We start from the raw sequence: 271,773 nt of genomic DNA on the forward strand, positions 1-271,773 counted from the left end.
CACTGATCTTACTGCCTAAATATCCTGGATGTGACCATGGGGACATCCCCTAGGCCACTGAAAAACACCATTTACATTCACTTCCTGTGCCTCATGTTCCTCTCTTCTCCCCACCACCTCCAGGTCTTGCCTCCCCATGCCTCTATTTTGTTAAACTGCTACTCTTTTCTCAAAAGGTAAGCAAATCTCAAAACTTCTCCTGGGTCATGTGCATTTTCACAGTCTCCTGTTCTGTGTGTGATTCTATTCCAGCCATCCTCCTCTGCTCAATTTGCCACTAAGCAAAGGTTATGGGAAGCTTTTGAACCTAAGAGGGAGCAGAGAGGAAGATTGTTTGGGCAGTCCTACTCCCATTATTGTCTGCTGCTGTTTTTCTCTAGTTATCCCCTAGATTCTGGAAAAGAAAGCCCCAGACATCTCTCACAGGCATGAATCTCTTCCCACGTGTCACAGGGTTCCAGGAAGAAATTGCCACCTCCACAAGTAGCATCAATTTGACCTTACTAAAATTTATGGGAATTGGGATGAGAGTCCAAATGGAGTCCCTCATATATCTAAAGGATTAAAAGCTATAATTCAAATAAATACAAAGCTGGAATACAATATGTTCTACTCGCCTACCTTGACAAATACACCATCATAAGGTCAGAATTGAAAAACGGAGTAACTTGTATGTGCCTGGAAGTCGTTATGGTCTTAGGTGGAGCTGTGTGTTTTCTCACACCTTAGGTTATACTGGAAAGCCAGCTTTCTTCCATCAGCCTGACACTGGCATATGTCATGAGGGTTGCTGCTTCCTAATTCTGTGACTTGCCTGGGTTGCTGGTGAAGGAAGGAGATCTTCCCAACTCAGACCCACAGCTGAGATAGGGAATTAAGAAAGAAAGTGGGTGGGCAGAACATGAGTTCTGTTTTGGGCAGCAAAATTTGTGGTGCCCCAAAGTTTGGGCATCAGAATATGTATGGAGATGCCCAAGAATTAGATAGGAGTCTGAGATGTGACTTTTTAGCATCATCACATTAAGTCATACCACCTGCTGAGGCTATAATTCTAGTGGCAAACAAGAATGGATTAAAGAATGAGATTGACCCTTCTTTTACTCTAGCCAGTTATTCTGCAGAATAAAAAAGTTTTCATGTCTTTGCATGAGATAGACATGGTAGATGTCTTTTGAATGAGCACAAAATGATAAATAAATCAATCAATAGTGTATGAAGAGCCTACTGTTTCCACAATCCCAAATCAGGCTCTATACCATGTTTAAAACTAAAGAACTATAGTGTCTGACAACTGGGAATCTAAAATTCACAGGTAGAACAACAGAAACAAGACTCCTGTATATGGCAGGTCATATACTCACACAACCTTTATTCTCTACTGAGTAGAGTATGGGAAGAAAAACTTCTTTCTACCCTTCCAGGTTCTGTGGCTGGCCTAGGAGTTAAACTGATAGAAGACCTATAAATGGAGAAAAACATACTGGTTTTACTCTACATGCACAAGGAAGTCTCTACTGGAAAATGAAGACCCAAAGAGCAGAAAAGCCCAAGTGCTCATAATCTAGCTTGAACAAAGAGTAGTAATTGTTTAAAAAAAAAAAAAAAAAAGGAACAAAGATGTAATGGGGAGACTAAAAGAAGATAAGAGTTATTTTAGCAAAATCTGTTTGTATAGATTTCTCTTGACCTCACTTCTCTATCTCTGGTGATAAGAATGTTTCTTTCCACCTGGCATAAAGAGGGCAGCTTTCACATGGGAGTTTTATGCCCTGCTTTCAGAAACAGGGAAGGTCAGTGTGTTTTGAACCTGCTGTTTTTCAAGTGCATATAGATCGAAATAATCCTTACATTAAAACGGCATATTTTGGGGTGGATATTCTTATACCCTTCATTCCCTCCCTTTGACACTTCCCCAAGGAGTATCCCATTCCAGAAGCCGAGTTGGTAGATGTTTCATACCTCATTGAACTGCTCTCTTAGTCCTGAGAATAAGTCTGTTCAGTCAAACAGCTGTGTCTTATTTCAGAGGGCCCATCTAAATTAGGCCTGTATATGGTGTGAGTAATCAGGCATTTTATGAGTGGCATTTCTATGGAAACAAGAAAAGCAAAGGTTAGTGATTAGAAGAAACTACAAACTCAGTTTTTATTTCAGAGGGCAGTCAGTTGGGAAGATTTTTAAGTCTTGGGCTCAAAACCTCTTTAGATGATAGAATTGAGGACAGGCAGTGGCAATCTGGTGAATTTTTTTTGGTTTGCAGTTTGAATGTTTCTTGTGGCAGCATCAGGTGTTCTGATGAACTTTCTGAGTGTCCTAGGAAGCAGCAGGTACAAAGGTTGTTCATATACGATCTGTTGTGATGATTTCATATCCCATTATTCAGCTTCAATTTGCCCAACTTTAACATAAAGAGAGTGATATTTCTCAGTGATGTCAAGTCAGAAGGACAGAAGGAAAACTGGAAATGTTACCTACTGACGAAATGCACAAAATGGCAGGAGACAGTCTACAAAGAGGAAGAAAAGCTCAAAGTCAGTGACCTTGACACTATTCAACAACCCACAATGGTATGCTATAGTTTACTGAAACATAGCATTTTGGGGCACCAGGGTGGCTCAGTCAGTTGTGTCTGCCTTCAGCTAAGGTCCATGATCCCAGGATCCTGGAATTGAGTCCTGCATAAGGCTCTCTCTGCCCCTTGGCACTTCCCTACCCCCAGCTCATGCTCACTCTCTCTCGGTCTCTCTCTCAAATAAATAAATTCTTAAAAAAAAAAAAAGAATTTTTGCCCTATGATCACTCTCATTTTTATCAAAGATAATCTAAATAAGACTAATTTGTTAGCAAAATAAATCTAGTCTCCTTAAAGTTAGTCTGATGATTTACAAAAGTGATTTATGTAACAGCAACAATAGTGATTTAACTATCATATAGCTTCTTTTTAAGCCTGCTTTACTGGGACTTTTAATGAAGAATCTCAGATGGAATTTTGAGGCTAAGAAGCTCCACCAGGAACATGCCACCAGACTTTACTTTGATTACTTATACATTAGGGTGAATTCTTCTCGAGATTTGCAAGGTATCTTGAGGTTCCTGAGCCTGCCAGAAAGTAACCTTCTTTACAAACCCATAAGGCTGAGAACCATGTAAGCCAAGTACCAGACCAGTAGTCCAAGAGTTTTTATAAGCATTGGCTTCACAACATCAAAATTAGTCTCTTAAATCTGTCTGGCCATATTGGATTCTGTGTACATCATTTTCAAATATGACATTCCTGTCAAAGCCTTGGTAATATAAATAATGTTTCCAATTGTGTCTTTTCATAAGAAACAGATTCTTCTTGAACTTATGCAAATCACTATATTTCCATGAAAATAAGAGTATTCAATAAGAGTTTCTGAATTCAAGAGGAATCAGCTAGGGATAAAAATAAATGTTTTGTTTTGTTTATTAAGGTATAATCTACTAAATTATTGCAAGTTAGATATAGTTTAAGTGAAAAGTTTCCACAAAACACTAAAAGAACCCGTAGTGTTTCAAAACAAAATGTCCTAGAAGTGGGCACCTGGGTGGCTCAATGGTTGAACATCTGCCTTCAGCTCAGGTCATGATCCCAGGGTCCTGGGATCGAGTCCTACAACAGGCTCCCCATAGGAAAACTGCTTCTCCCTCTGCCTATGTCTCTGTCTCTCTGCGTTTCTCATGAATAAATAAATAAAATCTTTAAAAAAAGAAAAAAAAAGAGGGATGCCTGGATAGCTCAGCAGTTATACATCTGCCTTTGGTCCAGGGTGTGATCCTGGAGTCCCGGGATCAAGTCCCACATTGGGCTCCCTGCATGAAGCCTGCTTCTCTCTCTCTACCTGTGTCTCTGCTTCTCTGTGTCTTTTATGAATAAATAAATTTAAATAAATAAACAATTATAAATAAATAAATAAGTAGAAAAGTCCTAGAAGTTATGATCATCTTCATCAGTTCACTCAGTCCCATGTATTCAACTCTTGCTCTGCTTGATCTTGGGTTAGCAGTTTTCTGAATTCAGCAGTTTCTTTATTAGAATTCTGGAAATTCTTATCCAGTTCATTAGTATGATTTTGAAGTTATCAGAAACCTGGATATTACAGTACTTGTCAGAGTCCTTTCCATGAATTTCTTTGAAGGTGAAGCACCTTTTGCCTGTAGTTGATTGCAAATGCTTTCAGAAAAGCATTGGAGTAAAACAAAAACTTAGAATGACAAGACTAAAAAATAGTCATGGTTAAAGATCTAGTGAGAGTTCATTATAATGCAATTGACAAAGAAATTTAGTTATTTCTTTGGCATATAACATTCTTGGATAATAATCATAATTATGACTGATTACACAGTATAAAGACTTTGACATATTTTTATGAATTTGGATATAATTCAATTTGCGTACAATATAATTTCTGAAACCTTTATATTGGTAACATATACCCATGTAAATATAATCTAAAGATTTAACATTACTTCTTTTTTTTAATATTTTATTTATTTATTCATGAGAGACACACAAAGAGACAGAGAGAGAGAGAGAGGCAGAGACACAGGCAGAGGGAGAAGCAGGCTCCATGCAGGGAGCCCCACGTGGGACTCGATGCCGGGTCTCCAGGACCATGCCCTGGGCTGAAGGCGGCGCTAAACTGCTGAGCCACCCAGGGCTGCCCAACATTACTTCTTATTTGACAATGTTTCTCATGTATTTTAACATGTTACACTAATTAGGTTTATTTAATATCTTTTTTACAAGGTCAGAGAACACATTCTTTTTAGATTTTCCAGGGCCCTCTCAGCAATCTCAAAGTCAGTTTGAATTAAAAAAAGAAAAAAAAATTTACTTACAATTTGACTTACAGAGATTGTCAAAAAAGTCAAAAGGTTTGAACACTTGATCGGGTAAGATCACAGATTATTATGAAAGAATTCTTAGCTATCTATTTAGCCAAAGTTTTAATAAAAGATTTCAAAGATAAATATAGAAGATTACATGATTGTAAAGAAAATCTTAACTCTTTTAATATTGAGAAAACTGTTTTCTTAAATTATCAAGGACCTGATAAAGACAACATGAAGCACAGGAAATTATTTTAATAAAACACAGACTTTGTGTTTTCTAGGAAGATTATTCAACAGATAAAGTCTTTTATAACAATCCAGGAAAATTTTGTTCTTTTAACAGAGAAAGGAAATTAAGTTCTAGTGTTGCATAGGCACAGTATTGATATTGAAGCTCGTTTTTTAAAAACTCTTATGAAAAATTCACTAAATTTTAGCCAACTTGACCACACAAGACTCTCTTCTCTCTCTTTTTATATCCAGTTAGATTTTTGTCCTTTATTTTCCTCTTTTAAAATTTTTAAACAACCTTTAAATATCCTTACCTAAGAAAAAAATTACTCTTCCCTAACAAAACCCATTCTTTACACCTCATACCTTCCCTTACCACAAAGACATCTTCTTTTTCTTGAAACTTTGCATACAGTTTTTATCTTCATCATTCCTAGTAGTTTTATTTACATATATTTATTTGAATTCTTAACCCTTAGTATCCCCAATCTCCAGTGAAAACCAGGAATTAAGTAGTCATGAACTGTTACAAACATTCTATAGTAGATTATCAAATTTATGAATAAGCCATTCATAATTTCTAGAGGTATATGCTTCCCCATAGCATAATTTTTCAATGTGATGAAAAACATGTCTACTGACAGACCCAAATATCTTTCCTCTCTCAAATAAGAAGCCAAAGGTAGATAAACTTATATTTAGCAATGAATATTTCAATATTTTATCTTAATCAGAAATGATCTAGACATTCAGTACATATCCATCTTTTAACAGTATAATTGTAAGGTTTAAAGTTATTAAAAGTATTGGAAAATATTTTTAATGAGACACATTATGAAAGATTATCATTGAAAAGTTCATTTATAAACCTTATCCTATTTACAGTTATTTAATTTACTTGTTTTTAATCAAGCAAAAGCTTGAATTACTCATGAAAATTTCATGAGACATTAAAGAAAGCTAGTCATGATCTTATTTTTCTTGTTGACAAATGAAGCAAGTATGAGACAAAATTTAGAGAAGCAAAGCGCCTAGAAGTTAAAATACATAGCTGTCCCCAACCTTTCTTTCCATTTTTTTTTTTTTTTTTTTACTGCTGTGCTTGACATACTTCAGTTTATTTTTATTGTACATTTTGTTCCTAGGTTGAAAGTTTAAACTTCCGTAACTTAATCATCTAGTAGAGATAACGTAAGTTTATTTGACTGGTAAACCCCAATAGAAAAAGTTGTAAATCTGCATTACATTTCACATTGACAACTCTAAAAACATCTGTTTTTATTAAACCAACAAACTTAAACTAGCTTTTATTTCCTGAAGATTATCCTAGACCACGAGTTTGAAAACCATTTGAGTTAGTCTCTGTATTTCTGACAGTTTTGAAAAATTTGTATAAGCCCTTATTTTTAAAGCCAATTAAAGCAGAGCTCCTTTATGAATTAATTTTGGCAATAATTACCAGAGGTAGTAAATACATATACACACATACGTATATAGAGATAAACATAAAGACAGATACAAATAGAGAACTTACAGTTTTCATTTTAAATATCATACATCGGTTAGTAAATTCTGCTTCTGTATTTATACCTGACTTCTATGAGTTGATGTCATCTTTGCATTAATATTGTTATGATGATGATGATGATGACGATGATGACGACGACGACTCTTACTTAATCTGAATTCTATCATTTAGGCAAATGGAACAAGTAAAGTAATGGCTAAAGCTTCTTACCAGGCTTTATGGGAAAGACTTTTAAGATTTTTATTTGCCTTTGATAGGTAACTTTATGGAAGCTGTAGACTAAATATGGGGTGGGGGACCCTGTGGAAATACCAAATAGAAATTTGGGGTTTTTTTTAAGACTCTTTTTCCTTTTTTTTTTTTCTTTTTTCCCCCTATATTGTCTCAGAGGTTATATTAGCCAAGAATTACTTCTGGAATGTTTTCTGCAAAATTTATATCTGCAAGGGTTTGAGAAATGATATAGGGTTTCTCTAAGAAGGAATTCAAGGGTACATTTGCCTATTATCAGATATCTAGGGTTATCACCATTTTTTTTCTTCAAGTGTAGGATAGTCCAAGGAATGTGTGTGCCATGGGGGATGGACAAAATATGGAAAGGCCTCAAGTTGCTGGGATTTGGTTAGAATAAAGAACATAAAAAATTGAGTCCTTCTGCATGTTTTCTGTGACCTTGTAGAAACTTTTTGGAGGGATGGGGAGCTATCCGTGTTTATGTAGGTTTCAAGCTTGCTTGAGTGTCTTTTGCATTTCTTAATTTTTGTTCTAAATCTGATCTCTGTCACCTAATCTTGTCAAGGGAGTCTTAAATCAGCCAAGGCATTCTCTTGTATCTTTTTCTTCTCTCGTGTCCTTTTCTTTTTTCCTTCTTTTCACTCTGATTTTCCCGTAGGTATTAATAGGATATTTGTTTAGGATGAGAGCTCTCTAAAATTCCTTTTAGATGTAAACACCAAAGTCTTCAAAGGTATATCTATTTCTCTTTTTTAAAAAAGATTTATTTATTTTAGAGAGACAATAGGAGATAGAGCAAGAGAGAGAGCAAGAACGAGCAGGGTAGAGGGAAACAGGGGGGACAGAGGGGCAGAGGTAGAGAAAGTCTTAAGCAGACCCCATGCTGAACACGGAGGCAGACATGGGGCTCAATTTCAGGACACTGAAATCACAATCCTGAGATCACGACCTGAGCTAAAGCCAAAGACAGAGACTCAACCAACTGTGTCACCCAGGCACCCCAAAGTCCTGTCTATTTCAATGTGACTCCAAAGCAATAAGCCTTTCTATGACTTAACTGTAGACATAAGAGGCTTCCCTAAAGAAGAGGCAAGAGATGCAGCCCCATTCAAGATCCAGAGTTACTCCTAAAAATAGCTTAAGAAAGTAAAGACCTTCATTGTCATAGACAATAACAATAGTTTGTGTTTGTGAAAACGTACCTCTGGTTCTCCCATGAATTGTGATGGTCCAGTCACAGACCTGCTCATCTGTTATACTGGGTAGGCAATACTAGGATGAGATTTTGTAAAAGCTACAGAGACAACTAAGGTAAAGATGACAAAGGCCCCTTATGGACTGAGACTCCTTTATTAAGACAAACTTCCCTGAGAACTGGCATGGTCAGGCAAAGAGAATTCTGTGTTTCATTTTGTGTTCCGGTTTCTAACCAGTTGACTAACCACCTGATACAAGTCCAATAATCTGTGCCCCCCAGCTGTGGAAACCAGAGAGAACATTTTCATTAGTCACAAAACCAAGCTCCAAAGAAGGATATATCAATTCTGACATCAATTCCAGCATGAGAGCTTTCTCTCCATACAACCAAACAGTTCTCTAATTTTTTATAGACACTAATGAGGCATCCCACAAATTTAACTCAATTCTGACACTTTCTACCTGAAGTTGGCATCAGATCCCCCAGGTTAAGTGCTCAGTCCCACAAGACTGCCCCCCACTTTGGATGCCAGTCCCAAATTCAGTTTGTTACCTGTACTTTGACTGATCAGCTATCAATCAGGCCCCATGATCCCCTCCTTGCATTTGACTGACTTGCTAGAATGGCTCAGAGAACCAAGGAAACCAGTTTATTTTCTAGATTGCCAGTTTATTGCACAGGATACTAAAGGATATGAATCAACAGGTAGATGAAGAAATACATATGGCAATGTCCCAAACTCCAAAGCCTCTGTCCCCATGGAGTTTGGGGCATAATATATGAATGTATTCTGGTTCACCAACCCAGAAACTGTCTGAACCCTGTCTATTTGGATTTTTATAGAGGCAGCATTACACAAGCACAATTGATTGAATCATTGACCATTGGCAATTGATTCAATCTCCTGTGTTTCCCTCCCTTGGTGGGGGTGGAGTGGGAAAGTTTTAATCCTCTAATTACAGGGTCAGTTCCCCTGGTAACCAGCCCCCATCCTCAGATAATTTCTAAAAGTCACTTCAACATAAACTCAGGTGAAAAAAAAAAAAAAAAAACATAAACTCAGGTGTGCTTGAAAGGAGTTTATTATAAATATCAAGACATGTTTATTGTTCTTATTAGGAAATTTTAAGGGTTTTAGGAGACCTGTTCCAGAAACAGGGCCAAAGACCAAATATATATTTATTATAAATCACATTATCACAGACATAAGAACAAGGCAAAAGGAGAATTTCATCTTAATATTTTCTTCTTGGGACATTTGGGTGGCTCAGTGGTTTACAGCCTGCCTTCGGCCCAGGGTCTGATCCTGGAGTCCCGGGATCAAGTCCCACATTGGGCTTCCTGCATGGAGCCTTCTTCTGCCTCTGCCTACGTCTCTGCCTCTCTCTCTCTCTCTCTCTCTCTCATGAATAAATAAATAAAATCTTTAAAATATATATGTGTATATATATATATACATATATATATTCTTTATAAAAAATGACACAAAAGCCAGAAGCAAAGGAAAATAATGACTATTTCTGAAAGGTGGAAGATCAATAATCAATGGATAGGAACCCAAACCAAATTCCTAGGAATCATAATCCAAAGAACAAATTCTCTCTCTCTCTTTTTTTTTTTTTAAGATTTTATTTATTTATTCATGAGGACACAGAGAGAGAGAGGCAGAGAGGCAGAGGGAGAAGCAGACTCCATGCAGGGAGCCCGGTGTGGGACTTGATCCTGGGCGGAAGGCAGGCTGAGCCACCCAGGGATCCCCCAAAGAACGAATTCTCAAAAATGTTTTTCTCCTGCCAGTCTGAATTTAAAAATGAAGGAACAAGGAGAAATTTTAACTTCCTCTTTTGTAGATACAGGAGTCTGACATGGTAAGAATTCTTACCTTCTGCCAATTTATTTCGGTCCTAGGATCTCTACCTGCCATTGCCCCCAGAGTCCCAGCAGCCCAACCAGTGCCACCCTGTCCTTGTCCACAAAAACCATAGAGGAGGAAAAACTTCCTTCCACTCTTCTACCCTTTCTTCTACCCACAGATTCTGTGGCTGGCTTAGGAAACAAACCGACATAAAACAAATGATCAAGAGGAAGACATACAAATTTTGTGTTGCCTGTCCATAGCAGTTTCCACATGCTGCAAAAAGCAGAAAGGCAAAAAAGCTTCTGTACACTAGGTTGAGCAGAGAGTGGTAATGGTGAAAAAGGAACAAAGATGAAATGAGGAGACTAAAGGAAGATAAGAATCATTTTGACAAAGTCTGTTTGTACATATTTTTCTCAACCTCAACTCTGTTTCTCATGATAAGAATGTTTTCTTCCTGGGATCCCTGGGTGGCACAGCAGTTTGGCGCCTGCCTTTGGCCCAGGGCGCGATCCTGGAGACCCCGGATCGAATCCCACGTCGGGCTCCTGGTGCATGGAGCCTGCTTCTCCCTCTGCCTGTGTCTCTGCCTCTCTCTCTCTCTCTCTCTCTGTGTGTGTGACTATCATAAATAAATAAATAAAAATTTAAAAAAAATAAAAAATAAAAAAAAGAATGTTTTCTTCCTCCTGATATAAGGAGGGCAGCTTTTACCCTGGAGTATCATCTGCTTTCAGGAAGAAAAAGGAGAGGTCACTATGTTCCTCTGGCACTTGCTGTTTTTGAAGTACCTCTAGCTCAAAATAATCCTTATGCCAGAGTGACCTATTTTGAGGGGTTGCCGGTCCTGCCACCTTCATTATTACTGTGATGCTGAGGAACATTACTTCTTACTCAATTTGCTGAGTATTTTTATCATAAAATTATGTCATATTTTGTCACACACTTTTCTGCATTTATTGAGATGCTCATATGGCTTTTATCCTTTGGTTTCTAATGTGGTCTCAATCACATGGATTAACTTGAGGAGGCTGACTTCTTGCACCCCAAGTATAATACCCACTTAATCACGGTGAATGATCACCCTACTGTGTTTTTTTTTTTTAAGATTTTATTTATTTATTCATAGAGACACACACACAGAGAGAGGCAGAGACACAGGCAGAGGGAGAAGCAGGCTTCATGTAGGGAGCCCGACTCAAACTCGATTCTGGGTCTCCAGGATCACACCCTGGGCTGAAGGTGGCGCTAAACTGCTGAGCCACCCGGGCTGCCCCCTACTGTGGTGTTGAATGCAGTGTGCTAATGTTTTCTTGAAAACTTTTGCATGTGGGTTCATCAGTGATATCAGCCAGTCATCGTCTTTTCTTGTAGCATCCTTATCTGGCTGTGGTATCAGGCTAATACTGACCTTGTAAACTGAGTTTGGGAGGTTTCTTTTTCTTCAATTTTTTGAAAGAGTTTGAAATAGATTGGTGTTAATTATCTTTAAACGTTTGGTAGAATTTACCACTAAAACCATCCAAGCCTGGGCTTTTCTTTGTTGGGAAGTTCTGATTCAATCTCCTTACTAGTCATTTGTTTAGACTTTATATTTCTTTATAATACAGTCTTGATAGGGTGTGTTTCTAAGAAGTAATCCACTTTTTCTAGGATATCTGGTTTGGTAGTGTATAATTATTCACAGTAATCTCTCATAATTCTTTGTATTTTTGTAATATCAGTTGTAATGTCTCCTCTTTCATTTCTGATTTTATGTGAGTCCTCTTTTTGTCTTAGTTAATGTAGCTAAAGGCTTGGCAATTTTTTTTAAATCTTTCAAAAAAAGCAGCTCATGATCTCATTGCAATTTTCTGGTCTCCATGTCTTTATGCTCTGATTTTTGTTTTTCTTCATTTTGCTTACATTTAATTTATTCTTCTTTTTTCAATTCCTTGAGATGTAAGATTGTTTGAGATCTTTTTTGTTTCTTCATGTAGGCATTCATTGCTATAAAATTCCCTCTTAGAAGTACTTTTGTAGTACCCTGTAGGTTTTGACATATTGTACTTCCATATTCATTTTTAGATTTTTGTTGATTTCCCTTTTCATTTATTCTTTGATTCATTAGCTTTTCAGTAACATGTTGTTTAATCTCACACATTTGTGAACTTTCCAGCTTTCGTCCCATTGTTGACTTTTACTTTTATACCATTGTCATAGGAAAAGATACTTAGTATGGTTTCAATCCTCTTAATTTTATTAAGATTTGTTTTGTGAAATATCATGTAATCTATCCTAGAAATACACTTTAGAAGAATGTGTCTTCTGCTGCTGTTGGATAGATTGTTCTGGTATATATATATGATAGGTCCATATGGTCTAAAGTGTCATTCAAATCCATTAGTTCCTTATTTTCACTATGGATAATCTATCCATTGTTGAAAATAGGGTATTGAAATGCCCTATTATTATTGCATTGCTGTCTGTTTTATCCTTCAGATCTAGTAAGAGTCATTTTATGTAATTTGGTGCTCTAATATTGAGTGCCTATGTGTTTATAATTGTTATATCTTCCTGATGAATTGACTTCTTTATATTATGTAATGACCTTTTTTAATAAAAAGTTTTTATTTCTTTATTTGAGAGAGTGAGAATGAATGAATTGGGTAGCAGAGGGAGAGGGAAAAGCAGGCTCCACGCTGAGAAAGAAGCCCAAAGCTGGGCTTGATTCCAGGATCTGGGATCATGACCTGAGTTGAAGGAAGATGCATAACTACTGAGCCACCCAGCACCCTATAATGACCTTTTTTGACATCTGTTACAGTTTTTGACCTACCGTCTTTTTTAAGTGTGTTATCTTGCTCTCTTTTGGTTTCCATTTGCATGGAATATCTTTTTCATTCCTTTCATTTTCAGCCAGTGTATATTCATAAAGCTTAAGTGAGTCTCTTATAGACACCATATAATTCATTCAGTCACTGTGTCTTTTAACTGGAGAATTCAAGCCATTTATAGTTTGAATAATTTTTGATAGGTGAGGGGTTACTATTTCCATTTTGTTAATTGCTTTCTGATCATTTCGAAGTTACTTTGTTCCTTTCTTCCTATCTTGCTTTTTTTTCTTTGTGAGTCGATGATTATTTGTACTACTGTACTTTGGCTCTTTTTCTTTGTCATTTGTGCCTCATATATTTTTTTGCTTTATGGTTACCATGAGGCTTTTATAATACATCTTATAGTAACAACCTTCTATTTTAAGCTAATAACAACTTAACTTCAATTGCATTAAAAATTTCTACTCATGGGATGCCTGGGTGGCTCAGTGGTTGAACATCTTTGGCTCAGGTCATGATCCTGGGGTCCTGGGATCGAGTCCCATATTGGTCTCCCTGCAGGGAGCATGCTGCTCCCTCTGCCCATGTGTCTGCCTTTCTCTCTGTGTCTCTCATGAATAAATAAATAAAATCTTAAAAAAATAAAAATGTAATACCCATTTACATGCCCCCCACAATTTATGTTATGTAACAATTTATATCTTTTTATATTGTGTATTCATTAATGTAATATTGTAGTAATAATTATTTTAACACTTTTGTGTCTTACCTGTATGTTAGTTTGAGGTGATTTTACCCACCACCATTGCAGTATTAAAGTTAAACTTGACTGTATATGTACCTTTGCCAGTGACTTTTATAGTTTTATGTGTTTTCATGTTGCTATTTAGTGCCCTTTCATTTTAGCTTTAACTCTCATTAGCATTTTTTTGTAGAGCAGATCTATTGGTAAGAAATTCCCTCCACTTTTATTTGTTTGGAAATGTCTTTAAACCCCCCTCCTTATCTCTGAATGACAATTTTGCTGGATCTTTGATAAGTCTTTTCCTTTGAGCATTTTGGATATATCCTTCCACTCTTTCCTAGCCTGTAAGTTTTCTGCACATAAATCTGCTCGTTGCCTTATCGGGATTCCTTTGTATTTGATACTTCTTTTATCTCTTGCAGTTTGCAAAACTCTGTCCTTGATATTTTTCTATTTATTTTATTTTTTTTTAATTTTATTTAAACTCAATTAACTAACATATAATGTATTATTGGTTTCAGAGGTAGAGGTCAGTGATTCATCAGTTGCATATAACACCCAGTGCTCACTGCATCCCATGCCCTCCTTAATGTCTATCATCAGTTATCCAGTGCTCCCACCCCCACATCTGTCCTTGATATTTGAGAGCCTAATTATAACGTGTTTTGGTGAAGATCTCTTTGTGTTTAGTCTGTTTAGGGGATCTTTGACCTTCATGTACCTAGATGGCCATATTGCTTTCTATATTTGGGAAATTCAGCTATTTTTTTCTTTAAATCATATTACTGTCTCTTTGTCCCTCTCTCCTCCTAAAATTCTCATAATATGAATATTCTCTTATTTGTTGGTTTCTCTTAACACAGGTTTTCTTCACTATTTTCCTTCTAATTTTTTGAGTTTCCAACTGGGTAATATCAAGAGATCTGTCTTCAAACTCACAGATCCTTTTTTCTGCCTAATTGTGCCTACTGTTGAACTTCTTCATTGCATTTTTTTTTTCATTGTATTCTTCAGCTCCAGAATTTGTTGAGTTTTTTAAATGATTCTTCCCTGTTTCTATCTCATTTTGTTCGAGTATTATTTTCCCCAGCTCACTAGGAGACTTATCATGACTTATTATGTTTTCATGAATCTCACTGAGCTTTCTTAAAATAAGTATTTTGAATTCTTTTCCAGATTACTCACAGATCTCCATTTTGGGAAGATTAGGTCTGTAATTGGAAAAATTGTGTTCCTTTGGTAGTGTTCTGTTTTCTTTTAATCTTTCTGATCGTTTTGCGTTGATATCTGTGCATTTGACGATGTAGTCACCTCTTCAAGCCTTTTCACACTGCCTTTGGTGGGAAAAGACTTTCGCCTGGAAGTGGCTATGAGGGTGTTGTCTCAGTGGGATGCAGCATCTTTGATTCCTGAAAAGGTACAATGGCGTAGTTTTAATGCAGCTCCATCAGCTGAGAATAGCATTGGCCAGACTACAGGAATCTTCTGTGGCCAATACTGTAGAGGTCCTACAGGTGTCTGTGGCAAGGAGAGCTATGGGATCCTCAGAAACAAAAACTCCTGGGGTCTTTCTGTTCTCTTTTTCTTGCCTCTGGAAAGACATTCTAGTCAAGGGGATCCTTCTCAGCACCTGGCTAGCATGTTGGCACTCAGAGTAGTATCAGAGCCAGAGTCCTGGGATCAGGTAACATGGAACTACCACAGCACCTGGAGTACAGGTGCAATTGCAGTATTCGGGCAAGCGCAGATCTCCTGTGAAACCAGGACTTGGGACTCAGGGATTCACTGAAGTGACTCTGGCCAAAGGAGCATGGCATGCCACAGCAGCATGGGTCCTGGGATGACAAGGTAACACAGTGGCTGGGGTTTGAAGGATAGGATGCAGTAGCAGCACAGCCTGGAGATAGTGGGTCAAAGTCTCAACTCTGGCCCCAGGGGCAGCCGAAGACAGCAGCAGCAGAACCCTGGTGGTTATTTACTGAAGCCACATATTGGGACCTGGGAAGCTGAGCTCTGAGCAATGGCAGCACAACTCTGGCAATGAGAATTCAGAGCCAGAACCTGGGGGGTGGGGTTCAGGGCAACAGAAGGACCTCTGAAAATTATGGGTCATAGCCATGACCTGGGACCCAAGGGGGTAGCAGCCCAGTCCCAACAAGGAGGGTTTGGAGCTGTGAAGTGGGATGGGGCACAGGACACAAGCCACAGCAGCACCACCAGCTGGCACTGTCAGTTTGCAATTTGCAACCCAAATGGGCTTCATAGCAGTGGCAGCCCATTTCTAGGAATGAGGGTTCAGAGCCATGACCTGGGAGGGCTGGGCTCAGGGCAGACAGGATGACCCCAATAATGTAGGTCAAAGTATGACTTGGAATCCAGGGTGTGGGCCGTACAATAGCAGAGGCTGCCCTGATAATGATGGGACAGAACCACAGCCTGGGGTCAGGAGTGAGATACAAAGCAGTAGCGGTTCTGCTCTTCTATATGGGTGAAATGCCATGGCTTCCCAGTCCTGGGGGCTGGGGAACAGCAACAACTGGGGTGGGGGGCAGATCTCACAGCAGGGGCAGCTCCAGCCTTTGGGAGTAAACACGGTGGAATTGGAGGGGGGATTCTGAGGCAGCTCTGTCAGCTGGGATCAGCATAGGTAAAGACTCTCGAAGACCTTTGTAGCACAGTGATGAGGCTGCTGGGGTTCTCCTGATCTCCTCTTTCCAGTGGGGTAAAATTCTTCTGGAAGGATATCAAGCTGCTCTTGACTGTGACACAAGTAATATGCTTCTTGTACTTTTCTATACAGCCACTCTTTTTTTTTTTTTTAATCTCTGCAAAGATTTTGCTACTGCTTTGTAGTCCAGAGCTTTCCCTGAACTATTTTCTTTGGTTTACTTGTTTCTGTGTGTGTATGTGTATGGGTGTGTGTGTGTGTGTGTGTGTGTGTGTGTGTGATGGGTACATGCACACACACGTGTGTGTGAGGGAAGGCAATCACTGGAACCTCTTAGCCTTCCATCTTCCTGATGTCATCTCCTTGTCTTTAACCACTGACAGTTTAATTATAATATGTCTTGATGTGGGTCTTTTTCAGTTCATCTTATTTGAAACTCTCAGGGTTTCCTGGATCTGGATGTCTGTTTCTTTCCCCAGATTGGAAGAATTTTCAGACATTATTTCTTCAAATAATTTGTTGGCCCCTTTCTAACTCTTCTCCTTTTGTGATCCCTATAATGCAAATATTGGTCCACTTTATGGTGTCTCAAGCTATTTCCACTCTTTTTCAACTTTATTTCCTTTTTCCTCCTCTGTATAAACTCTACAACCCTGTCTTCCAGTTTGCTAATTCTTTCTTCCACTTCATCTAGTCTGTTATTGAACCCCTCTATTAAATTTTTCACTTCACTTATTGTACTCTTCAGCTCTGTAATTTCTGTTTGGTATTTATATTTTTCTCTCTTTGTTGAGATATAAAATTCTTAATGTATTGTTCTCACCTCAGTGACTATCTTTATGACAATTATTTTGAACTGTTCATTAGTTAAGGTCTGTTTCTGGAGTTTTATCTTGTTCTTTTGTTGAGATATTTCTCTGTTTCTTCATTTTTCTTGGCTCTCTGTGTTGATTTCTATGCATTAGATAGAACATCCCCTTCTCCCGGTCTTGACAAGCATTCTTATGTAGGAGATGAATCTTATCCACCAGCCCACATTGAGCTCTTGGTTGTCTCTCAAACCTTTGTGATTGTCCAAGCAACCACCTTTGTTCTTAGTGGTGCACAGCTGAGGGAGTGCTAAAAAGAGGAGGATCTTGGTCAGTGCTTAGATGTAGGCTAATTAGAAATTAGGTCCTCCAGCAGCAGTTTAAAAAATACATATATACCTCTTTCAGGGGAAGATGGGGAAATGAGTTTCTGTCTACAACCTCTATGTTGAGGGCAGGTAGATAGCTGGGTTAAGACATTTCTTTGTTACAGTTCCACTGAATCTGTGCATATAAGCCACACTGGCCACCAGAAACAGGCAATTGAAGGATGCATAATCTGGGTAACAGGTAAAAGCCTGGGCACCATACATGTGCACAAGCTCTTTCCAAGGAGAACTGGCCATCCTGAGCAGAGTAGAGGGAGAATGTGGAGATGGCCTTCCCCACTAGATCTGTGTTAAATTAGGAGCCTGACCCTCAGGCTGCAGCTTTTTTTAAAGATATGCAAATGTATCTCTTTTAGGAAAAGACTGAGATGAGTGTTTTGTATGCTATTTCTGTGCTTGACCCCCTGGGTGGATAGCCTTGATGAGTCTTAATGAGCCATTTAAAACTGCTTCTTCATTTGCTATAATCTTGTGGGTCTCATAGACACAAGCCTCATTGACTTTCAGAGCTTGATGTTTTGGGGGCCCATCCCTGAGGTGGAAGTCTTAAAAGTTGAGGAGTCCCTCAACTTTTGGTGTTGGTCTCAAAGCCTGTACTTCTCAGGAATAAACTGAGTTGTGAGTTCCCTCCCAATTGCATGTCACTGTGCTGGGGGAGGGGGCTTATGATGATCATGCCTGTCAGCCTTTCCTACTCATTTTGATGTGGGTTTTTTTTTTCTTTGTTTGACTGACATGTAGGAGTCACGCAGCTAGTTTCTGGATTTCTTTCAGAGGGAATTGTTCCTTGTGTAGCTGTAGACTCTGTGGGAGGTGAGTTCAGGGCCTTCTATGTCACCATCTAAGATTGAAACTGCCAAAATCAAGAGATTTAAAAACTAATATCTAAAAATCTAGATTTCTGGATTCTCTTACAGATAAAAACAGCAATATTGCCCAATGAGCAGCTCTGCCCTATACACAGTCCTGGTCTTTCTTTGCCATTGATACAGCAATCCAGTCCCAGCCCAGGCTAGTTTCACCATTAACACTGCCTGGCTCCTCTTAGCTATTTTTTTCACTTGTATTGAGATATAATTGGCATCCAATATTGTATAACTTTAGCTATGTATTGAATAACTTGACATACGTGTATTGAAAATGACTACCACAATAAGGTTAGTTAACAACCATCACCTTATATGGTTACAAAGAAAAAAATTATTTGTGATGAAAGCTTTGAGGTTCCATTTTCTTAGCAACTTTCCCTCTCAGCTACTGAGTGTGTAATTTTGGTGATGGTGTCTGACCTATCACAAGGTACACTATGCCAAAGATATTTACAAGGTTATTACCTGGGGATTTTTATCTTTTACCACAAAAAAAAAAAAAAAAATGCTATACCACAAATTTGTGCACACATGAACTTAGAACTCAGAGTTAAAATGGACCAAATATTCCCCCCAAAATCTTGTGGAACATTATTTGGCTGGATATTCTCTTGCTCCACCCTGTGGTCTTTTTTTTTTTTTTTTTTTTTTTTTAAGATTTTATTTATTTATTCCTGAGAGACACAGAAAGAGAGAGAAGCAGAGACACAGGCAGGGGGAGAAGCAGGCTCCATGCAGGGAGCCCAATGTGGGACCCAATCCCGGGACTCCAGGATCACGCCCTGGGCTGAAGGCAGACGCGCTAAACCACCGAGCCACCCAGGGATCCTCCACCTTGTGGTCTTTTGAGAGACACACCCTAGACCACCCGGTCTGCCAAATAAAGCAGAATGTGGCTTCATCTAGGGATAAAGTAATAGGACTGAGATAAAGCTGTGTTTGGCATGTTTTAGCAGAAATTCCAAACCAGTGGTTCATAAATATGATCTGATCAGTTGATGCATAGCCTCAGAAACCTTGCCACTTTACCCAGTCATGAATCATTCTTTTCTTTTTTCTTTTCTTCTTTTTTCTTTTTTTAAGAGCAAGAGAGCACATGAGAACATATGAGCAGGGTGAGGGACAAAGGGAAAGGGAGAAGAGAACCTCAAACAGACTCCATGCTGAGCAAGGAGCCTGAAAAGGGGCTCGATCTCACAACCCTGAGATCATGACCTGAGCCAAAATTAAGAGTCGCTCAACCAATTGAGCCACCCAAGCAGCACTGAATCATTCTTTTTAACTGTTTTCTTCTCACTCCCTGAAATAGACAAACACAAACCCAAGGTTCTTTCCTCACTTTCCGCTTTTAAAACCCCTGCTCCAGAATTTCCAATATCACGAAAACCTCTATTGGTGAGCTCAACCTGAAAGGATAAAGTTAAATAAGAAGTTACTACTTATGTTAGTAAGAACTAACGAAGGCACTTCTTGCATAGCATAGTGGTCATTGTATGAGGGTTCACCAATTTTCTACAAGTCATCTGTCCACAAATACAAATCACTTTGCTAATCTAGAACACTTTTCTGTGGTATTCATTATAATCAATAGATAATTCCATTGACCATGAGTTGACCTCTCAAGATCTAGGCTGCCTGCACAGTCCATTTTTTTGGTGCATTAAATGGGGATGACAACACAATGGGTACCTCTCAGGATTATTTTAGAGACCTGGTATGATCTTAGATTAACATTAGGTTGACAGTCATCAGTGCATAAAGTGTTCAGTACAAGGTTTTGTCTTTTGTCTAGCTAGAATAAACAGGGCTAGCTGCAGCAGGTAGTCTTGAAAATGATAGTTCATGTGTAGATTGATTATATTCAAAAGGCAAATAAAAACAGATTTGAGGTTATCCACATTCCTTCTTACCTTTCAAAACATAAAAGATCTTTTCTTGTCAGGACATACTTTTTACAAGTGTGTTTAGGATGGTGGATCAAAGGAAGAACAGGAAAGGCTCAGAAAACAGTCCTGGGTGGCTCAGTTGGTTAAACCTCTGCTTTCAGCTCAGGTCACTATCCTGCGATCCTGGGTTCAAGCCTTGTGTCAGGTTCTCTGCTCAGTGGCAGTGCAGGTGGGGGATTGCTCCTCCTCCCTCTCCTTCTACTTCTCCCTTTCTTGTTCTCTCTCTCAAATAAATAAAATCTTTTTTTAAAAGTTCAGAAAAAAATATACATATAAGTTCCTACTGGCCTGTACAACAGTCATATGCTGTTAGCAAGTTAAAACTGCTCACTAATTAACAAAATGTGGAGCTTCTGTGCTGGGATTTATTCTATGAAATCAACATGTTATCTCTCCAATTTGGCATAAAATAATTTGTCCCCACCACTATGTTGGAGAAATGCATTAAGTTGCCTGGAGAGAAAAATCAGTGTGTAGTGGCTGCCACCTTGTGGTTTTATGTATTACATTAATCCTCAGAAATCAAACACATATTTTACACCGAAACAACCAGTTTCTAATATATACCAACAATTTAAGTATAGTTTTTCCTAACATTATTAAAAATTCTCCAAGTTGCACAAAGAACTATGAACTGATTTCTTGACATCCTTTTATTGGCTAGGTAGAGTGGAAATCAGGTAAGAATTCACATAGTATCTCGGTCATATTAGCTCTCGATCACATAAGATCTCAGTTACACAAATGATATGTGCTTAGGTGTGTACAGTAAAGATTTTTAAAATTAAAAAAAAATCCTTCTTCTTAAATTAGATGTACTAGGGATGCCAACTCAGCAGTTGGGCGTCTGCCTTCGGCTCGGATCATGATTCTGGAGTCCCGGGATCGAGTCCCACGTTAGGCTCCCCGCATGGAGCCTGCTTCTCCCTCTGCCTCTCATGAATAAATAAATAAAATCTTAAAAATAATTTTTAAAAAAATTAGATGTGCTAAATAACTTATAAACTACTCATAAAATGGAATATATAATCCCATTAAAATACACAATTTGAGAAAAATTTGGAATTATATTTTTCCATGCAAATAATTCTATAACCTTTTGAAAGGGGTTAAGTACAACCCTGGGACCTGGATCAAATATCCCACTTTGATTACTTATTAGTTACATGAACTTAGGCATATGATAGAATGCCTGTGTATCACTTTACTCCTCCATAAAATATGGATAAGCTCAATAGTACATACCTCACGGTTGTGAAGATTGATTGTAGCTTTTAGTGCAGTAGTGGTCAGATCACGAAGGGTGATCAATATTCTGGGTAACCATAACTACAATGCCATGAGTCAAATAGTTTTATACTCATTAGCTTTCCCCCTCCAAAGGGCTCCCTGTTTCTCACCTTATGCACAAGCCCTGATTTTCCCAGCTCTTTCACTCCTGCCTGAACTTTAAGGGCCCATGTTTTGCTGGAGACCCAGGGTGAGGGCTCTGAAAACATCTGCCAAGCAGGTAGCAGAATTGCTACCACTCAGTTTGCTGTATGTCTCCCATTCTATCCTTTTTTGAAAAGTAGTACATTTTGTTGTTATTCTACTCCTGCCCTATTATATATTGAACAAAGATATATAAAAGTTTAGTTATAGAAGATAACTTTTATTCTTAGTTCACAAAAAGATGCTACCTGAAGCAGACTCCCATATTGGTACAACACCTAGAATCTTAAACTCTGGGCTTATTGCCGTGACAAAGTGGCATGTGGGGGTTGTCACTCTTGAAAAAGGGATGTGTGTATTGGATGTAGGAAAGAAAGTGAGCTGAATAGTTGACTGAAGGGTGGTTCTGAGTCATTAGTACCACTCTCTGGTAGTGTCTTCAAAATTAGGGATGGCCACATGACTTGCTTTGGCCCCAAAAATGTAAGAAAAAGTAATATGTCACTTCAGGGTGGAAGCTCTTGAGTTTCGGTACATGATTCATCATTTTCTTGGTCCTCTGCCTTGCTGGTTATGGAAGCTTGTGTCAGGTTTATTTTTCCTTCAGCCTGGGTCTCAGAATGATTATAGCCCCTTCAACGATGAGCAGAGCTTCATAGGCCCAGATGAACATACAGTTTGATCAAGAAGTAACTTCAGTTGTGGTAATGCACTATTTGCAATCTTCTCATCATCTAATCTATCCCATTTTAGAAAATGCTTAGCATCACTGTGATCTCCTGGCACGTAACCCTACTCTCAACTCCAGCTGAGAGGGGGTCCTTTCCAAATTCACAGCAGAGACCTGGGCTGTAATTGCATACTGTCATGGGAGGGGATAGTCAGGAAAGAACACCACAAAGGCTCTGGAGCCAATCTGTCAAGTAACTTGGAGCTCCAGTACATAGCAATTAGCTGATTGACTTTGAGCAATTGATTTAACCTGTATAAAATAGGGGTCCTAGGACTTACCTGTTCCAATTACTGTCCCTGTGTAAGAAACCACATAAAAGGTAATGGTGTCAAATATCCATTTATTACACTCAAGGAATTTTGAATCAGGAATTGGACACAGCATGCAGGGATGGTTTATCCCATGACTGGGGCCTCAGGTGAAGACTCAGAGCAGGAGTAGGAACCATTTGGAAGTTTACTGACATACTTGGTGATTGATGTTGGCTGTTGACTGAGACCTCAGTGGGGGTAGGGGTGGTGGTGGTGAGGTCAGCCCTAACTCTTACATGTGGCCTCCCCTTGTGCCTGGGCTTCCTTACAACATGCATCGAGAGAAAGCATAAGCCAAATCACCTTTTGTGACCTAGCATTGGAAGGCACAGCCTCACTTCTACTGGATTCAGCTAGTCAAGGCAATCTTGAAATCCTGCCCAAACTCAAGAAGGGAAATAAACTCCAGTCCTATTCGCTTTTCCCATCAAGCATTCTTTTTTTTTTTTTTTTTTAAGGATTTTATTTATTTATTCATGAGAGACAGAGAGAGAGGTAAAGACACAGGCAGAGGGAGAAGCAGGTTCCCTGCGGGGAGCTGATGTAGGACTCAATCAAGACCTGAGCCAAAGGCAGATGTTAACCACTGAGCCACCCAGGCATACCCCCCCATCAAGCATTCTTATGTTGACCTGTGCACTACCACTTTGCTCTTCAAAAGTGCCTACTAACTGAATTCATCTTTATAACATATTTCAAAATGTTGTCCCTAAACAACCAATGAGCAAATAAATACGAATCTAATTCTTTTACTTTTCCCACTTAGATTTAGCATGCTTTTTCCTTTTTTCAGAAATGCTTGGTTTGTTTCTCTACAGCAGGGCTCTATAAGTTAGGGCCTACAGGCTAAATCCAGCCCACTGCCTGTTTTTATAAACTTTGACGAGAACACAGCCATCTCCACTCATATGCATGTTGTCTATGTCTGCTTTTACAGTCCAGTCATAGAGTTGAACAGTTCTGATGGAGGGCTGCAAAGCCTACAAGACTGATTGTCTCTTAAGAGTCTGCTGACCTCTGATCTAGCATAGCAGTTCTAAAAAAGCTGTTGGCTCAACAGAAAAAGGAGATAGAAATGGCTATTTCACAAAATAGAGCTGTCATGGACATCTACAATGGACCCAGCTGCCTGGCCAGCTGCTGGGGATAGAGAAAGGAAGAGGGGCAAGCTGGGAGAAGGCCACTAAGAGGAGGTGAGGACTAGAAGAGGGCCACGGTGGCACAAGACCCAAGTCTTCTGCAACAGCCAGAATGCCTGTGAGTGCCTGCAAATGTCTGATGGCTTCCCCCAGTCCTAAGCTCACTCTCTCTTATTGGAAAATAATAAAAGCTGCTCAGTTTCTAGTTACCCCTAATAAAGGGGCTATATGAATATAAACAATTACAGCAATGTTTCTCATTTGGGACTTTTATTTTTTTCATGCCCAATAAGCATACGTGGTTGGCATTCACGGCTCCCCTCCTACTCCCAAGCCCCCTACTCTTTATTGCCTTGTACTTGCTAGTGCAGAAGGCATCTAGGCTTTGGCAGCTGCCTTGTAATGGGCCAGAGTGCGGGCAGAAGGGTCAGTGGCATTGATCCACCTCGGCATCCAGTAATGGGTCAGCCAGTCAGCCCGGCCTGGGTAGTGGCGTTCAAAGATTTGACGGTAGTAATAGCCCTCTTTAGTTTTAGGAGTATTGAAGGGAAATTTCTGGGCTGCAGCGGCCATCATTGCATCGTCAACCTGGAAGAGCATAAAAGCAAAATGGTTTTTTAAAGGGCATAGAAACACTTGTATTTAATGTGGCTTCACAACAACAACAAAAGATAACCAAAAGGCATGATGTAAATTGCACAAGAGACCCTTTGAATCACCTTTCACTTAGAAAATGCTAAAATATCCTAATATACGCAGCTGCAGTGACTTTTAAGGAACATTTTTTGTGACTATCTGTAATACATGGTGGCTCTGAATGTAATACATGGTGGCTCTGAATTAAATGAATAATTCCTTTATTCAGGAATAAAACATTCCTGCCTGCCAGCAGGCACCCAGCAGGTCCCCAATAATGTGCTAAATGGAGGTCAGTGATGGTTAGTAAGTTGCCTCTTTTGCTCTTTCAATTCTAGATACTATTATATAATCCTTCATGCTATTGAAATCTTATGAAATTCTTATAAAAATATTGTTTACAGAGAATTTCTCCAACAGACACAAAACATTTAAACAAAATGGACAGCGACTACAACTCTGTGTCCACCATGCCCTATTCCCAAAAATATTTCTAAAGACATTATACCTGATGTTCAATATATTCCTGCAAGATCCTAAACCAGGAATTCTTAACTGAGGTTATTCCATCACTGAAAGCTTCTTTTGGCCGCCAGAGAATGTCTTTAGGTATCAGATTGGAGTCCTCAAATGTCTCTCTCAGGAGATGTTTTTCTATTCCATTCTGACATGAAAACAAAGGAGCGTCAGTAAAAGTTCCAAATATATTCAGTGTCAATGGACAGTTTTTATCTTGAATTGATTCACCTACCTTGGGAATTCTCATATCTGGTGGCAGGGACAAGTAATAGGAAGAAAATCGATGATCCAGGAAGGGGACTCTCAATTCAAGGCTTAAAGGGGAAAAGAAAATCTAAATCAAAATGAGTATTTCGTGCCTGTCCATTTAGATTTTCCTTGAAAGTTTCTTAGCATTCAACCAGTCTCTAAATAATGTTAAGACAATAAAGTCATTTTTTGCAGTCCTCCTGATTGTGCTACACTACTGCAAGAATACCAAAAAATCTTCATTTAAAACCATATTACCTTATCAGAGTGAGACCAACTGTTTGACAATACTTTACTTTCCCCTGTATAAACAATTAAATGCACATCTCAAAAAGTAGAAAGAGTAAGAATCATGAGAGACCTGATCATTGAGAATGTACTTTTCCTATGAAAATGAAAATCAAAATCTTTTCTCGGTGACACCATTTCTCATCCTATTAGAAACTGTAATAATTCAAAACTGTTTACTACTAAATGACTAATTTACATAAAATTCAGTAGTGTTTCATCAAAGGCCACAACATGTTTCCGAAATCCTGGTGACTCTGGTTAAAATGAATGGATGAGATGATAACCATGGATTCAGTTCATTCCCCACATCATAGTTCATTATTTTCCAATCTAAGTGTGATTTAGTAGAAGCAACTAAAACATTGAAAATCGGTTGTCTATCATGTACAGTAGAGTCTCATTCTCCAACATGACTGGCCAAAAAGTGACTTTAGGCAACCAGAAATGGTATCAGAGAAACCTGTTTTATAATCTAATCAACCTTCTTGGATCCTCACTGCCCTGTACCCACAGAGGGTCACCACAGAATCCAAGGGACATGGCAGGCACTCAACACTTATTTCATAGGGATGTATCATCTTTACTTCTCTTAAAAAGTCTTAAAAAGAGCTACAATCTGCCTTCTTTCTCCATTATTCTGATGGCAGCAGAGTGGGACTGTAGTAGTAGGTAGTCTAACCCTAAAGACCATCCCTTCCCTCTCCATCAGTGCTGCAACAGCACTAGGAATAAGAGGAGCTTCAATTTCACCAAAAAAAAATCATACTTTGCAACATATAACCAAATTAAAACAAAAAAATCAGCTGTTGAGCTTTTTGATTTTTGAGGCTATCTTTATAATTGCTTCTCAGACTACTGAGTCACCCGTGGGCAGCTGTAGTGCGATCTGCCCGGAGAACATCGAACAAGTAGAGTTCCTTCAGAAGCCTCTCACTCTCCTCCTCGGCTTTCTCAGGAGAAGGAGCCTGTGTTACAAACAAACAGGTGAAGTTACAAATACACCAATAACTTTGCTTTGTGCACACAGAACAATCTTTATTTCTTACTCTTTCCCACACTCCCACTGTAATGGCAGGTAAGACAAAAAAGCTACACAAGGTTTGGGGAAGGGCGTCCCTGCTTGGTAAAACAGGCCTCCCTTCACACCAATCAGTTCGTGTCAGGCAATAAAATGGGACACTGTGGGCAAAAACCACTCTGCCAGAGGATATCAAGACATATTAGAACCACGATTCTCATGTTTACCCAGTTCTCAAAAATGCAGATAATCTGACACCATCAAGACTTCTTTCTCCCCCAGAAGAAATATAAAACAGAGTACCTCGGTGGCTCAGTTGGTTAAGTGTCTGCATGCCTTCAGCTGAGATCATGATCCCAGGGACCTGGGACTAAGCCTTGCATCAGACTCCCTCCTCAGTGGGGAGTCTGCGTCACCCTCTACCCCTCCCCACTGCTCGTGCTCTTTCTTTCTCTCATGCTAACTCTCTTTCAAATAAATAAAATCTTAAAAATAAAAAATACAAATCAGACAGTATCTGGTTTCCTCACCTACATCACAAGACACTCAAGTGGTAGGGCTATCATGAAAAGACAGACAATAGCAAACAAATTGTTCACTTTTCCTAGACTACTGCCAATATCTCTCCATTTCAGAATGCTTACCTTGTGAAAATATATGTAACCCTGAGTCAGTTCATCTGAGCCTTCTCCAGAGAAGATCACCACGCTATCTGTGTTCTTCCGAATGTACTTGGAAACTAAGTACATACCTTAGAAGAGGGACAGAAATTGTTAATGTCAACATAACTCTCTACCAAAAATGCCTTTTGTTTGGCTTTTGGAAACTACTAAGTTTTACTTAGATTGAACTCTGTATTAATGAAGTAGTCTCCAAAATAATGACCTTTTGTCTATAAGCCATTTTAATATACCTAATCCAGAAGTTGTACTGTTATAATGAAATAGCCCAAAATCATTCCAGAATTTCCTATACAGATTTTAATGCTTTTAGATCAAGAATGTCCATCTTAAAACTCTGTTAACCTGAACAATGACAAATACCTTAAAAAGAAAAATCTATAGCTTTCATACCAGTATCACTCTACAAAAATAATAGGAATGGGGAATTTAGATAGTTTAGTTTCAATTTTTTTCCTAACACTCCCCATGCACCAAATTTCACAACAGAGTGGTTGTGAGAGTTTTGTTGTTGAGCCTTGTGATCACTTGGCTGACTGAAAGCTGTGGCTCACTGCCACTGCCCAGCCTCAGGAGACAGTAGCCTCCACATGGTGCTGGCCTGGTGAAAGGATCCAAATTCAAAGTTGAAGTATGGTTTCTACTGAAAGGGTGTTGCTTTCACACCATCACAAAGTCAAACATTGTTTAAGTGGAACCATGGTTAAGTGAAGGATCATCTGTAGTGATACCATAAGTGTGGAAGTGTATGTATTTATTCCTGTCCAAAAGAGATTGGGGGAATTCTTTTTTTTTTTTTTTTTTTTAATTTTTATTTATTTATGATAGTCACACAGAGAGAGAGAGAGAGAGGCAGAGATACAGGCAGAGGGAGAAGCAGGCTCCATGCACCGGGAGCCTGACGTGGGATTCGATCCCGGGTCTCCAGGATCACGCCCTGGGCCAAAGGCAGGCGCCAAACCGCTGCGCCACCCAGGGATCCCGAGATTGGGGGAATTCTTAAATGGTCTTGTCTTAAAATACTGCTGACCTAGGAATTTCATTTGCATTCATTCTCAAGTATTGTTTTTCAAACTGTTGTCTGAAATAATCTTTTAACCCTTATTATTTTTTCAGTATTAAAAATCTTTCTGTTATCCGAAAATACCTTACCTACTGAAGCACGAACTGTTGTAATATCATAAGTTTCCAAGGAAAATATGACTTCATCCAGGACCTGAATGCCTTCCTCAGAATTAAAGAGGACTTCATGGTGTTCACTCCCAATATGATTTGCCACCTGATTATTTAAGAAACGTCCATACACTTGTTATTTAAAGAAAAGAACTGCTCTTGAGAAGGAAACATGACAGTAGTTCACAGAGCATTATAAGTTAAAAGGAGTGAAAAATAAACCAGGCAAAATAGGGGAAATGATTCTCCAGGCCACCATATACACAGCTCCCTGGTCAGATTTTCTGGCCTCCCTCAGTCTCTGCCCTGACTCAACTAAGAGGTAGACAGCCCATCAGCTCCTTCTACTCCAAGACTTCAACCTAACCATCTATAGTGTGCCCCCTACACCTAAGTTACCTACCTCCTCTCTCTCTAGTCCAATGGGACCCCACTCTAACCATGGCCCCCTATTGGCCCTCCAGCAATGTTTTACATTACATTCAGGATAATATTCCTAAAGGAAATGCCACCACCACCACCCTTTTTTCTTTGGCTATTTTGAATTCTATCAGTATTGATAATTTACTTTGAGACTGCACCCTAGCTCTTTCTCATCCATTCTACATAAGTTCTTCTAGAGTAGGAATAAGGTCTCCTGAACACTGAATATATATTATATGTATAAGGTCCCTCCCCACCCCATAATCCTAACACACAGTATTTTATTAAAAACAGAAAAAATAAATAGCTAATGTTTACAAAGTACTTACTACATGCTATGTTCTATCCTATGTTCTTTATATGAATTCTATCATTTTTACCACAAAACTATTCCATAGTAGATACTATTATTCCCATTACATATATGAGGAATTACATGGCAGAGGTAGGATTTGAAACCAACAGTCAGGCTTCAAAGTGTGCAGTCATAACCACTATACCACATCTTTATGTTCAAAAAGAATTATTATCATGGGATTTTTAGGATTGCACGAGCCTTCGTAGAAGTACCCAAAGGAGTGTGTACAACACAGTTGATACTCAACAGGTATTTCATTCCATTTTAATATCCTTAATTTAAACTAATTACCTGAGTCAGTATAGGAGCATAAATGAGCATAGAATTATTAATTATTGGCTTGATTTTTATTCTAACAGGTATGTCTTAACTAAATAATGGGGAGAGACAGTGTCTTACCTTTCTAGCTGCTAATAAATCAGTACTGTCTTCCATGCCAATTGCAAATGTCTGGAGAGGGTACTGAACATGGGCCTCTTTTAGTTGCTTTAAGAGGGTGGCAGCAACCAGACTGGAATCTAAGCCCCCTGTGAGTAAGACCGGAAGTACACGGGTTATGTGCCTTGCATAAGGGAGGAACAGGTGGGATTTATAATCCTGTTAGGCTCCAGGTTTAGAGTTTTACCACTTAAAAATCCCCAAGTTTTATAAACTAAAAATTAACTTTAATAAAAGAAAATTCTAACATATATTACCTGAGATAATGGTTATAGTATTTGAATTGGTTAAAAAAATCACTACACATGCTTCTAAAGAATGTATATTAGCTCGCTCATCGCAGTGATTATAACAGAACCTGACATTGCTATATAACTATGAATATTAAATGCAGCTTACAGAAATCATTTTCAATCTACAATGGAGGGAAGATTAAATCATAAATATTTTATAGTCAAAACCTCAGGGATAGCTATAAATCATTTAGTTAAATATGCATTAGATATAATTAGGCTTTTTAACAGCCTTTACCTGATAAAAGGCAGCCAATCCTTCTGTCTGTCATCAAGCGTTTCTTAATGGCATTGTCAAAAAGGATCCGGAGGTTGTTCTTCACAGTTTCTATCTCAAAACCTATAAACACATAAAATAAACAGTTCCAGAAAATCTTGGTCTGAATTATTTACTGAAACGTGGTACACAATCATCTGTATCTATCATGATGACATGTGCTCAACCGTGGAATTTGCCAAATCCCAATGCACCACCTCCAAATTAAATAGGAAATAGCTCTTCAGACTCAAACCATTCCAGTGACATGATAGTATCATTTTCTTTTTTCCTTTTGGCGGAGACAGGTAGGGACTAGGCGAGTGGAAGTATCTACTACCTGGAAACAGTTTCTCCACATTGTCGTATAGGGCGTGCAGAGGTTCATCTCTACAGTGATGATATTTGACCATTTCCACGGATGCAACTTTGCCATTTGGCTTTAAATCCAAAACTTCATAATGTCCTGGGAGAAAAGGCTCCACTTTTAGAAAAGGAGTTGTGGAATGCTTCAAGTTAACAAGACCTACGAATTCAAGAAGATAATTTTACTAAAGATACAATGCACAATAACTTTCAGTTACTTATTATCCCCTAAATTCCTGTTTATTTTCCCTTTTTAATATAAACATATGTCGATTAGATCAGCAAAATGTGGAAAAATTAACCCAAATACTACTATCTACTTACTAGAGAGGGCACAGTAGTAGAGATATACAGCAAGGCTGCACTGATTTCTAGTAATTCAAATAGGAAAATCTCCAATGTTCAATATCTTCTCCCTAGCTGAAATTTCAAATCAAGAGAATCTATTTTCTATAATAAGTTAAATATAAAAAGATACATTAAACAGAGAGATCGACTTGAAATTAGTGATTTTATGATATCCTGGGAGTCATTTCTTTGACTGAGGTATTTTACGAAATAGCCATGGTTTCTAGACCTTTGATAGGCAAAATGATCCACTAAGAGATCGACTTTACTTTAAAGTTGGATATTAAGAAGTCAGGCATCTACCTCTTAGTTATTACATACTCTGTAATGTTAACAGTATAATCTAAAGTTCCTCAATGAGTTTTCACAGGGAGTAACCAACCTGACACCACCATAATCTTTGATACAAAATCAATGTTATATTATAAATAGGAATAGCCTATCTAAATGCTCATTATGATTTACTATGTGAATTTGTCAGCCTAGTAATCTGTCTTATTGAATTCAAAAACCAGATTGGACTCAGATCCCATCACTAGCTAGCAGACCTCAACAAAGCCATATAACTTCTTTGGGGGATGAAGAGTAATTTAAAAGTTTTAACTAGGCAATACCATGAATGGATTAGTTTTTGATATATTATTCTAAAAGCACTGAGACTATGTTAGCAAACCAAACTTCAATTAAAAAATAATAAAAAATTAAATAAAATTAAAAAAATAAATTAAAAATAAAAGCACTAAGAAACAGTCATTTGAAAACTTTTGGAGTGTCCATTATGATATTCAGAAATATAATCTAGAGAAAAACACAAAACCAGAGCAATAATGAAAACCCACAGATAAATTCTATCATTACCTTTAGCTTCTGAACACACAGCCAAAAATCCATCTTCTGTCATGGCTTTAAACAAAGGCCTGACTCCATAAGTATCTCTGCCCAGGAACACTTTCTTATTGGCAGTATCCAGCAAAATAAATGCAAATACCCCATCCAACATACAAACTGTTTGTTCAATTCCTCCTTTGTTGTATAGATGAAGGATTATCTCACCATCCACTTTGGTCTGGTATTCAAATTCAAAATGGTGTTGCATCTTATAAAAGTAATAAGAAAATAAACATGTTAAAATCTGTGTGCATTCACTAATAATTTTTCATTCCAAGTTGGTTCAATACTTCCGTGTTCTATAAGCATGCACTTTAGTGGAATTACAGCATTATCAAGATATAATTTGTTTGAGGTCACAATTCTGCAAATTCTTTATAACATAGAGCTAAGTCCATGAAAATTTTTGTTGCATTTTCATAAATGCAGTGTATCAAAACAATGCTGTGTGGACAGATAGAAATGCATATTACATATGTGCTATGTCTGTAATACACATATATTTACAGCTGTACGTGAGGCAAATAGGATGTCCCCTTGCCATGACACTAAAAATGTGCTGCCACGACTGTAGTATTTTGGCTTGGGAATATAATATCAGCTAAGGTTTTTCCAGTTCAGTCTCAAAGACCTGCCTGCAAAAATAGAAAGCAAAAGGACAAATATAGTTGGTTCTGGTCCCTGACAAGTAGATGATTCCATCACAACAATAAAGACATGGTGCAAACAAAGCTGCTGGTCCCCAGGGAATGACCGTTAATATTCAGTTTTTGTACCACTGCAGTGGCATTAAAGCTACTACTTCTCACTGAGGGACAAAATGACAGGGAGGCTTTAGTAGCTCACACACCCCCAAGGCACAGCAAAGTGACGGTCCTGACCACTGAGTGCAGAGGGTTTGATTACATTACACCTGGACTCTGTGGCTCTCCAACACCACTGGCAAAAAGACGGTGAAAAGTCCTCAGAGTTCCTCTTTCTGCGAACTTACTCATATTTTAGCTGACAATGGAGAGAAAGTTCATATAAACAAAATGAGGTGGAAATCCTGGATAAGTTTAAACATTAAAATAAGTTTCTAAAATTCAAAAAGAAAATCTATGTTTGTATACATATGACCTATAATCATGCTTCACAATCATGTTCACTCTACGATTTGTGAAACTTCCGTCTATGAGCATTCAGAATGACCCAAAACACGGGTTTTGGCTGCCTCCAGTGACTACAAAGCCAGTTCCGGTTCACCTCCCCCTACTCTGAGAGACCATCTGGGAAGATCCTGTCACTAGCAGGTGGGTTTGGAAGCAGTCTTCTGCTGACCCTTCTGGGCTTAGGCATTGGAAAGATGAATATACCACAAAGCATTCAATGATTTCGGTAAGCCACGGCCTCCCCAATCTATCCTCCATTGCCACCATGTCAGCACTGCTCTTTAGCTAAAGCTAGCAGGTAATTTATTGGTTAATGATTCCCATGTACCACTATTCACCCTCCTGAAACCACATGGGTAAAAGCTACACTGGGATAAAAGCCCCTGTCTCTTGCCCTCATCCAGAAATCACACTGCCATTTGACCTGCTGGTTGTAAGCGCCTAATGCTCCCTGCAGAGACTCTTCTCTGCCCCAGACTCTACTCAAATTTCTCCTCTCTTTCATACCTCCAGCTATATTTTTTTTAGCAGGAATACATTTTCTTTTCTGTAAAAAAAAAAAAAAAAAAGAGGGGCTTTGAAGTTTATGTTGCAGCATACTTTATATACACCTAAAATGGCCATCCACCTGGACAAATTTCTGGGTGCTCACACTGCATAAGCTTAGATGATTGGTAGAAACAATGGAATGGGGATCCCTGGGTGGCGCAGCGGTTTGGCGCCTGCCTTTGGCCCAGGGCGCGATCCTGGAGACCTGGGATCGAATCCCACGTCAGGCTCCTGGTGCATGGAGCCTGCTTCTCCCTCTGCCTGTGTCTCTGCCTCTCTCTCTCTCTCTCTCTCTCTGACTATCATAAATAAAAAAAAAAAAAAAAAAAAAGAAACAATGGAATGTCTATGCTTTTGAAAATATATTTTTTTAAAAAATATATTTGACTGATTTAGAATAAAAACACTTTTGAAACATCATTTTCTAATTTTTCAATAAAAAACATAAAAGCAGCAAAGTTGTTCAAGTAAAACAAGGTATTTCCTATATCTTTTCAGGTGAAAATCAGGTTAAAATTGCCATAATGCAATCCAGCATTCTTGTGTATATGGTATTAACTTGGAAGGAAGTAGGAAAGTAGTCTTAACTATTTCCTTCCTGTACTCTCACTAGTGTGAAACTCCATTCTTAACTTTTCCTGTTCGCCATTTTATCTCTAAGCACCTAGAAAGAGGATGCCTGTGTATAATACACCCTTAATAAATGTATGAAAGGAATCTGAATAACTATAAAAACTTCTCAAATGAGAAGCCTATGATTCAGAGTATTCCTATAAGCATATAACAAACAACATCAAAAGCTATCACCCAGAGAAAAATGTCCAAAGGGTAACTAGAATGTAAATTCTTACCTGGGAATGATAGACCTAACATATCAAGACTCAAAAAGTTTCAAGAAACAACTAACTGTATGAAGTATGAATGCTATCTGGATTCAAACAAAACAGCTATAAAAATATCCTTGGTGGGGATGCCTGGGTGGTTCAGTGGGTTAAAGCATCCCAACTCTTGATTTTGGCTCAGGTCATGATCTCGGGGTCTTGAGATCAAGCCCCATGTGGGGTTCTGCACTGGGCATGGAGGCTGCTTAAGAGTCTGTCTTTCCAGGACACCTGGGTGGCTCAGTGGTTGAGCATCTGCCTTTGGCTCAGGCCGTGATCCTGGGTCTGGGATCGAGTCCCACATCGGGCTCCCTGTGGGGAGCCTGCTTCTCCCTCTGCCTATGTCTCTGCCTCTCTCTGTGTGTCTCTCAGGAATGTATAAATAAAATCTTTAAAAAAAAAAAAAAAGATTTTCTCTTTCCCTTTGCCTCTGCCCACATCTTCCTACTGCCCAAAAAATAAAAAGTTATTCTTGGCACACTTGCAGAAATTTAATATGAACTGAATATTAAATAGTACTATTGATTCTTAGCTTTAATAGTATTGGTGTTAGGTAGAGGAATGCCCTAATTTTTAAGAGGAAGTGCTTATATATTTAGGAATAAAGTGTCACATCTATAGTATACTCTAAAATGATTCAGCCAAAAAAATAAAATCAATGCCTAGATATATATACAGAAAGAGACAAACAGCAGATATGGTAAAACATTAACAGTTATACAATCTAGGTTCTCATTCTGTTCTTTTTTACATGTTTGAAATTTTCAAAATTAAAATCTGGGGAGGACGGTGGCAAACAAAAGATTACTTGGAAATTTTAGATTAAAAAAAAATTTTTTTAAGATTTTATTTATTCATGAGAGAGACACACAGAGAGAGAGAGAGAGAGAGAGAGAGAGGCAGAGACACAGGCAGAGGGAGCAGGCTCCATGCAGGGAGCCTGACGTGGGACTCGATCCCTGGTCTCCAGGATCATGCCCTGGGCTGAAGGTGCTAACAGCTGAGCCACCCGGGCTGCCCCTAGATTAAAAGATTTATGAAACACTAGCTAAACAATTCCATATTGGAAGGTTCTTACCCAATTTGGCTTCCTGAGGTCAGAATTTCCACTCCCTCACCACTCTCATCCTGAGTAAGCTTTCACCAGATTAGGAAGCTGTTCCAATTTTAATACTGCTAAAAAATCACTTCTTGCACTCTGTTGCATCTGGCTACCCTTCTGGCATGTGACTCTATGTAAGTGCAGTATGTAGAGCAATAAATATCATAAGGGCAGGATTATATAAAACCTACAAGTATGATTACCTCCAAACTATTAAACTCTATACCTACCCTAAAATTCTCCCATCTTACTACTCTTAGAATGATAGTCCAACTCCTTACCAAGTCCTTCTTGATTGAGTCCTGCTGATCCTCCCAACCCCACCTTCCCACCTACTCCCCTTGTCATAATCCCAGGGCTGCTTCCTGCCACAGGCTTCTACACATGCTATTCCCTTTGCATGAAAAGTTCTTTCCAGCGCTGATAGTTGATCACGGTCCATTAGGTATTGGTTCAAAAGTGTCCCTTCCTCTGATCAGGCCTTCTCTGATCATGCTTATTGACACTGAATCTCCCACATCATCCATGTTTTCAGAACATTTATCATATGTAAAAGGAATTTTTTTTTGTCTTTGATTTTAAATGGAATAAACAAGCTCCATCAGACCTACCTCTCATACTTACTATTATATCCCTAGCACCAAACATAGATTCTAATTAATAATCAAATTCATAAAAGGAAAAAAAATTCTGTTAAAGAATTACAATCCTCAATTTTGCTTTTTTTTTTTGTGACCAGCTCATTTGACCTCTTTGTGCATAAGTGCATAGTCTTTATAACTGCAGCAAATGAGGTAATGAACATGGAAACTGAAAAGTAGAAAGCTTTATACAAAATATTTAAAAATTATAACCAACTAGCTCTGAGGTTTAATCACATCCAGATACCTTCTGGTTTTATTTACCTTCTTGTGGTTGTAGATTTCACCGTTGTAACAGAGCCACAAATAAGGATATTTCTTTACTCGAATTGGCTGCATTCCAAACAGCTGGTCAACCACTGCCAACCGATGAAATCCAAAGCAGCAGTTGGTGTATCCATTGACATTCTCAAAACGAAATGCATCTGGACCCCTGTGTGCAATCTTCATAGCACTCAGGCACTGCACAGAAAGGCAGTCATCACTGCCAAAGAGGGCCCAAATCCCACACATGGTGCAATGGAGTTACGGGCTTTCTATGAAGAGAAGAACAGGCCAGCTAAATATTCAATATCCATTCCAAATCTGTATTAAATCTTAATTCCAAAAACTGGCATACACCACTTCAAAGGCTGAAACTTAAACTATCTCGTCTACAGCAATTTTCCATTAGGCTGCCAAGCACACAGGAGTTGAGAATGATTTAATTTATGTATAAGCAGGGCACCTGGGTGGATCAGTGGGTTAAGCATCTGCCTTGAACTCAGGCCATGATCCCAGGTCCTGGGATGGAGCCTTGAGTGGGGCTCCCTGCTCAATGGGAGTTTGCTTTCCCCTCTCACATTGCCCCTCCCCGCCATTCATGCATACACACTCTCTCTTTCAAATAAATAAACAAATAAAATATCTAAAAAATAATAATAATTTACATATAAGTATTCAGAAAAAATGCATGACCTTTACATCTGGCCAGCTGTAGCAGTATGGCACCCTGTCAAAGCCTGCATATCTCTCACCTTGAGACTTGGTAGGCTAGAGTGCAGAGCAGAGGGAATCATGCCACATTCTAGGTTTACTTTTAAGATAAAGATACATGTCCAGGCTGGCTCAAATCTAGTGAGATTCCCCATCCCACTCTCTACATCCCAGAATCTCAGAGGCCCTCAAAAATCCAAGAGACTCAAAGTACTACCACAGTTCCCTCTGAGGTCTCTTTGACAATTAAATGTCCTGTCTTTACCTGTATGGAGGGTAAAAAAGATCATACATACTTGCTCAAGTGTGATATTAAGATATACAGCTAGTACAAGCATTTCACAACTTCTGGCTTACCTCTAAGTGATCTATTCAAACGTGATGAAAGAAATTCTAAAGAGAAAAAAGAAAGGCATGTTATCTAGGATCAGATAACCTGGCTGTATAACAAAAAAAAAAAAAAAAATTAGGTTGATAGAGATTCATAATGTTCATCATCAAAATGTTCCAAAAGACAAAAATATTGGAGAATATTTTTGTCTCAAGGTTGCCTTGGTTCATAAGAAAGCAAAGTAAAGTGGCACATAAACAGCAACATCATCTCTGGAAAACAACTTGGCCATCCCTATAGGCTAAAAAGCAAACAATTCCTACAAATGTTACCTTGCAATTTCATATTCTCAACTGTGAAGTAAAGGGTTGATTTATCTGGATGCTGCCAGCCAGTTATTTTACCAAAATATCTCAAACTTAGAAACTATTTGGGAATTTTTAATTCAAAATTGCAGCCAATGCCTAATTTGAGACAAAATTATCAAGAAAATTTATACATTTAAGTTACACCAGTCAGTTTGGACAACCCTCTGAGGGTGTTTGTATCTAAGTGAACCAAAGCTTGTTTAGCCTTTTAACAAGACCATATCAAACTGATGAAAAGTAGGGACTCAAACAACTTGGACATGAAGTGGCACATGTCCTATGTAGTCCCTTCCATGCACTTGGCCAAATAGCTTCTTTTTTTTTTTTTTTTAAAGATTTATTTATTTACTTATTCATGATAGACATAGAGAGAGACGCAGAGACAGGCAGAGGGAGAAGCAGGCTCCATGCCAGGAGCCTGATGTGGGACTCAGGATCACGCCCTGGGCTAAAGGCAGGCGCCAAACCGCTGAGCCACCCAGGGATCCCCTGGCCAAATAGCTTCTAATGGGATTTTTGAGATTTAGGGGAAATTCACTTAGATTGAAATGATATGACTACTGATAAGCCAGGTTTCACTCTATACCAGTTAAAAATGGACTGAGACAGTGCTTTGAAAATCACAAGAGGGGGACGCCTGAGTGGCTCAGTGGTTGAGCGTCTGCCTTCAGCTCAGGGTGTGATCCTGGGATGAGGGATCAAGTCCCACATCAGGCCCCTTATAGGGAGCTTGCTTCTTCCTCTGCCTGTGTCTCTGCCTCTGTGTCTCTCATGAATAAATTTTAAAAAAAAAATCTAAGAAAAAAAAAAAAGAAAAAAATCACAAGAGGTCATTACTGAATCATTTACCCGTCTTCCTAATGCAGCTTAGTGAATCCCACTATTAAGTCTACTATAAGGAACACACATTAAGCACTAAATTAGAGGAGCAAGAAGGGGAACACACATTAATTAGGAAGCACACTTCCTTCTGCAGCAGGAAAAAGCAAATTAAAACTATTACCTATTTTTGTTGGAATCTTACTTGCAAAGGTCCTACTTGCATGCTTTTTCCTTCTGCTATTACCTGTTCCCAGGAATTTTCTGTATTTCCTCATAAACTTCTAGAACAGTGCTGTCCAGTAGAAACGTGAGCTACATATGGCATTTTAAAAACACCAGTAGCCCCATTAAAAAGGTAAATAGAAACAGGGAAGATAACTTGAAATATGTTAACACAATATACCAAAAATAGTATTTCAATAGGTAATCAGTATAAAAAATTATCAAGATACATTGCCTTTCTCTATTAAATCGTCAACATCTGGTGTGTCTTACACTTACACCACACTTCAATTTGAAGGAGTCAGCATTTCAAGCGCTCAGTAGTTAGTTACATGTGGGCTGAATCGGACACTGCTGCTTTGGTGCATTTGATTTCGATGCTGCTTATCAACTACCTCACCATATTGTTTTATTTTTGCAATAAGATATCAGCAACCAACTCCTGGACAGGCTCAAGACTTAATTTATTTTTTGTTTTTTTTTTAAATCTTACAGCAATCTGATTGATCAATGAGAAAAGGGTCATGAGTGCTTTTAAATGGTTAGTCAAGGCACCCAGGGCAATGGCCTATGAAGAAATGATATAGGCCAAGGGCCCAGAAGAAAACGGTCCTTTTATTCAAAAGAGTAACATTAATCTGAAACTACCCTACAGAATAGATAATGGATATCTATTGAGAAAGGCAAGTTAGTTCTTTTGCTTTTTTCCATGCCACTCCGCCTGTCGCCCTGACAGATCTCTTCTGGGTGAGGTTTGCTCAAGTCACTTGTTGAGTCCTGCAGTCTGGTGGGGTGGGGAGAGGGAGGGGAGGAAACGGGTGGGGCGAGCCGGAGGTGAGGGGCAAGTACAGACCCTTAGGCTTTGACAGACAGCCCGGGGATCAGGGGATCAGGACCCGACGGCTGCGCCGCCCGAAACTCCGACTGCACCGCAGCCACGTGCAGCCGCTGGCCGCTTCCCCGGACTGCGAACATCTCCGCAGGCTTCGATGCAACATAATTACAGACTGCAAGATGGACCGGGGCCCGAGCGGGCCGCAGCCCGGCCTCACCCTCTGCCTTTCCCTGGATCGCCTCCTCGCAGGGCCAGGAGCAAGGTCTTCGCTCCCCCGCCCGGCTCCCAGGTGCGCCACAATCGGCCCCGCCCCCTGGAGCGGCAGCAGCCGCAGCGCGGGCAGGCGGCGGCCGCCTCTGGCCGGGGGCGCGCAGGCCGGCAGCAGCGCCTCGGCCGCCTCCTCGGCCTCCCGCCCCCTCCCCGGGCCGGCCCGGGCCACGCCGGGAGGGCGCTGCGCTGGGCGGCCGGGCCTGGCTTACCTGGGCTCCGGCGGATGGGTCGGCGGGGAGGCGCCAGGTAGGGGCTGCAGACTGCGGGCGGGGCGGCGGGCCTCCTCGGCTTTATCCCGGCCTCGCTCCTGTAATGCTTGCGGGAAGTTTCATCATGTCTGTGAGCGCCAACCAGCGCGCAGGGGCGTGGCCCACAATGCCAGACCTTGGCAGGGCGGAGCAGGAGCGGGGAGCAAGGAGGGACGGCTCGGTTCCAGCTCCTTAAAGTGTTAGCGCACCTGCTGAAGGAGAGCCTCAGAGGTCCAGCCAGGTGCCCCACTGACACCTAGGGTGACCTTACCTGCTCTTCTGGCAATTAGGAGGTCTTCTGCCCTTGGCTTGTTCTTTGGGAAATCATCGCCAAATTGATCAGTGTCCCCTTCGCAGCAGATCTCCCTCATATCCTTAATTGCAAAGTTTGTAGGTGTACAGGTATCCACTGCTTTTCTAAAGTTCACGCTGTGCCCCTTTGCTCTAACAAAAAGGACCGCATTGGTACCTGTTTTTGCTACCTGAAAGAAATCAGAAGAGGATTTTTGCTTTTAGGGGGGAAAGGCGAGAAATGAAAATAGCGTTCAGTATTTATTTGGCAGCCAGCCAGAACAGAGGCAGCATGGATAGAGCAGCAAGAATGGCACTGCCAAGTTCCCTCCCCAGATCTGCACTCAGCATCAAGGTGCCCTAGCTTTGAACAATGTCTTAGAGCATCTGTGCTTTATCTCTATTTATATCGTGCATTCGTTAGCAGGATGTGTCCTAAGGTGTCAGAAAGGCCTAAGAGAGGTTATTTTGGGAATCTAAGAAAACCCATTTTCCATGTAAAGTAATGAATGGTAACTGCTTCTTCATTTTATGTCATTTCGGCCTACAAAATGTTTCATAGGAACACTCTACTTTGAGATAACAGGGAAACCTGTACTTTAGTTTCCCCTTGACTCCTAAGAGAGCATCTGATACATAGACCCGTATGTATACATACAGAAAGATCTGTCCTATTAATAAATAATGGGGCAGATGGGAAGAGCTGGAAGGATATCATCTTTTTATTAACTATGAGGTAGATTTCACTGTCTTCTACCTCAGACATAATTAAATTTCTCCCCCATCTGGGTATCAGATCAGTGAATTTTTATTTTGTGTTGGATCATCATCAAACTTGTGATGCCGTTATATTCGCCTTCAATTAGATTGTCACTTTCCTGGTTGTGTTGACTTGACCTTTTGAGCCTCATTAGCCTCAGTGGATACCACTAGGTAGATTCTCAAACCTGTATTCAATTGGATTCAATTCTTCATAGTATTTTGTCATTGACAAATGTCAGTTTCAGGAAAGGATGGAGTTCCAGTCTGAATTTTACCACTAACTACTTCTATAACCATAGGTATGTCCTATAACCTCTCTAGGCTTCCATCGTGAAAGGAAAGTAGAGATTGCCAGGGGCCATTCCAGCCCTAAAATTCTAAGCACTAAAGTGATGAGCATTCTGTAGAACCCTAGCACCCAAGAAGGAAACTTTTTCCATCCCCACAATATCATGTCTTTTTGAAACTCAAAATAACTTTACAATCTGGATAATTTTACATTAGGCCCAGTTAGAATTATCCAAATTCACTCACCTGCTATTTGTAGATCCAGGATGTGAAATCAGGTTCATCTGGATCCACAGGACATTCTCTTCTGATCGTATTCTGCCTATGGAATAGGTTCACAAGAAGAACTGGGTCATACCAGAGATACTGACAGAAGAGCAAGGATTCTCTCTTATGTTTGCTAAACATGAATGATTTACATTCAGAATCAAATATATGTTCTTTTCCAGATTTCATCCCCACTCTTATATTAGAACATTACCCTAAAATTAGATCTTTTTCCTTTTTATTATCTGCACTAGAGTTTAAAAGGGAAGACTCTCCATTTTAAAGGCATTGTTGAACTGGTACCAGTACTGCCCTCAAATTTGTTACACAGTACAGGGAAAGACTCGTCCTCAGAAATCAATTTTTTTCTTTTTTTTAATTTAAGTTTTTTTTTTTTTTTTTTTAAAGATTTTATTTATTCATGAGAGACACAGAGAGGGAGAGAGGCAGAGACACAGGCAGAGGGAGAAGCAGGCTCCATGCAGGGAGCCCGACGTGGGACTCGATCCCAGGTCTCCAGGATCACGCCCTGGGCCAAAGGCAGGCGCCAAACCACCGAGCCACCAGGGGATCCCCATAATTTAAGTTTTTATTTTAATTCCAGTTTGTTAACATACAGTGTTAGTTTCAATTGTACAATACAGTAATTCAACAAGCCCATACATCACCCTGTGCTCATCATGACAAGTGTACTCCTTAATCCCTAACACCTACTTACTCCATCCTCCCACCCACCTCCCTCTGGTAATCATCAAATTATTCTCTATAATTAAGAATCTCTTGCTTTGTCTCTCTCTCTCTATTTTTTCCCTTGTTTGTTTCTTAAATTCCACATTAGTGAAATCACATGGTATTTGTCTTTCTCTGACTGACTTATTTTGCTTAGCGTAATACTTCTAACCCCATCTATGTCATTGCAAATAGCAGGATGTCATTCTTTTTTATGGCTGAATAGTATTTCATTGTATATATACCACATATTCCTTATCTATTCATCAGTCTATGGACACTTGGGCTGCTTCTATATCTTGGCTATTATAAATAATGCTGCTATAAACATAAGAATGTATGTATCCCTTTGATTCTAGCATGATTGCTTGATCATAAGGTAGTTCTGTTTTTAACTTTTAAGGAACTTCTATACTATTCTCCACAGTGGCTGCACCAGTCTGCATTCCCACCAACAGTATGAGTGTTCCTTTTTCTCCATATATTCTTCAAAACCTGTTTGTGTTGTTGATTTTAGCCATTCTACAGGTGTGAGGTGGTATCTCATTGTAGTTTTGATTTGCATTTCCATGATGGTAAGTGATGGCAAACATCTTTTATATGTCTTTTGACCATCTGAATGTCCTCTTTGGACATTGGACAATCCTCATTGTCTGTTCATATCTTCTGACTATTTTTAATTAGATTATTTGGTTTTGGGGTGTTGAGTTGTATGTCCTTTATATATTTTGGATACTAACCCTTTATTGGATATGTCATTTGCAAATAAATCTCCCATTCAGTAGGTTGCCTTTGGTTGATTGTTTCCTTTACTGTGCAGAAGCTTTTCATTTTGATGTAGTCCCAATAGTTTATTTTTGGTTTTGTTTCCCTTGCCTCAGAAGACTTATCTTGAAAGATAAGCCTATGCCAAAGAATTACTGCTGGTGTTCTAGGATTTTTATGGTTTCGCATTTCCCATTTAGGTCTTTAATCCATTTTGATTTTTCTTTTGTGTATGGTGTAAGAAGTGGTCCCATTTCATTTTGTATGTTGCTGTCCAGTTTTCCAAACACCATTTGTTGAAAAGACTATCTTTTTCCCATTGAATATTCTTTCTTGCTTTGTTGAAGATTAATTGACCATATAGTTGTAAGTTTATTTCTGGATTTTCTATTCTGTTTTATTGATCTATGTGTCTATTTTTGTTCCAGTAATATATTGTTTTGATTACTATAGGCTTGAAATATAACTTGAAGTCCAGAATTGTGATGCTTTCAGCTTTGCTTTTCTTTTTCAAGATTGTTTTTGCTATTCAGGGCCTTTTGTGGTTCCATACAAATTTAAGACCATTTGATATTTTGATAGGAATTGCATTAAACCTGCAGATTGCTTTGGGTTTAAGCAATGTTTAACAATATTTGTTCTTCCAATCCATGAGCAGGAATTGCATTAAACCTGCAGATTGCTTTGGGTTTAAGAAATGTTTAACAATATTTGTTCTTCCAATCCATGAGCATGGAATGTCTTTCCTTTTCTTTGTGTTATCTTCAATTTCTTTCATCAGTGTTTTATAGTTTTCAGAGTACAGGTCTTTCACCTCTTTGGTTAGGCTTATTACTATGTATTTTATTATTTTCAGTGCAATTATAAATAGAATGGTCTCAAAAACCAATTTCTAAGGCCTAAAATGTCTTTAGAAAATATAAACCAGGCAGCCCCGGTGGCGCAGCGGTTTAGCGCTGCCTGCAGCCCAGGGTGTGATCCTGGAGACCGGGATCGAGTCCGGAGTCCGGTTCCCTGCATGGAGCCTGCTTCTCCCTCTGCCTGTGTCTCTGCCTCTCTCTCTCTCTCTGTGTCTCTCATGAATAAATAAATAAAATATTAAAAAAAGAATCCAGAAGGTCTATGTTAAAAAAAAGAAAGAAAATATAAACCAAGTTGGTACATAAAGTCAAAATATATTAGTGTTCCTAAACATCTTAAGTATGAGATTCTGTTTAGAATCACAGAAAAGTTTCTCTTGACCTCACCCCAAAAGATAGTGGGTTTTTAGTATTCTTTTGATAGAGTAAAAAGTACCATGATTAAAAACAAAACAAAACCAATAATATATCAAGACTTCATACCACTCTCAAATAAATTCATACTTTATTAGTCACATCAGCACCAAAATAAACTGATAAATAGTAAAATGTGTAAGACACACTAAGATCTTATACAGTCAATGCTTATAGAGTACACAGGTTTGAAATCCCCCTATAGTACACTGCCAACTAGTTTACAGATTGCCAAGAATATAAATTCCACACAGAGCGTGTAGTGAACACTTAGTAGTTGACAAGCAAGACCAAAGATGGTAGATGACTAAGTTCTAAGGTTCCTTATTGCCCTAAAGTCTTTAGCCAACTGTGATTTTGCCGTATCCTAATCTACATAATAGGTCCGAAAGCTGAGAACAATGTGGGAAAGAAGGTATTCTATCCACATATTACCAATGTAAAACTAAGGATCAGAGAAGTTGAAGGATTTAGCCAAATAGTCTGGATTAAATTATCAAGAATGGAATCATAACCTGTATAAAACCCAGAGCCTATTTCCTTTACCACCCTGTCTATGTAGTGGAAGACATATTTGATAGGTTATCTAGGGTCATTTGTTTTTCAGATTATCTTCTACTTGTATGTCCAGAGCCACAACATCCTTTCCCACTTCACTTTGTGGCCTGGCTCCCTTACCCTCCTCTTCTTATGGAAGTGTCCAAAGGGAAACATAGAGGATGAAAGGGAAAAGTCCCAGGGTAGTTCCTCCTGACTCCTTCACTACAAAATTCCTCTCCTCAAGGCCACAGCTTCTGGCATCTGGCCTTCTCCATACCATCTTCTCCTCAGAGTCCACTTCCTTCCTCTTCCCCTTCAGGCCTAGCCTTAGGGTACTGAACCATCTTGCTTTTCCGAAATTCTGCCCACGCTTCTATAATAACTGTCAATTGGAGTGTGACACCTGCTTCCTATCAGAACCCTACCCAATACATTGATCTAGGATATAATGGAGAATGCTGTGAACTTAACTAGAGTAGAAAATGATTCACATCCTCTCTTAATTATTGGACACAAATGAGAACTAAATTATGTTGGCCTATTTTCCCACATTTTACCCACCCTTGTATTGAAACCTCACTCTAAGATAAGACTGGGAACATTCAACATTTTTTTATCTGAGTCATGGAGGGATCAAATAAAACCCTCCTCTGTCACGTAAAACGGTTTGGCTAGTTCTCCGTCTCAAAAGTGTAATTGACGATACAAGATTGCACTTGTTCAGCCCTGAGAGCATTAATTAAAGTTTTTAAAATTCTTTTAAATAACTGTTAAATTGGTTTTTTTTCACTGGATTTGTTTTTGGATTATTTTATAGATTGGTCTATTTTCTAGAATTAAAAAATATATATAGTAATAAGACAACCCCATAATGGTAGCTCCCCCTTGGTATTCTTTGATTTAAAAATGTACATAATAATAAAAAAGCTTCATTGATATTAAGACACTTTAAAATAAGATTGCATTTTATTCAGCCCAATATACCTTTGTAAAAGTATTTGTTGATGAGTTTGACATGTTTATGGTCTATAGAAAATGGTATAAAACCATTCAGATTTGCCAACTCTTATCATAACTCCAAAGCTACCCAGAAGCCCAGAGTCACATGTTAGGTAACACTGAATTAGAGTTTCAACTAGTTTATAAGCCCATCCCATATCACCCTGCAAAACAGGAAATGCTTCTAGAGCAAGCCATGTGATTAGCACTTCCCTAGATACTAGATGAATTATCAGCAAGAGTGCTACCTTTAGATCCCAGTAACCAAACCCATTGAGCTTTCCACTGGACATGACCTGCCCACTCAGGGGGGAATTTAGGATGTCACCACGGGTGAGCTCTCAAGGTATAGGATGGAGTCAGAGGAAGACAAAAATGTAGCTGGAGCCTCCATCTCTTGCCCTGTCCTGTAAATGTTAGTCACTGGCCTTCTCAGCAGCTTATGAGTCTATTTCCCTGCCATCTGACCTATTTTTTATAATTCTTGAAATGCAATTTGAAATAGGACTTCTGATCTTTACTTCTATACCCTACTTTTCTTCTAATTTCACAGAAATTCCCCTGTACCTACATTTAAATCTGCAGGGTAAACAGTAATATGGAAAATTCTGAAAATTCCAAATTCCAGAAAAATTCATGGATCTATTTGATCTGTCATTCTAAGATATGTTACTTAGCCTCAGGACAACAAAAAAGGAAATATTAATGCCAATTGGGTTCATACGTGTTTTGTAGAACCACAGATTTCATAGAACTGGGAACTATCTACTCTTTCAACAAAACATTTATATGGTCCCAATACAAGAATACTGGTATATAAAAAGGAATAAGAAAACACTGTTAAATCTGAAAAAAAAAGAGTCTCTCCTGTGAAATATTAAAAACTCCGATGAAATATTAAAAACTTACTGGGAATTTCCACTAATTTAGAATCAGAATAATAACTGATATGAATAAGAATAGAGGGCATTGAACATATAAAACACCATTCAAATTTGACTTTGCACAGCAGATGACGTGAACAGAGACTGATATTTAAGATAATATGAAGTCATTTATTGAGTACCTCCAAGCTGCAATGTATTTTATATATTTTTTTTCACTCTATAGACTAGTCATGGAGAATAATTATTCTTCTTTTGACAGTTAAAAGAAGTGGCTGAAGAATATAAATTAACATATCCAACACTGAACAGTTAACAAGTGGCTGAGCCAAGGGTCTCAAACCCAGCATGATGACTTGAGAACTTCCATCCCTGCCTGAGAAGTTGCTTAACAAGCAGACCAGGTAGAGAGAGCCCTTTCAAGAAACAGCAGTAAGACATGAAAAGTCCCAGTGTGTCCCCCTAAGGTCAGCTAGAGAAAGTACATTTGGACCTTAACAACAACTGGTTTGAACTATGTGGATCCACTTATACACATATTTTTTTAATACAGTACTATAAATGTATTTTCTAATGATTTTCTTAACATTTTCTTTTCTCGAGCTTACTTTATTGTAAAAATACAGTATATGACACATATAACATATAAAATTTGTCTTAACTGGCTATTTTATGCTATGGGTAAGGTCAACAACAGACTATTAGTAGGTAAGTTTTTGAGGGTTAAAAGTTATACCAGAGTTTCAACCATGTGGGGGAGTCAATTGTGCCCCTAAAACCCATGTTGTTTAAGAATCAACAGTATACAGGACAAATGGAAAAAGCCAATGAAGATGAAAAGATTCCATTTTAAGAGAGCAAGAGTAAATGGAGTAGGGTAGCCACAAGAAATGGGCAGAATGCATGCATTTGGAGAAAAAAAGGCTATTCATACTTTTAGAACAGGAAAGGGGGAAAAAATGATGGTGTGGTATTGGTAAGCCTAAAGGAAAAGGAAAGAGAAGCAGAGAGAAAATAAACAAGTTAAGTATAACAATGATGATAAAGAAGTGCTATGGAGAAGAAAAGGAATTGAGGGAGGATTATAATTTTTAGGATAACTTTTACTTATAGCCCTCCATTTTCCCTAAGAAATAGAAATCACATTGTCTATGGTACTGAAAGGTTTGGGTCATGGTGATGGTGCAGTTTCAAATAATAGCCAAATGTCAACAAAAATTGCTGAGGGAATAAAAGGTGGTCGAGCAACATGGAGGTCCAGCATAGGAGGACAATATAAGCATGAATGTGACTGGGGCAATAAGGGAGGGCATATCCTCCAATCACTTGGGGCAATTCAAAACTTGGGGTCAAGGCATAGAGGGGAATGGATCCAGGCTCTGGGTTGGGTAGAGCATGTATAGCACGAAGAAAAGAGGGCATGAGATTGTGCACCTATGAGTATTGAGAGGGACAGCCCTTTTAGTAAACTCTGTTATTGTTCAGAAATATTCAGTGCCCCTCCCTGGGGGAGGCTTATACCATTTCTAGCCCATTAACATAAGGGTTAACCACGTGACTTGCTACTGCCAATGAAATGTGAGCAGAAGTGACAGGTGTCTCTTGTGAGCAGAAACTTTAGGAGCCATCGTTATGCTTCATGACATCCTCTTTTCCCTCTGCTAGGAATCTGGCAGTGTTCCAGAGGCAAGCAACTCTGCTAGCCCAGAATGAAATATGTGGAAAGAGACCACAGCTTACCCATGAGGAACATGTTTTCTGCTTACAGGTGTCTGAGATTTGGGGATCTTTTGTAACTGCAACATAACCCACTCTAACCTGACAAGCAAAGCTTGAATGTTTTAAGTTGGAAGGGAAAGTAGTAAAGTCAGAAGTTAGCTAATTTATTAGAAGACTAACAGGGGCTAAAGGATTAGAGACTGGGTTGTAGGCTAGGGAAGTATAGGAATAAAAGAAATAGATGAACTAGATGTTTTTATGGAAAAGGAATGTATAATTTTAATGTGTAAAATAAAATAGTGAATGCAAGATTACTTATCCCAGGCTCCTGAACACAATCAGCATTAAGTAAACAAACGTCCTCCCCAAATATAATTCCCCTGTTCCTTACCAGGCTATGTCCTGTCTGGTCAAGATGATTATTAGATTAGGAATTAGCAGTCTTGGAATAAAAGGCCCCCCGAAACAGAGTCAAACAGCAAATCTTGAAGCTTGACAAAAACATCCACTCTTCTCCCACCACCTCTCTTACTGCATTGCACCCCAGACCACTGGTATTCTTGTTCTTGAACATAACAGACAATGGTAAATAGGGTTTTTAGCTGCCAAAAGTTGGACTTGTGCTAGAAACCGGATTTACCCCTTTTTTTTCTTGTGGAAGTTATGCATATTGAGGTTGTCAGGGCAGAAAATCATGGTTTCATTTCTTCATTAAACCAACAATATACATGGAGCATCTACTATATTTGGGAACGTGGAGCTTACACTCACCATACAGAGGAACAGAGAAAATCAATGAGATACAGAAGCACAATACATAGGTAAGGGTAAGTATGTGCTATGGAGAAAAACAGCAGAGAAGAAAGATATCATACTGCCGCCCTGTTGTTGCATTATATCACTCTATAATTAGTCTTATATTTGGTTTTCACATGTAGCAAAATATTATGAGCATCTCTCCAAAATGAAGCTGAACCAGAGTTCACATTTCTCAGTGAAAATTCCTCAGAAGAGTCATCCAGTCGTCCTTCCCTGAGGCTTGTCAGATATGCTCAGTTATCCCACCACATTCACCCATTACTACTCTAAACAATGCCCACCAAATGGGAAAGAGTTTGTTAGATTCCAGCCATGAGCACAGCTTTGCAGCAGCTGAAGATTCATTACACCCTTAATCTAATTTTGGGCACTGTGAAAGGACCCAATCTAATACTTCAAAGCAAGCGCTTTAACACCATAGTGGAGACCAGTGCTTTCCAGAAGGATACAAGTTCAAATGGCATTCACTACTGCATCTACAGCCCAGAAAGGCTGAAAACAACAATCATTGGCTATTGAAGCTGCTTTAATGGCCTGGAAGCAGGATCATTAAGAAAGTAGCACCTAAAAAAAAAAAAAAAGAAAGAAAGAAAGAAAGAAACTAGCAACTAATAAAAGCTATACTGAGACCACCCAGACCGATTGTGGCAGATCTAGAAATCACAGTTGTAGTTTCTACTTATTGAGGACATTTTGGGTCTTTTCTAAGAGACTTATTTTTTACCTATTGTTAATGTCCAGGCAAACACTGTGGCTTGGAAGTTGGACTCTAAAGGCAGCGTCACCCTCAGGAAATGCTTCAGACTGAGCATATGTCAGCCATCAGGTCCCAGTACAGACAGAAAAATGCAGCTTCCCAGGGCATCTGGCCATAATCCACAATATCTGGTGGAAACACAGAGGTAAGGAAGGCTGAGAAGGGATAATCAGGGCAAACAAATAACAGCTTCAAATATAGGCTTACCTATGAGGTCATCTCTGTCCATTTGTGTTTCTGAATATAGTATGCAAAGGACTTGATGTAGTGGGTAGAATGGTGGCACCCAAAATATCTGCCTAAATCTCAGAATCTATGAATGTGACTTTACTGGGAAAAGGGTCTTTGCAGATGTAAGTTAAAGATCTCAACACAAGATCATCCTGGATTTTCCAGGAGGGCCTTAAATCCCATGACAAGTGTTCTTATAAAAGATGCATGGGGAGAAACAGAGAAGAAAGCCATGTGAAGATAGAGGCTGAGATGGCAGTTATACAGCTACAAACCAAGGAACACCTGATGCTACCAGAAGATGGAAGAGGCAAGGAAGGATTCTCCCCTAGAGACTTAGAGGGAGTTTGGTCCTGCCAACACCCTGATGTCAGATTTTTGGCTTCCAGAACTAAGAGAGAATTTCTGTTATTTTAAGGCACCTAGTTTGTGGTAATATATTATATGAGCCCTAGGAAATTAATACACTTGGTGATTCTCTTTAGCTTGGCCCTACTCTTGATGTCCATCTCCAAGAAGAGGCCCAAGCAGCAACATCTTTCTCAATCCTAAATTCCTCTATAATTCTCATGGCCTCTACTTCAGATGTGCTCTCCGCCACATTCAAGGTGTCTCCCTGCATCTCCACTCACCCCACAACTACCCAAATCTGGAGCAAAGTACCTAATCATGAAAGAGATTCTCCATCTTCATGGACTATTCAACCAATTGGCCTCCAACCTTCCATTCTAACACATGCTCCAATTTGGCAACACATTCAAAACTGTCAATGCAATTATCCTCCTGCCCAATGCCCAGACATGTGCAGACAAGGTGAATCAGCAGGTGCCCTTATGATACACCCCCTACAGACACCACGGTTCTTCCACCTGCTCAGCCTCCACAGAAGCGGCATACAGCAAACTGCTCTTTTCCTCCTACAGAATAGCCATTTCCCTAAATATTATTTCTCACTCTACCTTTTCTCAACTCTCCACTCTTTTTCACACAGTCCAGAGCTGAGCGCAATACTTGGCACATATAAGGCATGCAATAAGCACTTGCTGGTTGAATGGGAGCCAGATGGATTTGGAGCTTCCAGAAAGATATTCTAGAAACTAGTGCATGAAGAAATGCTTTAAAGACCTTCCCACTGGCACTGCTGCCACTGGCCTCCTAACACACTGGACAACTCTCTTTGGCTTGACCTTATCCTTGATGCCTGTCACCTAGTGATGACAAAAGCCTGTTTTGGCCTCTTCCTGTTGGTCACACAGGTACAGGTTAAATTTTGCTTCCAGTGAATGCTTTCTGTCAGAGTCATCTATGAAGTGAAAAAGCAAAAAAAAAAAAAAAAAAAAAAAAAATCAAGCACAGCCCCTATTGCCTCTACCTTCTGGCTACGCATCTATCCCATTTCTTTTTCCTCCATTTGGCCTCCCTGGTTACAAACCTTAGTTTCAAATTTTAGAACCCTTGGCTTTTAATTAATGTTTGAAACAGCTTGTCCACCTAATGTTGTTTTCACAAGCTCTCATGCTACCCTTTGGGAGAGAAAATCAGAGTAACATAATTATACAGATCAATACAGATCAATCCTGTATACAGGATTCTATAATCCTGGCAACATCACCTTCAAGCTATGTGACCTTGAGCAAGTTCCCTCTGACCCTTAATTCTTTCACCTGCCAGAAAATAAGGCATGAACTTTGCAGGGTTTTGTTTTAATTTAGAAATACTGAGAGGATTAAAGAACTGCAGAATAGCTGAAACAAAATAAAAGTTCAAAATATGATTATTATTGGACTTACCTTAATATTCACATTGTATATTGCAGAAAGGAAGTCTTGAAGAACCCTGGGCAGCCTTGCCCACTCTTCCAGACCTGGAGAGATGAACAGGTCACTTCAACTATACCCAGATGTTTCTACAATTCTACCTCACTAGACTAGGATGGAAATAACCAAGATCATAAGAGAAGTTTGAAAAAACTCGTTTGAAACATAGTTTAAAAAAGTAACTGGAGTGCCTTAGTAGCACAGTCAGTTAAATGCCCAATTCTTGATTTCGGCTCAGGTCATGATCTTAGGGTCATGAGATTGAGCCCATTTCAGGCTCTGTGCTTAGCAGGGAGCCTGCCTGGGATTCTCTCTCTCCCTCTCCCTCTGCCCCCTACCTCTTGCTCTCTCTCTTACTTTCTCTCACTATCTCTCTTTCAAATAAATAAATCATTTTTAAAAAGAGAAAAAGTATTTTCTTAGCCTTTCATTGTATCTATTAGAAATGTGACTTTCTAGTTTTATATATAGCAGACATCACTCAAAATGTTTTACAAAAATATATCAGTTGTACAACATTGTGAATGTACTAAATGGCACTGAATTGTACACTTTAAAATGGTGAATTTTATGTTATGTGAATTTTACTTTAACAAAAAACATAATTTTTTAAAAGATGCGGAAACTGATGTTGTCATCAACATCAGAATGTTGACTTGAGGATCATTTTTACAAACACAGATTCTGATTCTGTAGGTCAAGGTGGAACATGGTTATTAACACCTTTTAAAAAGCTCCCTTAATGATTCAGATGAGCCAGAGTTAAGAACCATTGATTAATAACTTAAAATATCTCAAACTAGATAAGGAAGAGAGATGAGAAATTGCACCTTCTACAAAAAGACAATTATCTGGCTAACATGGTATGATTCTGAGGACATTCTTTTTGTTTCATAATTTCTATTATTGGGGTTACAATAAAGTTTGAACTATGCATTTACCCACGCAAGTCACACTTTCCTGTGGATCTTCATTCATTTCACTTTTAGGAATAGATATCTGCTTGAGGTCTCAGAGCAAGCAAAAGGTAGGGGCAAGCTTGGGAGCCATGAGGGGAGGAAAAATAATCCCATGGCACCTCCTGGATTCGCTTCATCCCGTTCCATTCAAAAAAATCCCAAAGCCCAGTCCAGCATTACACTGTATCCTGATGGGAGGTAGGTAGTGGGGATGTGAACTTTCCGAGTCTCTTCAGTTCATCAGAGTGCTCTGAGATCTAGAGGAGAGAGAGGTACAGAGGTGCAACAAAGGTGCTGCATGCAGTACTCTACTGTCCTCAACCTTCCCTCTGCCTTCTTCCAAGTCATTCCCTGCAGCCCTCCATATCTGCATGTCTGGCATGTGAATGCAGACTTCATATTATTACCTTTCTGATAGCACTTGCCACTACCAGGAAGATTCCACCGTACACAAGAGGATGAGATGAGGAGGAGTGGATGACAGGAAGGGATGGAAAAGGGAGAAAAATATTAAACCTACATCTATGAGCCAGACCATAAGAAAAAAGGGAATCTAAATTAAACAAACAAACAAACAAACATAAACACTCAGAAACCAACCAACTGGCCTCTATTTCTTGTGTTGAAGAAAGGAACTTCATCCTTGCTATTAAGAGGTTGTCCAGTTTCCTGTTATGTAAGAGAAGGTGCTTCTGTATTTCTTTGCATTTCTTTTGGGTATAAAATCACTACTAGGTATGACTATTGTCTTCTACATTTTATTTCCCCTTCATCTTTTAATTGTAAACTCTGACTTTTCAAATCAACTCAATTACTACCTGGCAGACTTGCTATTGCATAAATACTTATTGAATTGTGAAATGGTGAGTTGGAGTGGAATAAATGAGAAGACTAGAATGTTCTCTTTTCACTGTAACAGATTTGATGAAATTTTCCTTGTAGTGCACAGGAAAATTACATTACATTCTTACGTTGTATATTCTTACACTGAATGTAAGAGAAGTATGTCCTACTTCTCTTAGAGCTGATGTCCCAGCCTTATGTTATTGAGTTGAGAAAGGAGTCTGGTACCAAGTGGTGAGCTCCTAGTAGCTCCATTAAATCATATTAACAATGCTACGTTAGGAGACTAGAATATTGTGGTCTACTCCCAGATACAGAAATAGTTTATGATGTGTTTCTTGGCAATTCACACAATCTTCTTGGGTTTCCACATTTGTAAAAAAAAAAAAAAAAAAAATAGGGCTGAACTACATAAACTTCCTGATTCCTTCCAGTCTTAGAGCTCTAATTGCTAAAACTAAATGGATGTGAGGTACTTAGGGAATTTGAGTGTAGGAGAAATTAACACTTATTGACCTTTACTCCCAAGAACCCTCATATTTACATTGCAAATAAGATTTTTCCTCCATTTAAAGATAATTGAGAATCAGAGATAAGATGGGACTTGCTCATGATCATACAGTTATCCAGGAATAGACCCCAAATGGATCTGAACCCTGATTCCATTCTCTGCCACCCCACGTAGCCCCTTATTCAGGAGACTGATCTCTATAAGAGGATAGTCCTTTTTACTGCAGGACCCAACAAGCGCAGGTTGTGCAACATTAAAATACAGTATATTATTTAACATATACTTTACATGTATATTACTATACATGTAACATATACTTTACAGTATATTACTTTACATATACTTTAGCCTTTTTCCAGGCTTCGCTTGCATTTTTTTATTGGAAACTAACAAATGACCAGATGTATCTTTTTATTATTTTAATTGAAAACAAGGAATTCACACCATAATAAAGATGTATTTTTTTTATTATTTTAATTAATAACACAGAATTCATCCCATTCCCATTTCCGAAAGCCCCCGGTGTCAGTAGCCTCATCTTCTCCCATCCCCATGTACGCATCTCCACTCTGTCACTCATGTATTACTCAAGTTTATCATGTAAAATTAATGTCCCCTAGGTATAGAATCTACATCCAGGGAACAGCTCTGGCTAGGAATATTAATTAAGAGCTTTCATGTGAAAATGACCTAGTTCGCATGTAGTTATGAATAAGAGTGTCTTTTCACATCAAAAACTGAACAGTTTCACATAACAATAGTTGTACATTTAGTTACTCATCGAGAGAAATAAGTTAAAAGCCACTTAAATGTAGTAAAGGTCCTGAAACTCATTTTGTTTTCTTCAGCATAACAGCATCTACGTACATCTTAAAATATAACTCTTCACATATGTTCATGATATTTCTCATAGGCAAGGCAGGGAAGGCCAATTATAGCATGAGAATATAAGGATAATGGAAATTACAGTGGAGGTGACAAGGGCCATGAGAAGTTTTTAAGTGGAAAATGGAATGATCAGATTGACTTTTTCAAAAGCTAACCTTGCTGGCTGTGAAGAAAACTAGCTGCAGTGGGAGCCCAGTGGCAGGAGGTCAATTAGAAAGCAGAAGAGAATGTCAGCAGCACTGGGGTGCAGAGGGACCTCTGCCATAACTTGGGGGATGAGGTACATGGACATGAGGGAGAGGGCAAATCCAGAACATTGAAGTCTTGGGTAATGGGCTGAAGGAGAAACCATGATAAGAAATAAAGACAATCAGAGGAAGAGATATTAAAATAGAGACATTTGGACAGTTAGGAAGAGTTTGGAATGAGGAGCACAGAATATTGAGTTTAGCATAGTATCTATTAAGATAGAAATGCCTGAGCTACATTTATTAGGCAGTTGGATGGATGCACCAAATTGTAAACTCAGGTAATCTGAGAGTTTTAAAAGACAATAAAACACAGTAGACATAACGTCAGCTTTAGAGTTAAACACACGATGGGTTCAATCAAAGTTCTGCCATTATTAATTCTGTGAGATTGGATAAAATTTGAAGACTTTCTGAGCATAAACTTCCTCATTTGAAAATGAAGACATGTTCAATATATATTGAAACATACATTGTAATAATCAACTGAATATTTGGTGTGGACTGAATGAGACAAAGCAGATATATCAGTGAGCAAAGTGCCTAGCAGATGTTAGTAATTGTTCTGTAATGTTATATGCTACTTTGACTACATAGGTTATTGAACCACAAATAAAGGTAGGAATTGAAGACAGAGGTTTGGACCTGGTAAACCTGGAAGTACACGAGAGAAGATATTTAAAGGCAGGGCCTTAGGGATGCCAACTCTGGAGGATCAGGCACACTAGGAGCAGGCAACAATAGACTGAAGGCATAGAAGGGGAAAGGAGACTCAGGAGAGTATTGTGGCCTGGAAGCCAATGGAAATAAGCAACAAGTAGGGGGATGGATCAGAATCATTGAATTAAGAAGTTATGGAGCAGAAAAATAAGTTACATTTGCTCATAAGGAGGTCTTTGTTGACCTGAACAAACAGTACTTTGATGAAAGTATGTAGTAGAAGCAATACTTAGAGACAGCACTTAGCTTTCCTATAAGCTTGAAGGCTTTATTATTAAAAAGAAATATATAATTCTAAGAGAGAGAATATAATCTAGTTTTAAAACAGTAAGGGGTTAATTAATAGTATTAACACAGCTGAAGTGAATCTTTCCCCTCATTTGGTGATCTTGCTGTTATGTTTCCCATCTTAGCAAAAACAAACACGAACACATTCTTGACTCTGTGACACTACCTCTTCCTCTGCTAATTGCTCCTTTTCTCTCTTTACCTTCAATGGTGAATCTCTTCCAATAGTTTATCTCAATTCCCCATTTCCAGTGTTCTTCTGTTCCCTCCTAAACTCACCCCTAAAGAATTTGTCTCCCACATTCTAAAAATTACCTGTAATCCCCACATTGCAAAAATCCAAAGATCATTCCTCAGTCATCACCTCAGTTGACCTGTCACCAATATCTGATACAGTTCATCAGGGAGAGGAAGAAGCAGTCTCCCCACTGAGCAGGCAGCTTGACATGGGGCTTTATCCCACACAGGGATCATGACCTGATCATGACTGACTAAGCCACCCAGGCACCCCGATCACTGTCTTCACTTTAAATACTTGGCTTTTAGGAGACAAATTCTCTTGATTTTCCCCTTTTCACTAGCAATTCTATCTCCTTTGCTGGTTCCTTATCATCATCTTAATATTGGAGAGCCCCAGAGCTCAGTCATTGGGCATTATTATGATTATTATTATTTTAAATTTATACTCACCACATAATCTATTCTAGTATCATGACTTTAAAAAATTTACATGACTCCCAACTTTATATCTTAAGTCTGACCTCTCCAGAAATTCCAGAATACTCTATCAATCTTTGTTTCAACATATCTATTTAAAATTATTTTAAAAACAATAAATTTTTGAAATGCATATCAACTAAATGAATGCTTATTAGCTTTTTCAAGTATGTGGAACCCTTTACTAACATCAAAAAACTAAACCATCCACATGAGAGTAGTGTAATTGAGTACCGCTGATAACAAAATGTATAATGAAACCATCTACTATTAACTTAGTCTCACCTTACATTCATATTTCATTCATCATTACATTAACTTGAAAATCATTTTTATAGATTTATCAGTTACACTATTTTCAATCTACAGACAATGAGACAGCAGCATCCAGATTCACCAATTCCTTGCTATATAATTCCCAAACTATCCAGGATCAATGCCCCACAGATTGAAAAACACAAGTGGATTACTAATTAATTTATATGCATACTCAAATGTTTATGTTCAAGACAGACCCACTATTTAAACTTTATGTAGGTTGGCACTGAGATTCCTTATTTCTGTTCAATACATTACTTATAGCAATTATTTTTTCAAGCATTAAAATTCAGAATGGGAAAAATGTAAAACCTCATGTTTAGCCCTCCAGCTACCAGTCTCCTCTCATGATTTAATAAGGGTACCACATGTGTCTGTTCATACCCTAAACACAGTTCAAAAGGTTCAATAGCAGAAGGTAAGATTTGAGGATATTTAATATACCATTAAATTGCCATGATGTTTTGCTTTGTGGCATTTTGACCAGCTAATAAGTCTCATTTCTCTTTGTGCAAAAAAAAATGAACTATTAGCATGGTCCTCAAAAGACAATTCTTGGCAAAAATAAGATGACAGCACGATGTAGGATGTAACTGAAGTATAAAAAACTAAAAGCAAGAATTAAAAGAAAATAAAAGAAAAGAGACTAGTTAGGAGGTGACAGAGGATAGAATTGATGGCAGGGATGTACAGACATTCCTGGATGTGAGAGAGCAAGACCTCAGCAGGTAAAAGAAACAATAAGAACAGGGACACGCATAAATGGCAACAGCTCTATGTGTGTGGCAAAAGCCAGTTATCCCTGCCATTGGTCCATATTGAAAACAGTACATGCTGAAAACAGCAATGATAGTAAGATAGGCCTGCTGAGGTCAATTCTCCCATGCCCTGCTGCCTCCTAGTTAATCCTCCTCTGAGACCTGTGCAGATAGTCACAAATGCATTTCCCTGTTGCCCCTCACATGATTGGTTTCTTGAGGTGTTTTTCCTTCCTTATTTCCATATACTTAACATTCTATGATAATAAAACCAAATGCCAACCTAGATTCAGGGCTTCACCTTGGTACCTGCAGTTCTTGGCGATGCCTGAAGGTGTAGTCCCTTTGGGCCTCTGTTCCAAGATACTGGACTCCTAAAATCATTTCATCTCTTATTGGAGCACTCCATGTGGCACCTGGGGTAAGTTCTGTAGGACTTGGAGACAAAAGGATAAGGAGAGTGAGTAAGAAGGATTCTAGAATGACTTCCAAATGTCCATCTGTGTGTCAATGGTGATACATTAATAATATGAGAAATAAACTAAGGAGATTTTTTTTTTTTTTAACTAAGGAGATATTTGAAAGGATGTAGGTTCAGTTCTGTCCAGGTCAAAGTCAAAGTTTCTGGGAGGTATCTTGGTAGCAAACGAGTAGTAAATTGAACATAAGGATCAAGATCCCATTACCTGGTATGCATCAATAGCATGAATCAAAACCATCTACCAAGATTTTCTTTCAGTAAGAAAAAGGAGGGTCAGAGCCATCTATATTTGAAATAATTTTTATAGATTCCACTCAGGTGCTCCAAAGCTATGAAACCCTTGCCTCAGGTTCAAGTAAGACATTGAAATTCACAATATATTGGGCAGTATATGTTAAGTTTAAAACAGTGGTCTTGCAGTCAGATCTGGGATCTAGTCCCAGATCTTTCAAGCTATGATTTGAACAAGGTACATGACTTTTTTTATCTTCATGCCAAACAAATATACTAATTTTAAGAATGTTGTAAGAATTAAATGAGGTAAAATACATTAAGAGATAAATACAGTTCCTAGTACATGATAATGTTACCAAAAAATAGTATTTTTTGAAAGTAATAGGAATATTTGGAGAATGGAGTCAATCATCCTATAAAACCAGAAGTAAATATTAAAGACCCAGCCTTGCAAATGCCAACATTTTAGGAGTAACAAGAGAATTATTTAAGCAAATACACTACAAAAGTATAAGCAAACAGCCATAGAGAATTCACGAAGGTTGGTGAACTAGAAGCAATGCAGGAAATTATTTCAAAATCATGGGATAGATCAATAGTATCAATATGGGGATTAAGAAAGACTAAAACTAAAATTTTATCATGGACTAGATAATGAGGAATTCACTGGGGATGGCATCCTGAGCTGATTTCTGAACAGCCTTATGATCAGCCATTGGTTTTAGTTTCAGGTTGATTGAGATCTTCTCCAAGAGCCACCATATCATACCTCTGAAATATTTTTGTTCTAGGTCAAGTGGACCATTTCACACATTGGTAGTCAAAAACCATAAAGGAACAGAGAACTTGTAACTTCATCAAGCTAATAAAAAAAGGTCTGATACGCTATTTTATGTCTCTTGTACACATGACAGAATGTAACTTAAGGTAGCTTTCATTATAACCCAGCTCAAATTGTTCCAGCAACTAAAATTTTCTATCAAAAATTAACTAAGGACTCTGGAGAAGATGGCAGAGTAGGAGAATCCTAAGCTCACCTCACCCCATGATAGAACTAGACAACACCTACATCTGTGTAAATAACCCAGAAAATGACCAAAGACTGACAGAACAGAATTTCCACAACTAAATGTAGAGAAGAGGCCACATTGAAGAGGATGGGAAGGACAGAGACATGATTAGGAGCTCAACAGGCCTGCAGATTGGTCTGTGGAAGGAGGGATGCACAGGCAGAGAGTGGGGAAAGAACATATACCCTAAGCATGGGGACCGCACACAGAGAAGACAAACCACCATAACATCTGGCTTTGAAAATAAAAGGAGCCCAATTTTCCAAGTTCTTACAATCAGAGAGGCTTAACACCTGAAACTTTAAAAATCAATGGACTTAGAGGCCAGAGTCTCTACCCTTAAAAAGACACAAGCAAAGCACAACAAACAGCCCCACAGAGATATAGCATAGAAGCAGCAGTTTGAAAAATGCCTAAGGTTTACAGGAGGGAGATTTGTTTACTAATCTAAGTGTATGTGATGGCAGGAATCATTGGGAAACTACTCCAGAAACAAAAATAACTTTCAGGCACCATTTCCTTCCCTTACCCTCCAGCCTAAATACATAAACACCTGCAGGAATCAGCACTGTGTCAACACTTGCTACCTAACTTGCTAACACCACTCACTCTGTACCTGTGCATTTTTCTTTGGATCCACTCCATCCAATCCAGCCTACCTTGGTCCAGAAAGTACCAGCATGAACCCCAGCATTTTCTTGTGGACCTGCTCCTTCCAGTATGTATTTGGCTGGAGCCCATCCAAAGATGTACCATAAGCCTGGCAGTGTGCAAGCAGTCCCAACAAAGACCAGAACCACTTCAAAGTGACTCCTACCCTAGGAAGACAGGGAATAACCACACACACCTGTCCAACTGAGGCAAGAGCAGTGGGCTGGGGGCAGACATCTGGTTTGACTGCAGGCCTCATCCACCAACAAAAGCTTCTCAGTGGCCACAGAACGGCCCACTAACAACACAGGGACCAAATCTTGCCCACAACAGGCAAAGAGAGCCATTGCAAATGACTGGACTGAAGGCAAAAGCAGCTTAGCCACAATAGTAGGGCACATATAATACACAGGAGACATCCATGAAGCACTAGGTTCTGGTGAACAGAAGACATTGCACAGCAGGGCACTACAGGACCTCTTCTCCTTAGGGCCATTACTTTCTTTTTAAAAAAATATTTATTTATTCATGAGAGACACAGAGAGAGAGGCAAAGACATAGGCAGAGGGAAAAGCAGGCTGCCCATGAGGAGTCTGATGTGGGACTCAATTCCAGGACCCTGGGATCACAACCTAAGCCAAAGGTAGATAACCACTGAGCCATCCAGGTGCCCCAAGGCCACTACTTTCAAGAGCAAGGGATGTAGCTGATTTTCCTGACCCATAGAAATATACACAGAGAGTAGACAAAATGAGGAGACAAAGGAATATGTCCTAAATGAAAGAATAGGACACAAATACAACAAGAGACCTAAACAAAATGGAGAGAAGTAATATGCCTTAATAGAGAATTTAAAGTAATGATCATAAAGATACTGATAGGACTTGAGGAAAGGGAGGAGTACCTCAGTGAGACCCTCAATAGATAGAAAGCATTAAAAAAGAACCAAAGATGAAGAACTCCATAACTAAAAACAAAAATACACAGGAAGGGGGGCACCTGTGTGGCTTAGTTGGTTCAGTATCTGACTATTGATTTCAGCTTAGATCATGATCTCAGTTGTAAGACTGAGCCCTGTGTTAAGCTCCATGCTGGGCATGAGTCTGCTTCATTCTCTTTTTCCCTCTGCCCTTCTGCCCTGTCTCAGGTTCTCTGTTGCTTTCTAAAAAAAATAAATAATAATAATAATAATAATAATAGAGGAGAGGGACTACATAGTAGACTAGAGGAAGAAGAAAAATGGGTCAGTAACCCAGAAGAAAGACTATGGAAAACAATTGAAATGAACAGGAGAGAGAGGGAAAAAATAACAAAAAATGAATGTAGACTTACAGAACTCAGCACCACTATCATGCAAAACAACATTCACATTATAGGGACTCCAGAAGAAGAGAAGGAAAAGAGGGCAAAAAATTTATTTGAAGAAATAATAGCTAAAAACTTCCCTAATCTCAGGAAGAAAACTGAGATACAATAATAGTAGGGGACTTTAACACTTTAACATTAATGGGTAGGTCATCCAGACAGAAAATCAACAAGGAAACAGTGGGTTTGAATTGGACTACATGGATCTAACATATGTTCAGAACATTCCATCTTAAACAGCAGAATATACATTCTTTTCAAGTGCACATGGAACATTCTCCAGAATAGATCTCATATTAGGCCACAGAACAAATCTCAACAAATTCAAAAATATCAAAGTCATTACACGCATCTTTACTTACCACAAAGCTATAAAACTAGAAATCAACTGCAAGAAAAAATCTGGAAAGAACCGCAAATGGAGGTTCTAAACAAGGAATGGGTCAACCAACAAATGAAAGACGAAATAAAAAAATACATGGGGACAATGACAGTGAAAGCACAATGGTTCAAAACCTTTGGGATGTAGCAAAAGCTGTTTATGAGGGAAGATTATAGCAAGAAGCAAGAAAAATCTTAAAATAAAGAGCTTAGCCTTACATTTAAAGGATCTAGAAAAAGAACAACAAACAAAACCAAAAACCAGTAGAAGAAAGGAAATAATAAAGATTAGAACAAAAATAAATGAAATAGAAAATAAAATAAATAATAGCACAGATCAGTGACATCAGTAACTGGTTCTTTGAAAAGATCAACAAAACTGATAAATCTTTAGTCAGACAGATGACAATAATGACAACAATGACAATGATGATGATGTAAGGAACAAAGAGGACTCCGATAAACAAAATCAGAATTGAAAGAGGAGAAATAACAACTGACACCACAGAAATATAATTATAAGAGAATATTATGAAAAATTATATGCCAATAAACTGGACAACTTAAGAAGAAATGGATAAATTCCTAGAAACACATAAACTCCCGAAATTGAATCAGAAACAATAGAAAATTTGAACACAGTGATTACCAGCAATGACAATGTATCACTAATCAAAAACTCCCAACAAACAAAATTCCAGGACCAGATGGTTTCACAAGTGAATTCTACCAAACACTTAAAAGAAGAGTTAATACCTATTCTCAAACTATTCCAAAAAATAGAAGAAGAACAACTTCCAAATTCATTCTAGGAGGCCTGCATTACTCTGATACCAAAACTAGATAGACACTACCAAAAAAAAAAAAAGATAATGACAGGCCAATATCTTTGAAGAACATAGATGCAAAAATCCTCGGTAAAATACTGGCAAACTGAATCCAACAAGATATTTAAAAATTCATTCATAAAAATAAAAAATCTTTAAAAAACAACAACAAAAAAGAGGTACCTAGCTGGCTCAGTTAGTGTCATTTGGTGGAGCATGTGACTATTGATCACAGATTGTGAGTTCAAGCCCCACATTGGGTATAGTGATTACTTAAAAATGAAAAATCATAAAAATAAAATCATTCACAATCAAGTGGGATTTATTCCTGGGTTGCAAGGGTGGTTCAATATTCGCAAATCAATTAATGTGATACATCACATCAATAAGAGGAAGGATAAAAATCATATGATCATTTAATAGATGCAGAAAAAGCATTTGACAAAGTACAATAACCATTCATAATAAAAACCCTCAATAAAGTAGGTTTAGAGGGAACATACCTCAACATAATAAAGGACTTACATGAAAAACCCACAGCTAACATACTCAATGGTGAGAAGCTGACAGCTTTTCCCCTAAGATTAAGAACAAGACAAGGATGTCTACTCTTACCAGTTTTATTCAACAAAGTACTGGAAGTCCTAGCCACAGCAATCAGACAACAAAAAGAGGTAAAGGGCATTCAAATGGGTGAAGAAGTAAAACTCACTATTTGCAGATGACCTGATCTTGATATAGAAAACCCCCATAGACTCCACCAAAAAACTACTGAAGCTAATAATTCAGTGAGGTCACAGGATACAAAAAATCAATAAGCAGAAATCTGTTGAATTTCTATACACTAATAATGAAGTGGCAGAAAGAGAAATTAAGAAAAAAATTCCAGTTACAACTGCACCAAAAATTATAAAATTCCTAGGAATAAATTTAACCAAGAAGATGAAATGCTTGTACTCCAAGAATTATAAAATATAAAACATTGATGAAATTGATGACACAAACAAGTAGAAAGATACTCCCTGCTCATGAATTGGGAGAATAAATATTGTTAAAATGTCAATAGCACCCAAAGCAATCTAAATATTTAATGCAATCTCTATCAAAATACTAACATCCTTTTTCACAGAGATACAATAAATAATCCCAAAATTTGTATGAAATAAAAGACCTTGAATAGCCAAAGCAATCTTGAAAAAGAAGAACAAAGGTGAAGGTATCAGAATCCCAGATTTCAAGATATACTACAAAGCTGTCATAATCAAAACAGTATAGTAGTCGCACAAAAACAGACACATAGATCAAGGGAATAGGAGAGAGAGCCCAGAAATAAGCCCACGATTATATGGTCAGCTAATCTATGATAAAGGAGGCAAGAATATTTATAATAAAACATAAAGGAGGCATTGTATATTCTTGCAAGGGGAAAAAGACAATCTCTTCAACCTGTGATATTGGGAAAAACTGGATGCTACATGCAAAAGAATGAAACTGGACCAATTTCTTACACCATACATAAAATAAACTCAAAATGAATTAACGACCTAAATATGAGCCTTGAAACCATAGAAATCCTAGGAGAGAGCACAGGCAGTAATTTCTTTGATCTTGGGCATAGCTCCTTTTCTAGATATGTCTCCTAAGGCAAGGAAAACAAAAGCACAAATAAACTACTGGGATACATCAAAATAAAAAGCTTCTGCACAGCAAAGGAAACAACAAACAAAACTAAGACAATTTACTGAATAGGAGACATTTGCAAATGACCTATTTGATGAGGGGTTAATATTTAGAATATATAAAAATCTGGTACAACTCAACACCAAATAGTAATAATAATAATAATAATACAATTACAAAATGAGCAGAAGATATGAACAGATATTTCTCTAAAGAAAACATCCAAATGGAAAACAGACACATGAAAAGATGCTCAACATCACTTGCATTTTGAAATGCAAATCAAAACCACAATAAGATATCATCTGACACCTGTCAGAATGGCTAAAAAAATCAAAAACACAAAAAACAAAGTGAGGATGTGAAGAAAAAGGAACTCTCATGCATTGTTGTTGGGAATGAAAACTGGTGCAGCCACTCTGGAAAATAGTATAGAGGTTCCTCAAAAAATTACAAATAGAATTACCATGTGATCCAGTAATTCCACTACTGGGTATTTAGCCACAGAAAATCAAAACATTTATTTGAAAATAATATATGCACCCCTATGTTTATAGGAACATTATTTACAATAGCCAAGATATGGAAGCAACCAATCTGTCCATTGATAAATGAATGGATAAAGAAGATGTGAGATATATATATATATATATATATATATATATATATATATATCTCACATGTGTGTGTGTGTGTGTGTGTGTGTGTGTGTGTATACACAATGGAATATTATTTGGCCACAAACAGAGAATGAAATCTTGCTATTTGCAACAACATGGATGGATGTAGAATGTATAATGCTAAGTGAAATAAGTCAGTCAAAGAAAGAAAAATTCCACTGATATGTGAAAATAAAGAAACAAAACAAAGAAAAAAAAGAGACAAACCAAGAAACAGACTCTTTTTATTTATTTATTTTATTTATTTATGATAGTCACAGAGAGAGAGAGAGAGAGAGAGGCAGAGATATAGGCAGAGGGAGAAGCAGGCTCCATGCACCGGGAGCCCGACGTGGGATTCGATCCGGGGTCTCCAGGATCGCACCCTGGGCCAAAGGCAGGCGCTAAACCGCTGCGCCACCCAGGGATCCCAAGAAACAGACTCTTAACTATAGAGAACAAACTGATGGTCACCAGAAGTAGGTGGGGGGATGGGTGAAATGGATGAAGTGGATTAGAGTATGCTCATCATTATGAGCACTGAGTAATGTATAGAATTGTTTAATCACTACATCGTATACTTGAAACCAACATTGTGTTAACTATACTGGAATTTTTTTTAAACAAATATGAAAAATTAAAAATAAAAGCTATCTTGATACAACATTTTTTAAAGATTTACTTGAGAGAAGGAGAGAGAACAAGCAGAGGGAGAAACAGGCTCCCCACTGAGCCCTATGTGGGCCTTGATCCCAGGATACCAGGATCTTGACCTGAGCCCAAGGCAGATACTTACCCAACTGGGCCACCCAGGCACTCTATACAACATTTTTTAAAAAGAATTAACTAAGGACAGTTTATTAGTGTGATTCTCAGCCTTTGACTAGTGTATACTCTCTCCTTTTCTGTGGTATAGTTTTGATAAGCAAAAGTCTTATTGTAAATCCTGAGTCTGAGTCTCAATTTAAACAACAATGTGATATATAGCCTTGTCTGGATGTGAAACAATGAAGGTTGGCTGAGGTGAAGTATAGGTCAGAGACTGTGAGCTCAGGGTAGGACTCCTTGATGAACCTACATTAGGTTCTTCTTGAAATCCCCTCTGCATATCCTCTCAGCAAAGCCTTTTTTTTAAGGGGGACTAAGAGGAGGAAGAGGATGAGAAGTTTAAGAATTGTTAATCTATAGAATTTTGTGTGTTTTTAATGGTGCTCCTATAACATACAGGATAGGCAAAAAGAAAAAGGAGATTAGTGGTTGCCTAGGGCTGGTGGTGATAAGGGCATGAAGGGAGAAGTCGTTAGAAAGTGGCACCTAAAGGGTACGGCTTTCTTTTTAAGGTGATAAAAATATTCTAAAATTGACTATAGTGATGGTTAAACAGCTCTACAAATATACTAAGAACTATGGAATTATAAAGTTTAAATGGATGAACTTTATGGTATATAAATTATTTTTCAATAATGCTGTTATCAAGAAAACTGGTGTTGTAGTACAGGAGATTATGTGAAAATTCGGTTTCCTTGTTATGACTCCTGTGACCATGATGTTCCTTCCCCAGCCCTCCCCCAACTAAAGTTATAAAAACACATGGCATCTTTAGCCTGTAAAGCAGAAAGAGTATATCCTGTGGCATCCCCATGAGACTGAGTGAAGACCTCAAGGAAACATCTATGCTCTTCTGGGAGATTTAGGACAAGTAACATCAGGACTTGGATACACACTGGTAAACCACCCAGTCAATGCTCTGTGGAAAGACCCTCCTTCTCTGCCCCTAATCACACCCTACACCCTCAAGTGTCTCTGGAAGTAATACTAGATAGTCATAATCCCTAGACAGATTCATAAATATATAGGTCTGGATTATAAAGTACAAAGTGGGAGATATTGATGGGGAAAAAAATGGCTCACATAATAAGCAGAACTTCTTGTCATATATTCTAGAAGATAAAATTTCAAGGTTTCCTTAGACTACTGCACTCAGAACAAACATTGTGATTCTTTCACGGGGTATTTATGTTTTACTCCCCTAGACAAATACTGTGACTTATTTTTAAATCTTAAAACAGTTTATTGGATAAACAGCATAATTTCTTTCATTTATAGGCAGTCTCCTTTATTTTTTTAAAAATATTTTATGTATTTATTCATGAGAGACACAGAGAGAGGCAGAGACGTAGGAGGACGGAAAAGCAAGCTCAGGGGACCCAATGTGGGAGTTAATCTCAGAACTTTGAGGTCATGCCCTGAGAGGAAGGCAGATGCTCAACCACTGAGCCATCCAGGCATCCCTAGGGAGTCTCCTTCCTCAAGGGACACCTGGGTGGCTCAGTGGTTGAGCATCTGCTTTTGGCTCAGGCAGTGATCCTGGGGTCCCGGGATCAAGTTCCAAATTGGGCTCCCTGTGAGGAGCCTGCTTCTCCCTCTGCCTGTGTCTCTGCCTCTCTCTCTGTATTTCTCTGAATAAATAAATAAAATCTTAAAAAAAAAAAAAAGCCTTCCTCAAGTTTGTCAATTTAGGAGGACTATAAGCTATGCCCTCTATCAGTCTTCCCTCTATCCCATCCCCCCATGTCACAAAATCCAGTTATGTCATAAGGACTAGGATTTCCACTTAGAGCTGTACATGCTGTGATAGGCAATAGACTTGACTTAAAGTAGAAAGGAAAGAAAATAAAATATGAGCATGTTGGTAGATGGGAAGAATATGGAAAGGTAGAAGCTAACGTAGTCTCAAACAGTTGGGTGAGTTGAGGTAGTACATTAGAGGGGGCTTGTCACATAATCATCATAAACTTATGAAGATTTATATGAACTTATATAGATTTATGTATGTAAAATTATAACAACTTTGTGGCATGTGGCAATTTACGAGGTCTTTAAGGAAAGGGGGACAAAGGGGACTCCATCTATCCTAAACTGCTCTCAGCCTTCCCTCTGCTTCTTCCTGCTTGTCCTGATATTTCACTCCTGTTGAGGACATTACCTTATGGACCAGGTCTCCAAATGAGGCAGAGCCTCTGTTGTACCTGTCAGGCTAACTCTACCCTAAACTATAGGCTGAGAAGCAAGAGTCTGAGGAAGGAAGCAACAGTTGGCAGGAAGGATGAGGGCAGGGGAGAAAAACCAGCAGCTGTGTCTTTGAGCCAAACTGTCAGGACACAAATGAAAATCAGAATAATAAAAATCCAGGGCTTAAAAAAATAAAAGAAAGCGAGTGTCAACATAAAAACCTGCACACAAATGTTTATAGCAGCTTTATTCATCATAATTGTCAAAAAATGGGAAACAACTAAGATATTCTTTAAATGAATAAACAAACTGTGGTATGGCCATACAATGAAATATTATTAAACAATAAGAAGAAAACCATCTACCATGAAAAGACATGGAGAAACCTTAAATTCATATTGCTAATTGAAGAAATCAGTGAAAAGCTATGTACTGTAGGATTCCAACTATGTGAAATTCTGGAAAGAGTGAAACTATGGAGACAGTAAAACTACCAAACGTTTGTTTCCAGAGGTTCAGGGATAGGCGGTAGGGGTGTTTCAGTAAAGCACAGGGCATTTTTAGAGAAGTGACACTATCTTGTATGATATTGTAATGGTGGATATGTAATATTATACATTTGTCAAAACCCATAGAAATATAAAAAAAAAGAGTGAACCCTCATGTAAACTATGAAATATAGTTAAAAATTATCTTCTAATACTGGTTCATCAGTTGCAAATGTATTCTGTTAAGGAAAAATGTTAGTAATAGGGGAAACTGTGCAGGGATGGAGTATATGGGAACTTTCTGTACTTTCTGCACTATCTCTGCAAACCTAAAACTGTTCTAAAAAACAAAGTCCTTTAATTAAAAAAAAAAATCCAGGGCTGATCTGTATATTTCCAAATATCTGCCTCACCCATTACTTGGAGGTTGCCTGGTATGTGGCTCTATGAAACAGGGAGCTCTTGCATTTGCTTATATCACTTTGGGAAGTAATTATAAATTCTTATTATTATTTCACTTCCAGTCTTATTTCCCATATCCCTAGATTATAAGTTTTTTGACTCATTTCTTTCTCACCGATGATGTCAAACACAATACTTGAAAGAAAATTTTACTCCAGACATATTTGTTGAATGAATGATGGATGAGGACAGTTGGAATCTCTCTTCAGCAGATTTCCCAAAGCTATCCTTTTGATCCCCAGGCAATTCCCTTCTTCCTCTGTGTTCTCAAGCTCTTCTCATTTCCAGAGTTATCATTCCATCATAAATAATATTATTCAGCAGTGTTGATGTCTAATACCTGGATTGTACCTTAAACCAAAAGAACTTTAAAATTCTGAATTTAAAACCCCAGGTGAAGTCCAGACATGGACAATTTTTAAGACTTCTCCCAGGTGATTCTAGTGTGTTACAAATTTCTAGGAGATATTTCCAATAAAATAAATATTTTTATCCATTACTGATACCAGCAGCACCAGCCCAGTGCTCAGAATTAAGAAGATTCTCACTTACTTGTTCCACTCAATCCAGTTAATATCTCTTTAGCATTTTTTTTAATTTTTATTTATTTATGATAGTCACACAGAGAGAGAGAGAGAGGCAGAGACACAGGCAGAGGGAGAAGCAGGCTCCATGCACCGGGAGCCCGACGTGGGACTCGATCCGTGGTCTCCAGGATCGTGCCCTGGGCCAAAGGCAGGCGCCAAACTGCTGCGCCACCCAGGGATCCCTCTCTTTAGCATTTGATTGAAGATCAGTTTGCCATCACTAGGGATGGACAATATTAAACTAGAAGAAGATTCCTCAGCCTATGCTCAATTATATAACAATTTCATGATGTGATCAGATCTTGCATGACTTCTTGGTATTTTCACATTTATGAAATAAGAGACTAGACTAAATAAGGGTTAAGTTTTCCCCAGCCTTAGAGTTTAAGCACTAAACAGATGTGAGCTATTTGGGTTCATGGTACCACAGAAAGAGAAGTCAAGATTTATTACTCTTTTCAAGTTCAACTCTATCTTTTTTAAACTCTCAATAACCTTACAAAGTAGGCTTTATTCCTGTATTAAAGATAAGGAAACTGAAGTGTAACATTTGGTGACTTTGTATCAAAGTTTTAACCCAAACACATCCAACTCCTGAGCCCACTACACAAGGAAATGATCTATTTAATCCCTTTGCTTTGGTGATGGTGTCAAATGAACAGGTGGTTACACAAGGATAGAAAACAGTGTCCATCCCGTTTTCAAGATAGGAGACAACTGAAGACCAAACCACATTGGATACAGTTTTTTAATGAAATATCACTTTTTTCCTTTTTATTTCATTCCTGCTTCTATACTGAAGCCTACCATAAGGGAAAGACATATTTAAATGTTCTTTCTGATAAGCTATTAAGAATAAAAATTATTAGGAATAAAAAATTCTTCCCTACTTTGGAAAGATCTTAGGGCTAGTAATTCCATGCACACCTAGGTTCAACCCCCGATACCCCCCCCCAAAAAAATCAGTCCATTACTCAACCCAGGAATGACTTTGGTTCCAAGTCCTACCAGGTTTAACCTTGAAACTACAATAGTTAATCATGTTCATTAAAACTTTTAAGTTCTAAAATCCCAAAGAATGGTTCTTGATTGATCATCATTTCATAAAACGTATTGGCAGATCTCAGCATTTATTACTTATGAGACACTCTTAAATATTAAAAAAATTGAAGTATCCCATATGAAAGTAGTTGTACTTTTAATATCTCATTGGTTGAGAAATTCACAATGATAAAAATCCACTATATTTTTAGCAATAACTTGAAATTATTTTGTATTTTGTTCCTTATATAGCATGTACATACATCTGAAAAAGCAATCATTCACATATGTGTAAGACAAATCTGATCAGAAAATATAGATGGAGTCATTTGTGAATGACCTTGAAAGAATGCTATGGAGACTGGTAGGCAACAAACACTCAAGAAGCCATGAGAGGTTTTAAAGCAAAGTGACAGGATCAGATTGATTAAAAATATCTGTTAACTGTGCAGGACTAATGGATTGTGGAAAGACCAGCCCAGAAAAATCAATTAGGAGACAGGAGATGTCAGCAACATATACTTGCCATGACATCTGTGAACTAAATGCTGCTAGACATGAAGAACAATTTGACAGGGGATAATAGGAAAGAGTCCAGGATGTTTCCAGATTTGGAAACTATATAGAAGATCAAATCATGAAGTACAATAAAGAATACAAAAAGAAGAGATGTTTTGTATTGTTAGGTTTGGGGGTAGGAGAGGTGGAGGGTGGAATTGGAATAAATGGGAATTTTGAAAGACAGTAGACCACAGGTGTTAATGATGATAGCTTAGGATTTATATGGGTCTGTTTTCAAAACCAAATTCTACCACTTGCTGATTATGTGACCTTGGACAAAACCTGTAACTATGATGAGTTTGTTCCCTCATTCAAAAATAGGGATAGTGATAATATATCACAATATGAATAAAATTATATATACACAGGGCTTAGAGATGTGTTGGTGCATAATGATCTCATGATCAGTGCTAAGTGCAATTATCATTATGTAGATTTTCAAACTATCAGAAATTTCTGAGAGTTGAAGACATGCAAGTTAAATTGAAGAAGCAATTTTCCACCCTGAGATACACAAGAGAAAAATCAAAGCAGGGCTCTGTGGATGTCAAGACAAATGAGAGAGAAAAGTGAGAGAACTATAAGAGGCTGGTGACTTGAAGCCAACAAGGTAAGGCCCTAACAGACAAGGGAAGAGCTGAATATCATTCTAGTGTTCACTGAGTGTTGGATATAAGGATGAAAAATTGACCCTGGATTTGTCAGTGGGTTAGTATTTATGTCCTGAATTAACAGCAGTGTGAAGAGACATGAGGGTAGCAGCAATATACGGGGGAATGGGGTGACTTTTTATCAACTTTTAAGAAATTATAATTTAAATTCAAAACAGGAAGACCCTAATGCAAAGCAAGGAATGAGCTGGTTCAACAATGAAAAGGTAGAGGGGAGGGGCATTCCACATACCCTTTTCCCTCCCCTTTCTATTCTACTAATAAATTATGTTAGTTATACTATCAAAATAAATCCCAAGTCTATAATAAGCCTCTTTTCTGGTCTCTATACTACCACCAACCTGGTTCAGATACTATTATCTCCTTCTTGAACTACTAGCCACTTAGCATCCTGGTTTCATGTTACTTCTCTGAGAAACTATTCTCTATGGAGTTATCCAAGGAATCTTATAATTGTGAACTAGATAATATTCCCCTGCCTCAAATCTTCCATTGTTTCCCACTGTGTTTAAAATAGAATCCTCACTATTTATGGGGGGTGTCTATGAGACTCAAGTAAATATACCCCAACTAGCTCTTTTACTGTATCTCCCTTTATATGCCCCTTTGGGTACCAAATTTAGCCCAATGGCCACCTTTCCTTTCTACTGGCAAAGTAATTTCCATTTCTCTTTGCCTTCACAGTTCTACAGCTATCTGAATCATCTTCTGCCTCCACCAACCAGTACCATTTCCCCAATCCCCCATATCTCCCAGACACACTAACACTTTGGCAGCCAGCCCACTTAAGTCCTCCCAAAATAACCTTCTGGTGTGCCAGAGAAAAGTATAATAATCATGTCCAGTAAGAGCCCAGGAAATCAGAATGGGAGACCCTGGCTGTCTTTCTTCCCAGTGTATACATTGGGGCCTAAAAGCTTTTCTCCCAGAAAACTTGAGGAAGCCACAGTTGTACCATATCCAGCCTGAGTATTCAAGTGGAACAGGTAAAGACCTAGTCACTATAGCCTCCTGTCTCTGGCACTCCTGCTAGCCAGCTACTCATTCTGAATTTAGAACTGTGATATTGACCAAATGTCTTCCAGGCTTGATACTGAATAAGCTCCCTTGGCAGAGAAGCCATAATGTATGGTAGAGAGGATGCACGGTTAAGTTACTGTATCCATTGTCTGTAAAATAGTTACATTGATAGATTATCTTGAGAATTTAAAAATAATGTTTATAACACACCAAATGTAGTCCCCAGAATCAGGTAGGAATTTGACAAATGGCTATTACTATAACTAAATAAGATTTGGTATTTGCCCTCTGAATGTACACACTTAGGTTGTGGATCAGAGTCCCTACAGCTAGATCTCAAAGAACTGGAGACCCCCTAGCTTCCCTCTGCTCCACTTGAGACTTGAGGCCACTTCAGACCAGATACTTCCCTGCTTTCCAGATAAGTCACCCACTGTTCTGCCTTACAGGACCACATGGGGGTGGGGGAGGGAGGAAGTACAAAAAGAAAGAGACAGTTACTGAAAAGATTGTAAAATAAAACTTTTAAAAATATTTCTATCATCCCTTACCAAGATAAATGGATCTTTACATTTTAGGTAATGAACCAACAAATTCAAAGTGAAAAAAAAAGTTTCTTTATTCTTTTGTGGTTCACAGTGCTGGCTGTGGTTGAATAGCACTTGGAAACCATAAAACAGCAGATTCTGGAATCTTACTCCAGAGACAATGAGCCCATAGCTCTGGAGAGGAGCCCAGGCATGGGTATATTTCACATTTTCCCTGCTGACATATACAAGTATTCAAAGTACAAATCACTACTGATCTCTGCTCAGAGCATTTAGGAATAGGGGCTTGGAAAGAACAAGAAAAATGACAGCAGGTGCTTAAGATTATAGAATTCTGCACACTTTCTTCCTTTTTCTTTTCTTTTCTTTTCTTTTCTTTTCTTTTTCTTTTCTTTCTTTCTTTCTTCTTTCCCTTCCTTCCTTCCTTCCTTCCTTCCTTCTTTCTTTCTTTCTTTCTTTCTTTCTTTCTTTCTTTCTTTCTTTCTTTCTTTCTTTCTTTCTTATAGACAGAGAGAGAGGCAGAGACACAGGCAAAGGGAGAAGAAGGCTCCATGCCGGGAGCCCAATGCAGGACTCGATCCCGGGACTCCAGGATTGTGCCCTGGGCCAAAGGCAGGCGCCAAACCACTGAATCACCCAGGGATCCCCTCATACACTTTATTACAACACTGTTTATATACTAAACTTAGAGAAATTATTATACTTGTTGTTTATAGAAAAAAAAAGCCTCTGAATGTTTATTAGCTAACAGGAGAAAGGGTGCCTAAACAGGGAAATGGCAAAGGGAGCTGTGATAGATACGGACAAAGAACTGTCAAAAAAAAAAAAAAAAAAAAAGGAAGAAAAGAAAGAAAGAAAAAGAAAGAAAGAAAGAAAGGAAAGAAAGAAAGAAAGAAAGAAAGAAAGAAAGAAAGAAGAAAGAGAAAAAAGAAATGTCCTAACGAGAAGCCTTCTATCCTGCCACCATCACCTCTAAGTCGGCCCAGTCCCAACCCCAGCCAAACATTCTCTTTGACAGCTGTTGAGGAAGCACAGTAGAGGTATGAACTCTGCAAGGCCAAGTGTGCCCCTCTTTGACACAGACACTGAGAAGTCTAGAGGAGAGGGAGCTTATGGGATAGCTAGTCACAGCTTCTCCCTCTGGAACTCCCATCTTGTTTAAACCTACTACTAAGCAAAATCAACATTTTTATTAAGGAGAGGATACAGAAAAATTAGAATGCTCATACGTTGGTGGGAATATAAAATGGTTTGGTTACTGTGGAAAACATTTTGGCAGTTCCTCAAAAAGTTAAATAAGAGAGCTGCCATGTGACCCAGGAATATACCAGAAAGAATTTGAAAACACACACCTGAAGCAGTAGATATACAAGAACATTGGTAGTAACGCTATTGATAATAACCAAAAGGTGGAAACTGATCAAATGCCCTTCAATGGATGAATAACCAAACAAAACTTGGGTATACACATACAATAGAATGTATAGGTACACATTTAGGCATAAAAAGAAATAAAGGGACGCCTGGGTGGCTCAGTGGTTGAGAGCCTGCCTTCGGCCCAGGGAGCAATCCTGGAGACCTGGGATCTAGTCCCACATCAGGCTTCCTGCATGGGGCCTGCTCTCTCTCTCTGCCTATGTCTGCCTCTCTCTCTGTGCGTGTCTCTCATGAATAAATACATAAAATATTTTTTAAAAATAAAAATTAAAAAAATGAAGTATTGATATTTGTTACAACATAAATGAACCTCAAAAACACTATAAAAGTGAACAAAGGTCACATGTTTGTCATTCCATTTATCTGAAATATTCTAAATAGATAAATCCATAGAGACAGAATGCAGACTGGTAGTTTTCAGGGAATTTGGAAAAGCAGAAGAGTGAGAAACCACTTAATGGGCAAGAGATTTTACTTTGGAATGATGGAAGTATTTTAGAGCTTGACAGGAGTGATGGATGCAAATATTGTAAAGAATTTTTTTTAACTAAAAAGAAAAAAAGAACTTTTTTTAACTAAAAAAAGAAAAAGAGAATGGAACCCCAAATCACAGTAATGGCTGCAGGAAAGAAGTAGTAAGGATGAAAATACAATACCTTGTAGCAGTATGAATTGCAAGGTATTATAAATTTAATACAATGACAATTTGTAAAGAATCAATGTTCACAAACAAAACTGGTAACTTCTCTGTGTAATTAAAATGGAATTTAAAACATTATACTGGTTTGTGGACAAAATTTTACTCACCTCTGAATCCTGTGTTTGACAAAATAAGAGGATACTAAACTCAGAAGATGGCTCAGTAAGGATGGCAAGGTTCTGGGGGAAATTATTTTTATGCCTTTTTACAGGGATTTAAAATACTGATTTCTAAGAGAAGTTAAGTAATTTTTCCAACTACATGTAATCATAAAAAGTTAATTAAAAATTTCAACTTAGGTTTGTCCAAATCTGGAGTCCACTCTCCTTCTACAAGAATTTTCTAAAATTGTAGAAGACTAGTATCTCATCTATAACACTACCAACCTAGAAGTACTGTCTAAAGATAGAATGGCTTTAACTAGAATAAAAAAATAAACATCTTCTTTTAAAAATTAAACAAAAGGAAATTATATATGTCTATCTTTTCCAGACTCACTTCCATTTACAATTTAGAGACCCATTATACAGGCTCTAAGAATTTAGCAATCTTTTTAAACTGAGCCATGGAAGATTCAGAATAAAATCCTCCCCTTCCAAATAAAGGCCAGGGCCAGTCATCATCTCTCAGATATACCCTATAGTATACGTACACTCTTAGCTTAAATGAATACATCCTGGCTCATCCCATATTAGTTATAATAATTAAAATTGTTTAAAATGTTGACATAGTTGGTATATAAGTCTACCAAAGAAGCAATGAATCCAGTGCTTCTTAACCATTCCAGTTTATGAATTACTTTTATAACATCATGAAGTTACACAGATGTTTTCCAAGTATATACATCATACTAATTAATCTCTTGAAAATCACTTCTGAGAATATATATGAAAAAATGACCTTAGAAACACTTCAAAAAAATTCCTATTTTACTGATCCCAGAGATACACAATTGTTTTTCAGAGATTCTTCAGTCTACAAACAATAGTATAAGAGCATTAACGCTATAGTCCATGTCCCACAGACTAGAAAACACTAAGCTGGATTCTCATCTTTGGTCTCACCCCCTGGATGCTGGGCCCCATTATGGCTTTCATGGGTCCTGAGCACTTTTGCCCTCATGGACCTTTCCTCTATAAAAAATGTTAAAATGTGTATTTTATAGTTGTATTGGTATACAGAAAAATATATTATTATATGTTAAAATATTTTATTTGACCTAAAAGTTTATTCTTTTCCTTCTGATTTTAAAAGAAATGAAAACATTTTCACTGTGTGTCCTCAGCATTTTCTCTAATAAAGAAGCCAGCAATGCCAGGTGTTAAGAACCTTCAGGATTATGAATATAGCAAGTACTCGTTAATCACTCAGTTGTTTGTTAGTCAGTAACTGAAAGGATAGTCCTATTTTTCTTCTATCTTCAGTCTATGGTCTATAAGGACTTCTTTTTCAGTATTAGAAATGCAAGTTTGAGAAAGCAAAGTTCTGGGCAGCCCCAGTAGCCCAGTGGTTTAGCCCTTCCTTTGGCCCGGGGTGTGATCCTGGGGACACCAGATCGAGTCCCAAGTCGGGCTTCCTGCATGGAGCCTGCTTCTCCCTCTGCCTGTGTCTCTGCCTCTCTCTCTCTCTCTCTCTCTCTCTGTGTGTGTGTATCTCTCATGAATAAATAAATAAAATCTTAAAAAGAGAGAGAGAGAGAGAGAAAGCAAAGTTCTATCATTCATTCTCCACCCTGCCAGTTGTCTCCCACGATTCCTTAAATGTACTGATGGCTTCCAAATAATAATTCAACAGGATGGAAAATTCAAGAAGAGAATTCCTAACTTCCAGATAGAGTATTATATTGCCATGCTCACTTGTGGTCCTTTGAAACTAAGTAGTACTATACCCTTTGGTCTCATGTGCATCCTGTAAATTTGTAGTGGAATTATAGACACAGTCCATCCATAATGCATTTTTTACTTTAAGAAAAATATCTCTAGAAGTAGTGGGAAGGAGAGCTGGAATGTGAACTGCTGAGAAGCAGGAGACCAATGAGGAGCAGAAGATGATGCAGCATCTATGGGGATGCCAGGCATTGCCAGGGCAAGCTCTGTAAGATGTGGTACAAACCTGATCAGAGTGAGGTGGGGGGTAATCAGGCCAGGATGGTTCCCCGGCACCAGTTAGCCGATAGCCACTTATATCCATTTAGCTCCCAATTCATTAAAAGTCTGCCCTGTGAAATGAATGTGGTCCCTTTAAATACTTTTCCTTTGCCAACTGGTACAATGTTAGATTTGCCAGTAGAGGGCACAGGAGGAAAGAGTTTTGCTTCCTGGTTTTGGTGAATGTGTGTCTTTTTCCAGCACCTGCTCCTGTGTTACACAGCTTCCCCATGGCTAGCAGCCAGCAGCTTCTCTAGTCAACCCGCTCAGAAAATTTGGCAGCAGAATGCCTCCAGTGAACAGCTCTCTCCTTGGCACCATAGAGGAATGATTTCTGGCAAGTTCCACCAGCACTGCACCACAGTGACTTCCCTGCCATCCAGTGAACTGGTTGTGCCCCTTCCAATAAAGTCTAGGTCTCATGCTGAAAGGACTAGGGCCTTCCTTGTGCTCTCTGTCTCAGCCTGGAGGACAGTGGCTGCTTCTTATATCTGCTATCCTAGGTTCATTGCAATTCTTTTTTTTTCTTTCAAGTCTATCTCTTAATATATCTATCCCCTTCTGTAGTTAATAGTTTTCATATTAAACTTTCCCACCATTGTATGTTTTCTCTTTCCTAATTGGGTCCAGATTAACATACTTCATGAATTTAGGAAAATTCATAAGGATTGTGGTATTACTAATAAAGAGGAAGGAGAGGAAGAGGTTTGGAAGGAAAATAATTTGCTCTGTTTTGTACACATTATAAATAAATCTCTTGACAAGCATCCAGGACAAAATCAAGAACAGGGTTTTACATTATCTGGTGCTTTCCAAAATATATTTGTCCTAACACTACCCACTGAGATGTTTATTGAGATGTAGTACTAATTTAGAGTTCAGACACCTGATTCTTTCTTTAATTTCCATAGATGGTTCTCACATGCAATTGCAATATTTGACTGTTTTGGGCACTTTTTAAGAAAACAGTTTTATAGTTAGATTAATCTGAGTTTAAATCTGTTTTGTTATTAGCAATACATGAACAATGATGAGCCTCTTCTGCAAAATGTATTTGGTAATATTTAGCTATTTAAATTGTAAGAATTAAATTGGATGACATGTATTTGGCATAGTTTTGGCACATATTATTTTATAAATGATAGGAGTGGTGGTGATTCTTCTGATATATTCTGAATCAACTTTATTTTTCTACATTCCACTTACCCACACCTCCACACCTCATATGCCATACATTTATGTACTTATTCTACAATTCACCTCTCTAGAAAGTAAACTCCAAGAAAGTGGAGCATTTGTTCTAATCATAGTTGCTTCCTAAACCAAAGTAGAACCAATGTAGGTACTCACCAAGTATTAGATGTGTCAATAAATGATGTAAACCTGAGCAGGACCAGAATTAGTTGCCCTGAAAGAGCAAGAGGGAAATGAATTTACAACAGAGCCAATATCTGAAAAGTAGGGGGAAGATAAGCAAATATATTGTAGGGGAAGATAAAACCTTCTCTCTAGCCTCTTAGTTTCTTTTAATAAGATCTGTGAATTAAACTGATAAAGGACAGATTAACAGAAGAAAAGGCATACAGATTCTGTTTGATGTTAGTTTTTACATGTATACATAAAAAAAATGAGCGAAGATCAAAAGAGGCATTTAGGCAGGCCCTCATATACCATTTTAACAAAGGGTAATAAATTATATGGGGGAAACTAATAGAAGATAAGGGTTACTTAGTAAAGTTTTGTTTATTCAGACTTTACTTCCAGTGTTAAGGGCTATTGTTTCCTTTTTGGTATGAGAGAGGAAGACACCTTTTAAAGGGATATTTATGCCCTGTTTTTAGGCAGATAGAGGGAAGGTAAAGAGCACTCCAGTTCTGCTCTTTCTCAACTGTCTTCCACTCAAAATAATCCTAATGCCAAGGTGGCATAGTCTGATCCCCTCAACATTAAAAAGGACAAGTCAGTGAGGCAAGAAGCCATGAGAGAACAACCAGAGGGTTGTAGTAAGAGTAGAGGTAGTCCATCTCCAGAGCTCTGAAAGCCTGATTAGTAAAAATCGCTCTATAATTCTAACAAGCACAACATAGTCAAAACTAAGGAGAAGAAAAGATTTCACACTAGTACAGTGGTGATCCTAAGGTATTTATAAGAAGATGAAAGGATGCACATGGGAACCATGAATCTGCTCGAAGAAACAAAATTTACTTGTATAGTATAACCCTAGACCTCTGAGGACTCTGAGTTACCAACTCAGGTGTACAAACCCTCTGAATATCAACGTTCTAAAAATAGTTACCTCCATATGTGATTGGTAGAAACCATGGACTATTGAAATATCAACCTCTTAAGTCATCCAGCTTATTGTTTGAAATGCTAGCTTAAAAAAAAACTTTTATAATTTGACTTCTTGTGTACTTTTACTACTGGTAAAGAACTCTTGTTCAAAGAGTAGAAATATTTTTTACTTTTTAAAGTCCTGTGTTGGATTTTGCTTTAACTCAAGCCATTATGAATTTGGTTACCACGAGTCTATCTATCTAGATATAACCACTTCTGGGACATTTGGAAAACTTTACTTGTAGATGAAAAAGCTGAGATAACTTTAGGAAATAAAATGTCCCCATGAAATTATCTGATGGTCAGCTTGTCCACCTGCCTAGTAATCTCCCCTCTATTTTGCTACTCCCCTTAAACATGAAAAGACAATAAAGCATATCATAAAAGTGATATAGACTGAGGAAGTAAATACCACATGCAAATGCTTTTCTTCCTTAAGATTCACTGGACAAGAACAGGAAAGACATAAGATGGTAGCCTATTGTGAGGTTACAGTCAAAGGTAGGCTTAGAGGAAAGACCATGTCAAAAGTGAGATTTGCTCATTATAAGGCAGAGGGGACAATGCAACAAGTACCTTCAGGGAGGGCAGATGAAGAAATAAGGTGACAATTATAACCCAGTATCCAGGAGAAAGGGCTGGTCTTCAAGAAGTCAGCCCTCTGTTTCAGAATAGGAAAGAAGAATAAGAATGTGTGCAGTTATAAGTAACCCTAGAGAAGAGTAGAAGAGAAGTTGGAAGATCTTGTACTAAAAGGACTCCATTTTTTTTCTAAGAAATATGCTAAGAATGAGAGGGTTGGGGAAGGGCTTGCAGATATTGGTGAAAATTTGGAATACCCAAGAAAGCAAATGAGAAAGAAGAAGACTAGAGACATGAAGTCATGCAAAGACTGGAAACTATTTATTTTAGTTCAACTACTTGGCAGCCAGGATCAGAAGTAAAGAAAGCAGATGACTGATTAATACAGATTAGTTTGGTCCAAACTGCAGCACAGATAGAAGGATGAAAAGCCAAGGAAAAATGACTTTTCATTAAAGAGTCATTAATATTATGGAATTTAGGTTTGGAGCTGAGAAGAGAAATATGTAAATCAAACATGTTTGCAGAGAAGGAAAATATGGAGGGGCAAAAAGAAAGTAGACAAATTTAAAAACTAGCAATATTGGTGGTGATAAAGCAATGAAAATGTATAAAAATGGAAGATGAAGGTGGGAACATGGGTTATAACATTAAAGGAATCCACAGAGCAAATGCTAGGGTCCCATGTAAGTCTATCAAACTTCTCAGAAGATGGAACAGTTAGAGGATCCTAAACTCACCTCTTCCCATGGGTACACCCATATAACAACCCACATCAGAAAATGACTCAAAGTCTGATACTACAGACTCCCCACAGCTAAATGTAGAGAAGAGGTCACATCAAAAAGGGTAGAAACAGCAGAGTCATGATCAGCCAATTTTTTAGCAGAAACTTTCCAGGCCAGAGATAATGGCGTGATATATTCAAAGCACTGAAAGAGAAAAAGCTTTAACTGAGAATACTCTACCCAGCAAGGCTATCATTCAGAATGGAAAAAGGGATGGACTTTCCCAGACCAAAAAAAAAAAAAAAAAAAGTTAAAGGAATTCATCACTGCTAAACTAGCCATACACGAAATGTTAAAGAGGACTCTTTGAGTGGAAAGGAAAAACCACATAAGCAGGAGTAAGAAAAGAAAGGAAGTATAAAAGCAGTAAAATAAGATATACCTATAAAAATTAGTGGAGAGATTCACAAAATAAAAGGATTTAAAATGTGATACCATGTACCTAAAACATGGGTGTGAGAGAACTAAAAATTTAGTGCCGATAGACATGATCATCAACTTAATATAGACTCCTTTATGCATGAGTTGTTATATATAAACCTAATGATAACCACAAATTTAAAAAACTGTAATAGATATGCAAAGAATAAAGAGAAAGGAATCTAAGTATATCACTAAAGAAAGCCCACAAACCATGAGAGAAGAGAGCAGGAGAAGAAAGGAGTAGAGAAGAACTACAAAAATGATTTAAAAAAAACTACATATAAATAAGTATGTAACTATCAATAATTACTTTGAATGTAAATGGACTAAAAGCTCCAATCAAAAGACACAGGATGATGAAAAAAAAAAAAAAGACACAGGATGACTAAAAAAAGAAAAAAAAGAAAAAGCAATACCCATTTATATGCTACCTACAGGAGACTCATTTCAGACCTAAAGACACATGCAGATTGAAAGTTGAAGGGATGAAAAAGCATTAATCGTGCAAATAGATGTGAAAAGAAAACCAGGGCAGCAATACCTATTTCAGACAAAATAGACTTTAAAACAAAGACTGTAACAAGAGACAAAGAAGGACACTACATAATCATAAAGGGAACTATCTAACAAGAAGATATAACATTGTAAACATTTATGCACCCAGCATAGGAGCACCTAAAAACATAGAGCAGCTATCAACAAATATAAAGGAAGTAATAAATAGTAATACTATAATCTAGGGGACCTTAACACCCCACTTACATCAGTGGGTAGATCATCCAAACAGAAAATCAACAAAGAAACAGTGGCTTTGAATGACACAGTGGACCAAATGAATCTAACAGAAGTTTTCAGAATATTCCATCCTAAAACAGCAAAACACACATTCTTTTCAAGTGCACATGGAACATCCTCCAGAATGGACCACATATAAGGCCATAAATTAAGCCCCAACAAATTTAAAAAGATTGAAGTCATACCATGCATCTCTCTGACCACAATACTATAAAACTAGAAGTCTAGGACACCTGGGTGGCTCAGCGGTTGAGCATCTGCCTGTGGCTCAGCGGTTGAGCATCTGCCTTTGGCTCAGGGCGTGATCCTGGATTCCCAGGATCAAGTCCCACATTGGGCTCCTTGTATGGAGTTTGCTTCTTCTCCCTTTGCCTATATCTCTGCCTCTTTCTGTGTCTCTCATGAATAGATAAATAAAATCTTTAAAAAAGATAGAAATCAACTACAAAAAAAAATCTGGACAAAACACAAGTATGGAGAGTCAATTACATGCTACTAAACAAAAAATGGGTTAACCAACAAATAAAAGAGGAAAGTTAAAAAGTGCATAGAGACAATGAAAACACAACAGTCCAAAATCTTTGGGATGCAGCAAAAACTGTTCTAAGAGAAAATTTTATAGCAATACAGGCCTACCTCAGGAAGCAAGAAAAACCTCAAACAACCTAAATTCACATCTCAAGAATCTAGAAAAAGAACAATAAATAAGCCCAAAAACAGCATAAGAAAGGAAATAATAAAGATTAGAGTAGAAATAATGAAATAGAAAATAAAAAACCAATGGAACAGATCAAGAAACCAAGAGCTGGCTCTTTTTTTGTTTTCTTTTTTTTAAAATATTTTATTTATTTATTCATGAGAGACACAGAGAGAGAGGCAGAGACATAGGCAGAGAGAGAAGCAGCCTCCCTGTGGGGAGCCCAATGCAGCACTTGATCCCAGAATCCCGGGATCATGACCTGAGTCAAAGGCAGATGCTCAACCACCAAGCCACCTAGGTGCCCCAAGAGATGGTTCTTTGAAAAGATCAACAAAATTGATAAGCCTTTAGCCAGACTTATAAAAAAAAGGGAGCACTCCAATAAACAAAATTAGAAATGAAAGGGGAGAAATAACAACTGACACCCCAGAAATATAAACAATTATAATATTATGAAAAAGTATATGCCAACAACTTGAACAACCCAGAAGAAATGGATAAATTCCTGGAAATATATAGCCTCCCAAAACTGAATCAGAAACAAATAGAAAATTTGAATACAAAAAAAAAAAATTGAATGCATTGATTACCAGCAATGGCCAATGTAACAGTAATAAAAAAACTGCCAACCAACAGACTGAAGTCATACCATCCATCTTTTTCTGACCACAATGCTATAAAACTAGAATTCAACCACAAAAAAAAATCTGGGTAGACTTCACAGGTGTAGTCTACCAAACATTTAAAGAAGAGTAATACCTACTCTTCTCAAAATATTCCAAAAAAAAATAGTAAAGGAAGGAAAACTTCCAAATTCATTCTGCAAGACCTGCATTACCCTGATACTAAAGCCAGATAAAGATACCACAAAAAAAGAGAACTACAGGTCAATATCTCTGATGAATATGGATGTTAAAATCCTCAGTAAAATACTAGCAAACTGAACCTAACAATATATTTAAAAACCCATTCACCACAGTGAAGTGGGATTTATTCCTGGGATGCAAGCATGATTCAATATTCACAATCAATCAACATCATACATCACATCAATAAAAGAATAAAAAAAAACGATCATTTCAGTAGATGTAGAAAAAGTATTTAACAAAGTACGACATTCATTCATAATAAAAACCCTCAGCAAAGTAAGTTTAGAGGGAACATATTTCAATGTAATAAAGGCCACATATGAAAAACCCACAGCTAACACTATACTTAATGGAGAAGAACTGAGTTTTCCCCTTAACATCCGGAACAAGGATGTCCACACTCACCAATTTCATTCAATATAGTACTGGAAGTCCTGCCCACAGCAATCAGACAACAAAAAGAAAAGGCACCCAAATTGGTAAGGAAGAAGTAAAACTTCCACTATTTGCCAATGACATGATACTAACATATAGAAAACCCTAAACATTCTACCAAGAAACTGCTAAAACTGATAAATGAATTCCATACGGCCATAGGATGTAAAACCAACATACAGAAATCCATTGCATTTCCATACACTAATAATGAAACAATAGGAAGAGAAATTTAAAAAGTAATCCCATTTATAATTTCATCAAAAATAATAAAATACCTAGGAATAAACATAACCAAGGAGGTGAAAGACCTGTACTCTAAAAACTATAAAATGCTGATGAAAGAAATTAAAGAAGACACAAACAAATAGAAAGATTTTCCATGCTCATGAATTAGAAGAACAAATATTGTCAAAATGTCCATACTGCTCAAAGCAATCTACAGATTCAAAAAATTCCTATCAAAATACCAACAGCATTTTTCACAGAACTGGAACAAATAATCCTAAAATTTGTATGGAACCACAGAAGACTCCAAATTTCCAAAACAATCTTGAAGAAGAAAAGCAAAGCTACAGCCATGTTTTCCAGGTTTTCAGTTATACTACAAAGCTGTAGTAATCAAAACTATCTAGTACTGGGGATCCCTGGGTGGCGCAGCGGTTTGGCGCTTGTCTTTGGCCCAGGGCGCGATCCTGGAGACCCGGGATCGAATCCCACATCAGGCTCCCGGTGCATGGAGCCTGCTTCTCCCTCTGCCTATGTCTCTGCCTCTCTCTCTCTCTCTCTGTGACTATCATAAATAATAAATAAAAATTAAAAAAAAACTATCTAGTACTGGCGCAAAAATATACACATAGATCAATGGAACAGAATAGAAAGCCCAGAAACAACCCCCTGATTATTTGGTCAATTAATCTACAACAAAAGAGGCAAGAATATGCAATGGGAAATATATCTCTTCCACAGATGGTGTTGGGAAAATTGGACAGCCACGTGCAGAATGAAACTGGGCCAGTTTCTTACATCATACACAAAAATAAATTCAAAGGTAATGAAAGACCTAAATGTAAGACAGGAATCCATCAAAACCCTAGAGGAGAACATAGGCAGTAACCTCTTTGACCTGGGCTGCGGTAATTTCTTGCTAGACACATCTCCAGAAGCAAGGGAAACAGAAGCAAAAATGAACTATTGGAATTTTATCAGTATAAAAAGCTTTTGCACAGTACAGGAAATAATCAATAAAACTAAAAGGCAATCTACGGAATGGGAGAAGATATTCGTAGGGAGGCTAGTATCCAAAATCTGTAAATAACTTACCAAACAACACCAAAAAAAAAACAAAAGCCTAGGCAAGAAATGGGCAGAAAGCATGAACAGACATTTTGCAAAGAAGACATACAGATGGCTAACAGACACATGAAAAAATGCTCCACATCACCTGGCATCAAAGAAACACAAATCAAAGCCACAATGAGATACCACCTCACACTGTCAAAATGGCTAAAATTAACAACTCAGGAAACAACAGATGTTGTTGAGGATGCAGAGAAAGGAGAACTGTCTTACCCTGTTGGTGGGAATGCAAATGGGGGCAGCCACTCTGAAAAACAGCATGGAGGTTCCTCAAAAAGTTAAAAACAGAATTACCCTACAACCCAACAATTGTACTACTAGGTATTTATCCAAAGAATACAAAAACAGTGATTTGAAGGGGCACGTACACCCCAATGTTTAGAGGGGCAATGTCCATAACAGCTAAAATATGGAAAGAGCCCAGATGTCCATTGACTGAAGAATGAATAAAGAAGATAAGGCATATATATATATATATATAATGGAATATTACTCAATCGTTAAAAAGAATGAAATCTTGCCATTTGCAATGATGTGGATGAAACTAGAGAATATTTTACTAAGCAAGATTAGTCAGAGAAAGACAAATACCATATGATTTCACTCATATGTGGAATTTAAGAAACAAAACAGATGAACATAGAGGAAGAGAAGTAAAAATAAAATAAGATAAAAACAGAGAGGGAAACAAATCATAAGAGACCCCTAACTATAGGGGACAAACTGAGGGTTGCTGGAGGGTAAGTAGGTGGGGAGATGGGGTAATTGAGTGATAGGCATTAAGGAGCACAATTGATGTAATGAGTACTGGTGTTACATGCCACTGATAAGTCACTAAATTCTATCCCTGAAACTAATAATACAATATACATTAACTAAATTGAGTTTAAATAAATTTTTTTCAAATCTAGAAGATAACACAAGCAATAATTTTTCTGACATTGGTTGTACCAAAATATATGTCTCCTGAGGCAAGGGAAACAAAAGCAAAAATAAACTATTGGGACTATATCAAAATATAAAGCTTCTGTACAGTGAAGGGAACAGTCAACAAAACTAAAAGGCACCCTACTGAATGGGAGAAGATAGTTGCAAATAGCATATCTGATAAAGCGCTAGTAGTATCAAAAATACATAAAGAACTTATACAACCCAACACCAAATAATAATAATAATAATAATAATAATAATAATAATCTTATTTAAAATGGGTAGAAGACATGAACAGACATTTTTCCAAAGACATCCAGATGGCCAAACAGACACATGAAGAGATGTTCAACATCATTTATCATTTATCATCAGGGAAATGCAAATCAAAACTCCAAGGAGATATCACTTCACATCTGTCAGAATAGCTAAAATAGAAAACACAAGAAACAAGTGTTGACAAGGATGTGGAGAAAAAGGAATCCTCAAGCACTATTGGTGGTAATGAACGTGGTGCAGCAGCCACTCTGGAAAACAGTATAGAGGTTCCTCAAAAAGTTTAAAATAGAACTACCCTTGGGCAACCCGGGTGGCTCAGCGGTTTAGCGCCACCTTTGGCCCAGGGTGTGATCCTGGAGACCCCGGATTGGGTCCCACGTCGGGCTCCCTGCATGGAGCCTGCTTCTCCCTCTGCCTGTGTCTCTGCCCCCACCCCCCTCTCTGGTCTCTCATGAATAAATAAATAAAATATTTTTAATTAATTAATTAATTTAATAGAACTACCCTACAATCCATTAATCTTACTACTGGGGATTCACCACAAAAATACAAAAAACTCTTTCAAAATGATATACGCACCCCTATGTTTATTACAGCATTATTCACAATACCTAAATTATGGAGGCAGCCCAAGTGTCCATCAATAGATGAATGGATAAAGAATGGATTTAAAGATAAATGGGATATTATTCAGCCATTAAAAGAATGAAATCCTAACATGTACAATGACATGGATGGAACTAAAGAGTATAGTGCTAAGCAAAATAAATCAGAGAAAGATGGAACGACCGGGTGGCTCAGTGCTTGAGCATCTGCCTTTGGCTCAGGGTGTGATCCTGGAGTTCCAAGATCGAATCTCATATCGGGCTCCCTGCGAGGAGTCTGCTTCTCCCTCTGCTTGTGTCTCTGTCCCTCTCTCTGTGTTGTCTCTCATGAATAAATAAATAAAATCTTTTTTTAAAAAATGAGAGAAAAATATTGTATGATTCCATTCTTTAAAAAAAAAAAAAAAAAGATTTTATTTATTTGTCCATGAGAGACACACAGAGAGAAAAGGCAGAGACAGAAGCAGGTTCCTTGCGGGAAGCCTGATGTGGGATCACGCCCTGAGCCAAAGGCAGATGCTTAGCCACTGAGCCACCCCAGGCGTCCCTAATTTCACTCTTATGTGGAATTTTAGAAACAAAACAAATGAACAAAGGCAGGGGGTGGGGGGAGACAAACCAAGAAACACTTTTCTCTACAGAGAATAAGCAGGTAGTTACCAGAGGTGAGGGGTGAACTGGGTGATGAGGTACACTTATGATGAGTGCTGGGTAGTATATAAAATTGTTGTATCACTATATTGTGCATCTGAAACTAACATTTTATGTTAACTATATTGGAATTAAAAATTTTTTATAAAAAATATTTTGCTCATGAAAAATAAACTAGAAGTTGGGGGAAAGAAAATAGAAATGGGCATGTTAAGCTAGATTCGCAAGTCATGCTGTCAGAAAAGACATGCAACTCTGAATCATTAGAAATCTTGGCTGCTGGTTTCTCACTTCTACAGAGAAAAAGGAGGGGTTGCCTTTTTCTACCATTTGGTGATTGCCTGGTTTAATCTCCTGCAAACGCCAGTATCTTATTATTAGTTTCTCTTATAAGGATATTCATTCATTCAACAACTACTTATTCATACCTTATCTTGTGTCAAGAACAGTTCTGAGCCCTGGGGACACCGGGAACAAAACAGATGAAATTTTCTGCCCCCTGGAACTAACAGGCTAATGAGGAAATTATCACCTATTCTGGCCATTATTCTCTTATCTTACCACAAGCCCACTTGGTTGTTAACTGTTTGCCACACTACTTGCCTTCTTTTCTTCTGACCAAATTAAACATGTTGCTGGTAAAGTTTGTTCCTTTAACATTTGCCTAACTGATGAGTGGTGACTCCAGAGGAATGGCTAGAATAGTAGACCTCTTTTCAGTATGCATAGAATGGATTTAGTGAAGCTTTCCCTTTTACCCCTAGGCAAAATCAATACCCCTCTCCCTTTGCCGCCTCAAGCTTTTATTTCAGCTGCTAACCCAGCCCAACTGCAGCAAGATTTCATGTAGTTTACAACTTTGTGTCTACCAAATCAGGAATATCTTCTAATACAGAAACTAAAGTACCACTGCACTCATCAGCACTGAGAAGACTCACAAATGTATGCAGTTCACTTCAATGTTGATTTTTCATTATATTTAATTGCTAGGATAGGCTCTCTATCCATAGAGTAGAAAGCACAGCTAGGAAATTAGAAAAGACTCTGAGCTCAAGCCTCAAGCCACTTGCATACCCTCCTGATATTTTCCATGCTTGCCAAACTTCAAATCCTAATTAATACACTGGTAATATTTCTTTTAGCCCTAAACTTCAAAGCACTAAATAAATGAGAGCTAATGAAATATGGCACCCTTAAGGAGGAAAAATACTATTTGTTAATCTTCAAGAGACCAAATTTATCTAAGTTCAATATTATCTCTTTTTAAGTACTTTATTCCTTTTAAAAATTATTTTTAGTGAGGGACTTGAGGTTCAAAGGCACAACCGTCTGAGGTCAAAGGGTTTATCCCACACTGTTTATCCCACATGTAAACCCAAATCTACTTAACTCCTATCCCAATGTATTGTTCCTGCAGTATGAGACTAGCTTATGTAGGTGGTTTCACTAGGGTAGAAACCGGTTTAATCTTCCCTTTTCTATTACAGGATATAATAGAAAAACAAATGGTCATGTTAACAGTAATAAATTATCATATAATATTATCACTAAATATTTTTTCCTGACTCCTGCCCCATCCACTGATTGGAAGTCATATGTGCTAGAGCATTTTAAAGTCCCTTAAATAGTGCTACTGAGAATGAACTCAGTTCCTACTAATCAATAGCACTTGAGCTAGCATTACTTCCTTCCCCACCTAATGCCTCCATATACTCCCACATAAACCCAAAATTACTATGCAAAAGAATCTGTCTTTGGCCTCAAGATTTGCAGCTATGGAGTACTGGTAGCTGAGGAAATTCTCTAAGATCTGAAAGCAAAGGAAGCTCTGGGGATGCTTTCCTTGGGAGCTGACGTATGGAAAGTCTGGCTACTCTGAAACCGCCAAAGCTAAAGAGATTTCATTTAGAGGACACATAAAGATTGAGTTGCTAAAGGAGCCCCAGATATGGTTGCCCCCTCCTATCTGAGTCTTCCTAGCATCAACTGCCAGACATGTGAGTAAAAGAACCTTCAGAGGATTTCAGCCACAGCTTTCAAGCTGCTGTAGTCATAGAGCAGACATGGGCACTGCACACATTGCAGATTTGTGAGCAAAATCGGTATTAAACCAGTAAATCTCAGGATGGGTTGCTATGCAGCCATGCTAATTAGGGCAATATTCCTGCCTCCAAACAGACTCTATCACATCATATCTAAGAATTTTTTTCTCTAGAATATAGTCACCTGAGGCACTTACATTACAAAGATATTCCCAGGCACCCAAAGTTCTGCTGCTCTAATCTTGATTCCTAAAGACCTTTGCGACCCACTCATGACCTTAAGTGGTCAACCAGCCATGCTTACTCCAGAATCTCTCTTACTTTGTCCTCTTCAGAACTCATTACCACAACATGTGCATGAAAAATATTTTCTATCCTTAAGGTCTAACCAACCACTTCATCTTCACTATTCAACCTCAGTGGATATTCCAGTTTTGAAGGACAGTTCAAACATGCCCCTATGAAAGCACACAATAGTCCAGACAGATTCTCTACTGCTGTACCTCCAAAATTAAATATCACTGGTTTACCCACTCAGGCTCCATTGTCTCTTCAGAGGAAAGCGTTGTTCTGCCCCATGCAGATCTCTCACTTCCACCAACACTGGTGACTACCTCAGCTACCCCCTACCAATCCTCCAGGTCCCATTCCTCCTGGACCTGTTGTCACTCAGCTAATTTAGGGACAAAAACCTCTCATATTATCTACTTGCCTTCAGCTCCAAACTTTTAGAAAAAGCAATCTATGCAGGTCTCTACTTCATTATTCATTCTTTCTTTACCTCTTAAAGTGGAAAACAGTTCAAAGGGCACACAGCTAGGCAGAGAGGTGAGGTCTACGCTAGGCTAATTGGACAGCCACCCAAACACGGCCTGAAGGAATGTAATATCTCTTGAAGACCTCAAAATCTGAAATTTGTTTATGCATCCAAAAATCATCTTTCCAGAATAGATTTGATATGATCCATAATTACACTCGTGCTGATTAAACTAATTTTGATATGTAAATTGAAATTCCAGTATCATAAATTATAGTAAGAAATTATACATGCTTTGTGAGCCAAAATGCTTGCGCCCACAAGATTTACTATTGCTTTCTTTCCTCAATTAACAGGAATCAATAAAATAAGACAAAATCAGAGAGACAAACCAAGAGACTCTTAACTGTAGGAAACTGAGGGGGACGCCTAGGTGGCTCAGCAGTTGAACGTCTGCCTTTGGCTCAGGGCATAATCCTGGAGTCCTGAGATCAAGTCCTGCATCAGATATCCTGCATGGAGCCTGCTTCTCCCTCTGCCTATGTCTCTGCCTCTCTCTCTCTCTCTCTCTCATAAATAAATAAATAAATAAATAAATAAATAAATAAAATAAATAAATAAATAAATAAATAAATAAATAAAATAAATACTAACTGACGGTTGTGGGAGGTGAGGAGGGTAAGGGGAGGGGTAACTGAGTGATGGGCATTAAGGAGGGCACTTGATGAAATGAGCACTGTTATATGTAACAGATAAATAACTGAACTCTATATTAGAAACTAATGATATACTATATGTTAACTAACTTAGCTTAAATAAGTTTAAAAAGAAAAAAACAACAGGAGTCAAATATTATATACTTTTACATCAATTCTAAATTTTTCCCCCAAAATTTAACCTCTCCAAAATCAGAATACTTCTTTCAACTGACTATGTTTTACAGATATTATCAGCCAGATGGCAGTCATGACATGGGAATTTAAAACTTTCTATTGATTCGGCAGTTCCTCAAGAAGTTAGACCTAAAATTATCCTTTAGCCCAACAATTCCACTTCTAGGTATAATCCAAGAGGCTTGAAAACACAATATGTGTTTACACAATAACTTGTACATGAATGTTCACAGCAGCATTATTTAGACGTCAAAATGGATATTTAAGTGACCAAGGGCTTCAAGTTTTCACAGGTGAAAGTATTCATTTGCCTTCATTTCTACAGCAGGGGTTAGCAAACTATGGCCCCTGAGCCAAATTTGATCCCCATCTATTTTTGTATGACCTAGAAGTAGAGGATGGTTTTTACATTTTTAGATGGTTAAAAAATAACAAAAGAAGATTAATGTTAATTATAAATCAAAATTGCAGGAAATTCAAATTTGTGTACAAAAATAAAGTTTTTGCTGGAACACAGCCTTGCCCATTTTATAGTACAATAGCAGAGCTGTGGCAGGGACCATACAAAGCCCAGAATATTATTAATGGCCCTCTACAGAAATTTTGCTCCCTCCTGATATAAACTACTATTTTACAGAAGGATTGGATTCCTGATTTTGGTAATAACAGCACTCTGGGGCCAGAGCAATGAAGCTCCATCATATTTTATATCTTCTCCAGCTTCTGCTAACCACATTAGCCCAGTAAATTGGGCTACAGTGACACTTTCCCTTCCTGTTCAATTAAGATTGCATGGTTTCTGTGTTTCCTGCTGATGTTAGTATTAAACTCTTAGAGGTCTAGGTGTGCCTTTCTGCTGCCTGTGCGCATAATCTTTTCCCTCAGGACAGTGGGTAGCGACACAGCCAGTGCCCTCTCCTATCCTTCAGACTTTTTGATGGGCTCCAAGTGACTTCCAACTGCTAACATATCCCTGTTGGTGCCTGAGAACTTTCATTTCAAAAACACAATAGGCCTCTCTGTCTAAGCTTCTGGTAGATGAAAAGTGCAGAGGAATTAAAACCCCTAAAAGTAATCCTCAGCTGATAACTTAGAATTTGCCATATACATACTGTCTCATCCCTTGGGCATATAATTTTTGCATCATTTCCAAGAATGCAAGATTTTCTTAATCTTTGTTGGGATTAAGCCCTAGTCTCCAACTATGGTAACTCACTTAATATTACCTTTTATTAGCGGCTTTTTCTTCCCCATTTCACTTCTCCACTTCATGTCAATGTTTCCTGAAATTCCCAAATAATCTGCATGTACTACAATCTTGTGTTAGTTTCTTCTTCTAAGAGAACCCAGATTAACTTTCTAACTAAAATCACCCTTCCTGCAGCCCTTTCACGCTTATCACCTGGGAGGAGTTGTACTTAGATTAACAAACAGAATCCCTAGAAATGTCAAATCTTTCAACAAGGGCCAGGATGAGTACTGACTAGAAGAAAGTTTGTCTTCTTCCCAAGAGAGGTTAAGAACACACTTTCCCTGAGATTACAACTAAGCTTTCCCTAGGTCCCCACTTATGCTATCAGGAGAATAGTTTCCTGCTATCTGAAGCTTTAGCTCATATTGCCTCAGCGTAGATCCATAAGTACAGCTGCCTAATGCACATCATCTGGTTGTAATCAATCTTTATATATATATTTTTTCAATCTTTATATATTTTTATATATATATTTCAATCATATATGTATGATTATATATAAATATATATGTATTTATATATTATATAATATACATATATATTTATATATTATTTATATATTTCAATAATATATAAATATATATATTTACACACACACACACACATATATATTTTTTATACAGGAAGAGGGAGAGTTTTTTTTTTTAAGATTTTATTTATTTATTCATGAGAGACACGAAGAGAGAGGCAGAGACACAGGCAGAGGGAGAAGCAGGCTCCATGCAGGTAGCCTGATGTGGGACTCGATCCCGGGTCTCCAGGATCACACCCTGGGCCATAGGCAGGCGCTAAACCACTGAGCCACCCAGGCGTCCCAAGAGAGTATATTTAAAATCTAACTCTATATCTTCCCTTTTTCCAACCCTTCCCCCAAAACAAATAAATTAATAAAAAGCCTCTTTCTCAGACATTCTTTATTCCCTTCATGGTCTCATCCTCCAACACAGTTTTCCAAGCTTAGAAATCCTCTTGACCATGTCCTCTCTGCTGTGCCCAAGATCCAGCAGATTACCCAGTCTCTGGGGCCGGGGCCAGAGGAATTTCTGCATCACTGTGGCTTCTGACATCATCTTCTGCCTTCTAATTGACCTTCTGCTATTGGCCTTTCTATATGCCATTTGGCACTCCACACTGCTGCCAAAATTATCCTTCAGAAAAGCAATCAGTTGAATTCTACCCCTTGGCTTTGAAACCCCTTTGACTCCATTTTGCCAACAGAATAAATTTCAATCTTCTTGTAGGTCTCTCAAGGCCCTTAACAATTGGTCCAGCTCCCTCTAAAAGTTAGCTATTTTTCACACACATATGACTGATTACTTTTCAGATGGATATAGATGCTGCCGAGATGAAGAAAATATAAACTCATTTCAAAGCTTTACTGAACTCATACTGATTTTATTCACGTATTTTTCAATCAATAGAATACCAAAAAAAAAAAAAAAAAAAAGGTACAGCTATTATCATGTGGAGTTGCAATTTTCTGATGTTAAAAAGTGATTTTCATAGTTTAAAAGTTGGGGCCCACTGGATTTATAGTTTTTAAGTTTCTTCCAGCTTTCAACACATGCTAAGTAACTTTCCTAGTCAGGGTCATTCCAGTGATGTAGACTTTGAGAACAATGGTATGTTTGGGCTGAAAAATAAGCTTGGTTTTGGATTAGTGTGTGTGTGTGTGTGTGTGTGTGTGGTGCAGGTGGCAGTGGGTGGTGAGAAATAGATTAGCCCTGGGCTTATATAAATAGGGCAGGATGTTCTACCTTTTTCACAGTAATTCAATTAAAACTGGCTCCTTTAATAGGCTTCAATAAGGGAATTGGAGAAAATTCATCTCAATTATACACAATTTATAACAATTTAGTCTTCAATAATATCTGTCATAAAATGGGAAGATATTAACAGTCTTCCGTCCTATCGAAGCCACTAGTTCTTCAGGCAGCATCACGAGGATACCACCTTGTATCAGACAGTATCCCATTATACAGTCAGAATGTGGCAACTGGAGGGAGTGAACCCTGGATTCAAGTGTATTTTGGATCAAATCCTGGGAACATTCTTATGTAACTCTGCAAACTTGAACAAATCACTCTGAGTCTCAATTTCTTTATCTATTATGTGAATAACAAATATATCATATGATACTGTGAGGACTTTACAAGAAATTAAGTTGTTCTGGTGGGTATTAATGTATTTTTTCTTCCCCTATTAGTATTACTAAAATCACCATTACCCCAAATGCCTCATATGTTTAAGGCTTCCAACTGAGTGTCTAACCTTACTTAGACCACTTTATTTACTTTGCAGATATGGAAACCAAAAGAGGTTATGTAGGTTGCCTCTCCTTATATCATGAACTAGTGATATTTAGAATAACCCTAAAAGCAAATGGGAGAGCTTATGAGAATTGCTGAAAATTATTAATATCAACAGAGGTTAAAAACAAAACCAAAAACTCACAAATGTACATCAGGGAAAAGATTTTCTCCAAAACTACTTGAGTGAAAACCAGAAATGAAAAAAGCAAATACCAAAGATCCCCCTGCTCCTATTTACTACTGTTGGGAGACAATTCTCCAAAGGTCTGTCATATTTTGCTTATCTTTTAAGCAGAGGCACGAACTACTTTTGTACTCTACAGCCTTTTCAAGAACTTTTGTGGAGTGAATAGTCTTGGGAAGTAAAGACATTATCTCCCTCCAGAGCAAAGGTTTTGCTAACCACCAATAACAAAAGATGCAGGTTCCCCAGACTCAGAGTTCCTCTCTGTAACACTCACGCCTGTGCAGCTGTCACCTAGCCCTGTGGGAATTTGGGTTCACAGAATCATTACAGGAAGCCAATATTTTGGCTGTTGCTCTTATCATAATTCAATTCTTTGTCTCTGACCAGGCATCTCTCTTCTTCTGCCAGCATCCATGAAACTGTCAGGCTATCTTGTTGGTTTGCAAGTAGGGGGAAAAATCTCAGACTTTCCAAAGTTCTTAACATTGCTAAGTATTATTAGCTATCAAAGCTGCCTTTAAGCCCTTGAAGCAGAAATTTTATATAATAAGCTCCCCTAGTGGCTTCATGCAGACCACTAGCAACTAAGACATATTCAGAAATAGCAGTAATAACCACTTATTTAGTGTATGCCCCATTACCCTCCCGCCCTTCCTCCTTGGATGTCTTCTAGCAGCTCTGTGCTCCAATCCTCCAGTTTCTAAGCACTTGCTGCTGACTCCTCTCACCTGAGAACTTCAGAGGCTGAACTTGGCACTCTGTACAGAAAGATGCAGGGAGTGGACATTTCTCCCTGGGAGGCTTAATGACTAACTGAAATGGAAACAGGGGAGCCCTGCTCCTCTTCGTCAAGACCAGACAAACTCTGGAAGCATAATTTACATTTTATAACTTCCTGTGGGATCCGCTAAGGCTTAGTCTTGCCCTGAAATGGAACCTTTGGCCTAGCTGCTTTCCCTTTCCTGTCCTGCTTCCCCACTGTATCACTGGTTCCTCTTTGGAACAGATCTTTAATAAATACATGACAAATGGTTGGCCTGGGGGTTTCTTCTAGGAGAATGTAACTAACCTAAGATAACCAGTGATTCTCAAACCTGGTTGTATATTAGATTCAACCATGGGAACTTTTCAAAAACTATGATAGTATCCCAGCCTTGGACAATTAAATCAGAATCTCAGGCAGTGGGGTCAAGGCATGTGTTATCATCCCCAGATGATTTTTTTTTAATCCCCAGATGATTCTAATGTTCAGCTCTGACTTAGGTCATTTGAGTGCCAACATCTTTAGGTAGTTTAATTTCATCACTTGCTATATTCCCAGCATTCAAACAGGCCTAGCAGAAATCCTAGCTAGAATACTGCCCAACCCAGGAAGTGTGTTTTGCTTTTTTTTTTTTTTTAAGATTTTTAAAATTTTATTTATTCATGAGAGACACAGAGAGAGAGGCAGAAACATAGGCAGAGGGAGAAGCAGGCTTCTTGCAGGGAGCCCGATGTGGAACTCGATCCCAGGACCCCAGGATAATGACCTGAGCCAAAGGCAGATGCTCAACCACTGAGCCACCCAGGCACGGTAGCCCAAGAAATCTTAAAGGCTAATAATTGGCAGCAACATGGCCTGGCTTAGGCAGTAGCACAATGCTTTTTCTGGACAATCTTGAGATGGGAAGAGCCAAGGGAAGGTTATATAGACCTGGCAAGCAAGAGCAGGCCACTAGTCCTCCCACTACCCTGAAAAGACCACCACTGTTCATGTATAGTTCCAAATCCAGTTTATAGGTATATCTGGTGACACCACATCCATAATGAGTCTCATCTTCACAGCGATGAGATCTCTACCTCCTAATCTAAGGGTAATTGTGATGGTTACATTTTATGTGTCAACATGTCTAGGCCCCAATGTTTAGTTGTTTGGTCAAATACTCACCTAGATGTTGCTCTGAAGGAATTTTGTAGATGTGATTAATTTCTACAATCAGTTGACTTTAAGAAAAGCAGATTACACTTGACACTTGACAATGTGAGTGGGCCTCATAAAATAGCTTGCATCGGTATAGGCTCCTTGGTGGTTTCTCCGATTCGCAATCTTGGGCACAACAATGACATGGTAGTTGCCTTGCACAAATTTGTTGCTCCACAGATTCGTGTTGAATTAATGAATGGTGAGCTGGTTGACTGCCCTCCCCACGCACATGCCACAGATTTTAGATGCCAATTCCATTCTGTTCTAGACAAAATGCAACCCTCTTTCCTCTGGATCCACAGCACTTGACATTTCACTTAAAATTATTCCAACCTGGGGCACCTGGATGGATCAGTGGTTGAGTGTCTGCCTTCTACTCAGGGCCTGGTCCCAGGGTCCTGGGATGGAGTTTCACATCAGGCTCCCCACGGGGAGCCTGCTTCTCCCTCTGCCCATGTCTGCCTCTCTGTGTGTGTCTCTCATGAATAAATAAATAAAATCTTTAAAAAAAAATTATTCCAACCTAACCTGCCCTCCAGATCTTGGGTTACATCTGGTTGCAAATCTGGGAGCAATGGGCCCTCATCATCTGTGCCTGGAAGAGTTCATTATCTTTGAGCAACAGAGCCTGAGGGTCCTCCTCTGTGGGTCAATCCTTATTCCACTGCCTTATCTGACAAGGGGTCATGTGCTACTCACCTATCTGTCCTGTAATTAAATTGGCCAAAAGGCCAATCTCCCGGGAGGGCCTGGAGCTCTGAGCTCTCCTTATTCCTGTACTTCTGTAGCCTAAGGGAAATTCTTAAAGTGGCTGATGGAAACAAACAAACAAAAAAGCACCTACCAGTGGATGGCAGAGCACTGGCTCCTTAGCGGGGGGCCTCACAGGTGCTGCAGCTTTAATTCCTCCCCACTATCTCAAAAGGCTATCTCAAAAAGGCAGTGTCTCCCCCACTGCCCCCACTGTAAGGATTCTAGACCATTGTTTCCACCAGGCTGTGAGCACCTCAGATAGAGATTGCTTTTTCCCACCAGCTCCCAACACAGCACTGGCATTGAGCATGTTCTTGAATGTTTGCTAATTCAAACCAATTTTCCATCTCAGTATTACTTCTCTGGCTCTGATTTCGTCATTACTAAGAATGAAATTAATGCTAAAAAGAGAAAAAACACAGGGTGGGTCTTGGTCTTATAACTCCTTTTTAACATAACTGTAGATAACCTAAGATCTTGGAATTTCCTTATCTATAAACCAAGTGGACTAAATCAGCTCTCAGGACCCTTCTAGTCAGAGATTGAAGCACTAAACATAAAGCAGTTGGAGGCAGGTTATGGTAGAAAAGCAAATGAACCTGTATAAATTCGCTGCAGACCCACTTGACTTCATATAAAACTCACCATAACTCTGAAGTATGTATTTTATTCTCATTTGAAGAAAAAAAAGTCTCAGATCTTTGATTTGTTGAAGGTCAGGTACTGATAGTATGCCTAGGATTTGAACCCAAATGAGATTTGTTGAAGGTCAGGTAGTATGCCTAGGATTTGAACCCAAATGTTTGGACCCATAGGCCGTCCTTCCCAACCTCCACACACTGCTTCTCCAGTGGGAGACTGGCCACATAAGACAGTGTGCTGGAGGATCCTGCTGAAAAAAACAGTGGCTCCTTTAGAATAAAAATAGTTTTCATCTCCACTTTTATCACAGGACATAAAACAAAGTTTCATAGCATGACTACAGCATTATTAAATGATGTATTTTTCCTGTCTCTACCATTATTCCCTGATTGGAGTCTATTAAAAGAGCCAAGGGCACTTTTAAAGTATTTTACCTGGCTGGAGAAAAAAATAAAATCTTTCCCTGCTTTTTACAAGTCTTAAGTTGCTCCACCATATCCTTCTAACAACTTTGGCTAAGAAAATTACTTAAAATAATTAAACTCTAAAATCCAGAAAAATATTTCATGAAAATGTCTAGTTCATTCCCAATGTTTACATTACAAGAATCCTTTTCCTACCAAATATAAAATTTCAATTCCACATAATAGTTGTGCTTTTTAGTACTCATTGATTGAGAAAATAGGTAATAAAAAAGTCAAAATGAATTCTGGTTTTGAAATGCTTGTATAGTCTGTACCTCTACAGCATCTATATCCATCTGAAAAATAATCACTTGTGTATGTCTGAAAAATAGCTGATTGCAGGATAGGCTAGGCCAATTGTCAAGGGCCTTGAGGGGCATAACAAGGAGACTGAAATTTATTCTGTAGGCAAAAGGGCATCAAAAGAGGTTTTAAGGCAAACTGACAGGACTGGATTGATTTTTTTTTTTTTTTTCCAGAAGATAATTTTGGTAGCAGTGTAGAGAGCCAATTGTGAAATGGAAAGAACAGTGGCAGGAGTCCAAGAAGGAGATAGGAGAGGATATCGGGGAACCACAGTGACACAGAGATACCTCTGAGCCCAACATTGGAGGACATGGTGAGCAATCCAATGTGAGTAGCATGGGAGAATGAAGGCCCAAAGAGGTTTCCTGCTTCAGAAACTTTTGGAGACTGTTACCTTGTAAAGAATAGGAGTGCCAGGGGAAATATGTGTATTTTGGATGAGGTTGAAGGTTAGAGTGGTGGGATGGTTGGGTGAGACTGATAATATGGACATGGACTTATATATATTAAGTTTGAAATGATAGGGAACATTCAGGTGATATCTCTTTAGCATGCCATTGAATATTTAAGCCTGATAATGAGGAGAGCTGAACTGGATCTTTTAGTCAGCAGGAAACCTTAGTTGTTATGACAATAGCTTATAAGTTAGACAGGCCTTGATTCAAATCTACTTACTGACAGGCTCAGACAAAATTCCTGAACTTTACTAAGCTTCAGTTTCCTCTTCTGAAAATATAGACCCTCAATATGCACTTCAAGGGTTTCTTGGGACAGCTGGGTGGCTCAGTGGTTGAGCATCTGCCTTCAGCTCAGAGAGTGATCCCATGGTCCTGGGATCGAGTCCTGCATCAGGACTTAGTTTCTAATTTCAGCAATTAGAAACGACAAATACCTATAAAGTCTTCTAAAGCAATTGCCGGGATGCCTGGGTGGCTCAGCGGTTGAGTGTCTGCCTTTGGCCCAGGGTGTGATCCTGGAATCCTGGGATGGAATCCCACATCAGGCTCCCTGCGTGGAGCCTGCTTCTCTCTCTCTCTGCCTATGTCTCTGCTTACGTCTCTGCTTCTCTCCTGAATAAATAAAAATCTTTATTCAAATAAATAAGTAAATAAATAAATGAATGAATGAATGCAATTGCCTTGAAGGAAACCACCAATCTTGCTCAGGAGCTACCCTCATGCCTCTCATTACTTCTATACCTGTAAGCGGACTCAAATCCCAGTAGGCCTCAGGAGGGAAGCTGTAAAGCAGGACTCATAAGGTCTATATGCAACCGCCCCTAAAAAATTGCAAGATTTTGTCAATTTATATTGATAGAACCTCAGTAGTATGTATGAGAATTGATCCTAAATTGTACTGGATCAGAGAAGAGGACACATAATGTTGGACTCCATGAAATCAGTTGATCTAAGGTGAACTAAGGAGGGTTTCTGGAATCAGTGGGTTAGCTCTAGGGGCTATGAATGGCTTTAAAAGTTTGGTTGGTTGGTTACTGAAACCCGGAGTTAAAGACACTTTGCACTAAATGGATTTGAAGTTTCATAACCCTCTTGGTATACTGATGAAAGGATCCCAAGGCTTAGGGAAACTGATATGCTTAAGTAGATTTATTATGTAATACCCTCTATGTTCCTCAGAATGGTCCAGAGGATACACCTTTCACTAAGACATTGAGATACATTATGGAAAGAGGCCTAGCATCCGTGAAGAGCTCTGTGATGGCTGTTGTCTTAAGACAACTTTAAAGTTAGAACTGAGAGGAAGAAATGCTGCCATCAAACTGGGGTTCCTGATTCTGATGGGGATGATGAGATCCTGGAGTGGCAGGAGTCACTTGGTGGCATTTAATTACAAAAGATGAGGAAGATGTTACCATAACAAGCAACAGACCCATAGAGACCTCTGACATTCAATAGTTGATTATGATGTCCCTAGAACTGAAATAAATGATCATTTAATAATGTCTCACTTGATTTGTATAAGCAGAGTGGGGGAAAAGAAGTCATTCCCTGTTTAGCAATAACCAATTGTAGACTCTCAATTACCAGACTTAAACCAGTTCAAAGACCCATAGACCCTTGAATGGAAGGTAAGAAGAGTCTTCTTGAAGTACACTCCTACAAGACAACCAAAAATTTATACTCCAGGTCTTCTACCCAGCCCTGGGAGAGTGGTCTTCAATCTGGGGCAATCTTACCCTCTGAAGGATAGTTATTAATACCTGGAGACATTTTGGATGGTCACAACTGGGAGAGTCCTTCTGGCATCTAATGAGGAGAGGCTAGGGATGCTACTAAACATCCTACAATGTATAGAATAGTCCCCACAACAGAGAATTATGTAGCCCAAAGTATCAAGAGTGCTAAGGTTGAGAAACCCTATTTTTCCCAAAGAACTGTGACCACTGAGTTTCAACAAGTGGAAAGTAGGTCAACATCATAATTTGCAGTGATTCAAGAGGACCAAAACTAAACATTAAGCTTGGATTTGCCATATGTAATAAATTTGAGAGTCACAACACAGATTGAAGTGTGATGTGAGAACAGAATTCAGACAGTCCTAGAGCTCTGAAAATTTAATTATCCAAAGTATTATATAATTTTGAGAGAGAGAGAGAGAGGGAAATCCGGATTAAAAATAGAATATAACTAACCATATTAACAAGTTTTTTAAGAGTTTGTTTAAAGTAAAAATGCCAAGTGATCTCTTTCTTTCATTTACCAAATCTAATTCCATCAGCAACTGCACTCCAAAAGATATTTCAAATGTAACTCTTCTTGTCTCTTTTACTTTTCTTCTGCTACCCATCCTAGGTAAAGCCACCCTAGAAAGCTGCTTTAGCAACATTTTCACTTCCTTGTTCCTGGAGAATCTATTCTTGATAGGCTGCTGCCAAGTGATCTTCTTAAAATGTAGATTACTTGCAATGCTCCGATGCAGCAGAGTCCCTGCGATGATGTAGGCCATAATACGTGAAATGAAATTGGGATCTCTTTCCTATCTTAAAGGGAAGCCCAGAGGTATGAGTAAAGAAAACACTGGTCCAGTTTTGCTCTGCTTGAGAGCACATGTGGAAAGTATTCCAGCTTCCATTCGTGGTCCTGTATCACTTCCACTCGCACACTTGCAGATTACCATTCACAGCAGCAGAGTGATCCATTCAAAGCATAAATCAGGTCACTCAGCATAAAACACACACCCACAAGAACCTGCTATAGCAAGCACCCGATCTAAGTAGTCCTAAGTGAGGCTGGCGGGGGAGGTGTGGGGGGGTGTCTTATATATTTTCTCTCTCCAGGTGATTCTAATGTATAGCCAATGCTGAGAACCACTAGCTTACAGCTGTGGTTCTCAAAAATCTAATGTCCACACAAACACCCGGGAGTCTTGTTAACTTCACTTTCTGACCCCATAGGGGTGGGGCCTGAGACGCTGTAGTTCTAACAAGCTCCCAGCTGTTCCAAAATTGCCTTCCAAGGACTACATTCTGTATAGCCAGAGCCTAGGAGGGTGAATCACTGCTTCCCTCTATCCAGCTGCCTTGCTCATAATTACTTGCAATCGTATTTTTCACCCTCTACCAGTCCTCCAGTTTCTCAACCTCCTGGACCCACAAATAACTCTGTAGCCAGCCAGCTCAGGACTTCCCATCAGACCTTGAGGACTGACTTTCATGGACAAAAAAAAAAAAAAAAAAAAAAAAAAAAAGATAGAATGATGGTGCCCACTATGAATAGGCCCAGAATATTTGAATGGGAAGCACTATATTTGTTCCCAAGGTACAGGAAGGCTTTTCTCTGGGTAAAATTAAGCAAAATTCAGCCCTGTCATGTCCTATTGGAAAAATGGATCTTCAGTGACAAGTTAAAACCTAATCATAGTACCCTCCTCTAATAAGTATCTAGAGCAGTGTTTAACTTTTTAGTTATTATCATCTCCCTAGAGCATGATTAGACTTTTTTCCCTAATAACACTTTCCTCTATGAAATGTTAATACCACAATTCCTTTGCTTGTCAAATATCAGTAAAAAACCACCTCCAGGGCTATCATGAGGGTTGGAGGTGGGGTCTTTCTCCCAGCAGAGAGAGCCTGGCTCCCATTTGGGGCCTCTCCACTTAGAGATTGACTTAAAAAGGTTGGTTGCCTTGGTGATGTTGCCCAAAGAATAGTGGGTTCCCGGAGAGGGGAAATAGTTTCCAGGCTCCTTTTTCTATTTCAGGATTCAACAACTGATGATCAAGTTATATCATATTACAGTACAAACTTATCACAAAAGAATTATTACTTTTTCCTGACTTGAATCTCTTTCCAAATTAGATCCTACCATCAGTGCCAAAGGCCACTTAAGATTCTACCACATAAGAAAAAAAGTCAAAAAAAAAGTCTTTAAAATATTTAGTATTTCAACAAAGAATAAATATTTCATAAATAAATCATTTTTAGCCATTTTCGTCATTTAACTTTTTATTTCTTGGAAAGGAGAAAGGTAATGACTAATGATTTTCCTATTAATCAGTACATAAAAAGAAATTTTAAATTGAAATTCTAAATCAGAGGGGCAGCCCTGATGGCCCAGCGGTTTGGAGCCACCTTCAGCCAGGGGTGTGATCCTGGAGACCCAGGATTGAGTCCCACATCAGGCTTCCTGCATAGAGCCTGCTTCTCCCTCTGCCTGTGTCTCTGCCTCTCTCTCTCTTTCTCTGTGTCTGTCATGAATAAATAAATAAAATCTTTAAAAAATAAATAAATAAGATAAGCTGTTGATGAACAAGTAAACACCACTACCTCTTAAAAAAAAAAAAAGAAATTCTAAATCAGAAGTGCATTGTATATGTGTGGTTCTCAACACTGATTGGTCCTCAAAATCACCTGTAGAAGATCTTAAAATGAAAGATAGGTGGCTGAGTCAATTAAGTGTCTGACTCTTGGTTTCAGCTCATGTCCTTTATCTCATGGGTCATGGGATGGACCTCTGCCATCAACGAGGAGTTTGAAGGTTCTCTCTCTGCTCCTCCCCCTACTCACACATGTGCTCTCTTTCTCTCTCAAATAAATTTAAAAAAAGAAAGTTCTTTGGGGCCATAGCAATGTGCTGCTAAGAACATCTTATACTTGTCTTTTGGGGGCATATATACATATGTTTCTGTGTAGTATATGTGAGAGAATAGAATTGCTAAATCATAGGATAGGCATGTGATCAGCCTTTGTAGATAGTTAATTCCAGCCCTCAGCCAAACAGCCTCCTCTGACCAAGTGTGGAGATCCAGTGGTGATGTACACTTCTCAGATGGCAGGGTCCAGAATGTATGGGGCTCTGCAAATTACTAGAGCAGACTGAGGTCCTGAAAAATGGGAGACACGGAGGCAGCCAGAGATGCCAGGCACAGCCCTTTCATGCCCTGTTTGGCTGTTTGAATGCAGACTAGTCATTTCATCCTTTTTTGCAAGTGCCTATGAAAAGGGGTATGGACACTGATGCTGTTAGGCAGATTTTAATTTAGATTAGAGGCTGGAGAGTAGGGCAGGGGATATGAGAAGGATAATGTATTAACACTACATTTGTGTGCCTGGAAAGAAATGTGACTCTGGATAATGGGGATGTTGGCCAATAGGGTCAGTTTTTCAGAGAGAAAGAGCCTTCATTCCCAGGCATTTGGTGGTTGACTGTTCTTTTTTATTTCCCCCTGTCATAAGCCTTCCTTTTTATTCCTAGGCGAAACAAATCCCTCCTTCCTTTGCACTTCTGCTGCACTTGGCACTTCTATATATACCAACGAAACTGCACTGTGCTTTAATGGGTTGAGATCCATAATTTGCTCTAGACTACTGGTTCTCTGAGTATGGTCCATGGAGCACTTTTAGACATGCACATTCATGTAACCCAGCCCAAATCCACTGTATCAGAAACTCTGGGCATGGGGTCTGGGATCTGGAGTAACAAACGAGCCCCCTCCAGGTGATCCAAATGCAGGCTGGAGTGACTCTCAAGCTGTAGCAGACTTCCCTTCGAGAAGAGTACCTGTGACATACACCCTGAGGGACCTGGAAATCAACTGAATGTAGGAAGGTAGAGAAGCCGTAAAAGACAAAGACATTTCCAGTTTGGGAGATTGGATTTATTATACCATGGAACCAAACAAGGAATACAAAGAAAGGAGATATTAGTCTGTTCTTATTCACACTAGGTAAGGAGCAGGTGAGAGTAAGTTTGGTTTCATGCCTATTTTCAGGTGTGTGAGCTACATGCATGTGTTGTTCACAAGGCAGCTCAAAGCATAGATCTGGAAATGTGAGGTGTGACCTAGGGCTCTAGACAGCAGTTAAGTCCTGGTGATAAAAAACGGCTGCAGAGGGCAGCCTGGGTTGTTTAGCAGTTTAGCGCCGCCTTCAGCCCAGGGTGTGATCCTAGAGACTAAGGATCAAGTCCCACGTTGGGCTCCCTGCATGGAGCCTGCTTCTCCCTCTGCCTGTGTCTCTGACTCTTTCTCTCTGTGTGTCTCTCATGAATAAATAAAATCCTTAAAAAACAAACAAACAAACAAACAGCTGCAGAGCCACATGAACCTTGCTTTCAGTCTAAGCCCTGCCACCTTTAATTCTTGGAGCTTGGGCAAGTCTTACTTACCCCTTCCTGAAACATCACTCCTTAATCTGACAATTGTAAGACTCATACCTGCCCCACCTCCAAGTTCAGGAAAGACTCAAATGAAATAATGTGTTTGACTCAATTAGTGAAGTCCCTGATTTATAGAAATGGCTGATACTACTATTTTATATATATTTGCGAGACGCAGAAGAGAGATGGGAAATGCAGACAATGGAGTGGATCTGATGACTCAAGTTGTGCAAGAATGAAGAAATAGGACCAAACCTGGGGGCACCAGTACTGGGAGGGTCCCAGGGGAACAGGCAGAGACTGATGAGAAGGCACAGGTTGAGAGGCAGGAAGAGGCTCAGGAGAGAGTGGGTGGAGGGAATGGATGGACAACTGCACATGTGCCAGGGTTGGAATGAAGACTTAGCCATTTTATTTGGCACTGAGAAAGTGCTGCCTGGAAAACAGCAATGTCCATGGACAGGCCGCAGAGAGGGAAAGCACCCCCCAGCAGCATCAAGCAATACTTAAATGCTCTAATTTTCATCATTAAAATATATCTATAATTAGGAGACAAAGGGAATGTAATGTAATCCACCTTAAAATAGAAGAACCTAATCAACAGCATTAATACACATAATGGAGTATGTTTGCTCAAATAAAAAAGGATGTAGGCATCACCCTTGGTTCTTTCCTTCACATGTCCCATCTGAGTCATCAATTACTTCTGTTGGTCCTATCACCAAAATAATTCTGGAATCCCTCCATGTCTCCACTTTCCCTCTAACCCATACTGCCCAACATGGTAGCCACTCGCCACCTGTGGCTATTAGACATTTGAAATGCTAGTGAGAGTTATAAAATATGTACCTAAACATATTTATATTCATGGAGCCCTATGTGGTGGGTATGATTGAAGAGCTGAATTTTAGATTTGATTTAATTTATATAATTTAAATAGCACATGTGGCTAGTGGTTACCATGGTGTACAGTGCAGAGTAGAACATTTCTGTCATCATAGAAAGTTATAGTGGATGCCACTGCTCTGGCCTGATCTCCCATTATGTTTCCCCTTGCTTACTGGACGTCAGCATCACTGGCTAACCCTCTGTTCCTTCCATTCCTCACCCACATCAAGCTCAAGTGTTTTTGCAGATTGTTCTGTCTAGACTCTGTGGCCCATTATCTTCACATGACAGCCTTGTCTCAATGTTACCTCCTTAGAAACATTGAGGCCTTCCCTTTCCACACAAATGAAAGTCTCCCTATTGTGTTAGCTTCAAAGCATTCCTGACTAGGCAAAAAGTGTTTTCTATATGGATTATTTGTTTATTGCCATACCCTCCTTTTGGCATGGTATTTTCCCAAGAGCAGGGACCTTGACTCTCCAAACCTGGAGAGGCTGAAATTCTTCTACTTCAAGAGAGCAGAAAAGTGAGCATAGGTGCTTTCCTTAGAAGAAGAAAAATGCATCAAATATGCCTCATGATCTCTGAGTTCTTCAAAAAATAAGAGGCAAGATTATCTATTGAATATTAGCCTCCTAGGGATGAAGAAATTTGAGAATCTGGGAAATCTAGTAAGGAACTGCTGAAAAGGACTTAACTAGCTACAACTAAGAGGAACAGTGGGCGTGATCACTGAAGATGCAGAGGAAGGGTGGAAGTTATAAGCAGTTTGCAGTATTATCTATAGCATGATTTTCCTCCAAAAGATGAACAGCCTGCATGCACTCATCCCATTAAATCCTTATAACAACCTCTGAAATATGTGCTAAAGTATCCCCACTTTATAGGTCACTAAACTAAAAGACAGAGAAGTTAAGTAACCTATCAAAGACCATGACGCTAATAAGTAGAGGACCTATAATTTGAGCCCTGGCATTCAGAGCCCAGAACCAGAACTCAGCCACATTGCCATAAGTCCTCCCTCCTTATTAGAGTTCACACAGAGTAGGTATTTCATTTAAAATGTCATAAATGTCCATTGCAGGACTCTGAGAATTTCCATTTTTTCCAAAATGGCAAACCAGGCTGAAGAAACAGGATGAGATATAGAGAACTTAATAACATTTGCATAAAATTACATAAAGAAAAACTTTTGCACACAAATAATACACATTATGCAAGAATGCATACACAAAAACATTCAATACTTTAGAAGGGTCACATATAGGGGAATTCAGGATAAATGGGAAATTGATCAATAACTAATGAATAAGAGAAGGGCCTTGCATGGATGTACAATGGCAATGCACCATGAACAGAGAAATATAATTCGGCACTCTGCTCCTGAGATCAAGCAACCCTAGGACTGCCCAGCCCATTTCTCCATAGATGAGGACCAGGATCAGATGCTTTCCTCCTCCCCACAGAGGCCTTGTACCATTCTAACCTCACAGGGCTTGGGGTAAAGTAGAAAAGATTTCTATGCATATGGAACTGCTTATAAATATGTATTTTTTTTTTACTCTTCCTAGTTTTTGTCACTCAAAAATATGAATACTTAGCAATTTTAGGTGAGGCAAAAAGTGGGCCTTCAAATCAAAAGTCTATGAATATTAATGTTATATACTTTGGTGGTTCTCATCCTTAGAAATGACTCTCAAATATAATTCCATATATTAGGAATCCACAGCTCTGGAGCATAGCCCAGGGATCTGGACTCTGTGTGTGTGTGTGTGTGTGAATTTTTTTTTTTTTAAGATTTTATTTATTTATTCATGTGAGACAACAAAGAGAGAGAGAGGCAGAGACACAGGCAGAGGAAGAAGCAGGCTCCATGCAGGGAGCCCGATGTGGGACTCAATCTGGGACTGATGCTGTGGAATCACACCCCGAGCCAAAGGCAGATGCTCAACCGCTGAGCCACCCAGGCATCCCATGTGTGAATCTTTTTAAAGCAAGCCCCAGATGACTGTCATGACCAGCCACTCTTGGAAAGAATCATACTGCCAACTCAGTGAGTGCCAGTTTTATAGTCAGACATAGAAGAGAGGGACATTCCAGGCATGGACAAGGACAGTATAGCATGGAAAGTCCAGGTGGGTTCTGGAAAAAGGCATCTACTAGAGCTGGGGTTTGTGGAGATTAGCGTTGGAAGCTGATGCAATGGGGTCTGACTCTAGGGTCTCTAGGAAGCAAAGCTGATAGCCCCGCACCTTACTCTGGAGACAGCAGGGGCTTGCACAGGTTTTTCAGCAAGAGGTGACCTGATCTGGCATGATGCCTGTTAGCATACCTGATAGCCATGTGGAGTGGACTGTGGGGTGACGGGATTGATGCATGTACTACATAGAAAGGGAAGAAGGAAGTCAGAAGCATGGACTTTCTGCCCAGTAGATGGGAGAGGTTAAGAATGGTTCTGATGTCTCTATCTGTAAAGACTGAGTGGCAAGTGGCACAAATTAATATGAGGTCCCCTGCTTAATTTACAAACTGTACACAGATAAAATCTGGAGGAGCCAGGCAACTGAGTCACCCTAGAAATAAATCCTCTTCCCTTTTTTGAGTCATTAAACAAGAATGTTTATGTATAAACTATTGTGTTCATTTAACCCTGACTCTACCCCTAGGGTGGAAGCCTAGGAGGAATAACTATTGCAGCTTATTTATCCTAAATGCCATGCACAGCAGCTCCGTTTTCTCAGTATCTTATGTTTGATAATCTAATTTACCCTTGGCTCCCTAGGCCTGTCTGGCTTCCCTGTAATTGCTTAGCAAACCTGCCACCTCTTTAAACCGTAGATCAGCCTGGTAAATATCACTGACCTACCAGACTAAAGCAAAGTGTTTGTCATGCTGGTTTTAAGCATCTGTGTGTCTTTATGTTTTAGTACCTTTTCCCTTCTACCCAGATCATTTTCTTCTTGTCTGCCTCCTTAGACTCTTTCTTTTCTTTTTTTTTTTTAAGATTTTATTTATTTATTCATGAGAGAGAGACACACACACACACACAGAGGCAGAGACACAGGCAGAGGGAGAAGCAGACCCCATGCAGGGAGCCCAATGTGGGACTCGATCCCGGGTCTCCAGGATCACGCCCCAGGCTAAAGGCAGCACTAAACCACTGAGACACCAGAGCTGCCCAGACTCTTTCTTTTACTCTCTGCTTCAGTCTAGCTGCTTATAAAAGCAACAGTTACAATTTCTTGTATAAAGTACTGTTCTAATAAGCATGTTACAGTTCAGCTCAGACTCCTCCACAATGATGGCTGAGAAAATCCCTCTGAGGGGCTGTGTAATAATCCAGCAAAGACACGATGAAGATCTGGACAAGAAGGGATCAGGGAAATGGGAAAATGGGAAGAGGTCAAAGAAATCACAGGGAGACTGCAAATAAATCTGTTGAGGGGAGAGACAGAAGATATTTAAAAGATGAGGGATCCTGATTCATGAAAGATGTGATAAAACAAAAGATTAAAAAATAACCACTGGGAGCAGGGGGCACCTGGGTGGCTCCATCGGTTAAGCATCTGCCTTCAGCTCAGGTCATGATGCTGGGGTCTTGGGATCCAGCCCCACGTTGTAGGGCTCTCTGCTCAGCGGGGAGTCTGCTTCTCCCCCACCCTCTGTTTCTCCTCATCCTGCCCATTGTCTCTCTCTCTCTCTCAAATAAATAAATTAAATTAAATATTTTTTAAAAAGTAAACAAAAAATATGCTCCAGGTGATCACAATGATGTGTTTAGAGGCCCCTTCATTGCTTTCCTATAGCTCACCTTATACATCTCCCAAATGATGAGAACAGAGTATTAATTTACATCACATACAAAAAATACAAAGTCTAGAATATAGCAATGGAAGAAGGAAAATGAAATCAACAAGGAGGGTTAATGTCATTAGGGTTGATGCCAGACTTATAGAACTTTGTCCAAATGTAGCATTATTTTCTGCCATATTTTATTTAAAAGATTTTAATTGATGCATCCATTTCCCCTCTCTAGGTTATGGATACTCACAGGCATATACTGCTTTCTATTTAACCTTTGTATCCCTAGAAACTGACAGTGTACCCAGCACAGAAGAGACTCTCAAAACATATTTGATAAGTGAACATGGTTGGTTTTCTTGACAAAATGATAATAAAGGAATTCCTCAGCTAGAAAAAAAATTCATTCCAGGAATTATCACTGTAGAGATTTAAAGAAAGCAGGGTCTGTACACTATGTTTCTGTCTCTTTAACCAGAGCAGGCCCACCCAAATATCCTACTATGTTTGGCCTGTAAGATCCAATTATAGAGAAAAATTATTCCAGGAAATTTCTCTGGTGCCCTTCCCATTCATATACATATCCACTACTTCTGCTGCTATCCTCTGACTTTCCAAACTCTGGGTTCAGCACCTCTGACTTTGATAGATGGATGCTTTGGGCTCCTTCAGGTATGATGACACCATATATTCTTTCTGGTTCACAAAACCTCTGCTTCCTACCTGGCTCTTGTCCCTGCTTGCTCCTAGTGATTATGATTTTATTAAGCTCCAGAAATACCTTCAGGATAATCAAATCAACCCTCAGACTGCTAAGTAAAAATGGCAGTGAATATACCATGGAATAAATTAATAGAGACACATGTCATCACTGGGGTAAATGACACTCTTCAGTGAGTCTATCTTGGCTGTTCTTGGAAATGACTTGGGGAAATCTAAAACTATTGACTCCGGGTCCCACTCCCACGGATTCTGATGTGATTGGTCTGTGGTGAGGTCTGGGCATCAGGGTTTTTAAAAAAAAAACTCCAGGGGATTCCTATGTAAAGTTTTCAAATCATTGCTTTCAGTTGAAAACCAAAGTAGTAGCATTTTCCCCCATATTGCAGAGAATAAACATTACTAAATGACAATAAAACAGTTTTTTAGCTTTGTATTCTATTCCCTTGTCTGAGTATACTATAACATCTATATAAGTATGCAAGTAAAATGAGATAAATTGGGTAGATAAGTTTCAGACTTCTTAAAACAAACAAAAGAATTCCAAAATGTTAATACCATAGGATGGATTCTTCTTATCTAATGTGAGAACTAGGGGTGAATGTTTTCCCCACTCCCTATCTTAACTGAACATTGAAAGCTGTCAGTGCTCTCAGGATGTGGGCCAGCATCCCCCGACCCCACAAAATTAAGAACTGGCATTCTGGACTGGACTCTCTCCCACCTGCAGGTCATGTGCCCAGGCATTGGCTGTTTTTAGAGACATGAGTCTCCAGAAACATGGGTCTTAGCTCTTAATTGAGGGGGGACAGATGCCAGCCTTTGGGTCTGACTCATGCTGAAGATAAGGAAAGGGAGCCTGGGAGCATGAAGGTCTCCTTCATTAGCTGTTCTTGAAAGAGCTGAGGGGTGTGCTCCTCTTCCAGATGCAGTAGCCAAGGAACAGTGCCAGTGCCAACTCAGTCTCTGTTCCCCAGGCTTCAGAGATAAGGGTATAGTCTCACCCCAGGTACTGGCATTTTCAGTTTTCACTCCTGTGTGCCATTTGTCCCTCTCTCTAGACATAAGGGCCAGCTCATACTTCATACCAACAATAGAGCCTCAATTTCTTGGGGAAAAGCAGAAGTGGGGGCGGGGGGTATTAGTTTGAACAGAGTTGTTAACAATGCCATGAAAATTATCCTATGTGTAGTTTAAATAAGCCATACACAGTATATTTGTCTTTTTTTTTTTTTTTTTTTAATGTTCATGATTATAGCTTTCATGGGACACACCTCAGAATCCCCCACCTGGACCTGGATAGTCTAGGTCTGAGGCCTATCTCAGGACAGAGCTGAGAAGAGAGTGGTCACTAACCGTTCACAACTTGCACCATCCCTAACAGAGACCCCAAATGGGTCCTGCCACAGCCCAGTTCTCCCGGCCCCCACACGGTGTGGCACTGTCTTTTTAGGAAGACTCCTGGCTCTTCTCCAAGGACACACTTGGACAGATGTTGTGATTGCATCTCTACTTGCTGGTGGAAGAAGAGGGGATAGGGCATCCATTATTGGCAGGACCTACAACTTGAACAGAATGAGAGAGGCAAAAAGAAGCAGGCCGGCAGGGGAGACCCAAATATTCTCCACTGATGAGACTGTCATAGAAGAGCAAGAGAAAGCTCCCAGCAGGGCTCGCACGGATTACAGAGGGTTAGCATAAACAGCCAGACTGCTCCTCCGCATCTTGAACAACAGGCCCAAACCGCCTTGTCTGTGCTGTCAGAGATGAACAGTCTCCTTGGCAACAGAGGCACTTGCTCTGCAGGGCTACCAGGCAGGCGTCTGCAGGCGCTGAAGGAGCGCTACTGCTCCTGCCCTTCCAGACTGGCATCCTCCCACTCCCCTTCATCACTGTCACTCACTGCCTTGGGGGCACTCTCTGTCACTGAGCAAAGTCCTCCCCCCACCCCCTCACTCCAAAGCCTGAGAGATTTCAACCCCTATGAAGAGAGTCAGGGAGCAGTTTCACTTCACAATTCCTGAATCTCCTTCGCTGCACTGCACTTCAGTCCCCCAGTGCAAGGAGCCCATTCTGGAGCTTACCATCCTAGAAATGCCCGGAGGCAGAAATTCTGAACTCCAGCTGTCCAAGTGCAGATCATCTCCTGGCCTCTCTCTGCTTTCTCTACATTCACACCCACTGTACTTGTTCCCCCAAACACTAATTCCTTCCTTGCGGGTGAGCCAGACCCTCTGGGCCTCTCCTCTCCACTACTCGGCCCCTTTGTTCTAAATTACCAGCTGGCCAGAAAAAGCAGCAACCCCCATCACCTGCTACCCACTTCCTTTTCTGATGCTTAACACTGGTCCTGCTGCAGTATTTGCCCAGTGGCACACAGTGACTACAGCACCGTTTTGTGGTTTCCCCTTCAGCTGAGCCCTGAGCACTGTTTATAGGCCTTTCTATTTGTTTTTGATGAGTTTCTTCATCTCATCTTCTCAATGGCTCTCAGGTGATTGCTTCACTTTTCTATCCACAAAACTGGCAGCAGCAGCAGCATGATCAATTCCCTGCCTCGTTTCATTCGTGCACACTTCACACTGGATCTCCAAGTCTGCCCAGGTCTTGGTGGGCAAGGTCCCCCCATCTATCCAAACCACCTGGGGAGGGCCTGGCCCCATCTCCCACCTGTGCTCTCTGGAAATTATTTCATTCGTCTTTTTCTTGTCTTCCTCTACCACTTTTTCTTATCTCCCTCTCCACAGGCCCTTCCTCCTGTGTCTACAGACCTGCTCATGTTCCTCTCAACCTAATATTCCACCCTTTGACCCAGCAGACTCCCTCTCAGTTTGGTAAAGGAGGGCCCAGAGGGAGAAATCCTATATTCCTGAATAAAATTTGATTGGAATATAACCAGGCTCCTTTGTTTACATATTGTCAACAGCTGCTTTTGCCTTACAACAAGTAGTGCAAAGTAGTCAAGAGGTAAAGTGGCTATGACAGAGATGATATGGCCCACGAAGCAAATAATATTGGCTCCTTGGCCCTTTATGGAAAAAATTGCCCACTCCTCCATATCACCACCTGCTTCCCTCTTCTCCACTCCTCGATCCACAGCATTGTGATATTATTTCTGTGCCCCACCATCTTCTTAATCTTCCCTTACTCAGTCACTCAGATGACTCCTAATTTTCTAATTCAAAGGCAGGGGAGATTTTCTTATTCTTTTTTTTTTTTAAGATTTTATTTATTTATTTGAGAGAAAGGGAGGGGGAGCAAAGAGAGAGGGTAAAGCAGACTGTGCTGAGCATGGAGCAGGATGTGGGGCCCAATCACAGCACTAAGATCATGACCCCAGTAGAACCAAGAGTCTGAGACCGAACCAACTAAGCCACCCACATGCTCCAGATTTTCTCATTCTTTATTCATTCCTCTGCCACACTGGACATTTGTCTACCACACCTTTCTTGAAATTCTACAGAAAGATCCCAAATTCAAATGCCCAGAGCCAGGCAGACCATGTCAATGAATGCAGGCCATATTGAGATATGAGTATGGGGGGACCTGGAGAGCCTGTCCCCATAGCAATAGCTCCAATACAATCAGCTTTTCCAATGTTTTAAGGGAGGCTAGAAATGTAGATTTTATGTGACATCTCTCTAAAATATGGGCAACTATTTTAAAAAATATATTATGAACCCTGATGAGGCAAACAAAACAAACTTTTTAGCCAACTTGGTCTAACAGCTATGAATTAATCTCCTTGGATTCCAAGTCCATGACTGAATTTCCCTGGTTCTCTTGGAGAATCTCTGATTTTTGCTGTTTGAATTTCTCTGTGAGACAAACTGCTTATGCCTTCCCAGGTATTTATCCCCAGCCTATGGGTTTTTTTATTTGCCACACAGTCTCTCTAGGTGAAATCCCAAATTTATATCTCAATCTCTAACCTATGCCCCTTTTCTGACTCTCATTTCCAGTACCTGCTGGATTGGTCCACCTAGAAATTCCACAGATACTTCAAAACACACATCAGCCCTCCACCAGCCTTATCCCCTACCCTTTGCCAAACCAACACCTATTTATCATTTAAGACTGAGTTCCTGAGGCAAGGGTGGCTCAGTGGTTGAGCGTCTGCCTTTGGCTCAGGTCATGATCCTGGGGTCCTGGGAACAAGTCCCAAATCAGGCTCCACAGAGGTGATACAGGAGAGCTTGGTTCATGTCCCACAGAGTGGAAGAATCTCATGGACAAAGGAGAGTAAAGATAGAAGCCTATTAAGTGAGGATACAGAGAAAGCTCTCAGAAGTGAGAGGGGTCCGGACAGGATTGCTACTGGGGGCCTGTAGGGTTGGTCTTTTATTGAAAGCCAACCAGAGAACCTAAATCCTTTTAACATGTCTATTGATATCACTATTGAGTAAGGACTAGTGATAACATCTTTAATAGCTTACTTCCTTTTTAGGGTCCTGTAATTCTTTGTTGGTCACAAGTAGCTGTTACAGCAGGACCCCACCCCTGGCACCTGGGACTAGACGGTCTGATTTGTTTATCTCTGGTTTCCTTTCATCTCCACATTTTTGGGATTTTTGTGAGCCTGATTCAGAGCCTGATTCAGATCTTTTCCTACCTAGCCCTGTTTGTCCCTAACTCAGAGGGAAGCGGTTTCTCCCTCTGCATATGTCTCTGTCTCTGTGTGTCTCTCATGAATGAATAAATAAAATCTTAAAAAAAAAAAAAAAAAAGAGCTCCCTCCTCCCCATGAAGCTGCCCTTCTTTCTATCTTTCCATGGGAGGACTGGGGTCCCTCTATGTCTTTATAATATTTTGGTAACTATACTTTCTACAAAATATTATAATTATTTGTCCTTGTGTCTCTCTTACCCTCCTAGAGTGTGCAGTGGGCAGAGACTGTGTCTCATTAATCTCTACATTTCCAGCTTCTAACAGAGTGCAGGCATATATATAATAATTTTCTAATAAATGTTTGGCAAATTAATATTTGCACAAATAAGAGAAAGATACACTAAAAATTAAACTGCCAAATTTCCTATGTCTACAGTACTTTTACTAGTGTTATGTTTATTTTATGGTATCTTTGGTACAAAACTAGCATTACTGTTAACCCTTTAGTATTTATCAGGAAAAAAATGTAATTTTCTCTTATGATTATTAAAAATGTTTGTTTTCATGTTATTGTAAAACTTTATTATATGTAGCCATAAAAATAGTAAAATTTAGTAAATGTAAATAAATCAAGAAATGAAGTAGGACTTGCCAAATAAATATATCATTAAGCAAAACATTGTGAGAAGACATATCTTTTAATAAGTGTGAGATTTCCTCGGAGGATTTACTTCTGTACAGAAAAGAAAAAGTAGATTTTGATCTTCAAATCTTGTTATGTGTAGTGATAGTTAACAATGAAACAAGTTTCTCTTAAGCAAATGAGGGCATTGATTCCAGCTTTCTGGGGGGACTTATAATGCCCTATCATGTATTTGGTTTTGCGGCATACTTTTAAGAATCCTATGAGTTTTATCTCTGAGGAGGGGGGATGTTGTGGGGACAAAGCAGGGTGAAAATGTTGAAGTAACAGATTTATTTTTGTAAATGATTAATTGCCTGGGACTCCCCACCATCACTTCTTGCAGATTAAATATTAAGGTAAAGTTCTCTTTTTCTACCAGTAGGTGGCAGTATTGCTTTGGGACAAACAACATTGACACCTTACAGTGTGTCATTTTTGAAAAAAAGACTTCTAGATCTGTTTTATCTTTATTTTATTCTTAGACTCTAGGCCTCAGAGTGTCCAATACAAATAACAATGGAACAAACAAGGCACAAACACGATATTTGAAGAAAATTAAAGAAGACTTACCAATATTACCCCTTCATTCTTAGCCTTGCTTTTGAAAGAAATGCACACTAATTCCTCTTCCCCCTCCTCCAATCCAAGGAAGGCTTCTTTCCCAAACCTAGAATGATGATTAAAGTAGAAAAAAGAGGTTCCATGTTGCAAGTGGTAAATTTTCTTCTCTGAGAACCTCCAGATTGGGTTATATTCAATTCACTAATCTACTCCCCAGCCTGGAAAGAATCTACTCTGAATATGTATTCACATAAATCTGTTTCTTACATTGTTAGGTTAGAACTAGAGTCAAACTGCCCAATTTGTTGATTGTCTCTTAATTATTTTAAATTTATTAATGTGTATATGCCCACATAGCCATCACACTGATTAAGATGAAAACATTTTCAACATCTCAGAAAGCTCCCTATGCCCTGTCAATTTTTAGAATTGGGAAAACATTTTATTTCTCAAATGGTGTGTTTAAAACAAAATCAGACAAAAAACTCAAGAGGCAGAAAAGTTGAGGAGAGGAGTTGCCCTACTTTATACATTGGTCAGGGTCTCTGTGGCCTTGAATGGGAACTCTGTGGATAGATGCTTTTGGGGGGATCTGCTCAATGCAAGGCTAGGATGGAACATACCAAGTTACAGTAAGGATGTGGAGCAACTGGAACTCTAGTGTATCAGTGGTTGATAAGTAGACAAAATTACTTGTGATAAGAGAGCAGGGCTAGCTAAGGACAAAGGACCCTCAGACTCCACATACATACATACACAACAAAAATGCAAACGTACTTTCACCGAAAGATGTATACTAGAATATTCCAAGATTGAATGGCCAGTCAACAGTAGGATGCATAACCAGATTGTGGTATATTTATGCAATGTCATATCATATAGCTACAATGAGTAAATAATCCACAAATACATAGAACAATATGGATGAATCCTGCAAACATATCAGGGAAAAGAATATAGATATAAAAAAAAGTGCACACATTATTATTCCAATTCTATGAAGTTCAAAATTAATGTATCCGCTGAAGTGTGGATTGTAGATCCCCTTGGGTAGGGCTAGTGATGGGAGAAAGATTTCTGAAGTGCTGGTAACGTTCTGATTCTTGGTTACACAAGTATGTTCAGTTTGTGAAACTGCTTCAATCTGTACACTTACATTTAGGTAAGTATGTGGTAAGTATTAAAGGAAGTAGATATATTTCAATTAAACTTCAATTAAAGTCTTAAAAATTAAACTCTCCCCAACTATAAATACAAGTCAGGTCTATGTGAATTGACAGTGCAACTAGATGAAGGAAATCACATTTCCATTAAGCCCTCAAAGATGGGCAAGGCTTCCTACATAGAGACAGAGAATGGGCCCTTTATAAAAAAGCAATGTAAAAAAAAAGTGATGGTATAAGCAAAAACATAGAAGGTAGAAAGAGTAAGGAACATTTCGAAAATGACAGAATTAACCAAAAAATAAAGTCGATATAAAATGAAGCGGGAGAAATATCTCAAAGCTAGTCTAAGTCTAAAGAATTTAGTCTTTATTTATTGAGCAAGACGAAACTAGTGAAGTCCCTGATTTTTGTTTTTGTCTTTTAAGTGAGAAGCAAAATGACCAATTCTCTACTTTGGGAAGAACAATGTGCAGGATGCAGTGGAGAAAGGAGAGGACAGATTGGGTGAAGGTCACATACAAGTGTAATGTGGCCCCTGCCCACTCACCTCTTCAACCCAGTCCTTCACCTAGCCCCACCCAGCTACAAGCCAGTTCCTCCACCAAACCAAGCCCTCCTGGCTTTGGCATAAGGCTCTATTTCCTGGGAGGATCCTTTCTCTGCTCCTTCCATGAGGCTTACCCTGGAAAAGAGCATCCTCCCAGCAGCGTGCCAAGAAGCTCTGCCATAAAATAAATCAAAATCTACAAGTACAAAACTTGTCTTCAGGGACTCCTGGGTGCCTCAGGGGTTGAGTGTCTGCCTTTGGCTCAGGGCGTGGTTCCGGAGTCTGAGGACTGAGTCCCACATCGGGTTTCCTGCATGGAGCCTGCTTGTCCCTCTGCCTATGTCTCCGCCTCTCTCTCTGTATCTCTCATGAATAAATAAATAAAAATCTTTAAAAAAGAAAAAAAAAACTGGTCTTCTGAACCAAAGAGGCTGTATATAAACCAAATAAGGAATGTAAGATACAACAGTTTCTATGACCAAATCACCTCCAAAATCTGAAGGAAAAAAAAACTATTGGTTTTCAATATATTAATCTACAAACAACAAAGTTTCACTCCCTTGTTTCTCAGCACTCCTGAGTCTTATTTACTTTCAGTAATTTAACAGGGTTCTTGAGAAGCACAGAAACTCGTAGTAATATCTACAATGATAAACCACCAGGGATCACCCCAGAGTATAACTGCAGCCCAATTTTGCTAAGTGTACCACATGCTGTGACTCCCCCTTGCCACACTAACAACCAGAAAAATGCACCCTGCTTATGGGCAAGAAATTAGAAATTGGGTATCGAGTCACTGGATTTACCTATATAGGCTGAAATTGTGAAATGTTTGAAGAAAATGTATAAGGGCAAAAGAGAATCATCTGGACATTTTCCAGGGTTCAAAAGGAAATATAGGAAAACTTAAGTAACTCATATCCTGTACATCTTCTAAGCAAAATACACCATTAAGCTTTAAGTGTAGTCCTTTACAAATGCAAATATTGACAATAATGCACATGCCAGGCAGTGGAAAATGTGAGGCACAAATATTTGTAGGGAGGTTTCAGTGCCAAGATCTAATAATCATGGTGAAGAGGAAGAATGGAAGCCAGCTATTGCCTCTTAGAAGGCAGGGGGGCAGCGGTGAGCAGGTCAAGTGAAATGAAGGGGCAGGAAGGGTGTTGAGTTTGATAAGTTCTTTATCTCTTTTGGATATTAACCCTTTATCAGATATGTCACTTGCAAATATCCTCTCTCATTTAATAGGCTGCCATTTAGTTTTATTGATTGTTTCCTTCACTATGCAAAAGTTTATCTAGATGGAAGTCCCAATAGTTCATTTTTCCTCTTGCTACAACCAAAACACAAATAATCCAGTTAAGAAATGGGCAGAAGACACGAATAGACACTTTTCCAAAGAAGACACCCAGATGACTAACAGACACATGAAATGATGTTCAACATCACTCATCTTCATGGAAATACAAATCAAAACCATGAGATACCACCTCACACCTATCAGAATGGCTAAGATTAATAACACAAGAAACAACAGATGTTGACAAGGATACAGAGAATGGAAAGCTCTCTTGCATTGTTGGTGAGAATGCAAACTGGTGCAGCCACTCTGGAAAACAATATGGAGGTTCCTCAAAAAACTGAAAATAAAACTACCCTACAATCTAGCAATTGCACTACTGATTATTTACCCAAAGTTTACAAAAATACAGTTTCAAAAGGGGTATATGCACCACGATGTATATAGCAGCACTATCAACAATAGCTAAACTATGGAAAAAGCCCAAAATGTCCATTGACTGATGAATGGATAAAGAAGAAATAGAACATATACGTGATGGAATATTACTCAGCCATCAAAAAGAAAATAATCTTACCATTCGCAGTGATGTGGATTGAGCTAGCATGTATTATGGTAAATGAAATAAGTCAGAGAAAGATAAATACTGTATGATTTCACTCGTGGAATTTAAGAAACAAAACAGATGAACATATGGGAGGGGAGAAAAGAGAGAGAAAAACTATAAGAGGCTCTTAAAGATAGAGAACAAACTGAGAGTTAATGGAGGGAAGTGGGTGGGGGGATGGGCTAGACAGATGATGGATATTAAAGAGGGTACTTGTCATGTTGAGCACTGGGTGTTGCACGTAAGTGATGAATCACTAAATTCTATTCTTGAAACCAAGATTGCACTGTATGTTAACTGGAATTTAAATAGAAATTTGAAGAAAAAAGGGGGGGTAGAAAGGGAATTGCTCATCTTAGAACAAAAGTTTTAGCTGAAGATTAGGATATTAAAAGCTTAAAAATACTGATCCTCAGCACGTATCCTTAGATTAAATTTGTCTAGGGAGGGTCCCAGGTATGGAGATTTTCCAGGTAATCCTAAGGTATAGCAAAGTTTAAGAACCACTGCAAAAGCAGAAAGGCAGGAGAGTCACACCTATGACATAAGTTCAGGTTATAATACTTCCCTGATGTGAACTCATTCTGTTTGTTACTCACTCACCCCACCCCCTTCTACCACACCCCACCTCATCTCACCTCACCCCACTGACACTTACCTTACAACCATCAGCTGGGTTTTGACCTCTCTAAAGTCAGGTCCCTGGAAGTTTCCATCCTTTCCCTCCTTACTCCCAACCCTCAGCCAGCACAACTTTCTCAGTCAATCAATAAATCAATCACCAAGTTCTGTCTTCTTCTGCACCTTAATTCTCAAATCTGCCCTTTCTTCCCCATCTCCATAGTTTCTACCTTATTCTGGTCATTTGTTTGCTCAACAAATAATTATGAGTGCCTGCTACTCTTTAGGTGTAGTTATGTACACTGTTTTGGTGAATAAAACATAGTCCCTGCTCTGAAACGCTTACAGTCTAATGGAGGAAAAAGCCCATAAACAAGTAAGTGAATAAATTAAGATTATAAATGTGAGTACTGAGGAGGAAACAAGCAGGGTGTGGTGAAGGAGAATAGGGAAGGTAGAGGGAATCTGATTGGACAGGGAAGACAGGAAGGACTTCTAGGAGAGTCGCCTAATTTCATTCTAAACTCTCAGCATCCAAAATAATCCCTGTAATCATTCCTTTCCAATCCACCCTCAAAGCAACTACCAGACTGATTTTTGTAAAAATCCAGACACTTTAATAAGACTCATGGCCTATTCAAGACCTAGCTCCCACCTCTCAGCCCAGGCTCATGCATCCTTGGGGCTCTAAGTGCTTCAGGCCATCAGCAGCTGCTAAAAGCCATCTTTCAAAACCAGTGTATACATATTGCCCTGCCTACAATGTCCTTTTCATGTCTTCCATCTGCTTTATTCATATTTATCTTTCAGAAGAAATCTTATGTTGCCTCCTATGAGAAGTCTTGTTGGATCTTCCCTAGTTTGAGGGGAGCTGTCACTTCTCTGGGGTTCCAGGGCACTCCATGTTCTACAAAGGACAGCTCTTGCCAGTCTGTGATGTGACAACAATTTTCCTGGTCTGCTCCTCCTCTGACTAGGAGCATCTTCAGAGCATTACAGACTCTGTCTGTACCTTGTTCCTCTCCGTTTCTTATGCTCGGCACAGTGCTGGGCACACTAAGGTACAGCAAATTTGAATATATGCCTGAAATCTCCTTGGAATGCTTTTAGCTTTTTAGCTGATCCTGGTAGGTCCTAGCGGAAAATAGGGTGACCAGCTGTCCCAGGTTACTCATAAATACTAAAGCCAGGAGGTAAAGCCAACTTCTGCCAACAAAGCCCATATTTCGGGATCCCTGGGTGGCGCAGCGGTTTGGCGCCTGCCTTTGGCCCAGGGCGCGATCCTGTAGACCCAGGATCGAATCCCACGTCGGGCTCCCGGTGCATGGAGCCTGCTTCTCCCTCTGCCTGTGTCTCTGCCTCTCTCTCTGTGTGACTATCATAAATAAATAAATAAAAATTAAAAAAAAAAAAAGCCCATATTTCTTTCCTGTAACGATGTCACGATTTTCCCTACACTGTTTTTGAAGTCATTGATACTATCTAAATTGCATAGCTAATTAACACATGGTCACATTATAAACCCTTTGAAAATACAGATAAAAGAAAAAAGCCACTCAAATGTCATCTCTCACCACAATCACTATTAACCTCAGGGGAGGTCTTCCAGACATTCTCCCACAACGCCATCATACACAAACATGTATATTTTTGTGACCAGGCTTATATGTGCACAGACATTGTTCTCTCCTATATAGTTTTGAGGTTAGGACTACGTTTTGTTTTTGTTTTTGTTTTTTGTACTAAAAAGAGACTATTCCTTTCTCAGAATTCAAGAGCTGTGCTTCAAAAACAGTTGTGCTGTTTGGTCATTTTGTTTTGGTTTTGTTTGTTTGGTTTTTTTACACTTCAGTGGTTGCTTAGAACAGGACATGTTGCTTTTGGACAAAGAGCTCTATTCCTTTATTATATCCTCAGTTTTTCAGGCTCTCTGTGATGTACCGGTCCAAGCCACTGCAGTCTCGTTCTGAGCAATTCCTCCATCCTTCTTTCCGCTCCAGGACAGGCTGGGTGCACAGCAGCCTGATGCTTGGCAATCATCCTGGGGCTTCACTTCCCTGCTTCCTGGGCCCCAACCCCCACACCCCCACCCCTGCCTCTCTTAGATTACTCTCTCTTATTGGTGAAATCCATCCTCAAGTAACTTTTCTAGAAAGGTATCTTGGAGAAAAAAAAAAATTCTAATCCTTAAATATTTGAAATGTTCCCTTCCCTCCTCAACTTAATAGTTTAGCTGAGCATAGCAATCTAAATCTAAAGTTATTTTCCCAGAATCTTGAAAGCCTCCATATTTTTCTTAGCATTTTATTAAGCCAGTAAAAAGTTTGATGTAATTAAAGGTAATTGTCCTTTGTAAATTTTGTTTTCTCTCTTTAAGATTTTAAGATGTGAGAATTTTGTTTATGTATTTGTATTTTATGTGTATTTTATCTATTGGGTAAAAGGAAATGTATATTTTACTGAGTCAGAATGATGCTTCCCACCTCCTCAAAGATGTACATGCCCTAATCCTCAGAACCTGTAAATCTGTTCTTTTCCATAGCAAAAGGGACTTGGCAGACATGATTAAGGTTACCGATCTAGAGCTGGGGGGATAATTCTGGATTATCTGGGTGGGCCCAACCTAATCATGTGAGTCCTTAAAAGCAGAGTGCCTTTTCTGACCAGGTCAGAGCTGGGACAGGAGGAGGAAGAGATGTGAAGTGTGAGAGAGACTTGAGCTGTCACTGCTGGCTTTGAAGATGGAGGAAGGGGATCAGGAGCCAAAGTTTGCAGGTGGATTCTAGGAGCTGGATCCACCCTCAGCTGACAGAGAGAAAATGAGGAACTCAGATTCAACATCTGGAAAGAACTGAATTTGCCAACAGGGGAAATAAGTTAAAAAAAGGTTCTTCCCTAGAGCCTACAGAAAAGGACAGAGCCCTGATGAGGCCTCGATTTTAATCTGGTGAGACCCATACTAGATCATGACCTTTGGAGCTAAAGTTACTAAATGTGTGTGTGTGTGTGTTTTTTAAATATGTATTGTTCAATGTCACTGAAGTTTGTGGTAATTTGTTATAGCAGCAACAGAAAACCAATACATTTATATTTTGATAAATGTCGCCAAAACTTCAAGGCTGGATTTATTTATATGTACACCAGTAGCTGTTGAACAAACTTTCTCAAAACCTTCACTAACACGGGATATTTTTAGTATCTTAATTTTTCCAAGCTTACTGTGAAAAATATTTCATTTTTGTTTTCATTTGTAGTCCTCTAATTTTTTAAACAAGGTCAAGCATCTTTTATATATTTGTTAAACATTTTTTGTTTGAAATTATACTTTTTTTATCCTTAGATTTCTAATATTTAAAATTGTTATGACTATGTGTATAAAAATGTATCCTGTTAGGTGTTTGTTAGGTACTTTTAGTTTAATAATTTGTATCTCCTTTCTGCTCTAGAAGTTACACTGCATATTAAACCATGTGCAGAATCTGCTAGCTGCCTAACTCAAAGAATCCTGGTCTTTCTGATCATATTACTGTTGAGTATAAAGGACTACATGTCCTAGCTTTAAAGGACTACATGTTCTAGCTTTTCTTGCAACTAGGTTTCACAAAAGTGATGTAAGCAGAATTATGGGAAAGCTGCTTAAAGATAGTTGCCATAGCTTGGAAGGCCTTTTCTTTCTTTTACCCTGCCTGTCTGCCTGCTTGCCTTCCTTCCTTTCTACTTTCCCCTTCCCACTTTACTTCTTTTTTGGACTGGACTCAGAAAAAATGGTTGCAGTTCCAGCAGCCATTTTGGACTACAAGGTAGCCTTGAGAATAGAAACCGGGACGCCTGGGCGGCTCAGCGGTTGAGCGCCTGCCTTCCAGCTGAGGGTGTGATCCTGGAGGCCCCAAATGGAGTCCCACGTCGGGCTCCCTGCATGGAGCCTGCTTCTCCTTCTGCCTGTATCTCTGCCTCTCTCTCTCTCCCTCTCTCTCTCTCTCTCTGTGTGTGTGTGTCTCAGGATTTTTTTTTTTTTTTTAAGAGAGAATAGAAATCATGTTCTAGATGACAGAATGGGAAGGAACAGCCTGGTATTCCTGGTGACTCACTGAAGACACCAAACCACCTCAGAAATACCTACTTGTTTTATGTGAGTGTGATTCTTCTATCTTGTCAGTCTCTGATTCTTCTATGGCTTTCTATTATATAATACAGCTAAATCTTATCCTAATACAGAACCCCAGCACTGATCTGCTATGCCTTTCTTCTATTATCTTCCCCATCTCTCTCTTCTGTTCTATTTTCTAGGTGAGTTTCTTGACTTCACCTTTAAAACTTCCTATTTTTTTTTAATTTCTGAAATTATATTTTCAAAAATTTATTTGGGTGAGAGAGAGAGAGAGCACAAGCAGGAGGAGGAGAGGGAGAGAGAATTTCAAGCCAACTTGTGATGAACTTGGAGCCCCATGTGGGCCTTGATCTCATGACCCTGAGGTCACAGCCTGAGCCAAAACTAAGAGTCAGAAGCTCAACTGACTGCACCACCCAGGCACTCCTGCAATTACAATTTTATTTTCCAAGAGTTTTTTTTTTCTTTTTCATAGCACATATTTCTTGTTTTGTATATGCCATAGGTTTTACATCTCAAAGGCTACCAACTGGAAAGTCTTTCCCATTTTGAAATACACCTCTGGCCTCTGAATTCTTCCTTCCTTTCTTCCTTCCTCCATTCTTTTCTTTCTTTCTCTCCTTCCTTCCTCCTTTCCTCCCCTCTCTCTCCCTTCCTCCCTCTCTTCATTCTTTCCTTTTTTCCCTTCATTATTCTATTGCTTTATCTTGGGTTTTCCTTTTCATGTTGGAGACTTTCATCTGATATCTATTAATTTTTGGTTGCTATTCACATTAAGAATGAAGCGATAATGGGACAAATTAACATCATATGCTCCTGATGAGATGCACTGAGAAAAACATCTACTTGTGTGGGATTCTGCCAAAAGTGTATAACCTGAATTTAATCATGAGGAAACACCAGATAAACCCAAGCTGAATTTCTACAAAATAATTAAAGAGTAGTCATAAACATCAGTATCATGAAACACAAATTGGTGTTTGGTGATTGGTCCTATTGAAAAAGACTAAAAAAAAAAAAAGAAGAAGAAGAAGAGACATGGCAGCTGAATGCAACATGATCTGCTGAAAAGAACATGTTAAAAAATAATTGGCAAAACCTGAATAAGATCTACAATTAGATAATAATATTATATCAATGTTAATTTTCTGATTTTGATCATTTTTCTGTCATGCGTAAGAGAGTGTTTTAAAGAAATATACACTGAAGTATTTAAGTATCACATCTATAACTGACTTTAAAATGGCTCAGCAAAAAATGAAATGTACATATACCCATATCTATATATAGGTCTATCTGTTTGTTAAGAAAGAGAAAAAGGGATAAAGTAAATATGTTAAAATGTTAATACGACAGGAACTTAGGCATAGTGTATATAGAAATTCTTTGCACTTCTAGCTTTTCTATAAATCTAAAATTATGCCAAAATAAGAATAAAATTGTGTCAAAAAAATTTAAAAGCTTTTTTAAAAAGAGAGAATATAACAATAGATTCTCTGGGAGTTGTATGTTCAAGGACTGGTTGATGCTAGGTTTCAATAGAGTTCATGCAGGCATGAAGCCACCTGTGACTCTGGGAATCCTTAAATGCTAGAACAAGGAAGCATTTACCTTGGGAGTGTTTTCTGTAGTCATCTGTTCTAGTTTTTCCTAGGCCATTTCTTAAGATTTATTAAACCTTCCAATTTTTGTCCTGGGCTAAATGGCTGTTTGCAAATCCTTTCAGCCCAATGTCTCAGTCCCATCCCCTATTATATCTACTATGTTAAAATCTAAGGCCTTTCTGGGGCTCTACCAGAGTCAGTCCCATGGTACTCTAGGCTATGGATTCCTCTACTCTGCTTCATCAAACAACACTCATTAATCTGTTCTGCATCTTCCATAAATTTGTTGAAATCTTTAATTTGATGAAATTTTAGTCTACCAATACATTGTAGTCTACCCTCTTATTCCTTTCATTGTGTCACTTCTGTTTTCATTTTTATATATCTTTATTCCTGAGCATGTGCTTCATCAGTCATCCTAAACCAGAATCTTTAGACAATTTAATGTTAGTTTTAATCTATAACTTATTATTCAAGGAATACATCCTTTTTCTACTTTTTTTTTTTTTTTGGCATATCTGACAATCTGTCAGCTTTTCAAAATTCCATGTTATCATAAGCTTTCTCAGCTAACTATAGGTCATATTGAATTCTTAGACCTTCACAGTTTTTGGTCATACTATTTATTTGATCACTTAATAAAGTTATATATTTATTTCATGTGTGTGGTCTTTTACAGCTTCATTTTATAGATTTGGGCTTGTCAAGGCCAACCTCAATTTATTCCTTTCTTTTTACTTTATCTGAAGTAAGGATATGCCCAGAAGAATCGAGTAGCCCAGAACCTCACCTCTCCTTCTCCCCACCATGGATGATTAAATCAGGTATCTACCCCAAATAGGCAACCAATCCATTGATTGATCAGAAACCTTTGCTTGGTGTGGCTGGACTAGAAAAGATACCTAGGCTAATCAGATGCCCTCCATTATGAGTTCAAATTATAAAATACAGAGATTGTTGCTGGTCAGGGGTGGGTATTGAAACAGCAAAGTCATGTCAATGTGGTGGTGGTTAAGGCAGCCATTTGCAAATAAATGAAACTGATCTTAAGAGAGATGAAAATGCAAGTAAGTGAGAAAGAACTTATCTTGGTTTTGAACAGCTCTGTAGTTTGTGTGAGGGTCAATTGCACAGAATTCTGTGAAATATCTGTAGCATTGAAACAAAACTTCCTTCCCAATAATAAAACTAATTTGAGTATCTATTTCTTGCAACCAAAAAATAAAAAGCCTTAACTTTATTATCTTCATTTCCTAGTTCTCTTTTTTTTCTAAAACAGAAAGAACGGGATCCCTGGGTGGCGCAGTGGTTTGGCGCTTGCCTTTGGCCCAGGGCGCGATCCTGGAGACCCGGGATCGAATCCCACATCAGGCTCCCGGTGCATGGAGCCTGCTTCTCCCTCTGCCTATGTCTCTGCCTCTCTCTCTCTCTCTGTGACTATCATAAATAAATAAAAATTAAAAAAAATAAAATAAAATAAAACAGAAAGAACTATTTGTTAACAAAGCTATTCATAAAAAATAACATCTATATTAATTGGTACACAAATTAAGTTGTCATAGAATTAGGAGTGTTTTTTTTTAATCCTCTGATGGAATGTGGGGTCTCTTCCCCTAATCCTTGACTCTTTTCAGTCAATTTAATCTAATCCTACCACTGAAGTAAAAATTTCTTTGGGGCAAATTCAGTTTTGTTGTTTCAAGAGTCAAGGATTAGGCATGAATTTTCCATTGTGAACTCTCCTATAAGATTTCCTGCCAACAACACATTAAGGAAACCTAATGCATCCTATAATTCCTCTGCTTCTTTTGTTTGTCCTTCATCTTTCTCCAGAAGCAGCAAGAAAAGATTCAATGACTTCAATAAGTTTCCATATTTGCTACTGTGAAATTATGTCTTATTCCAGTACTAACCTCTCTATGCATCTTGACCTTTGAAGCTAGAGTTTCTTCCTGTTTTTATATCAAATGGATCAGATTTATCATGGGTTTCAGAGAATAAATGCATAGAGTTATAAGAATATCTAGCCAGAATAAAATTACTTAAACACATTTAAATCCTACTTTCAAAAGAGTTATAAAAAAGTTCTACAATAGTCTTCTATTTTTTTAAAAGATTTTATTTATTTATTCATGAGAGACAGAAAGAGAGAGAGAGAGAGAGAGAGGCAGAGATATAGGCAGAGAAGAAGCAGGCTCCCTGCAGGGAGCCTGATGGGAGACTTGATTCCAGGACTGGGATCACACCCTGAGCCAAAGGCGTCCCTACAATAGTCTTCTAAAGTGAGTTCCTGAATTCAGGGACCATATTCTTTAATTTGTTCTACATTCCCTCCAAAAAAAAAAAAAAAAAGATTCAGAACTATGTAATTTTCAGCTATCCGATTAATGTAGTTGAATTGAATAATTTCAATTACCAGAAGAAAATTTTATTAAACTTTAGTGCCAAGTTTTAAAATGAAAATACATTTAAAACAAAGTTAGGAAATGACATTAAATTTTTAAATTGCAAAAGTCAGCAGTTAAGAGTTATGTTCCAAAATAAGCACTGCCCATCTTCTGTGAATAAGCAGTTTATTTTGGCAAATGCAGAAGTTTGTCTTGGGTGGATTCATAATGATCCATGCCATTGCTGTTCTCTTCCAGACCAGTTAGAGATTTACTTCTTATTTAGCTATCTGATTGTTAGAGCTAAAACAAATATGTGTCATATCATCTTCAAATAACAATTTTCCCAATTTAAAATAGTTTGTTCATAAAAGGAAATTCTGAAAAAGTATAACAAAATTGGTAAAGTAAATTATCCAGAGTTCTACCATCCAAACAGATCTGCTCTTAGTATATTCTTCTAGTTACTTTCTACTCATAGACCAAAGAAATACATGTTAATCACTTTTTGCATAGGATAGCAAGCTCATCTATACGACATGCTGAGGAATTTATGATCTAAATTGTAATGTACCATTTGTCCATGAATTCTCCCAGATTTACTTTTGTGCTCTAGGTCAAAGTTGCCCTGCTGGAAGAAATGCTTTGCCCCCATTGATTTGTACCCCATGTTCGGGTACATGAGTGTTGAAGGAGAAGAAAGCTTTCAAAAACATTGCTTCCCACTTCGTGGTACATATGAATCATCTGTTGATCTTGTTAAAATGTAGAGTCAGTCAGCATTTTTAACAAACTCCCAGGTGATGCAAGAGCTGCTAGTCTATGAACACAGTTTTAGTAGCAAAATCCTAATATAACCTGGAATGTGAAAGAATTTGATGGAAGACATTTTTGCCTTCACACATCCATCTACCATTAAGCCATTGCCACATCTCTGACCCATTTCTGGGAAGACATGGGACTATTTCTCATACTTGGAAAGTTTCCCACAGGCTGAGGGTGGAGTAAGGACTTATTTATTGCAATGCGAGTAAAAATATTGAGCAACTATATTGAGTCTCTCCTCTGCAAAGGAAGACTTGTAGAATTCACAAAGTCTCTGTTTATCTCTTCTCCTTTGGTAGCAATATCTCTGATATCTGGGCACAGGGTCTCCTAGAATAAAGGCTACCTTTCCCAGCCTCCCTTATAACCAAATGCAGTCACGTTACCAACTTCCAACCAATGGGATCTAAGTAAAAGTATATGTCCAGCCATGTTTTGAGGATGGCAATTAAATTATTATTTTATTTGTCCTAGTTAGAATAAGCTGCAACCCAGGTGCAGTTAGCTAAAAGTTTAACTAGAGGTATATATCCCAGGGGTTGTCACTGATGTTCTAGTCAAAAAAACCATATCCTACAGGTGATGAAGTGTTTCTGTCATCAATATCCGGATCAACATCAGACTCACTGCTAATGTTCTCAGTGAATTTCAGAAATAGGATTTTAAGGCTGAAATTAGTAGTCTACTAACTAGTATAATGATGCTAAAAAGGAACACTCACAGGTTAATTTAAAGATATGTAAGATATAAGGTTGACTAAAATCATTTACAGACACTTTCTACCCTTGCATGGATAGAGTAAAAGAATCCAACGAGGCCTGCTGCCCGTACCTTTAAGAACGGTGCCTGAGGTTTGATCTCTAACGATCGTGGGTCAACTTTGGTTTTAGGCTACCTGATGTCGACCACAGAGATAATGGATTTCTGCTTCTGGAATGTTGTCATGCCTGCCTTGATTGAATTTTCCACTCCAGGTAAGACTAGAGATTGGAGGAGATTGGAACTGAGACTTCATTGAATTGAAAGACTAGATACTATGAGCTATTCTTATGGTTGCATATAAATAAATGTTTTGTTAATAAATATTTGATTTTGTGGCAGAATTTGTCCTGACACTTGCTTATCACCTGATAGCAAGGTTGGGGAAGCACTTTGAATCTACTGTTATCTACCCAAAAAGACCCTAAGAACTGTGTGGGACCCTGTTGGTTTGTGTCAGCTCACAGTAAAGAGAAAGAGGGATAGAAAGAACTGGATTTTCTGAAATCCATGAAGCAAACACAGAGCTCTGGACCTCTCTCCTCCAGAGGTGTTTTTTTATGTCAGAGAGAAATAAGTGTCCAAGTTGTATCGGACATTATCATCTTACATTTTCTGTTACTCACAGCAGAACCTATCCTGATAGTCCTGTATGCCCCGCTCACCATCCCAGGAAAAATCATTCCATCGACAGCTTTTATGATTTCACTTCCCCTCCTCATTCTTATTCTCTTCTGTATTTAAGATTCTCTCTACCACCACCCTCCTCCCTCTACTTTCAGATACTTTGGACTCCTCTTCAATCCTTTCTAATCAGAAATATCTTCTCTCCCAAGGAAGGCTCATTGATGACATTGCTGCCCCCACCAAGGGTTGATCACTCACCCTTACTATTTTAAGGAAGAAAAGTTTCTAACCTAACCATTTTCCAATGACATATATCAGAAGTCAGATACTTTATCCTTAGACTTTACATCTTAGCATATATGATTTTAAAAATAAAAATGATCAATTGTTCAGGATCAAAAACAATCCAAGCCTGTATAACATGCTATGGCACTTCTTGCCATTTTTCATTTATTTTCTTTATTTCATCCTTTTCATTCATTTCACAGATTTTTTAAAGTGGTTTTTCAAGATTAAAAATGCCTCAAGACTATATAAAATTCATGATTACATAACATGGCCTTGACAGAATGCCTTTCAGGCTTATTACCATTCTTTATCCTTCTCTTCATGCTTCCCTTCCAGCTTTTTCAGTAACAGAGAATGGAACTAAATAAAGGGCTTCACATTCCTCAAACCTCTCTTTTTGCCCAGCAGAATACCATGATTTGGATTTGGGGTGATTTCCTAGTTATGTAAAGTGCAGTCCATGATGAAAGCAGTAGAGTGAAATGACCTAGCATATGTTCTAGAGTCAGTTTGAGTTCAAATCCTGACATAGCTATGTGTCCTTAGGCAGGTAACTTAATTACCCTGTGCCTTAGTTTCCTCATCTAAAAAATAGAAATAATAATAAGGCCTCCCTCCCATGGTTATTGTAAGGATTAAACAAGATAATCAACAAAAAGAGCTTAGTGTAGTGTTTGAATGCAGTAAATTTGTAATAGCATCCATTTACTCAACAGGTAATTACTTGCTATGTGCTACAAGCAAAGTACTGCCTAACACTGTAGTGCACTGGAAGCTGAGACAGAGTGTGTTCCTTCCCTTAAGAAACTTATAGTCCTGTGGGAGAAATAAAACAGCAAAGTAGATTACCACAGTAGAAATGGATATATGTCAAAATATTCTAATAAATTATTTACTGTACTATATTAAAGATAGTTGCAAATTCTTTGTTAATCCTGATACAGAGTCAAATTTCTTCCCTTTGAATCTAGGTTGGCCTTTGCAATTTACTTAACTAACAATATAACAGAAGTGATATTCCAGGACTTTCACCCAGGTCTGCTTTAGAGTACTCTCACTCTGAGGGAAACAAGCCATCACACAAGACGTCTAAATATGTGATATCAACATGCTGTAAGAAAGCCCAAGATAGCTATCTAGCTATCTGGCAAACCTGCATAGACAGAGCATGAGCTCTGGCTGTTCCAGCCATCCCAGCCCAGGAATCTAACATAAGTGAATCAGCTGTCCTGGCAGCATCTTAGCAGCCCCAGGAAATGCAATGTGGAGAAAAACCAAGAACCCAAATAATAGCCAAGACGGAGCCCTTAGATCTATGGTCCTAGGTCAAGCCATCTCAGCCAACTAACTAGATAGGACTTAAGGTAAGCCATGTAAACTGTCCTTGCTACAGGTTCCTTATATCAAATAGGTTAATGATAGATAGCTGTCTTTCTTATGTCTCTATATGTGCTAGAATAAAGAAAATAGTACGTGCAGAAAAAAGTCAGTTGAACAGTCCTGAGACTGCTAGTCTTAGGAAGGGTTACTTGCAAAATTGGCCCTTGGCAGGCATCTAGGACCTTGACTGGTAAACAGTTCCCTACACCGATATCAAACTTTCCTTAAATGATCAGGATGGCTATGGCTAGACTGCTTCTACAAACAGTATGGCTTATGCTGAGCATCTACTTTCCTTATAGGAGTCTGGGACTGGGATATGTGGTGAGTGAAGAGTGCTTCTTTGACAGCCCTTGATAAAAACCTTGAGCACCAAGTCACTTATGAGCTGCCCCAGGAGACAACACTTTCCCATGTTATCACAACTCACTGCTGAAGGAATAAGCTGCCCCACTGTATGAGGACTCTTCCAACTTTGAACCTGAGGTTGCCCCCAACTTCATCCTATGCACCTTTTCTGTTTTTATTTTTTATTTTTTTTCATGGTTATAAATCTTAACCATGAGTGCAAATAGATGCTGGGTTCTGTGAGACCCTTTCTTGGATCAGAGACCCAGTAATTTGATCTGGCAGGTGACCTTGGGGACCCCCGACACCCAGCATTTTAAAAAGTTGTGAAAGTAATATTGGAGAGTTCTTCAACTTTCTTTTCTTAAAAGGAGGTATCCCTCCTAACTTTCTCATGTTCTTCCTCTCATCCCACCTTCCCAGAATATGCAGATTGAACTTCCTTCCCACCTAGATCCAAAGTGACATGTGAACATAAACACACCATTGGAGATAATACTTGGCTCTTCAGACCTAGAGAAGCCGCGTAACCACAATCTCACATAGATAGATAGATAGATAGATAGATAGATAGATAGATAGATAGATAGATAGAAGAGTGACTGCCTGCATTTTATTCTTTATCCTCTTGTGTTTGCCTTGTGTACATATAGAACAGGAGTTTATCTCAACAGGCTAATGGTAGCAGTAAAGTTCTTTTCAAAATATTTACCCTAAGGCTAAACTGGTGATAAAAAGTATATTCTTTGCAATTATATAGCAAGACTTTATAAATTTATGGCTAATCATAAAAGAACTGGCCCCACAATATCAGCAAGAATCTAGATAATCTATAATAATCTATAAAATCTATGCAGTATCCTGCTAATGAAACATATCTATCTCACATTGTATAATAAGCATGACTTATTTTCAGGTGGTCTTCTGGATAAACTTTATGATTTTACTTTGACAGGGATGAATATCATTTCTTTAATCTCAGAGAATGATAAGAGCTTAGGCATTATGACAAGCAAAGTCCTTGGATTTGGCTCTAGAAATCAACTGAGCACAGTATATTTTAAGAATTCACACAATAAGCCAGCAAATTGAATATTATATGCTAAGCACTTTAATTCATACTGTAGACATAGGACTGAAATTTAGGAGACCAACTCCTAACCCAATCTATGTTCTAAAGATATGATCTTGATAAATAATTTATCCTTACTAGATCTCTATCACATCAACTGTAAAATGGGAGCATTCACATGAACCATTTTTTTCAATTTCAAACATTCTAGGATTCAATAATATTATGAAATGTGGGAAGATAAGTGCCAATAAGAGAGTACAAGTTTATTTTGTGGAAGGGAGAGGTTCCGGGAGGTTAGAATAAGAAAATTTAATTGGCCAGGAAACAGAGAGAGGGGCACTCCTCTATATCTTGGTAAAGGTATAGAGATAGAAAATTTTCATTATAAAATAACAATGATAATATTGGCCAGCCATTGTTGGGTATTTACTGAGGTAATATATGTCATCTTATTTAACATCCATAACAATCCAGGTACTGTTATTATTCCTGTTTTACAGAGGAGAAAACTGAGGTACAGAAAGATTCAAAATTTTCACAAGGTCACACAGCGAGTGGCAGAACCTAGATATGAAGCAATCTCACCCTTTTAGAGAATAGTTCTAATTGCTATTATAGCAATAGAACTCAGCAATAAAACTCTCCTCCAAAGCATTGTAGGTTAGATAGAATTGACTAGAAAACTGGAATAAGCAGAAAATAACAGGCCATTACCAAGAAGAATCGTGATAGTTACTTTTCATGGAGTCCCATCTGTGTGCTTTTCATTTATTAGCTCTAACCCTTGCAGATGTTTTTTGTTTTTATTTTTGTTTTAAATTACTATTTTACAATTAAGAAATTTGGGCCCAGCAAGTTCAACTCGTAATAGGTCAAGAGCTGTGAGGTGGGAGAGTTGGGATCCAACGCTGAGTTTTCTGGCTTCAAAGACTGTAACATATTCTACTATGCCATGCTGGATTCTTGGCAAGAAAAATAAAACTATTTCCAGATATTAAAAACAGCTGTATCCTACTGTATGCTTTTATTTACATGAAATTCTAGAACAGGGAAAAGTAGTCTATAGACACAGAAAGCAGATCAGTGGTTACTTGGAGCAAGGGGAATGAGGAGATTTACTGCAAAGAAATATAAAAAAAAGTTTTTTTGAATGATGGAAAAATTTTATATCCTGGTTATGGTACTGATTACATTTATACCATGTTTGTCCAAACTCACTGAACTGTATGCTTAAAATAGGTGCATTTTATTGTATTCAAATTATACCTCAATGAAGTTGACTTTTTTTAAATCCAAATAAATCCAGTATTTGGTCCTTTAGACAGAAGCTTGGGCCAATGGCATGATGTACCTTTTCATATGTATGGATCACATTGCTCTTAGCAACCATTTTGAACTACTCTGTGGTTCCTTCTTGTATCGCCAAGGCTGAAAAGCTCAAAATCACATTTCTCTGACTCTTTTATAGCTAGTGTTCAAATTGTGAGTTAAATACACTCAAGAGGCTTAAAAGGAAGGAGTGAAACCAGGGCCATTAGCCTGCTCTGTTATTTGTTGCTACTGGCAAGTAAGGTCATGCAGACATTGAGTTTTTGGCAACCGCATCCCAAACATCCTGTGTCTAGCTTCATGAGGATTAGAAATTAGTGGCTGCAAGGGTGACAGTGTTTTCATGATCCTCAGATTACAACTATACGGGATCTGCAAAATTCAAAAGCTTCCCTAAAGACTCTTGACTTCAAACACTTACAACTGTGGCAGGGGCAAGAGCTCCCCTGAGAAATCAGATTAATAGTTATCTCCTGGGAGTTATTTCTGGTGTTTCAGTTTAGAAACTGCTACTCCAGCTCTCTAATGATTTTGCAAGCATTTAACTACATGTATTAAATCTCCTTCTACTTATAATTGCTGGAATGGCTTCTGTCTTCCCAGAACTCTAGACTGACATTCCTAGGAAAGATGGTGTGGGTTTCTTCAGTCACAGCGACAACTAAAATAATTAGAGGCAGCAACAGAGTAATAGCAACTTTTTTGAGTACTGACTTCCTCCCAGATGAACTCACTAAGGTCCATGCAGAGGATGACAGCTTTATTCCTTTCTCCATCCTACTCAAACTCTGTGGGTAGATTCGTCCACTCCTCCTTACTTTTTCAGTCACTCTCAGATCATAAAAACCCTCCAGTTCATTGCAGTCCTCCAAGTCAACTCACTGCAGTCCTTAAAATGTCCAGTCCAGGGCCATTAGCATACATAACCGATGCTCTCATCTAATTTAAAGCTTATTTATGCCCTCAGCTTCAGCTTCCTTTGGGTTGGAAAGTCTGTCATTTTGAGGAAGAGAACACGATTGGTTTCCCCTCCACTTCTCTATAAAACGTTTGTTTTCCTTCTCCTCCTTCCTGTGTCCCTCCTCTATTAGGCTGCTTCAGGATTTTCTGGGGTTGTAATGTGGTTGGGAAGAAGTAAGACTAGTTTCTAAAAAAGCCTCTAAACTGGTCTGAATATAATGTGGCATGTGAGCCCACTGGGTATGGCAGATTTCCAGTGCTGATACTTTCTCTGCTGGCGTGCTGACATAGCTTCCTCAAAGAAATCCCACTGCAGCCTTCCAGCCTCCAACCCACATCTTTCCAGACTGCACAGTAATGAATCCTCCTCAGTGTCTGTATATGACGGTATGCTCCAACTTCTTTTTGCTGAGGTTCAGTTTGGCAAAAAGCCTTCTTGCACAGTCTTTCCAAAATGACTCTCAGTTATCTCCAACCTGCCAGCCCACTGGCACATGAGAAAATTCCCCACTTCATTGCTCTGCTATCAGTGAGGGAGCATCTGGGCCCCTGCAGCCACCAGGTGGGCAACATCACCCATAGTCTTCCACATTTAATTTCCTAAGGCACGAGTCAAACAGCAGTTCCTACTTTCCCCAAGCTCTGAAGGGTCCCTATCACCTGACTTGGGGTGAGAAGGAAGCACACATCTCCCCTCCCACACAAAGAGCAGGAAAACAACTCTAAAAATACATCTCTTTTGGTTTTATCAGCCTTGGCTCCTTTATCATAGAAGATGAGTGACTGCATCTGCCAGCTCAAGTACCTTCACACTCTGTGAACATGTCTTACAGAGGTGGTTCAGCAGCTCACTTTAGAATGTGGAGGTACTTTGTAATTGTTTGCTGTTTTTGATCTTGAAGCCATGAAATTTTGGCTGTTAGGGCCAAAACTGAGATGGAATGTTGTTCAATTATCACAACCCTAAAAGGTAATGATTAATGCTCCAATTTAGAGACAAACTGAGGTTTAAAGGGCAGAAAATGAGATTTCAACACAAATGAATATTACTTTAAGGCATTTCTGTTAAATATTATATGTTTGACAATTATGAACACTAATGATTGTTATGGGTCGGATTATGTCCCCTAAAATTCATATATTGAAGTCTTAAGCTCTGGTGCCTTGGGAGGTGACCTTATTTGGATATAGAGTTGTTGCCAACGTAATTCATTAAAATGAAATCATACTGCAGTAGGGTAAGCTTCTACTCTAATTTGACTGGTATCTGTATAAAGGGAAAATCTGAGCACAGACATGCACACAGGGAGAGAGCAATGTAAAGATGAGTTAAGCTGCCACAAGCCAAGGGACTGCCAGGAGCTAGGAGAGAATCCTATAACAATCCTTCTCTGATGCCTTTAGAGGGACCATGGCCCTGCTAATAACTTAGCATAGACTGTGAGCCTCCAGGCTATAAAACAATAAATTTCTGTTTTTCAAAATTTAGTTTGTGGTACTTTGTTATGGCAGTCAGAGAAAACTAATAAACCAACTATGTAAACAGTCATGGAAGTATTGAAATTCTAGCTGAAATAAGCATCATGTGAAAGAACCAAGCTGCTAAGAGAAGAAAAGGTAAAAAGGTATTGGAGGAGCCAGAGTAGGGCCTGGTATTTGTTCATGTTCGATGACGGAAAATTGGGCTGATCATTAGTAGCCTTTGAATAGGTTATTAAGTAGAAAGCTTCAGAGCAAATTTTACTTCCCTAGGAACAGAGAAGGATTACAATATTCACCTTGAAAAACTTGAAGAAAACAAAGCTCAAGCCAGGATTTTGCATAATTATTTCTGGGAAAGCTTGAAGAAATTTGAAAGAGGGCCAGCAGGAAGTTATATCTGTATCTGAATGTACAGAACCAGGAATAAATGAAAGGGCAACACAGTATAAGCTTATATTTAATATTTCATGTTCCTGATGGCTTTGAGGAGTACTAAGATACTAGAATATTTTAATAAAATTTGCTTATACCTTGAAACATATAAACAACTATAAAGATTTTTAAATTGTAGTTCATGCAGAATTAGAAGACACATTTGCATGTCCTAAACAACACACACACACACAACTGGTTTAGAGATTTTAGGTTTTCTTTTTCTTTAATTTTTAAATTTAAATTCAATTTGCCAACATATAGTATAACACCCAGTGCTCATCCCATCTAGTGTCCTCTTCATTGCCCATCCCCCAGTTACCCCATCCCTCTACCCACCTCCCCCTTCTGCAACCCTTTGTTTGTTTCCCAGAGCTAGGAGTCTCTCATGGTTTGTCTCCCTAATTTTTTCCATTCAGTTCCCCTCCTTGCCCTTAGAATCCCTTTCACTATTTCTCATATTCCTTGTATGAGTGAAACAATATGATGATTATTCTTCTCCAATTGACTTATTTCCCTCAGCATAATACCCTCTAGTTTCATCCATGTCAAAGCAAATGGTGGGTATTTGTTTCTACTGATAGCTGAGTAATATTCCATTATATATATATATATATATATCACATCTTCTTTATCCATTCATCTGTCAAAGGACATCATGGCTCCTTCCATAGTTTGGCTATTGTGGACACTGCTGCTATGAACATTGGGGTGCAGGTGTCCTGGCATTTCACTACATCAGTATCTTTGGGGTAAATACCCAGTAGTGCAATTGCTGGGTTGTAGGGTATCTCTTTTTTTAACTTTTTTTTTTTTTTAAGATTTTATTTATTTATTCATGAGAGACACAGACAGAGGCAGAGACATAGGCAGAGAGAGAAGCAGGTTCCATGCAGAGAGCCTGATGGGGACTCAATCCCAAGACTCCAGGATCATGGCCCGGGCCAAAGGCAGATGATCAACTGCTGAGCCACCCTGGCATCCCTATTTTTAACTTCTTGAGGAACCTCCACACAGTTTTCCAGAGTGGCTGTATCAGTTTGCATTCCCACCAACAGTGCAAGAGGGTTCCACTTTGTCCACATTCTCTTCAACATTTGTTGTTTCCTGTCCTGTTAATTTTCGCCATTCTCACTGGTGCGAGGTGGTATCTCATTGTGGTTTTGATATGTATTTCCCTGATGGCAAGTGATGCGGAGCATTTTCTCATGTGCTTGATGTGTATGTCTTCTTTGGAGAAATTTCTGTTCATATCTTCTGCTCATTTCATGATTGGATTTTTTGTTTCTTAGGTGTTGAGTTTAAGAAGTCCTTTTTTTTAAAAAAAGAAAAGATTTTATTTACTTTATTCATGAGAAATACAGAGAGGCAGAGACATATGCAGAGGGAGAAGAAAGCTCCCTATGGTGAGCCCAATGTGAGGACTCCATCCTAGGACCCTGGGATCATGCTCTGAGCTGAAGGCAGATGCTCAACCACTGAGTCACCCAGTGTCCCTATCACATCTTCTTTATCCATTCATCAGTTAATGGACACTTGGGCTGCTTCCATGTCTTGGCTATTATAAATAATGCTGCTATAAATGTAGGGTACATGTATCCCTTTGAATTGGTGTTTTTGTGTTCTTTGGGTAAATATCCAGTAGTGTGATAGCTAGATAACAGGATAGTTCTATTTTTAACTTTTATTTAATTTTATTTAATTTTGCATTTTTAAAATTTAAATTCAATTTGCCAACATATAGTATAACACCCAGTGCTCATCTCATCTAGTGCCCTCCTCATTGCCTGTCTCCCAGTTACGCCATCCCTCCATACACCTCCCCTTCTGCAACCCTTTGTTTGTTTCCCAGAGTTAGGAGTCTCTCATGGTTTGTCTCCCTCTCTAAATTTTCCCATTCTTCAGTTCCCCTCCTTTCCCTTATAATCCCTTTCATTATTTCTTATATTCCACGTATGAGTGAAACCGATGTGGATAGTACTGGCAAGTATTATGCTGAGTGAAATAAGTCAATCAGAGGACAATCATCATATGGTTTCACTCATACGTGGAATATAAGATTTTAGGTTTTAGATTTTATTTCCAAAACTGTTGGCCTAAATAGCATAGGTAGACAATTAAATATTAATAAAAATATCTCAAGATTTCAATGGCTTGTTACAACAAACTTCTTTTTTTCACTACCACGGCATTCCAGTATGGATCAGGTGGCCCTCCTGAAGCTTGTAGCTCTGCCATCTGTAATGCTTGGCCTACATGACAGGAAGGGAGGAATAGAAAAGACAAACTGGTCTTAATTGTCTTGGTCCAGAAGAGACACACACCACTTCTGCCCACAGATCATTGGTCAGAACTAGTCACATGGCCCAACCTAACTGCAAGTGAGGCTGGGCAAAGTAGGAAAACACTTGGAATATTTAGGGAACACCAATTATCTCTGCCATAAAACTATACAGGGAATAAGTGCATAAAACATGCTAACCCCAAAACTAAGATGTTTGTTAGACAATAAATCCAATGAGAATCTGATCTCATTAATCTTAATGAGGGACACTCTGATGCCTTCCTATCTATATGCAAATTACTACACTCTGGTAATTTGCTCAAATTTAGTGCTGCTCAAGAGCCCCCCATTACTTCTGATAGTTCCCTAAGGAGTCCCTCATGTGTGACCCCTTCCCCACAAACTAAATTGCTCCACATATAAAACAAAAGCAAGCAGGTATGTTTAGGGCAGTCTGTGAAAGGGAGACAGCAGTGAGAGTCCCAGGATTTGGAAGAGATGTGAAAAGATGGAGGAGGATGTCTAAGCAGAGGGAGGGAGGCCCAGTCAGATGGCAGCTGACAGGAGAGGCCTGCAGCAAAGCACATCCCCTTTGTCAGGACAATGATACCCAATATTCGAATTTAAATTATTTTCAATTATTTCCTGAGCTGTAGTCCTGTCTCTCAGACTAAATAATATTAAAAGGCTGCTATCCCAGAGAAGGAGCCTGACCTTCAGGATTAAAGAGGTCACCCTGCACGACAGCAACAATAGCTATAGAGATGTTGGTCCCACATTTTCTAGGGTAAACCCACTATCTGGACCCATATTTTACAATAATTCATCTCTCAGACCCTGTATTCCAAGTTTTGTTTTCAAAAAATAATGTCACTGTGGAAATCATCCCTATAGGAAACTGGAAAAGAAAGGATTTTTCTGGGCAAGGGTAAGGCCCCACAGAGAGCAGAGGACAGCCCAGATTTGAAAGTGGGTCCAGGCAGCCTATTTTCATAACTTTTGCCAGCAATGTTCAACAAGGAGACAAAAAAAAAAAAAAAAACCCCCACCAAAAAAAACAAAAACCCAAAACAAAAAAACCTTTCTATATATGCACTGTATTATATTTGCATAAGTAAATCCTAGAGGGATACCAAAAAAGCTAATAAAATAGCTACTTAGAGTGGGAAAAGGGGGGAAATAGGACAGACAATTTGCAGGGGTAGGAGTGAGTATTTTCACTATGCACCCTTCTATATAATTTGATTTTTAAACCATGTGAATATATTATCTATTCAAGACTGTAAACACAACCAGGGGGAAAAAGTCTTCCAACCACCACAGCCTTGCGTTCAAGCTGCTTTGGGAGAACAAAAGAATTGAAGCAAAATAAAGAGTAAAGCAGCATAGAAGTAGCCACAGGAAGAACGATACTGTCAGCACGAGCAGGAAATGGGAGTGAGAGGTAACTAAGGAAGTGAAGAGCTCCTGATTCAGCTTCTCATTCCTAAAAGCTCCAGAGATGTTTGGGGGAAAGATGCAAGGAAGAGGAAGGTGATGGTGGGCTCTCGCACAATGTAGAATGCAAGGTAGTTGCTCTGTCAACTTGAATATAAGATGAAAGGGTGGCCCAACAAGGGGAGGATTTGAGGACATCCAGGTGGCAGACACTTGGATTATACTAGCTTGACATTCATGGCTCTTGATGATTTGACCTGATCCTTTCTGGGAGTCACTTCTTGACTGGAGCACTTCCCTCATTAAGGATCAGTCCAGGCTAAGTGTTAGCGTTTTATTCATGCAGTGATGAATAAAAAATTAAGAAACTCACAGTCAGATTGATAAACAGGACTTAAATGTTTAAGTTTAATTACTTAAAAACAACCAGGTGTTACTTAAACTCTGCTAGGAAAGTGTACAGTTTCAGCAGGGCCACAAGTGAGGAGTGGACAGCTACCTGTGCCTGGAGGATACCAGGTAATGAGGTTTCATGGTCAAGGTAAGCCTTGAGTTAAGTCCTGAGGGTGAATGGATATGCTGGGAGGTGGAGAAGGCAAGGAGGGCATTCCCAGCACAGCAATTTGTGGATAAGCTCAGAGGGATGACACAAGATGGGGTTCCGAATCTGTGCTGTGCAAGCAACTCCATATGGCAAAAATGAAGGAGGTGCTAAGAGATGCAGCTGGAGAAGCAGGAAGAGAGGCTTGTATGCCATGGACTTTTATCCTGTAGACAGCTAGGTGATAATAAGGATGAACCAAAGATCCTAGAGTCATCTTATAACACTGACTTCAGTAGCAAGAACTGACTGGATCCACTGGAGGGATCTAAGACTGGAAGCTGGTTGGGCTGCCTGGGTGGCTCAGTGGTTTGGCACCAGCCTTCGGCCCAGGGCATGATCCTAGAGTCCCAGGATCGAGTCCCATATTGGGCTCCCTGTGTGGAGCCTGCTTCTCCCTCTGCCTGTGTCTCTGCCTCTCTCTCTCCATCTCTCATGAATAAAAAAAAAAAAAAAGACTGGAAGCTGGTGAGATGCAGAAGTGACTGTTTTCAAAGAAAGGAAAATCAGAGAAAGCCTAAAATGAGGCATTACCTTCTACCTTACCATTCTGCAGGGACAGTGCTCCCCATGAGGCCTAGAGTAAGTTATTTAACATCTACTCAAACTTAGCTTTCTCACCTGCCAAATTACCTGCCATTCAGAATTACCATGGGGGTCAAACAAAACAATGTATGTAAAGTACCAGGCACAGAGAAAGTTCTTGATTATGGGTAAAAACTATTATTCCCTAATACACTATTAGCCCAGGACCTCAATATTCTCACTTCTGGGAAGCAGTGGTACACTGTGGGTGTTTCAGTTACCTATTGCTACACAGTAATAAATTATCCCCAAATATAGTGGCTTGAAACAACCACCATGATTCTGTTGATCTTATTGGGCTCTTATTGCATCCCTCACAAGGCTGCCCTTGGCTGGTACCTAGGCTATGCTAGGAGGTCTAAGGAGGTGGCTTTACCCACAAGCCTGGGGCCTTGGCAGAAATGACTGGAGGACTGGGACTTAACTTTCTCCACATGGTCCTACGTTATTCCATTATCTAACCCAAGCTTTACATAGGGTGGCTGACGTCCATGAAAACAGAAGCTCCAAGCTCTCTTATGTTCCAGAGATTTATTGCTTTGAAACAACCATCCCCAAACAATTCCAACCATTTATTTGATGTATTTGCATATGATTCTGCAACTTGGGCAGATTGGCAACTTAACTCTGTTTCACATGGTATTGGCCGGGGAAGCTCAACAAAAGCCACAGGATCCAGGATGCCAGGCTTCATTCACATGACTCATACCCAGCTGAGGTGACTGAAATGGTGGCAGACCCATTGGACTTCTCTCTCCATTCCCTGTATCATCATTCAGTAATCCAGCCTCAGCTTCCTTACATGGAGGCCACATCCCAAGAGGTCAATAAAGGAATCTGCAAGGCCTCCTAAGGTCAGGGTATACAAGTCATGCCACATCATTTTCACCACACTCTATTGGTTAAAGCCAGTCATGGGCCAGTCCAAATTCAAGGTAAATGAAATACACTCCACCTCTTGATGGGAGGACTAGAAAAGTAATATTGCAAAAAGGTGAGTGCTTTCTCATGAAAGCAGCTGGCTATCAGTTGGAAAGGACTGGTATGGGTGGGAGATCCTCATTCTACCATTCATTAACCATTTTCTCTCAAATTTAGTAAACTTAGGTTGACCTCCTAATATCTAGATTGTCTTTTTAAATATGGGATATCCCCCCTTGTAAGCACAATTTTTTATGATCACCACTAGATGTGAACACATTAAGGTAAAGTTCTATGGTAATCATCTCTCTCTATTCAGAATTTTGCATGATGCCTGGTACTTAGCAACAGAGCACAGTGCTCAGTAAGTACATGTGTTGAACTAATAAATAAGAAATAAACAAATAAATAAATAAGCACCAATATTAGCTCTTTACTGGGCACTTCCCATATACTAAGAACTGTTCTAAACACTGTGCATAAGTTGATAATTCATTTAAATATTAAAACCCTAGGAGGTAGGCACTTCTATTCCCTGTGTTCAGATTAGGAATCTGAGTCACAAGAGGTTGTGGAGTTCATCCAAGACTACACAGCTAGTATGTGGTGGCTCTGGATCTGGACCCACTGGACCTGGCTCCAGCGCCTGGCTCTGAACCACCAGACTTTGCTGACTTTGTAAAAGTGTAAACAATTGCAATGAAGTCAGGATTGAAAACTGAAGAAACAATGGACCTGGAAAGGGATAATTACCCAAGGCATGAATCATTATAGAAGCATTATAGCATCCTGGTGAAGAGTACAGAGTCTTGAGTCAGACAGATATTGATTTCAAGTACAGCTCCACTAAGTACTACTCTATTACTTTGGATGGGATACTCTCCAGTTTTCTCACCTGAAAAATAAGTCTAAGAATAATATCTATCTCAGAGGACTGTGGTGAAGCTCCAAAGAAAGAGGGCAGGTGCAGTCTTTACATCACTGTTCATACATAATGAAGGCTGAGTGAATATTCCCACAGACAGGGACAGGGAATGACATGGTAAGGCAATGCTTAAAAGAAAAAAATTAGAGTCAGATGCATCGTGCACATTCTCTCCCAAAAAGGTTTTTTAAAAAAAATTGTTCTTCATACAAATGAATCTAAGAAGTTTGAAAAGGAAAAACAATTACAGTCTTCAGTAGAAAGTCAAGAGGAGTACCTGGGTAGATCAGTTGGTTGAGCATCCGACCCTTGATTTCAGCTCAGGTCATGATATCCGGGTTGTTAGACTGAACCCCTTGAGGGGCTCCATGCTGAGTGTGGAGCCTGCCTAAGATTCTCTTCTCTCTCCCTTTCCCACCTTCCCCTATCCCTCTGCCACCTTCCCCTATCAAAAAAAAAAAAAAAAAAAGATAAAAGGAAAAGAAAGTCAAATGAAGTTTCAACATTAAAAATGTCAGTTTTGGGGCAGCCTGTGTGGCTCAACGGCTTAGCGCCGCCTTCAGCCCAGGGCATGATCCTGGAGACCCTGGATCGAGTCCCACGTCAGGTTCCCTGCATGGAATACTGTGTCTTTGCCTCTCTCTGTGTGTGTATGTGTCTCTCATGAATAAATAAATAAAATCTTAAAAAAAAAAAAAAGTCAGTTTTTAAATCCAGAATGCTATGTTGACCTTTTGGTAAAGGTAGATTATATTAATAAAGTTTTTAAAGGGCCACTATAAGCAGAAAGAAAAGGCTAGGTAAAATAGTAAAGCATTATAAATCTCAAATCAAGAGGACTACCCAAAAGAGCAAAACACAGAAAATGATTGATCTCTACAAAGAAAGAAACAAAACTCCAGCATGTTAAAAAGCTAATGCCAGTTTTCAAATTAAGTTTCAAGAACACTATAAAGAAAATCAATATGTAAACACCAAGTGATGAAATGTTTGCAACCTATTGACACGGGTTTTATTAAAAGGAGATCATGCTAGCTAAGCTGAGTAAGTCTGTGATTGATATCTGATGAAAGAAAAGTCATAGACATAGTCACTGGGGTTGTCTAAATAACTTTTTTTGGCACATCAATGAAGCCTTTATTAGAAAATAAGCAGACAACTGCTGTAGAAATAGAAAATGATGCATCTTAAATTTCACAAAGATGACAGTTCAGAGAATCCTTTTGTCCTTAGGTGAGGGAGGTCAGTGGGAAAAAGAATCTGATTGACAACAGTGGTGGTAGGGGAGAGGTGGGTGGAAGGTTGTGAGGCTACTCCTTTGCTTCTATCAGACATAACAACAACCAAAAAGGGTTTGTTTTTCAAGCAGAAACTAGATATCTTTTTTGCTTCAAATTATAAATGTAAGTTGAGATAGATGATTATAAAACTGCATTAGATGTTTCATAAGATTTCCATAAAAGAATTGGCTCTGCAAGACTCTGGAAGACTAGAGACTCTACCAGGTGTACAGTGTTCCTTTTTTACTTTACCTCTTCATTTTGCAGCTCCAAGATTATAAATGATCCAGCACTATAAGCATTTTTTTTTTTTTTGGAAAAGAGGCAGAAAAGACAATATTTACTTTAGGTTTAAAAGCATAAGAGTATTTTAGAAAGAGAAGATAAAATAATATACCAGGCTGCTTGACTTTCATGGACTAAAACAATGGGATATTCATTCAATCATTTATTCAGCAAATATTTGTCAAATACATTATATGTGCTAGGCACTGTTCTAGAAACTGGGGAGATAGCAATAAACAAGACAAAGTTTCTGTTCTCATGGGTCTTGTATTCTAACAGAGAAATACAGACAATAAACAAATAGACATATAAAATGTGAATGGGGCCCCTAGCTGGCTCAGTCAGAAGAGCATGAGATTCTCAAGCTCAGGGTCATGAGTTCGAGCCCCATGTTGGGTGTAGAGATTACTAAAAACAATACATTTTTTTAAATGTTTTTAAAGTGATTGAATTTTATGAAGAAACATAACAGGGTAAAAACAGGAGGGGAGAGGTTATGAACTTTTTTAGGTTTTGTCCTCCCCCTTTCAAAGGTCTAACTCCACACAAAGATTCTGGCACATGGTAATTTTTAAATAATCTTTGAAGATCCTGGCATATAGAAGTCTTTGTTGAATGACTACCAGAGCTATTGATGGTCTCTGGTGAGCACAAGTCTCCAGGGTATTTGCTGATGAGCATACTAGAGTCACATGGGAGGAGCCCCATGACAGGTCACAGGGACCAAGGGGACTGAAGAACCTACAAAGGAAACATAAGCCTTCTAGGGTCTTTTTCATGCAGTTCCTGCCTGATAAAGACATCATTCTACCTCCATATGTGACCCCAAGAACACAGGGCTGGGCAGGCTTTTTCATCTGGCCATCTCATGAAGCAATACTCATTCACAGAAATTCCTTTCATTGTGCACAAATCCTGACACTTCCTGGGCTTCAACTAATCCTCAGGGCACCCATTCCCTCTCCTTTAGACCCTTAGACACAAAAGATTTCCTATTTTCCCAAAAACATAATTATGCTATCTTTGAGAAAGGGCCCAGAACTTAGAAAAGCTGGTTTATACCCCCTGAGAAGTAAAAGGGGCCAAAATCTAGAAGCTTTGAAGAACAAAGAGTTTCTTTCACTCTCTCCCAAACTGAATGTGAGTGTATGAGTGTGTCTGAGCTACTTATCCTCTCCTTCAGCCACCTGTTCCTTCTGTAGTGGGCCATCACCTTGCTAAATTTATTATTTGAACACTGGGGGAAACTGAAACAGTGCTGGAAGTCATAGTGACATAATTGAAGCAGGTTTTTTCATATAAACAATAATGAGAGATTTGCTTTTGATCAATGGCCTAATGTTTAATCAATTATAAATTATAGAGCTAAGTCATAGGAGTGTGCATGCCTATATAGAGGCTTATAGTAACAAATCTATTGTGGTTTCTTGCGTTTTTGTGTTAAAGGCGACAACATAAATGGGCTTTTTTTACCAGTTGAAGAATCAATCATTTTTAATTTTTAAAATAGATACTATTATTAAAATGTTCATTGCACTTAAAACATATATTTTTTAAAGATTTTATTTGCTTATTTATTTATTCATGAGAGACACAGAGAGAGAGAGGCAGAACATAGGCAGAAGGAGAAGCAGGCTCCATGCAGGGGGCCCGATATGGCACTTGATCCCAGAACTCCGGGATCACACCCTGAGCCAAAGGCAGATGCTCAACTGCTGAGCCACCCAGGCATCCCTAAAACATATTTTTAATTAACATTTCTTCTGAGAGAAATATGGAGACAGAAGCATACCACATTTGTTATTATTAAAAAGAAAACCACAGACCCAAAATGGTGTCACTTAGGTTAAGGCCCCAAGTCAGTAATGAGGGCTAATCTAATTGCAATTTCAGCCTCTCCCAGAAAGATGAGTCTTAATGAGGTCGGTCAGGAATTTTCTGATAAGCACCAATGAGGTAATCTGTCTGGGTTTTCTTTGTCCCCCCAAAGGAACATTAGGTAATCTGCATAATAAGATCTCCTGTCCTTTTCCCTATGGGAAGGTGATCTTACCTGAAACAATCCTTTCTCTATTTTGCTTATAACTTTCTTGCTCCACCTCCTTCCAAAGAATACCTTCCATTTCGTACAATTCTTCTGAGAGCTCCTCTACTTGCTAGATAGGATGCTGCCTGATTCATGAATTGTTTAAAAAAGCCAATTTCATCTTCAAATTTACTTAGTTGAATTTCGTTTTTTTAACATTATAAAGGGCAAAATGAGTTGACTGAATTGTTACACTCAGCAAAGGTGGAACTTGGCTAACCATGAAACAAGGGCATTTCCATGTTCAGGAACCAATACAACTTCATTAAAGATAATCGAACAAGCTAGTGGTTACGTTAAGTAAAAAATGAATCAGAAAGTGAGTCAAGGTCAAGTACATAGAAACAAATGATTCCAAGAAAAGCAATTGCCTAAGGAGGAATACAAAATAAGATATCAGGCTCACCTACGCAATAGCAATATGTTATTAGTTAGAAAAGAATCATCTCTGCTATTCAAACATGGCAGTAAGACAAATTTGAAATCATTGTTATCCCTATCTCTGTTGCAACCTCTGAACAGCAATAGTGAAAGAGAAAGAAAGAAGCAAAGGTGTAAATCTAAACTCATGCAAATATAAATATACAAAATATAGGTGGAAACTAATATTTGAAGATATCTACTTTATAGTAGGCATATCCATTATCCTATTTTATCCTCCTCAAAACTGAGGAGATTGGGCATTAACTTGTCCATTTTATACATGCTAAAATTGACTCACAAAGAGGTCTTGTAATGGATCTAAGTAATAAAACCAGCAATCAATCAAACAATCAATCAATAAAACTAGCAAGTAGTGGAAGTGGGATTTGAACCCAGGTCCGTCTACTTCAGAAACCCTTATTTATCCTGTTCCATTGACTTGGCCTCTTTTCGGATACCAATTAAATAGGTCCTGGTAAGTGAGATGTAAACAAGGGTTCTGGGAGCCTGTGAATAGAGTGGAACAGGACTAAACTTTGGGCCTCAGGGCCCAAAGCTGCCAATGAAATGAGCCAAGGATATCAAATAATAACAACAACAACAAAAAGATAACGATAATAACATAGCAGATACTGAGCCAGAATAAAGAGCCAAGAAGACAGTCAAAAACAATCTATCAGAAAGATACTAACCAGTGTTCCAAGAAGTACTGGGCTCTTGTTGGACACTCGTACCTTCAAAACAACCCATGAAAAGAAAAAGGAATCTTTAAGACCCAGACGTGTGGGATGGTGCAGAAGGGAAAGCCACCATCACCTGTAAAACTAGACAGTGACAAAACCCAAATAACCACAAGAAGTCAGGGGTAGGAGAGAACTGGGGCCTTCATATCTCTCAGATGAGACAACAGTAGAGGTAAGAAGAATACCAACCACAGCAGGAGCAACAGCATCTCCTGGAGTAGAGGGGAGGCCCAAGTGAGGTTGCAGAACTTTCCTACCCATTGCACTGGGCAGTATAGCATAGTGTCTAGGCCTATAAGCATTTCAAGGGCCTGAAAAACAGTTTCTTGCCTGAAAAAGAAAAGAAAGTATTGGGCTCACAACACAAAAGAAGAAAAAAAAATGGAAAAACCAGAATTCACAAATTTTGAACTAAATATCTAAAGATAATATCAAGTCAAGCAGTCAATTGCTGCTAAACCTTCACTGAGTTATATGGGAATATCTTTGATGAGAAATGGCTGCCTTTTAATATGTTTTATATGACATGGGGTGGAACCAACAAAGGAAGAGGGGCTGAGTGGTGCTCTTGTAACCCAGCCTCTGAAGACACCAGCTGGGGCTATCCTCTGCAGCTTTTCCAGACTTCTTCAGCCCTAGGCCATATACAGGAAGCTTCTTTCTTCCCCAGAGCCATATCTAATTATGGCAATTCCATGAGAGGCCTGATCAAAATGGCCAAACATATTTACTTCCAGTTTATCACTTACACTACTTTCTCCTCAGCATATAATAGTTGTCTCCCCTTCTTGATCCCTCTCTTTTTCCCCACCCGAGGAAAAATTATATCCAATAACATATTCCAGTCAATAACATTGACTTCAGGTTTCAGAAGGACCTAAGGAGCTATAACTAATTAGCCTGGCAAGTTTAAGATTTATGTCAACCAAATATAAAGGGAGAACATAGAGGGACAAAGGTTACACTACTTATAAATGACATTGAATGAACTGAAATCATGTAATACTCAGGAAAAGAAAACATAAGGTAAACATTAGAATTTACATTTCTATCAATATAAGATTCATTTTAAAGTATTTAAAGTATCTTTCCTATGATTAGTTCTATATTTGATAATGAAAGATGATCATATCACTGATATATCAGATATGTCATGAAAAAGACTATAAAAAATATGACTATATGATTCTAGTTTGTTTTAAACACCACTGTGTGTTTGTTCAAAGAATGAAAAAGTCTAAAAAAGTGAAGACAAAAATGTTTGCAATTGATAAGAGTTTTATTTGGGTGATTAGAATCATTTTTCTAATTTTTCTATAATAAACATATTATTGCTGTAAATTTTAAGTTAATGACAGGAAAAGTTATGGCCTAGTCTTCAAGAAACATTTTACTATGAGATACAGAGAACAGGATTAGTTTGAGGAGAAAATTAATGATGCTAAAGTTTATATTTGAAGAGAAAATTAATGATGCTAAAGGTTTATACTCTGTCAGCAAATGGGTTTTTGAAGAGAAATTTAGTAAGCTTCAGAAAACTCTGGATCCATTTTCTAGCTTATCCATGGGCCATTTGTGCCTATTGGGCAAATTACTCTGAGAGTTTATTCATCTTGATCTAAAATTTTCCCAGAACTAACACTCTGACTTCACATTTCTAGCTCTCTGGTAACTAGCAATTTGGATAGCTCTTTCCTTTTCCCTACCAGGTAAAGCCTGAAATTCACAAATTTATTATTTAAACCATGTATCCATCCAACCATTCATCTGTTAAACTAACATTTATTGGCAAGCTGTTATGCTCCTGGAACTTAGCTGAACCATCCTTTATGATTTCTTGATAGCCTGAATCTTATTTTCTAGGTTTCTGAGTTTTTACAGGTTCGCACCTTTTTCTGTAGTTTATACTTAAAAGCAACTTTGTACATGTATAAAATCACTATTTCATGTTTTCTTTCCTTGAGGCTCTTAACTATGTTGCTGTATCATCTTATGCTGAATAAATCTGATGAAAATGTGATTTTACTTTCTCTTTATAAGTAACTTTGTCTTTATGCCTGGATGTACAAAGAGTTTTTTCTTTCTTATCCAGTTTTACTAGATTATATTTTAGTGTTTACAATTATGAGTTCATTTTCCAAGGTTATTGGGGTGATATTTCAATTTAGATGTTCCAATTTTTTAAAAGAAGATCTTGCATTATGGATTTTTGTATTGTCTTATTCTACTGCTTTCATCTTCTTCTTCCAATATAAATTATGCTTATGTTGGATCTTCTTTTCCTATCTTCTGTAGCTCTCATTTTTCTCTTGAATTCTTTCTCTTTCTTTTTTTCTCTTTCTTTCTTTCTTTCTTTCTTTCTTTCTTTCTTTCTTTCTTCTTTCTCTTTTTTCTTTCTTCCTTCTCTTCATTTGTAAACTGTATTTCCCAATTTCTATTTCTGACAATGGTAGACTAGGTTGTCTCAGAACAATGTGAAATTATTTGAAGAATCCTCACTCAGGCAGTGAGGATATATGGGGACTTGATCCAGAAAATAAGGAAATCTGAGAAGAGTGCATGAAAAGATGAGAATTTGAGAAAAACTTTTCATAGGTTCCAGAGGTTGAGAGTGAAAACCCTCTTGGGCTTTCTCTTAGTTAGCAAAAATAGGTACTAAAGTAGGTCTTTTGTACAAGTGAAATGGCCTAACATAAAGTTCCTAAAAGCAGGGGAAATCTGCATTCCAGTGTTCATAGAACTGTTAAAACTCTCTTTTTCTCCTCTCCACTACCTCTGCATAGCTGCTAAGCCTACATATGTCCTATATGCATCCTGCATTGTCTGTGGTCTGGGTAAGGCAAAGCATAATCTCAAAGGATATTCTGAGGTCCATGGGGATGTTTTATTAGTTTTGGGGAGGATATTGTGCATTTTTCTTTTGTTATTCTATTTATTATGTTTTTAGGAAGGAATTAGAGAAATTTAAAAACTATGCATCATGAACTTGCCCTGACCTGAAGTCAACATGGGCTTACTTTTAAATCATGATACTATCAATCAAGGCAACATAATCACCAATTCTTCATTATTCCAGTGTCTTGACTGGGTTCTAAGAGGACAGTTACTTCCAAAGTAGTTTCTGCTCAGCTTTATTAAGTGTTTATTAGCTTCCCTAAAAGTATTCTTTTGTAAATATAATCAGCCTCTATCTTGTCCACATTCTGGTATTGCTTTCATTTTCCTCACGAACTTCTCTTCAAATTATAGATTCCGTCATTAGCTAGCCTCAGATAGAGTATGTACACATACATTCTGAACAATTTATTCAATCAATGATATCTTTTTTTTTTTTTTTAATCAGGCTTCATTTGTTCCCCATTTGAGAACTTTCTTATGCTCCAGTTGCTGTATTTTCCTCCTGGGCATGTTTCAAATTGTTCTTTATATTTCAGGAGCTTCAGTCAGAATGCCCCCTTTAATGTTCAGAGGACTTACTAAGTCAAAAATGGTTTCCTCAAGTTCATATTGTATTAAGTTTGCAGTAATTCCTTCCAAATTAAAATTGGCACATTTAAGCCTATTGCCCTCATACTGCTAGAACTGCCTGCCACATTTCTCTGATTAATAGAAGAAAATTACTATATTTCTCTGCAATTTTGTAGACTCTCTCTACTTTTCAGAATGTGTTAAAATGCCCCCTTTCCTTTTCTCTAAAGAAATGAGATTAAATGGAGAATAGGAGAGGGGTGAGTAGCCTCAAGCTGCCAACGATCTACTGTAGGGTTCTGTAGTTGACTCCGGTTTAGTTCAATCAACATTCCAACCTTCCATGAATACCTATGTGCGAAGTTTTGTGTTGAACAGAAAAGATAACTAAGATATTACCCTCCAAGGGAGCATTAGAATTAGATGTAGATTAGAATCCTTATCTAGGGATCCCTGGGTGGTGCAGCGGTTTAGCGCCTGCCTTTGGCCCAGGGCGCGATCCTGGAGACCCGGGATCGAATCCCATGTCGGGCTCCCGGTGCATGGAGCCCGCTTCTCCCTCTGCCTGTGTCTCTGCCTCTCTCTCTCTCTCTCTGTGACTACCATAAATAAATACAAATTGAAAAAAACAATTAAAAAAAAAAAAGAATCCTTATCTATATTAATAGGTGACTTGAGTTAGCTATTTGATCTCTCTGAGCTCCAATTTCCTTATCTCAGTGTAAATCCTACATGATATAGCTATTGTGAAAATTTAACACATATATTTTACATCATGCATATTTATATATTATATACATACATATATCTGTATATATGTGTACATATATATAATTTTTATAGCAGCTGTATCATGTAGGAATTTTATATATAGGTATGTATATGGCCAGCAGTGCTCAATAAATGTTTGTTCCTTTTGGATGATGTTACAATCTACTTGTAATTTGATAAAATTTATTCCATTTTACTTCTCCAACCACACAAAATGGCTGTTATATAGCCTATTGATTTTCTTAACAAAATGAATTAAACTTTATTATGTTCTATGATGTTTTAAGATTCCTCTGATCTCAAATTGTATGATATGAAATGTATGATTGTGAAATGTACTGGAATGACCAGCAAGGTTCTTGATCTGAGGTCATAGGCTCCTAAGGGGTTCAGGGAGTTTTTGAATCTTCTGAAACTGCATGCAAATTGAATGTGTCCATGACTTAGTCATTTTTGGAAGGAGGCAGTTCATTGCTACCATCAGATTTTTAATGGGACTGAGAAAAAACAAAAAACAAAAAGCCAACAATCATGAGAGTGTTATAAAATCACAGCTGGGACTCATAATACATGGTATACTTCAGGAGTCAGACACTATCTATGTAATTTCCTTTTTATAATGCTTAGCACAGAGTGAGAAAGAGTTAAGAACTTAAACTTCTCTTTTAATGAAAATAATAATGGCATTCCTTTCTCTACCAGGAGGGGCATATATAAAAGATATAAAAACGAAATGAAAAATAAAAAGGAAGGGACTGAAAGGAGGCAGACCAAACAATGAGGGCAGTGAAAGAGCAGGAAGCAAAGAAAAAGAAGAGAAAAAGAACCCCTGCCACCTTACCCTCCCCCATCTCCCAAACACACACAAATGAAAACAGAAGAAGGAAAGGGGGAGGAGGAAAGAGATAGATGGGAAGAACGTAGAAATGCAAAGCAATTGAGAGAGAAATGAAAAAAAGGTGGTTTGCTGTCAGAAAGGTTAGTTAGTTTGTTCCCTTCCCAACTGCATCCCTCTCCACCAATAATGTCTTCAAAGCAAAGGCTTCCTAAAGATCTAGTAGAAAAAGAAGTTTCGCAGACTGAATGAAGGTGCAAGAAATCCTAATTTTAGTTCAATTTGATCATAATGCCTTTTGCAAGTCACTGTTTTACCTGAATTTTCCTAACCTACAACATCTAGATAGTTGATGCTAGTAAGTTAGAAAAGGTCTCCTATCTCCATGTGAGCTGTATCCCAAAAATTCATTTTAAGGTAATCCAATCTGAAGAATGCATTTTTCTACAGAGATACTGTTAAAAGATTATTACATTTCACAAAAACGTATTTAAAATACAAGCGGAAGAAAAGGGAATTGGCCTTTAAGTCATTGGCTGGGTAAACTGGAGCACAACATCTCTCCTCATTTCTTTTTTCACACTCTAGGGAGCTTTATACTCACCCATGTTGTTAGGTTGGGGGCTATGTCTGCACTTAAAAGATAAAAGTCAGTGATAGTATAAAAGTCCATTGGCACATGAGAAGCAAAACTAGCTAAATTTCCTGATGCCTATTCCTTCTTTCAACTCCTTTCTGTCTTACATGTGTATCTTTCTTGCCCCCATTATTTTTCCACATTTTATATTGGGCACAAGTTCTACTTTCCTCATAGAACTGGAGTTCTGATTCTCCTGAACTCTGGAAGACTCTAATGTTTCTGTATACCACCTTCACCTTTCATTTAGATCTGTCAGGCTTCAACTATAAAGGTGGTATACAGAAACATACCACACAATGGTATAACAGATTGAGAGTCTGAATTATCTGCAAGGAGAGTATTAGTCAAGAAGACTTAGAACTAAAGTTCTGTTGACATGTGGCCATCCTCAACACAGAGCTTCAAATCTCAGAAATAGTTGCTTCTATTTTTAGAGGGCCATATTAATTCAGACTCACAAGGCTCTAACCACTGGGGGAAAAAAAGACTTAGAAATCACTTATTCCAACCCTTTTTTTCTTTAGAGATAATTACTGATTGGATGAAGATCATTTATGCACATTTCAGTATAGAGATCTTTATAGGGAATATCTTTGTTGATTAATATTTGCTACTAGGGACTAAAAATGTGGCAGTAAATTGAAACATATGTTGAAAGGGTACTTCCTTTTAAAATCTTTACCCAATCCACTTATGTCATTATACTTGTTTGTAAAAATAGCTACCATTTATTGAATACTTGAATATGGTAGGCCCTTTACAAATATCCTCTCATCTCACTTAACCAACACAATCACTCTGAAAGATGGGCATCATTACTTCTTGTTTATAGGTAAGAACCATGAGGCTCAAAAAGCAGCTAGTAAGTGACAGAGCAAGGATTGGAATACATTTTGTCTGATATCTACTACCCTATCAGATTGTATCACCATGGAAATATTTGAAAAATATACCAGGAAAATCTTTTGAGGTTCATTCCTATAAATGAGAAGAGGAGGAAGCAGCATTGTACAGAGGAAGAAGCTGGGCTATGTGTAGTCTTTCTATGGGGAACTCGGATGTTGTAATGGCTCTAAAGAATACTACAGGTCGAAGTTGGGAGGCTGAGTTTCTATACCATTATGTTGATCCGTCATTGCGTGTGGGTGCCCTGAAAGGAGTCATGACCTTGAGTTAAGTCAGGTGCCTGCACCTGAGGCAGTTCCCTGAGAGGGCTGTCTGCTGGCAGCACTCCCAACAGCTAGGGGAATAAATCTTTCAGTCCTGAAGAGGGGATCAGAACCATACATCACAGCTTCTACCTCAGGTTTGGTGCCTTTGATCATTTGTACAGTATCATTTTTATTATTTAAGATGTCTGGGTGAGTCATCATGAAATGTCCCAAGAATGCCTCAGCCTGATGAAGATAACCTTGCCTGTCAACTCATTTCCTTTAGACCCCCAAGACCCTCAGTAGAAGACAAAAGTGTTTAGTTAGTTAGAGCTCAAGGAGTTGGGCTTATGTTTTTCTGTGAGGGCAACAAGAATCACAGGAGTCAGTGAGAGAAAATGGCCAGATAACTGAAAAACAGGAGGCAGGTTAGGAAGAACCTCAGACCAGGTTGTGCCCATCCGTGTGAGAGGATGTGATCCTTGTACAAGCAGCCATGGGACTAAATAAAGTCCTTTTGTAGGCTAGATTTAGTCCTTTAGTAGCTTGCTAACAGTGGTTTTTTTAAATTAGCATTAAAAATGCAGGTCTAGGAATCTGTTTGGTTTCATTTGCATTTAACACCATAAGATTTCTATCTGTGTGACCTTGAGCAATATCACAAAGCCCTCTCTGTCTCAATATTCATCTGTTAAGTGGGTTATAGTACCTTACAGCATTGTTTAGAGTAGGGGATAGTCCCAGTTAAAAATCCAGTAAATAGTCTGGCACTCATCAGATATTCAGTAAGCAAATTTGGAATTGTTATTGTTGTTAAATTTGTTATCATACTGAGTTAACTGAATATTTTCTGCCAAAGCCACTATTAGCCTAAATTTCAGAGGCAAGTGAATAGAATAATTTAAATGAGTTGTTAAAATCGTAAAGCAATAATCAAGGAAAAGATAGTATTAAGATGCTTTATCCTATTCCTGCAACTTTCCTGTAAAATCTGAAATTATGTCAAAATAAAAACTGAAAATTAAAAAAAATAAAGCTCTTTAACTTACTTTGCTGGGATTATTTGGGAGAGAAGTATGCTCTGAGACCCTCAACTATTTCTATATTGCTTGGCTTCGTGTAATTATACCCTTTCAATTTATCCCTTTATTTTTGTGAAAACATCACTCTATTTCAGTCATGGTATGAGAATAAGAAAAAAAGTCTGTCCATATTTGGATTAGAAAGAAAAGGGGAACACTGTATCCATGAGGTGCAGATAAGATGCAAGCAGGGGAAATCAAAGTGAGCAATCTTCAAGAATGAGGTGAAATTGCAGGAAAAAAGACTCCAAAAAGGCATATACTGCTATAGTTTTTCTCTTTTCCTTCCTGGAGATATTTCTTTCCTGGAGAAAATGAGTATTTATGAGCACCTACTGTATGCCATGCACAGTATTAGGTGCTTTCCCATTTTATCTTACACATAAGATAAAAGGACATTGGGAAAAATATTACTGCCATTTTACAATGAGAAAAATCAAGGCTCAGAGAGAATAGTTAGGTTTCCCAAAATCAAACAGTGAGGGAATCACACAGTGAAGGATCTGGGGAGAGAATGTAGCATGGGTTTAGAATCAGAAACAATTGGGTTAATTGTCTATCAATGAGTGAATGGATACACAAGTAGCAGTATTTCCTTATAATGGAACACTATATCAGCAATTACAAGGAATGAACTATTGATCAACAAAACAACATGGTTTAATTTCAATGTAATTATACTGGATGAAAAAAAGTCAGATAAAAAAGAACAGACATTGTATGATTCCATTTATAGAACTCTAGAAAATGCAAACTAATCTATAGTGACAGAAATCAGGTGAGTGGTTGCTTAGATATGAGGAGGGGTGGGAAGTAGTAGGAGAAAATTTTGGAAGGGGAATGATAGCTATGCTATGTTCAATATCTTGATTGTGGTTATGTTTATATACGTCAAAACATCATATTATACATCTTACATATATATTATTGCATGTCAATTATACCTTAATAAAGCATTAAAAAAAAACCTGTAGTGGAATCCTTTTTACTATTTATAAGGGCTTAATCTCTGAGACTAGTATCTTCATTAGTTGATAATGCCTCCTCAGAGAGTTGGCATGAAGATGAAAATAAATCAGTGAGATTAAGTGTTTAATATAGTGCCTAATATAATATTAAGTGAGAAGTTATATAAGTCCTAGACTTTGAGTTCTTCCTTCTTAGAGCTTTCTCCACTTCAATTAGTAATGCTAGTCATTGTTATTTTTATTTATAGCTAATTTGAACACATCGGTCTTAATCTAAAGCACAAGATCTTTCTGCTTCACCACACCAAACCATGACAAATTTTATGATTTGAGTTCACTGACATCATCTCCTGATGGAGGACCAGGCCAGTGTCTTCTGCAAAAAAAGCTGTTTTGTCTTAGGGCCAATAGTTTGTCCAAATTGTTGCTATTGTACTCTTTAGCCCCAGAATTTTTCTTTAGTTCCTTTTTATAATTTTATTTCTTTATTGCTAATTTTGTTTATACATCTTTTGCCTCATTTCCTTTAGTTCTTTGTCCAGGTTTTTTGTTTCTGTTTTTGTTTTTGTTTCTTTGAGCATATTTAAGCATAGGTTGTTTTCAAATCTTTGTCTAATACCTTCAATGTCGGGGCTTCCTCACAAATGGTTTCATTCCTTTAAATAAGCCATTCTTTCTTGTTTCTTTGTATGCCTTGTAATTTTTTTTTGGGGGGGGGGAGGGTAGAACTGACATATGACTATTGTAATGTAACTGCAAGTCAGATTCTTCCTCTTTCACAACCTATAGATTTAATGTTCTTTCCAAACTATTATTGCAAAGACTGTATTCCTTGTTACATGTGGTCACTGAAGTCTGTTCCTCAGTTTGTGCTCAGCAAGGGTTGTGATAGAAATACCCTTGAATGCTAGAAACTTCCCAGTCTTTGCAAATTGGCTCTGAGCCTGGGCCCCCCTTTAACTTGCCAGTTTTCACTGTGCCAAGGGATGAGCCCAAGGTTTTTCTTGAAAACAGGGTTTTCTTAAGTGTTTTCTGAGTATGTCTTGCCCTGAGCATGCACATGGCTTTCCAAATTCCATTTATATAGTTACTTTTGAATGTCTAAATTTCCCAAAGAAACTCTACCCAGCTTTTGTCTTAGGCAGTCTATTGTGTTTCAACTGTAATCTCTGCCTTGTTAATTAACAAGGCAGATTGTTAATTAACAATCTCTGATTGTTAATTCAGCTTGCAGCATTTTCAAGCCTTTTTATCGGAGTTCTGAGATAAAACAGGACAGAATACCTTGTATCAGAGCTACCTTATATTAGTCTGCTTGGGATGCCACATCAAAATATCATGGTATAGATGACTCAGACACCAGAAATTTATTTCTTACACTTCTAGAAGATAGAAAGTCCAAAAATCAAGGCACCAACCAATTCAGTTTCTGATGAAGATGATTTCTGGTTTGCAGACAACTGCCTTCTCACTGTGTCCTCACATGATGGAAAGAATGAGCTCTAGTGTCTATTCTCACAAGGGCCCTAGCTCTCTCTACTAAATGAGGGTCTTATCCTTAGGGCCTCATTTAACTTTTATTACCTCCTTATAAGCCCTAGAATCACATTGGGGGTTAAGGCCTGAATATATGAATTCTGGAAGGCATAATTCAGTCCATAGCACCCCCAGATAGATTAGAACAGGCCTCACAGTAATCTCTAAACAAGGTCTATTTGCTCCATTCAGAACCAGGGAAACAGTGGCACACTGAGAACAAGGGCAGCTGCCATTTTTTGGTTGCTACACTCTAAGACTCTGCTTCTTTATGACTGCATTGGCCTTATGACTGTTGCCCTTTTAAGACTACTGACATGACAAGACTGTCCCCATGCAGAGAAAAGGGTAGAGTGAACTACGTACTCTGTCATCATGCTCTTCTTATTCAAAAGACTGTAATTTTTGCATGTTTTTCATAAGCTTTATGTTATTCTTCAGACCAAAGATTTCACAATGCTTTTTACTTTTTTAAGTGATTTTTTTAAAGGTTTTTTATTTTTTTATTCATGATAGACACAGAGAGAGAGAGACAGAGAGAGAGAGGCAGATACACAGGCAGAGGGAGAAGCAGGCTCCACGCCGGGAGCCCGACGTGGGACTCAATCCCAGGACCCCAGGATCGTGCCCTGGGCCAAAGGCAGGTGCCAAACCACTGAGCCACCCAGGGATCCCCTTTTTACTTCTTATAAATGAAAAGAACTATTTGGATTTCTCTTAAATACAATGAGATTTATTAGAAATGTATTTTAAAGAATGGAAAAAATTAACCACTTAAACTAACAACAGCAAAGTATAATTTAATAGAAGAATATAGTGTAGGGATCCATGGAACTCAAAAGCAGGCAGGCCACTCTCAGTATGGGAGCCATAGGAAATCTGTGCAAACCTAGAAAATGACTCTCCCCTTTCTGTTTCTGTCTCTCTCTGGGAATACCACAGCTTGGGGCCACTATTCTCAAAGTTTGCTTCATTTCTGTCTTTCTCTTTACAGAGTAGATTCCCTTATCTTGGGTTTACACATCTGGGTCACAAGTCCAGGTCTAGAATATAGTTTCAGTGTTCAACAGATAGAAACTAGGATTTCTCTCCCAGTTCCAAATTCCCAGAAGAGACTCTGATTGATTCAAATTCCTCTGAGGATCAAAGTCTATGACCAGGAAGGGGGAAGTGTTCTCACATAAACAGTACTCTGGAGACTCAATCTGTAGATGAAAATTATAGAAAAGGGGATGAAGAAGAGGGTGCTTCTCAATGGATGATGGCCATAAAACCCAACCCAAAGTATCTACCACAATTCATTTTTAGATTTGCATACACTTAAATACAATTTAAAAGAAATGAGGAGAAAAAAAGGTGCCACAATATGCAGCTAAGATTTGTTAAGTCAGTTCTTTACAATAAAACAAGTAGCATACACTCTTATAATTTACTGCTTAGGGATTTTAAACTAAAGCTAGCTTCACCTATTCCATTTACAGCAAACGTTTTCTGCTTTTATTGAACCACAAGGGAAAACAATTAAGGAATATTCTGATTTGTATTCCAGGGAACTAGAGAAACTCAGGGTAAGTAATCCCAGAGAGCCCAATCTCATAAATTGAGAATCTTTCTCTAGATGACACAAGTTCCTCAGTGCAACCGTGGTAGTCTCTGCTTCCAAGCTAATATGTGGCGAGTCATGCTGAGTCCTCTTCTCTTGAGGTTAAAAGTATTTCCTAATTTTTTTTTCTTATCTCCCCTCTCCTCTGTTCTCTACCTTATCCCCTTTACATGTCAACCAACTTAGAAAATAACATTAATGTTTCCAACCGTCTCAAAATCTTGGTAGATTTTGTGATGATGTAGCTACAAGGAATAAAAATTGTTTGCAAATGCTCTTTTAGTTCCTGTCGGATGAAAATACTTTATCTTGGCAGGTTATCTTCAATATGAAATTAGAAGCCCTACCATCACCAGAAAAGAAAGATCTGTCCTTTTTTTCCTAGAATTTTTCTTCTTCCTATTCAAGTTAATAAAGATGGTAGGTAGCAGGAATCATCAACTACAAATAACCTGATGAATAGTTAAGCAAGTAGTTTCAGCTGATGTGGGGTCATACTGAATATCAGAAAGAAAGAAAGAACAATACAATAAAACCAGGGAGTTTGGATAATTCATCCATTACATAATCAGGGCTTGAATCTTACACTAAAGCTCTATCTTACTCATCCACATATATTTATCTCTGAGCTCATCCACACCACCAAACTGTGCATTGTCAATAATTGCATCTCTGGTGTTCCATTAAATAAAGACTTCCCTATGTGCTCAAGTTTTCCTCTCTGAAAGAGAAAGACATATATTCTATAATTTATTTTCTTCCTGTTGGCTGCAATTTTGCTCTAGGATAAACTCTTAGACTCAGACCAAATTATTGGTTAAATGTATGTTTATTACAAAGTATGCTTAACTACCACTGTTGCCACAAAGAGGGGCACACACCCAACTGCAATTACAAATTAATTCATGAAAAGGAAAAGGAAGCAGTCATAATTATGTATTCCTTTTAAAGTGCAATAAATTTTCAACAGGCTAATAAAATGAGATCTGACATATAATAACCTACCATCCTACCATTCTCTTAAATCTTAACTGCTTGCTATGAATGATGCTAGTATTTTACAAAGGTACACAGTAAAGTCGGTAATAAGTTATCACCTCTTGAAAGAAAGCTCTTCATCGTGTATACACCTTAAATATCTAATACTTAATTGCTTAAAAATAAAATAGATCTCATGAGCCTAATGAAATTAAAAGAATGTCAATGCTTTTCAATTACACTTTCACCTATAATCTGATTAACCACCTTTTGAGGTAGGCTGGGATTATTTCCCCCAATTTACAGATAGAGAAATTGAGATTTAGAAAATTTGGATGACTTGCCATGGGCCATTCAGCTAGTCAGTGAAAAAATTGGGAGCATTATCCAGATCTCAAGGGTTCCACCGCTCTATTCACTATATGTTTCCTCCAGAATTGTCAACATTTATAGTAAGATTCACAATGATTTCTCTATGATCACATCAGAAAACCCTTATAGAATACAGGTGTCAGGGAGCAAAGACAATACTAGCAATGTATGCTATTTTTCAAAGTGAAAAAAACATATTTCACTTCACTGGTTTGTTCATTCAAACAAGAAATCATTAAACACCTACATTAAATGCCAGCCATTGTTCTAGGCTCTATTATACCCACCTGTATTAGTTTTCTTTGCTGCATAACAAATTATCCCAAAATTTAATGGCTTAAAGAGACAAACCTGTATTATCTTACAGTTTCTATGGGCCAGGAATTTGGGAGATTTTTTTTTTAAAGGTTTTATTTATTTATTCATGAGAGACACAAACAGAGAGAAAGACAGAGACACAGGCAGAGGGAGAAGCAGGCTCCATGTAGGGAGCCCGATGCAGGACTTGATCCCGGGACTCCGGGATCACGGCCCGGGCCAAAGGCAGGCGCTAAACCACTGAGCCACCCAGGGATCCCTGGGAGCAGATTAATAGGGTGTTTCTGGCTCAGGAACTCTCTGAAGGTCAGTATAGATGTTGATGAGGGATGCAGTCATCTGGAGACTTGACTAGGGTTGAAGCATCTGTTCCCAAGTTCATTCACATGGCTGTTGTTAAGAGTTGTTGGTTCCTCACTGGCTGTTGGTGGGAAGTCTTAACTACTTATAATGTGGGCATCTCTATAAAGTTGCCTGAGAGTCTTTATGACTTGACAACCATCTTTCCCTAGCAAGCAGTCCCAGAGAAAGAAGAAAACTGGCATATGTTTTATAATCTCCTCTAAGAAGTTATACTGCATCATTTCTACATTTTATTCATGAGAACAAGTCACAAAACACAGTCCAGACTCAAGGTAAGAGGGATTTAAGTCCCACTGTTTGAGGGAAGAAACATCAAAGAACTTGTGGACATATTTTAAAACCACTATCTCAGTGACTGTAATTTTATATACAGAATTTAATCTAATTATTACAAAATGATTTGTTAATCTCATTGTAACATTTGGATAATTTTTTTTTTTTTTTTTACATTTGGGTAATTAAAGGGAAACCAAGTGTATTAGAGAGTGGTTTTTCGTGGTTGTTTCCATTTTGTGTCCCCATTTTTATTTTATTCTATTAAAAAATTCTACATACAATGCTAAGTAAATGCTGGCTTGTCCTATCTTGCTGTGTTATTAGGAGTTGCATTCACTGCTTATGACAGAAAACCCAAGTAACAAAACCTTAAATAGGAGGGATTTATTCTCCCTTACATAACAATAAATCCAGAAATGGATGGTCCAGAGCCAATTAGCTGGCCTTCCAGAGCAATCACAAACCCTGGCACCTCTGGCTTCCTACGCTATTAATATTTGTTGGTCTTTGGTTATTATGGTTGAAATATGGCTGCTCCACTTCTAGCATCATGCACTGTTCCAGGTGAAAAAAAAAAATGGCTACAGGTCTAATGGCTAAAAGGACATTTCTTCCACAAAGCTTTGAGCCTCTCCTAAAAATACCCATTTTCATTTTATTGATCAGTCACACAGCCAGCCATGGCTTACAGAAATCTGGAGAAGTAAGTATGTTTAACTAGACTACACTGTCACCCTGAAAAAAAATCAGAGTTCTGCTAGTAAGGAAGAAAGGATTTTGGTTTAAACAGCTAGCAGTGTGTACCAATCTGCTTCCAAGAAGCCTCAACACACAATATTCTGCTTCAACAAGTTTTGACACACATTACTGAAACACCACACCAGACAAATATACTGTCCAAGATTTATCTGTGTTTCAAACGGGAGAATCTAGTCATTTTGAGTACCATATATAAAGTATATTTTTCAAAGTAATCACAACTTTCTTTTTTCTAGTTGATAACATTGAAGAATTGGCTGACATTAATGTCACTTCTAGGAGACTATCCAAGTAGATAATCATATAGTTGTGCAAAAGTATGTGCATAAAGTTCATCAGAGTTGTTTATTATATTAAAATTCGGGAAAAAAAAGACCAAATAGCAATAGAATACTGGTTATATAAATGATAGTACATCCATGTATCTTTAAAAAATGATATTAATTATGATATACTGTTCAGTGAGAAATGAAATATATACATATTAAAATCCACTTTATGAAATATTGTATTTACATGTCTTTATGTGTTATTTTTTATATCTGAAAGAATGCTGCATACACTTTTATAAATCGTTATCTGTGGATTATGGGATTTGGATAATTTTTTTTGCATTTGTTTGAATAACTATGTATTCTTTTCATGAAAAAAACAGCTATTTTCAAATACCCAAAGGGTGGGAGGGGCTTACTTGATCTGGTTTTGTTCCTATCAATAATGTTTCCTGCCAGTAATTTTCTGAGTCATGCTGTCTCAGCTTATCTTTGGAAGGATTTCTTATCTTTGCTCAATGGAAAAAGCAAAGTTGTTCCTTACTCATTAAAAATTTCCGTAAGATTAAAATGAGGTAAAGAATCTTGAGTTTATATTTGTTTTGCTTTCTATTTGGAACATTGTGATCTCTGGCAGGGTCTCCTTTTCCTGTTTTACAGTGGGTTGTGGAAGAGAAGGGGATGAGGCTGGGCAATTCACTATACACAAGTTGGAGGAAAGGGAAGAGGATACAGGTAAGGATACAAGGAGAGAAGTCTAGAGGCATGCGCCAGGAAAAGAGCACTAACCTGAGCATCAGGATACTTGCACTTCTAGCTTGGGCCTATCAATTTATCTTTCTGACCTCAGTTTCCTCATCTGAAAAATAAAAGGTGTATAAAAAAATTTTTTTAAGACTTTTATTTATTTACTTGAGAGAGAGAGAAAGCACGAGTGGGGGGGGAGGGCCGGAAAGAGAAGCAGCCCCCCCCCCGCCCCCCCAGCATGGAGTTCCATTCCAGGCTGGATCCCCAGGACCCCGGGATCAGGACCTGAGCCAAGGCAGATGCTAAATCAACTGAACCCACCCAGGATAAAAGGTTTAAGGATCACTAGATGCACTTAAATTCTTTTGGTAGATTCTCTTGGATCTGTTAGTGGCATATCATGGCAAACTACACTAGAGCTGAATCTAAACAAATTAAGGGAAAAAGAATAACAATAACTTATATTCATTGTTATCTCTCCGAGGCGTGTTAAGTAACTTGCCAACGTTGCACAGCAAATAGGTGGAGAGACCGAGATTCCAGCCCAGAGCCCAAGCTCCTAAAGGTTATGATGAAAGGCATTAAAAAAAAAACAAAAACATAAACAAAAAACGGACTAAGAAGGGCTTTTAAAAGAAGCAGGACGAGGGATCCCTGGGTGGCTTAGCGGTTAAGCTCCTGCCTTCAGCCCAGGGCATGGTTCTGGAGTCCTGGGATCAAGTCCCACATGGGGCTCCCGGCATGGAGCCTGCTTCTCCCTCTGCCATGTGTCTCTCATGAATAAATAAAATCTTTTTAAAATAAATAAATAAAAATAAAAGAAGCATCCTCAAGCTAAGGCCTTGTCGATGATGGTGAAAGCCAAGACCTTATTCCCACTTCCTGACTGTTGTGGGGTTGCCTCAATGGCTCACGGGCTCCTTTCTATGATCCAAAAACCACTTTCTGATTCAAAGTCCTTTCGCCGGATAAAAGGAAGACGAGTTTTAGAAGGCCCCCAGGCCGCTCTGGACTTGCTGACGGCACCGAAGGAATGAGAGAACCCAACCACGTGCACACAGGTTTAGTGGTAGCACCATGTTTCCACCCCTTTCAGGTTCAGGCGTCCGGTCACGCAGCTGCCGTTTGCACACCTCACCTTCCTGCATCTCCTTTCAGTAAGGCCAGAGAGTACCTGGGGGGTGGGGGAGCGGGGCACAGGAGAAAATGGAGTAGGCGGGCCAGGGTTAGAGCCTGTTCCTCACCCAGAGGTCCCTCAGGAACCTCCAGCCTCAGTCACTGCAGTTTCCCTGCTTTCGTGTCTCTCAGGGTCCGGAAGCCAGCGCAAAACCCCCACCGCAAAAGCAGGAAGGAAAAGGCCGGCAGCGCCGCGCCGCAAGCGGGCTGCGACTACCGCTCGGGCAAGACCCGACTTCCCAGACCCCTTCGCAGAAGGGCGGGGCGTGAGCTCGGCGGCCAATCCCCGCGCCCGCACGTCGCCACGGCCCCGCCCCCACCCGGCCTCCTCTCGCCCCGCCCTTCCCCGGGGCTGGTGCGGCGGCGGAGACGTCAGCTCTAGGAGACCCCAGGGTGGCGGCTGCGCCGTCGGCGGGCCTCGGCCTGGACGCGCTGCGGGGAGGGGCGGAGCGAGCGGGCGGGACGGAGGGCGAGCTGGGCCCGCCTCGGCCGCCGCCGCCGCCGCCGCCAGGGAATGATCTGGGCGGCAGCGGGCGGCCCCCGCTAGCGGCCACGAGCCACTTCTGCGGGTGCCGGGAGGAGCTGAGGCTGCCGGTCTCGAGTCGTCCCCCTCTCCGCCCCCCAGGAGGGGCGTGAGGGAGCCGCGGCTGATGTCAGGTACGGCCGGCGGAGGCGCCCTCGGCTGCGGGTCCAAGGTCTCGGCTCCCCTCGCGCTCCCCGCCCGGAGCGTGCGCTGGGGGCGCGCAGCGGGTGGAAGCAGACCCGGGCGCCGCCAAACAGGTGTCTCGGGGGGTCGCCGCCGCGGCTGGGGACTTGCGGGCTCCTGAGGGAGGCGTGGGGTACTTCCTGCTCCCGGCGCCTCTGCGACTGCCATGGGGGCCGCCTGCTCACCGGGCCGCTATTTTGTGGACGAGGAGCCTCCTCTCCGTGGTGGCTTCTTCCTTTCCGCCGGCTGGCGCCCCTCACCTCCTCTTCGCGCGCTGCCTGCCGTCGGGCGGCAGCAGTGAGGCGCCAGGCTGCGCCCGGGTGGCGGCCGGACCGCTCGCGGGTCCTGCCCGCGGGGCCCTCCTCCCCGCCCCCCTCTGACCCGTGCGTCCGGCGAGACCTGAGGGTCAGCCGCAGCGCTCAGGTGTGGGGCAGCCCGAGTGCCGGAAGAGTGGGCGTCTTCCACAGGTGCCGGGGGACTTCCTCGGGGCTTTCTTGGATCATCAGGTTTGTCCGTGGCTGATTTTTTTTTTTTTTTTTTTTTTTTTTTAATTTCACTGCCTCTGGCCGACCGAGCAAAGCCAGGTGCGTTGGACTCACTTGCTGCATTGGAGAAGAAGGAAGAGAGTTTTCTCTGCCCCCGCTCCGCGCTAGCGTGACAGGAGTAGTAGGTGCTGACAGGCTGGCCGCACAGTTTTGAATTTGGAGAAACTGTATGCTCTTAAAAGAGGAACGTAATTTGGGAACGGGGATTGATTCTTCCCTAGCTCCTACTCTCTTGCTTTTTAAGATTAAAAAAAAAAAAAAATAAGAAAGCACCACGTGCTTTGGAGGAGTTGATTGGATTTATAATCTAGTTCTCTAAATTCGTTATGTGGGTCTTGTAAACAGATCTTTTTAACGCTTTTCAGATTGGAAACTCTTAGGCTAACCGTGAATTGACTTCGCTATGAATTAGAGTTATAAAGGTAGAACTTTTAACGCATTAAGGTGAATAATTAGGCCAATGTAATTGGGACAGAAATATGTTCATTTACTGAAAGTTAGGCACAGAATGTAGACAGCTCGGCCTGGATGCCAGGAAAAAGTTGTGCAGATTTCAATTTGTTTCATTCTGGTGTTGATTTAGGTAGTGGGGACCAGACTTTTTGAGAGAGATTTAGACAGCTTTCCATACCCTTAGCAGATAAATGTCAAGTGAACCTTATACACATGATGTTCTGTGTTCTAAGTATTGTGTATAGTAAACTATACTTATTTTTCACTAGCCCTAGTATGTATTGATGTGCACTTTTAAGTGAATATAAAGTCTCAAACTACCAAACAGTTAACTCTTCACCATATGTTAAGTAGAACAGTGATTTAGTAAGGAAAGTATGACTCATTTAAAATTCTTCATAAGAAGCATGGTTTTTCAGTACTAGTGGAGAACTATTAAGTATCTCTCTTAAATTTGCCTGTGATTTGTGTTTTTCTGTATCTTTTGATTTAGGCTTCAGCATTTTAAAACTACTTTGTGCTTAATACCCATTTAAAAATAGATATGCATTTTTTGGCTTAAGTCATACTAGTCTATATTTCTGAATAAATTTAATATCCAGAAATTCTTCGAATTTTACCACATTCTTATTTAGTAGTACATACAATGGATTAATTTTCACTCATAGAAACACAAAACTGTCATTTAGGCGTATGCTATTTACTGTTTGTATATTGATGTGTGCTAAGAAAAAAATTGCATTTTATAGCTTATAAACTTTGTAAGTCATGGTAACTTAAAATAGAGTCTGTGTGATGATATTATTGATCAGAATTCTTGTGACATTGCAGCTGTAAACATTAAATGGAAAAGGGACAGCTTGATGAAATTAATTTCAGATACATTTAAAATTTTAAGTTTCACAATACCACCATGTTACTTTTAGGAGATTTGTTGAGATTTGAATAAAGACACTAGTGTACAAAACTATAATGAGATGGAAAGAAAAGTTTGACAAAATTTTTTTTACCCAAAATTCATTAGAAATAAGGTCATTCTTTTACAAGAAGGAAGAAAGAGAAGAAAAAAATGGAGAACTGTTCTGTAAAAGAGAAGATAGCATTTTATTTTAAATCTAAATGCATATCTAATGTGTACTGAAAGGTTCACTTTGCAACTAATTCAAATGGCCAAGGGGAAAATACATACCAAAATGTATAATATGTGAAAATAAGAAATGTCCTTTGGAGGGAAAGGAAAACAAAAAAGATGTGAAATAGAGAAGTACAAAAGAAGGTAGGAGAAACGAACAAAAAAACCTCAAATTATCTAGAACCTCTAGTATGAGCTATCTTGCACATTGAAGGCAGGAGAGGCGATGTTAAGTGGGAGAGATTTTGAGACGGGAAACCTGATCAATTTACAACTAAGGCCGTGTATTAAAACACTTAAACTGATGGAAATAAGAGAAGAGCCAGAATTTGAAATCATGTATGGCTTGGTGTGGTTATTTGTATTCTTGGTCCTTATATTGGTTTCCGAGGGCTACCATAACAAAGTGTAGCAAACTGGGTGATTTAAAACACAGAAATTTATAATCTCAGTTCTGGAGGCTAGAATTCTGAAATCAGGATGTTGTCAGGGCCATGGTGTCTAGGTTCTAGGGGAGAATCTGTTCGTGTCTCTTAGCTTCTCATGTCACTGGTAGACTTGCAGCTATATCACTCCATCCACTCCATTCTTTCTGTCTTTTCATATGGCATTCTCCCTTCTTTATAAGGACACCAGTTATATTGGATTAGGGTGTACCACAATGACTTCATCTTAACTTGATTACATCTGCAAAGACTATTTCCTAACAAAGCCCCACTTATAAGTACTGGGGTTAGGTGGGGGGACACAACCCACCACAGTCACATAATTTATCTTCTACAGTGTTCAGCAAATTTTTAGCACCATGTGGCAGACCAAATCAGAGGGTGTGGTGGCAACAGTGTAGGGGACATGCAAATTTCCTTGTCATTTACTTATCTCAGTGCTTAACTCCAAACTGGGTTGCAGAGAGAAAACAAACAGGCAGACAAAAATCTCTGTCCTGGAGGAGCTTATGTTCTAAAACGTTGGTTCACAAAATGTGGTTCCTGGATCTGCAGTATCAGCATCATCTGGGAACTTGTTAGCAATCCACATTTTCAGGCTATTTTTATATCAAGCCCCAGACCTCTTGATTCAGAAACTTTTAAAAAAAAAGACTTTCAGGTGATTCTGATGCAGACTCAGGTTTGAGAACCAACAAACAAAATGGAGAAAAGAGACAATAAACAAGATGAAGACATAATATGTGATGTATTAGATGTTAATAGGTGTTGTGGGTAAGAATAAGGCGACCAGGAAAGACCCCTTGAGAAGTAAAGGCCTGAAGGAGTTGAGGAGAAAGGCATGTGAGTATGTAGGTGAGTTGTGTTCCCAACAGAGAACAGCAGGTGCAAAGGCCTTCACATGTTTGAGAAACAGCAAGGAGTCAAGAAAGAATACAGTAAGGGAAACGTTAACAGATTCAGTGTATGAAATTTCTTTTCCTTTTTGACCTATAAAAACCAAGTACTAGGAAGAAAGATCAGAAGAAGAAGTGTAGAATTAGGATGGCAGACCATTGAGGTTCATCTTAAGGCTTTTGCTTTGTCTCTGAGTGAGATTGGGAAGACACTGGAAGATCTTGAGTAAGTGAGTTTAGAATCTTTTTAAAAGGATCACTGGCTCAGGGTGTGATCTGGGAGTCCCAGGATCGAGTCCTGCATGGAGCCTGCTTCTCCCTCTGCCTGTGTCTCTGCTTCTCTCTCTGTATCTCTCATGAATAAATAAATAAAATCTTTTAAAAAATGAAGAAAGAAGGATGTAAAGGGAAGAGTTGATTGGGAGTCCGTTATAGTAGTTGGGAGAGAAAGAGAGGGAGAGGAGAAGGGAGAAAAGAAGGTGATCAGAAACATAAAAGACTAGTGAAAAGGGCTTTTTTCCCCTCCTACTCTAGTTACTTCAGTCACCCATTTGCCTTCCTCAGAGGCAACTGGTGTTACAATTCTGTGTATATTCATTTCCTGAGATATGTAAATGTGATAGACTAGGTTCTAGCAGGTTAGTGGACTAGTTCTTAACTGGAGCTGATTTTGTTCCTTAGGAGACATTTGGCAGTGTCTAGAGACATTTTTGGTTGTCACAACTAGGAGTGCAGCTGGTATCTAGTGAGTAGAGGCCACAGGTGCTACTAAACATCTTACAGTGAACAGGACAGCCAACCACAAGAGAGAATTCTCCAGCTCAAGATGTCACTGGCTTAATGGGGGTTACAGAGGTTGAAGCATAGATGGTGGAGGGAAGATAGTGTCGTATAGACAGAGAAGACAGTAGGAATAGAGGAGCCCACTGCAGCAGGGATGTTTAGTAAACTGTAGATAGTTCAGGATTGCTGAAGAGTAAATACTAGGGCATGGAGTATTGAAATATGAGGCTGGAAACTTGGACAGAGTCTAACTAGATCAAGGAGAACCTATATATATATCATGTTAAAGGTACTTAGATTTTGTCTTTTAGGGAGTAGACTCTATGGAGGATTCATGGAGTGATTTGGTCAGCTTTTCCTTTTAGATAGGTCATTCTGGTAAGAGAATGGGAATAAGTTGAGAGAGAACGTTTGAGTGAGGGAGACAGATTAAATATTGTAGTTGCTTAGGGAAGAGAGGAGGGTCTGAAATAGTAGAAATGGAGAGGAGAGGATGGATTAAAAAAACATTTAGGAAATAAAATTGACAAGATTTGGTAATTGGATATGGGGTAGGAATAAGGGGAATGTTAAGAATTAGAGACACTGATTTCTAGTTAAGATAAACAGATGGCTCCTAGTGAAATAGGAACCCATTGGTGAATAATGTAGGTGATCTCCAGTAATTTTAGTTAAGATAAGCAGGTAGCAAGGGAATTAAGGAAGGAAGGTAAATGAGTCACTTTTGGCTATGTTGAATTTAAGATGCCTATGGTCAAGGTGGAAACATTCAGTATATATGTAAGTCAAACTTCAGGAAGTCTGAAAAGGATCAAGAGATCCTCTTGTGTAACAAATGTGGGGATTTTAGTGTACTTTGTTTTTGTTACATCATCTCTATAAATAAAGTCGCCTATCTTAATCTTTGTAAAAAAAAAAGTAATATATATGTCCTTGATTAAAACATTAAAAGGTTGTAAAACAAAAACTCTTCTTACTCATGCCATCTAGTCTTAGTTCCCAGAGATAGTCTTTGTTATAGATCTCTATATACATCTTTCCAGAGGTATATATACAGAAGCATTTAAAAAGCCAAATGTGATTATACAATACAGACTGTAGTACTTTGTCTTAAAAAATAAATATTTTTTCTTACACGTTTTAATGAATGAAGTTGTGTTATGGAAGAAAATAAAAGAGCAAACTGGAGACTAACATAGAATCATCTCTGATGTAAAGTAAAAGATGCAAATACATATATGCTGCTACAGACACTACTTTTTTTGCAAAGATACACAGAGAGATGGGAAAGAAAATGTACTCTTTTTGCTGTGTATACATTTTTTTAATATATGGTTTCAGTTTAGGTTTTTTTCATTTGTTTTCTCTACATTTCTCTGATTTAAAAAGTACCACTACAACATGCTAGCAGAAAGTCATAATATGCCAAATGTGTAAAGATTTTCTGTATTAGCACATATAGATTATTGTTTTGACAGCTGCAGAGTATTCTTTGGTATGGATGTACAGTGTTTTGTTTATTTAACTAGTTCCTTATCAACAAGCAAACATCTTACAGCGATGGCAGCTGTGAATATCTTTGCAGACTTCTGTGTGTCCATAGGACAAATTTTTGATGATGAAATGAGGGTCAGGTCATACTCATTTAAAAATTTTAAAATGTATTGCCAAATTGCCCTTCCAAAAGTCACTAAATGTATATTGTGAGAAAGAATGCATGACTGCTAGTTTTCTCTTCCATGTCATTACTGGATGTTACTAAACATTTTTTGCTAGTATATACAGTTTAAAAAAAATCTCTGCATTTGAATTTCCTTAAGTGAAATTTGAACATCCTTGACCATTGTATTTTCGTCTTCTTCAAATCCTTTATTTTTTTATCTGTTTGTATATGAGATTGATCTTTTGTCTTTTTCATTATGCTACCTTTTGGCATTTTTTGCTGTATAGGTTTTTTTTAACATTTTATACAGAAACGTCTTTGAACCAGCAGTTTCACTGCCCGAAGTTTAACTGATGAATAATTTCATACAGTTTTCCTAAGTCATAGCTTCTGAGTTTTGAGATCTCAGCTCGTGTTATAAAAATGTAAAAAGAAGAAAATGTTATTTTCTTCTAGTGTTGTTATAATTTCATTCTTCTATAAAGATTTTATTTATTTGGGAGAGAGAGAGAGAACACGAGCAGGGCAGGGAGGGGTAGAGAGAAAAGCAGACTCCTTGCTGAGCAGAATCTGACTCAGGGCTGGATCCTATGACCCTGGGATCATGACCTGAGCCAAATACAGGCACTTAGCTGACTGAGCCACCCAGGCACCCCTATAATTTCATTTTTTTAATATTGAAATCTTAGAGACTTTTGAATTTGAAAGAGAAAGGGATCCACTTGGCTGATTTTTATCTTTGTCCCAAAAGATTATCAGTATCAGTACTTGAATAAACCATTTATTTCTTGATTTGAAATGCTATATATATTATGTATTTCCATATGTATTTGTTGTTTTTTAAATTGTGTTTTTTGTTTGTTTTTACCATGTATTTGTTTTTTTAATAAGACTCTTTACTTCAGTCTGGTAAAGACCACCAGGGATATATATATATATATCTTTAGGCTGACAAAGATTAATTAACTTGCTGCTGTGAGGGAGACCACACACCAGAGGAACTGCCAGCATTTTACTAAATAAAGAAAGGACAGGTTTATTACAGGATTTTGGATAAAGGTGGAGTTTAGACAAAATTTAAACGAAACAATATTTGATAGGTTTGAAGTATAGCAAGGCTGTGTGTCAGGGGTTAATTAACATCAGGCCTGGGCTGAGAAGCAAGCCCAAGGTCCTATTTCCTTAGAGCCTACACAGTTAAGATAAATGTGGAATGTTGTGTCTGGGAAGCCCTATATGAAACTTTGACTTGGAAATTAAGGCTGCTGCTATTTGATGAATGATCCACCACCCATGCAAGAATGGAATGTTTCAATCTCACTGATACGCTTTTAAGATAGCTTAGTTCTAACGGCGTGGTTGTAGAGAAAGAAAATTTGTCAGCAGTAAATATACAGTATTAATTAAAAGCATTAGAAGTGGGTTTTTTAAAACTGATTCATAGATAAATTGATGTGCCTGTTCACCCTACATATCAAATTATTCTAATTAGTACACCACTATTTATTGTAGGTAATATATTTTAATCTCTGGTAGGCTTGATCTACCCTCCAGCCCACAATGCTCCTTTCGGGAATTTCCGAGTTTTGTGTATTTTCCAAAAAATATTAAGAATAATTTTTTTTAAGATTTTATTTATTTATTCATGAGAGACACAGAGAGAAAGAGAGGCAGAGACACAGGCAGAGGGAGAAGCAGGCTCTATGCAGGGAGCCTGATGTGGGAATCGATCCTGGGTCTCCAGGATCACACCCTGGGCTGAAGGCAGTGCTAAACTGAGCCACCCGGGCTGCCCCAAAAAATAATTTTTTACCACATTATTTAATTTTTTAAAATCTTGAATTTTAAGTGGGTCCATTAGGCTTCATCTATCACCATACTCCTTTCCAGAATTTCCCAGGTATACTCACATACTTGTTTTTACAGATCTTTTTGATTGCTTTTTACTGAGTTATTTAACTTTTCAAAATCTTCTTGTATTAAAAAAAAATAACAAAAAATAAACTCTTGTATTTTATTTTGGATGACATTACATATATAGATTAATTAGAGAAAATCAACATTGTTATCTTTTTCCAATGTTTATTGTAAAATGCACATAAAATTTACCATTTTAATCATTTTTAAGTGCACATTTCAGTGGTATTAAGTACATTTATATTGTTGTGCAACCGTTACCACTAGCTATCTCCAGAACTCTTTTCATCTTGCAAAACTAAAATCTATGCCCATTAAACGATAGTTTCCCATTCCCCTTCTCCCCCAGTCTCTGGCAACCACCATTCTCCTTTCTGTCACTATGGTTTTAACTGAGTGTCTCCTGTAAATGGAATTATATACAATCGGAAAAGGACAAACATTATATAGTCTCATTCATTTGGGGAATATAAAAATTAGTGATAGGGAATAAAGGGAAAGGAGAGAAAATGAGTGAAAATATCAGTGAGGGTGACAAAACATGAGAGACACCTAACTGGAAAATGAACAACGAACAACGGGTAGTGGAAGGGGAAATGGGCAGGGTGTTGGGATGACTGGGTGATGGACACTGATGGGGGACTTGGCGGGATGAGCACTGGGTGTTATGCTATATGTTGGCAAATTGAACTCCAATAATAATTTTTTTAAAAAATGGAATTATATAGTATTTGTCTTTTTTGTGACTGGCTTATTTCATTTAGCATAATAGTGTCAGAGTTTGTTCATGTTATAGTATAGGTCAAAATTTTCTTTCTTTTAAAGGCTGAATAATATTCCATTGTAATGCACAAAGTACATTTTGCTTATCCATTCATGGACACTTGGATTACTTCCACATTTTAGCTATTGTAAATAATGCTGCTATAAATATGGGTATACGGATATCTCTTTGAGACCCTACTTCCAATTCTTTTGATCATATGCCCTGAAGTGAAAGTACTAGATCTTATGGTAATTCTAAATCTTTATTTATTTATTTATTTATTTTGGTGGAACTACTATACTATTTTTCACAGTGGCTGTACATTTTACTTCCTTGCATACTTTACATTATAGTGGACAAGTGTTTGCATTTCTCCACATCCTTACCAACACTTGTTATTCTGATAGTGGCCATCCTAACAGATGTGAGCTGGTATCTCATTGTAGTTTTGATTAGCATTTCCCTGATGATCAGTAATGTTGAGCGTCTTTTCATCCTCAACATGCTCATGCTTATCAGCCAGTTGTATATCTTGTTTGGAGAAATGTCTTTTCAAGTCCTTTGCCCATTTTATTGATTTTGTTAAGTTTTAGGAGTTCTCTATATATTCTGGACTTTTAATCCTTTATTAGATGACTTGCAGATACTTCTTACATTCTGTGGATTGCCTTTTTATTTTGTTGATAGTGTCTTTTTATATATAAATTTTTAATGGAGTCCAATTTGATTAATTCTCTTTTGTTGCATGTACCTTTGATGACCTATCCAATAAATTATTCCCAATTCCAATATCAGGAAGCTTTTGTCTTCTGTTTTCTTCTAAGAGTTTTATAGTTTTAGGTCTTATGTTAAGGTCTTTGAGTTGATGTCTGTATATGATGTTAGGTAAAGGTCCAGTTTCATTCTGTAGGGTGCAGTTTCATTCCGTAGGGTGCAGATATCCTGTTTTCCCAAAACTTTTTTCAAAAGGTTGTCTTCTGCTCATTTAATGGACACAGCCCATTTGTTGAAAATCTTTTGACCATAAATTCATGGGTTTATTTTTGGGCTCTCTATTCCATTGGTCTATTTGTCAATCTTTATGCCGGTGCCACTGTGACTGTAGCTTTTGTAGTAAGTTTTAAAATTAGGAACCATGAGTTCTCTGGTTTCATTGCTCTTTTTCAATATTTTTTTTTTTTTAGGTTCTTTGGGGGTCCCTTGACATACCATATGAATTTTATGATGGATATATCTGTTTCTGCAAAAAAACATTGTTAGATTTTGGTAGAGATTGCATTGAATTTGTAGACCACTTTAGGTAGTATTGATGTCTTAATAGTATTCTTCCAATCTATGAACGTGGGATGTTTTTCCATTTATCTATATCTTCTCTAATTTCTGTTGAGGATGCAAAAAATACTTATGTTTTCATGGGGTAGTAACAAAAGATACCCTCACTTTTGATTTTCTGAATCTGAAATTGTGGGAATATTTTTGAAAATAGAATTACAGCTCAAGACAATACAACTTGATTTTGACTTGGTGGTGAACTGTTACATAATTTTTGGAAGGTTTATTAATTTGTTTCTTATCCTACATACTTCTTTAGGATTCATAAAATTCCATGGTCTTTCTAATGCTAAGGTTTTGTAACCATAATGCAGGGTCATTAGGTGACAACTATGTCTTAATTTTATCAGCTTAATAAATTAGTAATAGAAAATACTTTTAGAGTCTGTCTCAGAATTAACATGTACTTCTATTATAGTTCATATGAGTTGAATACACATCAAAGGAAATAATATGTAGTTCGCATTATATATCTATTTTATGCCTTTGGGTTAAAGAAGTGTAAAGCTTCAAATGGTGGAACCATATGTGATTTTTGTATTTAGTAAATTAAGTGGTATAAATATAAATCTGGTTACAAAAATCATTTCAACTGTATCCCTCCGTTTAGTAAAACAAACATTTGAATGCATTTTATAAGCCAGTCTGTGTGTTAGGTGCTGGAGATGTAGAGATAAGAGCCATAACCACTTTTCCTGAGGAGCTTATAGTCTAGTGGGAAACAGATGCACATACTTAATATTATGCAGTATGATGTATATACAGTAGAGGGTGTGAATAAAAGAATGAAGAAACATTCAAAAGAGAGCAGGTAATTTGACCATGGGCAATAGGGAAGAGTGGTCATGGAAAGTTCTGAAACTAAGTAACCTTGAAAGAATTATGCACCTATCCAGTAGACAAAATCGAGGATGGCACACCAAGCAAAAAGAATAGAATAGCCAAAATCATCCATATGAAAGATCGTGGCAGACTTGGGAGGATGGCTGAATGGTCTTTGCAGATAAAGAGTTATGAGACAGAAGAGAGCAAGAAGATAAGCTGGAGCCAGTCTTATGTATCAAGTAAGCAGTATGTATTTGATCCTGTGGCATTGGAATGTATTATGTGTTTTTAACAAGACTGCTGTGTGAAGCCTCTGTGAAGATGTTACCAAGGAAAAGTAAAAATACCTGAGCCTCGGGAAGAATGATCAAGGAATGAATATAGAAAAATGTCTTTATGAAGGGATAAAATATATGTGGAGATATAATCAGATTTGGGGTGTTAGGAGAAGAATAAAGAGATAGATGCTTTGCCCTCTTATTTCAAGCCAGCTAATGTTTATCACACTAAATTAAGAATTTAAAGGGATCTTGAGAGTACAACTTTTGAGAGCTGCTCAAGTAATATATATTCATTAAACTTCACTTGGAAAAAAAATAAACTTCACTTGGAAATAGATGGAAAGAAAAATATTCTTAGTTATCCCTAATTCCAGCACTGATATTAGAAGTTAGAATTAAAATTAGAAATGAGAAATTAACATTTTGGCTTTTTCTTTTTCTTTTCTTTTCTTTTTTTTTTTTTTTTTTTCTTTTTTTTAAGGATTTTGGTTTTTAAAGCACAGATATATAATAACAAATAAAACTCCGCATTTTTTTTTTTTTTTTTTTTTTTTTTTTTTTTTTTTTTTTTTTTTTTTTTTGCTTTTGTTCTAACCATGGTCCCATGTCATGTACTCTTTAAAGACATTTTAGGAGTTGTAAAGCATTGTATTTTTGTATTCAATGGGTGTACTTTGTATAATTTTTCCTTTTATTGATTCTGACTTTTGACTGAATCTTTCATTTAGCAGACTCTTGAGGGTTTATGTGCAGGCACTGTTTATAAATACTTCTCATATAGCTTGCTAAGATTATTTCCTTATTTTTTTAATTTTATTTATTTATTAATGAGAGACACACAGAGAGAGAGAGGCAGAGACACAGGCAGAGAGAAAAGAAAGCTCCATGCATGGAGCCTGACGTGGGACTCGATCCTGGGTCCCCAGGATATGCCCTGGGCCGAAGGTGGTGCTAAACCGCTGAGCCAGCCAGGCTGCCCAGATTATTTCCTTAGTTTAAAAGTTGACCTCCCTCTGCCTGTGATTCTGCCTCTCTCTCTCTCTTTCTCTCTCTTTCTCTGTGTGTTTCTCATGAATAAATAAATAAAATATTTTTTTTAAAAAGTCTGTGAGCTAAGAAAATCTTAACTTCTCTTTTGATATTTTTAGATCAGGTCACGTGGCAAACTGTCAAAAGTATTAGGTATTTACACAACTCTTAGCCTGCATAGTTTTGTGGAAAGGCTAAGTGAATTTAAAACACTTAGAAGAGGGGCGCCTGAGTGACTTAGTTGGGTAAGAGTCCAACTCTTGATCTCAGATCAGGTCTTGACCTCAGAGTCATAAGTTCAAGCCCTGCTTTGGAGCCTATTTAAAAAAATCACTTAGAAGAGTCTCTTTTGCATTGAATAATTACTGTATTACCTGTTTTTATTTGCTAGATAATATTTTGGATTTGAATGTTATTTTTAATTTGTAATTTGTTATTCAAGTATACAGATGACCAACTGTGGATGTTTTCCCAGGTTCCACACCTGCATCTCCCTCTCTCTTTTTTAAAAAAGTTTTATTTATTTGAGAGAGTGAGAGAGCAAGCAAGGGGAGGGGCAGAGGGAGAAAGAGAATCACAAACAGACTCCAAGCAGAACACAGAATGTGATGTGGGGCTCAATCTCAAGACCCTGAGATCATGACCTGAACTGAAACCAAGAGTTGTACACTCGACCAACTGCGCCACCCAGGTGCCCCAGACCTGCATCTCTTAACAGCTTGCTCAGTATTTCTATGTCAGTGCACTACTGGCACTTTAAAATAGATATAGTATGATGCACTGAATATTGATCTGACCAAAGTCTGTCATGTTTTTAAAATATCTGTACTCATCCCTTATACTCCTTGGATAGTTTAGCAAGGTATAAAATTGTAGGTTGGAAATCATTTTTCCTCAGAGTTTTGAAGGATTTTCTGCCTTGTTTTCTAGCTCTCGGTGTTGTTGTGTGAAAGTCTAAAACTACCTAATTCTTGTCTCTTTGCCTCTTTCTCTGCAGGTTTGCAGGATGGTTTATTTGAGGTGAAATTGTTCTGAAATTACAAGATACTATATCTTTGTCGGTCTGTTTTTGTTCAGAGTGTTAACTATCATTGGATCCTTTAGATCTGGAAACTTCCTAAAAATATTTGATTATTGATTTCCTCCCCTCTTTTATCTGCACGTCTAAACTCATCTTTAGTTATCAACTTTCTTATTTTTCATCACCTTATCTTTTTGTTTTGCTCATTGTGGGGGTGATTTCCTTTGTTCTTCTGTTCAGGTTTTTTATTTTCTTACATTTTAATTTGTTGTAGAGTTCTTCTTGTTCACGTAATTTTTAAAGCTAATATCTTATTTCATGAATAGAATGGCATGACATTTTTTAATCTCTTAGGATATCAATAATTGGGGTTTTCTTAGTTTTCATCTCATTATATCATCTCTTCCAAGTTGCTTTAAATTTGACTTTGTTGGGGTTTTTTCTTTCGTATTACAGACTTTCCTTAGAGTATCTGGTGATTTTTAAGTGGCTATTTACATTTTAGAGTAGATACTAAAACTAGTTAATATTTCTATATACATTGTTAGGGCTGACAGTATTCTTCACTGTATGATGATTGAACTGGAATGATTGATTGTTGAAGCTTTTGGGGGTACCATATGGCAAAACCAAACCAAGTGATTTTTAACTTCCCAATAATAAAGCCGATGGTGCTAATACTTTTTCCAAGGGCCTATATCCCCTTTCTGTTCACAGGCTCCTAATGCATTTTTATCCTCATTGTTTATCTCCTAAGATTCTTTGTTGCTGGGCTACCCTCACACTGCCAGAGCCAGCTTTGCTAATATATGAGCTGTGGGAGTGTCTGGGAAGTTTATTTCCTAAGGACAGCCCTTCACCAATAATTAATTATATGAATACAACTCTGAGGTGTGGCTTGCATTGCCTCCAGAACTATCCTATGGAATGGAGTTAAAATTACCTCCCATGGGATTTTGCATGACTTCCTTTCCTTCCTGTCCTACTTCCCTACAAGTTTTTCCAGGGACTACTTTCTGTTAAACCACTTTCACACAAAGGACTCATCTCATGGTTTCCTTTCTGAGGACCCACTTAACCATTAATGTTTAGGCTTCATTTCCTTTGATAATGAATGTATTATTTTGGAGTGAGATTGGACTGTGTTTTTTTTTTTTTTTTTTTTTTTTATGCTATCTATATTTCAGGCTCTCTTTGTCAGATGTTGGTATCAAACTTTTTCATGAAAGAAGAATTAGTTAAGTTCTACTTAACTTCCTGAATGATTCATGTAGTACAGGCATACTTCAAAAGTATTGAGAGTTCATTTCCAGACCACTGCAGTAAAGCAAATATTACAATAAAGCAAGTCAGATGAATTTTTGGTTTCCCATGCATATAAAAATTATGTTTACACTGTTGTGTAGCATGTTAAGGTGCAATAGCATTATGTCTTTTAAGAAATGTACATACCTTAATTTACCTTATTAAAATATACTTTATTGCTAAAAAATGCTAACCATTATCTGGGCTTTTGCTAGTGGCATCATAATCTTTTTGCTAGTGAAGGGTTTTGCCTTCATGTTGATGGCTGCTGACTGATCAGGCTGGTGGTTGCTGAAGGTTGGAGTGACTATGACAATTTCTTAAAATAAGACAGCAATAGAATTTGCCACATCTGTTGACTCTTCCTTTCTTGAACGATTTCTCTATAGCATAGATAGTGTTTGATAGTATTTTACCCATGGTAGAACTTCTTTCAAAATTGGAGTCAGTCCTCTCAAACCCTGCCAATGTTTTATTAAGTTTATGTAATATTTTAAACCCTTGTTGCCATTTCAGCAATCTACATAGTATCATCACCAGGAGTAAATTTTATTGCAAACAAACCACTTTCTTTGCTTTGCTCATCCCTAAGAAGCAACTCATCCATTCAGGTTTTTTTCATGAGATTACAGCAGTTCAGTCACATCTTCAGACTCCTTTTCTAATTCTATTTATTTTGCTGTTTCTACTGTATCTGCAGTTACTTCTTCTTTTGAAGTCTTAAACCCCTCAAGGTCATCCATGAGGGGTGGAGTCAACTTCTTCCAAATTTTTGTTCATGTTAATATTTTGACCTCTTCCATGAATCATGACTGTTCTTAAAGCCATCTAGAATATTGAATCTTTTCCAGGTTTTTAATTGAACTTGCCTTGCTCCATCAGAGGAATCACTGTTTAATCACTATAGCCTTATTAAATGTAGTTCCTCTTTTTTTTTCCAAAGATATTTATTTATTTATTTGTTTGTTTATTTATTTATTTATTTATGAGACAGAGCACACACAAGCAGTGAGGAGGGGCAGAGGAAGAAGCAGACTCTCTGCTGAGCAGGGAGCCTAGCACAGGGTTCAATCCCAGGACCCCAAGATCATGACCTGAGCCGAAGGCAGACACTTAATTGAGCCACCCAGGAGCCTCATGAAATGTATTTAGTAAATAATAAGACTTGAAAGTTCAGAATTACTCCTTGTTCTATATGCTGCAGAGTGGACGTTGTGTTAGGAGACATGAAAATAACTTTAATCTTGCTCCTCTCTGTTAGAGCTCTGAGATAAGCAAGTGCATTGTCAGTGAGCAGTAATATTTTTATTTTTTTGTGAGCAGCATGTCTCAACAATAGGCTTAAAATATTGGTAGCCTGGGTGGCTCAGTGGTTTAGCGCCGCCTTCCGCCCGGGGCATGATCCTAAAGGCCTGGGATCGAGTCCTGCGTTGGGCTCCCTTCGTGGAGTCTGCTTCTCCCTCTGCCTGTGTCTCTGCCTCTCTCTCTCTCTCTCTGTCTCTCATGAATAAATAATAAAATCTTTTAAAAAGTTTAAATAAACAACATTGTAAAATAGATGTAATGTCATCCAGGCTTTGTTGTTCCATTTCTAGAGCACAGGCAGAATAGATGCAGCATAATTCTTAAGGGCTGTAACATGCTCAAGATGGTAAATGAGCAATGGTTTCAACTTGAAGTTATCAGCTGCATTAACCCCTAATGAGAGAGTCAATCTGTCCTTTGAAGCCAGGCATTGACATCTAGTTCACAAAGTCCTACGTGGCATCATTCCAACAGATAGCTGTTTCATCTACATTGGAAATCTATTGTTTAGGGTAGCCACTTTCAGTAATTATCTTAGATGGATTTCTCTGAATAACTCGGAGCTGCTTCATCACTTACTGCTTAACTTTACACTCTTGTCTTATGTTTATCTTCTTTGCCTTATCTCATGAACCAACCTCTGCTAGCTTCAGACCTTTTTTAATGTGCTTCTCTCAGCCTTCATCAAATTGAAGAGTTAGGACCTTGCTCTCGATTAGGCTTTGGCTTAAGAGAATGTTGTGGCTGGTTTGATATTCTATCTAGACTATTAAAATGTTTCCATATCAACTGTATCAAAATCAGCTGTTTTACTTTATCATTTTTGAGTTCACTGAATAACACTATTAATTTATTTCAAGAACTTTTCCTTTGTATTCACAGTTGGCTGTTTAGCATAAGAAACCTAGCTTTCAGCCTTTTTTGGGCTGTCAGCATGCCCTCCTCACTAAACCCAATCATTTCTAGCTTTTAATTTAAAATGAGAGGCATGTGATTCTTCCATTCACCTAAACATGAAGAGCCCATTGTAAAGTTACTAATTGGCCTAATTTCAATTTTGTGTCTCAGGGAATAGGGAGGAATTAGGAGGAGGAAAGGGACGAGAATGGCTGATGGTGGAGCAGCAGAACACACATAGCATTTATCGATTAAGCTTGCCGTCTCATATGGATGCAATTCATGACACCCGAAAACAATTAGAATAGTAGTGTCAAAGATCACTGATCAGAGATCACTATAACAAATATAACAGTGAAGAAGTTTGAAATAAGAACTGTGTCAAAATGTGACACAAATTGAAGTGCATGGTGTTAGAAAAATAGTGCTGATAGACTTACTGGACAAAGAGTTACTACAGACTTTGAATTTGTAAAACATCCAGTATCTGCAAAGCACAGTAAAGCATAGTGACATTAGATATGCCTGTATAAAAATTGTGTTTTGAAAGATTTAAGTATTATATCCAAGAAAAGCCTGGACCTTTTTGAAGTCTGACTCTGACAACATTCTTTATTTCCTTTGTGGTACTTCTTTTAGTTTTTATACCTGAGTCAGCTTGGATTATTTGCTTTTTTTTTTTTTTTTTTTTAGAGAAATATGTTTCATTTAGGTTTTCCAGTTTAACAGCTGTTTATTATACAAAATGTTCTTTTGACTTTTTAAATCTGTGAATGTGGATATAATTTAAATCCTGACTGTAACAAACCAACTATAAAAAGACATTTGTGAACTAATTGAGGCAATTTGACTATAGAAGACAGTTATGGAAATTTGATTACATACTTGGGTTGGATGAGTCCAAAGAATTGTTAATTTTTCAAAGCATTGCTGATTTTGTTAGGCATTTGATAGTGGCTTTTTGTTTCATTAATTTTATCTATTTTTCTATCTTGAATTTTATTGATTTTTGTTATTTCATTCATTTTGCTGGCTTTAGGCTTATTTTTCTCTTGATTTTTGAAGTGGGAGCTTGAGTCAATTCATTTAATTTTTTTTATCTTTTCTAATGTAAGCACTTAGTTCTGTAAGTTTTCCTTAAGCACTGCTTTAGATGTGTCTCTTTCATTGCTATTTATGAGCCCCTGTGTAATTAACAGCACTGTAAATTCCATGAGAACAGGGAAAGATATTTTGTTTTAGCTTTTCCCAGTATTTAGCAGTGCCATATAATTGTAAATGATTTTTGAATTTTAACACTTCCATATAGTAGTATCTCATCTTGGCAGCTTAGCTCAAAAATCTGAAACTTATAAAGAAATAAAATTAGTAGAAATATTCTCAAAATGTTAAAAGAAAAGTACAAGGGAATATAGCAAGTAAAATTTTATGTAATGGAGTTTTCTTTTTAGTGAAAAATGTATTGAATATGAGATGGATTAAGTCTTCAGAATAAACCTTTTGAAGAATTCATATAAAGAAACATTTGAATTGTTATTAGCAAGATTAGTAGTAGGAGAGCAGAGGCATGAAAATTTAGTCTGAAACCAGTTCTGGTCTTTCAGCAACTCTTAACATTTTCACAGTCCTTCTTCGAGCTCATGGGCTTTTTTTTTTTTTTTTACATCTTCTTTACATCTCAAGATTTATCAATAGAGCAAAAATAGTTTCTTCTTGTGCTGGTAACAATATCTTCTTATCTTCCACTTAAAGATACTTTTAGAAAGGGAGAAAGATATGGGAAGTTGGTGGGTGACTATAAATGTAACCGTGGTATAATGGGGAAAAACCTACAAACTTTAAGTGAAATGTGAGTTAGAATCCTAACATGTTGGCTGTGTGGTTTGGGTCAGTTTAATTTCTTTGAAACTCAGTTTCCGCATTTGTAATATAGAGATACTACTATCAAGTATTCCAGTTGTTGTGAAGATCAGAGAAAACACAAGTTTTAAACATAATGCTTCATACATTTGGATGTATTTGTACATACACTGTATCTGTAAGCATTTATACATTGAATCACTATATAAGATTCATCTCAGGTTTTTTTGTTTTGTTTTGTTTTTGTTTTTTTAAGATTTTATTTATTTATTCATGAGAGAGAGGCAGAGACACAGGCAGAGGGAAAAGCAGGCTCCATGCAGGGAGCCCAATGTGGGACTCGCTCCAGGGACTCCAGGATCATGCCCTGGGCCGAAGGCAGGTGCTAAACCTCTGAGCCACCCAGATGTTCGTTCCTCATCTCAGTTTTGTAAGGAAAGTCTTTTAAGGGAAAAAATAAACTACCAAAAATCATTTTAATGTAGTTTATGGAGAGAAATGCATGTTGAATATGTAAATGTAGCAAATTAATACTATAATCCAGAAAAAAATTATAAGCAGTAGACTGACAACCCTGGTAGGATATAGTATAAAGTACTAAAATTTAAAAGCAAAAAACAAACACTGAAAGCCTCGGATTTGGGGGACTTTATTGTAAATTCCATTAACTTTCCAAAAGCCTGAAAATTGAAAGAAAACATGATATCATGTAAAGGGCATTAAAGTCTTATTGAGAAGGTATTAGTAACTGGTAGAATGACTAAAAACCAAATATTAGAGAAGAGGACCATTTATCTACAAAGATAAAAGATCAATCTGCATCTTTTCTAGCATCAATATGAGAACACCATAAATCAATATTTACGAAGTTTATACTTGGTCAACTTGTGCTTCATTTATAAAGAGAGTACTTAATAGTCTCAAGCCTGTAAGAGTTTAGAATATAGCACCAATGAGTACTATTACAAAAATTACTTGCCGAAATTCAGCCAAAAAGCATGACATTAATGAAGAACTCATATATAAAGGAACTGTAATAAAAAGACTATTAAGGAGCACAGAATCCAATTTAATACATATCCAAGATTAAGCAGTCATGGGAATTACAGCATAATTTATAGATTGTAAACTGTGCAAAATTTTACAGAATAAAAATAGTTCATAAAATTTGAGCATTTGGGGGAGAGTGTATGTGCTGATTTCCACACTTCTCACAGCAAGGAATTAATAGGAACTATCTAAAATTGAAATACGTAGTTTTTAAAAAGAGCCTCCAATTGCCTTATATTTTTCAGTCTTATCTTTAGAAAGATCATTGAGGGATCCCTGGGTGGCGCAGCGGTTTAGCGCCTGCCTTTGGCCTAGGGCGTGATCCTGGAGACCCAGGATCAAGTCCCACGTCGGGCTCCCGATGCATGGAACCTGCTTCTCCCTCTGCCTGTGTCTCCGCCTCTCTTTCTCTCTCTCTCTCTCTCTCTCTGTGACTGTCATAAAAAAAAAAAAAATTAGAAAGATCATTGAGAGGAGAAGAGTCATAAATGTTTAGCTGACTTTCAGAGTTCATTTAGATTGATTTAATTTCCCCTTTTTTGATAAATTAAGTAAATCTAACTTAATATGTTAAATCTTTAAAATAACATAACTAACATCCATACCAGTTCTGTAAAACTACAGTAAAATGATTAAGAATCTGAATTTTTGATTCACATTGCTAGTATGACCCTGGGAAGATTATGAACATTTTTGTCAGAGTTTGTCTGTAAAATGAGTTTGATAGTCCCTAGTTTATAGTTAACTCATGTAAAGCTCTTAATAAATACAAGGGTCAACTATTAGCTATAGTTGTCTTTCCTTCCATCTTTGTTATTTATAAAGATGTTATTCATATCTATAATGATATCACCAAATGTTAATAATAGTTATTTCTGGCTGATGGAATTTGGGATGATTTCTATCTTTTCCATGTTCTGTATTGTTTGATTTCTTTTTTACAATGAGTAATACAAAGCTGTCCCTTAAAAAATAAAGCAAAAAATATAAAATTTAGTTGTCCCAGCCCTTCTTTTGCATCTAAAATCTCAATTGTTAAGCCTAAAAAATCTTTCTTTTTAAAATGCTCCTCAAGTGATTTTGATTCCATATCATGTTTGGAAAACAGTTGACATTGAGAACTTCCTTCCACTTAATTTTAGTATATTAGAAGTTCCTCTAACGTGCAACTTAGTTACACAATGTCTTCCAACCTGGTCTACTTCAGCACTCTTGTTAAGAATCTGAATAGTTGAGAGTGCTGATTTTTGCTAAAAATCAGAGTAAGATTTTGGGTGCATTGTACCCATATGAGATGTCTATTTTATCCCAGGAACAAGAAAGAAAAAATGGGAGTAAACAAATTTAGTCATAAAGCCACAATCTTTGAAGTTAAGAGGATGGGGTAAAAGCAACAGGGATGAGCCAGCATATGTTGATTGATAATGCTCTGAAGGAGGGGTAAGAGGATGGTAGCCATCCAGCAGCATCACAAGATATTTTTTAATTAAAAACAAATATTTAATATCAGTTTTCCCTCCACTCACCCCAGAACAGGTGTGTTGCTAAAACAATGTCACCTCAGTGAAGAAAACTAACCATAATTATGTCACTAATTTACCACAAACGATAAATCCCCCATGCTGCAGAAGTAGACTTGTTCTGAAACTCAGTGTCTTTTGGGAAATGATAGGGTAGCAGGTTAGTATTCGTAGTTACTGGAGCTGGATCAGCACTTTCTTCACATATTCACTTTCTTGCAGCTCTTCCCCTTGTCACTCACAGTGCCTTCTGTGGCTTGCTTTCTCCCCTGCTACCAGGAGTAGACTATAGCAGTGGAAAATTCATTTAGACTGTGTCCTTCTGAGACTGTGAAGTGATTATATCTGGTATTAAGGTGAGGGAAGTCACAGCCAGTACAAAAAGAAAATCAGAACCAGTGTGCTAGAAGGGAAAGTGTCAGAGAATCAGAAGATGTGGGGAATTGCTTGCAGTGCGGCTCCTAGATGATACCTCAGTTTAAGTGTTTGTTAATGCTACCTTAACAACCTTTCTTTAGTTTTATTGCTTCAGTCTTATACTGCTAATCTTTTTACATGTACCTTAAGAAATTTGGAGTTATGATATCTTTCACTTTTCTTGGCTTCATGTTTTCAATTCATGGGACTTCCGAATTAACTCTATTGTGGATTAAGTCTTAATAATACACACTTATTTTAAAGAAAGAATTCCAGATTCTTGAATAGTTCTCTTCAGCTTTTTTTTCTTATATAATGATTCAGCAATTCTGTACATTACTCAGGGCTCATCATAATAAGTGTACTCTTAATCTCCTTTATCTGTTTCACCCATCCCCCACTCACTTCCCTTCTGCCAACCACCAGTTCTCTGTATTTTAAGGCTCTGGTTTTGGTCTCTCTCTTTTTTTTAATTTCCTTGCTTTGTTTCTTAAGTTAAACATATGGGTGAAACCCTATGGTATTTGTCTTTCCCTGACTTATTTAATGTTACAACCTCTAGATACACCCATGTTGCAAGTGGAAAGATCTCCTTTTTTATGACTGAGTAATATTCTGGTGTGTTCATATGTGTGTGTGTGTGTACATGTACATGCACACGCACATGCCACATCTTCTTTATCCATTCATCTATGGACACTTAGGTTGCTTTAATATCTTGCCTATGTTAAATAATGCTGCAGTATACATAGGGGTGCATATATCTTCATATTAGCATTTTTAATTTTCTTTGGATAAATATCCACTAGTGGAATTACTGGGTCATATGGTAATTCTATATTTAATTCTTCAAGGGACCTCCATACTGTTTTCCACAGTAGTGAAACCAACAGTATACAAGGTTCCTTTTTTTTCCACATCCTAACCAACGCTTGTTATTTCTTGCCTTTTTGATTCTGGGCATTCTGACAAGTATAGAGTGATATTTCATTGTGGTTTTGATTTGCATTTCCCTGATGATTAGTAATGTTTAGTATCTTTTGATGTATCTGTTGACTATATGTCTTCTTTGGGAAAATATCTCTTCAGGTCCTCTGCTCATTTTAATCAGATTAAATGGGGGGTTTTGGTGTGGAGTTGTAGAAGTTCTTTCTGTGGTTCAGCTATTAACTCTTTATTGGATATATCATTTGCAAATAATCTTGAGAGTTTTAGAGTTTCAAAAGAATCACTTAAACCAGGAAGGGTATTTTCCCTGGGATTGCAGATTACACCTTTGCTATAAGGATTTCACTAAAGACCAATCTGAAGAAGGAAAAGAGGACAGTAACAAGGGAGAACTTGAGACCCCTCTCAGGGAAAATAGTAACAATACTTGGTAAACTTGTTTCTGCTTTTCCTCTAGGAAATTTTATAGGATAGCTGAGTGGGACATATATACTCTTCACCCATGAAGGCCTACCTTTCTGAACCTTAGAATGCAGTTAAGATAGAGCAAAGGAAGTAAGTAAACCAGTACCTGCCAGTTTCATATGGGTAATTTACTTCTGCCTTATTACTGAGCAGCTTTGCTCACATGGTCTTTCTTTTACCTCCACTTCTCCTTGGGGTCATCCTTCTCAAATTACTACTTAGTAGAGGGCCTGAGAATCGAGATGCAAGATGAACATGGTATAGTTCCATGGCCTGATAATTTTATTTATAGAATTCAGGATATTTTTGCATTAAATATACATATATTAAATATGTATTAAGGATATAGTAAAAGGTCACATGCAGTTTTTTGTATATAAATTTTTTTCTACAGTAAATATTGTTACAGAAAAGTATATAAATCATAAACATAGAGTTTGTTGATTATCACAGAGATAACTATGTAACCATTAATTTATTTTGATATTAGCATACTTTCTTTTTGTAAGTTTGATACATCTTTTTCCATCCTTTGCTCTTAGCTTTCTGAATATATTTAATGTATATCTCTTATAAGCAACATGTTGGTTTATTTTTTCACTAATCTGGGCTGGCAATCTTTATCTTTTAGAGTTTTCAGTCTTTTTTACATTAATATCATTGGTGATATATTTGCATTAAAATAAACCATATTACTTTTTTTTCTGTTTTTCACCTATTTTGTGTCTACTTCTCTTTTTTCCTGGTCTTATTATTTTATTATTTCATTTTTTCTGTTTTAGTTATATAGCCTTTTACTAATTTTTTAAATGATTACACTAGCAATTATATTATACATCTTTTAGTCTTTTAAAGCCTAAACATTTGTACTTTCACCACTTCTGGACAACAAAATTATTTTAGAACTGTGTCCTCCTTACAATTTTTGTACCACTTATGTCATTTGTTTTAACAATGATAGTAATAATGTCTCACAGGATATTATATCATATATACTAACTTATATATAATATATACTATGTAATATAAAAGAGAAAAAAGGTAAGTTTAGGTATTTTGACAGCCAAAAAGAACATGGCAAGCAGGCTTGGGTTCACAAAGGATTCTGGTGGGAAGAACAGGAAATTCTGTGTGCAAACACTGACCTATTTACCATATCCCACTCCATATTCCACTCCATATTCCACTTGGAGAACAATGATTCTCCATATTCTCCATATTCCACTCCATATTCCACTCCATATTCCACTTGGAGAACAATGATTCTCCATATTCCACTCCATATTCCACTTGGAGAACAATGATTCTCCAAGTTACTACTCATCTATTTTATAGAATTGTCCATAAGGGGGGGAAAAAAAAAAGAATTGTCCCTAATTGTGTTCTAGCAGCAACTGAAGGGATAAAATATTAGAAATGTTCTCCTATAGGGAAGGAATTAACTTTCCCATCTGGCTAAAAGTAATCAACTTTTTTTTTTTTTTTAAGTTATCAAGTCTTTTTCTTTTAACTCATGGTAGGTATTGATTCCTTTATAAATTATAACTTCCTGCTAATTTTTTTCTTACAGAAATACACTTTCGGGAAATGGCCTCTAAATCTTGGGTGAATTTTTTAACCTTCCTTTGTGGATCAGCAATTGGATTTGTTTTATGTTCTCAGCTATTTAGTATTTTGTTGGGAGAACAGAGTGATACCCAGCCCAATATTCTTCATAATGATCCTCATGCTAGGCATTCAGATGATAATGGACAGAATCATCTAGAAGGACAGATGAACTTCAATGCAGATTCTAGCCAACATAAAGGTATGGTTCACTTTATTAAGGATTAAACAGAAATAGTATTTTTCAGTCTGTGTAAGTGTTGTGAGAATTGGAAAAAGCTATTAATGTGAATTTTGTTATACACAGTGTCTTTTGATGAAAATGAGCTTAATTCCTGGTATTTAATGACAATTCTTAGTTCACATCAGGAACTAAAAATTTATTTCAGGGGTAAGATATTTAATTTTGAATTTATTCTTTACTGTCTTTATCTTAGCCCGGTTCCAAACACTGAAAAAACATTAACATAATTCAAAGATCTCTGCAAATATGATATATTTGACAAGAAAGAATACAACAGCTCAAGAACAATTGGAATCCTGGGATGCAGAGGGTCCCTCCATTAAGAATGGTTTCTTTATCTTTTTTGGGAGTAAATTACTTCTTTCTGACCTCTCAAGCAGAGGCTGAGGAATAAAGAGTACCACATCCTGATTGAGTTTTATGAACTTAGAAGTACATATACATACCATTATGAATTATGTTATATTGTGTAAATGTTTATATGACCCTGATTCAGCTCTGAGTAGGTGCTCTGTGTTCTTATCATAGAGCAGTTTGATTACTGTACACTTCCTCTATAGCATTGCTCCAGATTGTTAAAGAACTGATTGGTGCCATGCTTGTCTACTACTAACAGGCTATCAGGTCACTGCAGGCACATATATTCGGTACCTACTTGTCCTGCTCCATGGTCCACATCTAAGCTACAAACTATGAAGTCATGGTAGATGTTTTCCTTTGCTTACCAATCAATCCCATTTGTCTTAAGTTCTAACATTCTACTTCTTTACCATTTTTTCAGATTTCCTCTCTCCAACCATTTCCCCTAGTTCAGGCCTTCAGTTATACCCATGTACCTGGACTCAACCAAACTTCACTATACTGTTTGTCCTTCCTCATTTAAAGACCTATTCTCTGCATCATTTCTGTTTTCCTTATCTTGCTTTATCTCCTCTTTTCTTACCAGCCAAGTTCCCATCCCACTGTTCTATAGGATTTATCAACCACTGCTTTCTTTTTCCTCAGCACATTACATTGAACCCTTTCACATACCTCTGTTACAGCATCTCTCTTAGTATGTGTCAAGTGCTGGTTTGCATGCCAAGGTCCACTACAAAGCTGTGAGATCTTCTGTAGCAGGACTGTGCTGTATTCATCATTTCATCTCCTATGCCAGCATATGCCTACAACAAAGTAATTAATGAATGAAAAATTAACAAAATGAGAAAGAATATCTGCCAGATCCTAGCAGTGGGGAGAAGGGTGTCTTGTCTTGTTCTCAAAGTGAAACATTGAGAATTCCTGCATCTACCATTTTCCCTATGCATCCAGTGTTTTGTCTACAGCCAGGAGATTGGGCTCCTCAAGTACATGAAATATGAGTGCTCCCTGAGTGAAAGTAGAGTGATTTTGTCTGTTTTTGAATTCTGAATTATTGCTTTTTCCGAGGGACATGAGAATATTTTCCGTCCATGCCCAGCCTAGCCCAACCTGTGTTACCTCTCTATCAGTTAACTAGAAATTTATGCTTCCAGTGGTTAATTTTTCACAGGACTGAGCTTTTGTAACTTACTGGGTTGATGTTAACCTTAAGGATATGCTTTCCTCAGGATTCTTCCTAGAGCATTACTACAAAAAGTGTGGTTTTGCAGACTCATGCTGGTCTACAACTATGTAGGTATTGAAATTGGGATTAAACAGTTAGAAACTTTCATGGTAATTTAACAGTAATTTTGTCTAAAAAAAATAATAATTAGAATTTGTATTTTTTTTTAGTTTTATTTTTCTAGTAATTCATTTTTAGCATATTTATGAAAGAATGGGTCTCTAACCATTGGAAATAAAAATTGATCCTCCACCAAGCACTTAAGGTCTAGAATCTTAAGATTGGACTCTTCCTTTAAAACAGTGATACTCAGAATGTGATCCTAGCCTTGACAGTCTGAGTTGTTTGTTACTAGTCTGCATCCAAATAAGGAGCTTGCACAATGATAGAACTCATTTAAACTCACTGCTTAGTTAAGTGGACTTCTTTGGTGGGGGGGGGGGGGGGGGGGGGCGTATAACAAGACTTCCTTGGTGAAAGAAGTAATATGGTACTTTATATTCTGGCATAAGCTTCCTCCTCTTTACAAAAGAGTACTTTGAAAAACACTGCTCTAGACAGTCTTGGAAATATGACTGCTACCTGTTCTGTTTCTCACTGATGGATTTGCATTTTGGAATGAAATATGTTACTATCAGCAGTAACCTCAACTCTGCAGCATGTTTTTTCCTGTCTTCAGAAGCTTATTTAGAGCTCTGAGAAATTCCTGTCTTGTTCTGTTGAGAACCAGTTGAATCTTTGTAGAATGAAGTGAAAAGCAGAGTGTCCAAGACTGTGCTTTATATGTATACAAATCTCCAAGAGACCTTGTTAAAATGCAGTTAGATTGAGTAGGTCTGAGGTGGAGCCTGAGATGCTGCATTTCTTACAAGCACCCAAGTGATACTGATGCCTGATGCTGTTTGGTCAATGAACCACCATTTGAGTAGTAAGAATTTAAGTCATAGTGGCAATTCTTGCTAACTCCAATGGATCTCCTGGATAAGATTGACAAGAAACCAATAAATCAGAATGTCAATTAATATTAGGTTGAGTTTTGCTTTCTTTCAGCTAAATTACTAATGGTAGAAAGGTAAATAGAAGGGGGTTTTTGAAATTGTTCAAGAAAATTTTTCTTCAACATAATTTATTTGAGTTTTACATCCATGTAAATATAACTCTAAAAATTTTTTGTTTAATAGATGAGAACACAGACATCGCTGAAAACCTCTATCAGAAGGTTAAAATTCTTTGCTGGGTTATGACAGGGCCTCAAAATCTAGAGAAAAAGGCTAAACACGTCAAAGCTACATGGGCCCAGCGTTGTAATAAAGTGTTATTTATGAGTTCCGAAGAAAATAAAGACTTCCCTGCTGTGGGATTAAAAACCAGAGAAGGCAGAGACCAACTGTACTGGAAAACAATTAAAGCTTTTCAGTATGTTCATGATCATTATTTAGAAGATGCTGATTGGTTTATGAAAGCAGATGACGATACGTATGTTATACTAGATAATTTAAGATGGCTTCTCTCAAAATACAACCCTGAAGAACCCATTTACTTTGGGAGAAGATTTAAGCCCTATGTAAGACAGGGCTACATGAGTGGAGGAGCAGGATATGTACTGAGCAAAGAAGCCTTGAGGAGATTTGTTGATGCATTTAAAACAGACAAATGTACACACAGTTCCTCCATTGAAGACTTAGCTTTGGGGAGATGCATGGAAATTATAAATGTAGAAGCAGGAGACTCCAGAGATACCACTGGAAAAGAAACTTTTCATCCTTTTGTACCAGAACACCACTTAATCAAGGGTTATCTACCTAGAACCTTTTGGTACTGGAATTATAACTATTATCCTCCTGTAGAGGTAAGTTTAGAAATTTTATTACTATATAAATACTTAGACTGACTTTTGTCTACTTGGAAAAAAAAAAACTAGCAAATAATATATTTCTTTAGCACCAATAACTAAGAATCTCCTTTGCTCTTTTTATGTAGAGTGTCAATGTATAACAAAAAAAAATGAGAATATGAGTGTCAGTAGTAGTAATTCAATAAATATTGCTATTATTTATCTACTATTTATTGCTTGTGTCAGGCACTAAAAATATAGCAGTAAATATGGCCAAGTTCCAGTTCTCATGAACCTGATAACAGTGTATTATGAACTGGGTACAGAGACATACAGTAAACAGGCAGACTAGTAAAGATAAAATATGATTTTAGGTAGTGATAAGTGCCGCAATGTAAAATGAAGCCAGGTAAGGGGATATAGAGTGACCCAGAGTGGAGTGGAGTGCCCTAGTGTGGGTGATTAAGGAAAGTGTCTCTAAGAGGTAACTTCTGAACAGAAATCTGAGTGATGTTAGAGAGCAGGCTGTATGAAGAGCCTTCTGGGCTTCAGGAACAATGCATGAAAAGACTCTGAGGTTCAAAAAGACTTAGATTCAAGTCTTTTCCCACTTAATAGTTAAGTAACTTTTAATGGACAGAATTTGCCAGACTTCTGAGCCGGAGTTGCCTCATTTATAAAATGGACCCAATCTACCTGTTTCATTCAGTTGTGATTACGGTATAGCATAGTACCTATCACACTGTAAGCACGTAATAAGCCTCTCATTTAATACCTTAGCCTTCATTCCTGAGGATTTTATCTAAAATACATTATTTTATCAAATACATAGCTAAAAGTTTGAGAAGAATTAATATCCTGTATACCCACCAACTAGCTTCACCAAATATTAATCTTTGCCACATTTGCTTCCTTTTTTTTTTTATAAGAAAATGGTATAGATACAGTTGAGCCTCTGTACCCTCCTCAATCCAGTTTTCTTATCTCCTTCCTGAGTGTTAACCACTATCATGAATTTAGTATTCTTCATTACCTTGCATGTTTGTATCTTTTTTTCCTACATGTTTATGTGTCTATAAATAATATATAGTATTATTATGTAGGTTTTTAAATAAATGGAATTATTCCATATATATCCTTGAACATTTGCCCTTTGTATACAACATGAAAATTTATCAACATTAATATATGTGCTTCATTAATTTAGGCTGCTGTACAATCTAATGTGAATATACAATAATTTATCCATTCTTCTACTATACACATTTAGTAGGTTGTTTCCAGTTTGTCATTGTTACGAGCATTGCAGCAGTGAGTGACTTGAGGAAGACTAGGAATCATGAAACCTAGCTTTTAGATTCAGATCTGTTATTGATTAATAATGCATGTAGACAAGTCATTAGTACTCGACGCCTTCTTTTTTTCTGGTCCTAAGATACAAATAATACACTTCATGTTAACATTCTCATCTTTACAAGCCAGTGTTTTCAAATTTTCTAGGACAGGGGGATCCCTGGATGGCTTAGCGGTTAAGCATCTGCCTTTGGCCCAGGGCGTAGTCCTGGAGTCCCAGGATCGAGTCCCACATCGGGCTCCCTGCATGGAGCCTGCTTCTCTCTCTGCCTCTCTCTCTATCTCATATGAATAAATAAATAAAATCTTTAAAAAAGAACAAATAAAGAAACAAATTATCTAGGACAGTGGTTCTCAACTGCAGCCTTTTTTTTTTTTTTTTTTTTTGCTTCCTAAAGGACATTTGGCAAAGTCTAGAGACATTTTTGGTTGTTAACCAGGAGACTGGCATTGAGTGGAAGTTGCTACTGGCATCTAGTGGGTAGAAACCCACAGGATTGTAAACCTACTAGATGCTAAATGTCTCACAGTGCTTGGGATAGCTCCCCACAATAAAGAATTATCTGACCTAAAATGTCAGTGACACTTAACACTGAGGTTAAGAAACCTTGACCTAGAACATTTGACCTAATCTTTAGACAATCAGCATTAAAGGAAACATTGAAGCAAATCACTACTGCTTCTGATGTCAACCACTAGTATGTTCTTGGTACTTATACAGACACAATAGTTTTCCTTACAGTAATTCTGCATTTATTTATTCATTTATTTTTTTTTTTAATTCTGCATTTAATGGGTGACAAAATTGAGGCTCAGAAAAGGCAAGTAATTTGTCCTGGTAATAGCCTAGGCATTATTATAAACCATGCCTATAAACTCTTGTGATTTCCATCATGAGCTCCCCTCCATGATTAATATATGTCCCCCCAAAGGGGTTGTGGGGCTGAGGGATGTTAGAATAAATATTCTACTGTTGGGATAAAATTCCACTTTAATAAATGAACAGTTTTAAGTTCAGTTCTATGTAATGAGTCTGAAACCTTATGCTAGCATTCTATTGTGGATGCAACAATTTCCTAGACTATAAAACAGATATATTCCAAGTCTGCTTTGTGATAGTCTGTTTTTGTTTGGTTCTACTGAGGTACTACTTTGAATTTTTTTTTTTTAATGTAAACTTTTCTTAGTATAATATGACCCTTAGTATAATTCTGTACCCCTTTCCATATAAAGATCTATACAAACTTAAGAACATTGCAAGTACATATAACAAAGACATTTAAATGCATATAAGATTTTACTAGGAGTATCTGCTCTATACAGTAATAGCAAAAGGATATCATAATTATCACTGTTTTTGTAAACAGTAAAATATCCTTCTTGCCCTTAAGAGTTCTACTCACAATTTCCACCTACTGATAGGGTATACCTAACAATATATTTTCTATGAGCAAAATAAATATTCTGTGGTATATCTTTTGTTTAAGTTGCAGTGGTTTTTGAAATGGATGCCAAATTTATATTTTTTCTATAAAAGTTTATTCAGTTATATTGAAGACAATGAAATAGACTTGGAAGCACCAAAATTGACCCAGCTTTCTATTGTTGCCTCTTCTTCCCCAGGAGGTTCTATACAAACACAATGTGAATAAAACTTCTGTTTGTTTTGTTTTGTTTTGTTTTTCAAACTTCTGTTATTACTCATCCATCATTTAATAAATTTTCATCTCCAAAAGTGAGAAGAATATTTACTATTTTCAGAGTTGAAATATTACTCAGAAATACTATTTTCTGAATTATTAACTCTGAAATTACTGCTATTTTCAGAGTTATCCTAAATCTCATACATACACTTTTGCTCTGTAGTAGTCACTACAAACACAGTGTGGAAAATTTTTATTTTAGCAAGTCACTATATGAGATATTACAGTTAATCAAAGAGTTACATTCTTAAATTGGTTAGTTGTTTAGAACTTAACTTCTTCTTCATACAGTTCCCTTTTCCTACCACCTTCTCACTTCCCTAGAAGTGAGTTTATTCCCTAGGACTAAAGTCTGTTTCCTAGGAATAGAGTTTTCACCAGATAATTTATAATCAGTCTTTATACAGAGGATTTAAACTAGTGTATATGTGTGTAATAGTGTATACATACACTTATATAGATATGCCCCTAAATGTGAAATTGCTTTTGTTGTAGATTAGAAATGACCAAGTAGGATTTATTCTATTCTTCAATTCTATTAACTGTAAGCCATCTGAAACTTACTGATATATGGTCAAGGTTGAGAGCTCCTGATTTTTCCAAGTTGTTAACTGATAATTCCAGTACCAATTTTTATTTTCAGTAGTGATTTAAAATAATCTCCTTTATCACATACTATAGTATTTCTTACAGTAGGATTGGTATCTGGTATTTCACTTCTGTTCCATCATCCTATTTGGTTTTGCCTTAAGTACCATATTGTTTTGAACCTCCTAGCTTTACAGAATTTTGAAATTATTAATCTAAGAGTATATATTCCTTTATATCCTTTATCTTTCAAACTACTTTGGTAACGTGCATGCCTTTATGTATTTACCAATTTAGGAACAATGAATGCCTGGTATTATTAAAATTTATTTTAGATGGTTTAGTAAGCTTTATAGTTTTCTCCAGATTTTATTTCTTCTTAAATATCTCCCTATGCTTTTAATATTTTTGTTACTATTCTACTTGGGCTGTTTTTAAAAAAATTTTAACTGGTGTATATAAAAGCGATTGTTTCTTAAAAGCATCTTTAAAATCTAGCTCTGTTCTTGGATTCTCTATATCTGATGGGTTTTTTTTGTTGTTGTTTTTTTTTTTTACCTGAACTCTCTTGAGTTTTGGTAGTAACCATTATTATATGCAAAGAGATATTTTTTTCCTAATATTATAGCTGTTTTCTTTTATTGTCTTTTATTTTATTGCTTATAAATCTTAACAGTATCCTGGTCATCTAGTAAAAAAAAAAAAACAAACAATAATGCAATAGAGTGAAATGTAATTAATGCAGTAAATCTTATCAAAAATATAGTATATCAGGGTCATATAAAGTTGCTTTCAGAGAGGTTCAACAATTTAAAATTAATTGCTATTAGTCTAGTCTTTTAGTTTTAATACACACTGGCTAGTATAGTAGCTACTAGCCAGGTATGACTGTTGAGTAAAGTATGGCTAGACCAAATTGAGATATACTGTCAGTATAAAATCCATTCCTAATTTCAAGAACTTAGCACAAATAAAAAGAATGGTTTCATTAATGATTTTTAAAATATTGCATGTTGAAAAAAATAGATTTATTCATTTAAAATATATTCAAAATAATTCCCATTTTTTAATTAAATTTTAAATGTGGCCACTAGATTTTAAACTGCATCATGTGGCTCACATGTATCTATTGGACAGAGCTGATTTGATGATCACAAGTTGACTTATAATTTTACTTTTCAGATTTGTTCCTATCCTTACATTGCCTAATTGTGTTAAGAAGTAGGCAGCAAATAATTTTCCAGTGCTACATGGTTGTTCAGAACCCCACATATTCAGCATTTGTTTCAAAGGGAAGTTCATGGAGAAAGCCATAGAAAATACAGTGGACAATTCCCTGATAATTTTTACTGCATTATAAGCTATCTACTTCCAAATATATATTATTAAATGTTCAGCATGGATATTCTCTGGAAACTTAGCAGAATATCTTTCTTCTTGAGTCCTTGCAAAGACATTAGATAAAGTGTGAAGTTTTGTTGGAGTCACCTGGGTGAAGCATTCTGTAAATACCAAAATAACCTTATAACTGTTTAATTCTAGGACCAGTTTTTTAATTTTTTTTCTGCTATGTTCTTGCTTTTTTTGTTGTATTTTTTTTATTATCTTGTTTTTGTCTTTTTCTTTTTTAAGATTTTATTTATTTATTCATGAGAGAGAGAGAGGCAGAGACACAGGCAGAGGGAGAAGCAGGCTCCATGCAAGGAGCCTGATGTGAGACTCGATCCCAGGTCTCCAGGAACCCACCTTGGGCTGCAGGCAGCGCTAAACCACTGCGCCACCGGAGCTGCCCTTGTTTTTGTCTTTTTTAAACCTGTTTTTCATACTAACTGTGCTAGGAATTTGTGAGAATTATATATCTCGACAAATGTGTAACTCTTACTGAGGGCCACCTAAATATGACTATTTTGTCAAAAATAATGTCAACATTTATTGGTCTTTACTATAGGCCAAGATGGTTGCAAACATTTTATAAACATTATCTCCTTTAAATAGCCATCTTTTGCAGATGGGGAAATTGAAGCTTATAGATATTAAGTAACTTGCCCAAGGTGAGACACTAGTAGGCAGAATTTGACCCTAGTAGACAAACTTTAGATTCAAACTTAGATTTGACTCAGCACTTCCTCTCTTAAATACTACACTGTTTCGGTTGATGTGCAGATGAAGTATTAGGTTGCCCACATTATGGGTAAGGCTTTTGTAGTCCTTGAATGCTCCAAAGATGTCTTCCTGGGGTTGAGCCAAACAAAAAGTTATAGACAGAACTTATAAAGAGAAAGCAAAACTCAGAAATGGAGCTTCATCCTTTGTATAGTTGCCCCTTTCATTTGAGAATTCTCAAGATAGATAGATAGATAGATTTTTTTTTTTTTTTTTTTTTTTTGCAAAACCCTATAAAATATGAGAGAATATTATTTCAGGTAGATATATTTTAGCAGTTTTCATGTTTAGTTTTAAATCTCAAAACTCTTGGTTTCTTCCACAGGTCTAATAAATAAGGTGCCTCTGCTTTACCTTGCAGGCTTTAATGCTTGGATTCTGTTAAAATTAATGTTTCCTTTATCAGTATGTGAATATTGTATGTTAACTATGTATTATATCTTAATGCCTGTTTCCACTACTTTTTTAGGGTCCTGGTTGCTGTTCTGATCTCGCAGTTTCATTTCACTATGTTGATCCTACAACTATGTATGAGTTAGAATACCTCGTTTATCATCTTCGTCCATATGGTTATTTATACAGATATCAACCTGCCTTACCTGAGAATATACTAAAAGAAAAAAGTCGAGCGTACAAAAATGAAGATCCAAAAGTACAATGAGAACCCTTGAAAGAAAAACATAAATGAAGAGGTAAAATGTCTAACATTGCACTGAAGAACTTCTACATTTCTGATACAGAACACTGGAATCCCAGTGAGGAATTCTTCCTAAGTGAACATTCCATATTAGAGAAATCTTTCATATGAATGACTGTAAACTGAAGCTTTAAGTGAGCTGTGAAGTCTGTTAAAATGTGTTTTGATACATATATATATATGTGTGTGTGTGTGTGTGTGTATATATATATATATATACATATATATGTATATATATATATATATGAAAAACTTGTGTTTTTAAAATGGTGGCCAGGCAGAGGAACTAGAAATGAGATTTTTGTTTTCTATTCTTGACCACATGTATTATTTTCACAGAGAAACTAGAACATTTAAATTTTCTAAAACTACACTGCACATATTAGTAACACATGATGCTAAATAGATCTGCCTTAAAGAAAATTTTAGAAATATTGTTGCTTAATATTATTTATAAACTCAAGATATGAGTTTATATTTGCAGTATGATATAAATGAACCAAACCCACACCCACACACACTCACACATGCAGTTTTTGTCTAATGAAAATTTTCCTGTGACTATAATTGGCAATATTTCTTCCGGACAAGGTTAAAGTAAGAATGGCACTTGTCCTAAAGCGCATTAATAAAGCCACATTTTGAAATTATATGGGCCTTGACTGTATTATATACTTGGTTCTAATTAGTAGTTAATGTTTTACTGAGTCCCCGTTGTCTCTTTTCTAAATATGTTTATTCTTGAATATGATTTTAATTATTAATATTTATTTACTCAAAACATTAATAGCATTCTATAAACATACATTTTAAAATATTTTGTTCCCAAATTTACCCATTGTTAATTGTGGGTAACTAATAAATAGTAAATTTAATGCTATTTGGGGATGCTTTTCTTAGATCAGAAGCACTCTCAGGAATTACTAAGTGACATTTTAAATGGAATATGTAAAACTCTTTTCAACTACATAATTATAGTTCCTTTTGTTATTTTGTTGAGAGTTGAGAATTATGTTTGTGCCTTTCATAACTTGTTTAAAGCAAGGTTAAGACATTCATTTTTAGGCTCTGAGGTGGCTATTAGTTGCATTGGCAAAATAATTTGAATGTATGAGTTTGATCAGAGGTCATTAAAAACATTAGAAATACAGAGTGCTTAAACAAACTGAAATATGCCAGATGTTAAAAGACCAAATAGTTAATTCATGAACAACAGCCTGAATTTTGATGCTGACTTACTATTTGGGGGTTTGTTTATTGATTGGTTTTTGGTTTTGCCAATGGATAATTCTAACGGAGCAGAATACCCATTCAACACTGTCATCAAAAATATATTCATAAATATTTCATTCTAATTTTAGTGACCTTCTATTTAAAGGATTTCTGGAAGGAAAGAATATTTTGCAGACTTTCTATAAGATTATCTTAAATGTCACAAATGATTTACATTTTTTATGTTTATCATCATGCTAATTTTACATGGCTTTCATGCCCTTGAATCTGCTGCTTAGCTAAAGAGTTTATATTTATTGTGCCAAAACATGTCAAAAATCATCTCTTTGGATGGTGTATTGAAAAGATGTTCATCTTGGTGACAATTAGTGGTAATTATGGATTATTCTGTTCACACAGTGAAAAGTCACACCTGTTTTTACCTTAAATTGTCTTTTGTTTTTTTTCATAGCACTATCATCTGCCAGAATTTCAAGGCATTCATTCTGTTCTTTAAACAACTCTTCACCTTGGTGTCGATATGAAGTTATTTGCAGTCCATATATGCTACTTTCTAAAAACCTAAAAATTTACTCCTAGGAAATTAACATGGTGATGAATCCTGGGATCTGGAGTCAGATTGCCTGGGTTTAAATTCTTGATCTGTCACTTATTAGTTTTGTAACCTTGAGCAATTTTAATATCTCTGTGCCTCAATTTTCTCTATTAAGTTAAGGACAGTAATACTACCTACCTCACAGGATTTTAACAAGGATTAAATGAGTGAATATATGTACAACTTTTCGAACACTTGTCTGGCCCAGCCTATGGAGCAATAAGTATAAGGTTTTATTATTCTGTTACCTTAGAGTATAAATATTTGTTCTAAATGAATGAAAAATCTGCTTTAATCAAATTAGATATTGGAGGAAGTATTTCATACAATTCTTAAGTAATTGCTAGTTTTTATCTAATGCCTACTGTATGCCATCTAGTGTGCTTAGATATTCTGTGTGCATTAGTGTTAATCTTCACAAATTGGGTGTTCTTTCTGTATTGTAGATGAGAAAACTGAGGCTCAGAGAATTAAAGTAACTTTTCCACTGTCACAGAGCTAGTAATCACAGAGCCAGGATTTATGCTCAAAGACTGTGTGTTCTTTTTACCATATCACCTTTGAGGTTAATCATTTAGCACTATTTCCAGTTTTACTTACTAACATGTGTGATCTGATACATCAGCCAGTAATAGTCATATTAACCAGGCAAATTGTCGTAGTGGCTCTCAAATTGTGGTTCTTCTTTTCTTTCCTGGGAGCTTGTTAAAATGCATATTTCAAGACCCCAGTCCCAGAAATTCTGATTCTAGCATGAGAACCCTTAGTATGCATTCTTACCAGATTCCCTTGCTCACTGGTTCTCAAAGTGTTGTCCCCAACTAGCAGTATTTGCCTCATCTGGGAACTTGGAAATGCATCCTTTCCTGGGCCCCCACCTCTGACCTCCTGAGGTGGAGGCTAGCTGTAGTGTTTAAATAAGCCCTCCTGGTGAGTCCTATTCATTCTAGTTTGGGAACCAAGACCTGGGTGATTCTGATGCAAATGATCCTTGGGATGTGCTGATTTATTGCCCCTTAAGTAGGATATCTTTCAGAGATTTAGATAAAGCAAGTTTTAAATCTGTGTTATCCAAGATCATACCATATTAAATGTCAGAGATTTTAAAGATAACCTGAAGGGTCCGTGGATCATTCAGTTTTTGACAAAATTCTTTGGCTTCTTCAGGTTCCACTAATGTCAGGGCCCACAGTAACTAACATATTTAATTCTCCAAGCTTAGTAATTTCACAATTGGGGTGGGAAGAGTTTATTAAGAACTAGTAGGTACGTACTAATTCATTAAAGGCATAGCTAAATGAGTGTCCTCATTAGTTAGTAAAAAAACTTTCTGATTGTTAATAAAAAATTTTAAATGGAGGTAGCAGAATACTGCTTTATAATATATAGAATGTTTTTCTGCTAATTAATAATATCAAACTTTGATCACTGTCAAGAATCAGTTGACCCTCCTATATGACCTCATACAGCAAAAAATTTTCCCAGGTATTCAGCAGAGCACATAAACCGGATTTCATGGTGATAACTTACTGTCTTTTAAATTGAGATCTTTGTCATTTGGATAAATGGTTTTAGTGTTGTTTCAAAATATAAGGCTTTTGCTATGTTTATGTTTCCCAGGAACAGTATACTGTATTTCAAGTGGGAAGTTCATAGGTGATACAAAGCAGATTTTTGTCTCAGAGTTCAGTTATTTGTTTTCAAATATCTTAAATTTCAGAGGAATTTTTGTTACTGTAAGAAGATTCAAAATAAATTACTGGCCAGTTTTTGGTATTTTTTGAAATACGGTAATTGCATTTGAGCATTAAATTTGTTAACGGGTTATTTTCATAACTGTTTCTTGAGTATTAATTTTTCATTTCCTTGAGCCTATCAAAAATACTATCAAATGATAGTATTTTCAGATTGAGACTTGAAAAAACTGTCTCACTTTATGATTAGATCAAGTCTATCCTTTTGTTCTTCATTTAAATTTTCAGTTCATTAGAGTATTCCGTCTTTGACAATTCCTTCTTCTTTGTATTTGTTGCCCTTTATTTTCTTTACAACTAATTTCCATTTTCTAACTATTCTTAATGCTGCCTTTGCAAGGTTAATTTGGCTGTGATTAGTGATTAGAATTTGTATCACTTACTAATAATTTTATACCTATTAACTTTAGATTTCCCTAGGAGATTGGAAGTAAAAAAATCTAAGAATAATGCCTGCTGGCTCTCAGGATACTTGCCCTACTTAAATGTCTACAGTTTTAAACTAATTCTAGATACACAATTATTAAATGAAGTAAAGTTATTTGGATTTCATTTCCTCTACCCCTTTTCTCAAAAACAAACCAAAAAACCTCATTTGCCTCATTTCTCTACTTTATTGTAGGCCTGACAGAAACGCTCTTATGCAAGCTGGGGGACAACCTGTGGTTTATTTTATGCTAAATGTAACCTCTGTTAATTTAAAAATACAACTTATGTTTATATGTTGGAGTTGAAATAGAAGTTTTAATACAGATTTGAATAAAAAACTTTACAAATTCTCTCCAGAGAAATTGACTCTAAAACTGGCTCCAGAAGTGAATAGTGCTCTATTTCAACTCCTTTTACCTTTTTAGCTCTCTAGTTTTTAGTTTATATCAGTTCAGTTTAAATAACTTTGCAGGGCCCTACAAAATAATAATCCATATGAAGTATATTATTAGAGGGAAACTAATCTTACTGCTAAGCAGTGTGTTATATTACACAGTAAATATTTGTGTTTTGGAATTTAAAAATTATGTAAGATAATAGTATGAATGATTTAAAAATGTGTGGTGACTTGCTTATTTTAAGTGATCCACCAATAAGTCAGAAAAAAATGTATTTTTAAATGTTTCTTAAAGTGCCTTTTGAACATTTTTAAACAATGGATTTAAATAACCACATAAAATAAATTACCATGTTTAAAGCTGTTTTATCTGATTATTTTTAAATGATATAAGAGTTACGGGAGAAACTAAGGGGTAGTTTTTGGGTTATTTTCCAAAAAAAATATTAATTTAAATTATTTTCCCATCTAAGTTATTCAATTTCAAGAGGCTTAAGTAATTTTTACTACAATATATATTATTTGTCTTAAAGCAACAAAATAACTCCACCTCAAATTTTGAATAATAACCTTTAAAAAAATTAGAAACACTCTGTCATCCAGGTAAGTATATGTATATGTGGGGGGATTCTTTTCTATCTCTTGGTATATTTTGATCTATCATGTACACTCAATTTATTCAACTAATGAAATAATTATGCCTAGCATCTACTAGAAATACAGTGGTGAGCAATACCTATAGGATTTCTGTTCTAGAGCCTTAATTCTGTAGCTAGACAATAAATAAGTTAATAGGTGAATGAACTAGATATTTCAGAGAACAATGTTTTCTGAACATTGGAAAAGAAAACAGTGATTTGATAGAGCAATTTTCTGGGTAGGGTGTCAAGGTAGACCTCTGAGGAGGTAGTATTTGACCTGAGACTGGAATGACAGACATTTTGTATACTTCAAAAGTTATTTATATTTATGAGGTTCTTTGCCCCATATGTAAAAATAATAATTTTTCTAACTTTGCTTAATTATGCTCTGCGTATATATAAAGGCTCAGTGAAATGAATTTTATAGGCCAAAATCTTTGTGGTTTTAAGCATATTTCATTCAGAGCTCAGGTCTATTATCTATCGATATTAGATCAGTCTGGTACTTTTAAGATATGAGTGAAAATTGACCTACCTCTTTCTTAAGCAAATGATTGCAGATGTTCATATGGCCCTTGACCTGAAGTCTAGCCTGTCTACCTCAATTTTCAGTAACCTGCCACCCAATATGTTCCTTATTAATGCATATGTACGTGTATGTGTTTATATGTATATACACACTGTTGTTTGGACTCAGTAGCTTTAGAAAAGCTGAGGGAATGAATGCCACTTTATACTGTTTTAGTAGCAGAGTTGTAAGATTTAGTATATTCAGATAGCCCCATGTTTTCCAATTAATTGTATTTAGTTGTAAGTCTTTCAAGAACTTATGTACCTAAATACATATAGATTTACTACAACCTATTTTAAGTTTTCCAAAGGTATAGTCCTGGAAAGGATACAGAATTATTGCTTAATTTATCTTCTCACTAAAGGGAGGGGCTCTACCTCAAACATATTTTATTTCAGATCTAATAATGTTGACCATATAGATTGTCCAAATAGAATTTCCTATAGTATTTAATTAAGATGAATGAACAGTTAACAACTAAAGTAATCAACATTCTCCAGATAAAGCTATCAGTATTAGCAAAACATAGAAGTGAACTGTTTTTCTCATGAGTTTGTTACTCATTATTGAATTTAGTCTTGCTATGTAGAACTTTAACTACTGTAGTTCTTAAGAACTACATTTGTGTTGCATCATTTCCGCTGCCTAAGAACTACCAGGTGTTTGTACTGGTGTTTCTCATTCTGTTATTGATAGCTCTTTTTTTCCAGGACTAAAAATTTGTGCAAGCATTTATACTCTGTCTTGTATGTTGCCTCTCTATAGTGTAGTTGAGTACAGCTATTTACCTCCTAATAATGAAATACTCATTGTCTTTTTTGTGAAATTCAGTACTAGGATTTCAGCTCTTTGGGTTTTCTAATGAATGTCTAATGACAGATTAACAGTACTTCCTCATTTGTAGAACTGCTAGATGTGCCATTATAGAACTAATTATAGTGCAGTGTCTTAGTCTTAACAAGTTGTCAAGTTGTGACTCTTGTCAGCTTCAAATCTTTTTTCATAGAACTCACACTAAACCACATTGTCTTTCCTCTTTCTTTTTCTAGAATACCAGAATTACACTCCTGGTAGCAGTTAGGTTGAATTTCACTTTCCATTCATTTGTTGTTAGACTGTAGCAAGTTGGTGATAAAATCCAGAAAGTAGTTTGAAAGAGACTAATGATCCACTCTTTAGTTCTATATAAGACTGTATTCATTCTCTTCAGTGCTGTGTGTGTCAGAGATATAGAAAGGTATGGTTATTTTAGTTGGATTTTTCTTTAGTCAAAATACTAAACTTTAATTTTTCATGCTAATTAGGTGTGTAAAGTAAGTACTTTCATTCTAAAAAAAAGTAATTTTGCTCTGAGGTGAAGGTCATTACATGCTTAGAATAATAAAACAAAAAATGATTTATTTATAAAAAGTAATTTTTACAGGGGCACCTGGGTGGCTCAGTCAGTTAAGCCTCCCACTCTTATTTTCGGCTCAGGTCATGATCTGGGGGTTGTGGCAACCAGTCCTGCCTTGGCTCCCTGCTCAATGGGGAGTCTGCTTGAGATTCTTACCCTCTCTGTCTTCTCTCCTCTCATGCTCAGTTTCTCTCAAATAAATAAATAAAATCTTTTTTTTTTTTTTTAATTTTTAAAAATGACTTTTACAGACCTACTTGCCTGGTTACAGAAGCAGAAAAAAAAGGGGAAATAATTGAATCACCTATATTTCCTTAATCCTAAATTAGACATGTAGCCAACTATTTTGGAGATCCTCAAGTAATCATGGTATTTGGTGTTTTTTTCTCATCCGAAAATTTCATAATCTTTACCAGCTTAGACTTCATTCTCTGCTTTATTGTAGACCCTCTTAGGCTACTAAATCTTTAGATTTGCCACATGGAAAACTGGTGTTCAGAAGTCAAATGACTCAGAACAAGTGAAGCAGAACTGAGTGGCAAGATTGAACCCGAGTCTGAAGTTTGAAAACACAGCAAGATCCATTTATAATATGCTAACTTAGAGGGTAGAAAGACAAAAACTTGTGGGTGCACATAGTTTTAATTTAAGATCACCAGTGACCTCATTTAGGCCTAATTGATGACCTCATAATGTAAAATAGTGCTTATTAAAGAATATTAATAGAATTTTTGCTATTAAATAGAAATTCACCTTCTTACTAATTCAGGAGCTATTACAAATCCTAAGCTTACAGCATATTGTCTAAATTTATTCTTCGATAACTCTAGATCATTGCATAGAATTACTTGAAACTCATTTGTCAGGTGTCTTTAAGAGGGTTTTCTTTTTTCCCCTCTGCAGTCCAAAACTTTTGATGTAAAATTACCCAAACTTCCTGTCATTACTAAAACTGAAATAAACAAGAGATAGAGAAACTGAAAATGTGAAGCAGGCATTTTTACCCAAAAGCAGTTATTTACATCAGTGAGTTTTTTTTTTTTTTTTAAGAAGGCAGGTTGGTTTCCTTTGACATCATTTTTTCCAGACTCCACCTTATGTTACAGTATGGTAGTGGTTTCCTCCCTAAATTTTATTGCACTTCTTACACCTAAGAATTAAAAATTAGTCTTACTCTATGGCATATCATGTTAAAATTAGGAATTGTCTTGTTTACTACTTCTTTCACTTCTCAGATTCAACCCAAGCTCTGTACTCAAAAGGTCAGCAAACTTTTGACTTATTTTGTTGGCTTTAATATATGTCAAAATCACACCCAGGAGCCCAAGGTGTGGTAATAGACATCAAATATACTATTATTCTAATTCTAAGCTAGTCAGTGCACACCCTCTTTCATATGAGAAATAATAACAGAAAATATCTGACAAGTAACAATGGGGCTTCTAGAGCCAAGGGTGATTGAGGTTAAGTTAAATCTTCACTGCTCATGACACTTCAGAGCTATCTTCCAGGAATACTCAACCTCCTCGTTAACAAAACAGGGAACTAAACTCCTTCAGGGACCTCACTCTTCATTTAGTTAAACAGTTTGGATAGAAAAGGGAGCTGTATTTTGAGACAACACAATTATTTGGGTGACCCCATTTTCCACCTCATGAATTGCGCACCAGAAGAGGTCAGTAATGTGGTTGACCACTTTTTTTCTGAGTCCAGGTAACTAAAGACTAATTTTATTTATGTACTGCGATCCCACAATTTCCTTCGCACTGAATAAAACTGAGCTATACATTTGAGCGCTCTGCTAAACATGTAAAATGGGAGAAGGGTTACCATTATATACAGGGAACAGATCAGCCCACTGCCACCAGTCAGGACTTTGGCAGACTTCTATACTTTTTATTACTCTAACAGAAGAAACACAATACCTTTCAGTAATGAGAGGAGGATCACGCTGTCAATCACTGTGAAGGGAGGTCTGGCAAGGCGAGAGCAGCTTGAGTAAGGTTTCTGCCTTGAAGAAAAGCAATTTCCAAGTGTTGTGTAGTTCAGGCCTTGGCCTAAGGCTTTAAGATCACCAACTTTATTTTTTCAAAGTCCCTCAGCCCTTCATTTTCCTTCTACAATGCCAATTCTTGTATTCATATGAATGACGATTCTTCCCTCAGGTACTTTGCTGGTCCTAGGGTTGCAGAGAGGAAAAGGTAGAGTCTTGCCCAAGAAATTCAGTGTTTAGGAAACACCCCTCTAACTTAACTGTAACAGAGCTGATGACAGTGTTCAAATATGTTAAACCAAAATGGGCAGTAAAGGCTAAGGGCTCAAAGAGTAAAACAAAGACGACAGATGTCCGTCCACGAAGAAGGCAAAGAGAGCCTTTTGGAGGCTAAACTATTTTATGAGGTTTGAATTTGAGGAAGGTCTCCCAGTAACTTCTGTAATGAAAAGTTTTGTTGGTAATATTGGTCCATTGTAAAGCCCATCTATTGAGTTCTTGGTTTCATTTATAAAATATTTCAATTCTGGAATTTCCATTTGGTTATTTTCTATAATTTCCAGCTCTGCAAATGTTCTCAGTCTTATTTTTTATGTCCTTAAACATATTATGCATAGACGTTATAAAATCAATGTCTGCTTACCCTCATTATCTGGACCACCCCCCCCCCCCATCACCACCACCATGGGTCTATTTCTATCAGTTGTTTCTTTTGATATTCAGTTACATTTTTCAAAGTCCCAAGAACCCCACTGACCTGCTGACTGGCCTCCTAGTGAGGAAGTAAAGAAGTTACACAGGGTGGTCAGCCAGCGATTGCCTTCAGAGAACCAAATGAGAGAGGAGCCTGCTCTGATTGCTGTGAAGGATTGTATTATCTACATTGTACTGACTAGTATTTGGCCCTTCATTTTAGACAAGGATGACCAAAACCCACATGGTCTTAAAAGGACAAACTTACGTTAGTGCCTTAACGTCCTACTTCAGTGAGGGCTCTATGAACTCAGACTTAGAGAATAAGCATTAAGGGAGTATCTTACAGTCCTTCAGCATTAAGTCTTAGAAGCAAACCATACCCTACATGCTTAGCTGACCTAAATTAATTAAAAGCCACATTTGGAGAAACTTCCAAGTATTCATCTAGACAGTGAAAGCTAAGAGTTGGACCCTGTGTGCTTCTGAATAGGTACGGCCTCCACTCTAAAAGAGTTTACAAAGTTAAACCTATCCTGAGAAGTCTGCAAGTTCTCACATTTTAAAGTTGAGTCTTGGGGATCCCTGGGTGGCACAGCGGTTTGGCGCCTGCCTTTGGTCCAGGGTGCGATCCTGGAGACCCGGGATCGAATCCCACGTCAGGCTCCCAGTGCATGGAGCCTGCTTCTCCCTCTGCCTGTGTCTCTGCCTCTCTCTCTCTGTGTGTGTGACTATCATAAATAAATAAAAATTAAAAAAAATAAAGTTGAGTCTTAAAATACGAAATAGACTCCAGGTCTGGGCTTTTTTTGCTGGAGTTAGAACCTTGAAACAGTTAATAGACTGAGACAACCTAACACCAACAAATCAATGATAGTGCAACATACTACACCTAAGGAATAAGCACTAACACTGACTATATTAACTTTGTTTTGTATATTAAAGCCACATGCCTGATATGATTTAAGTCTGATAGCAGAATAGGTTGCAATTACTGCTATTCACCATCTTGGTCTTGATCTTAGAGTAGGGAGATAAATTGAGAGCAAAAAGTAAAATTATTAGTTCAATTTTATGAGCATTATACTTGACATCCAAGAGATAATCTTACATGAAGAGATGTTAAGAAAAACATTTGGGAAAGGGTTAAATAACATACTTAGTTGAAAATTAGATGATATTTTAGATTCACAGAGAGAGAATTACGTCTCATTTATCTTTGTGTCTTCCACAGAGATGTGCGGAGCATAGGTCATTCGTAAATATTTGTTCAACTTTCATTACTTAAACCTTTTAGCATATCTGTATGCCTTGGTCACAGTCCAAGGGGCTGGATTTATCTTTGAAGACTTTCTAGCCCTAAAGCTAATTATCCTATTATGCCAGGTTTTTTTTTTTTACATTTTGGTGTGCCCAAGAATCACCTAATGGACTATTATAGTGCAGAATTCCAGGCCAAGTAGGTCAGGAGTGGGGCCCAGGAATCTGAATTTTCAAAGTCATTCCAGATAATTTTAATGCAAGCATTGTGAAGCCTTACTTAGAACCATTGAATTATACTGTATACTCTCGTATCCAGTGTTTGTTAAAATGTAGCGATTTATTGTTATCACTCTAAAGAATATAATTTTTTTTAAAGATTTTATTTATTCATGAGAGACACACAGAGAGAGGCAGAGACACAGACGGGGAGAAGCAAGGTCCCTGTAGGGAGCCCAATGTGGGACTTGATTCCGGAACTCTGGGATCATGCCCTGAGCCAATCGCAGAGGCTCAACCAGTGAGCCACCCAAACGTCCCAATAATATAATTTTTTAACCTAGGATGAGTCCCTCTAAAAATGTACATTTTATATTTTTAAATATCTCTTGAAACCAAATTTTTACCCAAGATGAATAGCACAGGAAACCAGAATCTTTCACGTGCATCTTTTTTTTTTTCTTAAAGATTTTATTTATTTCTTCATGAGAAATACACAGAGGCAGAGACACAGGCAGAGGGAGAAGCAGACTCCATGCAGGGAGCCTGATTGGGACTTGATCACAGGACTCCAGGAACACTCCCTGGGCCCAAGGCAGGCACTAAACCACTGAGCCACCCAGGGATCCCTTTCATGTGCATCTTACCCACAGATAGCCTTCTTGATTTCCCACCGCACTTAGGAACACTTTGTGCCCTAACTCTTTAAGGTTGGGTTAAGAAGTGCTCTTTTCACATTATCCCGATTTCCACAAAAACCAAAGATATCAGGAGATCTAGAAAAGGTTTATAGAATTGTCTTAGATAACTACTATTCTCACTAGGGAAGTTTTCAGATCCTAGTTTAGCATCAGCATGTCAGTTTCAGCCAAATTAACACTTTAAAAGATCCAGAATCGGGATCCCTGGGTGGCGCAGCGGTTTAGCGCCTGCCTTTGGCCCAGGGCGCGATCCTGGAGACTCAGGATCGAATCCCACGCCGGGCTCCCGGTGCATGGAGCCTGCTTCTCCCTCTGCCTGTGTCTCTGCCTCTCTCTCTCTCTCTCTCTCTCTCTCTCTCTCTCTCTCTCTGTGTGTGACTATCATAAATTAAAAAAAAAAAAAATTAAAAAAAAATAAATAAATAAAAGATCCAGAATGGAGGTCAGTAAGTCAGAAGAGCCCACCCCTGCCCTAAGGAGTAGCACTTCCATCAGGGCTGCCTCTTACAGCTATGTTTCCGCCTCTCGTTGTTGACCACTCTACAGAAGACGTAAGAGATGAATTTTGGGGGAATAATTTCCTTGAGTCATTTTTCAGAAGATGATGGAACATTCTTAAATGTTAATTTTAACTTTGAAATGGCTCCATTATTTTGTAAGTGTCATATTCTGGATAGCTAACTATGGCTGACAGTCCACGCCTTGTTTTGACTACACCCAAATCATGTCTAGTGCATCAGGGAAGGAAATGAATTTGTTGCACTTACTGCCTTTCTGAATTTTTCATCTTTAACTTTTATAACTTTTTGGCAGACAGAATTGAGACTTGAAAAAAAAATTGAAGCTCATGATGAAATTTGAAAATCCAGTAAATTTATTCTCGCCATATTTTAAAGCTAGATCATTTGCCCATTCTTTGTTTCTCAAACTAAACACAAGAATACGTACACATACACTTGTACATGAGCAAAGATGAATACATCCTCAAGGTTGATGAGACTTGTTAGAATCTGTTGCCAGTCTGAGATGAGTTTGCAACGAAGTGGTAGAGAAATGGCCATGGGATTCACACCTATGGGGAAGTAGAACAGCTTTGTGCAGAGGCAGGTGTTGAACTGTAAGGTGGCCCTAACAGAGGCCTACACCGGTCTCAGGGAAACTCTGGAACTGGGGTGGCCCTTCATTCTTGTCCTGCTTGGGGCAAGGCTACCTGGCCTTCATACACTAGTATGTACCTGTCCCTGGATGAGGACTGCCCAGGGAAGGGGCATGATCTTGCACAAGGTCGCTTTCTTCAGCCAAGGGTAATTCCCTGAGAGGAACTTGGCTGAGAGACATCAGCTGCCAGCCCTCCCAGCAGCTGGAGAATGGGTGCCTCAGACTTGAAGGAACGACTAGACCACACGCTCACAGTGTGCACTGCAGAATCACAGTAACAATGTGGACATGAAAGCTCACCTATGACGACTATCTCCAGGCCTTTATTATTTCATTTGTTTTGGCTTTTCAAGATTATCCAGACTTTCTTACTCTCTCCACTCTTTGCATTTTGATTTTCAGTGCTTTGAAGTTTTCCCAAGCTAAAGATTAAAAATCAAGCTAAAACAGTACTTACCTAAGACTCCTAAAAAATATTCTGGGTAACTACCAGGTGGTAGGCTTTGCTCCAAAGGAGCCGTTTTCTGAATCAATTTGGGCATCTGAGGAAAGTCAGTTGAATTTAGGAGGCCAGAAAGTTGGGGGTTACCTATGCTATGTGACTGGAATGGTCCTGGAAGGCTTGTCCAGGCCTGCAACTCTGAGATAGTCTCCATTTATAGCTATATCTGAACCCCCATGGTGCTTACTGTCAGTGTCACTCGCCTGGCCCTTGGAATGAACTGTCTCCTCTTGTTTATCACTTTGTGTCTAATTGGAATTCTTAGGCTTGACTGCCTGGTGTCTCCAACCCCTCGAGGTCAGGTCAGACTACTGATTCTCCATTGTCCATGATCAGGGTGTACATGTGAAGCTGACATCACTCCTTTCCTGGTTTTTGCCTAATATGGGAAATACATTATACCTAATCTAGCTTCAATAAAACACATAACAGGTACCAACACTTCACCTGGAGATTGCTAAATCCAGGCTGATAATAAGATTGGAGGATAGGTGAGAACCATTGGGATAAAGGAGTGCTGGAAACTGGGAAGTGCATGGGCAGCTGTGGTAGGCAGAATTTCTCAAGTAGTTCCTCCTCCCCAAAGATGTTTCATCCTAATCCCCAGAACCTGTGAGTATGATGAAGTATCATGATCATGATTCTGTTGTTATAAAAGCACAGTTTACATTACAATAAAGGGATTGTCCTACGTTATCCAGATGGGCTCCATGAAACCACAGAAGCCTTTAAAAATGGAGAGCTTTCTCCAGTGGGGCAGAAAAGGAAGTCAGAGAGATTGGAAGCATGGAAGAATGTGATACACTGTTGTTGTTCTGAAGATGGGCAGGATCATGCAAGAAAAAATGTGAATGGCTTCCAAGAGCAGAGTGAGAACCCCAGCCCAAATACAGCAAGAAAATTGGGCCTCACCCTACAGCTGCAAGGGACTGAATTTTGTCGACCCCCTCAATGAGCTTGGAGGTGTCTTCTTTACCCAAGCCTCTAGATAGGAGCCCAGCCCAGGCAACTCCTTACTTTCAGAATGAAACCCTGAGCATGGGACCCAGACTAGCCTGCTTGGACTTCTAACCCACAGAGCTGTTGGTATTTTAAGATACTAAATTTGGTAATTGGTTACTATGGCAATAGAGAACTAATACAGTAGCCAAGACTAGCAAGTCTACTCACTATTTTGAAAAGCGCCATTTCTCTGGGGAAAACAAGATGTGATCTTTTTTTTTTTTTTTTTTTAAGTTTCTGCATACAAGTGATATCATTCAGCATGTTTCTTTGTCTGGCTTACTTCACTTAGAATAATGCCCTCCAGATTTATACAAGTTGTTGCAAGTGACAAGACATTCTTTTTTTTTTTTTAAATGACTGAATAATATTTCAATATATATTCTATATATATATATATTCCTAGAGACATTTTAACATATATTTCTATATACATAATATTATGTATATATGTGTATATAATATAGTGTGTGTGCATATATACATCACCTTTTCTTTATTCATTCATCTGTTGGCAGATACTTCAGTTGTTTCCAAGTCTTGGCTGTGGTGAGTAATGCTTCAGTGAACAGGGATGTAGGGGCATGCAGATATTGCTTTAAGATAGTGATTTCAATTCCTTTGCATATATACCCAGGAGTGGAAATGCTAGATCATATGGTAGTTTAATTTTTAATTTTATGAGAAACTGCCATATTATTTTCCATAGTAGCTGTACTATTTTACATTCTCCTTGGGGAAAAAAAAAAGAGAAACAACTATGTTAACTATGATGATGATGAGATGAAGTGAGGTGAAGGATGTGTTAATTACCTTGACTTTGGTAATTATTCTACAATGTATAATGAATATCAAATCATCACATTCAACACTTTAAATATATGATTATATTCATCAGTTATTCCTCAATAAAGTTGTAAATAAATATTTTAGAAAAGGAAACTAGAATCTGCCTCTAAAAGCAATCTGGGGGGGGGGGGGGGGGCACTAAGATCCAAAGCTTAAGTGTACCTATTTTGTACTGGCTTGAACTTCAACTTTCTATATACCAACTCATTTATTTCTAATACTTATCCTACGTGGCAAATACTATCATTATCCTAATATTATCTCTGTGGGCTGCCAGCTGGTGTTCACAAAAATTAACTGATTGGTCCAATGAGGGCTTAATCCTAGCTGCACACCAGAATCACCTAATGAGCTTTAAAAAAAAAAAAAAAATCCAGATGTTCAGGCCTTACCTCTGACCCACTCAGTGAAATACAGGCCTCTGGCACTTTCTAAAGCTCCTTGGATCCTTCTGATATAACCCAGATGATGTTTGGCAACCATTGGTTTAAAGTGTGATCCATGGAATCCCCTCAGGGCCAGGGCAGACAACAGTGGTGGTCCCCTGACAGCCATCCCCTTCTTCCTTTTCAACAGAACCCCAATTATGTTCAGGTGGCAAAGTGCCTAGCCTTAGGGGATACATTACAGTTGTCTCAATTTTACACGCTAGTCATGTTCTCACATTTCACTTTCCCAAATACCCTCCTATCTCTTTGTAGCTAGAGGCAACCAGTAATGGTCTGACCAAAAACATCTAAGGAGACTGCTGGGAATGTGGAATTTCTGGGGAAGATTTTACTTCTGAAAAAAGAATGAAAGTACACAAGGAGAGCTGTCTGGTACCATTTCTTGGGCATGATAGCAAAGGGATATGCTACTGGGAGCAGCAGTCCTTTGTGACCACAAGGTGAGACATCTAAGATGAAAAGCTAACATGCTGAGAAGTTAGAGCAGAAGGAAAGACTCTGATGATGTCATTGAGCCACACCAAGCCTGGAACAATTATTAGGAGATTTCTTAATATGTGAGATAATTAGATTATGGAATATTTTGTTATTTACAAGGAAAAACATTTCTAACCACACATAGGACTAATTTAGAATACAAATCAGAATTTCTGGTAATAGGGCCTAGATTACTTGCATTTTGAACAACCACCCAATTCACTGTGCACTGAAGTCTAAATACACTGATCCAGGATTACCTATGCAGAAATTGATGAAGCTGCTTCTAGCTGGCCTATGTTTTTTCCACTTTACTGTGTTGCAAATGAATTGGAAGACATCTGTATTCCTTTCTTGTGACTACAGTCCCCATGGGAATGTTGGTATTAGTTATATCAGGAAATAACCTGAAGAAAACACATCTACAGATTTTTTGTTAAAGAAAAAGTCTATAAAACCTGTATTTGTATATGAACTGGGAAGTAATGGCTATGAGAAGAGGGGTTGTAGAAGTGTAGGGGAAGCCAAGACAGGGCTCACTTTTCACATTAATTACAAAGGACCTGCTGAAGGATAGTAGTCCCCAGGATCTCTGAAAGGGCTCACCATAATCAGTCTATACAACTTTTTTTTTTAAAGATTTTTTAATTTATTCATTTGAGAGAGAGCACAAGCAGGGGATAGGGGCAGAGGAAGAAGGAGAAACAGACTCCCCACTGAGTGTGGAGTCCAACATGGGGCTAGATCCCAGGACTTTAGAATCATGACTTGTGTAGAAGGCAGACACTTAATTGACCAAGCCACCCAGGCATCCCTATACAACTTTTCATAGGTATGTTAATTCTGCATATCAGATTGCACCCTAATAACTAGATATATAGAAAAACACAATCTTATCTAAAAAAGCTTCCAGACTTCTCATTTAGAGTGTCTTTGTATCTTCATCATGACCCCTAGAGTTGTCTCTGGTATTTCCCATTTGGAAATTATTGCCTGCGTAATAAGTTGTACATGTGCTCCTGAAGTGAGTAGCCATCTCCCCTTTGTTTCTTGTCCTATCCATAGTCTAAAGCACAGTGCCTTGAACATAATATTCATCCAGTGTCAACTACAAGATCCCAAAAGACCCAGCAGCCTGATGCCTTCTCAAGAACTTGTATTTTGTGAGGCACCTGGAACATATCATTAGATCATTCCCTCAGATGGGGCCCCAAACACAGAAAAGAAAAATACCCTTCTAAAGGGCACAGAGCAAAGCAGCTGCAGAACCAGCTATCTGAATTTATTCCTGGCACTCTTTCTCCAAGAAGGTTCATTCCTCACAATGCCCAAATAACTCTTCTCTAAAATCAATCTCATGAGTGGGAAAAATCAGAGACGGTGACAAAACATGAGAGACTCCTAACTCTGGGAAATGAACAAGAGGTAGTGGAAGGGGAGGTGGCCGGGGGTTTGGGGTGACTGGGTGATGGGCACTGAGGGGGACACTTGACGGGATGAGCACTGGGTGTTAGGCTATCTGCTGGCAAATCGAACCCCAATAAAAATATATATATATAAATAAATAAAATCAATCTCGAATATATGTTCCCTGTGGAGATTACATAGAACAGTAAGGTAACTACCCTCAACAAATAACATTCTGCCATTTAACGGAAAAAAATAAATTGTGAGTTTCTCTCATATAATTACAATTTAATGTCCTTGATATAGAGACACATAACTCTTAGAGTGTACATTATATAAAACATAAGGACTAGAATGTAGAAATTTAGTATCCGTGCACCATGTTAATGTATCAAAGCACAAGTTTTTACACCCTTTTTCTTTTCCTTTTTGTATTTTATTATTATTTTTTAAGATTTTATTTAATCATGAGAGACACACATTGAGAGAGAGAGAGAGAGAGGCAGAGACACAGGCAGAGGGAGAAACAGGCTCCATGCAGGGAGCCTGACGTGGGACTTGATCCCGGGTCTCCAGGATCAGGCCCTGGGCTGAAGGCAGCGCTAAACTGCTGAGCCACCCGGGCTGCCCTACACCCTTTTTTTTTCACATCACCCTCTTCCTATCCCAGTTCGATATTTTGCAGCAAGAATCAGTATCTCACTAAATGTACAAAGGAGTAAGTCTGGCCACTTCCTGTCTCACATTGGGTGCATCAAGGATTTTAGTCCATAGTGGCTAATAGAAGAAAGACTTGCAAAAATATCCTTAAAATGTGGATGAGATCAAGCCTGATCAAAAGAAGCTGCCATTTCCCCATCACCAAAGAGCCTAGTTGTTCCCTTCCAGAACATCACTCAAAAGTCCTGTTGATCAGTCTGGGATCCCTCCTGTTTTAGAACAAAAAGGCCCCTTCTCCAATTCAGGTAGGATATCTAAGAGCATGGTCTAATCCTACAGATCACCATTCAAGGTATTCCAAAACAGTAAGACTGTTTGAAATGCTCAAACTTTAGGGAGCTTGTATGAGAAGAAAAACAAACCAACAAGCAAACAAATCTCCTGTAGCAAACAGAAATCTGTTGAAATTGCTGCTTTTAGTGGGTTTTAGTGGGATCCAAAGAATAAAGTGGTCTTAAAAATAAAAAAATAATAATAATTTTATTAAAAGAAAGAGGAATGTTTTTCCAGATTCACCATTGGATGTTTCTCACCTGTGGACAAACTTCGGTATGTGGAAATACAAACAACAAACAAATGAAAGATTCAAAATTCAGTTTTCTATAACTGCTCCAATATCAAAAGGGCTAGCTAATCACCTGGGAGGAAAAGAAATTTCTTGTAATGAATTAAAGAATGTTTTCTTGAATCTGGATGGTACCCTGCTCAACACTAAAACTGACATATTTCCCCTGCTAAATTCTAATTGACAATTCATTTTTTGAGGGATTTGTGGGAAAATAATTTATCACTCTATTTTCCCTACCTCCAGTGTTGTTTATTCATCACTGTATAGACAGACACACTGAGTCTCAGTGGACCAGGGCTTCTTTCACTCCTTGATAGAACCTAACCATATGCGCATGCTGACCTGACAGCCTCTCATTCCCCAATCATCCCTCTGTACTTCTCATGGCACTTGTTAGAACCACCTAGTACAAGCCTTACATATTTTAAGAAGCAGATTGGCACATTTTAGAAAGTAAGGACTCAGTCTGTATCTTTGCATTTCCTACAAGGTCCAGGACAAGGCCCTAGACCTAAGATATAGTTAATAAATGTTGTTTGTGTAAATGCTTGTGACTTGAATTCAGAATGGCCTTCTCCCTATAAGAAGGGTCTCCTTCCCACATGGCCTCAGGAGAAACAAAATGAACCAAGATTGCAATGAGGTAGGCAAAACTGTCTTCAGGCACCTGCCTTGCCTAGTCCTGAACAACTTTCTGACACTGCAATTGCCCCTGCCACCCAGGCCTTTATTACTTACTGTCTTCCTTTCCTGAAAGGTCAGTATAATGGGAAATGGCTGAAGTTGGGTTTCATCCATAAGGAGCTTTAAATTTTAATTTTTTTTTTAATTTTTATTTATTTATGATAGTCACAGATTGAGACAGAGAGGCAGAGACACAGGCAGAGGGAGAAGCAGGCTCCATGCACCGGGAGCCCGACGTGGGATTCGATCCCGGGTTTCCAGGATCGCGCCCTGGGCCAAAGGCAGGCGCCAAACCGCTGCGCCACCCAGGGATCCCAGGAGCTTTAAATTTTATTTGCAATAGTCAAGGCCCTAGCTACCTGAAATCATGAGATTAAATCATTTGCTGAATGAATAACCTTACTTAGTACTGATCATGAGCCAACAAGGCATGGAGATTGAGCCATCAGGAGGCTTACAGAGAATTAAGTGCGTACAAACAGCAAGGTGACATGAGATCTGATTCTATATAAGATTAAAAGTATCTTTGTGTCCTTGGGGGAGAGGGTAATCTTTAAATCCTAAATCTCAGTAAGCCTGGATCTACAGTGTTGGCTTAGCCAGGAAGAACACCTTGAGGTACACACAGAGCAGGCTTACTTGGATGGCTGGGAGACCTTACTAGCCAAAGCCTGAGAAATGCTGAGCACCTAGAAAGAGACACTGGAAGTATCCCAAATAAGATTTCCTAAAATGATGGTGTTAGCTTTTGTTGGACAAGTGTGAAAGTTTTGCTTAAATATAAATCAACTATGTCTTGATTCAGGAAAGAAATTTATTTCTATGCCAGCAAGTCTTCTCAGGTCTGCATCTCTACAATTGGGGCTTTTTGGGGTGCCCCTCAATGTTTTCAGAGATATTTATGTGTTTCATAAATATCTATATTTATCTATTTCATAAATACTTTCTGGATAAAATAGAAGTCCTTAAGTACTAGTCAGGTTAAAATATAAGCCTAACTGCTACGGAACTTACCACCCCTAAAATACCTACATTTCATACATAAAATACCTACATTTCATTTCAAGGATAGCATTTTGGTTAGAAATGTGACATGGAAATCACTTAATTGATGAGGTATGATAGGCATGTATGTTCCAACATGCCTTTCTTATGTAATTTTTACAATGTTTTTACCTTTTGAAGAGTTAATACACATGCATGGTACAAAATTCTAAAGGAAAAGAAAATGAAGAAAAATACGTGTCTCCCTTGTTTTGATTTAATAACGATGCGATGGGAAGAGGTACAGGGCAGTGGAAAGAACACACTCTTAAAAGGAAAATATAACCAAATGGAGAGAGAATATTAAGTGAATTTTAATCCATAATTTGGAAAAGAAACATACAGAAGCCATAACTCTGTCTGCAGAGAAGATACTGTAGGCAAAGGTAAATAACAGTTTCTATATATTTCTGTATGTGACTCAATACGTAGTATTAGATGTCAAGTGCCTGCTATGTATTTATTTACCCATTGTACAATCACTCCACAAGTTAGGTTTAATTGTTCCAAATTACTAGTGAGGTCAAGAGTAAGTCATTTTCTTGGGTGCGAATCCCAATTCTGCCTCTTTCCAGAGGGGAATCTTAAGTTTATTTATTTATTTATTTTTGGAATCTTAAGTTTATGAAAAGTTTTGAACCTCACTTTCATCTGTAAAACAGGAATAAGCAATGTTGTGAGCTTGTGTGTAAGCTCTTTAGCACAGTGTCTAGGACATGTGAAAACTTAATTCTTTTACTATTATTATTGTGTACTAGAACTGATCAGATTTATGCTGGAAAACAGCAAATTAAAAGGAACCCCAATATAGTTTCTTAATTTGCATTCTCAAGATCTAACCCTAAACTAAACCATCTCAGCCCTCATCCTATGTGACTGGAGTTTTATTTCTCCAGAAAATGGGGCCAAAAATCTTACTTGCCACTATAAGTGATTATATTGTAACATTTTGCTCAGTCTCTATGAATCACGATCAAGTTGCAAAGACATCTACCTATATTATCAAAAGAAGAAGAAGGGGATCCCTGGGTGGCACAGCGGTTTAGCACCTGCCTTTGGCCCAGGGCGTGATCCTGGAGACCCGGGATCGAATCCCACGTCAGGCTCCCTGCATGGAGCCTGCTTCTCCCTCTGCCTATGTCTCTGCCTCTCTCTCTCTCTCTCTCTCTCTCTGTGTGTGTGTGTGTGTGTGTGTGTGTGTGTGACTATAATGAATAAATAAATAAAATCTTAAAAAAATATATTTAAAAAAAAAAAACAAAAGAAGAAGAAGGAAAAGAAAGAAAGAGAGAAAAGAAAGAGAAGATAAAATAGGCCCTCTATCTCCATTTCTTTTCCATAATTCCCTGATTCTATGATAGGATAAGCCTTGCATCCCCCCCATGGTCTCCATAGTCATATGTAATGTCCGTTATAAGGATTTCTAGCCTTTTGTAGGGCAATGCACTACATTTCTTTTTCTCAATAAACTCCATTAACACATAGCCACCTAAAGAGAGGAGAAAACTTTTCTAGAGTCTAGCTGTTTTCAAAGCCAAGTTACGAAGGCCAACTGGGCATCTGGTAGGGACAGCAATCTATAAGGGGCACCAAAACATTTCTGGAGACATAATAAGATTAATAAAACCATGTTGACCAGACCTCACCTCAGAGAGAGAGTAGAGAAAGTAGGTATATTTAGGAAAGACTTTGATAGACTGCTGAAAATAAGAGCTAAGGCCTCCAGGAACATTGTGGAGTAACACCAGATGTTTACCAAAACATCAAGTGGTAGTTCAGTTAATTGAATGCTTACTGTTTTGCTCTTAGGGTGTAAAGGATTGAGACTTGAGCTAAGTACTGCTCACCAGCCTCCCACCAAATCTACCCTTTCTCCATGCAAAACTCAGCCTCACTAAAAAGCAGTGTTGAAAATATTTGGAGATAAGATTTAATAGGATAACAGGGTACTCATAGATCTTGATTTATATTTCCAAATATCACTTAGAATATCACCTATAGAATCTATACCACATCTTGATGTTGGGTGTTATATTTCAATCCTCTACACTAGTGGCTGTTTACTGGAGCTCTTCCCTTCCTAGAAGAGGGAGACATGCCTGATTTTACAATCAAGAATACAGATTTAGCCATCACAGTGAGATTTGTTGGCCCCACATCTTGCTAATGCCCAATTCACCAATACACATAACTAAATCAAGCTCAACTCCCTGCTATTATTTCAAATATTAAAAAAAAATTGCCAGTAATTATGTGTATGTCAGTGAGTTGATTCTATTATATAGAGCTATTCTGTTGTAGCTCCATCTGTCTTGCCACATTGTGAGGTATTTCTTGATGCATGTATAGATAATGACACATCAGCATAGGTAAGTTTGCCTGAGTAGTTAGCCATTAACTGTTAATATGCGGACTGTGGTTTATTCCATAGCAAAACTCCATATCTTTGTCAGTTTTTTTGTGCCATGTTCTAGAGAAACAAAAACCCAGAAATCTCATTCAACTTTACTGTATACTGGAGAAGGATGGAGCTCAACAACTGCCATGTGTACTGTGTCCCTTGCTATTTCAAACACTGAAATTGAAGATTTCTTTTAATCTGAGAAGATACACCTTGTTATCATGTATGTACAAGAGAATGGTTTGATCATAGCAAAACCTCGAGAACATGTCAGTCTGTGTGACTTCAGGAGCTCTGGACACAAATATCCTATTACGTATCAAAATCAGGAAAAGAAGCTCCTATAAGGAGTAAATTTCTGTGCATTACAAATGTAGTTAAAAAGAGATCTGAAAGGAGCACTAAAGAGACTTCTTCAGGTTCTCTTGTTTAATAATAAGATTTATCTTAAAATGTATGAATAATCTGGAAGTTATAGAAAATGCAAAATCTATCCTCCCTCTTAAAGTAGATAATTAGTTTGACAAACCACATGATAATAATGGCTCTAATCAGCTGTTGATATTTTTGCAGTATGGAAGGGAGAGAGTATAAATGAATTCCTCTTTTATGTACTGTTTCAATTAACTATGAAAGGAATCAATGTGTTTAATCTCATCCAAGATTTCTTTTTGAACTATAAGCTAACCCTTCACATATGTGGATTAGTTTGCAGTGATAGTACCCCCTGCTCTCTTGGTAAACTGTCAAGCTTTCCTGCATAAATACAGAAAGGAGTAACTACTCATATAAATACACTATCATGCAGTTGCTGCAAGAAATTTGTTTACAAAAACAAAAATGTCAGTCCTTGTATAGTTACAAAATCTCCACCAGGAGATAAAAACCAAACTTTGCTTCTTCTGTGATTTTTGTTAAAGGAACTGATAGCTAACACATCATCTGTTTCTGTGTAGAAGGAGTTGATTTCCGGTGGCATCATGTTTATTTTGTAACATGTAAAATTATGAAAATCAGTAATGTGTTTCTTTTGTCTCTCTGAGAGGGTGGCCTTCATCCAGTTAGCCAGGATGCCCAACCAATTGAAGGGGTAAGGGTGCAGTGATGGAGATTCGGACTTATAATAAGAAAGAATGCAAAAAAAAACCATTATATTATTTAGATTCTGACATAAGATTATGAAGAAAAAAAAATAAAAAGGACTTGCAAGTCAGGCTATTGCCTTGAGAGAGGATTTTCCAAATACTCTTATCTCTCTTTTTTAACATATCACAGTCCCAGCCTGGATGATCCAGTTTATGAAGTTCTGTGGGCTAGAGAAAAAACCTTTGCTATCTGACAGCAAAACCCCAAAACCTGTTGCTACATGGAAGAAGATAGAAAAATGGAAGACAATGGAGAAGAAAAACTAAGCCAAGTACACAGATAACATATGCTGTCTACCCCAGCTTAATAACAGGAAAACTCACACAGGGCAGCGGATGAGATTTCCTCACAGACTCTTCTGCACCAACCTGAAGAGAACCCAAATCATTTAGCTGTGCAGAAGGATCAGGAGATGGTTGTGGTTTCCCCACATGGCTTTGGTTTCTATGTGGTGTATTTATAGGATCCTGGAGCTGCTCAGACTGAGGTGGAGACAGTCCCAGTGAGGAGTACTGTCATGGGAGTGAGGTGCTCTGTAAAAACAGTTAACAGAGCAATTCACCAAGCCAAGGACTCAAGAGTGTCTGTAGCCCCTGAGAAATCAAAGTGGGGCTGAGCCAGTCAAGGGGAGACGAGATGACAGAGTGGCTACAGATCCCTCAGATGACTTCTAACCACGTGAAGACCTTGAGGACTGTTCTAATGGTTCCTAACCATTGGCACTAAAGAAGAGGTCCATAAGAAGATGAAAAAGTGAAAACTTGTGTGGGTAATGGATAAGAGCATGCAGATAATGCCAAACCATCAGCCATAGGGACTTTGGGCGAACTCTTTGCTGTTTGATAGCCACTGAATTGAGCCGCAGGTATCAACTGGGCAGGAACCAACCAAGGGAAATGGGTCCATCATCCCAAAGACTACTCTCTCAGAAGTCATGAAAACCATATCCATATCCACAGAAGTCATTTTGGAGAGGAGTCAGGGGAACACACAATATAAGACATCAAAGAGGCCCTTTATGTTGTCTTTTTCCCCAAAGCTGAGCATTATTTAAAGGGATTGTTTCCTTTGTTCATTTTTTTTTTTAAGATTCTATTTATTCATGAGAGACACACACAGAGAGAGAGAGGCAGAGACACAGGCAGAGGGAGAAGCAGGCTCCATGCAGGGAGCCCGATGTGGGATTTGATCCCAGGTCCCCAGGATCACGCCCTGGGCTGAAGGCAGCACTAAACCACTGAGCCACAGGAGCTGCCCTCCTTTGTTCATTTGAACTAAGATTTCATGCAGATAAGGGCTAAAAGTTAATGATTCCCGTTACCACCACCAGAAGTCAGGGGAAGTCCACAATATTTTCCATTGGAGATTTTGTGTAGAAAAAGGAAAAACAAACAAAAAGATACCTGGGGCACTTAAGAAGAACAACCCTCAATTCAATGACAGTTGTCTATATAACAAAAATCTTATTGAATTATGACACAATTAATATATTTTAGCAATGAAAGACTTTGGAATCTCTAGTGATACCTTACAAATGCCAAGAACAGCAGTAGAGATTATGGGATAGATTTTTCTACTTTTATACATCAAAAAAGGTCTTAAGTGAATCAGACTAACACCATCTTGGATGAATCCACCATGATGTTCACTCTGTGACCTAAAGCCTCCTTGAGCACCTCTTTCTTAAGTACTTCCTCGGGGCATAACATCTATGATCTGCCCTGGAGATAGGACTATGACATACACCTATTCTCAAACATCCCCCTCCTGGATGGTCTTGTAACATGTACTCTCCATCCTATAGGGCTCTTAAAGCAGGTCTTACAGGAAGGGGAGTTGCGGAGATCTGCTTGTTTTGCAGCCACCTAAGACATGCTTCTGTACCTAAGTCACCTTAATAAGCCATTTCTGGTCAAACTGGATTTGTTGGCAATTTTTTTAGTCTTACAACTCCTTCAGCCTTCAGAGGTCATTTTGCATATACCTTCTTTCATAGAAACCTGGAAACTGATAATGACACCAATATAATTATTTTTAAGTAAAACTTCTTTATTTTTAAAATATCTTTGAACAAAATTTATATATTGTTTTTATAGGGCCATACTTTTAATGTGTTCTTATTAACTTAGTATTAAAAGGGAATACTAATTATTTTTCACTCTATAGTTAAAATTATCTAAAATGTATTATCCTCTCTTTCAGAGGTTTGTAATACATGCTGTAAGAACATAATCTGAAAGCAAAAGGATACCAGTTGTTATCAAGTTAAGGACCAGGGTTCAATATCCAAACTGTCAGTACAGGCTTCCAAAGATCTGGTGCTTATGTTGTAACTACAGCAATTCAGTGCAAAGCTTAATGACCTGATCTAAATGTAACTGAAACCTAATGAAGGCATTCACTTGCCTTTCATTTTAAACCATGTCTTAGGGATCCCTGGGTGGCGCAGTGGTTTGGCGCCTGCCTTTGGCTCAGGGCGTGATCCTGGAGACCCGGGATCGAATCCCACGTTGGGCTCGTGGTGCATGGAGCCTGCTTTTCCGTCTGCCTGTGTCTCTGCCTCTCTCTCTCTCTCTCTATCATAAATAAATAAAAATTAAAAAAAAATTTAAAAAAATAAAAATAAAATGTGAACAACTCCATGTTATTCTTATAAAAAAATAAAATAAACCATGTCTTAGATGATTTGATACCATGTAATATGTGTTAAGGAGCAGCTTGAAAAGCTGGGCATTACATAGTCACTCTTATTGATATAAAACAAATGCAATGACTTTTATTAGTTGTAAAAGCACAATTGTGCTTTTACAACTAATAAAGTTGTAAGAGCACAGTTTGAATATAAAATCATTTCAAGAAGTCATTCTTATCATGAGCTATTAGATCTTGAAAGCTCAACGTGTCTGAGCTATTACTGAGCTTTCCATGTCTGATGTATTAGCTCAGTGTTGTTTCCCTTTCCAGCCAGCATGTTGACCGTTGGCACTGCCTGTACGTCCATCTGCCCAGTGCAGCTCCTTTCCCTTCTTCAGTGGCAATGGGCCTTAAGGGAAAATGGGGAGAACCTGCACCTGACATCCCAGCTGATCTCTCTCCTTTACTATCCCTCTTTTTGTCCAGTTATTATATCTTCTCCTGCTCCAGTGGAGCACCAAATCCATTTTCAAGATCTCTACCATGAGAAGGTGCAGGAAGTGAGGAAAATTCTTACATGTATAGTCTGTTCTCAAAATACACTGGCTACAGTTGTGCAATTAGAAAGATTATCTGGACTCAAAGTTGGTTTTGCTGCCAAAAGTTTGCCTACAACCAGACAGAGCCTGTCAAGTTTTCCACCTTTTTCAGTATAAGGTTCTTCCCCTCAAATACTACTTTCTTGAGTATTTTTGAGGAACCTAAGTCTGCATGGATATCTATTTCATGATAATCCTCTAGGACTTTTTTAAGATTTATTTGTTTATTTTAGAGAGAGAAAGAGAGAGAGAGTGAGCATGTGAATGGGGGGAGAGGTAGAGGGAGAGAGAGGAGAGAATCCCAAGTAGGCTCCCCACTGAGTGTGGACCCTGACACGAAGCTCCATCTCTTGACTCTGAGATCATGATCTGAGCTAAAATCAAGAGTGGGATGCTTAACTGACTAAGCCACCCAGATACCCCCTTTAGAATTTTGACCCCAGGAATATACACATCCCAGCAATCACAGTCTCTAAGCACAGGTTCTATTCTCCTTGCAGCTTTTGGAGTTTGGGTGTAATCTCTCAGAAATGAAGCTATTAACTGGATAAGAAACAAACATCTCCAAAAATGTGATTCCCCCTGCAGGTTCCTTAAACTCTTTATTGTCCAGACAAATCCTAATGATATATATCCAAGGTGAATTATAGTGAATTAATTACAGACTCCTGAGAATCTAAGAATGGGAAGGCAGCCCAATTGTTCTGATCCCTGAACCATGCTGTTGCATATATCCAACCTACCTTAGGTAAATTTGGAGTTAATTTTTGATAATGCAGCAAATATGAATATAAAACACATTTCTAAGTGACCTTCTTTAGGAAATTTGAGTATATGTTTGTTAATACTAATATGTAGTAAAAATATTATACCTTCTAAAATTTGGGCAACAAATTGAAAAAGTAGTATTTCTGTTCTTTGAAAAAAAGCAAATACATTTTATATATTTTTTTCCTTTAATCAGAAGGAAAAAATAATTCTGTTGATTCAAACTACCTGTTTCAGACTTATACTAGTTTCTTACTCAGAAATGTATTAGGTCAATTTAAGTACTATTCATTATATCAGAACTACCCATGCCCATGTTACTACCTCTTTTGGAAGAAACAACATGGATCAGATGTCAATTCCACTTTAAATAAAATAAGTAATTTTCTTCCATTTTAATCATTGAAATTTAAGAAAGAAATGAGCCCAATGGTGATATGATCCCATAAGTAGGAGATGAACGTGTTCCAAATGGCAGTGTAGTTCCAAGGAGACCTTTAGGTTTTTATTCCGAGGGTTGGCTCAATACTTCATTACACAGAAAGTGTGTTTGATCAGGCGAGACCTTCAAATCTAAACTCCTCTGTGGTCAAGGGAATGCTAATGACTGTCTGACAGCTTGTCACAGACATTGGATTTTTTTCCCCTAGCATCCCAGGCCAATTTTCCTTTCATCTGGCGGCCAATGTGATGCACACTGCCAGCAGACACCATACATACCTACTATCTTGGGAGAAGGCTTGTTCCCAGCTTTACTGTCATCTCTATATTGCATCTCTATCCCAGATCACTCTAGAATTTATAGGCGTGCTAGTATGATTTTAATTTGCATTTGTTTGTTACATTGCTTTACATGACTCCTTTCCATGAATCTGTGTCTGATCTCCCCATGACATCAAAGTGCCTGGAAGGTCTGATTTTCTTTGACTCAGAAAAGCACACCAGAGGCCATGCCTCTGATTTAATTTATGACCCGTTAGGACACAGTTTCCACTCTCAAACTCTCCTGCAGACCAGCAAATGATTGACTTATTGAGTGGAGAAGAGAAGGAAGAGCTTGGGAAGAGGTGAGATCTGAGACAAGTCGCAGACCCGCCCTTGATGGGAAACTTTTGCCTCTCAGATGTTATCATTTGTTAGCATCACACAGAGCTGGTCAGCAACCAACATCAACCACCTGCTTTTACCTGGGATAAGAGTATTTTGTATGCAAATAGCAATGATTCTTATTATGACATACGATGCCTAAACATCATCAGATAATAATAACAAATTAGAGGTAGGACAGAGAGGTGCTTTACAAATGCCCCAACTCAGGATACATCCTCATGCTTATCCAGTGGGTCCATGGCAAGGACAGGGGCTGGGGCCTGTCACTTCCACACCTATACACTCCTTGGGGGTATCTAGGCCCAAGTCTCAAAGAGCTGGTTATTTTGTTTTTAAAAAAGTGCAGTGTCCATAAGAATAGTTCTAATAGAGCTGAGTAGTGTCTTGGGGCATCACTCCTACCAGGGCCTACAAGTAGCACAGGGAAGGAGGAAGGCTACTATTGTCTCTCAGCACAAGCACCTGTGATGGGCACCAGAGCAGTTAGTGTGCTAGGAGTCATCTATTGGTTGCTTGTGACAGCTGGCTGAGAAGTGTACACACAGGTTAACACTGAGAGGTACACATACAAAAGGTGAAGGCTTGTAGCAAAACGAGGGCATAGCAGGTGGCATAGTTGGGCCAGGAATTCCATCAAAATGGAAAGCAAGGAGTGGAACCTCAGGCCTCGGTTCTTGGTTAAATCCTAAAAGTTTCTGTTGTAGTCAATGCATAGGAGTGAATGGGGCAGAGAGTGAGGCCATGAGGATGAACAAGAAACTGAAAACAGTTTCGCTGATACAGGGAGTCAAGAATGAGTGGCTTGTGATACCAATGGTTCCATGCTGACAGAGCATGAGGATAGGAAGCCAAGGACATGCAAACATGTCAAATGGTGATTACTTGAGTCAAGGGCACCGGAATGATCAATGCTACCAGGATGTTGACTTTTTACTCTTTAGAATGTTTCCCCCCCAACCCCCACCCACCTAGAATATGAACTCCTTGACTTGTAATTGCTGTCTCCTCAGCTCCTGGAATACCTGGCACATAGTAGGTCTGCAATAAATATTTCTTGAATGATTAATGAAATTGGCTAGACATGGGCTAGAAGTAGATGAGGCCTTTCTGGAGGACACCTTTCCTGAATGTCATCCATTATTAAACCATGAACCAGCCCTACTGATTTAATGCCTAGGCTTGCTGCATAACTATATTTAGCAACACTTCAGACTAGCACAGAGTGAATTCCTGCAATAATACTCAGCTTTTTCCCTGGGTACATGTAGCCTTGGCACATGATCTGGTATTGTCAAATTCTTTACTGTACTTGTACAGGTCTCTTTAATTCAACTCTTTACTGGGGACTCTTAGTTCCCAGCTTACAACCTCTTTGAAAATAGCAATAAATAATTTCGTATAGTTAGCTTTATAAAAAAAAAAAAAAAAGGCATTAGCAAATATGGAGAATCCACACTACATATTCCTTTGGTTTCCTGTGGTCCTTTGGTCAATATGGAATTCTTTAAAAATGTAGAGACATTTTGATAACATCACAATCAGGATTCTATTATATCACTAATGTCCACCAGACTAAATTCCCTCTCCCCCAAGCCCTACACATCACCTAGCCTAACATGGTGACTAGTTCACCAAGCCTAACATGGTGACCAGGTCACAGTCCTCAGCAGATTGGTACTGGCCAGATTAAAGAAAATGCTCATTAATCAATACAACAGGAAAAATTTGAATAAACAACTCCTATTTATCTCAGTCCAATAAGAGGGAAACAGCCTTGTGAACACATGTAAAACCTTAATAGAATTTGCGAATTCTCTTGAACATTTAGAAATCAGTGATTTCATTTCCCAGACAAATAGAGTATATTATGTTTTAGCATGGAATTTTTGTGTAGTTAGGTAATTGGGGCATTTTCTCTATTAACCGATTTGGTGTTCTTTTCTCTGTGCTTTCACTATAGTATTCATGAATCCTATTAAATTGTTTTTAAAAGATATTTTTAAAGAAAACAAAGGAACTAAGTCACCCCTGTGGTGAGGCTAGGGATGGTGGTAGAAATGGAGAGGAGGAGGGATTACCAGATATGACTAGATATGTTTTGATTTGCAGGAAGGCTTTCGCACATGTGAATATCCACTCCTGTCACCTTTGTGTTGGCAGAAGGTAGAGCAATTTGCAAAGGAAAATTCTAAGATGAATGTGCTAGAGGAAGAAAATATATGTTTGGATGCTGCTTTTTTCATTTTTTCAATGATGATCTTTTGGTGCTTTACATGGTCCCTCCCACTTTTTCTGGAGCTGTGGTTGAGGACATGCCCTAATTACAAGATTCTGTGCTATGGAAGCTGCTGTTTATGCCTGAACAACTGCTCAGAATATCACTGTAATTGCATGTCTGCCTTTCTGACTTCTTCAAAAAGGGGAGCATGACTTATATGTTTGAAAAAGGTTAAAAAAGTGCTTAAGGCTAAAGGAAAAATAAAAAGCACTAAAAACTTGCTAGTATATCAGTATAGTTTTGTTTTAAGGTTGTCTTTATCACAGTAGCAATCCTTTGAATTTATAAAATTCTGTAATGTTTTAACCCTTGTGGTGCATACCCCCACCCCCCGCCCCGGAAATATGAAGTGTGCTTGATGGTTATCATTACACACAATTTGCAGCCAAGAAAATAGAAAATAAAATGACTTGGCTTGCTCTCTGTCTTCTCTCTGTGTCCCTGGAGTCCCATCACCTCTTACATGTGGGAGGACAACTGACAAATCATTTTCTGCAGGCTAGACCTCTCTGTAGAGCTCTTGCCTCACATACCCTCCTGGCCGTTGTCCACAGACATCCACCAGGTACCTTGAAATGAGTATGTGAAAACTGAGCTTATCCTTTTAACTCTGATGTTATCTTGCATTTGCATATGAATCTCTCATTGCCTCAAAATAAAAAGTCTAATGAAAAAATAGCTGATGCAAACATTTGAATAAGTATATGTTGGTTTCACTAAATATTTCCAGGATTATTGAAGACCAATTCTCAGCACCACTGCTTATTAGCAACAGCCCCCACTCTTTAGTCAGTACTCATAAGCTGTGTAGCCTTAACTTTTGCAAGCCTCAATTTCCCTCCCATGTATAGCGAGGAACAATAATACTTTACGGCAAAACTCCAACTGATGTTCTGAGACACCGTGGTATCACAAATGTAGAAATAATAAAACATGGGCATAAATAATTTTCCCTTTACTCCTCAGGGTTCTTGGCTGGGACCCCCATAATAAAAGACAGATTAACAGAAGGAAAAAAATTAAGTGCATAATTCATTTTAACTAAAATGAATTTAATTATGTTAATTCTAAATAATTTAAATTTAATTAATTAATTAATTATGGAGCCCTACAAAGCTATGAGACTCAAAAGGCTTTGAGGCTAGAGAAGATAGTGTCCTGGGGTTTCAAAGGCAGAGAGGGCAATTCAAAGGTGAAAAAAAGAAATATTGGATAAACAAAAGCTGTCCTGCCATTTCACCTTTCTCAGGTGAAAAAGTGATCTCTGGTAATAGCCCTTTTTTCTGATACAGACACCTTTTCTATTGTACACTTCCCTTACAAAAGGGTAACTTCTATGCTGCTCTCAGAGTTTCTCCTGTGTCTAGTTTCTCAAAAATTGTCAGGTCAAAATAATCCTTATGCCAAAAAAGCATGTTTTGGGTAGCACATTCTGCTAGCCTTCACAAATGCATTAGAAAGATGCCAAGATACTGGCTGGAACCCCTGAACTGCTTGCCTTTGGCTTTGGGCAACCTTACCTGCTCACCCCAGTGTACTATCACAATTACCATTTTGTATGTGTTATGATCTGAAAAAGTCATATGTAAAAAGCCAACATAGGGTCTGCAGAATGGGGGACATTAAAATGGATGTTACTTAACTATTTTGTAAATGGGTGTCTTTTTCTCAAAGTAAGATAATAATATCTCATATTTTTTGAGCATGTGCTATATGCATCAGGCATTTTATGTACTATATTTTAACTCATCTAAACCTCACAATGATTGAATGGGCTCAATAGTATTATCCACAAGAAACAAAGTTCAGAGTTTACTAACTTGCTCAATATCTCACAGTCAGTGAATGGTTAACCCAGGGGTTGTCGTGTCAGATGCCAAGTTCTTAACATGGACTGATTGCCTCTTACTGGAGAGGTCTCACATTCTGAAAAGTCTAGTGCTACCGGTGAATGAGAAACTGGTCTTTATACATTTAAGGAAGTCTGAAGACTGTGACTCAGGTTATGTCAGAGACCCACAAGGACTTCATTTCTATGGTCAAATAAATACAGTGCAAATACCAATGAGAAGTAACACATTATTTTTTTTTTAAGATTTTATTTATTTATTTATTTATTTGAGAGAGAGAGAGAGTGCACAAACTAGGAAGAGACAGAGAATGAAGGAGAAGCAGACTCCCTGTTGAGCAGGGAGCTGGGACACAGGACTCTGGGATCATGAGCTGAGCCAAAGGCAGATGATTAACTGACCGAGCCACCCAGGTGCCCCGAGAAGTTAACACTTTAGATATCAGTAGTAAATAGTCTTTGGTATGAGGTAATTTTTCCTATTTTGCAGAGAAGAAAGGTAAGTAACCTTAGCTCTGGGGTCTCTATCAGGAAAGCAGGTCGGTGTTTTTGCAGCCTCATGGCAGACAGAAATAAGCGAATGGAGGGATACAGAATTCAGAAACAGGGAATGTAGTGCTCTAATGCTGCTTCTCTATTTTTCCAAGCACAGACGAATTCTTTTTAGATAGAATGGGACCAGGGAGATGTGAGCACTTTATAAATATGTAGTCAAAGTAGTTATTATTTCTTTCCATCCCATTCAACATCCTCACTGCCTGATACAGATTAACTGGCAGTTTTCTAAGAAATGACAGAGAATATTCTAGCTAAGTTAATAGATAATATACCAAAGGGGATAAGGAAACCCGTAAAGCCTCAGAGTGATAAGAACAAAATAAAATATAATCATCAACTTAATGATGAAGACTTTTTTTGAATTACCACACAATGTGAGCAATTTTCATCCAATTAACAGTTGCTTTGGATATAGAGTGACTAAGTCAGCCAGCTTCTGGTTTTCCTGTAGGTAGAAAACATATTGCCATGGCAGATGTTTAACAAGCTATCATGATGTAGCTTGATTTTCAGTAGAGAGGTTCCTTTCTTTTGCAGTGAATTCAGTGCAATCCACTTTTAAATCAAGTACTTAATGAGTACGTACTATGTACAAGGCAATCTGATAGGCCTAAGAAGAGAAACAAAAATAAGTCTCAATACTTCCTCTCAAGAAGATAATAAAAACGAACAATTTGTGTGCATATATTATGATAATCTGTGATAGAATAATTGAGTGAGGACATCTGGTCCAGGTGGAAAAGCTTTGTTTTGCCTTTGGGTTGACACTGGAAGTTAGGCAAGATTCTAAAGACTGAGACAGGGGAAGAATTTTCAAGAAAAGGAAATACTGCCTATTAAAATACAAAGCTTTAAATTATAATGGAGAAAAAAAATCACTTTTCTTTTTCTTTTTCCTCTACTCACCTTAGGTCCATTAGCTGGGGCCCTGCAAATTACAGAGATTAACAAGACAAAGACAAGCAGAATTTTATTAATTCATGCACTGCATATACACACAGGGGTACTCAGTGATGAATAAGTTAAAGAGGTGGCTAGAACTTAAGCTTCTATAGCATCTTAATAAAGTATAGCTAGTTTGTAGAAAAGTGACAAGACAAAGGAAAGGGACTTTGAGTTTCCAGAGTTGGCAAATTGTGGGAAGGCAAATATATGAAGAATATAATGAAGATAAGGATTGTTTAGCAACGTTTGTTTGTATTGATTCCTTTGGTGTCACTCTTGGGCTAGTAAGAGTCTAGACTTATCTCTAATGATGAAGAATCATCCTCCGTTTTCTAAGAGAAAGGAAAAGGGCAGAGAATAGTTCTTATGTTTGCTCTTTTCCAACTGCCTTCAGCAGCAATAACCTTATGTCAGAATGACATATTTTAGGGTGGCATGCTCTGAACCCCTCCAGGATATATTGGATTGAATAAAAATAACTCCATGTATTTCTTTTTCATTTTTAGATGTGACCACTAGAAAATTTGAAGTTACACATGTGGCTAATATTATTTTTCTAGAAGTTAGTGCTGGGCCAAGTTATGACACACCTTGAATATTATACAATGTGTGTGAAAGGTGTTTCTCCCTCAGCACCAGATTTTGGCAATGTGAAGTGGACATGATACCATCAGCAAGGTAGGGCACATGCTGATTGTGATGATACTATGCAGGAAATAGGACCAACAATTGGGAGAGGGCTGGAAAACAAACTGCTCTATTTGCTGTTTCAGTAGATGGGTTGGGTTTTATCTATACTAGAAATAAATGACAAAGGTGCTAATATTGCTGCTATGGTAGTAATAGGAGAGGTAGTAACTCTCAAGAGGAACTAGAGATAATGCAGTACCAGATTTGCTCTGTTTCGATTTTATAGAAAATACTTTATCATTGAAATTTCTGTAGGAAAAACATCTGTTACTACCAGTCAAACTCTCCAGACTGTAACTTCCATTTCCCCCTTGAAATGATAATTTTTAATGGAATTGTTAAAAACCGATGGTTGCTTAGGGACCAGATATTGAGTTTTTACACCATCTGAAATTTACCTGAAGTACTTCAGAATAGTGTAATGTGTAGGTGTCTGTTTAAATAAGTTTTAATCTCTCATTCATTTGGGGAATATAAATAATAGTGAAAGGGAATATAAAGGAAGGGAGAAGAAATGTTGGGAAATATCAGGAAGGGAGACAGAACATAAAGACTCCTAACTCGGGGAAACGAACTAGGGGTGGTGGAAGGGGGGAGGAGGGCGGGTGTTGGAGGGGAATGGGTGACGGGCACTGAGGTGGACACTTGACGGGATGAGCACTGGGTGTTTTTCTGTATGTTGGTAAATTGAACACCAATAAAAATTAATTTAAAAAAATAAATAAATAAATAAATAAGTTTTAATCTATACCCAAGGAGATATTTGTTAACACCTGAAGTATTCTAATCGTAAATCCGTACTTGAAAAGTGGGTAGCACTTGAAAGGTGCTGCACTCTGGATGACATCTCTGCAAGATGTTCAAAAATTGCCATCTGAATCTGTACCTAAGGGGACTGAAAGGAATAGCATAAGGGTGAAACGAATGATGTGCCATACAAGGAGCTTGGCAGCTAACACCTTGGGGAAAAGCTCCTAGATTTAGATTCTGTCCTGCATTCCTTCTTTTAATGGAAGATTCTCTTGTCTGATCCAATTACAAAGTTAGCTGATCTTTAGTCAGAACATGTTCTCATTTTCTGGGAATAAGCCTTTTAGGCAAAGTGCTCTTTGGATTTCCTAAATGATCAGGGAGCCAGAGCTTTCCAGAGCAAGGATGAGTGTCCAAGAGTCAGTTTGTAATAGGTATTTGGACATGTGTCTTGGTCTGAGATTTATCTTCATGAGGGGTTATGGAAAGACAGGTAGCCAAGTGCCCATACATCCTGGTTTGCTCAGGGGAACCCCAGTTTATACTTACTATCCAACCTTGATATTAATAACACCCCTTTTCACTCCTAAAAGTGCCTGAGTTTGAAAGATAAATTATATAATTACTCTTTTGTGGTGACTTTAAAATATGCCCACAGATTCTTTGTTATTCCTCCCTTTAAGATGTGGAACCTAATTTCCCATCTCTTGACTATGGGCTGGATTCATGACTGGCTTCTAAGAAACAGCATGAGGCAGAAGCCATGGTCTGTTGACTTAGGTGTAGATCATGAAGGCACTTACTCCTTGCTCTCTTTTGGATCACTCACTCTGGGAAAAGCTAGCTGCCATGTTGTGAGCATTTTGTAAACAAGGAATCTGAAATTCTGTAAAGCACCTTGCCTAATTCCCCCAGCCAGGTAGGCGGTGGTGGAGCCAGCTCTCGAACTGACTCCAAACCCACACTCTTAAAAGAACAGAAGTAGGTTCTACTGCTTTGCAAAAAAGAATGCAGAACAATGATATAACAGAAATTTTGGCAAAAAGCCACCAGCAAATGCAGAAAGACTCCTTCTGAAAGAGAGATTGTAAACCTAAGGTTTACATGCTGTTTTTACCACATATTTTTTCAGAATGCATAATACATTCACATGGTTCAAAACACATGAAATGTATTTCAGTGAAATATCTTTCTCTCACCTGTTCCCAGCCACCTACTGCCTCTTTCTAAAGACAACCAACATTGCTAGTTTCCTGCATATCTTTCCAGAAATACTCTATGCTTGTATAAAGCTATATATACATATACCCCTACCACTGCCATTTTTTTTTTTTTTACACAAATGATAGCATAGAATAGATACTATTTGGCACTTTATTTGTTTTGCCTAACAATGAATTGTGGATGTCATTAAGTATCAGTACATTCAAAAAGCATTGTTTTTGTAGCTGCATTATATTTTAGTGAATTATGTAACAGGATTTATTGTAATGAATACTCTTTTGATAATCATTTTCATTATTTTCAATCCTTTCCTATTTAATTTTTTTTAAGTAGGCTCCACATGGAGCCCAATGCAGGATCTGAACCCATGACCCCGAGATGAAAACCTGAGCCAAGATCAAGAGCCAGATGCTCAACTGACTGAGCCACCCAGGTGTCCCTTTATCATTAAAAAAAAAAAAAAAAAAAAGAAATGCTGTAATGAATACCTGCATCCACATGTTGTTTCTAGATGCAGGTTCCTAGCACCATAGGAACCCACCTCACTGCCCTGACTTGCAGAAGAATCAGTCCAAGGGTATTATGGACTAAACTACCCAACAGCTCCAAGTTAAAACTGTGATGAGTACTGAAACTTTTCTTCTCCTTTTCTATTTTTCAGGGAATGGGATGAGAGTAAAAGAGCAGAGTTTTTTTTTTAGTCTCTTAAATAAGTACATAAGTATTTATCCTCTAACTCACCATAGCAGAAAATAGCTGAGAAGGTGATTTAAACTTGGCAGGCTTACCAGTTTGGGTATTAAAAATATTTTCATTTGTCTCTACACCAAAGATATAGTAGATGCTTTCTTATATAAATACTTTCAAGTCTTTTCCTCAGACTTCCCCCTTCCTCCCTGTCCTCTTTCTGCCCATTCTCTTCCTCCTCCTCTTTAGATGTCCAATTGTCCAGGCCCGAAAGCCAGGATTCATCTCTGCTTCTGCCTTCTTTCTCACTCGTGCACTGTGGTACAATAGTCATAAGAGCTGGAAGTGACCCTCATGCTCATTCTTGGTTGGGAGGACAGTGACCAGTGCAAGGCAGATGCTCTTTCTCAGTGGAAGAGGCTGCTCAAGGGGCCAGGTCCCTTCCTCCCACCTCCCAGCCACATCTGGCAGCTTCCCAGGGGCCAGGGTTTCCTGAGAAGAACAACTGGCATCCCCAGGCAAGTTCTGCAAACAATAGCCTCCCATGGTATTTTTCCCAAGCCCCCTGCAACAGGCTGCTTCCTCATGTCAGCCCAATAAAAAGGAAGGGTATTGATGAGGTTCAGGACACACTACCTGAAAATATGGCATCTCGACATATTGAATATTTTAAACTGAAGGAGTTTGAGAAAATGACAGAAGCAAGGTCACTCTGACCTCCCTGATCCCCCTTTTTCCCCTGAAGCAGAATCAAACCCTCCTATGGGAGGTGTCTGCCCTATACCTGGAGGAAAGGAGCATCCTTATCTTGGAAAAACAAGGCACTTCGAGAAGAATTCTAACAAAGAGTCCTAGCTAAATCTCTTCTTGTTCACTACATTTACCTCACTCCTCAGTCTATCCTATTTCTTCATGACTGCTCACACTTCATCAAATCTAGAATAAAAATACCCAGGTGTAGCTCTTTCTTCCAGGTCTTTAGTTCCTTATGAAAGCTCCCGTGATACAAAAACTTATATTAAATAAATGTGTATGTTTTTCTCCCACTAATCTTTATCAGTTTAACTCTCCCATCCAACCAGGGACCCAGAAGCATTGAGGAAAACATTTTCTTACCCTGCAGCATCAGGGGGCAGTTCCCTCCATCACAGACCCAGCAGAGCACCCTGCCCACAACTCCTCCTGGTGAATGGAAGAATGGAAGCCTCCTGTTCTTCCTTGATGATGCACCTCACTAATTTTCCTCCCAGTGACACCTCTTGGCTAACCCATGCTGTGTGGCATTGTGGAAGTTCTCCTGAACCCTGACACCAGATAAGCGGCAACTACAAAGAGATCCACCTTGTATGACAGGTGACCAATTGGTCCCCACATCCTCCTAATCTCATAGTAGCTGGTTTTTGAATGAACTGGACTTGGTAGGTACAAGCAGAGTGCAGTGTTTTTCCTTCTCACCTGTCCCCTTCCAACTTACACTATGGATCCATTCTAAGCTAGCTCCAATGAAATCTCATGCAAGTTCTGTCATCTTTTCAATGACTGTCACATAAGAAAAAGTCCAGTCCAGCTGACTGTGCTGCAGGGCTAGGGAGAGGCCATGGAAATTGCTGTCACCACCCACCCTTCTACTCCCCATGGTGGGAAAAGTCAAGCAGCTCCATAACTTCCAACAGAGAGTAAAAGGTGATGGACTGATCCAAAAGCAGCATTCTACCAAAATCCTGGGGGTAATAAGAAGATTCAAAAGTGAGAAGCAGCTTCTCAGACTGGGTAAAACCAAGCACCATGGACCAGATCATGTCAACATGAGTGATTAATCAGAATAAGCCAAAGAGTATACGGCTGAATGTGAATCAAACCACTTCCTTTTGGTAACAGACATTGAGTGGGGAGCATTTCCACTTGGGTTTCTGAAGCATACCAAAATGAGAAGGATTCCTGTATGTGGTACACAACTCTCAGGAGACATTCAGAAAGAAAAGGCTCGTGTAACCTCGAAAAATGCATTTTTTTCTAGAATATTTTAAACTCTTGCCAAGGATAACAGGGATGCTCCCAACTGTGACTGATCAATTCACCTAATCACAGGTTATCAAAGCTTAGTGTTCCCACCTAAGAGTTTTAGGAAGTAGCTTTGGTATTTCAAGCAGAACAACTGACTTCCACATTCAGCTTTGGAGAAACTACATTATTTAGCCTAGGCTGTCTTGTTTTCAAACTTTAAAAATCTAAAAATAAAATACTTTGCATTTTAAGGTGCCAATAAAATAGAACTTAGAATTACGTTTGTGCTCTTTCTCCCCCATAGGAATATATAATGCAAGCAGTGACTTAAAGGCTTTCACAAGGACATTTTCTTTAGGTTCACAGAACCTGCTTACTTTGTAGAAGCGTTTCTATTCGACTATAGAAATCTCCAGAAGAGGATCTTTAAACATTTAAATTGTCAAGCATAACCCTCCAAACTCTTTTGCCATAATAGTTGGCACAAAGTAGGATATATAGAGATGAAAAAAAATCCTGACTCTGAATGGCTGTTCAAGGTTCCTGATTCCTCATAAGAAGTTTACCAAAAATTAACTTTCTCACAGTGTTAGCAAGTTCTTACCTAGCTTGTTCTCTGAAATGATTATACACAGAAAACAAAAGAACAAGTAACAACAGGGGTGTCCAGGTGTTTGATTGGATTGATTAAGCCTCTGACTCTTGGTTTAGGCTCAGGTCCTGATCTCAGGGTCCTGGGATTGAGCTCCGCATAGGGCTTCATGCTCAGCATGGATTCTGCTTGGGAGTCTCTCTCTCCCTCTCTTGGCTCATATGCTTTATCTCTCTAAAATAAGGAAATAAAATCTTAAAAATAAAAACAAGAAACAATAACAAAAGCACTACCTAATAGAAACCTTCAAAAATTTATAATTTTTGGTCTAGCTTCTAAAAAGTCCCAGAGGTAAAGGGAGTAACATTTGTTCTGCTTTTGCATTTTTCTAAGAACTCAGACTAGTGCCTGATTTGGTAAGGAGCAGTATTATTGGTTTCATCAGTTTTAGAAACTACAAATTACCGAAGCTAAAGGTATTATAATTCAGATGCATTCCCATCTATTTGTGGGTTAAAAATGTACATGATTCATGTTCTATGTTAAGTGAGTGACTAAAATATGTTTCTAAAACATTGTCACATGTTTCAGGGTACTTCAGCAATTACCATTAGAAAAAACGGTCACCAAAATCCCCCCATGGTAAGTGCATGTCACTTGTGAAGTAAATGCTGCAAAAGGAGACACACGCTCTTTCTGTTAACGTCAAGAGCTAAACATCCTTTAAGTTCAACATAAATAAACAACTTGATAGGTCCTGCTCTTTGCTCAGGTTCTCTTGACTCTTCATGGGAGTATCACAGAAAATTCACAGTATTGTCATGTTAGACTATATCCATTGCAGGTCAAAACTCATGCTTGTGCATTAGGTGTATTTTTTACATTAGGCAGCTTCTTAATCAGCCTGTCCTATTTAGACTGTATACTTCATTACATCTGACCTTCTTATAACTACTGTGTGAGCAGTAAGATTCTAATAAGAAATACTGCCTTAAAAAAAATACCATGCCAAGAAAGGTGACCTTTAGTGGGTAGTCACTTTATTTATAGGATCTTTCAAACAATTACATTTTTTATGAACTAAGGTGAATAAAGCACAACTCAAAATTGTCTAAAAAGAAAGAAAGAAAAAAAAAAACCTCTTAGGGGTAATAGTGAAACTCAAAAGTCCCTACCAATTTAAAACTTTCCCTTGCCTGCTTCAGGCCTACTTGAGGCTGAGAAACACACAATGGGGAGGATCATTTAGCTTTAGGATTCTTTGAGTGTTTGTTCTACCTCCTTCCCACCCTTTGGACACTGTTTTGGGCACCCCTGGGAATAAAACACCCGATGATCAGCAGTGAGAGGGAACAGGCACAAAACATTTAAGCTGAAAGGGGCAGCTGGTGGCTTTCAAGGTGTCCCTGGGGCATGATGAAAAACTGCAGCCAACCCTATTTCACTGGCATTCCCATGGGGTCTTTGGAGATCCCCTATCACTGCTGGCTCACCTGACAGCTTAGGGGGACAAGTAATATATTTTCCGGGTCTCTGCTTGTGACTCCCACTCAGTCCCCAGGCTCTAGTCTCCCCACAGGTTGCCTGTTTGGAGGGGTGCTCCTCTCAAAACGAACTGATCCAGCTGCCTTCCCAGGTAGGACGCCCAAGTCATTCTTGCTCTGCCACACTGTGAAGGCACAGTCTTTTCCTGAGCAACCACTTCTCCTCCCGCCACTGCTGCCAGGCAGAGCCACCGCCTCCTGGCCTTAGGCCTTAGGTTCCCAGGCAGAAGGCCGTGACAGTTCCAATGACCCTCAAATGTCAAGGCAACAAGTTCAAGTTCTCTGAATGTGGTGTTCTCTAAGCTCTTCTCATTAGCTTAAAATGAATTGGAAACCACCACCACACCCTGTTTGGAGGAACACAATACCTTTCTGCGAGAAAATCCTCTTGGGAGGCTCTTCTACCTCTCAATGACCCTTTACCCTCTCTTTTATAGTCTAGAAGTGGGTGACGGGCTGATGCCGTAAAGACCATTTCACAACCTGTTCCCTGGCTGTCTGTAGGCGGTCCACTACCTTGCTTTGGAATGAGGGAGTACTTGGCATCTACTATTTTTGTCCTTCAAACTTGGGCCCTCTGCTGAGGTTTCAAGACAAAAAGAAGAGTTGATTTTAACACGTTGTTATACTTTGTTTTCAATTCTTAGATGACATCTTTTCTAACACTGTCTACATAGGAAGTTTTTTTCTTTTCTTTTTTTTTTTTTTTGGTTCATTTTATTATTACTCAACAGCCAAAAGTTCTCTGAACAATTGCTTTTTTTTTTTTTTTTTTTTAATGTAGTAAGAGTTTCAAGTGACTGGGGAGAGAAAAGCAGCACTGTGCTCCGTGGATGACTGGCAAGGAGATGTACCTCCACTTCAGGACTTCAGAGTCTAAGAGGAAAGGATCTTCCCTTAAATACAGAAAATGAGTATTTCTTACATCTCTCTGCTTATCTCTATCCCCACTGCCCACCTTAGCTTTAGACCCCATTCTCTCTTGCCCATGTGGGGATAATCTCTCCAATTAGTGATCTGAGTGGCGATGTATATCCCTTCTTCTGCTGGCACCAAACTATTTCTCTAATATGACTATATTTGTTTCCTAGGGCTGCAGAAACAAATGATCACAAAGATGGTGACTCTAAACCATAGAATTTCGTTGTCTCATGGTCCTGGAGCCCAGAAGCCAAAATCAAGGTGTCCTTAGGTTTGGTTTGTTCCAGAGGCTCTGAGGGAAAAAAAACCACCCCATGCTTCTCTCCTACCTGCTACTGGCTCTGGCGATTTTTGGTTTTGGTGGCTGGTAGAAACATAATTCCAACCTCTGTCTTCTTCACATGGCCTTCTCTGTGCAACTCGGTCCCAAATCTCCTTCTCCTTGCCCTTATAAGGACACTGGTCATTGGATTTGGACCCACTATCTAAGTCCAAAACTATATCATTTCAAGATCCTTCACTAAATTAGGTGTGCAAAGACCCTATTTCCAAATAAGGTCACATTCACAGCTATAAGGATTAGGACTTGGATGTATCTTTGGGGTGGAGGGGGAGGACCATTCAGCCACCATCCCAAAGGGCTTCTCCTGTACAGCCTCCTCCTCTTTATTCAGCATTCACCATCCAACCTCCAAACCATAAGACTGAGAATGCTTCTGGAAGACTGGGATATACCCTGGCAGACTATTTCTCTTGCACAGACTAGGTGACTGAGAATGGAGAACAGAGAACACGGAGTAAAGAAACCTCAATCCTGGAAGGAGGAGCATGAGACAGCATGTGGAGGCAAACTCAGTGAGAGCCAACAGCCACTAGCAGGCAACTCCTCCCGAGTAGGCAATCTATGTAGGCTGAGCCTCATTCATGCTCTGGAAACCTTGCCAGGACAAATACAGATACACACATAGACATGCACACACAGTGCACACACACTCTTTCCACACATACACAAAACCCACTGTATAATGACCTTGGATTGGAGGTAGGGCTCTGGCACACTTACAGTATGATAGTGACAAGAAGACAAAGCCTGGCTCCTTGGCTAAAGTGAAATTTGCACCCTGTGTGCCTTAATAACACAAAGCCTACCTTTCCCTGATCTCCTAGCTATGCCATTCATTCCACACAGTGTCCAACGGGAATTTTTCTAAAAAGTCAAATCTAACCTCAATGTCACTCTGGTTTAAATCTGTCAGGGGCTTCTTAGAGCCTTCAGAATATAATCCTGTCAGGTTCTAACTACACAGACTACTCACAGTTTCCCTGAATAGACTCCACTTGCCACCACACTCCTGCACACGCTGCTTCTTCAGCCGGGGGTTTGCTTCCATTTTCTTCACTCCTAAACCATCCAGAACCTATATCTACTCATCATGAGAGCTTTTCCCTTTAGGTGTAGAGGGAGGTGGGCAATTTGGATGAGCAGCACAGTATGCCCAGACTGACCATCAGCATGCAAGTTGGTCCATGATCTGGGTGTCATGGTGTGCATACTGCCCGGCCAGATCGCCCCTGTCCTGGGAAGCTCTCCCTACACCAAAGGCTGGTTTCCTTGCAGCTGTCATGTGCACATTGCTACCAGCCCTCATTACAACTCCATGAGACTGTGGCCACTTGAGAGCAGTCATCTGGATCTATTTGTTATTGTGTTCATAATGCCTGAGACAAAGTCAGCATTTCTTATGCTTAGGTACCTGGAAATTGAGCAATAACCTCCCAGCTGCTTCCTCATTCTCCACCAAGTAACAGTGGTGCCTACAACCCCTGTTGGACAGCACTAGGGAGAATTGGAAATGGTCCCTGTGCCCTCAGCTCCTTGGACTCTAGCAGTGGAGGGTGCATCAGCATATCGATCTTCTATGGCCTTATGATCCAGCCTCAGACACCATCATCTACACCCACAACTCCAGGTGATAGTGTCCCATAAGATAACTACAATGTGCTTTTTTTTTAATCATAGAGATACTAATTGTTTGTTATAGAAAATTAGTAAAACACAGAAAAACCAGAAAGACCACTTATGTCCCTGTTTAAAATTTTGGTGTATTTATCTCCAGATTTGGAAAGGTAATTCTATTTTTGTTTGCTTAGGTTTGCTGCTTTCGAGAGGATTGTAAGACAGATGATGTTATATTTATCATTTTACATCTGGCTTTTTTGCTGTAATGTCTTAACATAAACATGCCAACTTGAATATAAATTGTTGGTTTATATTGAACTTTTTTGTTATCTCAAGGCTCCACTACCTTTTTTACTTCCTGGTCCCTTTCCAAGGGAAAAAGCTGATGAAAAAAATGTTCAGGTCATATTTATGTTCCAGTATTTCCTGCTCAACCAGAAATTCAAGTACCAGAAATCTCTGTAGTCTCTCTCATTCTCTAATTCCTCTTGTATTAAACCCATTTCTTAATGCAGGTCTGAAGATTAAAAGAGATCATCTCCTGCAGATTCCCATACATTCCTTGAAGATGGCCAGCACTCAAGTCAGGGAAACTTCCTTTCCTCCCCTATAACCAAGTCAGTCCCAGGGAAGGCAGAGATCAGCAAATGACCAAGAGACCTTGGAAGAGAGCTAAATGGAGTCTCTCATGTCAGGCAGGAGCCTGTGGCAAGCAATGAAGCAAGCAATTAAGGAATCGCAGCTAGGAGGTATCGCTGGGCCCAGCATCAGCTGACAGCCCAGAACCAATAAGGAGCAGAACCAGAGGAGGTCTGCGAGGGCCTGAGATGCATTAAATCCCTTTAAAAAGGAGAGGATTTGGGCAGCAAACTGTCAGACTCTTTAGGCCTGACCCCTCTATGTCTGACCACTTAAAAAAGCCAACTAGTGCCGAAGGCTCTGCCCGAGGTTTCTCCGAACAGAACCGAGATCCTTCCCTGCTTGAACAGAAGCAGCAGTAAGTGCCCAGAGCTGCCCGGGCCCAGACAGCAGCCCGATCTCAGCTGCCCGCCCAGAGGCCGACTTCTTGTTAGGTTCATTAACTTCTGCACCCTCTGTGATCCTGTTTGTTGTGTGGCTTGTCTTCCGTCCTGCTCTGTGTGCTCCTGCTCTGTGTGCGGTGTAAGAAGCCAAGTTTAACCACATGGGGAAATGGCCTTGAGTTTGGAATCCTGAGCCTGCTTTATAATTGTGATTTAACTTTGCTTAATGATTGAATAAAGCTGACTTTGTGGAAAGACACAGCTTCCATAGCGCTTCCATGTGCGCTTCCATAGCATGCTCATGACAGCCTCCAAGACCTCCTACATCACCTTCTCACTCGTCGGGTCAAAATTTTGCTCAGAGCTCCCTGGCTTCGCAGAGTGACAGAACCAGAGCCACTTCTCTGACATCCAAACTGGATTTCTCCTCTAACCTGGTATTTAAATTGAATGAAAATGAATTTATCAGATATTCACAGTTGAGAGCTTTATAAGGAAATTCTTCATAAGCATCTATTCTATTATCCCAAGTTATTTTGCACTTATCCAACATTTTTTGTTGGGGGTGGCAGCAATCAGGGAACAAGTGGGGTAGAGCATAATATAATCCCAGAATAAATTGCTTCTGCCTCTCTCTCTCTTTTTATCTGTCTTCCCCTACCCCCTTTCTTTCATGGGCTCTGCTAATTGTATTTCCACTGGTGATAAGAAATTATGCAGTGGTCCCATCTGTGCCAGCTAAGGCAGACTGGCTCCAGGGAATCCCGGGTTCAAAGGGCAAAGGGCAATTCTTGACCCAATCATTCTTGATCCAATCATTCTGGCCTATTCCAGGCCCTGTGCCTGCTTCCTCCTTATGCATTTATCAGGTTGATGGACAAGGCAAACAGCAATCAGCATATCCTCACCTATCTGCACGCCCTCCCGGAAGTGGTCAGGAATTCAGGATAGGAATAGAAAGGCAGCTATTGTGCCACTATTGTGCCTCCTGGGCAGGCCCAGGTCACCTGAGACTTGTTCCTGGTAGCCTGTGGGTCACTATTACTGTTCCAGAGAAGGGCACAAGGAAAGCCTTCCCTGCTGCCTGAGCCTAGACTCCCCTCACGCATTGGGACTCCAGACCCTAGAGAGGAACTGGCCCTGGAAGAAGGCCATGCTGGGAGGCACAGCAATGGGTTGGAGTCACCACATCTCTCAGACTTGTCTTCTCACCATGAAAATGAAGATTCTCCTTGGACTCTTTTACCTTGGCTCTTGTAGTTTTGTGAAACAAATGGTTAAAATGGCTATCTTAAGAAGAGGGGGTTGATAGATAGCCAGAGGTGTTCTGGAGGTAACAGTCAGGAGTGCAGGGCAGCTTCAGGACCACCCTGTCCATCCTGACCATCCTGGGAGTGCCACTTCCCTCTCCATGGTGGCTCCAGGCTCCTCTCTCTCCTTCTAGCTTTGTTGGCTTCCACCTTGCTTTTCTGCTCCCACATAATTCCTGCTTGCACATGACTTTCAGTTCTTTGGCCCTGATTCCAACTCTTCACAACATTTGACTGTGAACTCCACTGCCTGTTGGTTAGTTCTATGTGTCTCTTTATTCATCCTCCCAAGGCAAGAACAGCAACTGAACCAGTGTGTGGGTGTTGGATTGTGTCCCTCAAAAGAATATACTCAGGTCCCAACCCTGGTACCTGTGAATGTGACCTTATTTGGAAATAGGATCTTTGCAGATGTAATCAAGTTAAAAGAGACCATAATGGTTAGAGTGGGCCCTGAATCTAATATGACTGGTGTCCTTAAAAGAAGAGGTCATGTTTGGACACAGGAAAAAAGATGCACGGAGAGAACGCCATGTGACAACAGAGGCAGGGACCCAAGTGATATATCTGAGAGCCAAGGAACAAGGACTTTTGGCAACTACCCAAAACTCAAGAGGCAAGGAAGGAATCTTCCCTAGAGCCTTTAGAGCTTGATTTCAGACATCTAGCCTCAGAACAGTAAAAGATAAATTTCTGTTATTTTAACCCATCCAGTTTGTGGTAAGTTATTAAAGTAGCCCTAGGAAACTAATACATGCAGCCTATGTTTTGGTACCAGGTCAACTTCAGAATGTGACCATCTCAGATGTTCTTTGCCCAGTCAGCCATGGCCCAAAGAGTCAGGGTGATATCATCCAGCTGTGGCCACACAGGCAGTAAAGCTGTAGGTAGAGCAGAATCCTGTAGAAGGAAGCATGAGTATGCATAGGTGTTTGCTGGTGTGCCCTCTCTAGTACCAGGTAGGAGGCTTTTAAATTAAATTTCCTTTCTAAAGGCACACACTGTCCAGGATTGCAATCATCTCTGGCTATAGTCCAACACAAGGAATATTTTTGTTACTGTCTTTGTTTACCAAAGCAGTATTTTAAATATAAATTATTTTCCCATCTGCAATTCCCAAGGGTTAGTTTCTTCAACCAGAAGGTATATTGATTACTGTCCAGAACTGTTCTTGTTCCCCAGTGGGCCCAGTGGCAGTGCCACCCTCACTGGCCAGCATTGAGGCAGAACAGTTCTAGGCTAACCTTGAAGGCATTTTTAGTTGGCATGGCCAGAGGTAGTTACCGTCTTAAGGAGAACTAAGGATCTAACCCAGATGACTGAATAGCGCCAAGTCTGGTCAAGTGAGATAAAGAAAAGAAGGAAGCATTCATTGTCCATGGCCTAAGGGCTTGAAAGCTTGATGGACCCAGGTGACAAGAATGAGGAAGAAAGCAATTTAAAACCAAGACCATGAATGATGAGCATATGCAGGATTTTCTCTTTCCTGCCTAAACAGCATTGTGTGTACTTCCAGGGTGGATGTGATATCTTAGCACAGAGCTGACAGTCTAACACTCTCTATTCCTGAAATTTGCCTTTTTTGTTTGAAACTAACTTTTGTTTTAATGAGTAAGCCATTTTGACATCCTAGGACTCTGTATCTATGGTGATAGCCCTAAATGTTTGTTCAAAAAACTGATTCTTGGGACTCCTGGGTGGCTCAGTGGTTGTATGTCTGCGTTTGGCTCAGGGCATGATCCTAGAGTTCTGGGATCGAGTCTCACGTCGGGTTCCCTGAGAGGAGCCTGCTTCTCCCTCTCTCTATGTCTCTGCCTTCTCTCTGTGTCTCTCATGAATAAATAAAATCTTTAAAAAAAAAAAAACTGATTCTTAGGAACAATATCAGACACTGTAAGTCACTGATAGGTTGACTAGAGCTTAGCTTTGCCATTTATCTAGATATAATCTGCTTTCTTATGTGCTATATATAACTTGTTTTCATGAATGTGAAAGTTATACTTTACTGCAGACATTTACAATAGAAACTTGTTTTAAAAAATGTTGAGGGTCTGATGTCAGGAGTGGTTTAGAAATGGTTTTCCAATCAGATCTCTGCTTACTCTGTTTCTGTTAGTGCTTCTCTCTTTCCACTCCCTAAACTCTAGCTTTGCTCAAACCCTAGCACTGTCACCCCTCCAGGGAAGCCTTGTTTTCACTAGTCCTAGTTCCTCTGTTAAAACAATTCTTAGTAAAATCTGTCAACTTACACGAATATGTTACACTGCCTTTGCATGCCTCTTAGGAAGAAACTTGGGAAAGATCCCCACATGGGGTTGGAGATGCCTTGATCCCGCTTTCAGCCATGCTTCCTGTTCTTGGGGAAGTGAATGGCATTAGCAGACTCTGATTATTGTCTCTAGTTCTTAGGCAAGGTACAACAAGATCAATGTACCACCTCTTAGACCTCTTAGACATAACTGCATTTCTGCAATAGAGAGGAGATGTCATGCTGCAAATTTTTATTGAGAGTTCCTCTTTGCTTAAGAATAGTCCTTGCTTGCTTTTAATGTGTTCCCTTTTAAAATAAAGGAAAAACTGTCTATACAATGCCTTGTATAAGGCAAGAGATTTCTATTATTGTGGACCTGGTGAAGGTAATAAGAGAGTTACAGCACTTTTACCCCAACCTTTCCCTTAGTCACTCATTTACCCCCACAGAGGCATGGCTGTGGCTGGTGGACAGCTGGGGCACTTGGGGTTGTGAAAATCCACTGGCCTTGAGCCACTTGTATGAGCCCACATTTAGCCTCCCACCCATCAGTGATCTGACTGTGATTCTGCCTCCAAGGTACAGACCTGAGAGTGGGTGGTGGTGGCAGGTGTTCTTTTCCTGTATGTGTTCTACCAGTGCACCCAGTTCGACCAGCATGTTTTCTGTCACTGTCCTCTCCATAGGTTTCACATCATGTGTCAGTCAGTTCTAAGGTTGGCTACAACTATCTCCTTGGAGGGCTTCTGAGATTATTGCCCCACCTTGCCAATGAGTCCTTCTGATCAAGATCTTTTCTTGTCTTCCATTAATGTGGTGACACCATGCTCTTCTCGGTTGAACAGATAAGTGAAGGGCATTCTTTGTGTGAATGGGACTGCCCTTCCAGCTTTGCCCACAGATCCTTCTCCTATCCTTGTTGGTGATAATTTATGGAAAGAAATGATGAAGTCAACACTGAAAAGATCATATTCTAGAAATGTGGTGATGTAGCCTAAAAAGTTCAAGAGAAGACATTATTGGAAGACGTTTTTGATATTTATGCTATGAAATTCCAAACGATACGTTTAACATGACCAGAAAATGAGTAATCGCTCACAATTTCCCTCGTACTCTGCATGAGACTTGTATTTGTGGTCATCAACAAAGCATGGTAACAACCTTTGAGAGAGTCATTGGAAAACAGTATTCATGGGCAGCTTGATGGATGTTGCTACATCATGAGTAATGATGCAAACATCATTAAATCATTGGTATCAGGGAATTGTAAAGGTCAGAACAGCTATATTGTTTCAATACTGAGAGGTTCTGAAGAGCCATAGCATCGTAAGAAATTGGCCAGGAATGGTGCATTTGACAGTAAAGAGCACAAAAGAATGATTCCTGGATCTAGACAGGTAGATATATTACAAAGAATCTTCATGTGCAATGATTGGATAACAAATGGATAAAACTTCTTTACCAAAAAAACAAAAAAAAACAAAAAACTTCTTTACCATTATTCTAAGTCTTCACTGATACATTAATAATGATATCTTACATGGATCCATGAATTTTCTAAAACATTTTTCATTGCTTATGTAGAACAGAGACCTTACAGAAAATGTTTCCCCTAGGCCTCCCACAGCTTACCTTAACCCTATCTTCACTTAACCTTGGAAGAAAGAGGTGACATGATTTCTTGCAAGAACAATTCTTTGGTCTGTAACCTTGATTTCTTAGTCATCTTCAACTTTTTTGTATGCTCAGTCTCTCCCTCTCTGATTGCTTCTTTTCCTCTACTCTTTATTTACACAATTGAGTTTTCCTTTTCTAATGTAATCCTGACTTTTTTTTAAAATAAATTAATTTTTTATTGGTGTTCAAGTTACCAACATACAGAATAACACCCAGTGCTCATCCCGTCAAGTGTCCCCCTCAGTGCCTGTCACCCATTCACCCCCACCCCCCGCCCTCCTTCCCTTCCACCACCCCTAGTTCATTTCCCAGAGTTAGGAGTCTTTATGTTCTGTCTCCCTTTCTGATATTTCCCACACATTTCTCTCTGACTTTTCTGTCCCAGGGAGCCACCATACCAATGCACTTTGTTTTCCTCATCACCCTTATTGAAAGGATAATTCATCACCCTATTGAAAGCCTCTCCACACACCTGCATTAATTGCTTGTGGCCTTGGTTCTACTCATGTTGTGGTCCCCTTTTCTCCTTTTCACTCATTAGGCTCTGTTCATGTGTTTGTGTGTTTTTGATTTGTTCATAAGTAAGTTCAGTATTGACCCCTCTTATGAACTTCAGATTTGCATTTCCACCTGCTCATGAGACAGCTCTTCCCTGAACATTTCATGGTCATTCAAACTGGACAAACTTAAAACCAAATCTACCATTAAGCCCATATCTTATTACTCCCATTTTCTACTGTCACCCAAAATGCTATTGCTGGCTTTCCTGTTCTGATAGTGGTTAGAGATATTTTTTTTCTTCCTCCCTGTTCCTGAGTTCCTGAATCCTCCCTCTCTGAAACATCATTAACATTTTTTTAGTATTCATTCCCTCTGGTTTGGGATAATGCAAATGTTTTCTAACCAGTATTTTCATTCCTAGTCATTTTTATTTCTTTTGCTCCATTCTTCACCAAGATAACTGGTCAATATTTTGACCATACATTAATAATTGTTTCCTCTTGCTTCATTAGAAATAATTGGGATGCAGAAAAAGTTTCTGTTGAATTCTGAGACATGTCTCAAAGAAGATTCATTGAAAAGGGGAAAATAAACACCTTCTATATTCTCCTCTATAGTTCACAATTAACATGGAGGGTTGGAATTGAAGGAATTCAGGAAATTAGGTCAGATGGAGAAACAGACAAATGAAAATAGGAGGGAAAAGATAGGTAAGTAAGAGATTAATCCAGGAGTCCACAAGATATGTCTAAGAAGAGAAAGGAGACCCAGAAACAGAGAGAGTAACACTTAAATGAGGAGGTGGAAATCCCCACTGGAGGTAAGGAAGATAAGGAGTAAGTAAGGAAGATAAGGAGATAAGTAAGGAGATAAGGTGGGGAGGCAGGAAACAGCTGGATGGAATCTTCTGTTAAGGCCAACAAGTTCAGTGTCACAAACTATGCTGCACTAGCACAGATGCCAGAGAACTGTGTTAGTAAATGTATACAGTGTGCTACCATCACAATTGAGTTTTAGAATATTTCCATCACCCTAAAAATTTTCCTCATGCTCATGTGCAATCAGTCCCATTCTCACACCCATCTGCTTTCTATCTCTATCATTTTGCCTTCTGTAGAAATTTCAGGTAAATGGAATCATGTACAATTCATGTTTGGCTTCTTTTACTTATCATAATGTTTTTGAGGTTCATCCATATCGCCACAAGTATGAGCAGTCTTTTGTTGTGTTTTGTTTTGTTTTTTACTGCTGAGTGGTATTCCATGCATGGATATACCACTGTTTGTTCATTTATTCTCCAGATGCTGGGACATTTGATTGCTTCCAGTTTAGGGCTATTATGAATAATATCATTATCAACATTCATGTACAAGTCTTTGTGTAGACATGTGTTTTCATCTCCCTTTGGTCAACGACTGGGAATGGAACTGCAGAGTCAAATGGTATGTCTTTAACTTTTTAAGAAACTGTAAGACTATTTTCCAAAATATCTATACCAATTTACATTCTAACCAGTTCCAATTTCTCCACATCCTCACTGACACTTGATACTGAAAGTTCTTTTTACTCTGGCAAATCTAATGGCTATGAAGTGGTATCTCTTGATTTTAATTTGTATTAATGACTAATGATATTGAGATATTCTCATGTGCTTATTATCCATATGTATATTTCTTTGGTGAAATGGCTTTTCCCATATTTTGCTAGTTTTAAAAATTAGATAACTTTCTTATAATAGAACTAAAAAATTCTTTATACTAGAAGCAAGCTCTTAATTAGACATATGATTTATAAATAGATCTCCCAGTCTTGGTTATCATTTCATTCTCTTAATGGTATCCTATAAAAACTACATTTTCCACTTTAATAGAATTCATTTAATCAGTTTTTTCTTTTATGGACCATGTTTTTAATATCTTAGAAATCTAAGAAATCTTTGTCTATCCCAAGATCATGTAGGTTTTTTTCCCCTGTTATCTTCCAGGAGTTGGCTCACTCTAGCTCTTACATTTAGGTCTGTAATTCATAGTGAGTTAATTTTGGTGTATAGTGTGTGGTAAAGGTTTCAGGTTCAGCTCTTTCTTGGTTTTGTTTGGGTTTTTGGCATGTGTATATCCCATCGTGTAGCACAGAGAGCTAAAGATATTATCTTCTCAACATAGAGTTGCCTTGGTACCTTTGTCAATTATTAATTTACCATAAATGTGTGGGTTTATATCTGAACTCTAGTCTACCATGTTCCCTTAATCTACATGCCCATACTTCTGCCAATACCACACTGCCTCGATTATTGTAACTTTGCATTAAGTTTGAAATTTGTTCCTTTTACAAAAATTATTTTGGCTCTCCTTGGTCCTTTACAATTTCCACATACAATTTAAAATCTGTTTGTCATTTTATCAAAAAATGAAAGAAAGAAAAGAAAAAACTTGCTGGGATTTTGATTGGGATTGTTGAACACATAGATCAGTTTCAGGAGAATTGCAGTCCTCATAATATAGAGTCTTCTATCCCATGAGCATGGTATATCTTCCCATTTATATAGATCTTTTAAAGTTTTTCCACAATGTTATGTTGTTTTTATTAGATAGATCTTGCACTTTTTTGTTAAATTTATTCTTAGAGATTTTATTCTTTTTGATGCCATCATGAATGTATTTATTTCCTTAATTTCATTTTCAGATTGTTGATCTGATTTCTAGTAAATAGAAATACAATTGTTTTTGTACACTAATCTTGTGGTTATGACATTGCTAAGCTCACTTAATAGATCTAATAGGTTTTATGGGCTCCTTGTGGTTTTCTACACAAAAGATTATGTCATCTGCAAATATCTACAATTTGCCTCTTTTTTCCAAACTATATATTTTTACATTCCAATATATATGGTCTTTAGATTATTTCTCTTGCCTTGTTGCCATATGTATGGATATACATAGAGAGAATATATCTAGATAGGAAATATATTGGTATAGATAGATGATTTGTTATGAAGAACTTCTTTAAATGCTTATGGAAGCTAAAAAGTCCTACGATCTGCCATCTGCAAGCTGGATACCCAGGAAAGTCAGGAATGTAATTCCTGGGTCTAAAGGCCTGAGAATCAGAACAGATGATGTAAACCCCAGCTCCGGGGCAGAAGAACCATGTCTCAGCTTAAGCAGGTAGTCAGGAAGTGAATGAATCCTCACTTCCTCCACTTTTGTTCTATTCAGGCCTTCAACAGATTAGATAATGCCCATCCACCTTGGGTGGTGGGGTGCACACAATATACTCTATTTTGTCCACTATTTCAAATGCTAATCTCTTCTGGACAGACCCTTACAGACACACCCAAAATAATGTTTAATTTTGTTATCCTGTGACTCAGTCAAACTGGTATAAAATTAACTGCCACATGTGGTTGGGATGGATGTCTTTGTTTTCCTAATCTTAGGGGGAAAAATTCAACCTTTCACATTATGAATGTTGTTAGCTGTAGGTTTTTATAGAAACCCATTATCAGTTGAGGAGGTTTTTTTTTTTTTATTCCTGGCGTGTTAAAAGTTTTTAATCATGAATGAATATTGGAATTTGTCAAGTGATTTTTCTGTTTCATTGTGACGATCTTTTTTTCTCATTTCTTCTGTTTATATAGTGTATTACATTAATTGATTTTTCAGTGTTAAACCAACTTCGCAAACTGGGATACACCTCCCTTGTTCATGGTATATAATTCTTTTTATATTTTCCTTTGTTTTTGCACCTGTGTTCATGAGCCTAGTTTTCTTTTCTTGCGATGCCTTTAACCTGGCTTTGATGTCAGCCTAATATTTACCTGATAAAATGAATTGAGAAGAACTCTACCCTCCTCTATTTTCTAGGAATTTGTTGGTATTAGTATTATTTCCCTTTTAAATATCTAATAGAATTCACAAGTATAGCCATATGGGCTTAGGCTTTTCTTTGTGGAAAAAATTTTTGCTAATTAAACTTTAGGAGGTTTTTTTGTTGTGTTTTGAGGCTCATATGGGTCTGTCCAGATTTTGTTTCTTCTTGTGTCAGATTGGGTAATTTGTATCTTTCTGCAAAATTGTCTATCTCAAAGGACAGAGTTGAACTTCTAGAGACGATTTTATGTTGATGGTGGGGTCTAGCAGTAAGAGGGACATGCTGCTTACAGAAGATAAAATTATTACTCTTGGTAGAAGATAAAATTACTATTTTAACATTGGAGGAAGCTAAAGAGAGAGACAGTCAAGAGGAGAATACGCCTTGTGGAGGGCCATAGGGTCTCACATTGTAGGAACAATACCCTGCATACAGTCTTAAGTTTACTTTTTAAATTTTCTTTCAAGTTTACTTTTTTTAAACAGTAATTCCTTAATGTTGTCCTCCATCCTCAGTAAATTTTTTGAAACCTTCATCCTGCTTTTAGCTGTATCTTAGGGAACTAACAAAGGATCAAGAAGGAAAATGATGAAGAAGAGGAGAAGGAGAAGTGGCAACCCATAGAAGCAGAAGAAGAACAGCAGAACCTACAAGATGTCAAGAGGTGATCTTGGTACAGGGTACAGCAGAAGTAGCAAGCAACAGCCAGAATCTGTAGACCATGTAAGCATTCCTTCTTTTTTTTTTTTTTTAAGATTTTATTTATTCATGAGAGACACACAGAGAGAGGTAGAGACACAGGCAGAGAGAGAAGCAGGCTCCCTGTGGTGAGCCTAATGCAGGATCCCAAGACCCCAGGATTGCACCTTGAGCCAAAGGCAGATGCTCAACCGCTGAGCTATCGAGGCATCCCCCACGTAAGCATTCTTCAATGATTTCCATAAATTCTTTTAAGGAGGGAAACTTGGGAGAAAACAAAAAAGGAATAGGTTAGAGTATTTCCCAATAACAAATAAATCCAAAACTTTGTGTGGCTTAAGACCGCAGAGTTTATTTTTTACTCACACTACATTTTCACTGTGAATCAGCTGGAGGGGTCTAATCTAACCCTCCCTCTGGGATCAAGGCTGAAAAAAAATTTTCTAGAATCTAAGGGATGAAGATTCTATGTCTTTGAGTTATAGGTACCTAAAAGAAAAAGTGGCCCTAGTTGATAAAACCTCTGGCACATCAAGATGGGAAACACATTAGTTATACACCACCTTCCCAATAATCACTGTCTACATTTCCCAGGGCACCAGTGGGGTCAGGGTATTAGCCACTCCTTTCAAATTAAAAGCAATAAGATAAAAATCACATCACATAAAAGTGTTCTCTTTCCCAAGGTTAATAACTGCATTTTTAAAGGACATATTAGCTATACCAGAGACATTGCTTATTACAAAGAAATAAATGGTTAACCAGCAGAATTTCAAATAGCAATGATGGTAGATAATTTTTTTCTTTGGGGTAAAGCATTTGAATTCCTTAGATTGCACAAAAAGATGATGCTATAACTTGCCTGCCTATTCATTAATAAGTTGTGTCCTGAGCCAAGAATGGTAGCTAGTCAGGCAAGCTGAAGAGAGAATGGAAAAGAAGCATTTAAACTCCATTAGCTGAGCATTTAGACAATTTACTCGTGTCTAATTATTTTACTATTAAATGCCTGTGCATCCAACCAAAGAGAAAGCTTCAAAGTAGATAGATGAGTGGATTAATTCACAGACCTCAGAAGTAAAGAAGGATTATTTAAAATGGGGTACATCTTAGCATACTGCTTAGAGCCTTGTTCACACTGAGATTGACATCTAATGCCTCCTAATAGGAAATCCCATACCAGCATACTGTACTTCCTAGGAAATGTGCTTGATGCCACATTGTGAAGGGCACCCTATAGGTCAGGGTGACTTAAGCATTGAGTGAACAGAGCACAAGATCAAGACTTGCTTGGAAATATTTTGGTGAATTGATTGTTATTTACTCCATATGTTCCTTTTTTCTTATCTTCTTCAGCTCCATCCCTGCTCCTAAGAGTCTCTTTAGTCATTGCCTTCAAAGGGACAGGAAGAAGTGTGAAAAGCCGGGGCCTGTGGAAGCCTGGGGACTTCTTGGGTTTGTTTCCCAAGAAGATTTTATCAATTGAGGAAATTAGGGCTTGAGGAGCAAGGGCAAGGCCATCTGGGGAAAGAGAAATACCCAAAATACTCTTATGGTCTAGGAGCCGGCTGGAAGTAAAGGGAAGGGCCACACTTGAATTTATTGCCAGGTTGGTTTCATGAGGACTCAGAATGAAAAATAAATTAGTATAGTTTTAAAACAGAGATGAGATTTCCCATAAACTTTGTGAACTGAGGTTCATGTCAATATACAGGTATATTCTCTAAATACAAATGGAAAGCTTGAGGCTTTGGGAATACAGGTTTCTCACTACAAAAATTTTTCATAGAGGTAAGGAAAGAAAGGAGGTTACAAGCAGAGAATTGGTTTCAAGGCTACTGACCAGTCAACTCAAAGAGCAGTTTCATTTTAGGGTTTTTCCTGCCTTTGGAGTAGGGAGTAGCCCATGTGACTGGAAGAATGCAGGGGAGGGAAGCCCCTCTCCAGAACATTACCTACCCCATTCCTGACTGCAAAGTCAGTGAGGCCAACACTGGAAAGACAGGGGGCTAACATCCCAAAGATTGCCTCTCAAGTGACGAAAATACTTTAAGGTTTATATAGGGAAAATGTGCGACTAAGGTCAGTGGGTACATGCAGATGGGCAAATCCATTGCTGTCTTGGGGTCAATCACACAGGCTGAGGGCAGTCCTTATTGCTTGAGGGGATAGTTTCATTTCTCATCAAGGGATGTTACACCTGTAGGGTGTTCCTCCTGAGCTGAGAGACAAGCTAGAAAGAACCCAACTAGAAAGTTTGGAGTTAAAATGGAGGCAGCAGTATCTTCATTCAAGGCTGATGTGAAGGTGTGTGAGTGAGAAAGAGGTCAGGCCTTCCCTAGACCTCCCAGAGCCATGACTCTGTAGAGGAAGCCCCTGATGGGTCTCCTTAGAAAACTCAAATGATCATTTCCTAAAGAGCTGGCTCCGGGCATCTTCCCTATTTACAGAAACCAAGGTCAGTCAGCAATAGAGAAAGAGGTGGCAACTATCAAGAGAAATGGACAACCTTGCTCTGGGCAGAAACGTTCCTGCCTGCCTCCTTCTAGTCCCCAGGCAGGATATGTGAGACAGCAGATCACAGTCTCCTCTGTTCTCTGTCTCCACTCAGCCTGTGCTGGAAGGGGAGGGGCAGGTTCAACATGACATTGAGGTTTCATAGATCAAGATTTTCATTGCATAGGAGATTGGAATTTTATAAATGAACCTGACCAAAATATAAGAACTAGAATGAGATTATTTTATTGGCTGAAAACTTGTGGAATTAGGTTGAGACATTGCTAAGTTAGCCTAACTATGAACAAGTAGGACAGCATACAAGGGAACGGAAAGGTGATCAAGACAGTATAGTTCACAGTAGCTTTTGGAAAAATAAAAATTATATTTTGTTTATACACCAGTGAGTTGAGCTTGCTCACTAAAAATAATTATGTTTATTAGTAATTTAATTACTTTTTTGTCCTTGGTGTATTTTTCTGTTGAGCTGTTCTCTTTCCTATTAAGTGTTTCTTATATACCAAGGAGATTCACATTTGATCATAGGATGGATAATTTTTTTTCCAGTTTGTTATTTGTGTTATATCTTTTAACAGGTTGGTTTTTCTTTTTTTCCCCCAATAGTATTTTTTACATAATTAATTTGCCACTATTTTCCTTTGTAGATTCTGAGGTTTGTATCTTTCTAAGAAGAGTGTTCCTCACTCTACAGTAATAGTAAAAACAAAAATCACTCATGATTTCTTCTAGTACTTTCTTCTTGGGTTTGTAAATGGCATCTTGAGAAATGTGAACTAGCCTTTAACTAGCCTTTAAGAGAGAGCACTAGTTATTGTTTTAACAGCAATGACTTTTTTTGTAACTTTTTCTTCTGGCACTTTTCCACTCATGCTTAGGTGTACCAATGATCTGCTCAGTGGCAGTCAGGCAGAGAGAGCAAATTCCCCCTTGCTTAGCCTTCTTTGTTCTATTCTGGCCTTCAGTGGAATGGACAAGGCCCACTCACACCAGGGAGGGAAATGTGCTGTATTTGGTCTATGATTTAAATGTAAATTACATCCTGAAACACCCTCACAGACACACCCAGAAAAATGTTTCACCAAATACCTGGGAGCCATGGCCAACTCAAGAGGACACATAAAATTAACCATCACACAAGAGACAATTGTGTAGACCTAGCCAAAGATGATGTGATAGTATCTTGGACCAGGAATGTAGCACTGGATTTAGTGAGAGGTAGTCAGATTCCAGATGCACTTGGAAGGTGTGGCATTGGGGTGAGAAGGTGACACTGAGTTTTCAGCATGGGCACATAAATAATGTTATTACAGAGGTAGAGAACACAGGGGGAGAAGTAAGTTTTTGGGGCTGAATACAAAATTTGGCTTTGGACCTATTAATATTGAGAGGCCTACTAGCATCTAAGTGGAATTTCAGGCCACCAGAAAGACAAGGCTAAAAGGTTGAGGTTAGGGCTAAGATAAGAATTGGGGAGTCTTTGGCATATAAAGAGTATATAATCAGGAGCTGGACAAGACCTCCAGAGAGAAGCCTAGATTGAGAAACCATCTAAGGCCTGAACTTTGAGTCTCTCCAGTATCAGAGGTTGGAAGGGAAAAGGACCCAGCCAAGGACACTTTGAAGAAACACCCAGTGTCGGAGAAGGAAATCAGGATGTGACTTCCTGGAAGCCAAAGGAGAAACAGGGGCTTAACAAGGAGTAAGTCATCAAGTGTTTGAAAGGCTGCCAAGACATTAGGTAAAATGAAACCTGGAGATTTTCCATTGGATTTGGCATCTTCTTCTGTGTTTCCTCCTATGTGATAGAATCAGATTGAGTCCTGGTGACACCAAAAGCCAATCTTCCCAGCTCAGGGAAACTGCTGGTTAATTGCCTCTTAAAGATGATTTCCTCTTCCCTACTCACAGAACCCCAGTTTCATCCAAGTTGATAGCGTGTCTACCTCCTTTGAAGCTAGGAATAAACATATGGCACAGGATTAGTCAATTAATAGCAAACAGAAGACATGGAATGGAAATTTTTGAAAAGTCCTTTAAAGTGGACTAACTCAGCTGGCATGGTTTCAGGATTTCTTGTCCTTTAGTGCCCACTGTTCTTGGTCACTTTGCTTGGAAAAATGGAGAGGTGGACCAGATGAAGAGTGGAAGGCAGCAAAGCAAAGTGTATTGAGTGATAGCAAAAAGCTCCCAAAGAGGGAGGGAATCTGAGAGGTTGAGCTCCTAAATCTAGGGGTTTTACTGAGATTGTTGATGGGCTGCTTTAATCTGATTAACCCTCCCTGAGCCTGTCACCCAATCAGATTATTTTCTACATACTCATCTACCTATCAGGGAATTGTTCATGTGGGAAAGGGTGGAGGGCTCTTTCCAGAGTGGTGTAGAATAACAGGATGGGGTCTTTTTCCTCTTTTTTTAAGGGTAGTTTCTCCTCTTTGGGGGGTGGGGAGGACTTGGCCCCTGCCCCGCTGGCCCCTCTTCCAACTATCCTTCATTAACATGAGTTTGTTTCCCTTTGTTCCTCCCTTTCTTCCTACCTGAAGCATGGATATAATGGCTGGAGATATCTGGTAGCCATCCTGACAGCACAAGGACAGTGAACATACTCTAAAGAAGGTGGACAGAGAAGCTGGACAGAGCCCAGATTGCCCAATAACACTATGGGGCCTCCATGCCAGTCTTGGACAATTTACCTTTTGATTTTCTTGTAGAAATATATAAATTTACTGTCTCACACTTATTTTCTATTCTTTGACAACTGAACTTAATCCTAAGTGATAGGCTAGTTATATTGCCCTCACCTTGGCTCTCCCTGAGGAAGCAGTCCTGTAATCCCACACAGTGGAAACAATGTGGGGCCAGAGGCCCAGGCAGTGGTTCTAGGATCATCTCTGCTAGTCTAATAGAGGGGTGAGCCTTTGGTCAAATCACTTGAGCCATCTCTAAACTTCACCTTCCTCATCTGTACAATGGGTGTGTTAGAAGAGCCAATCCCTGCCCTTCTTGTATGACTTTATGTTTTTTTCTTCAGAATTATCTGTTTCTTATCAGTGATCTGTTCTGGTTATGCTGCTAAAGGTAAGTAAATGCGGATACAGTACCTCTCCAGGACTTGGATTTGATCAAGGCTGTGAGAGAGAATCCATGGGCTACAAACAAATAAAATAAAATAAACTCTTATAGAGCTCCAGCTATAAAAACAGAAAACTTCATGGTTTTTTAATGGCTTGAAAACCAAGCCTGATAAAGCAAGAAAATTACGAGCAAAAGACTGCAGGCGTAAATGAAAACTAGGCTTGATGCATTTCAAGGGCTGGTTTGTATTACAAAGTGAAAAAAACCTGCGTGAAAGGGCTGGCCAGTTAACACAAGCGTGGGTTTCCAGAAGACTGCAGTAGTAAGTTCTAGAGGTGCTGGCAAAACCCCAGGGCCTCGGGCGTGGGCAGGTCCCCCGAGGTGGGCCTGAATGGGAACTGGCATCCTGCTCAAGACCCATGCTTTTTCAGGTCAGTGGGGCTGACTTTGGAACCCACGCAGACAGGAGAGAGAAAGGGAGCGGGCTGCGGGGCTGTGGTGAAGGAGAAATGAGAAGCCCAAGAGCAGGAGGGAAAGAGGGGTGACCTCTTCTTTCTGTCCCTCCACAAACAGGACTCTTCCCCATCTCAGAGAGGGATTTTTCAGAGTTCCCCTCCAAACACTGATCCTCACCAACCTGAAGTGCCAGCCTACAATGTGCTGTTTCCAAGAGTAGTGTCCATCTGGGTCGAGGGTGCTTTTGTTTGTTTTTTTTTTTCTTGTTGGAAACTCTTCAAAGTAATTTGAGAGACAGAGGAAGGAACAGCCCCAGGGGGGCAGAACTGCTTAAGTCAATGTCAATGCTTATGTTTGGGTAACTCAGGACAGATTACAGCCTTTATCATATGCCATCTTCATAATGACCTTGTGAGGCAGGTTGGGCAGGTTCAGGGCTATTATCCGGTCCAATCCTGTCATTCTTAGCCTTGTGCAGGAGGAGGCCTCCAGAAGTTAGGGGAGGCTAAACTCTTGCAACCGGTTGACCACTTGCTTGACTTGCTTGCTAGGAGGGTGCCTGGGGGGCGGGGGGTGCCCAACAGTCTGATGTGTAGTTGGGCTGGCGCTGGGCTTTCCTGGGCTTCAGCTGGATTCCATTCACCACTTGCTTCATATGTTTTGTTTGTAAATGACAATTTTGTACCATGATTATCAGGCTTGTTGTTAAGGTGGAGGTGGCGGTCTTTTGGGACTTCTTTTTAATTCAGCAAAGGACAGCTACCTGGCTCTGCTTCAGTCCCAGGCAGGATCACGCAGCCCCTGGGATGGGGCAGCTCTAGACCATGCTCTGTGAAATTAGCAGTAAGGAGCTGCTGACAACTTTTTGTGTCACCCTGCCCGGAACTGTTTCCATTTGGAAAAAGGAGGACTCAGGACAGGAGGCAATGTCTTAGCTAAAAAGTGAAAAGCATGACTGTGATGCTAATGGAAGGATTTCAGAAAACGTGATGTCAATTATATCTCAATTTTTTAAAAAAGACAATGTGGCAAGCAGATGGAGTAGATCTTTTTGGGTCAGAGAGCACTTGCTGATCCCCTTATAACACACCACCTCAGAACCACTCCATGTATGCTCAAAGACTGTGTGGCAATCTGTGACCTCCCTGGTAACTCAGTCAGCTCAGATTCCAGGAAAAGTGTATAGAGTCCAGGGTTGGGGTTGGGGGGGTGATGAAGAGAGGCATGGCCCAGGGGGTAAAGAATAAAGGGGAGATGGTTCAGAATCCCTTGAACAAAGCAGAGACCTGCTGGTCCTACCCCTTCCATCCTATCCCCACATCCTAACTGAGAAATTTTCCATTCATCCACACAGTTGTAGAAATTTATCTAAGCATCTATGATGTACAAGACACCATGCTGGATTCTGGCCATACGGTGAGCAAGACTTGCAGGGCCTGTGCCCCCAGAAAGGAAAATAGAAAGTAAACAAACATTGTGAGGAGGTTGGCAAATGTAATAAGGAGTCGGGGGGCAGGGGTGAACATAGGCCAGGGGAGACCATGGCCTGGGAGATGGAAACTGAACCAGCTATGCAGGAGCTGGAGGGAGGACCTTCCCTTGGGGGGACAGCAGGAACAGAGGCTCTGAGATGGGGAAGAGTCCTGTTTGTGGAGGGACAGAAAGGGTGCCAGTGTGGCTGCAGTGCAATGAGAAGTGACCGGGAAGAGGTGAGAGAGACTCAAATAAGCAGGAGCCCGAGTCTGCGGGGTCCTTTTGTGTGGGTTGTGAGAACCCGCTGAGTGATTCATGGTAGGACAGTGGCTCCATGTAATGTATATGAGCAAAGACCACAGGGGCAGCCAGGGGAGAGTGGACCCTGAACGTCGCAAGTTTGAATTGCGCAGGTCCACTTCTATGCGGAATTTTTCCGTAACACGATACAGTACTATAAATGTATCTTCTCTTCCTTATGGTTTTCTTAATAATGCTTTCTTTTCTCTAGCTTACTTTATTGTAAGAAATATAGCATATAATACATGTAATGTAAAATATGTGTTGATCGACTATTTATGCTATTGATGAGGCTTCCGTTCAATAGTACAGCTACTAGTAGTTATGTTTTTGGGGAGCCAAAAGTCATCTATAGACTTTTGACTGTGCAGGGGGTCAGTGGACCTAACCCCCACATTGTTCAGGGGTCAACTATATTGTACGTTGGAGCTGGAGGGGAGCAGGTGTCTGTGGACCGAGGAGGTTCTCCTCAGCCTTTCGTGGGGCTACAGGAGCTGAAAGTGTTAGCGCTCAGGCAAGCGTGCATTTTTTTCTTCCCTACCCTGAACTCAGTACCCAGTTCTTGTCAGTGGTGTTCGGTTTTCCTGAGTAGCTATTGTGTCTTTTGAGCTGGGGGTACATGACCGCATTTTTGTCACTGTTTACTAATAACCTAGCAACATCTGCAGTCATCTGTACACTCATATTTTCCCTCCTCATGTTGCTGCTACTTGCTATCTAGATGCCGCAGAAACTATTCATGGACAAGGAATGCTGGGAATTTTGCCTCAGGATTAGAGAAATTTCACTTGGCGAGAACGTCCAAAAATCAGGTCAGAAGCTTTTGAAGGTCATTACCAGCTGCCATATAGAACATACCTTTCAGTGTTCTGCTATTGGGCTGTCCTGCATCTGGTTCTTTGAATTATTTCAACCAAGCCTGCTTCCTGCTAACTTCCTGCAAACCACCAACACTCTGGAGTTACCTGGGCAGCCATCATGATCTCACCTATTCCTACCCTGCTCTCAATCTGATCTAGTATAATTCTAACCCTAGACTCTGTGGACCTGTTATCCTTGATAAGGAACATTTGTGGATGGTGTTTCCAGCTTTTGATCCTTGACTTTTTCTCATGACCTCTGACCTGGTTTGTCCTTCCACATCTCTGCCATTATGGAAACTGCAGGCAGCCCCAGCTGCTTACCTGACCCCCAGTGCTCCATGAGAAAGGCCTGGTGGCTGCCTGGATGTATCCTCTGCCCCACTGAACACGCCACCCCCAGGAATCAGACCATTAGATTAGAAGTTGCTTTTGCCTTTTTTTCACAGGAGCCTGGAGTATGTCCTCTTACAAATTGAATTGCACTCACAGCAGACCCTGATATTCTAGAAGTCCCAAGGCAGATATGCAAATTAGATCTAAGCTGTGACCTTCATCTCACACATGTAAAAAGAATGTGTCAGGACCCATGGCTTGCGAAAGCAACCTTATTTCTTTACGATCATTTTTAAAATGCCACTAATTGTTTTATTACTTTCAACTTCAACACAAAGCATTACTCAGACAGCTACTGAAACAGATGAGTAGATAGTACCACCTCTGAATCACCTGCACAACTGCCATGTCAAGGACGAGGTTGCTGTTCTCCCTCTGACTTTCTGGACTTCTAAATCTCAGCAGTGCTAGGATTGGAGAACACGCTGGGCTTCCTGCATACCTGCACCCCCTGTGGATACCATCATCTAAATTACACCAGCCAGCTCCTTCCTCATGACCTGAAAGAGTAATTAAGACTGTGATGAAGAAGAAACATTCAGCAAAAGTAAGCGTGACTCTCTTGCTCTTTCAGAGACTGGGAACCAAGCCACGACGGGATAGATCACTTCCTTGTAGGTTGGGATGGAAGGAAAATTATGACTCAGAGAGGTTGAGGTTGGTTCTCCCTTATGGGATGCAAGAGGAAGCAGAGATTCCAAGGGTATTGTTTTGGGGGTTGTTCTTTTGTTTTTTTCAGAAGAGTTGAGAAATATGTAAATTCATGCTCTTATCATTGGAGAGGACATGAGGGAAATAGGACTAGGAAGGCATGTGAAATAAGTAAAATTTTAAAATATCCAAATTTGCCATAAGAACAGAAGTATGTCATGCATGTCCATGAATTGCCTGTGTGTGATGTTGTTGAACAAATACTTTCATGTGCTAGGAGCTGTTGCATTCCCTTCTTATTTGGGGTCACTGCAGGAACATTGAATGTCAGCACAGTGAGCCGAGGCAGTGTGGGAAGGACACTGGGCTGAGGGCAGGGACATCTGGATTCTATCACGTGAGGACAGAGGGCAGCATGGACCTCTATACAAGGGGCTGCCCTGATGGAAGGCTCAAACCCAGGTGCCAGGGGGTGCCCAGAGCAATGACTTGATCAGCACAATTAGTGCTGGACTCACTTGAAGATTAGCCGCAC

General features: G+C 38.5%; 2 protein-coding genes across 29 annotated transcripts; one reads left to right on the plus strand and one right to left on the minus strand.

Annotated features, from left to right (window-relative positions):
* Positions 1-24,018: 24,018 nt before the first annotated feature.
* Positions 24,019-169,705, minus strand: ASNS (asparagine synthetase (glutamine-hydrolyzing)). 24 transcript variants are annotated; one of them, XM_072764357.1, is made up of 22 exons: positions 169,516-169,705; positions 168,314-168,383; positions 118,724-118,820; positions 79,861-79,918; positions 58,798-58,924; positions 53,180-53,454; positions 52,212-52,285; positions 50,158-50,318; positions 41,684-41,755; positions 40,058-40,578; positions 37,358-37,393; positions 36,290-36,561; positions 31,672-31,909; positions 30,440-30,625; positions 30,082-30,183; positions 29,512-29,639; positions 28,311-28,437; positions 27,123-27,229; positions 26,325-26,425; positions 25,153-25,234; positions 24,910-25,065; positions 24,019-24,353 (listed from the first exon to the last, which is right to left on the minus strand). In XM_072764357.1, the coding sequence occupies exons 12-22, from the start codon at positions 36,536-36,538 to the stop codon at positions 24,144-24,146; spliced, it is 1,686 nt and encodes a 561-aa protein (XP_072620458.1). In that variant the 5' UTR covers positions 36,539-36,561; positions 37,358-37,393; positions 40,058-40,578; positions 41,684-41,755; positions 50,158-50,318; positions 52,212-52,285; positions 53,180-53,454; positions 58,798-58,924; positions 79,861-79,918; positions 118,724-118,820; positions 168,314-168,383; positions 169,516-169,705; the 3' UTR covers positions 24,019-24,143. The 24 variants fall into 24 exon arrangements, with proteins under 24 accessions (XP_072620458.1, XP_072620481.1, XP_072620475.1 ...); XM_072764380.1 differs by lacking the exon at positions 118,724-118,820 and having other exon boundaries at positions 40,058-40,232; positions 40,368-40,578; positions 169,516-169,698; XM_072764374.1 differs by lacking the exon at positions 53,180-53,454 and having other exon boundaries at positions 40,058-40,232; positions 40,368-40,578; positions 169,516-169,698.
* Positions 169,706-169,896: 191 nt separating this feature from the next.
* On the plus strand, positions 169,897-209,553 carry C1GALT1 (core 1 synthase, glycoprotein-N-acetylgalactosamine 3-beta-galactosyltransferase 1). Of its 5 annotated transcripts, none has more exons than XM_026003814.2 (5): positions 169,897-170,104; positions 193,002-193,099; positions 194,580-194,816; positions 197,625-198,292; positions 204,554-209,553. In XM_026003814.2, exons 3-5 carry the CDS (start codon positions 194,597-194,599, stop codon positions 204,743-204,745), a joined length of 1,080 nt encoding a protein of 359 aa, XP_025859599.1. In that variant the 5' UTR covers positions 169,897-170,104; positions 193,002-193,099; positions 194,580-194,596; the 3' UTR covers positions 204,746-209,553. The 5 variants fall into 5 exon arrangements, with proteins under 5 accessions (XP_025859599.1, XP_025859598.1, XP_072620484.1 ...); XM_072764383.1 differs by lacking the exon at positions 169,897-170,104 and adding an exon at positions 170,112-170,227 and having other exon boundaries at positions 204,554-205,431; XM_026003815.2 differs by lacking the exon at positions 169,897-170,104 and adding an exon at positions 170,450-170,659 and having other exon boundaries at positions 204,554-205,431.
* The last annotated feature ends 62,220 nt before the right edge of the window (positions 209,554-271,773 follow it).

This window comes from Vulpes vulpes, chromosome 7 (genome assembly GCF_048418805.1).
Source record: "Vulpes vulpes isolate BD-2025 chromosome 7, VulVul3, whole genome shotgun sequence".
In the NCBI taxonomy this organism is placed as follows: domain Eukaryota; kingdom Metazoa; phylum Chordata; class Mammalia; order Carnivora; family Canidae; genus Vulpes; species Vulpes vulpes.

Bases quoted from the DNA above. Each gene is read 5' to 3' on its own strand.
- ASNS (XM_072764357.1), bottom strand. From the start codon at position 36,538: ATGTGTGGGATTTGGGCCCTCTTTGGCAGTGATGACTGCCTTTCTGTG. The intron at 28,438-29,511 runs GTAAGACACTGT...TTAAATAATCAG, and splicing joins ATTTATTAGCAGCTAGAAAG to GTGGCAAATCATATTGGGAG. The intron at 25,066-25,152 runs GTAGGTGAATCA...TTTTCATGTCAG, and splicing joins CAGATATGAGAATTCCCAAG to AATGGAATAGAAAAACATCT.
- C1GALT1 (XM_026003813.2), top strand. The intron at 194,817-197,624 runs GTATGGTTCACT...TTTGTTTAATAG, and splicing joins AGATTCTAGCCAACATAAAG to ATGAGAACACAGACATCGCT. The intron at 198,293-204,553 runs GTAAGTTTAGAA...CTACTTTTTTAG, and splicing joins ACTATTATCCTCCTGTAGAG to GGTCCTGGTTGCTGTTCTGA.